Raw genomic sequence first — 288,358 nt, 5'->3', positions numbered from 1 at the left:
GTAAGGAGAACATATATTTGGACACACTTATTTGCCCCATTTTTGCTGTACTGTTTGGAACTACTATTAGAACAGAACATAGACTAACCATGTTTTTACAACAAAAACACTGGATAATGGATGAATAATGACATGTGTAAAGCAGTTTCTCAATTCACAGTGGGTTTTTATCACTGAGTTTTGAGGTGACTCATAGGAGACAAATGCATGTGCCCAATATAAGCCCTGAAGCAAGCCCCTTGGGTCCAGTGATGATGTGCACTGGAAAGAGCCCAGAATAGGATGAAAGTAGAAGACCTGAGGGCCACTCTCAGCTGGACCACTTACTCTCCCTGAGCCTGGGCAGGTTAGTTAACCTCTCTGATTATTACACAGTCTGGTTATCAGAGAAGAGATAATGTAAATGAAAGTGCATTGGAAACAATATAAATATCATTTTAACCAAGAAACTTTGCCCTTTTAGAGTGACCCATAGTTTTTTCACAAATGTTTAATTTTAGCCTAGAGAATTAAGTAATTTCCCTTAAAGAATTAGAAAGATAATCTAGGGTCTAACCTAAGGTTTCGTTAGCATGATTGTTTACACAAAAGTGTTTACTTTGAAATTTTGTGAATTACATAGTTGTTTTTTAATGAAATTTGTCCAAAAAGAAAACACACAATTGAAAAATATCTTAACATGATAACAGACTTTGGGGACCAAAATTAAACTTAGATGATAAAGAAAAAATAATGAGAAATAAAAAGAAACAAAATAATTATTAAACATCTGCTATATGCAAGGCTCTGGAGTTAAAATGATTCAGGTTCAAATCCTTTCCTGCCATTCCTGTCCCTATAACTTCCACAAGTCATTTAAAACTTCTTAGCCTTAGTTTCCTTTTCTGTAAAAGATAAAGAACCTTTGTGTGAATTCAATCAGATGTTACCTATAAAATGCTTTGTGCATATACGCAGTAAATATTCAATAAATAAAATTGCTATTATTATCATCATTGTTACCGCCAGGCTGTGTGGTTCTAAACAGTAAGTGCTCAGTGAGTATTGATAGACCATGACGGACAATGTAATAGAACAGGATTTTTCATAAAAAAGGAAGTTGGATAAACGTACTAACAAAATGGCAAGCTGAACTATCAGAAAGTAAAGAATTAAAAGGTCAAATTATAGAATGTTAAATAAAAGCTGTAAAAGAAAACATTGGAAAAATTAAACTGAAGGTAGATTGGCTATCAATCAATTTAGACAAAGTTAGAACTTTTAGAAACATCTGTAGTTAAACCTTTCAAATTTCAAAACTTGAAAATTTGTGTTCTAATTATCTTTTATGGAAATAGGGGCTAAAATTTTCATTATCATTAAGATCAAATATCTTAAATTTAGAAATTTTATTTTATGAAATGTCTTGATGTATGATTCTTGAAAATAAATTATTAATTTATGTGCTTTAACATAATATTACTATTTATATATACATAAGTAATTAAAAAGTAATTTCATATGTCAAACATCCTATATAATAAAAGGCTAATATGTAAATCAACCAAACAGCAGAATGACCGGTTGCTATGATGCGCACTGACCACCAAGGATAGATGCTCAACACGGGAGCTGCCCCCTGGTGGTCAGTGTGCTCCCACAGGGGGAGCGCTGCTCAGCCAGAAGCAGCCTAAGCCGGCAGGTGGACATCCCCTGAGGGGTCCCAGACTGTGAGAGGGCGCAGGCTTGGCTGAGGGACCCCCACCCTACCCCCCAGAACATGAATGTCATGCACCGGGCCTCTAGTTTATTATAATATTCTGATTTTCTCCAAGTTATATTGTACTTTGATCAGTTTACACTGTGTCTTAGAAGTGCTCATGGAACAAGATTTTTGTTTGCTAAAATTTTGCCCCAAAATACAAAGATATTTAATGCTTCTCTTTTTGAATGACCTCCAAGTTTCCAACTTTAGTAATGATGTTTTTCCAAATTTATAGATTTCAGACGTGGTCATTTGGTTTCAAGATAATGGAAAGAACACAGTGTAGTCTCCCTCCCTCTACAAAACTCTAGAAATGATAGAAAAGATTTCTCAAGTGACTCCATAGTCACATCTTAAATAAAGGGTAAATCTTAGAGTACTGGAAAGATTGAGGAAACCACAGGCCAAGGCTCTACCATGGAAGGCAACATCAGGGGAAATTTGTCCTAAACATGGCAGAAGAGAGAGTGGAAAGAGGCTGAGGAGCAATTAACAGGGGATATTTGGAAAACTACAGTGGAATCGGCCAAGTCCATTGCCCCAAATGCACAACACCCCTCCAGACTGGGACTCTGCAACAGCAAGTTACAGAGCAGATGTCTGGTGGCTGGTGACCAGGAAGGAACAGTTGGCTATTTCACATAGAAAACCACCTGCCCAAGCTCCTCATTAAGCAGCATGTCTCTCATCATTCCATCTCTTGCACCAAAAAATAGCAAAGAACTGAAGCCTCAGCAGTTTTCTATTTCCTCTTCCCAAACAGGCTGGTGAAGGGGGGAGTGCGTGAGGGAGGAGCTATCTAGCTGGAAATTTCAGGGACAAGGTTGAGGTGTCAATAATAAACACATACTCTGGCCCTGGCCAAGTAGTTCAGTTGGCTAAAGCATCCTCCCCATATGCCAAGGTTGTGGGTTTGACCCCTGGTCAGGGCACACACAAGCATCAACCAACAAATGCATGAATAAGTGGAACAACAAATATATATTTCTCTCTCTCTCTCTCTCTACCTAACTCTCTCTTTCTCCCTTCTCTCTCTTTTTCTAAAATTAAAAAAATAATAATTAATTAATTAAAAAAAGAATAAACACATTTCACTCATTTTAGGGACAGAGCCAATTTTAATATATATGTAGTTTATTATTTTATGATGAATACTATAAAAGTAAAAAAACAAAGAAGAGAACTTATACCTCAGTTAATAGAGCATCCAAAATTGGACTTTAAATAGAGAGAATTAATATTTTTGGAGAGAAAAGAGGTTATTGCCTTTATCTGAGAAGGAAGAATCAACAGTTACAAAATTGAAACATAATAGACTGATTGAATAGCATCATGGGTGTATCTAAGTAACAAATTTGCCAGTTGGAACACCAAATTGATGAAGAAAAATAGTAAAGAAGCAATGATAATCAAACGAATTGTTTAAACTTAGCATTGGCTAAATAAGAATTGGTAGTACAAAAAGGGAAAGCCAATGGGGCTGGAAGACAGGAGTAGGAAATAAAAGAAAATACACACATTCTAAGAATGTTTAAACAGAGATGTATTGTCTCACATTTCTTGAGGCTGGAAGGCCATAATCACAGTGTCTGCAGGGCAGTGCTTCCCCTGAACTCTGCAGGGGAGCATCTTTTCTCGCCTGCTTCTAACCTCCGGTAGTTTGCTAATAATCCTTAGGCTTTCTGGCCTCTTGCAAAAAAGGTACCAGGCATCTTATAAACCACATATCTTTGTGTGGCAGGGGAGTGAAGACTCATAGTGGGCAGGGAGGCAGTGAGACGCAGGGACAGCTCTACACTCCTTTGAACGGATGAAGGATGGTCAGGCGGTCCACTGTTATGAGGTGAGCAGTAGCCCTCAGAAGAGCCGGAGCCACAGACAGTGGCTGCATGCAGGAGTCTATGAACCAGAAGGTCAAGGTTTGATTCTGGTCAGGGCACATGCCAGGGTTGCAGGCTCAGTCCCCAACAAGGGGTGTGCGGGAGGCAGCCAATCAATGATCCTCTCTCATCATTGATGTTTCTCTCCCCCCTCTTCTTCCTCTCTAAAATCAATAAAAACATATTTTAAAAAAAGAAATCTGCACTTAAAACATAGTTCCCTGCAATATAGCAATTCTCCTGCAGTGTAAAGTTGGAGGTTTTTATCCTCAAGGTGACCTTGAAAGTGAGCCCGTAGGCTGAGCCTTGGCCATCTTTTCCTCCTCTTCCTCTTAGTTCTTCCTCCTCCTCTTCCCCCTTCTGTCCTCCTTTCTCCTTTTCCTCATTATTATTAGGATTATTATTATTACCATCATTATCTTTCCCAGAAGAATGAGAAGGGTGGGGATTTTCTACAACAGGCTAATTTACTTATGAGTCAGAGATTTTAAAAGAACTATGAAAAGTGGTGTTGTTTAGGACCAACCTTTCCCTCTACACCAATTAGGGACCAAAAAATGAGAGTAATGCATGCCCCTAGAAAGAGCAGACCTTCGCTAGAGTGAGAGATGCCACCTCCCGTGAGCTGCCACCGCGGAGAAATCATTTATTTACAAAGTCACCAGGAAAGTCTCTGCCAATGAAGGAGGTAGAGTCAGTTATGTGAACCCAATAAATGGATCTGTCAGCAGGGAAGAGTAGTCATAATTCAGTTTGCATGTATTTTTATGTGCAGTCATTTTCAAAATTAAGCTCCGTGCCCTAAATATATTGTTATGATACATGAATATTTCGTAACCTGGAACATTTCCCAAATATTTTGGATGGGTAATACCACTTTTTTGACCTTATAAAACTCATCTTCACTTCTCCTCTGAGTGACTCAGGTTATAAATTTTAACAATACTCAGGGTGGTTTTACTACATTTTTTTATTTGATGTTTTATACATTTTTTTAATGGTTAAAATGAACCGCTGGTCTTGACAGGAAAAAAAATAATAAAAATATGAAACGATTGAACTCACAGAGGGAGAAAAAGTGTATCTCTTCTAAAAGTGCAGGAGTTTCCTACGCCAGGTTTGAGATTCTTTATTAGGATGCCATATTTATAAGAATGGATTTATCCATTGTGTTCAGTTGAGAGAGAGAGAGAGAGAGAGAGAGAGAGAGAGAGAGAGAGAGAGAGAGAAACATCAATGATGAGAGAGAATCATTAATCCGCTGTCTCCTGCATGTCCCACACTGGGGATCGAGGCCACAACCCGAGCATGTGCCCCGACTGGGAATTGAACCATGACCTCCTGCTTCATAGGTTGACGCTCAACCACTGAGCCACACCAGCTGGGCTCTTTTTCTTTTTTTGCTGGTTTGTGTCTGCTTGGGTTATTTTTTAGATTCTGAAGTTCAGGAGATCTAAAAGAAAAATGATTTTCATGTGGAGAATGCATTCTTACAATAGAAAAAAGAACATATCCCATTGAGATATGTATATAGGAAAAATGGAGGTTACAGGGACTCAGAACGAGTCCGCTGACAAGATGGTAAACAACTTCAAGTGGCATCAGCAAACCAGGTTGCTCCTGGCTGAGGCAGTTTAACGTATCTTTTTAGCTAGAAAAATACAGTAGTCCTAAACAATATGTCTCAAGAGATCTATGAATGTCACCAGTTTCCTAATTAAAAAGAAAAAAATGTGTTCTGGTGTTCATTTCTCATTTACTATCTGTGTTTATGTCTCATTAGGCCACACAGGAAATCCGCTACTTGTTTATATTGCGGAGTCCTGGAAAAGACAAAGAGACAACATTATTTCTAAAACCACTTCACATTTTTCAGTCCTTATTAGAACTCCCCATATTTATTTTTGTAAAGGTTTTTAAAAGGTCTGTTACTTCAAAAGAATTGTCGTTTACCCAATTTGAATTTCTTTTTAAAAAATCTAATTGAAGGAACCAAAACCATATTGGAGAGTTTCACTCAATTTTGTAATAATCTTGGAAAATATTTTCATTCTACCCATTATTTAGCAGAAACAACAGCAGAATTTCAGCATAACTCAAGTCAAACCACGTACAGATAACTTCCCTGACTAATTAGATAGTCATTAAAGCATCTTTCAACTAAGACGTTGCCCCTTTCTCCCTGTAAAGCAGGCTTCTCTTTTGATCTAATGCTCCTTGAAAAATACCACTTCCTGTTATCTCCCTAGTTTGCTTCTACTTGGCTCAGTCATTTCAGCTTATCCACCAAACCTAATAAACAGCCATATATTTAGCATGTTTATGCATGTTCTTGTGTATTTTTGTATTTACATATTTTTTCACTTTTTCTTCATTTTTTTTTTCAATTTGTCCCCTTTAGTGTATTTGATTGTCTGTGAAGACATAGACTTTGTCTTTTCTTGTCCTTAAAAACTTAAGCTTAAAAACCTGTCCATGGCCCTAGCCAGTTTGGCTCAGTGGATAGAGCATCAGCCTGTGGACTGAAAGGTCCCAGGTTCGATTCTGGTCAAGGGTACGTACCTCGGTTGCAGGTTCCACGGCCCGGGTTGGGGTGTGTGTAGGAGGCAACCAATGAATGTGTCCTTTCGCATCGATGTTTCTCTCTGTCTCTCCCTCTCCCTTCCACTCTCCCTGAAAAAGATCAATGGAAAAATATCCTCGGCTGAGGATTAACAAAAAATAAAAAAGGAAAGAAAGAAAAAGAAAACGTGTCTATGAATGCTATTCTCTTTATCTATTAGTGATCGACTAAAACATAAGAAAAAATGCCCCATATTCCTCAAGTAGCAGAAGTCAAACAAGGAAAAAGACACACACCTTATCACAAGAAATGTTATCGTCACCTTTAATCACGTGACTGCATTCTCATTTTCATCTTGCTAAGTAAATGTTAGGGTAGTCTTCCAAGCAAGAGGTAATAACTATTAAAGGCGCATGTCATCATTTAAAGCAAAAATAAAATTAACTGACAGAATTACATTAGAAATCCATAAGAATTGTAATTTCACACACACACACACACACACACACACACACACACACACACACGGGAGCTTATGTAATATAAGTCCTGCTAAAACTTAGCCAGTTCGTTCTCCTCAAGATAGATAATGTGTTAGCAATATAATAGAGGGATTTTGTGCCATGTAAACCAAGAGAATTCAGAATGCAAACCATGGGACCCACAGGATAGGTTTGTTTTATCTGAGCTTGGAAGAAAAGGACCTATGAAAACAAACCAATTTGCTTCCAATCCAAATTATCAACTGGAGAGATTCTTTAGCAGAATACCAGAAACAGATGTGAATGCCTTTTCTCCATGACTGCAAGCCAGTAAACGATTTCTTGCCATTTTATCCATTTATGATAAAACCTCAAGCTCCCATCCACACCAAGAGAGAGGAAAACCCCAAAAGAAATATAATACCACTTGGCTCAATTTTTTTTTTCATCCTCCCTGTAGATACTGGATGTGTTACCGGGTCTCTCAATTGTGGATTTTACACTGATAATATTTTTAGGCTATTGCCTCATTAGGACATAGTCTCTTCAGTCTGCAGAAGGAGCTTGCTTTCTGGGTTTTGGAGAGTTGACACATTACACATCTTTCCACTTTTAAAATAGGCTCGTGTAGTAATCACTTGGTGTACAAAAATAACTGAGCTCTCTTTTGAGAATGATTTATTGTTCTGGAGTCTGTATTTTCCAGGAGAAGCTAAATGTGCTTGCTTTTGAACCTTTGGAAGCATGAGTTCAAGTTTGGCCCATTGTAAGCAACAATGTTTGGCCTGTTCTTAAACTCTTCTCTGGGTTTCTCTGGGTTTCCACATGACCATACCCCACGCACAGCTCAACACCATTAACGCAACTGAAAACATCTGCTGGACAAAGATCCCAGATTTGGGAAGAGATGGTAGCCAAATTCTCTTAATGCCTCACTATTAGAAAACCAGAACTTACCACTAAAGTTCAAACACAAAGTCAGGAAACTATTTGAGATTCACATAGATTATGGGAGACTGGCCAAGGGGTTCTAGAATTCTTTACAGAAATCTGGATTGCCTTTTTTTTTTTTTTAAACTCTACTGTTTACTTACATTTACACTTGGGTGGGCCCCTCTCTGAATCTAAATTTGTGCGGCCATATCTCTTCAAAAAGCACATAGGTTGTAGGTTTCAAATTGCTGAAAAAATGTCCTAGATCCTTATGAACTTAAACACAACCACAGATGCTCTGGAATGTGGAAAAGGGTTGTGTTTTAAAACACCAGAGAATAGCATGGTCACAGTTTAAAACTACATGGAATCATTTCAGTAACCTTCTTGTTTTGTTCTTAACACCCATTTCCCCATGCATTCCCTATCCTTAAAGGAAAGAGAGAGAAATTAAAATCTTTGGATAACAAATGGAGGACATTTAAATGAAATAGTAAACATAAAATCATTACATAAGAGTAATGTATTAAGTCTGATATTTGCCTTAAGTTGGAGTTTATCATCTTATACCACCTTATATAAAGGCATCTTTTTTTAAGACTTTTTTATTGGTTTCAGATAGGAGGGAGAGAGAGATATAGAAACATCAACGATGAGTGAGAATCATTGATCGGCTGCCTCCTGCACGCCCCGCACTGGGAATCCAGCCTGCAACCCAGGCATGTGCCCTGACCAGGAATTGAACCGTGGACCTCCTGGTTCATAGGTTGATTCTCAACCACTGAGCCATGCCGGCCGTGCTATAAAGGCATCTTAACTCAGCTGAGCTGCTCCATAACTTTACCCATTTTTCAGAATGTTAAATCATTCTATACTGTTTTTAAATGCTATAATAGATATCTACTCAAGTTTATATGGTCGTGAATATTTAAAAGGAAAAAATGATCATCATTTTTAAGACATTGCTCTAAACAAGGTTGTGCATGAATACACAAGAGCAAGTATACGGGGGTGCGTGTTTAGGACCAAGGATGTAGTAGAAGATAGTTCAAACTGGCCGAACAGCTTCACTCCAAGGAGTAGATCCAAAAGCCATTTTCAATATGACATAAAAGTGATCAGCTGTTGGACGAAACTAAGATGGCGGCATAGATAAACACCGGGAAATTGCTGCTTCCCACAACAATCGATAAATGCATCAAAAACACAAGGTGGACACCATCCAGAACTACAGGAGGGCTGGCTGAGTGTAAATTCTACAACTAGAAGGAAAGAAAAGCACACTGAGAGCCAGAGGAGCTGCGGAAGTAAAGTGCAGAGGTACGGGGGCTCGCGCGTGCGGGAAGGGTCTGGCACCTGAGGACGCGGCTGTCTTTTTGAATCCGGAGGGAGACACAAGCTCCTGACGGCTCTGAAATCCGGTTCTGGGAAGTCTCTGGGGACCCAGGACTCATACGGGGAGAAACTGGACTGTCTGGAAGCTGGCGAGCTTGAGAGCGGCTTTCCCTCAGAGGTGTTTGCAGCCATTGCCGGGACACTGGGACTCTCGACTCCTTAGGGAAGGGCTGAGGCTCCGCCATAGCTGCTTTCTCCGCCCTTTGATTCCTTGAGACCCCGCCCCGCCCAGGCTGCCGCAGAGGCTTTTGCATATGAATGCCCCGACCTTTTGCAACCTATAATTACCTAACCGCAGCCGGGCCAGATAGACCCAGAGCTTCCAAGAGAAGGCCCAAGGCCCCACAGCGGCTTGCATTGCTACACAGCTGAGCATCATCAGGGCACTTCCAAACTCCAAAAAAAAGGAAGGGGAATCTGCAGTTCTCTTCGTAGTTCCTGCTGTGTAACCTCAGGCAGAGGCTAAATTAGCACCTCCTTAGATCCAAGAGCCACTGTACCCAGTGGTCAGAGGGGGACCATCCAGATCACAACTCCTCAGATCCATAAGGGACACACTCAGGGTGCAGTCTCAGTGAGCACCAAAGCCCCACTGAAGCAAGTCTTGCCCCAGAAGGGTGTCTCCAGCACAGAAGTTCTCCCACTGCAGACACAGCTGATTCTCACTGCCAATTGCCCTGGAAGTCAATTCCTCCCAGTGATCCTACAACAACCAAGGCATAGCTACAACAAGACTGTGCACAAAGCCCACGAGGGGGTGCACCAAGAGTGTCCACCTCAGGTAACTGGGGAGGCTGAGCCACTGGGCCCTACAGGACACCTAGCACACAAAGCCACTCTATCAACACAGGGAAGCAGCCAAAATGCGGAGACAAAGAAACAGGTCACAAATGGCAGAAATGGAGGAAAGCACACGACTGGATATAGAGTTCAAGGCCACCTTTATAAGGTTTTTCAAGAATTTTATGGAAACCGCCGATAAATTTAATGAGTCCCTCAATAAGTATAGTGAGACCATGGAGGACATGAAAAAGGACCAACTAGAAATTAAGCATACACTGACTGAAATAAAGAATAATCTACGGAGATCCAACAGCAGACAAGAGGATCCCAAGAATCAAGTCAAAGATTTGAAATACAAAGAAACAAAAAATACCCAACCGAAAAAGAAAAAAGAAAAGAGATTCCAAAAATATGAAGATAGTGTAAGGAGCCTCTGGGACAACTTCAAGCGTACCAACATCAGAATTATAGGGGTACCAGAAGAAGAGAGAGGGCAAGATATTGAAAACCTATTTGAAGAAATAATGACAGAAACCTTCCCCTACCTGGTGAAAGAAATAGACTTACAAGTCCAGGAAGTGCAGAGAACCCCAAACAAAAGGAACCCAAAGAGGACCACACCAAGACACATCATAATTAAAATGCCAAGAGCAAAAGACAAAGAGAGAATCTTAAAAGCAGCAAGAGAAAGACAGTCAGTTACCTACAAGGGAGTACCCATACGACTGTCAGCTGTTTTCTCAACAGAAACCATGCAGGCCAGAAGAGACTGGCAAGAAATATTCAAAGTGATGAATAGCATGAACCTGCAACCAAGATTACTTTATCCAGCAAAGCTATCATTCAGAATAGAAGGTCAGAGAAAGAGCTTCACAGATAAGAAAAAGCTAAAGGAGTTCATCACCACCAAACCAGCATTATATGAAATGCTGAAAGGTATTCTTTAAGAAGAGGAAGAAGAAAAAGGAACTCTTACTATTTGCCACAGCATGGATGGAACTGGAGAGCGGATAAATACCACATGATCTCACTCATTTGTGGAATATAATGAACAACATAAACGGATGAACAAGGACTGATCCAGAGACGGAGAAGCATTGATTGGACTGTCGGGCTTTGGAGGGAGGGTAGGGGAGGGTGGGGGTAAGGGGGAAAGATCAACCAAAGGACTTACATGCAGGCATATAGGCCTAACCAATGGACATGGACAACGGGGGGGGGGGGGGGGGTGAGGGCATGAGCAGGGGGCGGGGTAGAGGGTAATGTGGGGACAAGGACACATATGTAATATCTTAATCAATAAAAATATATTTAAAAAAAAAGTGATCAGCTGTTGCGTCTGAGGGAGAAGCTATGAGCAAAGGTGCAGAGAGGTCATAGGGGAAATGGTGGAAAGATGACCCCATACCACACTTGCGTGCCTGGTTGCTCCTGGTCCAGCTGACTGCAGAGTCAGACAGCCATACCCTTTCCCACCAGCCCAGTTTGGTTTGGAATCTGATTAGAGACACAGGGCAAAGTCACGGTGTATCAATATCTACTTCCTCATGTGGACAAGCAGGGAGAAACGGAGACCCAGAGTAACTGGCAATTTAGTCCATCAAAGGCTTCACGCCAAATTCCCACCACCCCCTGGCAAAACCACGAAGGAGACCGAGCCAGGCCCCAACTGCCTGAGGCCTGAGATGCAAAAGGAAGGGGCAAAGAAGATTGGTGATTCCAGACTAACGTCAGATAGTGGGCACACGGTTCCTGCTGTCCAGGCAAAACTCTAATCATGAACTCTGAGACATTGCAGAGCCAAGGGAATAGAAATTACCTTCATGTCTTCTAACCTTTTACAGACTGGAGAAGGGACAGCACCAGTCCCAGAATCCAGTGCAAAGCCATTTCTCCCACCCCATCGAGTGCCTGTGTGAGCTGGTGGACACTGAATGGGTCAAACCAACAGCAGCTTCCCCTTAGGAGGTGGATGAGAAGTGCATACAGCAAAAGGGCAAGAGTGCAGACCTAAGAATTAACTGTCCAGGAATACAAGGGGAGGAGAGAATTTCCAAAAGAGGGTAGACCATCGTGTAAATGACATGAAAGCTTTTAAAAAGGTCACTGGAAATCCCACAGCTTTTTCAAGGTATGAATTCTATGACCCATCCCCATACACAAACCAAACTCACAAACGCTTAATATTCAACTTCTTTGGTGTATTTTCATAATGAATGTATTTTTTTAAAATACCATTTATTTACTCAGATGAACAAATATACAAATATTGCTGGCACTTCTATTAATAAGAAGAGGACTTAGAAAATATACATAAAATGAAAGACTAAATGATCATTTCCTGAGATTTCATTTAATCTTATTTTCTTCTGATAATTAGCCGGTATACCAGCAGAAGCACAGAATTCATATGTTCCTGTCCTACTTTGGCCACTAGTACCTGAGAGGGAAAATCACTTAATCCTTCCATGAGCTTAAACAAGTCAATCTCTAAGGTTTATTTTTTAGTTATAGGATTAAACAAGTTAACCTCTAAGATTTTTTCCCCAGCTTTAACATTCTCCAGTTGTAGTTTCTTGATCCTGTGGCATTGGATGAGTTTTTCACTACTGGTTCTAGGTAGTCAGAGATAAAAGTACCTTGAGGGGAAGGGGGCGGGGAAATGAAGCCGTCTATAAAACTTTGGGAAACATGGTCTATTTTTTTTCACTTTTGTATGTAGCTATTTTGACAAGTTGGTTTCAACCTTATTCAGGAGATGAAACCCATGGAATTAAGCATTCCCAATAAAATAACGTACTAAATCTCATTTGAATCTATGTAGACAAGTGCTAAAGCAGTGATTCTCAACATTCCTAATGCCGTGACCCTTTAATACAGTTCCTCATGTTGTGGTGACCCCCAATTTCATTGTTACAAATTGAACATAATTAAAGCATAGAGATTGATCACAAAAACAATATGTAATTATATATGTGTTTTCCGATGGTCTTAAGCAACCCCTGTGAAAGGGTCGTTCGACCCCCAAAGGGGTTGCGACCCACAGGTTGAGAACCACTGTGCTAAAGAAAAGAATATTTAAAATAAAATAAAGTGCAACTTGTAACATCTAATCTCCATGAAACCTACAGAATCCTGTTTCCACAAATTCTGCTCAGAGAATATTTTTTCATTAAGGATATATACATATAAGCATGTATATACATACGGTATGTATGTATATGTATACATACACACAGATGTATAGAAACTGAACACACCCAATGTAGGTGTGAGAAAGTGCGGTATGCACAGATTATAGAAAATAAAGTCCAATAAAGTACTCTTTACCCTTGGCGATATGAAACCTACCAAACCACTGAGTAAAGAAAGAATTATGGTCACTAACAGGTCTCATTCAACTCAGAAAAATAGCCAGTTGTTTGCATATTGAAGGTATCATTTGGGGGTCAAATATCTAATTGATGGCTTATGTTTAAAGACAATTTAGTATTTCTCAAAGTTTGACTCTTAAGAATGTATCTCACACTTATTGGCCCTTGGGAAATTGTAACAGGGACCTGACTTAAAGTTCCAGGGATTTTAGTTGACAAAAGAACTGTATTAAAGGATGTACTTCTACTGTCATTGGTTGGTGCTTATGGTTGTTATTTAGAAAAATATAGGTGACACTAAAATGTTTAACCTAGAGCCATCGTTTGTAGGAACTAAAAGATAAATATCTGAACAAATTTATCACAGTACTTTCCTTACGTTGGCTACTGTTCTGGGCTGTGCACTTTGAATTGGTACAGGTGACTAGATTGGAGTCAGAGGGACTCACGCAGGCATCTGTGGGAAAAATAGAGAAACAGATTGGTTCTCCAGAGCGTCTCATTCTTCAGCCATGGCACCTTCTGGTGTCCCAGTCCGTGGGAATTCCGGGTTATTGATCACCTCAGCCCTCCTGACAGCAGGTCAGGCCTAGAGTCTCAGTAGGTTGCCTCCAGCCTCACACAACCCCATCCACCCATCTCAACGTGTTGTACACATGTTATCATCTCCTCTATGTTCCATTTGCAGACCATAGGGAAGCACTGGTTTAATCTATACTTGAGACATACAAAGGACAACTTAGAAGCCCATATTGAGAAGGTAAGCAAAAAATACTATTCAAATGAACGTTTGTTCTATCTTCTTCCTAACACCAGAACATTCAACTTTGGTTGATGTCAGGTAAGTGTGCATTTGGATTAGCCCCTATGTACCCACCGACACCCAATGTCACATAGCAAATAGTGGGGCCAGCTGTTTCGATCCTCCACGGTACAGAAACAATAAATCTATCTTCTAAAAGCTTTTTGCAAATCCACACAAAGACATCAAATTAAGCAAGGTCCTACAGAATCTATCATAAAGTATACTATGAAACAGAAGTTGCTGGGATGTGCATTAAAATCTGTATATGAGACCTGACTGGTGTGCTCAGTGGATAGAACGTCAGCCCATGGATCAAAGGATTATGGTTCAATTCAGGGTCAAGGGCCTCTACCTGGATTGCAAGCTCCATCCCCAGCCCCAGTTGGGGCATGTGCGGGAGGCAATCAATCAATCTGTCTCTCTCCCATAGATGTTTCTCTCTCTCTCTCTCAACCTCCCTCCCTTTCACTCTCTCTAAAATCAATGGGGGAAAAGTATCCTTGGGTGAGGATTTAAAAACAAAAAATTTGTACATGTGATCCGGGAAAGCTATGATCCAGATTCCATCTGTGCTTGCTCTTTGTGCAAGCTCCACACCCCATCAGCTAATAATCGGAACTCAGATAAGGACTTGTTAGAATAGTAGTTAGAAGGGTGACATTCCAAGTTGCTTTCTAGTGAGTATCCTGAGAATGTAGAACACTTATTAATAATGATTACATTACAAGAGCACATTTTCCATTTCTAAATCAGAAAGATTTATGTGGCTGTGCAGAGTTGCCTTGTTGCTGATGTTTGCAATGAAGACTAATCTAATTTCCCACTGCAAATCACACTGATGTGACCTAGAGACATTTCTGTTTTGTCACAACAGCCTTTAATGTTAACTGAAATTAGTCAGAATTACACCATGTTCCTGGCAAACAATATGATCCAAAAATATCACCATAGTAACATGTGTATTCTATCAACAAGTCCCCCTTCATATTTCTTAAGGTCTCCTTGTATCAATAATTCTGAAATGCATAAAAACAATTTTGATTTGGAACATCATCTTGTTGCTACAAGATATTTGTAACTCAAATTAAATGGTACATAGGTGTGTGTTTTTAATATATTTCCCTTTACTTAAGGAAACATTTACTTGCTCATTAGGCCAGATCAACTTTGCAGATGTAGTGAGAGCTTCCAGAAATGTTTTAAATGACCAAGAGCTGAAATTCATTTTCTTTTTACTGTTTCTTTCATCACCTTCTAAGAAACTATATGTTCATTCCAAGGAGTTAGGTCTCAACCGACCATGGGAAGGTAATTTTTAAGTTTGCTTCTTTAAGCTAAGAGAAGTCATAGAGGCAACCCTGAAAGTTCATATTCTCAAAGAGGCTTCAGTTCTCACTTCAGCAATTGGAAATCTCTTTTGATTATATATATACATAAAATGGTTATGATTGGCCCTTCACAGCTTTAGAGCATTCATTTTCCCCTTCGTCAGCTAGGTTTGTTAAAATGTTTATAGAAAAAACAATTTGTACTGGGATGAAATTGAAAATGACAATTAAATTTATTATGGGTCCCTGAGTTGATGTGTGGGTGGTTAAAAAGGAAAGAAGAGGAGAAGAGAAGAAAGAGAATATAGGGCAAGGGAAGAGAGTAGAGAATATTTTAATGCCTTTGGGTGTTACACAATAGATATTGTATAATTAGCAATTGAATTTTAAAGGAAAAAAATACTTAATGTTTTCCTGAAAAAAGGAGTAAGAGATGCATAATGCAGAACACAAGTGTTTATGGGTGAAAGACAAGTCATGATAGAGAATGTGAAATAATTTCAAAAAGCTGTAACTTAATAAAGATTTGAAATGTTCTGGTCTGAAGGAGTGGGCCTATTGTATGAAGATCATGTGTGAACACTTCCGTTTTTCTATGTATAATAAGCTTCAGCTTGATACTATTAAGAATGAAAAAGGATTGTTTTGTATAAAAAATACATTTGATTCATCATGCTCAGGGTACAGCATATGAACAGCAAACTTTTCAAAGATGTTAGCATTGAACAGACCACCCAACCTCAGAGGGAAGGTGAGGGTGTGTGGAGGGGGAGAGGTCAATCAAAGGACTTGTATGCATGCATATAAGCATAACCAATGGACACAGACAGTAGCGGGTGAGGGCATGTGCTGGGGGGTGGGAACCACCAGGGAGAGGTCAATGGGGGAAAAAGGAGACATATGTAAAACTTTAAACAATAAAGAATTTTTTTAAAAAGATGTTAGCCTTATCTCCATGTTTTGTCACTATTAGGAGATTAATCATCTAAAAAGCAAAACATTACATGTAATGTCATTTCTTTTTCAGTTTGACCCTGACTCTAACTATATTGCAAATCTACGTTGGCATGTTCACTTATAACAACATCCTTGATGAGTTCTATGGCCTCATTTGAAATAACTTTTTGTTTGTTTCTCTCTGTTTGTATTTGTTATCTTTCTGGTTGCTTGTATCTGGTTCCATGAAGTTTATAGCAATGAGGACAGTGACCCATACTTTATATCCTTTAGTAGAATTCTTCTTTATTCTTTAATAAACAGTCACTCATAACTTGTGGGAAATTTTGACATAGGCAGGACTATGTCTTGTTTGAACTATGACAACAGAAAAACTTTCTTTGGTATAGCATTCATTTACTCAACAACTGTTTAATTAATAACTATGCTATGCTAAGTATTGTGCATGTCCGTGGATAGACATGTGTGAGCAAAATAGACATGGTTCCTGACCACTGATATCAAGCAATCACATTGCAACATTTCCAATGATAAATATCTGCAAGTCCTAAACAAGGGATGAGGATAAGAGGATGGAACATAATTGAGGAGCTAGGAAAAGTCTCCCTAAAATTTAACCTGATAATTGAAGATTAGTCAAAGTTAGTCCAAGAAAGAGAGTGGATGTGGTGGTAGCTGGTGAAGAAGTGTGTAGGAAGGGGGAGATGGGAACCTGTAGCATAAAGAATCAGGGGAGAGCAGTGAGAGATGAGATCAAAGTAATGGGCAGGGCTCAGAACCAGAGGGCCTGCAGGCTCCAGTAAGAGTTTTAAATTTTATTCTAAGAGTAATGTGACAGGACTGGGGAATCACAAGAGTGATATAATGGTATATTTTCAAAAATCACTCTGGCCCTAGCAGGTTTGGCTCAGTAGAGCATCAGCTTGTGGACCAGAGAGTCCCAGGTTCAATTCTGGTCAAGGGCACATGACCAGGTTGTGGGCTCTATTCCCAGTAGGGGACAGGCAGGAGGCAGCCAATGATTCTTTCTCATCATTGATGTTTCTATCTCTTTCTCCCCCTCCCTTCCTCTCTGAGATCAATAAAAAATATTTTTAAAATTTTTTAAATTAAAAAAATATCACTCTGGCTACTCTGAAGAAGAGATTATAAGGGAGCATGAGTGGAGGAGGAAAAAAAGACCTGTAAGAAGACTGTAGTCCAAGCCAGATATTTTGGTGGACTTAATTGGTGGCATGGCAGTGGAGATAGAAGTAAACATATTTGAGATATATTTTGGAGGTAAATCAACATGACTTTTTGAGACAAAACTAATCTGGGAAGAAGAAAGATTCAAGATTACTGTTAAGTTTCTTGTGGTGATAGACAGCCTCTATAATGGCCCCCAATTTTCCCTACCTCCTTACCATACCCCTGTGTAACTTCCTTCCATATTGTAATAGGATGGTCTGTGTGACCAAGAGAATGAGGAAGTAGTAATGACATGTGACTTCCAAGGTGAGGTCATAAAAGACATTTTATGGGAGCTTCTGCCTGGCTCCCTCCCTCTTGGATCACTTGCTCTTGAGTAAGCAGCCCTATGAAGAGGCCCATGTGGCAGGAAACTGAGGCTTCCTGCCAATAGCCATTGAGGACCTACGGCTTCTTGCTAATATCCATGTGAGACTTCTAGTCCTAGTAAAGCATTCAAATGATTGTAGCACAGCCAACATCTTGACTGCAACTTTATGAGAGACCTCAAGTCAGAACCACCCAACTAGCTGCTCCTGAACTTCTTACCCACAGAAACTGGAAGACAATTAATTGTTCTTTAAAACCACTAGATAAGTAATGCATTTGCTTAGGCAACGGGGGTACTATGTCTAACCTGCTAAAGAATATGGAAGGAATAGATTTGTGGGGAAAGATCAAGAATTTAGTTTTATACATATAGAACTCTGTATTCCTTGAAATATTCTAGAGTTGATGCCATGTAGAAAACAGAATAAATAAATATGAAAATCAGAAATGTGATTTGAGCTAGTGGCATAAAACTGGGAATAAGTTTATAGCTGATTATTTCAACCGTAAGAATAGATGTGATCACCAAGAAAAAGTTTGATATATTAAGAAGGGGATCCAGGAACCCAATCTCTAGGTGTCTGTATATTTGCACCTCTTTTGCACCCTTTAGTCCATTTGACCCCCTCTTATTTCAGCCACTGTTATGGTGACTGGTGCCATGCACTCTTCTATGGTGCAAATTGACAAGGTCTCTTCTCAGCCCTGGAGCTTCTAATAAACACTGGAATTTCTGTGCTGTGCTTCCCGGGACACTCTCAGGAACCACTCTGCACTCATGCAAGTGTAATCTGAAAGTCAAGAACAGGCATTGCCCATGGGAATACTAATAGGAGGTCAAGAGATGATGGATTGATGCATCTGCTTTTCATCTCCACCAGACAGTTCTGAGAAGCATTTCATAAGGTTCCTCAAAAGATCCTGCAGGATTCAGGACTAATTTCCCAAAGTGACGTCAAGTCATTTTTGGGTTTTTTTCCTATTGTTCTCTCCTCTCTCAACCTGGTTTTTTAGGATCACTGCCCAAAAAAGTTTCTGTCTGCAAGCTCTTCTCCTTTCTGGGAAACTCAGGCTAAGACAGTCTGGTAGAAGACAACCAGGTGAGCTAGGTCAGTAGATGTGAAAGGAAAGCCAACCAAGTAGGGGGGAAACAGAAAATCAGTGTCACAAATGCCCAGAGGAAAAATGGAGGGTGTCAACTATGCTGAATTATAGAGGACCGGTCAAATGAAAAAAGTTGCAAACACTTCATGTTTTATCCAATTTTCACATCATCTGACCTTCACATCAGTCTTCTGAAGTAGGCAAGACACATGTTATTTTTCTCAAAGTCCAGGTAAGAACACATCCAGAAAAGTTAAGGGATGGCCCAAGCTTATGTGTTAAGGAGCCACATGCTCTAACTCTAGTTCATTTGCTTCACAAACCACTGCTTATCCCAAGGCTGTCAGAAATCAACTTCCCTGGGTATGATTAAACTCCATTGTTTATAAGAATTTAATTGCAGACACATGTTGGCAATCTATAAATAGTTTAAATTCTAGAAATTCTCTGGGAAATTTTACATTGTAGAAAATTGCAGATTTTTTTAAAGGGACCTAATTCTGATAAAATAATCATATAGTGATATAAACTACAACTATTTTACAGCTACTAAAAAGTCACCTAATAAAAATTGTAGGAATGCAAAAGAAAACACCTTCACATTCTTGCCAAGGACTGAGGCCACCTCAACCTGGGAACTATTTTCAACAGTTCCTTTTTTGAGAAAATCTCTAGACTGAGTAAACCAGTGGGATAACTGGAAAATTTGAATGATAGTTGTTCACATAATTGTGAGGATTTGAGGGTGCCCAGTGAATGACACTCCTTTTCCCTGTCTGGGTTCTCAATAATTGCCTACATTCTGAATATGTGAATGAGGAGTCAGTCAGTTAGTGATTAAAATGCCAGTTTGTGCAATAGCTAAATCAGAGGTAGTGGCTTAGATATGCAACCCATGGCTTATTTTTTTAACCATTCATGCCCCACATCCTGAATCCAGGCCTTGTGAAAAAATAGATCCACAATACCTAGTATTGCTGCACTGGGCTGTGCAAATAAGGAAGAAACAAGAGGAAATCCCCAATATGTACAGCTTTTTAATAGACTTGCCTTCCTGATTCAGAAATGTTGACATAGATGCCATACAGCAACCAAAGGGAGGAAGGGACAAGAAGCAGAGTGGCAGCACAGAGAAAAGATGGCGTGGAGAACACATAGCCTCTACAGCAGTGGTTCTCAACCTGTGGGTCGCGACCCCTTTGGGGATCGAACGACCCTTTCACAGGGGTCACCTAAGACCATCGGAAAACACATATATAATTACATATTGTTTTTGTGATTAATCACTATGCTTTAATTATGTTCAATTTGTAACAATGAAATTGGGGGTCACCACAACATGAGGAACTGTATTAAAGGGTCACGGCATTAGGAAGGTTGAGAACCACTGCTCTACAGGAAGTATAATTGAATGCACACAATTGCACGCATGAAAACTCACATATAATGATCTGGGAGCCTCCTGGAGAGTCCGTATTCCATCTGGTACCCGGTGCCTAACCAGCAGGCTGAGGGTCCTGAACTTTGCTTCCCTTATGTCAATAAATATTACCTGGACGTGCTTACATCCAATACAGCACCTTGCAAGTCCATAAAACACATCAGCTCAAAAGAACCATGTTTGTAAAACTCTTCTTTGGACAAACAGTTCTGATATTCCAAAGCATACACTGATTTAATCCCTGCTAAACTTTCGTTTATTCGAACAATCACTTTTTAAAATATATTTTTATTGATTTCAGAGAGGAGGGAAGAGGAACAGAGAGAGAGAGAAACATCAGTGATGAGAGAGAATCATTGACCAGCTGCCTCCTGCACGCCCCACACTGGGGAACGAGCCCACAACCCAGGCATGTGCCCTGACCGAGGATCTAACCGTGACCTCCTGGTTCATAGGTTAATGCTCAACCACTGAGCCACACCGTCAGGCAATAACTTAAAAAAAAAAAGTTGTCTTTTACCTATTTTTAGAAACTACCCAACCCTGGCCAGTGTTGCTCAGTGGAATGAGCATCGTTCCATGCACCAAGAGGTCACGGCTTCCATTCCTGGTCAGGGCACTTGCCTGGGTTGCAGGCTCAAGCCCCAGTAAGGGGTGTGCAAGAGGCAGCTGATGTTTCTCTCTCATGGATGTTTTTCTTTCTCCCTCTCCCTTTGTCTCTCTAAAATCAATAAAAATATATTTTAAAATAGAAAGAAACTGCCCAGTGTTCCTCGCAACAATTACCATTAAAAGAGACAGGGGCAGATGAAAATACCTGGGAAATACCAGAACAAATAACTGAAAGAAAGACAACCATTGAGGAAAGTCCACTCTTCCCCTTTCATAATTAATCGTAAAGCCCATGGTGCTTGGAGAGGCTTTATCCATGCAGTGAAACAAGCCAAGCAAAGTATTTTTTTAAAAAATATATTTTATTGATTTTTTACAGAGAGGAAGGGAGAGGGACAGAGAGTTAGAAACATTGATGAGAGAGATCAATCAGCTGCCTCCTGGGGATGTGCCGGCAACCAAGGTGCATGCCCTTGACCGGAATGGAACCTGGGACCCTTGAGTCCGCAGGCCGACGCTCTATCCACTGAGCCAAACTGATTCGGCAAAGTATTTTTTTCTATAGAATTTACAGTGTTGTCCCTTCAATTTCATGAGAAATTCCAACTCCAAAGAATACCTGCTAGTGATTATCATCTTTGAGACTAATTACATATTCAAGCTCCCCAAATTACTAGGGGCAACCCTTGCAATATGCCTGATAGTTTTACCTTTCCTTTCTCTGGCTACATTCCAAGGCAACCTACATAGACTGTGAAGATTATTTTAGTTAAAAGTCAAGAAGAAGACCCATGCTTAGATGCCTAAATACAATCGAGAAAAAATGTCAGAGTTAAATCTCCAAATGAGTAAAAATTGTGATTATTGTTGAGAACCTGCTCCTGGGACATTTTCCTTGTCTTTTGAATTCCAATACTCAGAAATATAATCCATGTATTTCTAGTTTGCCATAGTTCATTGATGAAAGGAAGGACTTCATAAATCTGTGTTTATTAATCACATTGTGTTTAAACAAAAAACTTTCCATACACATAAACACCCAAAGAGTTGTTTTATGCTGATGATGGTTGATGTGTGTTGGTTTTACTACCCTGAGAGCTGTTTTCCAGTGAATTCTGACAGAGGGAAACAATACCTGTTGGGGTTTTACAATGCTAGATCCTCAATCAGTGGTTCTCAGCCTTCCTAATGTAGATGAAGAGGAGGGGGGAGAGGAAGTCTATCTGAGGAGGGAAGATCTTGATATATTAGAACAGTGGTTCTCAACCTTCCTAATGCCGTGACCCTTTAACACAGTTTCTCATGTTGTGGTGACCCCCAACCATAAAATCATTTTCGTTGCTACTTCCTAACTGTAATTTTGCTACTGTTATGAATCGTAATGTAAATATCTGATATGCAGGATGTATTTTCAGGGGTCACAACCCACAGGTTGAGAACTCTTGGTTAGGAGTCAAAGGTGACGAGCAAGAGTGTTTTACTTAAACCAGTTTGAAGAAAATTTAGTGTATAAACTGAGCAATCCTTCCCGAGTGTAACAGCTCAATGTCAATGCAGGCTTCTGTGCAGAGCGGTTAGTAACTGCGGGCCAACGGAAGACCCGGTTCTGTCCTTTGTTGTGGTTGGTGTGTCCTGGGATCATGACATGATGTAGATAACAGGGCTCTATATTGATGGGGCTCACAATTCCTGCTTTCTGAAGACTGACTTACTCTGCATTTTCTCAGTATTCATGCACAAAGGTTCAATCTGAGCTCTAGTGATATGATATTATTTTCTATCTTGCTCTGGTTTCAAATCAATCAAAAATTCAATTCACTCCCACCAGGTACCCTACTTTGGCTCAGTTCTGAAGGAGATCTGAAAACCCTTTCAAACATAGTCCATGATTTAAAAAATATATAAAATCCAGTTGGGTGGGTGGGGAGGACTCCTATTCTACATAAATGGAGCAGAGATGTATATATTTGATTGATGTTAATATTCATTGCTTAAAATTACTGAGCAGTTTTTATGGATTCTGTGCTAAGTGCTTTACATACTGTATCTCATTTAATCTTCATAGCAACCCTTGGAGATAGGTTTAATTATTATTACGCCCTAGGGGCAATCTGCCTAAGGTCATTCTACTAATAAACATAAAGCAAAGACCTGAACCTAAGCTTCCCTGACTCCTCTGCCCACACCCTCAGCTACTGGGGGATAGATAGGGACTGGCAGGTGTAAGACAGAAGGTGCTAGGATCCCAGGGGAGCAAAACCAAAGGAGATTTCATGTCCAAGACTCAAAGTCAAAGCCCATCATTCAGCTGGGGAGGCAAGGTCAGGGCCAGGCCAATGTGAATCCAGGCACAGTTCTGAACTGTTTTGGTTAAAAAGACTTAACTTCTGCGGAGGCAATCCTAAGCCTGTCAGGGGAGTGAGTTGGCCCCTGAATGTATGAAGAGGAGGGAGAGAGAAGCCAGAAGCTGTCAGGGTCTGACACACTGAGCCTCTCTCCTCGGGATCCCAGGTTATGGAAGCCAGGGGCCTGTGCTATCCTGAGATTATCTCCACAAGAACTTAATAGGCTGAGTGTTCACTCAGTGAATGAAATAGAGGGTTGTCATAATCCTGGGTGCCAAGCATTTAAGATCATACTCTCAACTGTGAGGTCGTAAAAAATATCTATATATATATAGTAAAAGCCTAAGTGACCATAAAGATGGAACGACCGGAATGACCAGTCACTATGACGTGCACTGACCACCAGGGGGCAGACGCTCAACACAGGAGCTGCCCCCTGGTATTCAGTGCACTCCCACAGCCAACCTCCCCAAGCCGGCCAACCTCCTGCAGTCCCTCCCCCCAGTCCCAAACTGGGACAGGGTATCGGGGTGGGTGGTGGTGGATGCAGCCCCTTTCCCAGGGACGCTGAGGGCCAGCTCCCTCCTCAGGGCTGGTGGCCAACCGCCTGCTCCCCATCCCTCCCCCTGATTGGCCCACTGCCCGCCCACCAGGGCAGCAAGAGAAGGGGGGGGTGGGAGGCGGGGAACCATGCGGTGGCAGCGTCAGTGTCAGGCATCCATTCCTTTGGCGCCCAGCCCAACAATCATCGCCTCCTCTCCCGAACCCTCCTGGGCCTTTGGCCCAGATCAGCCCAGCCCTGATTGCCGGCCAGGCCTAGAGACCCCACCTGTGCATGAATTTTGTGCACCAGGCCTCTAGTATTCTACATTAAAAAAATAAAATGAAAGCTTTTCATATATGGTATGAGCATTTTACCATAACTGATGGTTTTTCAGGAGAGGAGATAGCTTTACAAGGCCCAGTAAAGTGAACCGTAAACTGCTCTGGAGGGAACTGCATGGGGAGGTCACAGGTCTGGGAGTCAGGTGCCTCTTTCTTTATCCTCACCGACCTGAGTACATCACAACCTTGCCTTCCTATCTCTTATACTGCATTAGGGGCATTGCAATGGCCAGAGGATTAAATGCTGTTTATGTCACAATCTCCTCTCTTCTCCTTTCCTTTAGAAAGCTATAGCTGGTTCTTCAAAGTAATGTTCCCATTGCTCTGAGGTTTGCAAGTATTATATAATGCAAAATTAGTAAGATCATTTAGGCTAATGTATCTAATCCACTAATCTAAGTGATGCTCCTCTGAGCATGAGAAGATCTTTGTTCACTGCAAAGGATTATTCTCACGCCCTGTGCTTGCTTATAGACTGTGCTTCAGAGACGCCGAGGCAGGTGGAGCTCGTGGGGTAAGCCTACCTGAGTGCCAGAAAGACCGGGAGCTCCGCAGTGAAAGGTGCTTCTCTGCGGGCGGCACTAGCAGTGGGAGCCCTTTCATTAGACACAGCCAGCTTTACCGCTGCATTCTAGAAAGCAGTGGAGGAGAAAGAGGGTCGCAGCCTGAGATGCAAGCGGCACACAGGCCATTCCTAGCCTACTGACTCAATGTTTGACTGGGGACCAGTGGCTTAACTGTGCTCAGATTCCTCAAGCCTAAAGTCAGATGAAAATAGCAATTAACATGTTGTAGTGCCTTAGGCATCCTGTCTAATAAATTAGTCTATTTCTGACCTAGAGAAGTGAAGTGACTTGTCCAAGGTCAAAGGTTCCTTGGTGCCCAGGCAGGGAGGGTTCTCAGGAGTCCTGTCTGACACCCGGGGTCTTGTTCGCTGTGCTGTCACCACGGCACTGCTACTAGCCCTGGTCCTTAGAAAAAATTTTAAAAGCGGTTGAAGTTTGCTTTTTCTGAGGATTTAGCTCAGCATTTCATGAAGATGCAGACCGATGTTTCTTTTTAAGGCAAATGTTAAAAATATATAAATATGCTGCTTCAGGCTTGCAAGTTAGCTTCATAAACTTGAACTTCATCCTTGTTTAGAAGCTGACTCAGCCTGGATTTTATTCAAACTCCTGTTCTAGCTCCAAAGAAAAATGGCTCCCCAACATTAGCCCCTTAATGCTGTGCTTCACGCTGGCAAAAAGGCCCTGGGATTTCAAAGAGCCATTCAGCCCCGAAGCAGAGAAAAGTGTCCTGAATATACAAAAGCTCACATCAGGTTCCCAAAGGCCACTCGTCCATTTGTTTCAAATCTCTTTCTAAGTCCCAGTTGCCTAAAATAGGTTAAAGCTTGTAGCCATTGTTGTATTTCTACCCAATAGGATGGTGAATCTTTCATATCTTTAAAAGATATAGGATCTAGTGCTGATATAGGATCTAGTGAGCACCGTTTTTCAAGAGTCTAGTATTGACTTTACTGGCGGTCTGTGGAAGCTCACTCTTTCTCCTGGTAATCTTCACAAGTTGGCGGAGGGATGGCCACTTTGCTGTCTACACCGGCTGCCTTGCCCCTTACCTTGATGTCGTGTCAAATCCAATTAGCAGCGTTCTCAACATGCTTAGTCTTTCAATCCTTGAACCCAATGGCTGGCCATTTCTTGAATTAATATTAGGCTCATAGGCACTTGCCATTGATATTGGCCCTTTGGTTACACGCTTCAAGTTTTCCATTTTTTCTCTGTCATGAATACTTCTTCCTCCACAGCAGAATCTAATAGTCCCCAGGTATTCACTGCTGTCCTGCAGCCAAGTGTCTTCCAGGAAGCCAACACCCGTCAAATATGGGACTGATGGCTATATTCAAATTCTCCAGTTGCTGTGACTGATTCGGAACAGGTGACTCCAGCCCACAGCCTGGGAGCCCCCCAGCCGAGGACCAGGCATCGTGGAGCAGAGCCAGCATACCTATGCCTGGCCTGAATTCTGGACCCACCAAATCCTACAAAAAATGAAAGCTTGTTTAAGATGCTAACTTTAAGCTACTTTATTATGTAGCAATAGTAACTGGAACAGAGAAGATGGCTTCCCTGTCTTTGAGTAATTCCTCGTGGAGCATAAACCTCACAGGTCCACCTTAGAATCGGGGAGCAAAGAAGACTTATGACCATAAGACACTGGGGGGTAGGGGAGGCCAGGGGATTGTCAAGGGAAAAAGGACACATATGTAATACCCTTTGTAATACTTTAAGCAATAAAAAAAAAAAAAGAAGAAGACTTATGTCTATTTAGGGTGGAGCCCAGGAAGATAAAAGTCCCCTGAAGAAACACTGTAGTGTGTCCATGTACAAAGGGTCAGGCATAGACTCATAGAACCACCCTGTTCTCCATGGCACATGTTCCCTAGAGTGACCCTTATATCCCCAAAGTACATGGCAGGACGAGAGAGAACTGCAGACCTTTTCAGAGCCTATGGATGTGCCCAGCAGAGGCGTGGAGACTTCCGTACTCGATCAGCCCTGCAAAGCCTATCTGTACCTCTGAAGTAAAAAGGTAGCCCTAAAATTACTGATCAATTTTTGTCACCCCTGTAGAATGGAGGTGTAAGACAGAAAATATGTCAAATTATATTAAAATTAGGTATAATATTAATAAAATAAGTATAATAAAATTATAAGTAAAATAAAGAAAACAGCCCGGCCAGGTGTGAGTCAGTGGTTGAGCATCGACCTATGAACCAGGAGGTCACAGTTCGATTCCTGGGCAGGGTGCATGCCCGGGTTGCGGGCTCAATTCCCAGTGTGCGGCCATGCAGGAGGCAGCTGATCAATGATTCTCTCTCATCATTGATGTTGCTTTCTCTCTTCCTCTTCCTTCCTCTCTGAAATCAATAAAAATATAAAGAAAAAAGAAAGCAAGATTCATTCTTCCTCCTGTGCCAGCGGGTATCCCCTTCACCTATTGTTCCACCAAAAGCCTAATTCAAGTTAGTCTTCCCGTGTCACCAATTGTGGTTTAATTACCAGTAGTATGAATTCCCTGATAAAGTACATTCAACATTCCAACATTTTCAATGTAAATTCCTAACTCCTTGTCATAAACTTTTAGCACCACCCCTAGCCCATCTCCTTATACTTTCTACAAAATCCCCAGTTGCTTTAAACTTTTCTCTGCTCCCACACAGGCCTTACTCTTCCTGACTTCCATGCTTTCTCCTGTGCTGTTATTTCCCCTTTCTGGACCATCCTTCCTCCTTTCCCACAACCACATCACCTGCTCCTGGTGCTCCTAACAAAATTCCACTCCTTTATAAAGAGAAATTTTTGCCATTATGCCCAGGGCAAGCAGAGTTAACTATTTCCCTTTTAGTGCCCCTATAGCATTGTTTCTAACACTTCTCACGGTGTTGTGATTATTTATATGCCTCTCTCTTAGAATGCTGAGCTCCTTAAGAGCAATTCATTCATCAAGTGTGGTGTGGGGATTGTTAAAATACTAGCTCCCAATGAGTCATGCCTCTCCCTACCCGTGACCTCGTGTAGTTCTCCCACACTGACTCTAAGCTGGGCTATACGATTTGTTTGAGGCAGTAGAATACTAGTAAATGCCTATGAAGCAGAGCCTTTCCTCTGGGAGTCCAGGTTAGCCTGCTAGAAATACAGCTCGGCAAAAGCCAGCACCAACTGCCAGACATGTGTGAGAGACCATTTGATACCAGCCAGCTTCCGCCTGACTTGTAAACTGACCATGACCCCATGAGTAAGCCTAGTCAGGGCCTTGAGAAGAGATGAGCCATTCCAGCTGAGCCATGTCCCAGTTGCCAACACAGGGTGGTTTTTGTCTTAAGCCACTAAGCTTGGGTGTTCTTTATTAGACAGCAAAACTGGTACCGTGACTAACTGCTTTAACAAACAGAGCATCTTGTCTGGCTGGCGTGCCTCAGTGGTTGAGCATCGACCTATGAACCAGGAGGTCATGGTTCGATTCCCAATCAGGGCACATGCCCAGGTCGCAGGCTCAATCCCCAGTGGGGGGCATGCAGGAGGCAGCCGATCAATGATTCTCTCTCATCATTGGTGTTTCAACCTCTCTCTCCCTCTCCCTTCCTCTCTGAAATCAATAAAAATATATTTTTTTTAAAAACAGAGCATCTTGGTAACTTTACACAATGACATTTATTTCTTGTTTGAGTCACAGTTCAGCATAGGTTGATGGTGCTGGAAGGACTCTCAGTTCTACACAGCCATTCAGGAACCCAGGCCCTGTCTTCTTGTGTTTCCTCTCTCTTCTAGGTTCTTTGAGTCCCCTTTATTTATGTTGCAGGTAGAAAGGAAAGGAGAGAGACATACATGAGAGGGTTTAATGGGGGCAGGTCTAAAAGAGGCACATAACACTTCCACTTTTATTCCACTGGCCAGAACATGGAAAAGAAGACTGGGAAATGCAGTCTAGCTGTGTGCCCCACGAAGAGAAGAAAACACAGAGATTGGAAAGGATACATGGGCACTGCCACAGGCAGAAGTGTGTGTTTCCAGTGTCTAGCACCACACCTGTTAATATAGATACTTCATAAGTACTTGTGGAACGAATGAGTGAATGAAATATTCCTTGACGCTGCAGTGCCTTGTTTAGGATAAGGCCTGAAAATTATGCATGAAGGAACATTTGTGTCATCCAGGTGCATCTTCTCCTGAATCTTGGAAGCACTAATTTCATGATAGAGACTCACCAATGTAGGAACCAAGGCAAGAAATGGATGTTGATGCTTTACTCTGGCTGGTTTCCTAATACTGAGGTGATGGCATGTAGCTTTTTTCTTATCCTGAAATTTGTAAGACTGTAAAATTTAAAAGAACAAATTGAAAGTGTACTTAAAGTGGTGCCTGAGTCTCCAAGTCTTTACACATGTGTGTGGGCATACACACATATGTATTGTATCAATTAGTATAAGTACTATTCAACCAAGTTAGCAGTTACCAAATTTAAGCACTTCTACATGAAATATGTTAAAAGTAAGTAATATAGTAGAAAATTCATACAACATAATTTTCACTGCTATGTATGATATGAAGTAAGCACGCTGAATTGAAATGCTAAAAAGACTTGTGTTCTAGCCCTAACCAGTTTGGCTCAGTGGATAGAGCGTCGGCCTGTGGACCAGAAGGTCCTGGGTTCAGTTCCAATCAAGGGCACATACTTTGGTTGCAGGCTCCTCCCCGGCCCAGGCCCCAGTCAGGGCTGTGCAGGAGGCAACCAATCAATGTGTTTCTCTCACATCGATGTTTCTCTCTGTCTTTCCCTCTGTCTTCCACTATCCCTAAAAATCAATGGAAAAATATCCTCGGGTGAGGATTAACGAAAACAAAACAATAAAACAAAGACTTGGATTCTAGTCTTCATTCTGATATTAATCATTTCAATTTCTCTGGATTTAATTCCTTTAATTCCCTACCAGCTATGAAATTTTAGAATTCTCTAATTCTCTATCATAACATATATGTTAGAGGTATCTTTTGTTTTTCTCTACCTATTAGTCAAATCAAATCAATATAGCTCAAGCTTCTTTAATTAAACTCCAAAAAATTGACCCTTATTTAACCTGAGAAAGGAATGTGAGTCACCATACTGTAAGGTATAATCTCCAAGGTACTATCTCAGCTTAATTTTAGACCATATCTATGAATTAACCTGCCGATTCAGTGAAGGGATCGCAACCCAGGCAGCACTTAGCAGATCATTAGAGCAGCTACTCAGCTATGGAGTTAGAAACGGAGTAATGGTGGCCTTTCTTTGCTACCTAATATCGTCGTCGTTGTTTGCCAGTTGCAATTCATTAATGAATTTCAAGACATGACCTCTCCAAGCATTCTATTTTGAAGTGAGTATGAGAGAGTTTGAATCCCTCGTTTTCACCTGGGCCTGACAGAATATTTTTAGATCATCAAGTCCACTCCCAGGAGCTTGAGACACGAATAGCCAAGTAGGAAGGTTTTAATGAAGAAGAGTGATAGGAATCTGCCTTGCAGGTCAGGTCCCTGAAGGGCCCTCAAAGCGCAGAGGAAGATCCTGGGCACCAAAACAATGGTGCCAGGACCCCCGTGCTCCTGGCTATGCCATCCTTCAAAGAAAGTTAAACAGTAAGGACCATTGCAGCAAGGGGGGAGGCCACACAGATCCCAGGGAAACCAGTGGGCAAGAGGAGGGCTGGCTGTGGAGACCCTGTTGGGAAGAAGGCCGGTGTGGAATAAACCAAAAAGAAACAAAGAGTGGTACAAAGTATGAGTGGGGTTGGTGAGACTCATCCATGGGTGCAACTTGTCATTTGTGCACAGCCTGGACATTTTGTCTTCAGTGTTGCCCTTAAATTGTTTTAGGGCGTACTATCTCAGCTTAATTTTAGACCATATCTATGAATTAACCTGCCGATTCAGTGACGGGAACGCAACCCAGTTAATTCAGAGGAAAGAATACTTTACAGCACGGATATGTGATCTGTGTAGTCTTGCCTTTGATTGGTTACTTTGATGTTGTGAGAGACAGTGAAAGTTCACTCCTAGAAGCATTGTGATTAGGAACTGTTTTGATGATACTGGTTCCCTCGCTACTCAGTTCCTTTTTAAAAGAACTCTACAGAACAGATTGACAGTACATTGTTCCCCTGTAATTCTCTGGTTCTTTAACAGAGTCGGGGTAAATTTGAAGAGAAGAAATGCAAACCAGCTTGAGGCAGCACTGCCCAATTTGATCAAAACGAAATGCAAGCATCGTGGGTTCGAGTTTGGTGGTCCAAAACACTGGAATGTTTCAAAGACATCTAAAATGCAACGCCAGTGTTGTTTTATTTGGTTTGGGGTTTGCTATCCCTTTATGTTAAGCAGGAGTTTGGAAAAATGGCACAAAAGACTCACTGTCTGTTTTCTTGGATGCCTACATGCTAAGTAGCCAGTATTACTGATAAAGAAAAACATCAAATATACATGAATGAAGTCTCCACTCGTCTGCCTCATGAACTTAGAGGAAGCGGAGGATGAATCACATCTGACCTTTATTTAGCATCCCACCTCACAGCGGCAATTCTTTCTGAGCAAGCAGATGCTGGGCTCCAGCACTGCACACAAAACAGATGTTTACCTGGATCCTCCTCGGCAACCCATGTGACGCCTGTGTTGGGTCCTTTGTGCATCTTTGAGGCTGGACCAAGGTTTGAATTGAATTGCATCCAGGCCTTTAGAAAGAACCAGGAACCAAGAGCTGCCTTTCAACCCTGGAGAAATGACACACAATCATCCAGGTTTGGAGAGAGGGGAGTTAAGTTCAGAATCCACAGCTGCAAATTATACCTTTGTGATTCGGCAAAACATACCCTAATACACGATTTTAAAATGTTTTGTTTGGTTTGTTTAGCCCAGATAGCAAAATACAGTCTTGTCAGTCAAGGCAGACTTCAAACTGCCTGGGCCCGTTAGAAACGTTTCATTAATAACATGTGTTTACCATTGAGAGAGCTAGACTTCGTGTGCTAAGATTTTGTTTGTCAGTCATTCATTGGAACCCCACTGTTAATAGCATACAATGGTTTGTGGTTATGCCACAATTTAACCCAGGTTTAAAAATACAAACTAGAGCCCTGGTGGTCTAGAAGGAACAGGGAGTGAGTGAAGGTATTGGCTCAACCTGCTTTGTGGGCTGGTGGCTTGGAATGCTTTACAAACTAATCAAATTTATTGACTATGATCCTGAGGGGGGAAACAATCCCATGCTGGGGTGTGCATCCTGGTTGGACTGCAGTTTGGTGAGGTTCTGAATGTATGAAGGGGGAAACAAGGCAACTATTTGGCATTCCTTTCCCCAAAGACAAATTAGAAACAGATATCACGGAATATGAGATTTCTTTTCAACAGTCCAATAACAGAAAGAGATTTGCCTCTATCGTTTTAATTCTACTGTATGGTAAGGATAAGTAAACGGAATTAATATTGCGCTGGGCTAAACAGGCAATGCAAATTCTATTAATTCAATAGTGTGGGCAGCAAAGGTTCTAAATGCAACACACAAAAAAGGATTGATTCTGAAGGTAAAAAATGATTCTTTTTACCTTCACAGGGCTGTCTGAAGGTTAGTTGGGATTAAAGACTGCAAGCTACATATGCACTTACAGCAAATACATAGCCTTATAAAATTTACTTTTTGCTCAGACCTGTGTAAAATGTTCACTTAAAATACAAAACATTGCTATCTACAGTAATGGATAGAAAATGCCTTTGTGTTCAATAAGCCACCTCAGTTATGCAGAAGGGTACTGAACCATAAATGGTTGCTATATGCCGTGTTTATGAAATCTCATAGTCATGGAAATAACACCAGGACCCTAAACATTTGTGAAATCTTATATCACATGTGCTTAAACCCAATTTTCCAGTTGCTTACAATGTATGCGTTTGAAAATATGTGTATTTCAAAATGAAACAAGGTCACATTTAGAGAAAATTTAACCCATAAGGAAATTATGGTGGGCTGCCCTTAAGTTATCTCTACACATTCCTAGAAGAGAGATCCGGTACTTTAAGAGTTTTTTAATGGTTCCAGTTAGTTTTCCTTTCTTTCTATTCCATCTTTAAAGAAAAAAGAGTTTTATCTAGAGAGAAAAGTCTACTACTAAAAGATCCACTTTCCAAGTTCTAAGTAGTTAGAAAATGAAGAATGAAACAACATTCGTTAAACTCACACTTTACATTTTCGAAGGTTCAAGGTGACCTTCCATTAGTCCACCAGCATAAATTGGGCATGTGCTACATATGCAGCAATCTGCTAGGCACAGAGCCAGCCATAGAGGTGAATAAAACTGCATCTACCTTTAAGGAGTTGATGATTTAGCAAAATGCACAAATATCTGCCCAGCTGGCGTGGCTCAGTGGTTGAGTGTCAACCTATGAACCAGGAGGTCACAGTTCGATTCCTGGTCAGGGGCACATACCTGGGTTGTGGGCTGGATCCCCAGTAGGGGACATGCAGAAGGTAGCCAATCAATGATTTTCTCTCATCATTGACGTTTCTATCTCTCTCTCCCTCTCCCTTCCTCTCTGAAATCTATTTTTTTTAAAAAATTTTAATGCACAAACACTTACTGGTTCATAAACAAATTGTATAATGTCTGAGGAATAATAATATTTCAATCTCTTATTTCTACTCATCTGTACTTCTTGGAGGTGTTTCCGGTGACAATTTTGTTGGTTATTCATTTTGACTAGGGCTTTGTGCTCAACAAAGATTTCTGTAATTAATTATGATGAAAACATAAAAGGCGCACAAAAGTATTTAGGATGACTGGGAATAGCACAGAGAATAGAACAGGCAGCACACATAAACAATGAGCCTGAGGCCTGCTCAAGGCAAAAAAACAGCTGAACAAGCCTGGACGTTCAGAATGAAGAATTTCTAGAAATTGTGTCCTCTGCTTAAACCCTGACCAGATCACGATGCAGTCAGCTTTAATCCTAACTCCTAGCTGGTCCACTAAATAGCATTTTGAGGTTGTAAAATGTTTAATAATATGACAAGAATTTATTTGGTTTTATGAGGGAAATATTCATTTCACCAAATCACTTTAAAGGTTTTTTTTTAAAAAAAATATGCCCTATTTATGAGATTTCACATAGTAAATGCCATTTTCCATGGACTATGTCCATTCATTAATGCTATTGCATAGAGAGCTGTAATCTGCTTTGTTTGTTGTTTAAACATGAATGTTGGCTATAAACCAATGCTAAGCATTAAAATAATACTATCTCATGTCCTGATTTTCTTTAACTTAAAATATCACTGATTATAGAACTTAACAACTGAGGGCCTGAAAAAAATCTTATAGATACAATTTTGGACTTAAAATAGTGCTATCAAAAACTAAAATTAATTTTCTGATTTATTATTTTCAGAAGACTAACAGTTTCCTGAAGGAGTCTGTGACTAGTATCAACTTGACAATAGAAAATGCAGTCTAGTGCCCTTACTGTTCTAACCATCTTTGCTAAGATATTCCCATTGCTTAAATCTTTAGATGGGAATACTCTGATGGGAATACAGTTTCAAAACTCTGCCCATTTTTCCCAGGACTCCAGGGAGGTAGGGGGTGGGGGTGCAACTGCTGCTTTTCCAACATTATGATTGGATACAGCAAGTTGCACAAAGATGACATGTGAGTTCTGGGAGTTTGATACACGGCCCAGTAATGCTCGGAATCCTAACCCCTCTTATATCAATGACATTATACCACCTCTTTTTAAAGCTTAACATAATACTATTGTTGCTTTATAATTTTTTCTCATTAAAATTCAGAACTTCTGTTCATCAAAACACATTAAGAGAAGAAAAGGGCAACCCACAGAGTAGAAATATACATATATATATATATATCTATATATATATATATATATCTCACAAAGAATTATTTTCTAGCTAGACTATAAAAAAATAACAAACTCCTACAACTCAGTAGGAAGAATGCAGAAAACTCAATAGAGAAATAGGTTAAAAGACTTGAATAGGCACTTCATAAAAGAGAATATCCAAATGGCCAATAGACAAATGGAAATATTCTCAAGTTTATTAGTCATCAAGAAAATGCAAATTAAACCACACTTTAATATCACTAAAAACCCACCAGACTGGCTAAAACAATAAAGACAAAAAATTCTAAGTATTGGCAAACATATGAAGCAACTCACATCTTTATACACTGCTGGTAGCACTGTGAACTGGATACAACGACTTTGTAAAACTGTTTAGTGGTATCCCAAATTCTTCTCTAAGTATATATATTTTTCTCAACAAATATACATACTAATTTTTTTTAAAGACTTAACTGGAATATTCCTACCAGTACTCTTTGTAATAGCCCCAAACCAAACTGGATACTATCTAGATGTCTATCAGCTGTAGAGTATATAAATAAATTATGGCATGTTTACTCAATGGAATTTTATACAGCATTGAGAAGGAATGGTGTACATGCAACAATTGGGTAAATCTTGCAAAAAAAATATTCAGTGAAAGAAGTGGGACACAAGAGTACCCACTGTAGGATTCCATTTGCATAAATTATTTAAAGAGATAACGCTGAACTATGTGCTAGAAGTCAGGATAGTGTTTTATCTCATGACTGGAAAAGAACATGGAGGGTTTCTGGGGTGCTGGTTATATTTGTTTATTTTATCTGGGTGCTAGTTTCATAGGTCTGTTCTGTTTGTGAAAAATTCATCAGATGTACACTTAAAATAAATACACAATTTGCCCGGCTGGCGTGGCTCAATGGTTGAGCGTCAACCTATGAACCAGGAGATCACAGTTCGATTCCTGGTCAGGGTGCATGCCCAGGTTGCGGGCTAAATTCCCAGTGTGCAGCCATGCAGGAGGCAGCTGATCAATGATTATCTCTCACCATTGATGTTTCTCTCACTCTCTCCCTTCCCTTCCTCTCTGAGATCAATAAAAAATATTTTAAATAAATAACTAAATAAATACCACAATTTAACATACATATTTTAGAGCAATAAGTTTTTTTTTTAAAGCGTTGTCTGTTCAGGTCTATTGCTTAGGAAAACAGTTGTGATATAGCTTTCATTTCATCAAAGTAATAATCATGAAAGGTGAATTTGATTATAGCTGACAAAATCAAACATTGATTTCTGGCTCATTTCTTCTTTAGCCGGCTTTTTTCTTTGCTTCCTGTTTTCCTTCCTTCCTGTTTTCCTTCCTTCCTTCCTGTTTTCCTTCCTTCCTTCCTTCCTTCCTTCTTTCCTTCCTTCCTTCTTTCCTTCCTATTTTATTTGTTTACTTAGGGAAAGAGCAATATTAAACAAATTTTGTCTAATCCTGGAAAACAACATTGTACCAACTCTCCTACCTAGATTAATTCAATTAGTTAATCATTCATATACTAGCTGCTGTTTCAAGCCAGGGAGGAAATGCAGGTTAATGCTTGTGATGAGGGGTATGACAAAGAAGCAGAGCTGCAATAGAAATTTTTCTGCGTCTCTACAACTAATAAGGAGAATACCTTTGTTCCATAAAGAGCCCCTGACATCTTAACACAAGGAATCTACCAAATTAATGCTTTCTTTCTCAATGGACCTAATTAATCCACACAAAGATGAATAATACTTCCTTTCCCCGAAAGGCAAGGCATGGGTATCAGAAAATTAATATATACTTCTTTTCAAGGTTAGCTACAGAAGTTGCAGCAAAGCAAATGTGCAGAGCACCTCCTACACTATCATTATAGCCTGACTACCAGGTTCTGGGGGCCCTGTAAAGGGGGGCTCCCAAACAGCTGAGTCCAGGGACGCCAATGTCACGGGAAAGCACACATGTGTCCTTAATTCCTGGAAGCACCAGGCATAATATCATGGAGACAAGAATCGGTTTGGCCAGATTAGAGATGGAGAGGGGGAGGGGAGAGTGACCAGTTGTTCTAAAAGGAGATATGCTTTGTTGATTCACACTAGTGGTCACCTCCATCCTGGACCCTTCCTTTACAATTCTTGCCATGTCTACACATTTAAGAATTTTGGTTTGGAGAAGCCAGAAGTTTATGGCTATGAACCACAGTTTGAAGGTAGGCCTCCTTCCCATATTGCTCTATCTGTGCTCATTATTCATTCATTATTTACTTTCATTTAATTTAATTTAATTAAGCTCTGGGCAGGCTGTTGTACTTAGGAGAATTGTTAGAGAAAGTGGAATCAGCGGGTTATTCTTTTTTTCTCAGACAAACCTTCATGGTTTGTTCTCCATTTGCCCTGTGACTTGACCATGGCCAAAGCATTTCTGCATTCGTTGGCACACTGAATTGGTTTGATTTAGTACAAACGCGCAGCGAAAGGCCCCACTAGGCTTCCATTGGGACAAATCTGTCTTAGCACACAAACTGGATCCTAAATAAAGTGCGCATTGCCTTACGTGCCATTTTGAGAGTACGGTCCCCCCTTCTTGTAGAATGTATTCATTATCACAGTGCATACACATAGTCCCAAATTTGTCTCTTTGACTTAGTAGTTTGAGAGTAATACCCACAAGTCATTTCTCCCTCTCTAGTAACTCCTCAGCTTCCTAGAGCAGAACTCAGTGCTTTCTACCTTCAAGGAAGTAACTAGTCACGCTCCAGAGTCCAGTCACCACAGATTAGTAAACACTTAACTATTGATTCACACTAGTAGTCACCTACATCCTGGTTGCCTGGTTGCAAATTCCTCTCTCACAGTGGCAATAGCTTTATCATATGAGTAGCACTTCAAGAAATGTTTAAAGTCCTTTTGACTAGATTTTATCATCACTCATTCACGTTACTTTCTTGGAGTTAAATCAGGTCTTTCTTTCTCCTTGGACCTACAATTCCTATCTCCAGGTCTCCTGTATCTCGGAAACATTTTAGTAATTTCACTTTTAAAACACTAATTAAAACAGATTGAATTGTAATCTTGGGCCCTCGGTGAAGAAAACAAAACATCCAAGATTGTTATCATAATGAGTCTATTTGGATACTGAAAATTCAAAAGAGCACCAGACATCTCTGCCATCACAGCAGGAACCTGTTCTCTTTATTAAAAAATAGGAGGGGGCGGGGGAGGAGGCTGTTTTCTAGAGAAGAGCTTATGTTAGCACAGCCTGGAAAGCCCTGCCCAGCTGCCTCCCTCTCTCCGGTCCCAACAGCACCCTTTGAGTTCTCCCCCTTTTCCCAGCATCTTGCTTCCAGTCAATCCACGCGAAGATGCTTTCAGGAACATCTGCACTCTCTCATGCGGGAAGACAAGCAGAGCGGATATCCTGCAGAGGAAATGCCAGTAAACATTAACACACCAGGAAAGCCCTTTGTTGAGGAATCTGCAGACACTCCTCAGGACTAAGGACGTCCACAAATAGTCCTCAGTGCATGCAGCGAGCTGCCGAAACTCCATAAAACTTCCCATTGCTTTTTAAATCTCCAAATGCCAACCTCTGGTGTGTTGGGGCAGGGCCTAGATTTCATGGTGCAAGTAAAAAATAAACATTTGCACCAAATTTTCATTCCAAAAACACCTTCTGATTCCTCATGATGCTTGGACGATAGTACAGTTGACTGAGAAAGCACTATACCTTGTTCTTAGTATGTATTTAATAAAAATCAGTGGATTTTAGAAGTGTCCTTAATGATTATCTAGCCTAGTCACATTGCACTTTTGATAAAGTAGGCAAACTAAAAAGCAAAAACATCTTAATGGGCATCAACGTAGGAGCCTACCTATTGCATTTGAATTTCTGTAAAATACTGGCTGTGGGAAGTATATTAGACTTATTCAATAAGAAATCAAAGTGTAATTTCTTGATCCATAGTTGAAAAGATGTGCCTTTTACATTGAGGCTGTTTCTATTTAGATTAGTGTAACTATTATATGGAGAGATTAATAGATTAGTGTAACTATTATATGAAGAGACATTCAAAGAACCTATTAAAAAAAGATTTTTTTTAAAAGATTCGCAATTTGTTTGGTTCTTTTTATCTAAGCAGTCGCTTTTCACTCTCAGTTAAAATTAGCACAGAACATTCTTCAGGACAACCCCTGCATTCCTAACATAATTCCCCAAAGGGCCTTGGTTGGAGGCCCCTGTCCTCATGCTAGGGCATTTTATTCATAATATTACTCATGATCATAGCTAATTATTTCTTGGATACAGTGCTCAAATCTTTACACACATTTTCTCATTTAATCCTCACACCACTGCTTCAAGGTATCTATTATTATTTCTATCTTCTAGATAAAGAAATTGAAGCTCATAGTGTGAGCAAGCTGGCCAAAGTCACAATGTCCAGGGCAACAACAGGCTGGTTTCACTCCGAAGCAAGTTCTCTGCATTTAGATGCTGTTTATTCGCTCATGGCTCAGTGCCATATCAGATTGACTTACGACCTTCATTCTTCCAAGGTATCTTTTAAGACTTTGGAAAAAACCACTGTACATTAGGACCTTGATTAATGCAGAAACATCCCCTTAGAGCAGTGGTTCTCAACCTTGGCTGCACATTAGAATCACCTGAAGAAAATTCTGTTTCTTTGTTACTAATGTTGTGGCCTCACCCCATAACAAAGAAACAGAATTTCCAGAGAATGAGGCCCAGAAATCAGGATTTTAAAAAGATTCCCAGGTGATTCTAATGTGCAGCCAAGGTTGAGAACCACTGCCTTAGAGTATTAACTTGGATTTAACAAATTCCAATTGCTTCCTGCTCACAGGAGAAACCTGTATATATTCTGTACTGTCCTATTTAGTGATATTTATCTAATTATAGATTCTAAAAAAAAAATGTCTTTCAAAATAAACTACATTTTAAAATGATCTTTCATTCCTTTAAGTAATTAGGATCGCATCCCATATTCAATCATCCACATGGTAGTATTAGCACACTCCAGTTTTTCTTCTTTCCTTTCTTTCTCTTGCCCTCCCCCACCCTGCCCTCTGCATTTTTTTACCTACCTTTAGAGCCTTTTGAAGAAGAAAGATGGTAGTTACTCCAAATACTAAAATTTGTTCTTTGTAGTTATCATATGATTTTTCTTGAAAGGAAATGGACACTCTTCGATTTGCCTTCAGATTCTCTGGTAGAATTTCCATGTCAGTTCTAAGCTATCTATTTTGTTGCCTCAAGTTTCCCAAAAGAACTAAGTTATGTACCAAATACAGGTTAAAAAGAATATTAATATTGACTGATATTTGATTAACACTTTGTAGTTTATAAAACTTTTACAAATACTGTCATTTAATCCCACAGCAATTTTCTGTGAAAGAAAACAAACTTGTGTGTCTTTTTAAAGAACAGTTTTTTTAAAACACTTTTTAAAAATTGATTTAAGAGAGAGGGAGAGAGAGAAAAATCAGTGATGAGAGAGTATCATCAATAGGCTGTCTCCAGCATGCACCCCACTGGGGATCAAGCCTGGAAACTCAGGCATGTACCCTGATTGGGAATTAAACCGTGACCTCCTGGTTCATAGGTCAATGCTCAGCCCCTGAGCCGCACGGGCCGGGCAACAAGCTTGTATTAAACATTTATTTTGAGCTACACATTATGTTACTGCTTTACATTTAGACTCTCCCTTAATCTTCACAACAGTCCTTCAAAGCACATGTTATTTCCATTTCACAGGTAACTGAGGAAATTAAGGTGTAAAGAGATTAAGCATCTCGTCCAGTCTGACACTGCTTTAGGATTCTAGTTGAGACTACTGAGACCCAAAATCCAGTGCTTGCTCCTGCATCTGACATCCCAGTCCACTGGGGTGGTTCCCAGCATCATCCCAAAGGACATGATCAAAGCCGTGGGAGCCTTAGCGTCTAACATAGATCTCACTCTATGGTAACAATTTTCATCTAGGAGAGGAAGAAGAGAAGCTAACACGTTTTTATCCACATCACCATTATGCCTCTACATTCTCTTCTTTAAAGTTTCATCCCTGAACTTCTCAACTATAGACAAGTAAATAAATTCCTTTCTGGCTTTCCCCTGGATGTCCATGGGAAGGTAAAGAGCTGGTGAGGGAATGAGGCCTCTTGTTTCCAGATATATGAAGAGCGTTTATTCCATCCCAGAATGTTTCTCAAGCCCCTGGGTAACTCAACAGTATCAAGTTCAATGTGCATCACTGTTCAGATTCTGCTAAGGACCTAGTATAACATAAATTTGATGTTTTCTTTAATAGAAGGACATTCCACTTTGCAGATTTAGACAAAGGAGGATGGGTGAGTGAAGTGTCACAGAAGAGATAAATGGTACCTGGGTGGGATGAATTTTAAAACCTCTCAAGAAAAGAGATTTTTCTCGCTTAATACTCTTAAGACAAATTTTGTAAACAATACATAACTGATTCTATTTTTGTGTCAAATTATAATTTCATACACATACACACTGCACATATGTGTGTGGTTGTGTATATGTACTTCATTATTAAATGAAATTAACTTTATGATAATAAGAAAAATAGTCCCATATATCTGAAGCATAATTAGAATGAAATAAAGTTAATAAGTGTTTGATATGTGGGTCTGAATCACTTTATAAATAAATACAAATGCAAATCCAAGTTTCTAGTAGACTTTGGAATACACAGTCTGTAAAATTCCATAAAAGAGCCAATTTTCAGATATTATATCTCCAATATTAGAATTCCTATATAAATATTTCCTTTAAGTTAACAACTACTTGGTGGCAATAGTTTTTAGGTCATCATTTACAACATTCTGTAGTTTAGCATTTAACTAAACTTTTCATACAACAGGTTCCCAACAACCTGTTTCCCAATGTCTCTTCTAAGATACAGAGGAATAGGTGACTTTTATTTACAACTTAATAAATAACTCACTGATGTGAAGTGTTTTAAGTACAGCAATGCGCTACCTTAAACAAAGCAGTGAAAACATATAACTGACTGTATCTAGTTGTTTTCATTTCCTTTGAGGTTTAGATTTCCTTTGCCTACCTATCTGATTTAACTTAAACACACACACACACACACACAACTCTATGGAAAGTGGGAACCTTGAATACTTCAAAGTTAACTAAGGTCAAAGTCAAATAAAGTCCACTGAATAAGGAGCAAGTCCAAATGCAAAACGTGTCACATTGATATTGGCTTGAAATCTCTTAGTTTATGGCTTGTACTAAAGTCTTGACCTTGGATTTGTCAGGTATCTAAGCACCGGGAATTGTTATGGAAAAGAATGATTTGCTTTGTTTCTTCGGAAGACAGATTCAAACACAGGCTGAGCTACATGGCCAGGTAACTCATTATCTATTGGTGTTTGAAACATTGAAAAGATGAGTCTACTCACCTATTGTATCTTTGCCCTTGGCTTATGTTGAATTCTTTGACCTAACAAATGACACCTTCCACACGCTGTATCTTGTTTAATTACAGCAACCTCATCTTATAACATAAATACACCTCCCTAAAGCATGAGCATTGAAATTATTATATACTAGAGGCCCGATGCACAAAATTCGTGCAAGGGGCTCGGCCCTTGCAGCCCCAGCTTCATCTGGAAGGTCGTCCGGAAGGACGTCCAGAAGGTCGTCAGGCTGTCAGGCCTAATTAGCATATTATGCTTTTATTATTATAGATTTCTTTCTCTGCTTGATGAACCCTTTGGAGTGAGATCGTTTCTTTGAATATTTGCAGGATTCCAATCTAGTTTTTTAATCTTCCCTGCCTCTCCCTAATTTTAGGGTCTGGGATCTTGGCTTATGTTGAATTCTAAAAATGCAGAATTATTATTCACATACGAAAAGGTAGTGTGGCCTGTTATTCAGAAGATGCAATGGGTGTTCTTGAATGTTCTGCTTCACTGAAGCCCTCATACACCACACATGTTACCAGGAAAGGCGCGGCGTTTTTTCCTTGAAATGGTCCATGCTGTTTCATTTGAAACGGTGTGTGCTGCTGCTGGGTGTTCTGTGGTTCTGTCTCAACAACTTCACTCAGAACTCACATTCACCGGGTATCGGCCAATAAGGCTCTTTGGTATCAGAGGAGGAAATAAATCACATTCTCCAGAAACACCCATCTGTTTTGAATAGTCCCATAGATAGATGGCTGCCTGTTCCAGGGAATATTTAATGTTAGAAAAAAACTAGTCCAAACAGTTTACTCCCCTTAAGACTAAGCAGCAAGCAGTCTTCCCGTAACTGCTTCAAAACTGCCTAAAGAGGGGCCAGAAACATCCCTCTGTGACTCAAAGTAAGACCATAGAAAAATTACTAATAATTTTTATGCCTTTGGTGACCTCTAGTGATCAAAACTGAGAACAAACTTACCACATTTTGTTTTGTTTTTCTAGAAGAGAGGAATCTTCCGAAGTCAGAAATTATAGACTTGTTTAGGTAATTTTCTACCCAGCTTCTAAATGACTGTAATTGAATTCTCTTATTAATAAACACCAATGTAGTATCATAGTAGAATATTCAATAAACAAAAGAAGGACAAAATATCATTATTTTAGAGTATACTCTTTCAGGTCTTGTTTTCATGCACTTACATGCAGGTGCCCAACATGACAAAAAGTATTTCTCCACAAAAAAAAAATCACCCAGGACACTTATTTTTGCTACTTGTACTTTTAATAGCATATTAAACTAATACACTATTTTGCAACTTGTACTTTTTAACAGTATATTGTGAGTATCTTTTCATGTCCTTCTACCATATTATTTTAACTGGCCATTTACTATTTCATTATAGTTTATTTTAAACATTTCCCTGTCATTGGCTATTGAGATTGTTTTTACTTTTTTCTATTATCCTTGAAGCTACGTCTTTAAGCCCTTCTGGTATGATGGCATTAAGATAAAGTCTTAGAAATAAAATTTCAGGTTCAAAAAATATGCACAACAATTTGGTTTTCAATACATAGTCTCAAATTTCCGAGTAATTCTGGAAGAGAGAGATGTTCACCTAGACACATTTATAGTGTCGTCCAAAGGGAGCATGTGGTGAGCTGGGAGCTCTGTGACAAGCTGTGTACACAGCCAAACCTCAGTGCTCTCGAAGGGCCAGTGGCTGAAGAGGGAACCAAGAATAATCCAAAATGTTGTGCGTGAGCAGCATGACAGCCGTTATCCATTAATTCCAGATTATGCCGCTTGAAAAAATATATAAATTTGTAGGGAGCTATCAGAGGCCAAGGAGCTCTGTTTTGTAAACACATGTAGATATATGGTTCCCCCATCAGCAGCTAGTGCTAATCTTACATAAAGTATCCATTCACTAGCTATCAGCTGAAGGTCGCATATGGAGAGTGTTTGTTGAAGACAATTTTATTTTTATGGCTTCTGCATTCAACAGAAAAATATGCAGTTCTCTTTTTCTTCTTTTTATAAGATAAATAATGCGCAGGTAAACTTTGCAATGTAAGGATAAGCAGGGCCATCTGTTTTCGCAGTTATCAGAGTAAGGGTAGCACATTCTGAAATGCTTTCCGACTGTGTACATTAATTTCCTGGCTATGCTGCTTTCTGGGTTCACACTGTCTAACAGATGTACTGTATTCAGCAACCATCCTGCACACTCAGCCCCCTCCCAGGAAGATGTATTAAATCAATGCTGGCTATCATGAGACTGTCATTTTTTAAAAACATGTCCACATACCCTTGTTTCTTAATACCAAATACAGAAAGTAAAAATCAGTCATCTTTTGGGTTTATTAAAACTAAGGAAACATGGAAGGGATGAGTGACATGAGCTAAATAGATTGAAAGAGCCCGGCCGACGTGGTTCAGTGGTTGAGCACTGACCTATGAACCAGGGGCTCACGGTTTGATTCCAGGTCAGAGCACATAACCCAGTTGCAGGCTCCCTCCCCAGTAGGGGGCGTGCAGAAGGCAGCTGATCAATGATTCTCATTGATGTTTCTATCTCTCTCTCCCTCCCTCTCCCTTCCTTTCTGAATCCAATAAAAATATATATCTTTTTAAAAAAAAGATTGAAAGACACTGCAATGCATGCATGCCGGGTCTTTGCAGTTGGGGCATCATTTGGTGATGTCGAAGAATGTGTTACAAGGTTCAGACCCTTGCCTTGCTCTCAAGTCACACTCTCAAGGCACTGCTGGCCTCTATAGCTCCAATAGAAACTGGGGCATTGCCCCAAAGTGAGGTGACTAAAGCAGAAGCACGGCCTCCAGAAAGAGAGGGGCTGCCCAGCCTGGCTCCTTCGCCTTCCCCCAGCACAAAGACCAGGATGCCACAGCTACCCAGGCTCAGGTTGCAGCGGTTCTCAACCTGTGGGTCGCGACCCCTTTGGCGGTCGAACGACCCTTTCACAGGGGTCGCCTAAGACCATCCTGCATATCAGATATTTACATTACGATTCATAACAGTAGCAACCTTATAGTTATGAAGTAGCAACGAAAATAATTTTATGGTTGGGTCACAACATGAGGAACTGTATTTAAAGGGCCAGAAGGTTGAGAACCACTGGTTAGAGCAGGTGTGGGCAAACTACGGCCCGTGGGCCGGATCCGGCCCGTTCGGCTGTTCTATCCGGCCCGCGGAGCCGAAAGAGCGGAGGGTTCTCTTGCTCTCCCCTCCGCTCCTTCACCAGCAGCAGTGTTAACATGGCAACGTCGGGAAACACGGCCGCAGCTCCTTCTTCTGAGTCCAGTTTAAGAACCCATTGTGGCCCTCGAGTCAAAAAGTTTGCCCACCCCTGGAGAGGATGCAGGCTGAAGCTGTGCATCCTGGTCCTCAGGTGTGGCATCGACTCAGATGGTGAACCCCGGGCTACTTCTCTCTGCTGTGTGCCTTCTATTGTATTAGGTAGGATTATGTGGTTGCAAGCAAAATGAATCAATGCTAGCTAACGGGAGCCAAAAAATAAAAATGAATAAATAAATAAATCTATAGTAATAAAAGTGTAATATGCTAGTTAGACTGGACGTCCTTCCAGATGACCTTCAGGACAAAGTCAGGGCTGCGAGAGAAGCCCGGGTCCCAGGTGCCAGAGGGAAGCCAGTGCCAGCAGCCAGGGGAAGGAAGGCCTACTCCTGCACGAATTTCGTGCATTGGGCCTCTAGTAAATAAATAAAGTAGCTTGAGGGATCCAGGAAAAGGGTTTTAAAGGACCGTTTCTCCAGGGGCTGGTTAAGAAGAACCAGCTCAAACCATGTACTGTGTTTGAGTCCCTCCACATAAAATCCCCTGTGGCAGATGCATGGGTATCTCTTCAGCCCTGCTCACCCAGGGCAAAGACTGTGTAGAGAATCAAAGTCATATTTCTTTACTAAATGAGACATTTATGTTGTACTTCCATGTTCTCCCCAGATAAATAATGACGTCCATTAGGTGTCTCTTTTTTTAATTTATTTTATTGATTTTTTACAGAGAGGGAGGGAGAGGGAATAGAGAGTTAGAAACATCGATGAGAGAGAAACATCCATCAGCTGCCTCCTACACATCTCCCTACTGGGGATGTGCCCGCCACCAAGGTACATGCCCTTGACCGGAATTGAACCTGGTACTCTTCAGTCCGCAGGCCAATGCTCTATCCACTGAGCCAAACCGGTTAGGGCTAGGTGTCTCTTTTTAAGAAATAACTTTTAGGTTATGTCTAGGTTCTCATTTTTTACTAGCTATGGCCTTTTACAGAATCATCATAATACAGCATGTCTCCCCCCAAAAATGCATATATACTTTAACAGTTGATAGCTCAATTTTGAAAATGAAATGTATTTTGATAAACACTGCCTTTATAATTATTCAAAGAGTGTGTATACTTTTTGGGGGACACTCTATATATAAAATTTAAACAAATAAATCCCTCAGTTCTCTGGAAGTATTACATTCCAGAACGCTTGTTTACCTTATTAGGGCATAGTATTTTCTTTCATATTCTTTTAAACTCTATCTTGCATCAGTCACAATTATGTATTGAAGGCAGTGCATTAGAAACATCACCATAAGACTCCTTTAGGGAATCACACCAGCTAATAGAATGTGAGTCTAGTAACAGAAATTAATTGGGTATTTGAAAATGCCTTCTTCCATCATTATTTATTCTGAGAGCTTCTGTCCTATAAAGACAGACATCAAAAAATTTCCAGTAATGTCTTATATTCCCCTCTACGCTCAGGATCTGCGTGGAATGCCCAATAAAAAGGATGCCAGCCTGGATGCCAGCCTTCTGTGCTGTCACATTCGATGGGGAGAAAAACAACCCTGGTGATTTGGCTGAACCACATAAATGAGAAACAGATTTGTGCAATATAAGTTAGTTCCAAGCCACAGAAGGCCAGCACCATCCTTTGGCATATTTTTTAAGGCTAAAGGGGTAATTGAATCCCTTATCCACTAGACAGATAGTAAAACACACACACACGCACACGCACATGCACACATAGCAAGGTTTGTCTGGAAAAGACAGTGCAGGCTCACATCTCACTTATGGAGTGCCATGGCAGGACCAAGGGGCATATTGGATTGTGCTAAACATCCCCACATGATTAGCCATGCACAAAAGGGCCCTTTAGTCATTTGATGCCAAATAATCTGCAATGACTTCAGGAAGCACAGTCACCACACTCTTCGCTCTTGTCATGGAGACTTGTAAAGCTGCCTGCCTTGGTTCCTGGCCAGTTCAGCTCAGCCTCAGTCTTTGCTTCATGCTGTTAATGATCCCCTAATTAGACACATCAAGGCAAGTCCTAATTAAGACTCTTTTGGTTACAATATCCCAAACCCACTTCAAAATAGCTTCATAGAACAAGAGATTTAATGAAAAGGCACGGGGTACCTCATGGATTCCAGGCATCAAAAAGGGTGGGAACCCAGGCAGTTCCACAGAGCTCAGGAATTTTTTGTTGAGATTCACCCAAGAACTCCATCATTTGTAGAGGTTAACTTCTAGTTCCCCATCATCTGTATTTCTCAATAAAACATTCCCCAGATGGGCTCAAATTGTATCAGGTATCCATGTAGGAGCTAATCAGGCATGGTCAAAATTAATGGTCACATAATATATGTCTACTGTGGGCCACCTCTGAAAAGGAGAGAGATACTCTAAGAAAAGGGGTGAATTCCAGGCAAAAGGTATCTACACTAATAAAAGACAAACATGCAAATTGACCATACCATTGCTACCCCTTAAGCCATGCCCACCAGCCAATCAGAGTGACTATATGTAAATTAACCCAACCAAGATGGCAGACAGCAGCCACTGAGCTGGAGCAAGCAGGAGGCTTGGTTGCCCCAATGATGGAGGGAGCCAAGCTTCCCAACTACTGCAGCAGCTCTGAGCTCCACTCAAAGCAACAAAGTTTCAATTATAGAAGATAAATAAACCCCAGATACCTGCTTTCAGCCAGCTGTGGCCACGGAGCTAGAGCGAACAGGAGGCTTCCCTCCCGCCTGCCATGGCCAGCTCTGAGCTCCTCTCAAGGCTACAAAATTTCAATTATAGAAGGTAAATAAATCCCAGAATAAAAAAAAGAAAAAAGGAAAAAAGGAGAGGCTGTGAGCTTCCGTCGCCGGGGGGCTTGGCCAGCCTGAAAATGGCCCTCAGCCCCTCACCCAGGCTAGCCAAACCTCCATGGGTGGGGATCCCCACTGGGGAGGGGGCTTGACCAGGCTGCAAACAGCCATCAGCCCCTCACCCAGACTGGCCAGGCACCCAGTGGGGACCCCCCACCCTGAAGGGGGTGTGACCAGCCTGCAAACACCCATCAGCCCCTCACCTAGGCTGGCCAGGCACCCCAGCAGGACCCCCACCTGATCCGGGACACCCTTCAGGGCAAACCAGCCAGCCCCCACCTGTGCACCAGGCCTCAATCCTATATAATAAAAGGGTAATATGCAATTGACCCTAATAGCAGAACAACTGGAATGACTGGTCACTATGACACACAATGACCACCAGGGGGCAGACGCTCAATGCAGGAGCTGCTCCCTGGTGGTCAGTGCACTCCCACAGGGGGAGCTCTGCTCAGCCACAAGCCAGGCTGACGGCTGCCAGTACAATGGTGGTGGTGAGAGCCTCTCCCACCTTCTCAGAAGCACTAAGGATGTCCGACTGCAGCTTAGACCTGCTCCCCGCTGGCAAGTGGACATCCCCCAAGGGCTGCCAGGCTGCCAGAGGGATGTCTGACTGCCAGCTTGGGCCCGATCCCCCAGGGAGTGGGCCTAAGCCAGCAGGTGGACATCCTTCGAGGGGTCCCAGACTGCAAGAGGGCATAGGCTGGGTTGAGGGACCCCTCCCCCCGAGTGCACAAATTTTTGTGCACCAGGCTACTAGTCTTTAATAAGGCTCCAGATGGATGCTTCAGGAACCTACAACTTACCAGTAGTTGAGACAATAGACTTGGGTCTCCTCTGAGTCTCCAGTTCCCAGGGTGAGGCTAGACATATTCTGGGGCTTGTCCATCAAGCTTGAAGACACTATTGACCTGCCCTTGTCTCCTGTCCATCACTATCTCCTATGTATAGGCTCACAACTGCCTCATCTCTATCTCCAGTCCAGATACCTCTTCTAAGTGCCAAGTTCAATCTTCCATCTTCCTACTTTACCTCTCCACTGGAATCTTCCAGAGAAATCTCAGATTCAACAAATCCTTCTGAAACTCGTGATCTTCAACAGCGTTAGAAGTTAGAGTAGCTGTTACCTCTATGCAGGATAGGTATTGACTGGGAAGGAGCAAGAAAGAAATTACTGGCAGTGTTAAAAATGTTCTGCATACTGATCTGAGTGGTGGTTACACACACACACACACACACACACACACACACACGTGTGTGTGTATATATGCATGTGGTGTGTGCAACTGACTCAACAAGTTGCACACTTAAAATGTGTGTACATTACATCTCAATAAAAACTAAATATAAGAAATTACTATAGATTAGTCCCTTATCTTTTACTGATATCTACCTAAATTGGATTTGCAAACCCAATGCAGAAAGGAGCCAGACAGAAAGTATAAATGAATGTGGCCAATTATATTCTTGTTCTCAATTATTCACTGCCCTTCCCATAAGTGCTTTCTATATTCTCACCTTGGCCATATGACTTGCAGGACTTCCCCTTGGAGGAAGTAGACTTCCTTGCCCCACTGATGTCAGCTTGGCCCATGATTTGCTTTGGCCAATAGAATGTGAACAGAAACAACATTTACCATGTGTGAGCAGAAGCACGAAGCCTTGGCTCCGTGTGACCATTTTTCTTTTCCCTCTGCAGCAAGGACAGCATATTCCAAACGGGGGCTGCTCCTTCATTCAGGACCCCGAAACCTATATCCACCACAGACAATGGCATTTAAGCACTGTAAGACACTGTAAGTTGCTGTAAGACACTGCGGTTTTTAGGTTTTAGGAGAGTTTAATGTAATCTCAGCTGACTGCTGCAGACATCGGGTGGAGGATTTAACTTATTCAAGAAAGCCGCAAGGGACAGCCGGTCTTCAGCTCCAGTGATTGTCATTACATGGAAATCCAAGCTCTCTTCACAGGTCTTCGTGTTATTTAAGAGGGACTAGATTTCAATGAAATCCCCCCTGGTTTTTAATTAATATACACTTTTTAAAAATATTGGCAACTAAATAAACATGTTTTTAAAAACCACTTGGCTCTCTCCGGCCCACCCTGTTGATCCTGTGCGACCCGCCCCGCCCAAGCCCTGCACACAGGCATTTGCCAGATAGCCTCAGGCAAAGGCTAGATTAGCACCTCCCTAGAGGACAGAAGTTCTCTCACTGCTGACACAGTTCATTCTCATAGCCACTTGGCCTGGAGGTCAAACCCTCCCTGGTATTAGCTACAACAATCAAGATTTAATTATAAGACTGCGAACAAAGACCACTAGGGGGTGCACCAAGGAAGCATAACAAAATGCGGAGACAAAAAAACAGGACAAAATTGTCAATGGAAGATATAGAGTTCAGAACCACACTTTTAAGGTCTCTCAAGAACTGTTTAGAAGCCGCCGATAAACTTAATGAGATCTACAAGAAAACTAATGAGACCCTCGATCTTATATTGGGGAACCAACTAGAAATTAAGCATACACGGACTGAAATAACGAATATTATACAGACTCCCGACAGCAGACCAGAGGAGCGCAAGAATCAAGTCAATGATTTGAAATGCGAGGAAGCAAAAAACACCCAACCGGAAAAGCAAAATGAAAAAAGAATCCAAAAATGCGAGGATAGTGTAAGGAGCCTCTGGGACAGCTTCAAGCGTACCAACATCAGAATTATAGGGGTGCCAGAAGATGAGAGAGAGCAAGATATTGAAAACCTATTTGAAGAAATAATGACAGAAAACTTCCCCCACCTGGTGAAAGAAATGGACTTACAGGTCCAAGAAGCGCGGAGAACCCCAAACAAAAGGAATCCAAAGAGGACCACACCAAGACACATCATAATTAAAATGCCAAGAGCAAAAGATAAAGAGAGAATCTTAAAAACAGCAAGAGAAAGAAACTCAGTTACCTACAAGGGAATACCCATACGACTGTCTGCTGATTTCTCAACAGAAACTTTGCAGGCCAGAAGGGAGTGGCAAGAAATATTCAAAGTGATGAATACCAAGAACCTACAACCAAGATTACTTTATCCAGCAAAGCTATCATTCAGAATTGAAGGTCAGATAAAGAGCTTCACAGATAAGGAAAAGCTAAAGGAGTTCATCACCACCAAACCAGGATTATATGAAATGCTGAAAGGTATCCTTTAAGAAGAGGAAGAGGAAGAAAAAGGTAAAGATACAAATTATGAACAACAAATATGCATCTATCAACAAGTGAATCTAAGAATCAAGTGAATAAATAATCTGATGAACAGAATGAACTGGTGATTATAATAGAATCAGGGACATAGAAAGGGAATGGACTGACTATTCCTGGGGGGGAAAGGGGTGTGGGAGATGCGGGAAGAGACTGGACAAAAATCGTGCACCTATGGATGAGGACAGTGGGTGGGGAGTGAGGGCGGAGGGTGGGGCGGGAACTGGGATGAGGGGAGTTATGGGGGGGAAAAAAAAGAGGAACAAATGTAATAATCTGAACAATAAAGATTTAAATAAAAACAAACAAACAAACAAACAAACAAACAAAAAAACCACTTGGGGAAAAATGATGGTGATCCTGAACATGTGTTTCAGTAAGAATCTAAAGAAGATGGAGGAAATGCCTGAAGCAGAAACCTGTCATCTGATGTGTTTTGTTTTGTTTTCTGTTGTATTTTCAGGCCTCACAGTTTTCTTTCCATTATGCAGATACGCCACTAGAGGTCACTGTAGAGCTCTGCATCCACACCCTGTGTGTAACCTGTCCGACCTCCAATTTCTACACCGAGAACCGAGAACCGACAGGTTTTGAATAAATTAAGCCTGAAACATCGCTGGAAGCAGAAATGTCAAAACTGAAGCTGTCTTACTTCGGGCACATCATGAGAAGACAGGGTTCTTTGGAAGAAACAATAACGCCCGGCAAAACAGAAGGCAGCAGGAAGAGGAAGACGAAATATGAGATGAATTGACTCCATAGAACAGTGATGGCGAACCTATGACACGCGTGTCAGAGGTGACACGCGAACTCATTTTTTGGTTGATTTTTCTTTGTTAAATGGCATTTAAATATATAAAGTAAATATCAAAAATATGTCTTTGTTTTACTATGGTTGCAAATATCAAAAAATTTCTATATGTGACACGGCACCAGAGTTAAGTTAGGGTTTTTCAAAATGCTGACACGCCGAGCTCAAAAGGTTCGCCATCACTGCCATAGAAGAAGGCGTAGGTGTGAGTCTGCAGGAGCTGAGCAGGGCTGTTGAGACAGGACGTGGTGAACATCACTCACAAAGTCGCCAGGAACTGGAGTCGACTCAACAGCGCGTAACACCAACTGTCAGGTCCAAATGTCTGCCTGAGGGAAACCCCAAACGCATATTCGACCCCAGGTCAGTCCCCACTTGCCTCGTTAGTAGATCTGACTAGCCCTTCTAGGTGACCAAGAGCAACGCGCCCATTCCTTTCCTGTGGCCTCGCGTTCATGAAGGTGGCTACCAAGTCATCTGGCTGCCAGCACAGATGACAAGTTGCTAACTGCCCCTCGGCCTCTGTAGGGCATTCCGCCTGATGCTGAAACAGACCAAGGAAGACAGGACCCGCACATACAAGGACCAGGACCATGCAGGACAGTCAGTGAACGAGTGCATGTGGCTGCCACAGGAATCCCAAGAAGGATTCAGGAAGTGATTCCGTAGGAAAGCAGGGGCCACGGGAAGAATGTGTGCTCACAGTCCAGTCACTCCAGACGGAAGCAGGCATTCAAGCTGGGTTTTAGGCTGATTTTCCTTCTCTCCCTCCTGCCTTAGCAAGAGACCTCCATTCCGTAACCTGACACTGAGCGGATCAGCCTCCGCTCCCCTCCCAAGACTGCCCAAGAGAAGTTGCTTTCCTCTATATTGAAATATTCATTTGTCATTTATTGACTTGACAAATATTTATTGTTAACTGTGCCCCAAGCACTCGCGGCTAAATAAGATAGTCACCAGCAGGGCGCGCTCACTTAGAACTTATAGTCCAGTGGGGACACAAAGATGAGTGCAATGCAGTGCGACAAGTGCTATGATGAGGGAAGAACAGGGTTCAATGTGAGTACAGAGCAGGGGTCCCTGGTGAAGTTATTAAAGTCAGGTGAAGTCAGGGAAGGCCTCCTGAGAAGTTATTAAATTGAGACCCTAAGCAGAATGGAAGTAGCCATATAAGAAGAGAATAAGAGTGTTTTAGGCAGAGATAGCACAGCCTGAAAGAAAAAATAATCAAATAGGTATTTATTTTTGTATAGACAGTTTTGTATTTTGCTGCTTTCCACTTACCTATTTTATCCTGAGTCACCATATCATTAACTATTATTGAAAACATGATTTTTTTAAAATATATTTTTATTGATTTCAGAGAGGAAGGGATAGAGAGAGAGAGAGAGAGAGAGAGAGAGAGAGAGAAAACATCAATGATGAAGGAGAATCATTGATCCTGCACGCCCCCTACTGGGGATCGAGCTGAGGCATGTGCCCTTGACCAGAATCAAACCCGGGACCCTTCACTTCACAGGACGATGCTCTATCCACTGAGCCAAACCAGCTAGGGCAAAAATATGATTTTAACGGCTGCCTGATGGTCCATTGGGAGGATAGTGACTAATTTATTTACCCATTTTCAAAGGGAAATAACATTTTTAAAGCTCATGCTAATTGCTCTCCCCTTATCAATATAAAATCATGTAAAATGATTATATTCATATCCACAAAATCTCCTTCATTTGGCTGTCTGTTGAGAACAATTTCTGAACCCAACTGATTGATATCCACCCACAACAACACTGAATTTAAGCAAAGTATTGGTTTACAAAATATTGGTTCAATTTAACTATTTGTAAATTTAGCTGCACTGTTTTGCATAAATTGTCAGGGTCTTAAGAGGGGCTCAAGGCTTCTGGGGATTTAAGATCCCCCCACTCTCCCTCAGAGTCCCTGTGTCCCTCAGTCTTTTTTTAAAAATATATATATATTTTATTGATTTTTTACAGAGAGGAAGGGAGAGGGATAGAGAGTTAGAAACATCGATGAGAGAGGAACTTCAATCAGCCGCCTCCTGCACAGTCCCCACTGGGGATGTGCCCGCAACCAAGGTACATGCCCCTGACCGGAATCGAACCCGGGACCCCCGAATCCGCAGGCCGACGCTCTATCCGCTGAGCCAAACCGGTCAGGTCCCTCAGTCTTCATCTCCCCCAATCTCAGCTCCCCATCTCCTCCTCAGCCTCAGGCACCTCCTCTTAGGATGTTAGTTGATATTTACCTCCATCCTTTCCCCTAAGTGATTTTTCAGTCTGTGACTCAATTTCCAAAGTTGCAAACATCATTTCATAATTTTTAAAAACCATATTTCAGGGTAAAAATGTAAATACAACATATTTGACAACTTTCACAAACACTCTTAAGGAAGTAGGACAATTTAGGTGAAGGGTCCACTCCCCTTCTTTTGTGCTGTTTCAGATCTAATTCCTGTTGCTTTTGTTCTGTCTGCCTTTAAAACTGATCTTCCTCAGCTGGCCCTGCCCCTCATTTTAACCCTCTTTGCAACAAGGGCTTTGGTTTGCCTGTTTGTTTCGGTGTTGAGCACTTGAATTTATTGTTTGGGCATTAACTTACCCTTGCCCGGTGGGGCACGTTTTAGAGAGAAAGTCTCACTGGTTGTGCACCTATTTGGGCAGCTGTTCAGTTCAAACTGTTTTGAATCAGAGATTTCCTGTGTCTCCTGTATTCTTCTGTAGCTGTGTAGCCTGTCGTGAGAGTTTGTTCAAACCTCAGAGCACTCAAATAATCACTGAAGTTCTCAAATTCATTTATTCTACAGGTAAAGAGTCTCTTTCCTCCTGGCACCCAAGAATCTCCACATTAAACATGTCCAGGTGGCTAACTCCCTAACAGTCACCACAGCCTGCTGGTGTCCTGGCCTCAGGCCTCCACGGTCCAGTTCTTGTTTGTCCAGTGGGGCGGCTCCTGCCTTCTGCTACTTGCCATGCCCACTTCATTTGTGTAAAGTAAAATGAACATGGAGCAGCCAGTTCCTCGAAGTGGAGATTTTACTTAACACTTTAATAATCCCAATTCAGCACATACCCACGCACCTTTATTGACAGGCGTTTGACAACTTTGCATAATTTAAAATGCCACCCCAGCCTATCAGCAATGCCGGCGGGAAGGTGGGCCTGGCAGATAACAGGGTGCAGGCTGGGGCTGCAGGCTGACACTCCACCGTCCCAGCTGCTCCTCGTGCCCTGACTTCTGTGAGCCAGCTCATGATCTCAGGATGTACGAAAAAATAATAATTGCATTACTCTTGTCAGGTAAGTGGAATTTTTTTTTTCTTAGCCTAAGGCTGTTATATTGGATATAAGGTTATAGATTAAAATATAAACTATCCCACTTTAGTTCTGTCTTATTCAAATGAATAAATAAATGAGTACCATCTCAGATCCCAGTTTGCTGGAGGGATTTTATTGGGACTCGGCTGTCAAAGTGGAGGAAATAGCACGAGGGAGCCAGTAACTGTGGCCGGATCACCGTTTTCCAGTGTGAGGCGCATGCTTTAATTCTCAGCCTCGCTAGGTTAAAAGAATTCTATCAACGAGTATGAGAACTATTTCTGTGCAAATACATTAGTTGCTTTGTTTACGTTTTAATGAGGTGAACTTCTAAATAAAAGAGTCATTAATGAGGACGAGGATAGATACCTGGTCCTCCGTTTTTAGCAAGTTTCCCAGAATATTATAACTTCCTCCTCCTCCTGTCAGAAAGGTACAAGCCACACGCATGGACTCAGTAACTACAGGCGTCACTCTGTGAGTCCGTTACTGAGGTGTGAGGTGGGAAAAGAAATAACAACTGTCTTGGCTTAGGTGTTACTCGGTTTGGGGACACAACTAAATCAATTTATTAAAATAAAGAAACAATGTAAGGGTAAATTCTCATTATTTTTGGCCTCTTCCTGAGAATGTTATGGTGATCATCTTCTCGAAAGGCAGTGTTTGTGTGTTAGAAATACTAGCGCCCAGCACGTAGAGAAGGAGAAGCAGTGATATTTAGCCCGACAGACATTTCTCTAACTGGAGTCAGAGCAAGTAGCAGGCGCCTCCTGGGCACCTTGTGGGAAGCAGGGAAGAGAGCCAGCATTTGCTAAGGGACTTCAGGGGAGGAAATTGTGTAACAGTCAAAGCGCTGACCTGAGGGTCAGGGGGAACTGGGTTCAAATCTGGTTCCACGTCTGAAAGGTTGGAGAACAATGAAATCAGATTGCTTACCTCTTTTTGTTTCAACACCCTCATCTATGAAACGTAGACAGTGTTAGTATCTGCTCCATAGTAATCACGTGAGGACTTTGAGAAAGTAACCAATGTACTGCCTCCAGTGTCTAGCACATAATAAAGTACTAAATAAGTATGTAAGAACGATAATAATTATAGACTAGGGAACAAACCTAGATATGTAGTGGTGATTTCTGAGAAGAGGAAAACCAAAGACTAATGAAGTTGCTCCAAAGTTTTTTAAGAAGCAAAGTGTGAAAACATTCCTCTTGAAAAAAACAAATGGAGGGTACAGGGTGTGATATTTAAATATATTCAAATATTTGTAGAGTTTTACAAGAAGAGAGGAGAGGTCTCCTTTGTGTTGTCCCAGAGGGCCAGGTAGGATCACTCAAAGTAGACACCACCCTTTCCTTTGGGTGGGGCCCAAGATCTGGAAAAACTGGATGCATCTTCAAGCTGCCCCCAATTCAGGAAGGATGCCTGGAAAAGAAGTAAATTCTGCATGTCTACACCTGCTCAAGCAGACAGTGGAGTCATGCCTTAAATGATACTTCACGGGAGCTCAGCGAGGCCACATGACTCGGAAGGCTCCCTAGGCCTTCAAGGCTAGCGCTCTTACAATCTTTGCATCTTCCGAAGCCCTTCACGGAAAGTCTCTTAATGTGACTACTTTACAGAATCACAGACAGGTATGGAAACAGCCCCCCTTGACTCTTTAGTTGAAGAGGAAACCTAAAAAATGTGAGGGAGGGTAAACATCATTGGCAAGGGAAAAAGAAATGATGGTTTTGCTTTCTCCAGTAATCTTAAGGCTAAAGCCAGTATTTCTAACCTCAAGTATCATCTGCCTCATGGAGAGTTAGTTTTTTGCAAATGGTTTTCTTTCCAATCATTCCCTCATTGGTTCATTCAGTAATTCTATGTCAGGTGCCCAACACTGAGGCCAGAGTCGTAAGACAAATGAGCTCCCGGGAAGGGTACATTCAGTGAGGGGGGCGGAGGAAACAGTGGCAAGGTCCACAGACAATTAACAGAACAAGCAACCTGTTAAAATAACTGACAACAAAAAAATAAGACAAAGAAAATGAAACCAGGTAAGGTGGTAAACATAAGCAGAGGCTGCTTTGGAAATGGGTGGCCGGAAGTTTTTCTCCAGGTGACATTTGTGCTGAGAGGTGAACAGTGAGAAAAAGCCAACCTTGCAAAAGCTGGGGAAAGGGCACTGGAAGGTAGAGGGCGGAAGTTCTGAGATAGGAGAGAACTTAGTGTGTTCAAGGAAAGGCCAAGCTTTTGTTTGAAAATCAGCTTCTGATGCTAAGAATTTGAGAATACAGTATTATATCACTTCAACTAAGAAATTATACCCTAAGCCAGCACCCTCTAAAGTTTCCTGATTTTACTTTAAACATCATGCAAAATTTGAATTCTAGGTCATAATATGCTGATTTAATTGGAAAATCCAAAGGGACAGGTATTATCACTCCTGAATTATTCGTTGGCGTAGCCCCAGAATCTAGCCCAGCTCATGACCTGTAGTAGAATATTGGTTGAACCAGCAAGGAAGGAAGTAGAGGGAGAGAAGAAAAGGCAAAAAGAGAATGTTGTTTTTATTTGTTTACGCAAAAGGAGGACTCGCGTAGGCAGAGAATGATCACCTGTGCATCTGGTTACACACACCGCAGGCACACCAGTGTGAATGACAAGCGCGTGCTACGGATGACCTAAAGAAACAAGGCAGCGCTTTTTCTTCAGTGACCCAAGAAACGCGCCTTTCTGCCCGTTTACTTCTTTAGGAAAGAGTTCTAAGTCGGATTTCAGGGACCACAAGACTTTATACATTTTTTAAAATTAAAACTTGGGTCTTCATTTCTGTATCCCACACATTGCTAGGCACACAGAAGGCACTCGGTAAATAATAGTGGCACAAATGACAAATAACCAGAATTTTGCTGTGGACTACTTTAATTGTGCAAAATCAAAGAACCTCCATGGGCCTCAGTTTCCTTATGTACATTAAATAAAGTACAGAATAGATGGCATCTAAAATCCTTTTCATCTCTAAACTTCAATGAGTCCTCAAAGGTCAGCCTGAGATGACGGGAGTCTGGTTCTCACACCTATACATCCCTTTAGCTTGGTGTGAAATTGGGTTTTTGGAAAGAAATAGGCATTCTACTATGAATTTCTTTGAAGGAGGAATCCTAAGAGAGGGAAAAGAATGGATGGTATCTTGAAGTTAACTTACACTAATTTTAAATTGCAAAATTAGCATACTTGTGATAAATTTCTTTCTACTTTGTTTTCTGGAGGATTATTGAAAACATCAATGAACCTACTTGGGAAGCACATTTTAAGTACTTTTCCCAACTTGTCGTTATAGGTTATATTTTGACATCAACTGCCACCTCTGCACCTCCGACGGACAGCGTTGATCAAACATCAGTGGGTAATAGATTTCCCGAGTTTTAATTTTAAACCTGCAAGTGGGTAATAGATTTCCAGCCTTTATCGTCATATCCATACATTTAATAAGTACCTATCTGTGTAGTTTTCTGTGATAAATGAACTAAACTAAAACTAAAGAAAAACTCAGAAAAGAAACATCCCAGGGCTATCTCTGGGTGTGGGGAATGTTTTTTTTTTTCTGCTTTTTAATACTTTCTAAATTTTCTGCCAGGAGAGTCATAATTTGTAATCAGGAAAAGTTTAAAATATTTTTACAAGTGAACTGAACAAATACAATCTCTGCTTTCTAAGAGGTCTCCTTCTTAGAAAGAATGCCAACAAACATTGGTGGAGGAAAACCAAGATACCAGCGTTCATTTCATCACGGTTTACTGCTACTCGAACACTTGGTTATGGTGTATGCTGAAACTGATTTCAGGGATTTGGTAGAGAAAAGAGCAACAACTGATGGTGAACATGGGATAACCCACCATTAATACGTATCCCATCTTCTGTTTTTTTATATGGCTTGTTCCTGTTATGATTCCCCAAGTCCCCAAAGACCATGCTTCAGTAGCTAAGAGTATCGGAAACGTGACCACATATAGGACCTTTAGTCACTTCAGTCACTGGGAGACTTCTATCACATCGTGGGAGTCAGGCAGTGTTCGCATCCCTCTCCCAGAAAAGTAAATCAGTTCAAAAGCACTGTAAGCCCCAAAGCATTAAATGTGGTAGTTCTCTCAGCCCCCTAGCACCCCCGGTGCACAGAGCAGGAGGAGGGGTCTGACCCTCGGGGCGTGGAGGACCTGCTCCCCTTGACATTTTAGGTCAGACTCCAACTCAGCAGTTTGCTTTGAAGGTCCGACGCAAAAGGGTCTGGGTTTCTCCCCACTGAGGTGTGCATAAATCCACAGAGATGTTCTTCAATTTCATCAGTGAATTAGGTAGAACAAGAAAAACAAATGCTCTTGCCTCAGGGAAGAGAAGTTTAGATCCCTGGTAGTAAATGCGAAGGGATCAAGTTAAAGGTGGTCGGCTGAGTTTCTTCCAGTCCAATCTGAAAGGAGACCTCTTGCCCAAGCTGGTTTGATTCAATGGATAGAACTTCGGCCTGTGGACTGAAGGGTCCTGGGGGTCAAATCCGGTCAAGGGCACTTGCCTGGGTTGCAGGCTCAATCCCCAGTTGGGGACAGCCCATCAATGATTCTCTCTCATCATTGATGTTTCTGTTTCGCTCTCCCTCTCCCTTCCTCTCTTAAATCAATAAAAAAATATTTTTAAAAAGTTTAATATGAAGCAGAAACAGCCTATGTAATCAAAAGCATGACAGGGGTTAAGTAAACCATGATTTATGCATCAAATGTAACATTATGAAGCCATTAAAATGTTTTACAAGTGTTTCCCCTAATATGGACAAAAATGCTCTTTGAATGAGGAAAAGGCAGGTTTCAGAATATTACACAGAGTAATTTTTAAGTATATATTTATAAACATATCTAGAAAAAATATCTGAAAGATTTGCACAAAAATGTCAACAGTGCAGATTTCTGGAGAGCAGAGTGGGGGATGAATTGTTATCCTCTCCTGGGGAAGGAAGTAAAAAATATTGGTTAAGGACGAGGGCCCTACAGTCAAACCTCCTGGGTTGGCATCTAGCTTCACTGCCCACTGACTATATTTTTAAATTGTGTGAATCTCTGTTTTTCTGTCTGTGCAATGGGGATAATACCTACTCCATATTGAAGTTATCAGGATAAAATGAAATAATCTATGTAAAGAGCTTGGCATGGTGCCTGGTACATAGAAAATATTCAGTAAGAACTATTAACATCGTCGTCAAATTCTCATTTTTCTTTAATGAAGATGTGAAAACAAAATAAATGCCATGACCCTCTCTTTACGTATGATTTTTTGGAAGTACAGAACTCCTTTTCTTTATCACTGGATAAATGTTTGTATCACTGGATTCACAGTGCCTAAGGACATAGGTGGTACAAAGGTAAAGTGGAAAATCTGTAATTGGAATGGAAACTGCCATAAGTTACGGTATCAGGAGGTTAAGAGTACAAAGGCTGAATGTGACCCATAAAGAGCTCTCCTTTCTTTTTCTTTTTCTTTTAATATATTTTTATTGATTTCAGAGAGGGAGAGAGAGATAAAAACATCAATGATGAGAGAGAATCGTTGATCGGCTACTCCTGCACACCCCCTACTGGGGATCGAGGCTACAACCCAGCCATGTGCCCTGACAGGGAAATGAACCATGACCTCCTGGTTCATAGGTCAATGCTCAACCACTGAGCCATGCTGGCTGGGCCAGGAACACTTCTTAAGCTTTTGTTTCCTTTCTTTAGGAATGTCTGTTAATCCTATTACTTTCTCTTCATATAAATGTATTTTTATTCTTTAATATGTTGAAATGATGATTCATATCAATGAACATTATGATATTGCATTACTTCCATCCTGGCATAAACCACTCCAGTGATGGCGAGCCTATGACACGTGTGTCAGAGGTGACACGCGAACTCATTTTTTTGGTTGATTTTTCTTTGTTAAATGGCATTTAAATATATAAAATAAATATCAAAAATGTAAATCTTTGTTTTACTATGGTTGCAAACATCAAAAACTTTCTATATGTGACACGGCACCAGAGTTAAGTTAGGGTTTTTCAAAATGCTGACACGCCAAGCTCAAAAGGTTCGCCATCACTGCACTAGGCTTTTGTAGAATATTCTTTTAATATCGTACTGCATTTAATATTTGTGTTAAGAATTTTATATCTATATTTGTGATACATAAAATTTTTCTGCAATTTATTTGTGTGTCTATATATGTGCATTGGCTACCAAAAAGCTAAATAAATTTTTGCCCACTTTATTTTTTAAAATGTATTAATCACTACTACATGGCAATTTTAAGCATGGAAGATATTTTGAAGAAGTAGCTACCTATTCCAATTATAGTAGAAGAGATGTTTAAAAAAACAAAAACAAAAACACAAGAATAAGTGAAAAAGCCCTAGGCAGTTTGGCTCAATGGATAGACTGTCTCAGGTGACTGAAGGTTTGATTCTGGTCAAGGGCATGCACCTTGGTTGCAGGTTCCCGGACCCTGGTCGGGATGCATGCAGGAGGCAACCAATCAATGCGTCTCTCTCACATTGATGTTTCTCTCTGTCTCTCTCTCTCCCTTCTACTCTCTCTAAAAAAATCAATGGAAAAATATCCTCAGGTGAGGATTAACCAAATAATAATAATAATAGAAAGGTAAAACATATTTTCTTTGTGTGTACATGAATATAATACACTATATTACTATATTTCTTTTCCCAAATTTTTATTTGGAAATATTTTAAACCCATGGGGAAAAGTCAACAAAGACTAGGTTCAAATGTTATCATACCAAACACTTAACCCATTAGAAAGTTCCATTGTTCTAAATTTTAAGTGGCTACTTTAGCTTATTAAAACCCTTCCAAGAATGCACAGTGAATGACAACAGATGGACATACGATTCTATTATCACACCTTGACCTGGGCTGAGTTTTTCAGCCTTTGGTTCAACAACAAAACTGAATGTTTCCCTTAAAATATTACTTCACAGCCCTGGCTGGATTGCTCAGTGGTTAAAGCCACAGGCTGGATTGCCTGTGGACTGAAGAGTCCCAGGTTCAATTCCAGTCGAGGGCACATGTCTGGGTTGCAGGCTCGATCCCCAGTAGGGGGCGTGCAGGAGGCAGCCAATCGATGATCCTCTCTCATCATTGATGTTTCTATCTCTCTTTCTCCCTCTCCTTTCCTCTCTGAAACCAATAAAAATATATTTTTAAAAAAATATTACTTCACAGCACTAGCCTTCTCCAAACACTCTCTGGAACAGGAAAGACCCCCATTCACACATGCATTCTGTGTAACACAGTACAGTTCAGCAGAAAAAAGCACTGACTGAGAATCAGCAGATGTGAGTTCTTGCCCCAGGTTTTACCACAAATTAACCGTGCAGAACTTCCACAAATAAATTCATCTATCAGGTTTCACGGTCATCACAATGCCCAAACCTATAACACTCAGAATATTTAGGTTTCTGACTTGGAAACTATTGAAGTCAAATATTTCATAGGCAGGGTGTATCCTTGGAAGAGTTTGTTTTTGCAAGATAACACTTCTATCAACTGCAAGTCAGGAGGGAACCAAAACCAAGCCAGCTGCTGCATGAACTGACTTATCACTTTGTGACAGGAGCCCAGGTGCTGGAAGTTTTGGCACAGAGCAAAACTGCAGGGCCCTCGCCCAACATTGCATTTTACTGCTGTTCTTTCTAATAACATCCCGCGTTAGAAGTGCCCACTGCTGGGGCGAGCGGGGGTTTCATGGGTAGCCTCCTATTCCCAATTATATCCCTTGTGTTCTGGGCCCACAAGTCGCCCAACCTCCTTGGTGCAAGAGGAGCAGTGGCAGGGCCTTCCCCCAACACACAGACCTCGCAGGCTGGTGGAGTGTTCCAGAGCAACTGCGAGGTCAGGGCCGTGAGGATGAGAGGAAAGAGGTGAATGTGTTGAAACAATTTAAATGTTAATGCAAATGTAAACTGTAAACCATGCACATTTGGAATATTTCCTATTCTGGGTGGTATAGTCATTCATTCATCCGTTCGTTCATTCATTCATTCCACCCTTCCCAAACTTAAAATGTTGGTATTCAGTTCAGGTCACAAATACGTACTTTGTACAAAGCACCATAGCAAATGGCATTTTGGTGTCTAGGGAATGAAAACAGATTTTTAAACTAGGGGTCTGAGGCCTTGCCCAACCTTCCCTTCTATTTTATTTTACACTAATTTTCCACGTGAACATTAAACTCTTGTCCACCTGAGAGGTTTGCCTCCCTTTTCTTGCACACTGCCCCCTGGCCTCCGCTTGAATGCACACGTCCTCTCCCTTCTCCCTGTTAGCCCAGCCCATGCCCTTTCTTTACTTCAATTCCCCCTCCTCCCCATTTCCACTTAAAACTCTACCCTCCCTTCAAGGTCCAGCCAGTTGCAAATAGGATAGAGTAAGTTGTCCAGAGCCCAGAGCAGCTTAGGAAATGTGAAGTGCTGCCCCACAACCCACCTGTTGCTGGGTAGCCAGATGCTGGACACATCTGCCATCATACCTCAAGGTCAACATACCTCTCTTGGAGAGAGAGGTGGCATTTTTCAGGTATAGAATGGATGTGTTAGAAGAGGTGAAGGGAGTAAGAAAATGACCCACATGTCAATAGTGCTAGGGCAGAAAACAGTTTCTCTTAGTAGCAAGAGGACACTGAGGGCTAAGAGATGTGATGTAAATAGCACAATAAATTGGTGTGAAAAAATCGTCAAAATGAAAACTACCTAATCGTTAAAATTCTAGAACCTCTCAAGAAATTTACTTGTCTTGTTTTGTGTACAACACACCCCAGTGTTCACCAATCGGTAAGCTAAAACATCAAAGGCATCTTGCTGACAAGATCTCAATCAGGCAGCGATCTGGGAGGTGGGAAGAATAGTGGGAGTCAGCAGAACTAGGTCACTGTTTCTGTCCTTACCAGCTTGTTAACCTGAGCTAATCATTTAATTTTGATGGCATCAAATTTCTTATTTGTATGGTAAGGAAGTTGGATTTAAAGTTCCAAGTGTCCTTTTAATATAAAACATAAAATGCATTGTGAATGAAATAGGACAATACTTAAATTAACCTGTAATCTAAAAACAATGCAAACAGACAGTGAAAGCTGATCTAGATACAGAAAGCTATGGGCTCAGAGCACAGGAGAGAGAGAGAGAGAGAGAGAGAGAGAGAGAGAGAGAGAGAGAGAGAGAGAGAGAGAGAGAGAGAGAGAGAGAGAGAGAGAGAGAGAGAGAGAGAGAAAGGGTTGACCCTTCGCATAATCTAGTCCTTAAGAGGTTTAGGCAAACCACACCTGTTGTTTAATGATCACAAGTTCATTTGGATCTTTTCTACCAAGTAGACCCAACTAAGGAGTCTATTGTAAAAAGCCCTGTTTAAAATCCACTTATTCAAGAGAAATTTCACAGCTTTGCATAACTATATCCACAGATGTCTGTTAGCTGATAAGGGCCTGAGAAACCTGGGAGGCCCAGATAGCTCTGAGCGCTCTGGCTATGAACAGTAGTGTTAGAACTCTCTTGGTGGCTGTTGGGGGTACATATTGTGGAATTTTCATTTCCTTACCTTGAAATTTGAAAGTAGCTCAAGTCCCTGAGGAGTATAAAGAAAGAAAAGAAGTGTGGGTAAGGAACCTTAGAACTGATTTACCTCCTATGAGGCCAGAAGAAAATTGAATTTAAAGTGTCTTTGTTTTAATTTTTACTGAGGAAATAGGACTGTATCTGGGAAATGGAGCAAGGGAGGCACGGAACAGACAATTTCCCTGAGTTTTGTAAAATGCTATGCATGTGGGAGAGACATGGGATAAATCTGTCTTTTGTGATGTGCTCTGTGCTCTACGCCATCACCTCACTCTTAATGCCTTTCTCAACTTCTATTTCACACAGCTGGGACTCCCTTACCAGTTGAACATACTCCTGCTAGTCAAAGACCAACGGAACTTCCAGTTACAACACATAAAACCACCCCACAAGGTTTGTCCATATTTTTAAATAGTTGCCCTGGAGTTATTGTTATGACACAACACTATTTCATGGGACCTGTTGGTGCGAGAAAACAGTGGCTAAGTCTAAGAAACGGAAGCTAATAACTAGACAGTCCCTAAACTTCCAAAAGGTCTCACTTCTGGACTGTCTCACAGAAACAATACTTTGGGTTAAAGGCATGAAGCCACCCAGCAAAAGAACCTGAAGGATGCCTGTGTCTGTGAAATGGGGCCACGTGGAGGGAGCCAAAGATGTGGTGGAGAGGAGGGGTTGTGGGGGAGAGGAGGGATTGTGGTGTAGAGGAGGGATTGTGGGGGAGAGGAGGGATTGTGGGGGAGAGGAGGGATTGTGGGGGAGAGGAGGGGCTGTGGGGGAGAGGAGGGATTGTGGGGGAGAGGAGGGGCTGTGGTGGAGAGGAGGGATTGTGGGGGAGAGGAGAGGCTGTGGGGGAGAGGAGGGGCTGTGGGGAAGAGGAGGGGCTGTGGTGGAGAGGAGGGATTGTGGGGGAGAGGAGAGGCTGTGGGGGAGAGGAGGGATTGTGGGGGAGAGGAGGGGCTGTGGGGGAGAGGAGGGATTGTGGGGGAGAGGAGAGGCTGTGGGGGAGAGGAGAGGCTGTGGGGGAGAGGAGGGGCTGTGGGGGAGAGGAGGGATTGTGGTGGAGAGGAGGGGCTTGTGGGGGAGAGGAGGGATTGTGGGGGAGAGGAGAGGCTGTGGGGGAGAGGAGGGATTGTGGGGGAGAGGGGGGATTGTGGTGGAGAGGAGGGATTGTGGTGGAGAGGGGGGATTGTGGGGGAGAGGGGGGATTGTGGGGGAGAGGGGGGATTGTGGTGGAGAGGGGGGATTGTGGGGGAGAGGGGGGATTGTGGGGGAGAGGGGGATTGTGGGGAGAGGGGGATTGTGGGGGAGAGGGGGGATTGTGGTGGAGAGGGGGGGATTGTGGGGGAGAGGGGGGATTGTGGTGGAGAGGGGGGGATTGTGGGAGAGGGGGGGATTGTTGGTGGAGAGGGGGGGATTGTGGGAGGAGAGGGGGGATTGTGGTGGAGAGAGCGTGGGATTGTGGGGGAGGCGAGGGGGGGATTGTGGGGAGAGGGGGGATTGTTGGGGGAAGAGGGGGGGATTGTGGTGGAGAGGGGGGATTGTGGGGGAGGGAGGGGGGATATGTGGGGGGAGAGGAGGGGTTGTGGTGGAGAGGAGGGATTGTGGTGGAGAGGAGGGGTTGTGGTGGAGAGGAGGGATTGTGGGGGAGAGGAGGGATTGTGGTGGAGAGGAGGGGTTGTGGGGGAGAGGAGGGGTTGTGGGGGAGAGGGGGGGATGTGGGGGAGAGGAGGGATTGTGGGGGAGAGGAGGGATTGTGGGGGAGAGGAGGGATTGTGGGGGAGAGGAGGGGTTGTGGGGGAGAGGAGGGGTTGTGGGGGAGAGGAGGGATTGTGGGGGAGGAGGGGCTGTGGGGGAGGGGCTGTGGGGGAGAGGAGCGGCTGTGGGGGAGAGGAGGAGTTGTGGGGGAGAGGGGGGATTGTGGGGGAGAGGAGAGGTTGTGGGGGAGAGGAGGGATTGTGGTGAAAATGTGTGTAAAATTGCTTAGCGCGGAGTCTGACACATAGAAGTGCCTAATCACTATCACTATGAGCCAAGCTGGTTGCTGAGATAAGGGTGGTTTGGCGGCGTCCACTCTCCGGCGATTTCTCTGGGGAGAAGATGACTTTGCAAGAGCAGGTTGAATGAAAGGGGGTCCTTGTAGATAGGGTCGAAGCAGGACACTCCAGGTTTAAAATCAAGCCCCAGAGAAGACTTACAGTGACTACGGAATCATTGGCTAATAGAATCATCGAGAAAATAGAGCAAGATAAATGGAAGCAACACATTTTAACAGTGACCAAGAGAGGAAAATTATGCTAAGGGCTTGGAACTAATTATTGGGCTTCTGAGTCCAATTAAACAACCCAGTTTTCAAACGTGAAGTCGATGTGGTGGTGTCAAACCAGAACACATTTAAAGGCCATCTGCGGACAGTTGTGAATCCGATAAATAACAGCCAGTGGGGTGGGTGTTGCGCTGAGAGTGTTCATGCACTCCCTGATTTGATCCCTATAGGAACCCAAAGAGATAGGTGTTACAGTCTTCATTTGCTCAAGAGAAAACTAAAGCACAAAGAGATGACATAACAGGTCCAAGGCCGTCCAGCCAGTGGGAGGCTGAAACCCCATCTGTTCTTCGCCAGAGCTCGTCCACCACCACAGCTGCACCTGCCACAGAGAAGACAAGCCCCGTTAACCTTTGTAAATGACTGCTCCAGAGTGAGCGGACATACCGAGACCTGGGCGATGTGACATGATACAGTGCAATATGTTATTGGTAACAATTAAATGCAGGAAAATCGTGTGGTTGTAGTAGGAAGAGGGCTTCATGACATAAAGTGGTATTTGGAGACAGCAGAAAAAGAAATGTAAACTGTGGACTGAAAAGGGGGAGTAACTGGCGAAGCATTAGGGCAACTGTGCTGGGAACTTCTGCAGACAAAGCATTTAGGGGGACTGTGGACAGAAGCTCAGAGGAGACACAACAGGAATTTGGATTCAAAGAGTGGCATAAATCTGGAAAATAGATAGCAATGTACCTCTTTTGGGTTCGACTGAAGTCCATGTGGGGTGATGACTCAATGTATCTCCTTTCTGCTCACCGTTTTTACATTTAAAATAAAAATTTTTTATTGTTTTATTTTTACATTATTTTTATCCTCACCCGAGGATGTGTTTTTATTGATTTGAGAGAGAAAAGATCAATCAGTTGCCTCTCGTTCAAGTCCCACATGGGAATTGCACCCGTCACCTTTTGGCTTACGGGACGACACTCCAACCAACTGAGCCACCTGGCCAGGACTATTTTTACTTTTTTTTTATGCCCTGTTTCTTGTGGAAATCAATAGATAGTTCTTTCAGTATTTTATAATACTCTGCACTTCAATCAATAAGACTGCTTGCTAATTTCTGACCCTTGAAAGCTTGTTGGGTAGTTGAAAGTAGATATGAAATTATTAATAGTAAGACAGTATCTCATAAGTTTTAGCAGCTGTTGAAATTTGAACAATAGCTCCCTAAACACAATTTTAAAAAAAAAAGAAACCCACTAAATAATCTAATTCCAAAATGGTATATTTTAGACATGGTAACATATGCATTCTGACTTATTTTGAAATTTTGTCTTTTTAGGACGAAGCAAACACCTTAAGCACATGTTCTCAGCACCAGGTATGTTATCGTTTACATGGACTAACAATCTGTCCAGTTTAGCTATGTGTTGCTAGTTCCAAATGCCTAAGAAAATAAGAAGCATCACATTTAAAAACAAAAGCACATGTTATTAATTTTAATCACACAATATTGTAAAGGCAAACAAAATATGCTCTTTTTAAAATTAAAATAGGCATGTCTTATTTTCTTAAACATTTTGGAAATAGCAATACATAACTTGATAATATTTTTTTCTATTTTTATATATACTTTCATTGATTTCAGAGAGAAAGGGAGAGGGAGAGAATCATTGATCAGCTGCCTCCTGCACGCCCCCTACTGGGGATCGAGCCCACCACCCAGGCATATTCCCTTGACCGGAATCGAATCTGGGACCTTTCAGTCCGCAGGCCGATGCTCTATCCACTGTGAGAACTGGCTAGGGCAACAGTAATTTTCCTTTTCAGTTAGACCTTTTTAGCTTTCTAACCACCGTAGTTACTAGAGAAAAGTCTCTTTAAGAGCTTATAAAACAACTGAACTTCTCTTATCCCTACCATGAAGAAAGCAAAGAGTAACAAGTCATGTCACTAATTGACCCCTTATCAAGAATAAATACAGACCATTCATGTCTCAATCTCTATTCATGTCTGGCCCTATGCTACCACTGTGGGGCTGTCTTCCAAACCCTCTCCACCTGGGGACTGACACTTTCTCCCTCAGCAGCTGCTGTAGATCTGACATTAGTCATTTATGTGCTTACTTACTAGTCTGCATTTCTGAGCTGCCCTTCACGCGTGACGTGTGTCCAAACCTCACACACACACACACACACACACACACACAATGAATTGTGGAACTGAATCACTATTGCATTACAGCTAGGTGGACAGAAAGGCTGGGCTATTACTTTGTTTTCTTTTAATCAATAATAAGACTTTTAAGTGTAAATTAGCCAAATAAATAAGCCATTTACCTATACGTTTTGCCTTCTACTTACTTAACTTGGAATCTCTACAAATATGCTATGAATGTGCGGGAGTACCACTAGCGTAAACTTTATTTTCTTCCCAGCATGTAAGATTTGAAAAAATCTTCTCAGTGAGTATGTTATAGAGCATGCATAAGGGTAATGTAGAAGGAACAGAAGCTTAGAATCTAGGTGACCCGAACTGTCCAATACCCCTTTCTATGTCAAGACATTATTTTCTCTCATCACTTTGAGCCTGTGAAACACTTCATGGTTTTTCCCATGGCCTGTGAAGAGCCCTGGCTTTGGAGGTGGGACCCTGGGGTCTTGGTTCTGTCAGATGTGTGACCTTGGACAAAAGACTTTACTATTCACAGGTTCAGTTCATCACGTGGTTTTTCGGAAAATCTTGTTTTTTAAACGATAAAATATATTAATGTTTCTTTAATTGATATGCGGTCTTTTATGTCACAGTTTTATAATTTTCTGCTCTCTTTTTCTCCCATAGTGGCAATAGTCATTATTTTGGGGGTGTTGGCTGGTGTCATTGGAACTATACTCCTTTTTGCTTATGTTATTGGCAAACTAACTCAGGTGAGAATTTAGTTTGGCTATTGATGCTATTGGGTTTTTTAGTTTATTGGTTTTAGAGAGAAGGAAAGGGAGGGGGAGAGGGAGAGGGAGACGGAGAGAAAGGAGAGAGAAATACCGACGTGAGAAACAAACATCAATTGGCCTCCTCCCAAAGGCCCGACTGGGGATGGAACACACAAGTTGATTTGGAGCATTGTCCAGTACACCAAAAGGGGGATTCCCAGTCAGGGCACGTATCCAGGTTTCAGGTTCAATCCCTAGTTGGAACACCTGCGGGAGGTGGCTGATCGATGTTGTCTCTCTCTCTCTCTCTCTCTCTCTCTCTCTCTCTCTCTCTCTCTCTCTCCTCTCTCACTCTTCCTCTCTCTAGAATCAATTTTTTAAATAAATAAATAATGTTTAAAAGGCTTGTTTGGTGGGGTAACAACACTGCGCTGGGGAAGCTATAGCAAGATTGATGGTAACTCTACACTAAATTCCTTTGCCCTTTCCTTTTTTTAACTACCTCTTTTATGTGACTTAATCACCTAACGTTATGCTTGATTGTCATTACTCCATGTAAATGGATCTTCTCTAAAGAACACTTTCTTAACAAAAGTGCCAGGGTCCAGCCCCGGGAGTCCAGGGGTTCCCAAAGGTGTGGACGGAGTTGGCTAAGAATGCTTTACACGGAGACAGTGTTCAGAACTCTCTAGCTCTCTTCAGTCTCCGTGGATCTTCCTGTGCCTGGCTGAGGTCACAGAGAAAGATCCCGAGGCAAGCTGAGCCTTTATTTTATAGTCAGAGGTAAACATAGTTACACTCTTCTTTTGAGTTTCACCTGCTTTTGTTCTTGCTCTTGCTGCACTTCCCTCAGCCCATGAGCTTCCCAGGTAAGATCTAGGGAGCGTCATAAGGTCAAGCCTAATTATGCTTAAGAGGACTGTGCCCTCTAAGCTGGGACTTGTTTGTGACTTTGCCAACAGGTCAGTCCGAGGTTTAACCCTATAGCGGCTCCCCACACAAAAGTAAAGTAATGGAGTGTTTGAACTAATATGAGAGATTCTGTGAAGACTTGAATACGGGCAGTCTTCTCTTGTCTGCAGAATAAATATTAAAGAGATTTTCTTCTTGTGTTTGAGCATATATGACAAACTACGTTTTTGTCTTCTCTTAGTTGATCTAAAATCTGAAAGAATCAATGAAATGCTTAGTTGACAAAATTCAGAGAAAATCTTCTACATGCGTATAGTAAAATTGGGTCATGGTCAGTATGACTAAGAGATTTTTATCTCTCTATAATATTTCCATTTTAGCTTTTCATTATAGCAGGGAAGTAAGGCAGTCAATGTTTGAAGTAATAATTCAGCTATGGAAATGACAAATAGTATTTTACTATTTAGAAGTACAAATACAAGTTTATAAAAGTTTGTAAGTATCTATGAAATAATAACCTTTCTAAAAAGAAGGGGGGAAAAAGACTCTACAAAGTGAATTACAAAGAGAACAACTTTAGCCAAAAAATTTTTTCATCTGAGATCTTTTTCTTTATAGTGTCTTAAGTTTAGGAAATGTTGACATTAATATTTTTCTGCCTTTTACTTATAGAAACGTTCACTTCATGTGCAATCTACATTCTCACATGACCCAGACGCTCCTTTAAGTTCTGTAGAAACAGGAAATCCAGGTTGGTGTGACTATTCTTATTGCCTATTGCCTTTTGCCTTTGGGGAAGGGAAATAAATTAATGAGTTACGTCTTTCTGATTTGGGAAGGGTGTGTTCAATTGGGATTCATTTACCAGTGTATTCTACTAGAGGCCCAGTGCACGAAATTCATGCACAGGGCGGGGGGGGGGGGGGGGGCAGGGAGGTTGTCCCTCAGCCTGGCCTGTGCCCTCTTGCAATCTGGAACCCCTCAGATAGGGTCCCTAGGCCTGGCTGGTGATCAGGGCCTATCAGGGCTTTCCTTCCCCCAGTGCCAGCAGCTGGCCCAACCCCTGCCACTGCCACTGCTTGCCATCTATGTGGTGCTGCCGCCCCCACCCCCTCCACCACTGGTCACCTCTCTCTGCTCACGACAAGCATGGGGTGCGATCGCTTGGCTGGCCTGGGCCTCACTCTGAGGGAAATCGCTGGCCAGCCCTGCCCACCCAACACAGCACCGCTGGCCAGGTAACCTGGGCCTCCCTCTTTGGGGTGATCGATCACCCCAAAGAGGGAGGCCCAGCCCACCTGGCTAGAGCTCCACAATGGATCTCCACACAGAGGTGGCCTGGGCCTCCCTCTTTGGAGCGATCTCAGAGCCAGCCTCATCTCCCACCCACCCCCAACACCCCCCGGTTGATTGCCCTGCAGGCCGGTGGCCTGGGCCTCCCTCTGCAGGGCAATCGGTTGGAGGGAGAGAGAGAGAGAGAGAGAGAGAGAGAGAGAGAGAGAGAGAGAGAGAGAACATCGATGTGAGAGAGAGACATCAATTGGTTGCCTCCTGAACAGGCCCCTACCAGGCTGTGGAACCTGCAACCGAGGTACATGCCCTTGACCGGAAATCAAAGCCTTGAGTGTTCAGTCCAATGCTCTAATCACTGATAAAACTTGCCAGAGCATAAAGGATCTTTTTTTTAAAAAAAGCAACACAAATACTGTAAGTCAAGCATGTCAAACTTGCGGCCGGTGGGCCACGACATGCTTGCTGTAAGTTACGCAAAAACAAAATTCTTTAGTCCACTTATTTTCCGAACTATAAAGTTATATCAAGGAGACCTTGCAATAGGTATGGTTTAACAGCCCCTGATCTGGAGCCAGACCTGGATTTGAGTCCATATTTTAACAGTTACAACCTTAAGCAAGCTACTCATAGGGAGATAATGATAGTTAACACAAAGATAATTTAATAGGGACATAATGATAGTGTCAATCATGTAAAACTGCATGAGAAATACATGAGCTACAGCATCTAGGACAGTTATGGCCATAGTCGTTTTCATTTTCACTCACAGTTGCAAAGTAAATACACAACATGTGGAGAACTCTGGGTACAGGTTGTTCGTTGTCTGGAATACTATTTCCCCACGCAGTGTTGTCTTTTAAAAGAGTGTTTATTGCCAGCCTGAAAAAATGGGAGATTCTTACATTAAAGAACACCCTTACAGAAAACAATGTGAAGCCGCCATACCAGCATGAGAGCAATTCATAAGAGCTGAGTCGTGGCTGCTGTCTCGAATATTTATTAAAATACCAAGTCAGTTTCATGTATTTCATTCATAGTGGCCTCTTAGTTGACCTCACGAATTAAATATCTAGTGCCTGTTAAACTTTGCCCGAAGCATAAACCCAAGTGGCATCTATTCTGGGAGATGTCCACCAAGAACAAGTCTCTGTGGAATGGGCTTCAGCGCTCAAAGGAAAGGATCTGATTCTGCATTGATAGAAGGTTTTCCTATGATTATCATACATCCTGACAGAGCCAACGTCCTGTAAATGTTCAGCTTCTAGTTTTAACTGGGACCAAGCCCCTACCTTCAAAAGGCTACCTAGGTTTTCTAGACTTTGGGAATCATAAAAAAAAAAAGTTTTTTATTGACTTCAGAGAGGAAGGGAGAGGGAGAGAGATAGAAACAGCAATGATGAGAAGAGAATTATTGATCGGCTGCCTCCTGTACACCTCCCATTGGAGATCAAGCCCGAAACCTGAGCATGTGCCCTGACCAGGAATCAAACCGCAACCTCCTGGTTCATAGGTTGATGCTCAACCACTGAGCCACACCAGCCAGGCTCACCTTAACTTTTTGAAGTTACACATATGTAATTCAACTCACTTATCACTTACTGCCTTCCCACTATATTCTGCCCCTGCACAAGTTCTATGTTAGTTTCTCATCTCTGTGAAAGTAGAAGCAGAGCAATTATGTTTGTTTCTTACCTAACGCATTTAGAATAGATTTTCTAAGAAATTCTGTATCTTTGCACATAACTCTAGTAAAGCTAGTCTTAAAGGAAATTTCTTTCATTTCCAAACAGTTTTATGTAAGAACAACACTGTAAGAATGTAGAATTCTGAAATTTATTTTATGCATTAATTTTCTGTTGTATTTAAATATAAACTATGTCTCATACTATTGGGTTTTTTTCCCTTCTATAATTCTTCTACAGAAATATAATCAATGAGAATCTGCTCAACAAGCCAAATTTTGGAAGAACTAAAGGACATGAGACTTCAGTCAAGTGACAAGTTAACATGTAAACTGGACACGCTAATAAATTGTATACATTCCTAAATTGTACAATTTCAGGATGAAAGTTTCATCATAATGAGCCCTGTGACTCAATGATGTAAAATGCCTCTACTTGTCAATATTTCAAAATGAAGAACAAATAGTTTATTTCAAATAGTTGCTTTTGTGTGTTAACATAATTTTTATAGTTAATTGACTTGGAATTCTATTCTATTGTATTTTAATAATTGTGCTGTCAAGTGAAAAGCTTGTAATATAGGTAAAATCTAAGTTCTTTTTGCATTCTAAACTTCTGAATCTATTTTCATTTTAAATAAAATCCTACCATTTCCTTCATTACTGAATAAGCAAAATATGCTAATACACTAATGGCAATGATATCTTTAGTCCCAATAATAAAGTGTGTACTTGGAAATAAATGCCTTGCATACATACATACATATATACATGCAGACACATGTGCATAGGCTTAGGCATAGACATAGATATATAAAATGACACTTACATTCATCCTTTAATGCATAAATCAATACAAAAAGTTTTTCCCATTAAAAAAAAGTAAAATGTTACATATATATAAATGGCTCATTTATATGTGTCTGATGTTACAGCAGTAACTTCTCCAGGCCACTCTCTGATGCATTCATTGTGTTCCACTGAAAGAGTTACTTATGTAAATGGTCAGAGAATCTTGAGAAAGAAAAGAATTAATGATTTTTCTTTGCAAAAGAAACAACTCTGTAAATGCAACAAGATGTGCGAACTTGACATGCAGGTGAATATTTTAATAGGTTTCTGTTGCATTCTTTTTTAGTGTTCTCAGATAAATTCTTTAATCCATCCAGTCCTAGATTTTGAAAATTGGCTTAAATAATCTAAAAGAAATTTCTAGATATGAAACTCAGGCTTTGTGCCTATACTGCTGTCACTCATTTATAGTGAAACATAAATAGCAGTATAAAAACAAAGAAGTACCTTCCTGTGATATTCTACTTCCACATTAGTAAAAATCCATGTGGCTTTCCATTGCTGTGCGATAATAAGGAATATTATGTACATATCTGACCTGCCAACTTAAATTTATTTTTTAATAAATTAAAAAATTTAAATCTTAACCTGCTTGTATGTTCAGAGAATGTTCTTATACTAAGTTGTCTTTTTAAAATAAAGAATAAAAACAGCACAATTCTGTTGGTATATATTTTTAAAGTAGTTTTAACAGTATTATTGTGTATATCTAATCACATGGATGACCCAAGCACTAAAACAATGTACTTTTTAAAATGTGCGTTTTTCAATAAAAATAAAATGTTGAACCAAAAGAGAACATGAGACTAACTTTGTCTCTGAAGTAACTTACAAGTCAAAAACAGTAGGATTCAAGTGACTGTGCCGTCTAAACCAGAGCAAGAGAATTCAGAGAAGCAAGAATTGTTTTCAACTTCCTTGAACTTTTTCAGTTAATTTCTGTGTACTTCTGTCCATGGACTTCTCACATTTGAATTTAAAGTTTGTGGGAAGAGCCCAGCCTGTGTAGCTCAGTGTAGCCTCGACCCATGAACTAAAAGGTCACGGGTTCAGTTCCCCCTTAAGGCACATGCCTGAGTTGCAGGCTTGATCCCCAGTGTTGGGCATGTTGGAGGTATAATGGATGTTTCTATCTCTCTATTCCTCTCTTTTCTCTCTCTCTAACATCAATAGAAACATATTTTTTAAAAAGAAGATTAAAAATAAAATAAAGTTTGTGGGAAGAAATGACCTTTATTCTCTTAATAATTTATAATTAAATTAGCATTAGATTATAGTAAAGAAATCCGACCTATAAAGCTAACAGGATCCCATGACAGGTTCATACTGAATTTCTTAAAATGTGGGACTGGAGTGGGGGATGGGAGTGAAGCTGATTAGAAAATTTTATCCTTCAGGCCTGGGTGTCTGCTTCTGTGTAAGCAAAAGGCCTAACCTAGGGAGAAAATGAAGGGGGGAGTGAGAGGCACTGAAGGGAGGCTATGGGAAGCCAAGGGAGGACCTGGGAAAGGGGTATTTTAGTGATATTAACATACAGTAACTGAATAAGAGCCTTCTGGTTTATTCTAGGCCTTTATCTTATCAAATGTAGCAAATTTCTCCCAAGAAACTTAAGAGCCAAATCATTTACGTAAAAATCAATATAAAATTCCACCTCATATCATGCACATGCCTGTACCATTGGTGTTACCTAACAGTGACACTTGGGGATATTAATGGGGTCTACCCAGCTTTTGACCGGGAAGCAAGAGAAGAACCCGTGCGATAGAATATATTTTAAAGGACACAGGAGACATAACTGAAGTTATTTTTCATTGTATCCTATGAGTCTTGTTCATTCGATATAAAACCACTAGAGGCCTGGTGCATGAAATTCATGCACTGGGGCGGGGGGGGGGGGAGCCCTCAGCCCAGCCTACGCCCTCTCACCATCCAGGAGCCCGCGGGGGACGTCCTTAGCACAGTCAGGACATCCTTAGTGCTGCCACAGAGCCTCTCCCGCCACTGCCGCTGCACTCACCAGCCCTGAGCCCAACTCAGGGCTTCTGGCTGAGTGGTGCTCCCCCTGTGGGAGTGCACTGACCACCAGGGGCAGCTCCTGTATTGAACATCTGCCCCCTGGTGGTCAGTGCACATCATAGTGGCCGGTTGTTCCACTGTTCAGTCAATTTGCATATTAGCCTTTAATTATATAAGATTAGACAGATAGAAATAAGTATTAATATAGTAAAAACATCTCTTAATGAAAACAGAAAAGAGGTCCCCAAAGTGCAGGACAGGGTCGAGGGAGACATGAAAGAACAAGCTAAGAATGCTTCAGCCTCCACACCTACTATCTCCTCCAGCTCTGGCTGAGCTGAGTGTTTGTCACAATCATCAGTCCTCACAGATCCCACAGCCTCTAGGAGACAAAAACAAAACAGAAAAAAACATGTCAAAGAGTCACATGCCACGACTTTGATGCAAGGAAGTATGATGAGATAAAATCAGTTGGAATTTTATTCATTTTTCTACTTTTGGAAGAACCTTTCGAAGTGCAAAGCCTAGTGCATGGGGGACAACCAACACTTTTACATTCTGGGCAGAAGTTTTCACAGTTCTCATCTAACAGATTCTCTCATTTCTATGAACCAATGACTGATGTATGTTTCTGCTGAACTCCCCAAATCTGTAAGTTTCCCAAGCCTGTACTCCAAGTGGTTACTACTAATTCTCAGAACTGTCATGAAAGACGAAATCCAATATTATTTCTGATTTAAAATACAAGCAGCCATTGGTCATGTGACCTTCTTTTTCATTTATTTTTTTTTTAATGAAACCTTGAGAGAGCAATGCTGTCATCTATTCCAATGACTTGTATAGTATTTCATAATTTTATTAGGAAATTCTAGGAAAACCCTATTTTTCAGCATCCAAAATATTGGCTGCTTTTGACTAATCTTAATAATGTTTCCTTTAGGTCTTTATGAGTTTTTTCATTCTTCTGAAACATTTGCAAACACTAATTTTGTATCTGAAAATAAGAAAGCATAGATGCCAAACTCATGAGCACACTTTATCTGATCTGACTTTTCCCTTACATCAACATGACATCAGACTTACATATTTTCTTTCAGGTTCAATGACCTATGATTGTGTAATAGTGGTTCCAGTTCGACATTTAGGTGAATCTTCCACTTGCAATATTGAGACGGTGTTTCTGTGGTGGGCAGTTAGGCAGACTGAGCAGAGCAAAAACCACGGGCCAGTTTACAGAAGGTTCCCTGGACAGAAAGTCCTGGACACAACGGGCAGAAATGGTAGAACAAGTTTTGAAGAGAAGATTTGTTTTTTGGTGTATGTGTGTGTGTGTTTAAATATATATTTTATTCATTTCAGAGAGGAAGGGAAAGGGAGAGAGAGAGAGAGAGAAACATCAATGAGAATTATTGATTGGCTGTCTCCTACACGCTCCCTACTGGGGATGGAACTCTAAACCTGGACATTGTGCCTGTGACTGGAATCTAATCCGGGACCCTTCAGTGCACAGGCCAACTCTCTAGCCACTGAGCCAAACCAGCTAGGGCTTTTGGTGAGTTTTTAATTTATTCATCTTTGTTGTTGTTGTTGTTGTTATTAATCCTCACCCGAGGATAATTTTCTATTGATTTTTAGAGAGTAGAAGGGAGGAGGAGAGACAGAGAGAGAGAGAAACATTGATTTGTTGCCTCCCACATGCACCTGACCAGAGCTAGGGATCTAGCCTGCAACCGAGGCATGTGCCCTTGATCAAAATTGAACCCAGGACCCTTCAGTCCACAGGCTGACTCTCTATCCACTGAGCCAAACCGGCTAGGGTGAGATAAGTATTGTTAATCAGGACCTCCCGCCAAGGCACCCTTTCCTCCCCTAGATTGTCTCAGGTTTTGTCGGCCAGATTCTCCCCCTGACCTTTTCTCCCTTGGCATATTATCCTTCCTCTTAGACCCTCCTTCTCCATGCCCCCGACCCTTAGAGAAAATGGAGAAAAGCTCCATCTGAATTTCATGCAAGAACAGATGACAGGACAGGCCAAAGCAGTTAAGCCCCCTCCAAGGGGATAAAAGGACCCCTAGCCTACACCCCAGGGCAGCCCAAAGATCTGCCTGCCCACTGGAGACTTCCTTTTAGGGTTGAGTGTCGTCCCATGCACCAAGAGGTCACTGGTTCAATTCCTAGTCAGAGCACATGCCCGGGTTGGGAGCTCAATTCCTAGTAGGGGCATGCAGGAGGCAGCCGATCAATGATTCTCATCAGTGTTTCCATCTCTCTCTTCCTTCCCCTTCCTCTCACTCTAAAATCAATAAAAACATATATTTTTTTAAAGTTATGCTTTAGCTAGGGAGAAACTAATTACTTTTTAATAATACTAAGGTTTAAAAGCTAATACCAAATATCTCATGTCATCTTCTAGGATAGAGCACAGCCAAAGGCTCGAGTTAGAAAACTTAACAATGTGGATATTGATGCTCAATTAGCCACAAACCACAAGGAGGCACTGCCTCTAGCGAGCCAGCCAGGACCTGATGGTTTCAGCCAGGCTTCTGCTGCCCTCTTCCAAGTTTATATCCCACAACTTACATTTAAATTTTGTGTATATAATTGTATTGATTTCAGAGATGAAGGAAGAGGGAAAGGGAGAGAGAGAGAGAGAGAAACATCTAGGGATGGAGCCCACAACTGGGCATGTGCCCTGACCAGGAATCGAACCATAACCTCCTGGTTCATAGATGATGCTCAACCACTGAGCCACACTGGCTGGGCAGATTTATAAATTTGAGAGTAGGAAAACAACAAGTCATGATCAGAAGTTCTGTAACAGTCCATTTAAAGGAAAATGATAACCAACAGGTATATTGAGGTGTGCTAACAATGTGCACCTCAAACTTCCGTGTGACTGAAGAATTAATTACCTGAAAGCTTTGGATGTGAATTGCGGGGTCCCACCCACAGAGACCCTGATACAGTAGATTGGAGCATGATCTGAGAATTCGTGTTTTTACAGGCTTTCGATGCTGTGTCGGCTGCTGGTCCTCGGGCACACCCTGGAGTAACACTGCTCTAATATGACCGAGATGTACTTGAGAGAGCATAGGACTTGGGCCCGGGAATGGAAAATACTGGTGGCCAAGAAGCCAAGTTAAGACCAGGTTGTCAGAAGGAACCACGGAGAGGCTGACCACAAGAATGTCACCCACCCTGCCCTCCTTACTGAAAAACGCAGAGGTAGCTGATTTTATCTCCCTTTCTAACTGTCTGCTTCCTTGCAGATGTTGAACCCGCTGGCCCACATGTGAAGATGATCAAGGCTTGACCGCTACATGACCTTCAGAGGGTGGTGGTAATGAGTCGTTGGCCATCTTCCCTCCACAGTGCAGGCACAAACAGTTACCAGGCAAGACAGCTGGAAAAGGAAGTCACTGGGCCCTGAGATGGAAATTCCACAATTTCTTTTTCAGAAAGCCCACCTCTGTGCGCAAGCCCGTTTTGTCCCCCGTTTATAAAAGCAGCCAAGCAGAGCCAGCCTTCACGCCAGCACAGTGGACCTTCCTTTCCTCTGTGCTCCTTCCTTTGTGGGGGAGCATAAGCTTAATAAAATCTGTTTGGAAATTTCTCTGGGGCTTCTCCTCCATTTTTATCTTGGGGATGTTGTATTGTAAATCAGCGAGCTAAACAGAGGACGCCTTAATTAATCGGTAAGCCAAATTTGGAGTCTTTTATTACACTAGGGGTCTCAGAGGAATTGTCTCTCAAAGTCTGAGCAAAAAGCACGGAGGAAATTTTCCCTTTATACTTTCCCAGTGTCTCTGTCCCCCAAATATGGGTTTTCTGGACCTTTTGCTGGCTTTACAAAGAGCCCTATGTGCTGGGGTGGGGGCAGTGAGACTATATCTCAAGGCCTGGCCAGTGCCAGTATTGATAACTCTGTCTGGGGGTTGTATGGTTTATGGCCTTTCCCAAATGGGAGCAGTGCGGAAGTAAACAGGTCCTGCAGGACCAGAAAAGTGAGATCATTCTCCCTAGTATTCAAGCAAGCAAGCATGCTTACAGAAGCCAATAGCAGGGTTAATTCACAGACCAAAGAACTATCTATGCTTAGTGGAAAATTCAAACAGCAGTTTTTACAAAACAGAGGTTACTATGCTTCAGGGAACCCAAGAACCCCAGTGCCAGGTAGCATAGTGACTTCAGTACTACCAACGGCAGGTTCCCAAATAACGTTTGCTATAACACTGTGCATGAAAAGGGGCCACATGCTAACCGGATATGCTCAGGGAAGGCCTGCATGGTGGGATTGCAAACTCAGGGACCTAAAGTAACCACAAAGGATGGTCTGAAATTAAAACTTTTTAACTAAAAGCAGTTTATGGCAGGTCGTCATGTCCTAGGCTAGAATCTTCCATGACAAAGGTCAGTCTTTACCTTGACTGAGCTTGTCTATTGTCTTTTGCACCTAAGATAACTTACGTTGGAATGGCAGGGAAACTCCTTTTTCCAAACCCCTCAGGGCACCACCAATGCACTAGGGCAGACCCTATAAGTCCTCCCAGTTATTGTTATCATGTTAACTGTTGACTGTTAACTATCCTGTACCCATCTATGTAAAAGATGTATGTGTCTATCATTTTACTTTTCTTAAATATGTTTTTTTAATTGATTCTTAGAGAGAGAGGGAGAGAGAGAGACATTGATAAGTTGCCTCCCATATGCTCCCCAACCGGGGATTGAGCCCGCAACCCAAGATCTTTCAGTGCACAGGACAACGCTCATCTAACTGAGTCACACCAGCCAGGACCATTTTACTTTTCATCCAATTCCAGAGCTTTTCCAATTCCCGCCTTCCTAATCTATCACCAATGGATTTCATGTAAATCACTCGAGTCTTCTCTTTTGATTGTAATGGTGAAAATTGAGAGTGGGAAAGGACATGTAATGAGAACAGAGCCACAGTTGTCTAATAATTATTCACCTTACTAACTATAGGTAAGTTTTCTTACAGGCCCTGGGAAACTGGGGGATGAAACAGCCTATAAAAGATAAGACACCTCAGAGCCCAGATGGGTCCGTTACTCAGAAAAGAAATACATTTTGAGAGGAGACCAAGGACAGGACACACGTTGATTTGGTCGCTGCACCTGGACCCTGACCCCCTCCAGGAGTTTTTCTCAGGAACGCTGACCATTCTCCAGTCCAGGAACGGGCTGAGCTGTTTGTAACATCATAGAAGGTTAGCCACCTTGTTATCGGACTTAGAGCTCCTGAAGGCCGGACTGCAGACTCTACCCTTGCCTTTCCATGTTACACTTGTAGCTCACAGCTGCACGTAGCTATCTTCTCCCTCATGTGTCTATAACCAGCCAACTGGCAAGGGGGGTCAGAGCAGATTTTTGTGGGTGACCAACTGCTCTCCCATACTGCTGGCAGTATTGGAATGAACACTCATATATGATTCAACCCTGTCTCTGCTGAATTGGCTCAAGTGGTGACAGGCAGCCCGGACCCATTGGTTATCCAGTTTCAACCAGAGAAACCCCTGGTAAGCTATCTGCATATCCAATATTCAAGATAAAAACATTTTCTCTGAAATACTATTGAATAATCTTCCTAACTCTACACTTTAAAATAAAATCCATGTGACTGGGAGGTCACCTTAATCTGAAGGTATGTTAAATAGCTGTTTAAGTTTAATTTTACTTTCTTTGGCAACATGTTTTAAAACAGTGCTTTTCACATGGATCACCTTTGAGGATCTTGTTAAAATGCAGATTCTAATTTAGCAGTTCTGGGAGGAGGCCTTAGATTCTGCTTTTCTAACTAGCTCCCCGGTGAAGGTTTTGAGCTTATAGCTGAAGGCCTGGAGTTTACTGTGATCTCAATTTTCAAACTACATCAGACTTAGAGTAACAGGTTTTTCAAGTAAAACATGCAGTGCTCAGTGATGCGAGACAGCAGAAAGAAAGTAGTTTCAGGCAAGAGTAAGAGACCTGCGTGTCCATGGTGAGGACATTAGAATGTTTCTGTTGGGAACACCACCAGGTGTTAGACTGGTGGGGTCAGACCAGACCTGGGTTCAGCAACCTTGTTACTACTTGAGTTCTGGCTAGGAAAGAATTCAAAGCCAAGACTCAAACTATAAGACAACATTTATTTAGAAAATCACAGAGGTGGAAGAAGTAGGTGATGGGGGAAAAAATGGGTTTAGGAAATAAGTTACAGAAGCAAAAGGAGGGCCCTTATAGTTTAGAAGTGAGAGAGGTAAAGGTGATGAGCCTGGTTGGGGGGGGTCGGGGGGGGGGGGGGAGGAAGGAAAAGATGTGGGCTCCCAGGAGGGAGAGTGAGCCATGTCCCCTTTCCTAAGGGTTTTAAGGGTGGAGTTTTTAAGGGAGGACACTGGGGAAATCTCAATAAAATGTTCAACAGTTTTCCAGGTGTGTCCTTTCAGGGTGGTGGTCTCCACTGGCTGATTGGCCAGCACCAGGGCAGGGGGTCATTATTCAATGCAGTTGGCCATTGCGTTGTCTGGTTTTGAAGCTTTTCTGGGCCTAGAGCTGAAATACAACTGAGGCCTACCTAGATGTTATCTCTAGGGAGGAAAGGTCAGGGGTCATGATCAGTGATGTGAAAGGTAGGATAGTCCAAATGGCAAGACCAGCAATGTGCTAGGGGAGGAAAGGTCACCCTGGGGATGACGTCCCATCCTACACCTGTCCATTGCTAGGCACGTAGGGCTTTTCACTCTGGTGATCTTTTGTACCTGGCCCATCGTCTTTGCTCTGCTCATGTCTGTCTAACTGCCTACCACATTTATGCTGTTGAGGTTCACTGGTGATGGGTGACTGCCTAACCTTGAGCAGATTCTCAACCTTGGCTGCATAAATCTGAATGTGGGGCCTATGCACTGTTTTGGATAGATACATTGAAATAGGTTACATCATTATTATATTTAAAAGAGCTGCCTGCCCCTTTCTTTAAAATGGCAATAGGGCCCTAGCTGGTTTGGCTCAGTGGATAGAGCGTCGGCCTGCGGACCGGGGGTCCCAGATTCGATTCCGGTCAAGGGCACATGCCCAGGGTTGCAGGCTCGATCCCCAGTGGGGGGTGTGCAGGAGGCAGCAAGTCAATGATTCTCTCTCATCATTGATGTTTCTATTTCTTTCCCTCTCCCTTCCTCTCTAAAATCAATAAAAATTAAAAATGGCAATAGGAACGTGTTCAATGCCTGGAGCAAGTGCAATATTTTCAACTTGATTCAACTTCCTCATCCTTTTTCAACTTGAGATTGTTACTGGAAGGGGACCTGGTCCTGAACGGGTCTGCCTCAGGCCAGTGGGTAGAGTGTGAGTTCTGGACTTCGTGCAGGAAGGATGACACACGTCCAGGAGAATTTTAGAGGACGTTTATTAAAGCTGGAGGCAGTAAAACAAGAAAGGGCTGGGGAAATGAGCCTAGGCTGGGCTGCTTTGGCTCACTAAGAAGTCATAAAAAAGGGGGCCTTGGGGACAGGTTCAAGTGGTTTGCCTGGGATGAACTGCCACTGCCCGTTGCTGTCCTGGTTGCAAGCCTCCTGGGGTCCCTTAGAATTGAGGAGATGTGTGCCTGTGGGAGGAAAAAGGCAGGGGGGAGGGTGCGGGTGCGGGGGAGGAGAGAAGGCTCCAGTGTGCTCCTGGCAGGGAGAGAGCAAGGTGGGACCTTTGTTTTGAGGGGTTTTAAAGTTTTAAAGGCTGGGTGTTTAGGGGAGGATCTCAATAGAATATTCACCAGCTTTATGCTTATGTACCAAAATGAGGTTTATTCTCTTAACTTCATCTGTCCTTGGGTAGGGTTGGCAAATGGCACTAATTAGATTCCTGCTGTCTCCCCGAGTAGGGTAATTTAAACTATTTACCCTCACTTACTCTTACATGTCCCTGGTTTAGGGAAGATAGGATTTAATAGATGGCTGCAAACTGCTTGCATCTAGATTTTCTATATGGCTGCAAACTGCTGTTTAACCGTCTCAGTTTCCCTATTCTGCTTGTCTTGGCTTACTAGCCTGGCTCAAGATTGCTCACTGAATTAACTTTTTTTTTTTTTTTTTTTTTTAAAGATAATGTTTTTATTGATTTTAGAGAGAGGGAGAGAAACATCAATGATGAGAGAGAATCATTGATTGGCTGCCTCCTGCATGCCTCCTACTGGGGATTGAGCCTGCAACCCAGGCATGTATCCTGACCAGGAATTGAACCATGATCTCCTGGTTCATGGATCGATGCTCAACCACTGAGCAACACTGGCTGGGCTGAATTAACATTTTTAAGATTACATAAACAATATTATAAAGCATAATTCTATTTGAGAAAAATATTTGAAACCTATCAACAGGCTAATTAGCAAAGTGTTAAATACTAAATATTGACCAGTTTACTTTTTTGCTATGATATATCTACATGTAACAAGGTATTGTGTCTCCTTTAAGGAAGACCAACATTTAGAGGTGCATATCAATGCAACTACCCTAAATTAGGACTGTTTCATTCAGATTTCCAAGGTAAATATAACTTTTAATACGTTGTAATAAGTATAAGCACTGCTATAAAATTAGGCACACTTCATCTACTATATGTTAAGTACCCTAAATAAATAAGTTTGCTATTGGAAATGTTGGCAGCAGCGAGAACAGCGCCAGATATTAGACCAGGGGAATCAGATGGGACCTTGGTTCAGAACCTCAATACTTGAGTTCTGCCTAGGAAAGAATTCAGAGCCAAGACTCAAACTATAAGAGCACATTTATTTAGAAAATCACAGGCAGAGGGGGGTGGGCAGAGGTGGAAGAGGATATAGGGGGGGGAAAGAAAAGCTGACTGAAATTTAAAAACAAGAAAAAAAGTCACAGAAGTAGAAGGGAGAAGTAGAAGCAGGCTCAGGAAACAAGTTACAGAGGCAAAGGGGAGCACAGGAGAAAGATAAAGTTATCCCTTCTGGAAGTAGGGGGAACAATGAAGAAGGGAAATATGCGGGAACATCCTAAGGGCTTTTAAGGGCAGGGGACTTTAGGGGAGGATATAGGGGAGAATCCTATATAATAAAAGGCTAATATTCAAATCGACTGAGCAGCAGACTGACCGGTCACTAGGGGGCAGACGGTCAATGCAGGAGCTGCCCCCTGGGGGTCAGTGCACTCCCACAGGGGGAGCACCTCTCAGCCAGAAGCCGGGCTCATGGCTGGCGAGCGCAGTGGTAGTGGCAGGAGCCTCTTCTGCCTCTGCGGCAGCACTAAGGATGTCCAACTGCCGACTTAGGCCTGCTCTGGGACTGCGAGAGGGTGCAGGCTGGGCTGAGGGAACCCCCCACCCCCGAGTGCATGAATTTTGTGCATCAGGCCTCTAGTCTTAATATTCATCCGCTTTCCAGGTTATGTCCTTGGGGGTGGGGGTCATTATTCAATGCAGCTAGTCCTGAGGTAGCCTATTGTTGCTTGTCTGGTTTTGCTGCTTTTCTGGGCCTGGAGCTGACAACACAACTGAGGCCTAGATGTATTTGCTGTGTCAGAACCTCAATGTCCTGGAGGCTTAATGCTTAGACTATTCTGCAGCCCCTTTGTTCGTTCCCCTCTAAGTGGGGGTGGGGGTGGGGGGTGTCCTAACGCATATGACTAGAAACATGCCATAGTTGGAAAAAGCAGGGAAGAATTCAAATCACATGACCAGCGCTATGGAATGTCAAGGGTTCAAAACTGCCATGACCAAAGATATACTAGGGAAGGTATGGTAATGTTACCCTGGGGGTGAGGTCCTTGATTTCCCAGTTTTGCCTGTTGCTAGACACCTGCAGCTTTCCATGATAACCTTCTGTACCCTGCCTTTCCTCTTTGCTCTGATCTTGTCTGCCTCCACAGAAAAATCTCCATTATCATTTCTTCAAGGTTTTAATGTTAATATTTAAAATATTAACGTTGAAAATGATTACATTTTATCAGGATCTCAATAAAATATAATCTTCCTAATGATATAGAGAGATAGCCTTACTCAGGTATTAAACGTAACATTCTGAATAACAAACGAATGTAACCTTGTTCACCTATGCAAGCACCAGCTTCTAGGTTGGCCTCAGGCACCATTCTACGTTTAAAGCTTCTTCTTCCTCAACGGAAATTGGAAAAAAAAATGGAAATATACTTTCAACTTTTAGTCTATCTTCTCCAACATAGTTCCTGTTTAAATTACGGTCTGACCATGCTTCCTTCCTTTAACAGTATATATAAAAAACATGGCTTTACTTTATTCTAGGTAAACATACAGTAGCAACAGCCAAATTAACTTGTGAAACACCAGTCTCACAAATTGGCTAAACTGATACACTAAATTTGAGTATTGCTTCTTCCATACTTTTTCCAAGCGTTTCCCTTTCTTTTGTATTTGAGTCCACATGTTCTTAGGGGCTGGCACTATATATTTGATTCATTTTGCATTTCTACTGTCTATTCCCCCACCCCCACCCCAGCTTTAGACCACTTCTCTTCCTTTAGAAAACATCCCTTCTTTGTGTGTCCCCTCTAACATTTCCTCAGGCTTTTATTTTTCCTATTTCTTCCAAAACGAGGTCACCACTCTTAGTAGCTCCTTCCATGAAAAAGAGTAAGCTTTCCTCAAATTTTCCATACATTAGATCAGGGGTCCTCAAACTTTTTAAACAGGGGGCCAGTTCACTGTCCCTCAGACCATTGGAGGGCCGGACTATAGTTTTTAAAAAAAAAACTATGAACAAATTCCTATGCACACTGCACATATCTTATTTTGAAGTAAAAAAACAAAACGGGAACAAATACAATATTTGTATTTGCATGTGGCCCGCGGGCCGTAGTTTGAGGACCCCTGCATTAGATCTATGACTATTATTTTAAGAATCCAAGGTAGTATAGAAATCACTTTGGGGGGAGCACAAAATAAATTCAAATTACTCTACATTTGCCATAAACATTGTTTTGTTCAACACACAGAAATTTTAAAGGAAGAAGTCTAAGTAAAGGGAAAAGATAATGTCCTAAGGAAATAAGTGAATAAAAATCAACTCAGAAAAGAAAGATAAAGAAATGGAAAGAAAAGACCACTTAAGGATTATAAAAGTTATATTTATTCACGATGCTACATTTATTGCATTCCCTTAGAAAAATGGAGAACTGTTTATGTACCCAATTTGTACATATAAAACTTTATACAAATTATGTGTAGCACATAAAGGCTTCTGGTACAGCTAAAATCCTGACACTACAATTTGGGTAATCCTGCTGCAGGGTCTCCAGTTTGTCAAGTCCGTCCATAGAAAATTAAAAACTGGAATTACAGTCAGTCTTGCTGTTCACATGTAGAAATTATTTTAAAATATAATAAAATAAAATTTTCAATTCTCTAAAACTCAAAAAAGGTAAACTGGAAGGGGATACATTTTGTTACCAATTTCAGTTTAACAGCATGACAAATTCACAACCTTATTTTGGCTGGGAAAATAATCACCTTAGTTTTTTGACATTATTTTTCTAAGTTGTGGCTGCTTTAGAAGGTAATTAGTCAAAATTTCACCAAACAATTAAAAAAAATAATATTCCTCTTATAAAATGGTAACACCTAAGGAACCAGAAGATACTAAATGTCTTTGGCTATACAACTAAAAGGCCATTTCCCAAAAGAATGGGGCATATTCACCTCACAACCAACTACAGAAACAGAAAGCATAACAGAAATATGCATAGAATATAATGATAATTTTTCTTGCCTTTTTCTCCCATTCTACCCATATAATAAGCAAGGAGAATTTATACAATCTTTCCAGATGAGACTAAATAGCACTACAAAGATGATACCCAAATTTCTGCAAAGGCAAAGTGAATTAAAACAATTACAGAACTAAGTGAAAACTGAAGGGACAAATGTCATTTGCAATTTTTTTTTTTTGTTTGCTTTTTTTAAGCCCTGTGAGTGTAGAAACTATAGCTGACAAACAAATAGGCACAATCTTCACATATGGAACTATAATAGAAAAATAAATCAAATGAAACATTTATTAATAAATGAAGCCTATTTTATTATTTCAAGTGTTAATGATAAAAAAATTTCAGCACAGCTGTTGCATTTAAAAAAGTGAAACTACATACTATGTTTCTAGCTCAATAAACAGATGAACCTGATGTCTTTGAATGACATAACAATTGAGCATTGTACAGTACATCTTATGAAGACCCGTAAATTAAAGAACTACTGGTTTAAAGTTAGTGATTATGAAACAAATGTGTATTCATAGTTTCAGCTTCTTTTTTCTTCCTCGACCATCAGGTGCTCCATCCATTTTACGTTTCTGTGTCTATAAACAAACAGAAGGATTATTTTTCATCACAAGACTAATGTTAATGTTAAGTGTATTAACAGACACACTATAGCATTTTACTAATAACTGCTACATAGTAATAGGTATTAGATGCTCTTACCCAGAATCTTATCTACTCATATTACTAACAAATAAAAAAATTTTTAATGCTAATAATGAAATAACTAACTCACAAGCAGCAGGTAAATCGATACACCAAATATCTAAGATGCCCTCTTACCAAAAGAAAGCAGTAATAAAAAGTATTTTGTGAGATTACGTATATATCAGATATTATCCAGAAACATTTATTTATTCATGATTTTATAAACTAACAAAATGGCTTCTTTACCTTAAAAGTTTTACTTTCACATTGCTAAGATATCAATCACTAGGACAATAAATCAAGTTCATAGTGAAGTTGTAAAGCCATTGCTTTCTTACTATTTCTTTTTTTTTTTTTTAAGTTAATGGAAACAAGTCTTTATTAAGTAACTTTTAATATCAGAAAAATAAAACGCTTATAATTCTCTTTACAGCAAATATATAATATCAGTGCTTTGGCCATTTTAAGTTAATCCTAATATTTCTTTAAACACTCTAAATTATAACTTGTATTCCCCAAGGTCACGTGTACACTCCTGGCATTCATACTTTGCAGATTTCCACAAATCCCCCATATTTATGAACTATCATATCATAATGTGATTTCACACACAATGCAATCAAGTTTAATTTATACTTTAAGTGACCCAAGGCTATATTATTTACTGAAACCAAAACAAAAGGAACCTAATATCAATGATAGCCAAGTAGTGCACATATTCTTAAAAAGAAAAAAATTAAGTGCTCAAATCTATATATATAAAAGGTTAATATGCAAAGTGCCCTTGCGGGAGTTCAGCCTGGAGTGCTATCCTTCACTATGACCTGCGCTGACCACCAGGGGGCGGCATGGAATGAAGGGAGGCCCAGCTGGCCATCAGCAGCCAGGGAAGGGAGGCCCCAGTTGGCAGCCAGCAGCCAGAAGGCCCCAATTGGCCCTGATCATCAGCCAGGCCTAGGGACCCTACCGTGCATAAATTTCGTGCACTGGGCCTCTAGTATTTACATATTTGTGACTACTTACTGAAGGCTTTGGTCCTCTTTTCTTTTTCTCTGCCTTCTCCTTTTCTTCTAGTTCCATGTTTTCTCTTTCAATCAAGGTTATTAAGGTGTTACACCTCCTTTGGAGCTCCTGAGTGCAAACACAAATTTACACAGTATTTGTATTTTTCATTATACGTTTCATGATTATAGTTAAAGAATGTTTAAATAGAGTAATATAAAGTCACTTACACCCCTGCAATAAATATAAGGATAAAAACGTATTTGTAAATATTTTTATTATTTAAAGCCAAACTATTGTGATTCTTTATAAACCCTTCATTCACTTCAGAATTAACAGTGAAAATGATTATCTCATAATATATGCAACACTGCTACTAAGAGTCTATGCCTGAGAACTGTCATTTATATCCAAACTTAGGTAATAGTGTGCATATTTGAGGGTCAAAAAATCAACTAGAGCCCTAGCCAGTTTTGCTCAGTGGATAGTGTCAGCCTGTGGACTGAAGGGTCCTGGGTTTGATTTCAGTCAAGGGCACATGCCCGGGTTGCGGGCTCAGTCCCCAGTGGGGGATGTGCAGGAGGCAGGCAATCAATGAGTCTCTCATTACTGATGTTCCTATCTATCTCCTTCTCCCTTCCTCTCTGAAATAAAAATGTATTTTTAAAAATCAACTATAACTTTAGTAACAGGTGCATATAATCTTTGCCTTAAAAGCGTTATCAGTACCACATGCCATCCTTCCCAATTTTGAAATTATAGGCAATGAAGTTTACGATGAGCTCTACCTCATCTCTCTCTAGTAACCTATATAGCCTCCAGAGAAGATTTTAGAGTATAGTGTAGAAGTAGATAACCCTCCCCCGCAAAAAACCAGGAGTCTACTTGTTGCTGGCTAGCAGCTCCCTTCCTTCCTGAGCAAAAATTATTTTCTTATAGTGATACTATTACACAATCACAGCAAAATCATTTTAAAATACTGTTTTATAGAATATACCATACAAGGTTTAGAAATATTTGCAATAGCATAGAGCTAGGAGGCAGAACACTGTATTTCCCTTAACAGGGGCACTGTGAGGCACATATGCCAGGATGTGTTACAGATGTGCTGCAGTATGAATTCTCTTGGCTCTTAGGAAAGGATTACACCTCAACTGTTTATCATAAGGGGCCATACATATTATTAATTTTTATGTGTGACTCAACATAAAACGTGATAGAAAGTTAATACACAGTTTTACACCATGGCCTTGTACTGGTAAATCGATGTGACCCTATGTGTCTTGTTTTACTCAGCACAAAACCGTGCTTCCTTATGAACTATATAAGTAGTTCCTACTTGAAAGGGCATATGGTAGAGGAGTTAGCAACTGAATCTATAACCTCTAACTACATTTATAATGCATTTGTACCTCAGCATTTCCCAAATTAGGGTTTCACAAAACAGCAACCCCTCTGGATGTTTACTGGGGGGGAAAATTCTTCAGTCGTCAAACATGAAAAGATTGCCCACTATCCCACATCTTGAAGAGTGACAGCACATTTTAAATATACCGAAGGAAATTGTATTATAAATATAAAGATGTTTAAACTTTGTTTATCCCAATATTTCCCAAACTTAAAACTTTTGGGCATGTTAGTATCTATAATAGGAAAGGATAGGACCAATAAACTCAAGTTATAGATGGTACTGGGATTTTAATGATTTAACCTATGACACCAACAATATTTTAACAAAATTTACCTCAAAGAAGCAGTGGAAGCACAATTTTCTCTAAGAAAAGAAGCTACCTTAGTTAGAGAATAGTAACCGCTTGCGCATTACACAAGACCCAAGCACTCACCATTGCAGTTCTGGATTTAAGAAACCAGTCAAATCTGAACTGAGGAGAGTTGCGAATACACTGTCGCAGTTCATCATAAACATTTTCTTTGTCGAATCCAAGCTTATGAAGCATGCAGATCAGAAAACGATCCTCTTCTTCAGTATAGTTTTTTCCTTTGTTAGTACCATATGATATTCTCAGCTGATGAAAAGGTGCTTTGTACCGTCCAATCTAGCAAAGTCAGATTTTACATTATATAAAATCTAAATCCTATATAATCTGTATTTCAAACTCAGCTTTAGTAAAATTAGCTATACTATATTTCAAATCAGAATTTTCTACCCATAACACCTCAATTGCATTATATCCTCTTTGTCCTAAAACAATTTTAGTCTTTACTGTTCTAAAGGAAAGAGCTGATTGCCTCAGACCCAGATACAGTAAGTGAAATCTGAGGTAAATTCAGTTGAGAGAATACCTGTAACATTTGAATGTTTTTCTCTGAAGAAAACTCTAATTTTAAATCATCATTCTTTTCTTTGTTAAAGGTTATTTTAATTTTTATACAGATAGGAGTTACTAACTACCACATTTATTAATGTGCCAAGTACCTTTGTATCAAGTGCTTTTTTGATACTAATTCTTCTTTGAATTCTTGCCTCTCCCCTTTCAATCTGAGCCATAATTTTTTCTATGTCCTGGAGCTCATTGCACCTTTCCCAAAACACAGCTGTAAAATAAAAGTTGGACAGATGAGATGGGTGGGAGGGAGAGAAATATAACTTGTTAGTATTAATGCTCTTATTTTATTTGCTAAGAAATGTTTCTAGTTCTCCCAAATATAATACTGGAAAGTAAATAGGTATTTATAATTTCTCAGTTTCCTTAACTGTAAAAACAAAGAGATAAATTGGATGATTTAAATATCTCCCAATTCTTCAATTTCTGCTACTCTGAAATTCTAAGCAGACTCATCACAGCCCAACTACACATATACACTTGACAATCCAACTGACTTTAAGAAACAGGTGTTTAACACTTGAGAAGTTATGGAGAGAGATAAAGTATTAATGCCAGCATATTTTTCAGCAACCTATTCTTACTTTCTTGGCTATAGCTATTTAGCTAGGGTAAAAAAATAAACAATTGTGTCATTTTAAAGAAGGGAACATTTTCTAACTCAGTTTTAAGAAGTTCAGGCAAAATTTAGCTTATCAAAACACAGTAATTCAGAGTAAGAAAATCTGAACTTTCCAGCAGCTCTCCAAAAGCCTGAGAACATTCTTATACCGATTAAAGTAAGAGTTACCTGAATATTCAATAACTTCTTCTGGAGTTTTTCCTTCTACTTCTCTTGCTATATTTTCAATATCATCACGACCCCACTTCTCATTAGCTTTGATAAACTGGTTAAAATCTCTCTTATTCCAATTGGTAAATCCCTTCAAAGCAACAGAAACAATATTTAATCACAGCACAATGAACTTAGAAAAGATGCTATTACATTTTATCAATGCTTGTAAGTATTACAGAAAATACTAATTTTTGCTTGTTCCTCATCTTTTTGTTGTTGTTGTTAATCCTCACCCTAGGATATTTTTCCCATTGCTTTTTAGAGAGGGTGGAAGGGAGGGAGGAGGAGAGAGTTAGGAACATCAATGTGGGAGAGACACATCGATTGGTTGCCTCCTGCATGCATACACTGACCAGGCTTGGGATCTAACCTGCAACCCAGGTATGTGCCCTTGACCAGGAATCTAACCTGTGACCCCTTGGTGCCGAGAGTGGGTGCTCTAGACATTCAGCCCCCCCCCCCTCCCCCACCACCACACCCCCTGGCCAGGGTTCTAGTTTATCTTTTTTTAAATTAAATATTTTTCAGTGGTAACTTTTCATGTACACATATATTGCACAAATAATCTAACTGGAAGAGAGTAAGAAATGCTGCATGTAAGGGTGACATTTTCACTGAGCTCTGACAGATAAGGAGTTCGCCAGGAAGAATGAACATAGCTTAAAGAGCAGAGACATAAGAAAAGTGAAAACGAAGCTTTAATGTTAGATTAAGGCCAGATTCTGAAAGACTTTTATTGAACTCTAAAGGATGATAAGCAAAAAGCACCAAGCAAAGATGTATAACTGACAACTATAACTTAGTAGCAATGTGGAAGATTCACAAGGAAAGATGAGAACACTAGAAGAAAGGTAATCAAAAGGACACCCACTTAACCAAGGCTGGTGCAAATCTATCACCTTCTCAACTACCTTAACTAGTGACAATCAAAATATAGCCTTAACCCATATGCCCATGTTTTATCATCTTCAATTGCTCCACTTTGAAACAAAAACTTGTACTCTTTTGTTCAGGAAGTTTTTCTGTATTTTAGTTGCAATTACAGTTTGGTCCTAGGAGCATGTCCATGCAGCGTCCACTTACTCCGCCACCATTTTTAATCCCCACAACTTGTACTCCTTTGTATACCCCAACACAGTACCTTACAAAACAACAGTTACTAAATTTTGTATTGATAGAAGACTATACCTGTGTTAGAAGCTTCTCTTTTTCTTCTAACTCTTCATCATTAAGGGGTTCAGCTTCATCAATTTTAAGCTGTTCTTCTTTTTGTGCCTGTGCTGCATTTGGTAGGTCAGGATTTCGAGGTACCTAAAAAAGTGTATTTTCCTATGTCACCAATCAGTAAAATTTACAAAAAATGTGATGGACTAATTAACCCTTAAACTAAATGACAATTCACAAATTTTAATCCAACCATGCAAGAAAACGTACCAAGAGCTTCTATTTATTTTATTAAGTTAAAAACAAACCAGATTAGTTATGAACAAAGTGTGATTTGTTATTACCTTGTACCCAATAGTTTTTCTGTAATACAGAATCTCTTTTTCCAATAATTCAAATAAACGTGGAGGAAAGAACTGGAAATCCTGAACATTGGGTTGTTTTGGAGGTCGAGGAGCCTAGAGAAAAAGAAAATTATATTGTCCGTAAAGAATACACTATTTTGCTTTAAATCTATCTCTAATCATCTTTAGTCCATAAATCATGGCAACCAATTTTTTAAGCAAGAAAATTCATATTTCAATACAACTGAAATAACAATCATTTAAATGCAGATCCAAAATCAATTTTAAGAAAACTTTTAGCAATTAAAAACTGACTGAGGCACACTATAAGAAATCACACAAAATGTAAATTCCCTGGGAAATTTGGTAAGAATAAAAGAGCCCAGCCAGTGTGGCTCAGTGGTTGAGCCTTGACCTATGAACCAAGAGGTCAGGGTTCAATTCCCAGTCAGGGCACATGCCTGGGTTGCAGGCTCAGTTCCCAGTAGGGAGCATGCAGGAGGCAGCTGATCCATGACTCTCTCCCATCATTGATGCTTCTATCTCTCCCTCTCCCTTTCTCTCTGAAAGCAATAAAAACATATTTAAAAAAAGAAGAGGAGGAAAAATGATTCACATTTCCAGTATCAAAGTTTTTTTGCTCTGTCAACTCACCTTGGGTGCTTTAGGTTCACTCACACGAAGAGCTTCCCTGAAATAGGCATCAACGGCATAGTTGGCTTTTCTTTCTCGTTTAGGTGGTTCAATCCACTCTGTGAATGCAATCTAGCAGATGAGAAACAATTCAAATCACAGACTTTTATTATATCTAGTTGCATATCTCACAGAAATGCTAGTTACACTGTGTACATCATTTAGGCCAGCGGTCGCCAACCTTTCAGACCTCGTGGACCACCAGTGGTCCGTGGACCACCGTTTGGCGACCGCTGATTTAGATTACTGCTTGCAAATGGAAAGACATTCATAAAATCCTGGACTACAAGCTCTACAAGAACAGGGACTGCGATACTTTGTTCAACACTGTTATCAACACGTAGTATAATGTCTAGTGAAGAGCACAGGCTATTCAGTAAGTATTTTTTGACCAAATTAATAATTCTACTCAGTGGGGGGGGGGGGGGGGGGGCTACAAAATGTATACTACAACTCAAATTAGGAGAAAAATGTAGATACATGTTTAGCCTAGACAATATTCAGAGGATATCATGTCTAAATGTTAATAAATTTACAACTAACATTGAAAATTCCAAGTTTCAAGTAAAAAAAGCCTTTGAGTCAGCAAAGCCTCTGTGTAAGTACCTTTTGTTTTTCTCTATAGTCCTCCCCTTCGAAGTTATAAACACTTGACTCCGTGTCCATTGTGAAGTTCCTAAGGGAGCTCTCACCCATCTTGGAGAGTTTCTCATTCATCTCTGCAGTCTAAGAACAAAAGAAACACCTTTTAGTTTAAGAATTTAAAAAGCAGAACTATGGTCAAGTGGGTTAGGCTTCACAGTACACAAAAGCTTTTATGGAAATAACACTATAATTCACATAACAATTCTTTCCTCAGTTTGGGTTTAAAATATTTCACATATTGCAAAGATTATCATTTAATCTATATCTTACCTTTTTTGCACCTCTTTCCAAAATACCATCAATATCCTCATCAGTAATCTCACTTTCCTTTGAAGCAAATACATGTGTTGCCCCATGTCTAATCATTTGAAGCATTTCATCTTTCCCAATTTTGTTCAGATTCTGATCCACAAGTCTTCCTGAAAAAAGATTATGTTGTATAATGTTAACTGAACTTTATTTTACTGGAAACCTGAAATTTTAAATGTCAGATCTAATAGTGTGTCGTTTTGCTTCAAATATCAGTCATTTTATATGTCACATATACTTTTCATTTTAATATAAAATTTAAAGCCAAATTTTCACTTGGTAAGCTTTGAAATGTTTCTAAACCTATTTATGTATTATGTGATGAAACCTGTTTTATATTCAATAAAATATATTCTTGTATTGGGTGAATAATAGTAATTTGAGATATGTAAAATTGAAATTATTAGCAATGTTAATAAAAAAAATATCAAGAGATGAAAACATTATAAACACAAGAAGTTTCTGAAAGCAGAAAGATGTTAATACTAAACCTCCCAAATCAACTTTTCCTATTCAGAATGGTGGAGTACAAAAAAACCTTCAAATCTCCAAATTTTATACAACAAAATATACAACATCAATTTCTGAAAACTCCCTAATCTTAAGAACTGAAACTGTTGAAAGTTTATCTTGATGACAGAGAAAAATAAACATCAGAAAAGTAATTATTAAGATTTCCAACTGGCAAGAATTTTGCCAACTATATAATTTGTGTTTTCAAAAATATAGCATATCAAAGCGAAACAAAATACTACATAGAATTGTTTTCAACCTCAAGGGCAACTCACATATACTTATACAAATTAATATACAAGTAGCTAAAGATCCAAGTCCCCCAGTGGATGCCTGAAATCACAGATAGTACCGAACCCTCCATATACTGTATTTTTTCTTATACATACAAACCTATGATAAAGTTTAATTTATAAATAAGGCACAGTAAGAAATTAACAATAGCTATTTTTTTAAAAAAATATATTTTATTCATTTTTTACAGAGAGGAAGGGAGAGGGAGAGTTAGAAACATCGATGAGAGAGAAACATCGATCAGCTGCCTCCTGCACACCCCCTACTGGGGATGTGCCGGCAATCAAGTACATGCCCTTGACCGGAATCGAACCTGGGACCCTTGAGTCCGCAGGCCGACGCTCTATCCACTGAGCCAAACCGGCCAGGGCAACAATAGCTATTAATAAAGAACAATTAGAATATATTTATAATAGAAGTTGTGTGAATGTGGTCTCTCTCTGATAACCGAGACAGCTACCAAGTGACTAATGGGCAGGTAGCCTATACAGCAAGCATGTCAAACTCAAAGGCTAACATGGGCCAAATAAACGAGGTATGTGGCCCACAGGAGAGTTTGATATGCTTGCTATACAGCATAGATACACTGGACAAAGGAATCATTCATGTCCCAAGTGGGACGGAAGCAGGAGATTTCATTATGCTACATTATGAACCAGCACACAATTTAAAAGTTATGAACTGTGTTTTTTGTTTTCTTTTTTTTTTTCCTAAAAATAGCCCTTAAGCATTTTTAGACTGTGGTTGACTATGGATAACAAAACCACACAAAGCAAAACTGTGGATAAGAGGAAACTATTGTGTCCACAGAGCATTTTTCTTTGGGTTAAAACCCATCACACTACTGTCAAAACTGTCCTTAGGCTTATGTAAACTACTTCCTTGTGAGGGAGCTTTTCAGACATGCAGGGCTTCCGGGGGTTCTCATCTTATGTCCCTAAGTCCACAAGACAGTAACAGAGGCATGCACCCGAGTAACAAAGCTACTGGCACAAAATCTGCCCCAGTAAATAACTTTAAAAAATAAGCTGAAAAACTCAAACAGATTTTCTAAGTAAAGGAATTAATATTATTTTAATATAAAACAAACAAACATGTTTCATAGGTGAGAGTAACTGAGAACAAGAGCCACATGGCAGGTGTTTTCTAAACACATGGATAACTGTGAGGGGAAAAAACAACTAATCATTACATCACCCATGAGAAACTTCACTCTTTCGCAAGTCCCTTTAAGTTCCCAGAGATTTTCCTAATTATACACTTCACTCTAATAGTTAATATAGTTCCTGAACCCATGTCTGAGTCACTTTCTAGCTGTACTGGTATAAAACAGTGGACAAGTGACTTGCTCCTACCTGATGCTAACCTCAATCTGGCATGAAGACTAAAGGACATAATGGATGTAAAGACTGTTTGGCACAAAGCAAGATTCAATGTTAAACTATTATTAACAAAAACAACTAGAAATAATCAATCATTTACTGTCTTCAGGTATTCAGACGTGTGACCAACACTATGGCTGGCATTATGAGACAGATAGCAAAGAAATGTGACATTTATATGGAAATTAGAGACTGGTTGACAAAACCAAGATACATACATTATCAGTGAACATGGTAACAGTGTACCTCTCAGTTTTTCAGACAGAAAAAATATGCTCATGATGCATTATGAGAAGGAAAATAACTAATGTCAGTTTAAAGTTATGGAGAATTTTTTTTTTTCCATTTTGGTTGGTAGGTCAACACTCAACCACTGAGTCATGCTGGCCAGGCTTTTCTCCATGTCTCATCATCAACAATAGCTTCATGAAAACATAAATCTCTTCCTTAAAAGCTGATCTACAGTAAGAACTTGAAATTTCCTTCAATTAATTCAAAATAAAATTCCACTTTCCTCTAGTCCTATTTCCATAAATGTTTATTCCATTTCTCCCTCTCACTAAATTATAAGCTCCTTGAAAGTAAGAATATTGGTCAGTTTCATTCACCAGTGTATTGTCAGCACTAAGAACAGTGCCTGGCATCTGCTGGGAGTCAACAAATACTTGCAGACTAGACAGAGTATTAATAATCAGTTTGAGTTTCATTTTTATTTCTTCAGTATCCCTCAGAGTCATCAATGGAGTGCTTAGTATATGTAAATCATAATCACCATAGCTCTGTTCAATATGCACCACACTGAATGCTAAGTATTTTATGTACATTATCCCCTTTAATCCTTAAAAATCCTAAATAGTAGTTACCTTTATCCTGATTTACTAGATGAAAAAACAGGCTCAGATGGTATAAAAGAATTGCTAACTGGCAGTCAATATTCAAATGTAAACCTTTCTGAGCCCGAATATATCCCGTTAGCAAAACTAAAGCTTACTATCTCTGGCTGCTAGCTTGAGTCAATAGATGTTTAGTAACAGGAATCTCCTTCAACATCCATCAATACAACTTGGGTAAATTTTTTTAAGGTCTAAGGCTCACCTTGTTGAATGACTATTGAATCCAGTCTGAGTTTCATCTCAGCACGTTCCACTATTCTTTCTTCTACAGTGTTATCAGTTATAAAGCGGAACACTCTGACAGTCTTGGTTTGTCCAATTCTATGTGCTCGGTCCTAGGCAAATTACCATATATTTTGAATAAGGTAAAAATTCACATAAATAACATTTGAAAAATGTGTGTATACTAAGAAACGGAATTTAAATATTCAAGCAAAAACTTTAAAAAATTATTAACAAAAAACTATACTAAAGATAGATTCACAGTATGTTACTAGTACATTTCTTAAATTCTCAAAGTTTCTTAGTTTCATCAAATTAACTGGTTATCTCACAAGGAAAACTTTTAGGAGGTATGGAACACATCATAGCTGCTGAATCTGTGAGAACTATCAGCTTAGTTTTACTAAATTATACTGAGATAAAATACACATAATGTCTCAAGGCAATAAGTAACTATAGTTTTTAAGTTTGATAGTTTATTAAAAATCTTTTTCAAAATGTGTTTCTACCTAAGTCAAATATAAATTTTCACTGCTATGAACTCTACAAACAATATAAAAATCCCAGTCTGGTAAGTTCAACAAACCACATTCCTATCAAACACCCCCATCTTATTGCTTCATCTTCCTAGCCACCCTTATGAAGAATATAGGATGGGAGTGACTAACACCAGAGATGTAACAGTTGGGTCTATGTTCACCAATATCATGGGTCAAGTCTCTAGCAATATCAGTCTTAAGAATTTGTTAAGTTTTCTATTTAATCTACAGATCATAAACTTTCTCAAAAAAGAATCATCTTCCTGATCTGGCCAAGGTATTCCCACACATGGGCCTAAATTTTAAGCATCTAATGTGGCAGGAAGTTTGTAGTTCACAAAACCCTTTTCCTGTCCTTCTAGAACACAACTACATGATCATTTAGCGATTCCCTTGCAGTCAAGTATGCTATTTGACTAGTTCTGGCTAAGGAATATCTGACCCATAAAAAATTTTCCTCGGCGCTCTCTCTCTCTTCCCCCTTCTGCCACCAGAATGCAGAGCACAAAGCAGGACTCCAAGGTCCTAAGATATGGCAAAGCTGTAAGATGGAAATACAGATGGTCCCAGACTTACACTGGTTTGATGATTTTCCGACTTTACGATGGTGTCACACCAGTAGAAACCGGGTAGGCTAAACTATAACGTTTGGCAGGTTAAATGCCTTTTCAACTTACAGTATTTTAAACTTAATGATGAGATTATGTCCCAAGAACATAACTCCATTCATTGTAAGTCAAAGAGCATGTGTATATTGATATAGATGGAAGAGCAACTGTAAAGTATCACTAAACTATCAGGTCAGAGGAAAATAACATTCTAATCGGTTAAACCACTGGCATTTGTAGATTATTATATTGCTTTAACTAAAAAATCTGTAAGTACAAAATAATAAATTTATCTCTTACCATGGCCTGGAGATCTACTTGGGGATTCCAATCTGAATCATACAAAATTACTACATCAGCAGTAGCAAGATTGATGCCAAGACCACCAGCACGTGTGCTTAACATGAAAACAAACTTTGTGCTGTTTGGTTCATTATATGCATTGATGGAGTCCTATACACATAAAAGAAAAGAAATGTCAGACAATTGTTTTATCTGATATTTATTTTTTATCTCCCCTTTCTGGATTTTACTCACTTGTCTCTCATCATGGGGTGTCTGCCCATCCAATCTGCAGTACTCATAATTTCTCCACATGCAGTAATCTTCCAAAATGTCCAAAACCCTTGTCATCTGACTGAAGATTAGTACACGTGAACCTATTGAATATAATAGCACATTATCGTTAAAAAAAAAAAAAAAAAAACCTCTTTAAAAATTTAAAGCTAACCAATTACTCCTTAAATCTAAGTTACCTACTTAGTTAAAAGAAAAATTACATTATTTATTAACCGAGTCAGTCACTCCTCACATTTTCCCCACTTTGACATATATAGAAAAGGGAACATTTGTACAGCACACTAAGGTAAATAGGAAAGGGTACATGTGTCTACCCTGGAAGGTCTTGCGATCCCAAAGGCTGAATCATTCATTACCTTTTAGTCACACATATAGGGTGGGACAAAAGTTGTTAGTGAATTGGCTTTTAAATATCCTACACTTCAACTTTAGGAAATGCCAGAATAGTCTTTTCTGTAGTGCTCATTTTAGCATTCGAACTTTTAAAAAGTTTTCATCACTTTTTATTTTTTAAATTGATTTTGAGAGAGGAAGGGAGGAAACATTGATATGAGAGTGAAACATCGATTGACTGTTTTTGATAGTCATTATCATATAGTCATCTATTGGTATAACTGTGATTCTTATCAAAATACACAGAGAAAGCCCAGCCAGTGTGGCTCAGTTGTTTGAGCATCATGACACCCACCAAGAGGTGGCTGATTTGATTCCCAGTCAGGACACATGCCCAAGTTGTACATGCAGGAAGCAGCTGATGGATGATGTTTCTCTCATAGATGTTTCTATCCCCCCCACCCCACCCCCTTCCTCTCTCTCTCTAAAACCAATAAAAACATATATTTAAAAAAATAGAGAGAAGGACTTGTATGCATGCACATAAGCATAACCAATGGACGCAAGGCACTGGGAGGGGGGTAAGGGCATGTGCAGGGGGGTCAGTTGGGGGAAGGTCAATTGGGGGGAAAAAAAGGAGACATATGTACTACTATTTGTAATACTTTAAACAATAAAAAAAATAGAGAAACAAATGGAGAAATCTGAAATCTGACAGGAGACAAGCAGGTACAATATAGATAAAAACAAGTTTTGCCATGAGTTTATAATTGTTAAAGCTGGATCTATACTAAGTTAGCTCTAAATTAATGTAATTTAAATACACCTGTACACATACCACATACTCATTTTGATGTTGTAAGTAAAATTGGACCCATATACATAATATTTAAGTAAGTAATTGAAAAACAATACCACAAACACATCATCACTGTCTACCCAAGTATCTAGGAACTGTGTATAGGTAGGGAGAGCATTCTTAGCATTTTATAACAAAAAGTTGGTATTTCTGGGAAAACATATATAAAATGAGAACTCTTCCCCCCAAATCCGGAAATATGGTTGCCCTAACCCCTGATACTTTCTAAACGACTTAAAGCCTATAATTTGGGAGAAGATGGAGCTCAAATAATGAATAGAAGTTTTTAAATATTCTACACTTCAACTTTAGGAAATCCCATCTTTTCATGTAGTGCTCCTTATTAACATTCGAACTTTAAAAAAATTTTCATTACTTCTTTTAAAAAAAAACCTGATTTTTAGAGAAAGGAAGGGAGGGAAGAGAGAAACATCGATATGAGAGTGAAACATCAATATAAAGTGAAACATTGATTGGCTGCCTCCTGCATGCCACCTACCGGGGATCGAAGTGGCAACCCAACTATAAGCCATGACCTGGAATCGAACTGGCAACCTTTCAGTGCATGGGATGATGCCCAACCAACTGAGCCACACTGGCCAGGGCAGGACTCATTACTTCTTATTATGATACAGGTAACACAGATACCTTGTTCTTTTAGTTTAGGAAGCAGCTTGTCTAGCACTACCATCTTGCCACTGTTGGTGACCAAATGCATATCTGTTGTATAAGGTGGACCAGGCTCCGCTCCATCGAAGAGGTATGGGTGATTACAGCACTTCCTCAACTGCATCAGGATGTTCAATAACCTCATTTTGTCCATTTTCCCTGCAGAGTTCAGAATGTCTATATCCTTCATTAATATCCGAGTATACCTATTGGGAGAAAAATATATTGAGAGGGCTCATATACTCCCTGATCAGTTCCTGCCACTTTACACACTCAATCACCTTCCCTACTTCAATCAAAAAAAAAAAAAAAGCTGTAAAAAACAACCCATCAACTTCTAAAGTGTGGTTAGGAATTTACCATATATAATCTCTTCCTTTTTTCCTGTTTTTCTCTATTGCCCTCAGTGTTCTTATGTCCACACTGTGCCTTGGGCATTGAGGCCCAAAATAGTATAAATTCATCTCCTTGGGATAAATTAAAACAGTATAATACCACATTTAAAAAATAATTAATAAGCATAACTTAAAACCTAAGTTTAAAAATGGTTTTAATTTTCAATCTTTTCTAAGAGAAGAATGTCATATCCATTGTAGATAGTACAGCATTTGGGTACGAACACTAACTGAGGAGGGAGGAAGAATCATGAGAGTAAGGCATGACGATGAGCATAAGAGGAATACAACATGATTTAAATATAAATAAAAGTACATGGGAGAGGTCATACAAGCTACAGCCACAGGCCAGATTGTAAAAAGCCTTGAATACACACTAAGTACTTAGACATTATCCTGCAGGACAGAGCAATCTGTCTAAATACCAAAGTTTCAGGACCTTGAAACCTCAACAAAGTAAGTTGAATAACCTACGCAATCTATGCTTAACAACTCCAATTATGGGGCACAAAATATTATTAAAGGCAGTCCTTTCCATCACAGTTCTAAGATAGTTTATCAGTATGTTTAGCTAAAAAAGATCTTTCATCCCTTAGCACGGACTCATGTTTTAGTTCTGTACTTTAGTGTCACACAAGATAAGCCTAGTATCTTTGCTACCTTATAAAAGCCTTTCAAAAGTTTTGAGGATATTTAAGGTGGTCTACCATAGTTCTATGGTGGTTCTTTTCCATTAACACATCCATTTCTTTAAATTACAGCCTTTCATTATGTTTCCCAACTACTCCAGCCCCTTGTAAATACTGATCAATATTAAGTACAGAATTGAATATACCTGAGATGTGGTGTAACCAGTAAAGAACAAGGTGGCTAATTATTTCCTGCCCTTAAACACTACACTTATATTAATACTAGAGGCCTAGTGCACAGTTGGGATCCCTCAGGGTGGCCTGCAGGGACTGGGCCGAAACCCACAGCCCAATGCTGCCTGCAAGCTCCTACCTGCTGCTCTCACTCATCCCGGCCCCACTGCACCTGCCGCGGGCTCGCACTCAATCAGTCCCAATCAGGAGAGGCTTGTGCCGCTGCAGCAGCAGCGCTCGCCAGCCACGAGCTCTGCGTCTGGCACCCTCCTGAGGGGAGTAGCCTGTGGGATTGGGCCGAAACCAGCTCTTTGACATCCCCCGAAGGGTCCTGGATTGCGAGAGGGCACAGGCCAGGCTGAGGGCCCCACCAGTGAACAATTGGGGATGGGGAGGGACTGTGGGAGGGCTCCAGGGCATGTCCAGCCCATCTCGCTCAGTCCTCATCAGCCGACCCAAGCAGCAAGCTAACCTACCAGTCAGAGCGTCTGCACATCATAGCAACTGGTTGACCAGTAGACTGTCTGCCACCCTAGTGGTCAGTGCACGTCATAGCATATCACTAGCATATTACGCTTTGATTGGTTGAACAGTCAACTGGTCACCAGACAACCGGACACTTAGCATATTAAACTTTTATTATATAGGATGTGTTTAGGTTACAGTATTTTTTTGTGCAGCTAACTCACATTGTTGGTTCAAGTTGAGCTTTCTATCACACACACACAAATTAATACTAAGTTAAAGGTTTCTAGCCTTTTGGATTTCATACATCTATAAAACTTGGGGGGGGGCCCTGACCGGTTTGGCTCAGTGGTTAGAGCGTCGGCCTGTGGACTGAGGGGTCCAAGGTTCGATTCCGGTCAAGGGCATGTACCTTGGTTTCGGGCACATCCCCAGTAGGGGAGTGTGCAGGAGGCAGCTGAATCGTTTCTCTATCGATGCTTCTAACTCTCTATCCCTCTCCTTTTCCCTTCCTCTCTCTAAAAAAATCAATAAAACATATTTTAAAAAACCAAAACAAAACTTGGGGGGTGGGGGAGGAGAAGCAGCTTACAAGGTTTTCAAGATTTTTATTTTGACCTATGTAGGTGTTTTAAAAAATAGCCACCATGTATCATCACCATAATTTCACAAAGACATTTTATCCTGTCTAAAATAAGACATCAACAAAGAATGGAATCTTTTAAATTAAATAAATGTAGCTTTATGGAATAAAATAAAGAACTGCATTTTTCTCATATCTATACAAATAATCTGCAACTTCAGAGACTAGCACCAATCCCTGACCCAGAATCTACAATTTACTGTTAATTATGTGTCTCATGTTTGTGCAACCAAAGCATCCTCTTTAAAAAAACTCAAGTAGAGGACTTTATATTGTATCCGTTTAATAAATCCCAAGTTTGATTTTCAGATTCATAAACTTCCCATCCTGATTCCATCATCCAATAGTTCTAAGACTTTGTATCATACATTTGATTGGCAAGCCCTGTGTTATATGACCAGAAAGCTCTTCATGCTGAGTTCAATCCAGCCAACAGAAATTCCTGGAAGTTATAAATTAGGAAAACAAAATACAAATGAAAATTAGTGAAAAATTAATAGTGATATCACATACCATTCCCTTTGCATTTTGCTGAGACCCACATAGATTTTCACTTCCTTTTTGGGAGGCAAACTCTTTTCAACATCAGCCTTAATTCGACGAAGGAGGAATGGACGCAAAACCTTAAAAGAATAAAAAACAACAACAGATGACCTTATCTGTAACCAAAGTATTTAATTTCAGGATCTCAAAATTGCCTATTAAGTACATGGGAAAGAAACTTATCTGTTTAAATATCAAGTGAGTTTTAGGACTTCTCCCTTTCAAATATATTAAAATTTATTAGTGATATCCTGAAGGTTAATACAATATCATTATTTAATATATGTAATGAGTATATCTTGTTATAGTGTTATAAATTACTAAAAATAATAAGCTTTAAAGATAATGTTTTCAACATTCACTGCGTTTCAGGTTAGAACTAGCTACTTGCATAAAGATTGTCTAATATTACTTAAGAAATAGCAAGATCCACATTAAGATGTCTTTACAGTTACAGTTTTTAAAACCTTCCCAGTCACTATCCCCCCTTTCATCCCAAAGGGTAAGCAATATTTTTATACTTTTTAGCATAGTAGATTGGTTTTGTCTGTTATTTTTAACTTTATATACAGATTCATTTATATCTAGTTTTGTTTTACTCAACATCATGCTTACAGACATATCCTTGTTGTATGTAACTCATTTTCATAAACTGTCAAATATGAAACTAAAGAAACCCTGTTATTTGTATCTTCCCTTGTTCTATTTATACTGGCTTATCAAAACACTATGTTCCCCACTGGCCCTCTTCCAGAATTGTCCATGTAAATGCAGCAGGATGAATCCACGTAAAACCAGCAAAGAAACCACTCAACCAACCCATAAATTCTGGAGTTATTAAATATATGCTTATTAAGGTTTTCTGGGGGTGGGATGTTTTGCAGTACTAGAAAACTGACACATCAAGTAAGAATGATCTCATTCCTAAGTATACCCATGCAAATTCTGAATATCCTCTTTCAAAACCACAGGAATTTCAGAGCAAAAATTAAGAGAGTGGAAAGGTCATTACCAGACCTCCTCTTATGGATTTGATAAGCATCTTTGTACTACTTTTCTGAAAATAAACAGAGATGCAAAACTGGTTGATTCTGTTGTGGGGACTGTTTTACCTATAAGCACCTATCCTATATAATAAAACCTTAATATGCAAATTGACTGAACGGTGGAACAACCGGTGGCTATGATGCGTACTGACTACCAGAGGGCAGATGCTCAACGCAGGCGCTGCCCCGACGGTCAGTGTGCTCCCACAGGGGGAGTGCCACTCAGCCAGAAGCTGGGTTCATGGCTGTCGAGTGCAGCGGTGGTGGTGGGAGCCTTTCCCGCCTCTGCAGCAGATGGACATCCCTCAAGGGGTCCCAGACTGCGAGAGAGCTCAGGGGACCACCCCCCCCCCGACCCCCGCACGAATGTCATGCACTGGACCTCTAGTCTATTTAATAAAGCAAAGTATACATATATACTCCATAATCCTTCAAATAGGTAAATCTAAATTGAGGTCTTACATGTTTAAAACAAAGGTACATAGGAGATTATCACCTTTAAATATCTAACAAAATGAATTTAAGTGCACAAGAATTTTAAAGTACCATATCATTAATTTATATAGTAACTGAACATTCATACTTAATTTTCCTCACTGTTCAAATATCCACTATGAGCCAGACGGATACAAAGAATATAAGTTGTACACTTTAAACTAATATTACATTGTATGCTAACTATACTTTACTTTAAAAAAAAAAAAAAAAAAAGAAAGAAAGAAAGAAAGACAGCCGGCCAGCACCAGCTTAGTGATTGAACAACGACCTATGAACCAGGAGGTCACGGTTCAATTTACTATCAGGGCACATGGCCTGGTTGTGGGCTTGATCCCCAGTGTGGGGCATGCAGATGGCAGCCAATCAATGTTTCTTTCTCATCATTGATGTTTCTATCTCTCTCTCCCTCTCCCTTCCTCTCTGAAATCAATAAGATGATATGTATGTAAAAAAAACACAAATATTACATGTTTTCTGCCTTTTTGTTTACAATGCATCAGGGAAAACACTTGTAAATTAGTCATTTCAATACCCTGTGCAAAGTCCTAATATGTTAGAATGCCAAAATTATCAAAGATGGAATATACAGGCGTCTCTTGGCTGGCCTCAGCTTTGGTATTCTTAACAGAGGTGACTTAATCAATGAATCTTAAGCTAGGTTCTAATCAAGAAGGCAGGAAAGGGGATACCAGATGTAACTGGAAAATAAGCAGACAGAGAGACTGGAATTAGCATGTTTACAGAAAACTGACATGGGTTCAGAAATTCTAGCAAATTAAAGCTTGACATAAGAAGTGAAATAACTGAAACACCAATCAGAAAGGATATATGCACCCAATATGTTCATAGCAGCACAATTCACCATAGCTAAGATATGGAAACAGCCTAAGTGCCCATCAGTAGATGAATGGATTAGAAAACTGTGGTACATCTACACGATGGAATACTATGCTGCTGTAAAAAAGAAGGAACTCTTATCATTTGCAACGGCATGGATGGAACTGGAGAGCATTATGCTAAGTGAAATAAGCCAGTCAATGAAGGAAAAATACCACATGATCTCACTCATTCATGGATAATAGAGACCATATAAACTTTTGAACAGTAATAGATACAGAGGCAGAGCTGCCTCAAACAGATTGTCAAACTGCATGGGGAAGGCCAGGGAGGGTTGGGGGGCAGGAGGGAGGGGGGTAAGAGATCAACTGAAGGATATATGTATGCATGCATATAAGCATAACCAATGGACATAAGACACTGGGGGGTAGGGGAGGCCAGGGGATTGTCAAGGGCGCGGAAAAAAAAAAAAAAAAAAGGACACATATGTAATACCTTTTGTAATGCTTTAAGCAATAAAAAAAAATTTTTAAAAAAAGAAGTGAAATAACTAGACTTAGCAAGGGGGGGGGGGTGTGTGTGGAATATAACACCTTATAAGATACATAAATGCCTAACCACTACACTGTACACCTGAATGTCAACTGTAATTTAAAAAATTTTTTTAAAGATGTGAAATAAAAGTTGGAGAAATGTTAGATCATGTAAAGGGGGTTGAGGGGGATTATGTCCCTCTAAGCCAGCGGTTCTCAACCTGTGGGTCGCGGCCCCTTTAGGGGTCAAACGACCCTTTCACAGGGGTCGCCTAAGACCATCGGAAAACACATATATAATTTACATATTGTTTTTGTGATTAATCACTATGCTTTAATTATGTTCAATTTGTAACAATAAAATTGGGGGTCACCACAACATGAGGAACTGTGTTAAAGGGTCAAGGCATTAGGAAGGTTGAGAACCATTGATCTAGAAGGTATTATACTAAGTCAGATAGAGAAAGACTAAGAACATACGATTTCATATATATGTGGCATCTAAATAACAAAATATAAACAAACAAAACAGAAACAGACTAATAGTTACAGAGAACAAACCAAGAGTTGCCAGAGAGGAGGGTGGGGCTGAGTGAAAAAGGTGAAGGGATTACAAACTACAAATTGGTTGTTACAAAATAATCATGGGGATGTAAAGTACAGCATGGAGAATATAGACAATCCTATATAATAAAAGCATAGTATGCAAAATGTCCGCTTGACCAGAGTTCTTCTGGGAGTTCGACCAGGGGGCAGGCTGGCCAGGGGAAAGGAGGGAGCATTTGGCCAGCAGCCGGCAGCCACTAGGGGCCTACCACTAGGGCCTCTAAGTAATATAATAACTATGTATGGTGTCAGATGGATACTGGATTTATTGGGGTAATCACTTCGTAAATTGTGTAAGTGTCTAACCCAGCGGTTCTCAACCTGTGGGTCGCGACCCCTTTGGGGGTTGAATGACCCTTTCACAGGGGTCGCCTAAGACCATCGGAAAACATCTATATAATTACATATTGTTTTTGTGATTAATCACTATGCTTTAATTATGTTCAATTTGTAACTATGAAAATACATCCTGCATATCAGATATTTACATTACGATTCGTAACAGTAGCAAAATTACAGTTATGAAGTAGCAACGAAAAAGATTTTATGGTTGGGGGTTACCACAAAATGAGGAATTGTATTAAAGGGTCGCAGCATTCGAAAGGTTGAGAACCACTGCTCTTAGCCTTAGAGGGACACATGTAACGGAACATATGTAAGGGAACATATGTAGCGCATACAGACATCTTTGCTTGTCACAAACGGGAGCTTGCTTACTGGTATCTCTGGTAGAAGTGTCAGGATGCCATTACACAGGAAAATCAGCTTCCTCCTCCCCCAAAGAATTATCCTGACTTGGAATGTCAATAAAAGTTGATTATATACCTTGCTTACAAGGTCTGGCTTTATCCTGTTGGCCAGGATTTCTTTATCTGGGGGTCTATTAGATAAATTTTTCTATCTACCAGCTTTTACTTGTGAATCTTCATAGCAAGGAAAACTCTGCTCACAATGCACCATCAGCAATTGCTTATACACAGTCATTGGATTTAAGAACTGAACGGATGGAGCTTTAAGCCTTTCAGAATGAAACCTGATACAGATTCTTCTACAGAATGTAAATGGAATTAACCTTTGAAAACTTGTCTATGTTAATCTTTATGCAACTCTTCTTTTCCCCCACTGTACTTCTTTTTAACCCTAAGGGATTACTTTTTCCAATCACTAATTCAGGATTGCATACAAGGTCCTAACACTAAAAATGCCATACATGACTCCTTCCCCCATTATAAGATCAAATCATTAAGTAGCAGGATTCAAACAGACCGGATTCTAAAGCCACTATATTTTGTTAACAGAGAAGTAATCCACTAATTTAAATCTCTATCATTATTCCCATTTAGAAATGTGTCTTAATCATACTGTAAATACTTACCATGTGAAGCCTCTCAACTAGCTTTTGATCCCCAAGGCAATTGTTTGTATCAAACCAGGAATCAAAGTCCTAGATTAACAAACAAAACATATGCTAAAATCAGAGGTAATAATACAAATATCCTATTATGCTAGCTATAGCACTGATTTCTAGAACTGTTTAATATTTGAGTTGTGAACCACAAAAATCATTTCGTTTTAATCCCCTATTTTTCATAGGTGCACTATTGTTAGCAAATAATTTTATAACTAGTTTGAAAATCATATTATTTCCAAACATTTAAAAAAAAAAAATCAAGACGACAATTTTCAGTGAAAATAGTTGGAAAGCAACTATAAAAATAACTAGAAAATTAATATTCTTGAAATATATCCTGTTTCAGAAAAGCTTAAAAATTAAAATCACACTCTAGCCGGTCTGGCTCAGTGGATAGAGCGTCGGCCTGTGGACTGAAGGGTCCCAGGTTCAATTCCGGCCAAGGGCGTATGCCCGGGTTGCAGGCTCCAACCCCAGTGGGGGCCGTTGCAGGAGGCAGCCAATCAATGATTCTCTCTCATTGATGTTTCTAGCTCTCTCTCCCTCTCCCTTCCTCTCTGAAATCAATAAAGAAATATATTTTTCATATAAGCATAACCAATGGACATAAGACACTGGGGGATAGGGGAGGCTAGGGGACTGTCTAGGGCGGGGGGATAAAATGGACACATATGTAATACCCTTTGTAATACTTTAAGCAATAAAAAATAAAAATTTAAAAAAAAAAAAAACTAAAAAAAAAGAAATATATTTTTTAAAAAAAATTAAAATCACTTTAGAGTTTGTTCTCTAAGACCACACGGACTGTGGTAGGCAGTTAGAGGAGCAGAGCAAGGACGATGGGCCAGGTACAAAAGGTGACCAGGGTGAAAACCCCTGGGTGCCTAGCAAAGGGCAATTATAGGGTGGGACCTCACCCCCAGGGTGATCTTTCTTCCCCTAGCACATTCCTGGTCATGGGATTGGCACTCTGACCTTTTTCCCTAGAGATAACATCTAGGCCTTAGTTGTATTTCAGCTCCAGGCACAGAAAAGCAGCAAAACCAGACAAGCAACACTGTGGCCAAGGATGACCTCAGGAACAGCTGCACAGAATAATGACTCCCTGCCCTGGTGCCTACCCTGAAAGGATAGACTTGGAAAGCTGCTGAATATTCATTCTATTGAGCTCTTCCCCTGTCACCTCCCCTAAAACCTTTAGGAGTGCTGAAAAGCAGGCCAATTATATTACAAGAAAATGAATAACATTTAAATAAAACCATTATTAGTCCAACCAGAGAACAATTAGAAATACTTACATCAGCTGAATTAAAGACATCTGGCAACAAAAAATTAAGAAGTGACCAGAGCTCATGCAAGTTGTTTTGAAGAGGTGTTCCAGTTAGTAATAGTCGATTTGTAGTCTTGAATTCCCTCACTATTTCAGACAACTAAAAGAACCAAGATCATCATTAGTATGTTCTGCATGTTGATCACATAATGGCACAAATAATATTCACACCTAAATATCAAATTACCTTAGATTTTTCATTTTTGATCCTGTGAGCTTCATCTATAACTAAGTACCTCCAATTAAATTTTTTGAAAACAGACTTCTCTTTGATAAGCATTTCATAAGATGTTACACATACATCCCATTCTCCTGGTAATAAAACGTCTCTGACAAAAGCAGCCTGTGTAGCAAGACCAAAAAAAAAAAAAAATACATCATGCAGAAATAAACTATATATCAAATTTGTTGGTGACTAGTAATCTAATACACAAAAGTGGTGGGAATATTAAAAAGGGCTAGTTATCTATATTATGCATGGTTTCTTATCACTAAAGTTAATTTCATTAGTCATTTAAGTGTTGAAGCCATTTAGTAAAAAATAACTGACAATATTAATCAGGGCAAAATTCAACAGACTAACTCTTAAAATGTTTTCTTTCTCAGATTCCACTAGGTCCTGAAATTCTTAGAAGACAGGTTTAGGAAAAAGGGGGATGGGTCTGACATACTGAAAGACAGTGGACTAAAGGATAGTTTGCAGTAAGCATTTTCATGCCTTTCATGTTTATGGACTGTAGTAAGACATTGTATTACTATTCTCATCTTACAAGTAAGGAAAGTGAAGCAAATAGTGGTTAAACAATTGGGCTCCAAAACATAAAAACCAATTTGGTAACTTAAAATACTCAAAGTATCCCTAAAGGGAGGAAAAAATATCAAGAATCATCACTGATAACCAAAAAAAGGGAAAACAAAATTAAGCATATAATCTTTCAGTACAGGTTGAGTAAATTTTTAAATCTAAGGTTTATGTTTTTAACAATATTATTTCCATTTCTTCTAAAAGGATGTCAAATTGATAAACATTTTAACTTTATTTCGATAGCTATCATACCAACTCACCAAATTACTATAATTAACTTAGTCCATTTTAAAAAATTACTATTTTATGACTATTAACATTATATGCTCCAATCCAAAAAACTGACTCCTTACATTTCCAACCACCTCACACACTTATCTTCTTTTAAAAACAAGAAAATGTTTCTAGAATGAGAACACAGCCTTTGATTTTATACAACCACCCCCAAAAGAAGGAAAAAAAACTATATTCTCATAGCTCTCTCTAGTCTATAAATCCTTTTCCCCAATATGATTCTTAACCCCTAAGGCAATACTACATTTGTAAATTACTAATATTTGTAAAGACCAAGTTTATTATGGACCTCTGCTCTTTTATCCCTCCTCTAGCTATTCCCTCTGCACCAAACCTAAATTCTTTTAATATCAAAAATACTAGAAACTTACTCTTTGTTCTTTATCTCCTATTAAACAAACAGATCTAAGTGTTGGTACCCATCTCTTGAATTCACTCATCCAGTTGTGTAATGTAGACTTAGGAACCAAAACCATGTGAGGGCCAGGAATGTTTCTATAGTGTTTCATGTATCCAAGAAGAGAAATTGTTTGAAGAGTCTTTCCCAAGCCCTGAAAGATTTCAGAATAACCACAAAGTAATTAAAAACAACAACAACAACAAAAACAGACTTCCATATTTATGCTTTCTGACATATTCATTTAAAAGAAAAGCTATGTGTTTTTAATAGCTAACAAATGACAAAGATTTGATATGTGTCACGTTTATGATTGTTGTGTCATTTAAATCTTTACAAGTCTGTGAAGGAGGTCACCAAACAGAGCTACGGAAACCCATTTCTTTTGACTCCATACTTTCTCCAAACAATTGAATGTTTTATCACTATAGGTATATGGAAATGTTTTTAAACATTCACTACATAACTAGTAAGTAAACAAGAGATAAAATGTTTTATGAGACAGAACTGCACAAACTGCCCCCTGAAAAAAATATTTATTGATGATAAATTAAACATTCAATGACCTCAGTTGTTTCCTATAGAAGTGGGGGAAAATGGCAAAATCATTACATTACAAAAGTCAACCAAAAGCATGTTTCTCAAAATGTATTTTTTAAATGTATTACTTTCATAGATAATGAGTAATTCCTCACAATTGAAATATAGATTCCACTTTATGAACAAAAGCAAGCTGCTTATATCAGTTTGTCAGAGAATTAGTTTGCTAACAGTTCTAGATTGTAATAAAAAAAAAACTATGTTATACTGTCTTCACTTTTACAAACATAATGGTATAAATTTTAAATTGCAAAATAACACCTTCTAAAAAACTACCAAATACATACCATTTCATCTGCAAGGATACCATTGATTCCATTCTCATACAAAGAAATGAGCCAATTTAATCCCCGGACTTGATAATCTCTCAGTTTACCCCACTTTACATCTAAAAACAAAAGAAAAAACAAATACATATTTTAAAGACAAGAAATATAGGTAGGCAGTACCCTTCATCTATCTGATACTCAGAGGTTTAACTTGGGCCTACATGTCTTTACTCTTTCTTTACTAGATTTTAGAACGGGAAATTTGAAAAGTTCCAATTTTGCAAGTCCCTGGAGGCAGTGACTGTGGTCTTGAGTGAAGTAGGAATAGATGGATAGGAAAGATAACCAGATGTAGGAGACATGACTGTAGACACAATACCCACCAAACACTCGGGTTCCTGTGCTACCCATTTTTTGGTCCTGGAGGCTCTTATTTCCTTTTTTAATGTCATCACAAATGTTTCTAACCAAGTGTTTTTACCTTTCATGATGATCCAAATAGAGGTTCTCAGAGGATTTTATTTCCCTAACTAAGGGAAAATAGAAAACAAAAAGACTGCTTTTCCTTTATCCTTTTAAGTTACTTTTCCAATAGTTCCTACAAAGGGATACTATCGCCCTGGCTGGGTGGCTCATTTGTTTGGAGTGTCATCTCACACACCAAAAGGTTGCAGGTTCAATCCCGTCAGGGCACATATGGGAGGCAACCGATTAATGTTTCTCTCACATCAATGAAATGTCTTTCTTTCTCTCTCTCTCTCTCTTTCTCCCCCCACCCCCCAACCTTCCTCTCGCTCTAAAATCAATAAACATATCCTCAGGTGAGGATAAAAAAAAAAAAGAGAGAGACGATCTCTCTTTCAGGGTTTACTACATATCCCTCCCCCCTCCCCTATTACCAAGTACTCTATATACATCCCAATCACCTGATTTTTTTAAAGTTAGTGCATTCAGTATCCCCATCCTCTTTCAAAAAACACTACTTCAGGATGAAAAGCTAACCAATGTTGGGAAAAATAGTTACATGTAGGAATGTGAGAAAGAAATAACCCAAATAATTCAATTTCCTTCCCCCTTGTACCATACAACTGTCTCTGGCCTCTAGCATCATGAAAAGAAATGAAACTGGGTACTCTATAAACCCCCCTTAAAAAGTGAAAGTACACACTACACAAATTGCTGAATTTCTAACCAGATTTTGTCTTGCCTCAAGTTCAATTTCCAAAGAATTCAAGTTAACAGCAATAAAAAAAAAATCCAAACAGCATGTCATATATGTATGTGTGTGTGTATATGTGTATATATATATATATATTTATATTTAAATATAAAAACTATTTCTAGTGTTACATATTCATTAAGGCAACAATTAACACAATGGCATTTTATGCCCCTTTGAAATTAGCACCTCTATCACAATATACTATCATTTCCATTAAAAAAATCTGAAGTTTATTTCACAACCAGTGAAATAAATTTCAAAAGACTACTAAACATTCCCTTTATAAATTACAGCCAAGATAAATCCAAAACATTAACCAAAGGATGTCTCAAAAGGAGATTTTTCACCCTAGCCAGTTTGGCTCTGTGGAGAGCATTGGCCTGAGAACTAAAGGGTCCCAGGTTTGATTCAGGTCAAGGGTATGTACCTTGGCCCTGGTCGGGGCACGTGCAGTAAGCAACCAATTGATGTGTCTCTCACATCAATGTTTCTCTCTCTCTTCCCCTCCTTTCCACTCTCTCTAAAAATCAATGGAAAAATATTCTCAGGTGAGAATTAACAACAAAAAAAGGGGGGTGAGGGAGTTTTCTAAAAATCAAGTAATTAAGTTCATAATACATACATGAAGGAGAGTCTTCAAATCGAGTACAAACATTAGTTGCTTTGGAGCTTTCTGTTAATAGTTCTTCATCCTCCTCTTGCTCAGTTCTACGGTGTCGATAACTATTAAGTTTAAAATAAAACCAAGTGTTATCAGTTTTGGCTGTAATTTTAACTAGCTGCAACTATTTCAACGTTAACAGTTTAGTTGACTGACCAAAATCCCATAATAGTAATTAAAAAATAGTATTTAAGTGAACAATCGAAATAGTTAGTAAATTTAAACTGGAAATGTTTTACAAGGTTTTCTAAAATATAGAATTGTTTAAACAAAGTAGTACCCTAAGTTAACCAGAACCAATAAACTTAAATGTGATCATTTATTTTCAAGGAAATATGCAGTCAGTTAAACCTCATAATTTGTATTTCAAAGTTACCTTTTTATGTATTTTTATCAGGAAAAAAGTTCCAGAAATCACATTTTTAAAACTACTATTTTCACCAAAAGCTGCAGAATATGCAGAATAGACACATAGGAACTTAAGCAATGACTCTTAACCATAGATTCATCAGAATTACGCAAAGGTTTTTGATTACACAACCCCAGATTCAATATCCCAAGAGTCAGATACTAGTACATCCCTTTACAAACTAATTTTCTTAAGTCATAATAATGCCAGATGTCTTAATCCCGAAAGGGCTTAAGAAATAAAGTAAATTTTAGGTTAGCAAAACTAGTTACTCTCCAATTCTGAAGCATACAATTTTACACCTTTATACTTCTAAATGTTCTCACTTAAACTAGAAAATAGCAGATTATGCCACTATTATGACCTCTAAATCTAATTTATAGCTTAATTTCTACCAAGGGAAGAAAAGGAATCTATTGACTGAGGTGCTCTTTCACTAATAACCCTAACAAGTAGACCAAGCTAAACAATTTTGTATTTACTATAGAATATCTAGATCTCATCTTAATAGAAGTGTTTTTCATGACACCATATTGACTACCCTATTACATATCCACTATAGTTCATATTTCTAGAGGATGAGACCAATGCCATTTAAACAGCTGCAAACTTAAGTCTGAAGCAATTTAAACACATCTGAAGTATAATGTTCTCTCTTATGAAGTTTCATAAGTATTAAAACAATAGCATTCTAGTTGTATACAATGGATAAGGAACAAAATATATTGGATGAGTGGAAAATCCAAATAAAATGCGGTCTTATGCTTATGTTTTCGATGATAATCCCTTTAAGAGAGATTATACTTCCCATGCTTCTGTAAATTATGTAGTAAGTTTAAGATGGTTGATAACAGTTTGTAATTTCCTCTTTTAGATAACCTTGAGTATTTTCATTCCTTACTTACCACATTTCATTTTTCACACAACCATTTAGGGCAGTAGTTCTCAACCTTCCTAATGCCTCGACCCTTTAATACAGTTCCTCATGTTGTGGTGACCCCCAATTTCATTGTTACAAATTGAACATAATTAAAGCATAGTGATTAATCACAAAAACAATATGTAATTATGTATGTGTTTTCTGATGGTCGTAGGTAACCCCTGTGAAAGGGTCGTTTGACCGCCCCAAAGGGGTCGCGACCCACAGGTTGAGAACCGCTGATCTAGGGAGTTGAGACTGCCTTATATCTATTAATTATTACTAATTAAACATCTTAGTTATCCAACTAGCACAAAAATTCTAAAGCAGAATTAATATATTCAACATAAAATAGTTATTTCACACTTTGAATATCTTGACATGTCAATTGTGTAAAGACAACTAAGTATGTAACAAAAATTTTAAACAAATTGCTGTGGCAAAAATCATCATAATAGTCCACAGATCAGCAGAGACTTAACCTCTGCATTTGTTTCCTCTCCAAGGAACAGCATAAATAGCATAAAGTTTGAATTCCCTACTCAATATAGTTGTTGCAATCCACAAACTGTATAATGCTATAAAAAAATAAGGCATTATAAAGATATATTTATTTATTTATACATGTATGAATACATCCTGCCCAAACCAATGGGGGCCAAATAAATAACAGAATTAAAACAATTTTTTAAATGAAATGATTTTAAGCTTCTAATAAAGATTATAAAAATAAATCTGAGTCCAACTATGAAGTATAAACCATTACTCACTCGCCAACTGATAGCAAATTCTGTTTCTCATCCTTTTTGATTCGTGGGCGCCCTGGTTTCATCTTTAACGGTGAGGTTGGAGTCTTCTGAGCAGCAGGCTGAATGAAATGTGCAAACAGCTCTGTCTGCTTTAATAAATACTCAAATCTATTTGCTCTGTCAGTTTGCTGCAAAAAATTTTGAGACACATTTTGTTAGATTAATATAAATTACTTCAGAAATCAGTTTTAACATGTCTCCATACAATGAACACAGCAATAAAAAGGAACAAGCTACCGATACATGCAACAACATAGATTAGTTTCAGAAGCTTTATGCTATATAAAAGAAACCAATCACATATGACTGACTATACATACTGTATGACTCTACTTTTATAAAATTCTAACTAATGATAGAACGCAGATCTGAAGTAGCAAGGGGAAGAGGGCAGGAGCAAACTTTTTTGAGATGATGGAACTGTTTACATCATAATTGTAGTGGTGGTTAAATGACTACGAATGTGTACCAAAACTTGAATTAAGAACTTAACATTGTTGTGTAAAAATTATACTCCAACAGAGCTGACCAAAAATAGCAAATGCAAATTTAGAAGACATAATGTAATATAAGTTAATTTATCCAAAAGTGGAGAAAAATGCATTGGTCATTAATCAGTTAGGCTGTGCCAATTTTAAATAGGTATCAAGCATGGAAAGCACCGATTCAGTTCATTAATTATCCATTAACCCAATGCAGGTTTAATACTATTTCTTCCTTTCATATCTAACATCTGTCATTTTCAACAGTCCCTAGTATCACACCAAGAATGAAATAATTTGAACAGAAAAATTTAAGATCCTTGAAATCAAGTTTTTACAAAAATAAACAATGAAATCTAAAGTCATTAGGCAACAGACCCTTTGCAGACACACTAGTATTTTGGTTTTAAAAAGGGGAAACAAGAGCCCTAGCAGGTTTGGCTCAGTGGATGCATCTGCCTGTGGACTGAAGGGTCCCGGGTTCAATTCCTATCAAGGGCACATGGCCAGGTTGCAGGCTCAATCCCCAGTGGGGGTCATGCAGGAGGCAGCTGATCAATGATTCTCTCTTATCACTGACCTTTCTATTTCCCTCCCTCTCCCTTCCTTCTCTGAAATCAATAAAAATACATTTTAAAAAAATAATAACAATAAAAAGGGGAAACAAGAGCAACAAATAGAGAAACCAGTTATTTTTTAAATATCAGTTTTACAATGAATTTTACAAAGACCTTTTACCTAGCAAGCAAACACCAGAGGCATCCATATACCACTGCATTGTAAAAGCTATGTAATTTTTTTTAAAAATCACACCAATATAAAAACTGAAGGCCAGCCCTAACCGGTTTGGCTCAGTGGATAGAGCATCGGTCTGTGGACTGAAGGGTCCCAGGTTCGATTCTGGTCAAGGGCATGTACCTGGGTTGCGGGCACATCCACAGTAGGGAGTGTGCAGGAGGCAACTGATCGATTATTTCTCTCTCTCATCAATGTTTCTAACTCTCTATTCCTCTCCCTTTCTCTCTGTAAAAAATCAATAAAATATATTAAAAAAAAACAAAAAAAAACCGAAGGCCAATTTGCTACCAGCAAGGCACATGGTGAGAATGTTTCGTTAAGTCAAAAAATGACAGTCTTCTTAATTCATATATAATCGAAGAAAAGCCAAGAACATGCAACTAGAAGATACTGGGTCTAAAAAAAGACTATCCAATTGTTGCAATTATTTGAAATCAAGAGAAATACGCTCTGGAAATAAATTTAGATAGGTTAAAACGTAGCCATTTTAAGGTAAAAACTATTCTACATTCTTCAAATCACTGAGTAAGTATTCTTCACTTCTTTCACATTATCATCTTACGTAGCTGTTCAACAAATACTTCTATCAGAAAAGATACTTTGTCTCTTTATGAAGTTTTCATTATAAGTCTAATATCAAAAACAAACATAATAGGTAAATTATGTTAAATTGTCAGAAAGTAATAAATGCTCAGGGGTAAAATGGTTGGAGGCATTTGGGCTACAAATAAATATGGCAGATGAAAACCAATGATAAGGATAAAAAATATCTAGGAAGAAATGTTCAGAAAGTAATGAACAAAAGAAAAGTCAAGTAAATAGGATATCATCAAAGAAAAAAGGGTCTCTCTGGCAAGTAAAAAATCTGAGGCATGGTCAATAATGTGAAAGTTAAGTGAGATCAGGGAGAATGAAGCTAAAATTAAGCCACAGAATTGGCAATTAGAATCACTAACACAGTGTTAATAGCAAAATCTAAATTGTGACAGTTAAAGGAATGAATGGAAAAAGTAGAGCTGGCAACTATCTCTTTTTCTGTAAATAAGTTTGACAACAAATAAAGGAGATGGAACAGTTACAGGTACACACACATTTAAATTTAAAGCTTTTTGTAAATGCTGGTTAAATGACACACAACAAAAGTTTCCTAGAGGATATGAAATGTGAGCTGGGTCTTTCAAGGATTCAATTATAACATCATGTCCTCTTTTGTAAAGATCCCATGCATACTGAATGCTATGAGCAAGGAGCTTATATTATTCACTTTAATAACAATTTCTCTGGCCGAAACCGGTTTGGCTCAGTGGATAGAGCGTCGGCCTGCGGACTGAAGGGTCCCAGGTTCGATTCCGGTCGGGGGCATGTACCTGGGTTGCGGGCATATCCCCAGTAGGAGATGTGCAGGAGGCAGCTGATCAATGTTTCTCACTCATCGATGTTTCTAACTTTCTATCTCTCTCCTTTCCTCTCTGTAAAAAATCAATAAAATATATTTAAAAAAAACAAACAACAAAAAAAAAACAATTTCTCTGGTCTTTAACTCATCTCACTGATGCTAAATTTTAAAATAAAGGGGGTTTTAACACAATCCATATAATTACATAGTATTATGTGAATTCATGTAAGACTTCTATATTTGCTCTATATAGGCAAATAAGATACAGGTTAAAGAATCCCATGTTATACATTTCAATTGGCTATCTATGCCTAAATTAAATAGAACAGAAGTTTGGTATAGTCAATCACCTAATAAAAAGTTATTATTATAGACTCTATTCATATAACCTAGAACATACCATTTTTTCTTCATAGGTTGGATCCGGTTCTTGGATTTCTTTTTGCTTTCCAGGAGATGCATCATCAAATACTTCCTGGTAGGAGGGAAAAATCATGGATTGTTTTTCAATTGTCAACACACCATTTTTAGACTGATTTCTGCCCAAAACACATTATAAGTAACATATTCTTGTCCCAGATAATTAAATGGCTATCACTAACCTTATAGAAAACCTTGATGAAATGTAACACCAAAATGATACAACCTATATATTAACCCACGTATGTAAACAGCCTGGCTACTGACAATAAAACAGATTATTATCTACAACATCCTAGAACAAAATTATCTTCAGCAAATCTATTTCTTTTTCTAATAAAAATTATGAGATCAAATTAAACAGTATAAAAAGTGAAGAAAATGTTTCTTTTTACAGTCAAACCTCAATTCTCGAACATCTCCCATCCTGAACAATTCCTTCTCAACTTGACAACCCTTTCATGCTTATACCTGTATGATGTCACACATCTCTCAGGCAAAAAAAAAAAAAAAAAAGAAGAGAATTCTCAAGTATGCGTCAATTTATTGCTGTGAATATTTCTGTGGGTTTTTTTTTTTGCTTTTGTTGCTGATTATTAAGTTTTCATTTTTTACTGTACATTTCCTTTTTGTTAAATTTTCAATTACATTTCATGTCCTTTTTGTTTTAAAGTATTATTTATAGATCAAACAGTACAGTAGACATGTAGTGTATATAAGAAAGGTTACAAAAGGGAATCATTTGGGGGTCCAGAACGGATTAATTCCATTTACATTATTTCTAATGGGAAAAAAATGCTTCAGTTTTCAAACAGCCTTCTGTAACGAATTAAATTCGGGAAACAAGGTTCCACTGTAATCACAAAATTGCAGTATCAACTATGCTACAATACAAATGTACACCTGGGAAGTAGTAGTATTTAGTCAACCTGATTTCTATCTTTCGGAATATTGCAAAAAATTTTTCATGTTGCTTAAGTTGAATACAGTCTGATTCCTAAATTGGTAATAAATGTGTTACTCTTGCAAATTTATTCTTCCTGGTATTAAAAATGCCACAAACCACATAAAAAAAACAATACAGTACTAACTTCTACACTGCAAAGTTCTAAACATCTATTTAAAAAACAACATAAGGTCCAGCCCATGTAGCTCAGTGGTTGAGCATCCACCTATGAACCACAGTTGAATTCCCGGGCAGAGCACAAGCCTGGGTTGCGGGCTCAATCCCCAGCAGGCAGCATGCAATAGGCAGTAGATGGATGTGATGTTTCTTATAGATGTTTCTCCTTCCCCCCCTCTCTCTAAAACGCAATAAAAGCCTATTTAAAAACAAAAATAAAAAATATTTCTGTGACAGTCAGCTTTGTCAAAAAAAAAACACACCCACAACAAACCTGCTCTATATTCTATGTTCAAACACGAAAAGGGCATTAAAGTTTTTTTCAACTGTGAAACATTATTGTCAGGAATTATAACACATTTATGCTCAAACCTGGTTTTTACCAGTAAACCTCAATGATTTCTAAATTCAGTTTAAAAAAAAACACTGAAGGTACATTTATTTTAAAAGACACACAAAAAAATCACACTATAATATGAAAAAAACAATTAGTGAAAGACTAATAAAAGATAAAATTAGTAATATTCCTATACCGAGAAGTTTGAAATAACTAAGTCATTCTTCAGTAAATAAAACTGTCAACTATCTTTTTTAAAAGAATATGACAGGACACATGTTGGAAAAGGGTCAGTTTCAGAGCCAGACCTAGGTTCTATGACAGGTTCTACTTTCCCATTGGGCAAAGAAAAGTATCGCTGACTTCATATGGTTATCAGATCAATATTCATACTAACTTTAACTCAATTTTAAAAACAGCAACTGAACAAAATATTTATTTTAGGCTTTAAATTACTATTTTCTGATGTTTAAATAATATCTCTAGTGAGAAATTGGTTGTTATTCCAAAATTTGAATGACAGATCCTCTTGAGAAGCTAACGGAGACTATGAACATCACTTTGTAAACTGTTCATTTAGATACACTATTTCAGTGTCACAGATTTTCAACCCCCATTACGCCATGGAGCAGATTAAACAGCCCTGGTGATCCAAAAGAACCATTTAAAACCTTAAGGGGGAAAAAATAGGCATCAGTAGATAGGAATTTGAGGCAAATTTCAAATCACTTAAAAGTACAGAATATCAGGTGTCCTATTCCCCTAACACCTACCAAACCACTCAAAGTTCTCTTTAAAATAACACAGCCCTAGCCAGTCTGGCTTAGTGGACAGAGCGGGGGCCCGCGGACCAAAGGGTGCCGGTTTGATTCTGGTCAAGGGCACGCAACTGGGTGGCAGGCTCTGCCCTGGCCTGGGCCCCCGTCAGGGCGCGTGCAGGACACAACCAGTCAATGTGTTTCTCTTCCACTCTCTCTAAAAACCAATGAAAAAATATCCTCGGGTGAGGATGAACAAAACAAACAAAAACTAGTAACACAATGTTACTTCACCCCAAACTAGACCTTTGGTGACCAAATAAACTATTGCGCCAAATGCTACAATGGTAAACGGCGCTACGGGTTCCTTACTGTGTCAACTCTGCATCAAGGTTCATTTTGAGAGCAGCATTACCTTCATGCTGCCTACCCAAGGATGGAAGGATCCCAGAAACCTTTGGGCCTAACTAACGCCTACACAGACTGAAGGCCAAGAATAAAATCTGGAAGAAGCACTTTGTTCCCAGACATCGCAAACCTTGGAGCACACCCAAGAGACCCGCCTGGCGCTCCCTCATCTGCCCACCCCCTCCCCCCACCCGCAGGACTCTCACCATCCCCCGGCCAACACCAGCCCAGAAGGCAGGCTCAGCAGCGAGCTGTACCAACCCCTCGCCCCCCAACCCGCCCCCAAAAAAGGCCAAGGCCCCAAAGGAGGAACAGAGCTGGATTGAAAGCCAACCCACCGACCCCGACCTACTAATTCATTCACCCACCCATCCACTCCCCCCTCACATTAGGGGGGGACGAGGGGGTCCAAGACACAGCTGCCACCGCCGGGCCGTTCCCCTCCCCAGGGGCACAGTGCCTGGGAGGGGCCACCATTCCCTCCGCCAGGGCAGCTGCGCCTCGCTCATCCCCACTGCGCACTCGGCCATCCAGCTCTCGCCATTGTTTTCTCCCCGGAACAGATACCGCCCCCGCAAGAACCGGGATTAAGAGAAGGAGGCCCGAGTCCGACGATGCGCAGCTTTTAAATGCACCCCCTCCTCCCCCCGCCCCCCGCCCCCCGCGTCTATCCCTCACTTGGAAGGGGACGCTCTCTCGCCCTTCCCCCAAGTTCAGTGAAACTAAAACCTTGGTTCCGAGATGGGGAGGAGATTATGGGAGTCTGGGGCAAACAAACGGGAAGGTCCCGCTCCGCCTCAGTAACCAAGAACATCTGTTTCCTAAGAGTCGTGGAAGATGTGGCAAGGTTCGCTTAAAAAAAAAAGTGCGGCGCCAAAAAGCCACAGTCCGCCTGGAAAGGTTAAGCACAGAAGGTGGAAGCATCATCTCGGGTCCAAAGGCCCGAGGCCGAGTTTGGGTGCCGAGGGGTCCGACCGCTAAAATGCGCGCAGGGCACCAGCTCCTCCTCTCCCACTGCGCGCCCTCCCCGGGCCGCACTCTCACCTCCATCTCCGAGTCCGCGGGGCCGGCGCCGGCCGCCGAGGGAGCCGCCTGGGCCGCGATGCCCTCGGGGCCGCCTTTGTTGCTGTTGCCGCTCCCGCTGCTGGCGGCCGAGGCTGCGGGCTTGGAAGGCGCGCTCTCGGGAGGCGGGGGTGGCGGAGGCTCGGCCGCGGACGACATGATGTTCCGTCTGCGTCACCCGCAGCCGCTGGGAGCCAGGCGCCGCAGGGATGAGGAGGCCTAGGCCGGGGCCGCTACGTCGCAAAGGACTGACGGGAGGGACGAGCGGGCTACCCCGATGCCCCGAGCGCCGGGATCCGCGGTGAGCCTGAGCCGAGCACCACTCTCCTCGTCCGCCGCTTCCGCCGGGCTGAGGTTCGGCCGATGCTGACCTCACGGCGGGAATCACGTCGACGGGAGTGGGCGGGGCCACCGGGTCACGGAGGTCAGGAAAGGCGGGCTGGTTTCCTGGAGGGTGGAGAGTTGAGGGAAAGGGAAAAGAAAGCCAAAGAAAGGCCGAGGCGAGGAAACAGACTCGCCGCTTCGTCTTCTTGGGTCGCTATCATCGATCTCGCCAGGATCCAGGACACTTATCTACGCCACTGACTTTCAACCCTCGCGAGATTGATAGTTGGCGAAGTGGCTGGGTTTCGGATGCGCATGCGCATTCTCCACGCCTTCCTCGTGGTCACGCCCCCTCCGGAGTGGGCGGCGCCTCGGTGCGGAGCGTGGTGGCTTAGGTTTAGGTTTGTGTGTGGGATCCGTGGACTGGACGCGAGCGCAGGCTTACACGTGTTCTTAACCGCCCAGTGTCTTCCGCCGCGGTGTCTTCTTGTCCCTGCGTCGCTCGCTGAGAACGTGCCCAGCTCCTGTGCCGCCTAATGAAACTTGGGTGACTGCGCTGGCCTTAACCCCAATCCTGCCTCCCCCTACCGGCGTGACGTCACGGCGTGACGACATTATGGTTATCCCAAGTGACGGTTCAGTTTTTTGTTGGGGAGGAGAAAGTACCCATTAGTGTGATTTTGTATTTTTAGTTTTCACGTTATTTATGTCAGTCATATCTAAATACATTCTATTTCCCCTCCATACACACTTAGATGATATTTCCTCTTAATTTATACGCTAAAAGTAAGCAAATTAAGTGCAGGCTACCTTAAGTGTATGAGTAACCAATAGATAAGGAAGAGAGACCATGGGTCATATCTTTTCCTCAACCATCAAATATTAAATAAAAATTTACGTTCTCAAGAAATGTTAACAGATAATCAACATTAATTATTTGCACAGCCTAATGATCTTGTGCACCTTAGATTCCAGTGCAGACTTCAGAACTTATTATCTGTGTGAATGCAGATGTTTTATAACTTATTTGAAATCAGTTTTCTCATCTTTTTATTATTACAGGCATACCTCAAATATATTGTGGGTTCAGTCCAGAGAGGCACCAAAGAGTGATTATTGCAATAAAGTGAATCACACAAATTTTTGGGTTTCCCAGTGCATATAAAAGTTATGCTTACAGTGTACTGTAGTCTATTAAACACATTGCGTACCACATAGAAATCTCTAAGACATACGCCAGGGACTGCACATTTTTGGGCAAACTGCACGTTATTTAAATCATCATAATGCACTTTAGGTGTTGTTTTTCAATAATTATAACATTTTTATTTACAAAAACAATTAAAGTGCCTATTACTTTTTAAACATATGGTACTGCCTAAAACATTTTCCTCTATGAAGAGGGACCAAACAAAATTTACATAAGTATCTAGATTCGCTCCTTTTTCCATGGGCTTGAAAAACGAGAACACTCGTGAGCGGTCCTTAACGGATGGCGCGCGAAACACGAGAAAACTGAGCGGTACAAAATGTGTTAAGTCTGAAATAGTACTATGTCTAAAAAAAAATTGCATGCCTTAATTGTGAATTACTTTTTTTAAAAAAATGCTAACCATCATCTGAGCTTTAACCGAGTCAATCTTTTTACCAGTAGAGGGTCTTGCCTCAATATTGATGGCTGTTAACTGATCAGAGGGGTGACACTGAAGGTTGGGGTGGCTCTGGCAATTTCTTAAAATAAGCCATCAATGAAGTTTGCCCATCAACTGACTCTTCCTTTCAGGAATGATTGCATGTGATGCTTTTTGGTAACATTTTTCCCACAGTAGAACTTTTTTCAAAGAACTTTCAATCTCAACCCCTGCTGCTGTTTTATCAACTAAGTTTATGTAATATTCATGTAATATTCATTATTATAAATGTAATAATAGTGAAAAAGTGAAATATTGTGAGAATTACCAAACTGTGACACAGAGGCCTGAAGTGAGTAAATGATGTTGGAAAAATGGCACTGAAAAACTTGCTCCACACAGGCTTGCCACAAACCCTCAATTAAAAATTCAAAATAAAAACGCAGTGTCTGTAAAGCACAATAAAGTGAAGTGCAATAAACATATGCCTGTATATTATCTCAACTTTATGTTGGATAATATTCTTTTTTTCTTTTCTTTTTTTTATTGCTTAAAGTATTACAAAAGGTATTACATATGTGTCCTTTTTTTTTCCCCCCGCCCTTGACAATCCCCTGGCCTCCCCTACCCCCCCCCCCCAGTGTCTTATGTCCATTGGTTATGCTTATATGCATGCATACAAGTCCTTCGGTTGATCTCCTACCTCCCTCCCTCCTTCCCCGCAACCCTCCCCGGCCTTCCCGCTGCAGTTTGACAATCTGTTTGAGACAGCTTTGCCTCTGTATCTATTATTGTTCATAAGTTTATAATGGTCTTTATTATCCATGAATGAATGAGATCATGTGGTATTTTTCCTTCATTGACTGGCTTATTTCACTTAGCATAATGCTCTCCAGTTCCATCCATGCCATTGCAAATGGTAAGAGTTCCTTCTTTTTTACAGCGGCATAGTATTCCATCATGTAGATGTACCACAGTTTTCTAATCCATTCATCTACTGATGGGCACTTAGGCTGTTTCCAGATCTTAGCTATGGTGAATTGTGCTGCTATGAACATATGGGTGCATATGTGTTGGATAATATTCTTATAATAATGTCATAAGAATTAAATAAGATAGTGCATGTAGGGTGTTTACTGTGGCACCCAACATATAGTGAGCTCTGGATTCAGGTGTTAAATATTCTTGTCATGAAGAATCATAAGCATAAAGGTTAGAGAGTAGTGGGAGGAAGGGGAATCCGATGGTTTTTGAATAAGGAGGAAGGGTAAAGGGGAATAGTGTCAAGAAAACACTGCCAGGGATTAGTGTTTTAAGCATGATCTCAGAAACAGAATGTTACAATGTTCTATCTCAAATATGCAAATACTTACGTTTATATCTAGAATTCCTTTCCTTAGACTTAGTGTGCTAGAACAAACAGCATGTGCTGTACTGAATAAGTACAAATAGGGCGGGAAAGAGAGATTGCCAGGGGACAAAAGATGCCAAAGAACCAGGACTGTCTTAGCATTTTGTCCTTGAATAGTAACAGGACGGAGTGAAGTTAATCAAGGACAGAGTAGGAGTGCTGGGCCTCTTCATTGCATGCTTATTTTATTTTGTGAAAGCCTAGGAAAATAAAGGCTGGCTATTACATTGCAACAATAAAGCAGTATTGATTTGTATCTAAGAATGGGACTGTCCAACACTGGATATCGATGATCACATCTATATATCTTTTTCAGAATTCTCCTAGGTAGGTTATTTGCCATGTAAGGGGATTTCAATTAAAGAAAAACATTATTCTCATAATAAATAAGTAAGGCTTAAATACATTCCCTTCATAATTGGCCACCAACTGACATCATTGGACGAGTTAGTATCAGTTGAAAATATATATATATATATATATATATATATATATATATATATAGTCACTTAGAGTTGCCTTTCCTTACTCTTTATAACTTAAAAGTTCAAGTTCTCTGTGCATTTCCTTCCGGCTTTTTAAAAACATTTTCTTCTTTGGTTCTTAGGCTAAATACTCCTAGGAACCCAAATATTATGATCTGAAGTTAAATTTTAACTATCACCAACTCTGAAATAGTTTCAAAAGAATTAACCATAGCCAAAGCTATGATTAAGAAATTTGGGTTTGCCTTTGTTCAACTGATTGAAATTAAGAAGATGCAAAAGGTATACCTCAAACCTTATTCAAAAGAAAGCAGGAGTGGCTACATCATTATCAGATAAAGTAGACTTCAAAGAAAATTAAAGAGGAACATTCTATAATGATGAAAGTGTCAATCCACCAAGAAAACATAAAATTTCAAAATGTGCATGCACCAAACAACAGAGCTGCAAAATATGTGAAGCAAAAACTGGCAGCCCAGCCTGCTCAGTGATTGAGCCTCGACCTAGGAAATCTCTAGGCCCAGGTGGTTTCACAGGAGAATTCTACCGAGTATTTCTACACAATTCTACATCAATTATATACAATCTCCTCTAGAAAATAGAAGAGGTTACTGTTTCCAATTCATTTTATGAAGCTACTATAAACCTGATATCAAACCAAACAAAGATACTATAAAAATTGGCAGATCAATATTCTTGAAAAATATAGATGCAAGATTCTTAAAGTATTAGCAAATACAATTACACAATATGTAAAAAGAATTATGTACCCTGATCAAATAGGATTTATTCCAGAGATGCAAGACTGATTCAATATTTGAAAATCAACTTTATTTGCCATACTAACAGGTTAGAGAAGAAAACACATGCTTTTATTAATCAATGTAGAAGAAGCATTTAATAAAAATTGTTTAAAATATATTTTTATTGATTTCAGAGAGGGAGAGAGAGCTAGAAACATCAATGATGAGATGAGAGAGAATGAATTATTGATCGGCTGCCTCCTGCACGTCCCCTAATGGGGATCGAGCCTGCAACCTGGACATGTGCCCTGACTGGTAATTGAACTGTGACCTCCTGGTTCATAGGTGGATACACAACCACAGCCACACCAGCCAGGTGCCCTACATTATTCCTAATGAGACTACTTTTTCCCTAAGGTCAGACACAGGCAAGGATTCTGCTCACACCACTGATATTCAACACAGTGCAAGAAAGAAAAAACTCATTTGCAGATGGCATGCTTATTTACATAGAAAATTCCAAGAAATTTCCTTGGTCTTGTAACTGAGTTCTGTAAGGTTTCAGGATACAAGATAAACATTGAAAAATCAACTGTATTTCTTAAAACTAGCAATAAACATGTGGATTCAATGAAAAATAGGCTTTTCAACAAGTGGTCCTGGAAAAACATATGTTTAAACAAACACACGAAGAATCTTGCTAAGTCTCATGCTTTGTACAAAAAGCAACTCAAAATTAATAATAGATTTAATGTAAAACAGAAAACTATAAAAATTTTAGAAAAAAGGGAGACAATGCTAAGGTTCTAGGGCTAGATAATAGAGTTGCCCTTTGACACACACACAAAAAAACATGATTACAGAAAAAATTGATAAACAGTATCACAAAATTCAAATTTTTTCTCTGTGAGAGACTGTCAAGAAGGCAAAGAGACAAACTATAGAGTGGGATAAAATGCTTACAAAATATCAGAGAAAGGATGAGTATCTAGAATATAAAAAATTCAACAGGAAAAACAGCCTATTTAGAATGTGGGGAAAAGAAATAGACATTTCATATTTCATATATATATATATATATATATATATATATATATAAAAGAATATATATACAGATATCAAATAGCACATGAAAAAATGTGTAACTTCATTAGTCATAAAAGAAATGCAAATTAAAACCACAATGAGATATATCACTTTACACCTAACAGAATAACTAAAATAGAAAATAATGACAACACCAAGTGCTGGTGAAGATACGGAGAAACTAACTCACTCATACCTTGCTGATGGAGATGTGGCGCAAAGGAATTTGTAGACCAAAAAACCCCGAGAGTCCTAGCTAGTTTGGCTCAGTGGATGGAGCGTCAGCCTGGGGACTGAACGGTCCCAGGTTTGGTTCTGGTCAAGGGCACATGCCTGGGTTGCGGGCTCGATCTCCAGTGTGGGGAGGCAGCCAATTAATGATTCTTTCTCAACATTGATGTCTCTCTCTCTCTCTCTCTCTCTCTCTCTCTCTCTCTCTCTCTCCCTCCCTCCCTCCCTCCCTCCCTCCCTCCCTTCCTCTCTGAAATCAATAAAAATATATTAAAAACAAACAAACCCTGAGAATGGCTGCTTTAGGGAAAAAACTAGTATTCTCCCTGAAAAGCAAAAGCACACACACAGTTGTATTTTTCTGAAACTATTGCTCCTAAGTATAGTCTCCAAATATCATTTGTATTAATAGTAACTTTTAACCAAAGGAACTTGATTTCACAGAACACTAGGGGGTGGATAATTGTGAACTGTCATGCACTGGCATTTTTGCAGATTAGCAAAGCTCATGAATACACATAATTTCTACAGCTGTACACATCCTTAATAAGGTGTCTGAAAGTGGCAAAATAAGCACATTCATGAACAGATCCAAAGAAATAGCCTCTTTGTAGCATTTAAAATACAAACCAAAAGCATATAAACTGAAAATTCTATTTAGTAATCAATGTTTCAGTGTCATTTCTTACTTAGAAATGACTTAGGCATCCACTGACTATCTGGGAATTAATTTAATGTAAGTCCAAAATTACCTAAAGAAATGAGCAAGTTAGCACATGTCATAAAATGTAACTACTATTGAAAATCAGAATAATGATTCAGTTTATCTAAACATTAATTTATGCCCTAGCTGGTTTGGTTCAGTGGATAGAGCGTTGGCCTGCAGACCAAGTGGTCCTGGGTTCGATTCCGGTCAAGGGCATGTACCTTGGTTGCAGGCTCCTCCTCAGCCCGGGCTCATGCAGGAGGCAACCAGTCGATGTGTTTATGTTTCTCTCTGTCTTTCCCTCTCTCTTCCACTCTCCCTAAAAGTCAATGGAAAAATATCTTTAGGTGAGGATTAACAAAAATAAATAAAAAAACACTAATTTATATTTTTTATAATTTTAAACATTAACTGGCAGCAATATTAGCTTATTTGATCAATAAACCAATCTACACTAATAAAAGAGAAACATGAAAATTGGTGTCACTCCACTACCCTTCCCATTGGCTAATCAGAGCAATATGCAAATTAACTGCCAGCCAAGATGGCGGCCGGCAGCTAGGCAGCTTGAAGTGAATATGAGGCTTGCTTGCTTCAGTGACGGAGGACTCCAACGTTCCCCCCCTGCGCTGCCGGCCTCTGAGCTTGCAGTTTGAAACATTGTTACAAATATAGAAGCTAAACAAAACCCCAGAAACCTGCTTTCAGCCAGCCAGGATCTCAGAGCTGAAGTTGAAACAGTGTTTCGATTATAGAACCCAAACAAACCAGATACCTGCTTTCAGCAGCCGAGGCCTAAGAGCTGGAGCCAAGCCTCAGAGCTAAAGCTGGCCCAGAATAAAAAGAAAAAGAGAAAAAGGAGTGGTTGGGAGCTTCAGTCACCCGCCAGTCTGAAAACAGCTCTCAGCCCCTCACCCAGACTGTCCAGGCACCCCAGTGGGGACCCCCACCCTGAAGGGTGTGTGACCAGCTGCAAACAGCCATCATCCCCTCACCCAGGCTGGCCAGGCACACCAGTGGGGACCCCCACCCTGATCCAGGACACCCTTCAGGGAAAACCAGCCAGCCCTCACCCGTGCACCAGGCCTCTATCCTATATAGTAAAAGGGTAATATGCCTCCCAGCACTGGGATCAGCGTGACAGGGGGCAGCGCCCAAACCCCCTGATCGCCCTGCGGCTCTGTGTGTGACGGGGTGGGGTCACAACCTCCCTATCCGCCCTGCTCTTTTCATGACAGGGGAAGGCGCTCCAACTCCCTGATCAGCCCTGCTCTGTGCCTGATAGGGGGGAGCTCCCCCACCCCCTGATTGCCCTGCGGCTCTGTGTGTGACAGGCTGTGGTGCCCCAACCCCCTGATCGGCCCTGCTCTGTGTGTGACAGGGTGCAGCACCCCAACCGCTCTCACACCCCCCCCCCCCCCCGCCACGGGCCCTGCTCTGTGTATGACGGGGTAGAGCCATAACCTCCCCATCGGCCTTGCCCTGAGTGTGACAGGGTGCGGCGCCCCAACCCCCTGATCCGCCCTGCTCTGTGTGTGACAGGGGGTGGTGGCCCCAACTCCCCTATTGACTCTACTCTGTGAGTGACAGGGGGGAGCTCCCAACCCCCTGATGGGCCCTGCTCTGTGCGTGACAGGGGGGAGCTCCCCAACCCCCTGATCAACCCTGTTCTGTGCATGACAGGGGGTGGTGCCGCAACCTGCCCATCGACCCTGCCTTGAGTGTGACAGGGGGCGGTGCCCAAACCCCCAATTAGCCCTACCCTGAGCGTGACTGAGGGTGGCATCACAACCACCCGACCCGCCCTGCTCTGTGCATGACAGAGGCGGCGCCCCAACTCCCCAATCAGCCCTGCTCTGAGCCCGACCAGGGGCTGCACCTAGGGATTGGGCCTGCCCTCTGCCAACTGGGAGCAGGCCTAAGCCAGCAGGTCGTTATCTCCTGAGGGGTCCCAGACTGCGAGAGGTCACAGGCTGGACTGAGGGACCCCCCCCTTCACTCTGAGTGCACAAATTTTTGTGCACCAGGCCTCTAGTTATTTATAATAGCAAGAGTGGAAATGTCTACCAAATGTCTACCAATGTGCATCCCTACAGTGGAATATTATCCTCCTATATAATAAAACCCTAATATGCAAATTGACCAAACAGCAGAATGACCATTCGCTATAATGCGCACTGACAACCAGGGGCAGACGCTCAATGCAGGAGCTGCCCCCTGGTGGTCAGTGTGCTCCCACAGGAAGCTGGGCTCATGGCTGGTAAACGCAGCAGGGATGGCAGGAGCCTCTCCCACCTCCGTGGCAGTTGGACATCCCCCGTGGGGTCCCGAACTGTGAAAGGGTGCAGGCTGGGCTGAGGGATCCCCACCCCCAGTGCACGAATGTCATGCACCAGACCTCTAGTTCAGTTATAAAAAGGAATGAAATACTGAAACATGCTACAACACAAATGAATCTTGCACACATTAAGCTAAGTGAAAAGAAGAAATTCACAAACAATAAAACCTCATATTATTCCACTTATATTAAATTTCTAGAAAAGGGAAATCTATAGAGACAAAAGTAGACTGTAATTCCATGAAAGAATACTCATATGAATTTATCCCACTTTTTTTTGCCAGGATTTACAAACTTGCAGATTCAGTTTTATACACAAGAGGGCGATGTCCACCAAATAACAAATTTGTTCATAGCTGCTGGAAATATGCAAACATAACCTCAGGGGGAAAAGTATAAAAAACAATTGACATTGCCCTAGCCTAGCAGGTTTGGCTCAGTGGATAGAGAGTCAGCCTCAGGACGAAAGTTTTCCAGGTTTGATTCTGGTCATGTACCTCTGCTGCAGGCTCCTCCCCTGCCTGGGCCCTGGTCAGGATGCGTGCAGGAGGCAACCATCCGATGTACATCGATATTTCTCTCTGTCTTTCCCTCTCCTTTCCACTGTCTCTAAAAATCAATGGAAAAATGTCCTCAGGTGAGGATTAAAACACACACACACACACACACACACACACACACACACACACGGAATTGACATTTACAAGTCTATATATATGATTTGGCTTATGAATGCACAAGATCTGGAAGGACAAACGACATGGGCATGGATGAGAGGGATACTTTTTGTAATGTAGTATTTTATGCTTTTTATGTTTTGAGAAATGTTATGTAGAAAAAACGTTATAATGAAATTTATTTTGTGCTTATTTAGACTAATATAAATTTGATAAGAGGGATGTGGAGAACATATACAAAATATAAAGAGATTATTAAAAAATGTTTTTAGCTGAAACCGGTTTGGCTCAGTGGATAGAGCGTCGGCCTGCGGACTGAAAGGTCCCGGGTTCGATTCGAGTCAAGGGCATGTACCTGGGTTGCGGGCACATCCCCAGTAGGAGATGTGCAGGAGGCGGCTGATCGATGTTTCTCTTTCATCGATGTTTCTAACTCTCTATCTCTCTCCCTTCCTCTCTGTAAAAAATCAATAAAATATATTTAAAAAAATGTTTTTAAAAATGGTTGCTAATGCATACTACTAGTTTTTAAAAAACATATTCTAATGAGCTCAAGGATTTCCCCATGTATTAGTATTATTATTGATTTCAGAGAGAAAGGGAGAGAGAGAGAGAGAGAAACATCAGTGATGAGAATCATCAATCGGCTGCCTTCTGCGTGCCCCCTACTGGAAATCAAGTCTGCAACCCGGGCATGTGCCCTGACTGGGAATTGAAGTGTGAACTCCTGGTTCATGGGTTGATGTTCAACCACTGAGACACGCCAGCTGGGCTTTGCATGTTTGGTTTTTATAAACAATACTACCATGGACATTCTTGTGTATGTCTCTTTGTACACACAAGCATGCATATCAGCTGGGACAATACACAGGAATATAATTATTGGGCCATAGGGTATGTATATGTGCAACTTTCATAAGAAACGAGTCAAACTAGTTGTATCAGTTTGAACTCTCACTAGCATTGTATGAAAATACCTGTTGTCATTGCTTGTATTGGCAGTCTTTTTAATTTTAATCATTTTGGTGGATATACAGTATTATGACATTGTGGTTTTAATTTGCATTTCCCTATTATGAGGAATATGGAACCATTTCATATATGAGCCTTTTTAATGTATTTTTGGTGAAAATTCTGTTCATTTCTGTCTCCTCTTTTCCTTTTTGGATTACTGCATTTTTAAAATTGATCTATAGGAGTTCTAGATATATTTAGATTACAATAGGCCTTTGTCAGTTAAATGGGTTGCAAATATAACCCAGAATGTTTTGATTTGACTCTCTTAATGGTGTCTATTGATGAATAGATATTCTTAATTTTTATTTAATCCAATCCAATCAATAATTTTTTTGACTCATTCTTTTTTTGGTACTCTTTAAGAAATCTCCTCTTACTCCAAATCATGATAAAATTATCCTATATTAGTTGTGTTCTTTGCCTTCCACAATGTCTACAAGTTACAGGGAATTGATATTTGTTTATGATGTGAGCTGGAAGTCAGTCCTTTTATTTATTTATATGGATATCCAGTTGGTCCACAATTTATTGAAAATAAGATTATTTTCCCACAGGTTGCAGAGCTACCTTGCCATAAATCAAGTGTCCATATGTGTGCTGTGCTGTGCATTTCCTTCCTGCTTGTGGAAAATATTTTCTTCTTCATTGAATTGGTTCTAGGGACCCAGATATTATGATCCCAAGTTAAAATGTACTGCCACCACCCCTGAAACATTTTCAAAAGAATTAGCTGTAGCAATGCACGTGCTCGATTAAAGGTTGAGAAATCTGGATGTGCCTTTGCTCAAAAGACTGGAATTAAGAAGATAAAATGCAATTGCTGGATTAAAGGTTAAGTACAGTTTCAAGACTAATATTGTGTTGATCAAGTACAGTTTCAAAAGTTGTACCAACTGATGGTCCCCCTGGTAATATATGATAGTGTTCTACTCGCCACACCTGTATTGGATATGATCACTGAGTATTTTTAAATATTTGAAGGAATATTATGCAGTCTTTAAAAAGATGACAATTCAGATCCTTAACACCTGGGGAAATATTTATGACAGTAGTCAATGCAAATAGCAGGATCCAATTACAGTCAAAGATAGGGAAGTAACAGTTTGTGGGCATTTTTTCCTCTTTCAAAATTTTCTTTAATTACCGTTTTACAACATGGGAATAAGAAAAATATTCCAGAATGCAAGAGGGCTGGGCCTTGTGTCAGTTCTCAAACAGACTTAAGCCCCTCTAAACAAAGAGGAATATAGAGAATTAAGGAATTTGCAATCCCCGATGGGTGTGAAGGGTCTTTAGGAGTGGTTCTCGGAACAATGCCACAGTACAGCCAAAGATGGAGACACTCAGGAATCCAGTTCAGGAAGCCACCACCCCAATGGCTGAACCCAGGATCACATTTTCATAGCAATGGGAAGATGCAGAATATACCACCTCACTTCATAATGCTCAGCTCTGCCTGTGTGATAGCTGGCTTCAAAGATGCTACCAGTGATCTTTCCTGGTTATTCATGTTCTTGTAAGTTTGCTTCCACAAGGACTTACAAGGACCCACTAGAGTACAGCGGAAATGACAGTGTGTGGCTTGTAGGACCCACTAGAATACAGCAGAGATGACAGTGTGTGGCCTCTAAGCCTGAGTCATAAAAGGCATTACAGCTCTGCTGAGCCTCTGGGATCACTAGCTTTGGGGGAAGCCAGACGCCATGCCGTGAGGATACTCAAGCATCTCTGTGAAGAACCCACATGAAGGGGAACACAGGCTTTCTGCCATGTGAGCGGACCGCTGTGAAAACAGAGCCTTCAGCCCCAAGATGACTATGGTCTCAGCTGATTTGACTGTCATTTCAATAGAGTCTCACCAAGATACTCCTTAATTACTGACCATGGAAACTGTGAGAATAGATCACCATTTTTTTTTTTTTTAAGCCATTACATTTTGGCTTGTTACACAGCATTAGATACATACAATATTTATAACCTTCCATCCAATAGTCTCCATATTCTGCTTTTCTTCTCTTTTTTACACTCCTCATAAAACAACTAAATTAATAGCAAACTAATAAATAAATTGTTCATATTATTCTCTTTTCAGATGCCTTCCTTTTTCCTTCTTGTCTATTCTCCAAAGTCCTGCTCAATCTCTATGAAATATTTAATTTATTTATTATTTTTCAATTACAGTTTACTTTTAAAAAAATTGATTTCAAAGGAACGAAGGGAGAAGGGGAGATAGAAACATCAATGAGAGAGAATCATTGATTGGCTGCCTCCTGCATGCCCTCTACTGGGTATTGAGTCCGCAACCTAGGCATGTGCCCTGACAGGGAATCGAACTGTGACATCCTGGTTCATAGGTGGATGCTTAACCACTGAACCATGCCAACCGGGCTTGACTATGATTCTTTGACAGTCTTTTCTTCAGTAGTTATTTTATTTTATTATTTATATATTTATTTTCCTTCAGTAGTTTATTGCTGTTACATCAGAATACCCCATATCATTTGTTTTTATTTACACATATTATTTGTAAAGATAAAAGATGATGTTTCTTCTGTGTTTTCCATAGCACCTTGCATGATGCCACATATGTGGCAGTTATTCTAGTCAAATGACTTAATTTTTAATAAGCCACCATCTACTAGCATAAAAATCTGAAACAGTACTTTCTCAGTCAATGCTTAAATACAATGCTCTATATTCACACACACACACACTCCTAGTACCTTTATGCAATTCTCTAAAATGCTCACAGTAGCTTATATGGTACTGATAGAAAAAAAAGGAAGATGTATAAACCAGAATGTAGATCAAAACCATCTTTTATAGCTTACTAAGCAATACCCTCTGTGGGTTACATAGCCTACATTATTCAAGTTTGAATTTTGATTTTTGAAAACAGAGCTGTGTTTTGGTATTCAAATCTGTGTGAAATTTTAGTTTTCAAAGTAAGAAATAAAAGGTAGATAACATCAAACGTAAGAGATAAAAGACTTCTGACTTATAACTGTCACATGATTAAACCAGTGGTATTCAACCGAGGCCTGGCCCAAACACAGCTTCCTGGAGGTGATCAGGGTTATTTAAAGGGTTTGACTCAAATTTTGTTTTTATAAGTATGCTAGAGGCCCAGTGCATGAAATTTGTGCACGGGTAGGGTCTCTAGGCCTGGCCAGTGATCAGGGACGATAGGGGCCTTCTGGCTGCTGTCTGGGGCCTTTGCCAGCTGCTGGCTGCCAGCTGGGGCCTTCCTTTGTTCCATGCCACCTCCTGGTGGTCAGCACACGTCATAGCGAGCGATCGAACTCCTGGTCGAACTCCCAAGGGGACACTTTGTATATTAGCCTTTTATATATCTAGATATTTAAAAAATGTAATAAAAATGTACATCCTAATTTGTTACATACCCCAAGTTTTCCATACTGGAGACTGCTTATGTATTAACTTCTCCTACCAGGATAATTTATTTTGGTATCAACCTTGGAATACACCTTTAAGAACATTCTGATAAGTATGCTTAGAACCTGTTATTATTTGCACTTACATACGTTTGTGTGAATCAAAGTTTTGACAGCATGCAAATAAAACAAGGGATAGAAACTGCTGAAGCTTTTCACCAGCTATTGATAACCCCAATTTCATATCTGTGTTATTCAGAAATGGACCAAAATAAATGAACATAAATGTGAACTTCAAACGCATTTATACTAATGAAATAAACTTTTCAGGCTTTCGGTATTGGGGGTACACAAAATTTTATTTAAAAAAGATTCTAGGCTAAAAATGTTTGGAAAAGAGTGCTCCACAAGAAACTGCCTTTTAATGTAATTTGTTAATACAATGTTCAATGTCTGAGACAAACTTAAGACATTTCAATTCTTAAATTCTTCTGCACAATGGGAACATTTCTACAAATCAGAGTGCTACAGATCTTCAAAAATGGTAACTTGTAATAAAAAATTACACTAAAAAATTCATAACTGCTTAGACTCTTTCGATAGGCAGCTTTAAATAAGATTTCTATTTTTTAATTAATGTGTATGGTGTTTTAATCTAAAAATATGGCCCTCCTCCACATGACACAATTTCCTATCATCACACACCAAACTGCATTGTGTTCAGGCACATTTCAGTGATTTTAGATTTTATGTTGTGGTTTCAGTATGAAATAGCTTGCGCACGCCAAACTCAAACAATCTCTTTATTTAAAAATCCACCTCAAAATTCACTTCTGGGTTTTAGCCTTTGTTTGAAAAAGAAGCAAACATTTGAAAGCATCAACTGTTACTAATCTAAAATTCATCATCTTGTTATGCACATTTTTAGTTTGTGGATCAGGGAAACAAACCCATTATATTGATTAGGCACAGAACTATGGCCAGAGGCCAGATATCAGGGCACATCTGTGTACTCAGGCAACAGAGGTCTGAATGGAGGGGGTCTTGCCTCAGCCATGGGCACTACAATCTCTATGCCCCCTCTAACAACTGTTAGTAGATCTTAAATCAATACATAAGAGATTGTATGTCATTTAGTTAACAAACAAACAAACAAACAACTCTGCTTTCTAAATTACATAGCAAAGCCAAGACAGATACAGATAATTGTAGCTTCACTATAATTTGTGGTCTTGATATCATGTATAGGTGAGACAGAATTATATAATTCCTCTGGTGGTTTCAGAAATCTGGTTGAAAGAGGTCCATGACTATAAGATTTCACATTGTAGCAAGTCTCCAATATTTCTTGAACTGGGACAGTGAATATAAATCACAGTACAAAATCCTTATTTTTTTTTTTTTAAACTGGAAAAGCAATAGGTGCTACATATGAGAATCACTTACATAACATCTTTGTTTAATGCAGGTATAAAATATTAATTGCATAGGAATTTAAATATAAGGCTAAGAAGAATATTAAGTAAAGTTAAAAAATCATAGAAAGGGCACTATGGTGTCAAAAGATAGAATTTCATTCTTAGAGTAATAACTCTGAATTACTGTCTAATTAAAAAAAATCACAGTATGTTGCTATAACTAACAGTGAATGTCAACTATGTCATTAATTCCAAATTGAAAATCAGGACTAACAAGAGCAAACTAAAGCTCACTGTCTAAACCTGACTGGTGTATTAGCACCTCAGTGCCTGGTGCGTACCTGATTAGTCACATAAACTACAATTTGCAAATAATATAAAGTTCAATGCATGTTAACAAGTGTGAGAGCACATCATCACCTCATGCCATCAGTGATCTGTAGGCTTACTTGGTAGTGTAATTATTCAGTCTTTCCGAGGTACAAGATCCCACCCGGCAGAATCTTCACTCAGTGAACTAAGAACACTGTAATTAACAAAATATAATAAAGTTCTACACTGAGAACTAACTGTACATGAACCAGAGAACCAGTCCTAATAGTAGTATACATATTATCCTTAGCATTTGAGAAAGCAATGAATGATGAGTCCAACTGTACTCTGTAGTTTAATGACTACCACCTGCAGTTTCAGGTAGAAAGGTAAATTGTGAATCTACTTTCTCATCTTAGCATTACACTGAAGTTTAAAGAGACATTTACAAACCTACAAGTAGCTTAGTTAACTTAGTATTGCCATCTAGAGTAGTGTGAGGAAAAACAAACACTTCCCAAGGAATTATGTTAAGGTACATTTGCGAATACCCCAATCAATGTCTTAAATGAAAAAGTGCATAAATACAGTAATACTACAGCTGTGTTAACTATGGAACCAATTTTTTTCTGGGAGCTAAACAATACTATTTCCCTACATTTTTTTTTTTTTTTTTACAGGTTATGAACTGTTCAGATACCATGAAGCACCAGTGACAGTGTAAATTGCTTGATTACGTCTGAAAGGTCCTTTGACTTCAACTAGAGTAAACTCCAGGATCTACCTGGAGTTTAAGGGTCAAGTTGTCTTCAAACAGGATTTATCTGTACAATTCCGTTCTCTTTTGTTCAGACACAGCCGATCAATATATTCATTTCACACTCTTGGTTGGTGTGTCGGATTCTGTGGACTGTCTCCCGTCTGTCCAGGCTTCTCGGGTGCTCTTCAGAGCTAGGGTCTTCTGTTGGTCAACTACAACATAATCCACTCTCTCATCTGCTACATTGCTTCCTGAGCCGCTGATCTTTTGCTAGAAAAATGCAAATTAAAAAAAAAAACTCATAAATATTCACATAGAAAGGAGTGCTTCTGAGTGAAATTTGGTCTTAAGCCCTGGCTGGTGTGTCTCAGTGGTTAGAGTGTCAGCTTGCGCACTGAAAGGTTGTGGTTTCAATTCCTAATCAAGGGCATATACCTGTGTTGCAGGCTCAATCCCCGGCCTCAGTCTGGGTGTGTGTTGGATGGAGGCAGTCAATCGATGTGTCTCTGTCACATCGAAATCTCTCTCTCTGTCTCTCTCTCTCTCTCTCCCCCCCTCTCTAAAAAAATCAATGGAAAAATATCCTCAGGTGAGGATTAACAATAATAACAAAAAATTCAGTCTTAAAACACAGATAAACATGCAGAATAAATAACTCTTGAAATTCTATTTGATCACACACACAAAAATATCACCTCAATTTAACAATGTTGTCTGTCTCTTAACTGTACATTGTTCTTCCTTCCATTTAAAATTATCATCTATAATAATAAAAGCATAACATGCTAATTAGACTGGACGTTCTTCTGGACAAGCCCGGGTTCTGAGTGCCTGCCAGTAGCCGGAGGGAAGCCCGGGTCCCAGGTGCCGGAGGGAAGCCGGTCCTGGCAGCCGGGGGAAGAAAGGCCTACTCTTGCACAAATTTCGTGCATTGGGCCTCTAGTATATAATAAGAATTCAAACTAATGCTCCCCATCACAGATGAAATTCTTATAAAGTAGGGATAGCAGACACCTGGTTCATCTTAAGACACACAATTTGCTTCTAGAACCCTTTAGCCTTTAGCTTAAGCTTAACTTTTTCAAGTTCTGAGAACATGTGTCAGTGCTTACTTTCAGAAGTGAAGAAAAGTTTTTTTGAAAAGCAGTATTTTCAAGAATGACAAACTACACAGGCAGATGGGCTGGCCCTCTTACTCCTAAAATACAACTAAACACTAGCTAACTTAAAACAAAAATAATAATATTATTTTTTAAAAATATATATTTTTATTGATTTCAGAGAGGAAGGGAGAGTGAGAGAAAGAAATAGAAACATCAATGATGAGAGAGAATCATTGATGGGCTGCCTCCTGCACGCCCCCCACTGGGGACTGAGCCTGCAATCTAGGCATTTGCCCTTGACCAGAATCGAACCCGGGACCCTTCAGTCCGTAGGCTGATGCTCTATCCACTGAGCCAAACCAGTTAGGGCCAAAAACAATTATTAATGCATTGTTGGGCTTGCTAGACAATAAGGAAAATACCCAGGGTGTGAGGGAAGCAGAGGCAGCAGAGGTCTGCTAAATGGTAAAGGCAGTGCTGTCTTTAGGATGGATGTCAATCTCTGCAAGGTTAGGAGGCGCTGGGTGGGAGGGCATGCTGAACCAGGTCTATTCTGTTAAGTTCGGGAGCCTTGAAGGAAACTGACTTGGTCCTAGCATGGGAGCACCACGGCTTCCTAGCAGAGGCCAATGCAAGATTCCCACAGATAGCCTCAGCAAAATAAATTCACAATAACAATGTATAAAACACACAAGGGGCCCTAGCCGGTTTTGCTCAGTGGATAGAGCATTGGCTTGCGGACTGCAGGGTCCCAGGTTCGATTCCGGTCAAGGGCACCTATCTCAGTTGCAGGTTCCTCCCAGGCCTGGGCCCTGGTCAGGGCTTGTGCAGGAGGCAACCAATCGATGTGTTTCTCTCACATCGATGTTTCTCTCAGTCTTTCCCTCTCTCTTCCATTCTCTAAAAAGCAATGAAAAAACATCCTCGGGTGAGGATTAACAAAAATAAAAATAAAACACACAAGGAAACAAGCCATCAGGAGTGCGAGTTAGCAAAAACAATAAGCACACAGATTCAGACCCCCAAGAACTTCAGATATTGAAATTATTGCATAAACATTATAAAATATATATGTGTGAAATGCTCAAAGGAATTTAAAAATAAAAAAGGAGAAAATATGAAAGAGGGATAAGAGGTACAAAAGATAGAATGAGAAGTTCTAACTAATTTCTAATCAGAAACCTCAAAGAAGAGAATTGGTACAGTTTTTCATATGGAAAATAATACAGTAACTAATAAATAATGATACAAGAATAAGCTCTATGTTTCACGTATTCACAACCGTAAACCGACTTCCCCCCACCCTGTATTTACAGAATGAGCTTTCACTTACTTTACGAGGTGGTGTGGATTTCCCAGAATCTAAATCTAGATCGAGGTATTCCACTTGTTTGTCTCCTTTGGGCTTGATCATAGGGCTGCTTCCTCCATCAAGACTGCTACTGCCAAAAAGATTCTGAAAGGACAATACAACAAAATCAACTGCCAAACTTTCAGGAGACATATTGGTTTTCTCACTTGCCATCTACTAAAGCCTAAATATTTATTCCAAGAGGACATAGCTGGAAAAATGTCTGGTTAGAAAACTAAATAACTTTTTAGGATCGGGGAAAAATAAGTAATGTCTCAAAAAACTGATCAAAACTTACTTTAGAATAAGCTAAAAGTAGTGTCAAAAGTCAAACTTGGTTCAAACCAAGACTGGGATGTCAAGCTACTATAAGTTTTGACAGCTCAACCTGAATATTATTAAAATGATATATGTATTCAATTACATATTTATTTATTTTAAAATATATTTTTATTGATTTCAGGGAGGGAGGAAGAGGGAGAGAAACATCAACGATGAACGAGAATCATCGATCGGCTGCCTCCTGCATGCCCCCTACTGGGGACTGAGCCTGCAACCCAGGCATGTGCCCTTGACTGGAATTGAACCCAGGACGCTTCAGTCTTCAAGTCGACGCTCTATTCACTGAGCCAAATCAGCTAGGGCTCAATTATATTTTTAAACTACAGGATCCGTATGCACCTTGCCTTCAAATTAAATTTTTTAAAAAAGTTCTATATTTTATTTAAAGGCTTTCACACTGAAATTAGTTTAGAATAAGTATGTTAATGAAAGCTTCTAGAACAGTGGTTCTCAACCTTCCTAATGCTGCGACCCTTTAATACAGTTCCTCATGTTGTGGTGACCCCCAATTTCATTGCTACAAATTGAACATAATTAAAGTATGGTGATTAATCACAAAAACAATATGTAATTATATATGTGTTTTCTGATGGTCTTAGGCGACCCCTAAGGGGTCGTGATCCACAGGTTGAGAACCGCTGTTCTAGAATAATGACCCTATTGGCAAACTGTATTTTATTTCTACCATCTAGAATTTTTACCACTTAATTTCCTGTCTTCTCTTGGTCTTATCCCTTCCATCCTAATAGGATTTGTACAAGAGTAGGACTAGTCTCTAAAAAAAAAAAAGATAAAGAAGGGAGATAGTGGACAGCAATTTTTGCTAAGGTTAAACAGAGTAAGCTGTGATTTAGGGCAAAGACAATTGCTAGGAAAACAGTTTACCCCTCATTTGTAAGCAGGGCTGCTGACAGGCCGTGTGCAATGCTTTTGTGAATTAGAAAAAGATGCTCTCCTTCCTGTGGGGTGTCCAGGCTCTGTGCCAGGCCCTGCCGCGGGTGGACGGGACATGGTCTGGGTTGCTCCATAGCTCGTGCGTGCAGCCTTTTGTACACACTACACACTGTAGGCAGGGTGATTATGCAGTAACCAATCTGCACCACTGAATGTGATGGCTCATTAGCAGGAACAGATTTTTAAACCAAATTTATCAACTATTCCTAATACAACATGCAGGGGACAAAAAAATAAGCAAGTTTTGGTACTCAGTACAAACAGCCATTTTCCTCCTGCCTTTTCCCCCTAATTCATAAAGAAACTGATTTTTTCCTTTAAGTGAGGTGATATTTCATTCTAACATAAAAAAATCAAGCAGGTGTGTATATGTGTGAAAATTTTTTTGTATTCAAATGTGACCAGTGGAAGAACCTGTACCTGGAATTTCTCTAATTGGAAACACCTTGAATTCACAGTATCACAAGGCTATGAAAGGACCCAAGAGTTTATTTGATGTACACGTTTAATGTCAGTGAGTTGTTCCCAAAAAGAATTTCTCAGAATTGCTAGGTAAACTGTTTTCTAATTATTACTAGGACTGAAAATTTTTTCATCTTGAAGTATTGTTAAAATTTATGCCCCTATTTGCTCCTGATCTAATCTCAATTGGGAACAGCCTGTCACTGTGTTCCAGCCTTTAGCCCAGTGTTTTCTCAAAACAGTTTAGAAAAACCCTAAGATTCTAGGAGTTATTATGAGTGTTCTGCGAATTAGAAGAATAAAATAAAAACAACTTTGTTTTCCTAAAATTATTTTAAAAGTGTACAAAATTATTGAGCATATTTTTGTTGTTATTGTTACATAACAATATTTGTCTTTAGTAATGAGGTATTTGTCATTCGAATTTCAGGAGTCACATTAAGGGCTCAATTCACGAATGCTTGACTTTGGATCTGTGTATAAATGAATAGGCAGCATCCAGTATAAAGTATTTTCTTGGATAGTTTCAAAAATCAAGTACATCCTATAAAAATTACAACTGGAAGCCTTTTAAAATTAATTTTATTTCTACGTTTTAGATATTGATATTACACTTAGACCCTCTACTGGTTTTAGACTTTAGCATACTATTTTTAAAAAGCAATAACAAACTGTCTTTTATCCTTTTTCCTTAGGTATAAAGCAAGATGTAAGGATAAGATTGATAGACTGGGAGAAATAAGAGAGAAGTTAAGATGAGACTTTACATACCGAGTCTTCACCAGATAGGTTTGGATTCATGGGTACATAATTCTCTTCACTATCGTGTGAGTCGCTGCTTGAGGTTGTGCTATGCACTGAACCCGGTCGGGGAGACATGGGAAACCTAGAGGAACTAATTACAAAAATTATCATTACAAACACAAACCCTGACAAAGTTTCTAATATCACTTCCAAAATAAAATGAGTGACAGTTTCCATTCTTTCAGAAATTCCCATTTAAGTTTATAATAATCTATTTACACATTTATTATAATAAAAGGCTAATATGCAAATTGAATGAACGGTGGAACGACCGGTCGCTATGATGTGCACTGACCACCAGGGGACAGGCACTCAATGCAGGAGCTGCCTCCTGGTAGTCAGTGTGCTCTCACAGGGGGAGTGCCACTCAGCCAGAAGCTCTGAGCCAGGCTCCAGCTGGTGAGTGCAGCAGTGGTGGTGGGAGCCTCTCCTGCCTCCGTGTCAGTCAGACATCCCCCGAGGGTTCCCAGACTGTGAGAGAGAGCACAGGCTGGTCTGAGGGACACCACCCTCCCCCCCACCCTGCCACCAAGTGCACAAATTTCGTGCACTGGGCCTCTAGTTTATTATAATCCAATTTTAGCACACATTCAAACGCACAACCAGTATTTATAGCTACATTGCAAATGTATATTTTGGGCACCAAATGATCTGTGCAAAACAAAGAAAAAGGTATTGTTAGGGATTTGGAGGATAACTAGAAAGTCAAAAGATATAAAAAGAAAAGATTTATGAATTCCCATTGAAAATAACTATGTATACCAAGAAACATGAACACATATTCAACACAGGTTGGTAACTTTATATATTCATTTCTTTATATACATTTAAATGAATCTTAATTAAATAAGTTCCTACCATAGAAACTACCATACTTTCCATATCACTTAGTTCTTAGAAATTTCTAGCCTCATGAACCCTTTACACTCTTAAAAACTATTGTGAACTCCAAGGAACTTTTGTTTATATGGGTTCTAACTATTGATATTTACCATATTACAAGAAATATAAAAATTTTTAAACATAAGAGTAGACAAATACACATTCTATTTGCTGTCACACAATCTCATCTAATATTATGCAGCCTCTGGAAAACTCCAGTGTACACTCATGAGAGAAGAAGAGTGGAAAAAGCAATTGACATCTCGGTATCTTAATGAAAACAGTTTTGATTTCACAGAACCCCCAAAAGGAAGCTTCCCAGACCGTCCTTTGAAAACCACTGTTCCAGGTACTGTATTTTCCATTATAATGAACAATCAAGCTATATATTTAAATAAGACTTACTCTCGAGCAAAACTTCTAGTGATGGGAGACCTAACTGGGGCTTGTAATTCTTCCCATTCTGGCAAAGGTTTTATTTCTAAAGGTGCTGGCTTGGCTGGAATAAAAGAGAGAAAAAGAGATTTTTAGTATACAGAAATCTGGAAAACAAGACCAGATCCTCTCCCTATATATTTATACGTTATAGACAGAGTACATCTAAGACCAACTAGTTTCACAGATGAAACAATGTTTGTGGATGTTTATATGATTTGCCCAAGATTACACAGCTAAACAATTAGTGACAAAGTTAATCAGGTAATGTTTCATGATTGTTGACTGAAAGCCTAAAGCTCTATTGCAAACATGTTGCTTCTTAATTTAAATATTTTATGAAGATAAACTAAATGATAACAAAAGAGAGTAATGTGATGCAATTCCTTCACAGTTACTTGATTTATACTTTTCATGATTTCCTTATTTTATTTTTACCTAATTTTATCCTTAAATATGGAAATTTAATCATCTATGTAAAAATGTTCCAATTCTTCAATATTAAAGTATCAGTTATATAACTACACAATAAAATAATGTATGAAAAGCATTAAATACAAAATTTTGTTAAAATAAAAAACAAACAAAAAAATGAATGACTAAATTTTCTAAATTACTTCATGCTCAGTCTCTGGAAACAAAGAAAACAAAGCAATAATTATATCTTTAGACTCAAATTCAGCTCTGAGAAAAGGCCATAATCAAGCAATTACCTCTACCAAATTAAGTAAAATTAATACATGCTAATATTCTTATTTGTTTTATTTATAAATGGTCTTTGCTTATTTACCTCATTATTGTAGTGACAATAGCTATGCTAGTATAAACCACAGAGCTCTCGGCCCTTCACATCAAGACTGAAACACTTCAGAAATTAATTAAATGAGCAGAAGAACTAAAATAATATTATTTGTTAATGTTAATTATATTTTAGGAAACTATTTAAATATACTAGATAAGTATTTGTCACCTTTCATCCTGCCATTCTAAATTAAAAATTTTTATTTTTCCAGGTTTCCTTCTAGTCTTTGTCCATATATGTGTACTTTTAGCCAACTATGTTATAATTACCATCAAACAATAAAATAAGTGGTCATTTTAAAGGGCTAGGTAGATTCACTGGTGCTCAAAACGAAGTTTTAACTCAAATACAAAAAACTCAATGTGATTTTCTAAAGACTAGATTGATTTAAGTTCAAGTTAAAATAATTTTGCTCATCTATACACTTACAATGGATATGTACAGAATACTGTGTTGACTGAAAGTATTTCTTTAACTCTTATATTTCCCTTTTTTTGAAACCCAAAGGTTAATAGCAGTTTAGTTGTCAAATTCTAAGTCATGGGATAAAACAATTAATCCATGGGAATGAGTTTGCATTCTAGCTCAGAACAGAAAACATACATTATATATAAATATAGGAGTTGACTGGAATTCACAAGCAGCTCACAAGCTTAAAGAAAACAATGTATGGAAGCCTAAAGGGTTAAAAGAATGCAAAAGGACAAGACTGATTATCACATATTATCAAATGTTTAACATGCTGCTGTTAATGGCATAACAAGGAGACTCATTTTATATTACGGGAAGCATTCATTAGAAATAACATGCTGGGAAGCTTTATTTACAAAAGCAGTGGGATTTAAGGCTCTATCTTTACTTTTCACAAAATAATTAAATTCCCAACGCCCCATCCAGCATGCGGTGCTAAAGTACATACCCTTTCTTCTCGTAGCAAAGTCACGTATGCTTTGTGAATCAGTTCGCTCTAAACCATGGGGTTTGGGTCTTAAAATTTTAGGACTTTGACCTAATTGGTAAAAAGAAGACTCTCTTAATATGTTATTTTTTAATGGGAAAAAATGGACTCTGTAAAAAAGCAACAGAGCCCTGAGCAGAAATGTTACATCTCAAAAGCATAAACAAAAGTTCCTTGGTGGAGATATTTCAATCTTGCTACGCATCACTCACGCTCAATCCACTGGAAAAGAGAAAGCTGCATGCAACAATATAATATGCGAAGTGTTACAACAGGTGGCGGGGTTTAGTGGGATAAGTGGCCCAGTTAGTTATCTTTATTTGTGGGAAGGAGGAAAAAGACGTTCCATGTTAGCTCTTCTAACATGCCTTAGAAAACTGGGTCAAATAAAAAACATTTTAAATCCCTCAGTCAGATCTCAAGTATGTCTTTTCTTTAAAGTTTGGTGTCCTAATAAAGTACTGAGGCCTACCTCCTTCCTCAATATTAATTTGGTGGAGGTATTTTCAAAAGTCTCATCTGACCATTCCTTTACCTCCTGACCAAACAAACCCCTTCTAGAGAGGCATGTGGACGCTGCAGTGCTTGCTAACCCAAGACCAACATTTGTTTCCCCTGGACACTCAGTGGTGTCTGGTGACATCATTTTGCACGGATCAGATGTCTACATTCTGGAGCTGCCGAGGGTCTAGCTTCAATGTAAGGATTTAAAAACACAAATTCGTTCGCCATTTTCTTTCCATGTAATCTCTGGCACAGACAAGTAATGATGAAAAACCTGGAAAAGGCAGGGTCAATACCCAGCAGTTGGCTTCATCCTTTTTCCCACATGAAGCCTGGATGTCAGAGTAGCAGTATCATTTGGATAAGTTACTTAAACTACTCTATTCTCAATGGTACCAAATTTTCTTTTTTTCATGGCTTTTACAAAGCTGAGTTGACATCTATTAGATGGCAAAATAAGAATCGATGATATCTGCACCTTATCTACCCAAACCTAAAAGTTTCTTAAAATGTGATTGCCTAGAGCCCAGCTGGTGTGGCTCAGTGCTTGTCAACCTATGAACCAGGGCACATGCCTGGGTTGCGGGCTTGATCCCCAGAGTAGGGGATGTGCAGGAGGCAACCAATCAATGAATCTCTCATCACTGATGTTTCTATTTCTCTCTCCCTTTCCTTTCCTCTCTGAAATGAATAATATACTTTTTAAAATGTGATTATCTAGATTATAAAACATGAACATTCTCTAATTAACCAATTTTCTGAGTTATGCAATTAATACACTGAGTTAATTCAGAAATGAAGCAGGCCTACTTTAAGATGTGAGTGCTAACATTTTGGGCCATGATCCTACCCCTAATACTGACCTATCCAGGGCCCATGCTGGCCGGGCACTTTTCTAAAACAAAAGGGCATGTCAGCTTTTTATACTTCTCCAAAATAGTGTATTTCCATAAGAAAATACATTTATTTTAGAGCTGAAAGGCCTTTACAGCCCAAACCCAGCTTCTTCATTTTAGGGATGAGATATCCTTGAAGATGAAAAGAGGTTAAGTGACTTGCTCAGGTCACACCATGCTCCTGTACGATCCCATTTTGTTGTACCTCTCTATCCTTTTGGGAAATAGAGAATCTTAGAAAATCAGTGTTTAGAGTTTCATTTTGAACTCCTCAGTTGCTTGAGATCTTACATCGACTTGAATGCCACAGATGGTGGATATGTGAGTGGGGTGATGTTTAAAAATTACAAATTGCTTTTAGAGCTACTTTTGGTTTGTTGGTGCTTACTCAGTGTGTTTCTCTGCCCGCCTCCTTTTCTAAGAGACCCGCTTTCATTAGCTCTCAGCTTCTGCCTGATTTTTCACTGTGGTTTATCTAACAGTGGGTCATTCCTTACATCTCTCAACTTTCACCCTTGGCATCTTACCTATATTTGTGGTTAAATAATCAAGGTCACATGACTTCTAACTCTACCTAGTTCTGATCTACATACTTCCACACTTCAGCTGTCTGACAGGTCACCTCCAATTATCCTTCCAACATTTGACACTGAGGTCATCATCTCTCCTCCAAACCAATGCCATCTCTCAAGTACTCCCAAGGGTACTCCTTGGTTTTTTTAATAGAAAAATATGGTATTGAGTGAGATTTTTAAAGTGCCTTTAAAACATTTACATGTATTTTCTCAGCATCCAGAGCTCAAGGTTGATTTTAGGAGAAAAGTTGCAATGTGGATAGGTTGTACTGAACTGTGCTGAGTCGCTGAGACATTTTGTTAGCTTTATTTCTCTCTATCCTTCCGAACTCAATAAAAGTCACGCCCCATGGTGTAAATACGCTTGTCGTGTGATGTCTTCTTCTCCTTCTAGGCAAATACTTGAATGCTTTTCTGACTGTTGAAGAAAGGTGTGAAAATAAAGAGTGAGAAATAAGAAAGGCAAAAATGAACCAATCTGAAGATAGACTGATTCTCAAATTCGGAGTGTAAACAGAGGAACTCATTTGAGCCTCAACTTTTAAATCCAAGGCAGTTATGACTTGGCTTTAGCTGGACGAGGTTGGAACAAAAAAAGTGACTTTTTTTTTTTTCATTTGGCAAAAAGTGCCAACTACTGCTGAAATTCCTATTGTGCTTATCTCCCCCAGACTGTCAATCTCTGGATCATGTGTTTCTTCCTTATTTGGAGCACAGTTTGGTAAACCTTAATCTCTGGTTCAGATCTCTGCTCCAGATCCTAATCCACATATCTACAAAACCACCCGCATGGATGGTCTGCAGGCGTTGGCACTACATGTTCAGAAAGGAATTTATCCTTTGACTCACCCACCACCAACCTGCTTCGCTTCCTATACTCCTGGTTCCCACAGCAGATCTCTCAGATTCCACTTTCTCACCTCCCTATATCAGGTTTACTTTATACTTATACTGACAATGTAATAGTTTGTTTTCATTCACCCAAGAATTTAAAAAAAGATCTGAAAGTCTGAAGTCCTTCCTCCCTTTACTAATGTCACATCAGTTACCTGCTTTTTGGGGAGCGGAACTCACACTGTGCGGCTAAATGACCTCCCCTTTACTGCACGTGCCCTCAAACTTTAAAAATCACTGTAAGTCCCCACGTTGAGGGAGCACTGAGAGCCAGGAAAGGCCTTTCTTATTTGATCATCTCTAAATCAAGGCTTCAAGAACCCTGGACTTGGAAAACGAAGGCAAAGCACTCTCTGAGAAAGATGCTGAAAAAGGTATAATTTTAAAATACAATAACAATATTTTCTATCAGATCATTCAATCTTAGAATGAGCTTTCTAGAGGCCAGCCTGATTATATTACTCGCCTGTATAAAACCCTTTCATGAGGTGCTCAGAATAAAGCCCAAACTCATTAGCGTGGATCATAATACTCTCAGGATCAGGCACCTGCAAGGCATTTGGCATCCATTCCTCCATTCTTACTTTCCTCCCTCCCTCCCACCCACGACTGTGCCAGACCCATCTCCCCTCTTTTTAAAGGATCTGGGCATGCTGTTTATTCTGACTAGAAGATCCTCTGCCACCCTCCCCTCCTCTACCATCATTTAATTGCCACTCACCCACTCAGACTATCCTCAGGGGAGCGTAGCTAATAGTGCCAAGAGCTTACCTCAACCACAGCCCCTTCCATGCTAATTATGATAATGTGTTTACTTTCCTCCCTCCTCCACTGAAGGTGAGCTTCTTCAGGGAAGCCATCTTTCCTTCCCCGACAAGACCTAGCAGAGGGCATGGGTAAGCTGGTAGGCACTGAAACCTACCATATTTAAAAAGCTGTGGTGTGTAATCTGATCAATGTCATAATTTTTTGTTTGTCCTCTAAGAGGTAAAAAAGAGTGAATGAATGTTTTAAAAGTTGGTCATCCCCAAATACGGTCACGGCAGTCACATGAGGTCATTTCAAATAAGCAGATGCCATCTTTTTGCAAAATCCATGAACTTTCAAATATTATTTTAATAGGTACTGCCTCTATATTCATTCAACTCAACGTGGAATTATTTATGCTCCTCCGAACTTTTACAGATTATGTTATTTCCAGTAGGCATCTCAAAATTCAGGAAAGAAAACTAATTTACGTTATTATTCTCTGCTAATTCCAAACAGTAATCAAGGTAGCATATGAAAAACTTTCCCACTTGTTTTAATGGTCTCACTCTATAAAGAATAATAATAATTATACTAGAAGGTCCAGAATGTTTAGGGGGAAAAAACCCCACATGTAAAGGCGATGCCGTAAAAATACACTTCATTTTCACTCCCTTTACATTGTCACACCAAACAGAAACCTAACTGAAAGTCAAACTTTAACACTTGTTTATTAAAACCTAGTTATTTTTGCCAGTGTCATTCATCCATCATCCATTTATTATAGCATAAAAGCCATTTTGAGAAAGCAAGCTAATTTTTAATTACATTCAAAAACTTCTTTAGAAAATGTCTTGAAAAAATGTTTAGAGCAAATGTATCACTGTGCCCAGAAAAGACCCACCCAAGGAAGCTCCTCACGATGCTTCCTGCACCAAAGCGACGAGCCAGACCTGATGGCACTTTAACCAAACTCATGTACCAAAACACCAGAAGTAACTAACCTTGCACCGCTTTTTCCAAACCAATACCATAGCGAACGGTCAGAACCACTGCAGAGAGCCATGAATGGACAAAGCCAAACAAAACAAAATAAAAAAGACAGCATCTGAGGCTCAAACAGCTGCTCCATCATGTTAGAAGGAGACTGAATCGGGGAGGGGGTCTAGACAAGTGCCGTGATTAAATATGGTAGATTTATGCAAAGACTGACTTTAAGAGAAGCTACGATAGACATCTTACAGAAATTTCTCAAACTTTGCAATAGCTTTTCTATGAAAATATAAACATTTCAGTGAAAACAATCAAAACATAATTTGTGCTGCATTTCCAAGGACTCATCTGCTTTCCTAATATTTAATAGAACACATGGAATGATGTATTTTCCTCTAGTGATATACATAAAACTTGGTTCAAAACAAATACTATCATGACAGAAATGGTACGGGTAAAAATATAGCTACCACAGGCTAGGGGATTGGCGAAGGATCCATGAAAATACATTAAACATATGAGTTTAGAATATCTCTGTATTTCTGCAGCTTCAGTTACTCAGAAGTATTTGAAAAACTCATCTGCACTACAAACTACAGCAGCTGACATCTATAATTGGGGGTATAAATAAGACTAGAATGTCACTCATTTATTATAGACCCTTCCAAAGATACCCCAGAAACTGGCAATACTGGATGTTGAACCAGGCTCTGAAACTAATCAAGCCATATTTGATAGAATTAGGTTTGTTTATTGTTATATTTAGTTAATAAGAGATACTAGAATAATAGATTGAGTCATGTATCTGATGTCACAGAATGAAAAATTTACAACAGACTCATCTGATGCTATGATAATGAAAAGAATTTCATGACCAAATAAGACATTTGTTTTACAATTGAAGTTCTGAAGAATAAACTTTGCTTCAAGATCTAAATTTAGGTTTAAAATGTGTTTTTCTTGAATAGTTAAAACTTTCTAGAGTAGGTTGACAATGTTTGTCCTGCAATATTAAATACCTTCTTACGCATCCTCTCTTGTATCATATTTACTGAAAAAGTAGGACAATACTAAAGAAAAGCAAAAATATTTTGCTGGAATTGAACCTGGGACCCTTCAGTCCACAGGCCGATTCTCTATCCACTGAGTCAAACAGGATAGGTCAACATTTTCTTTATTACTATGATTTTAGTAACTATTATTTTGCAAAACCCATTCTCCTTGATTTTGCCAAAAACTATGTGGGTATTTATTCTGGGTGCCTTCTCAGTTCATTTTGCATCTAAGAAAAGATACCAAATAAATATTCTGGCCCATGCACTCAGAACTGTCTCTCAACAGTCCAGCTAATTTTATAAAAGACTGAACACAATCTCCAGAAGTCACCAAAAACCTGCTTTGTTCTGTTCTAATGTGAAGTCACTTTATGGAGGTCAATTACTCTGCTATGTGCTAGAATATACTGTCACTACACACATAGGGAGGTGAAAATATACAAATATGTTATATATATATATAACATATCAGATATAGTATACTAGTACATGCCATATTATTATGATATACTGTCTATTATAATATGGGGCACACAAGCTCTGTTAGATCTAGATGATACTAAAAGCATTATTTTACAACTTTTCTAACATATAAGTAAGGATCTTTTCTGATTCTGCATTAAGCTTACCACATAGAATTATTAACTGTGAAATCGACCAGGAATTGTCAAACTGCATTCCCCACAGCCCGAGGGGAAGAAGGAACAGGCAGGGGGTAAAACAGGTGGGAGTCGGAGCCTGAACCTTATCACCTGTACCACCTCCACATTTACGGGAGACCTCAAGACATACAACTGTGGCGTTTGTCGTTAAAAAGTGCAGCTCTGCTGCTACCACGCACTAACTACAGAAAAATAAGAAAAGAACCAGTGTAGCGTTAAAATGAATATTTCATAATTGCAAAGAGTTCGAGACACTTGTAATTTTAATCCTTCAGCGACCTTGAGCTCAATGATAAATGTACGCATGTCCAAAAATGCTTTCACACATTGCAGGCAAAGAAGAAAACGACCAATAGTGTCTACATACGTTTAAAGACAAATGAGGACAAAGAGTAAGAGAAGGAAAAATTATTAAATAAAAAGCCAGTGGTGCGCACACCCTTTGTAAGGTAACCGTCCGGATCATGGCCCTGCTTCTGGGGCTGTCTGGGTGGCACGGATGCTAAACGTGGCCATCTTCCCAGCGGTTGGACCAAAGGTGGACCCGGGACCCAACAGCAGCCAAACTGTGGCCTGGCCTACAATCTACCACATGGCTTGGTGTGAACGGCAAGGGAGAGCAATCTCTCCGAGTGACCTGAAGTGCGTAAATAATGAAGGAGGCAATTGGCAGATGTGGAAGCTGCAGGGCATGTAAAAAGGGGCCGCGAGGCAGAATCCAGGCCAGCGAGGGGGCACTGTAGGCCCGAGCTCTGGGAGAGCAGAAAACCAAGTCAGGTAGAGGATACAGAGCAGAGGAACACAAAGAAGGGAAGAATGTGAGAGAGAACAAAGCAGACGCAAAGACTTCCCACAGGACAGACATGCAGAGAGCAGGACAAAGTGCCAGTGGCCTAGGGGTGCCTCAGCTCCCAATCACGTTCTCACTTCAGCACAGGAGTTTCCTCACTTACAAAAAAAGGAAACAAAACTCACGTTCAAGTTACTCTGAGTGAGAGTCTGTCTCCCTTCCCCACAACTGGTACTTAATTAGAATTAATATTAATGATCTAAGCCCAGGCTAGTGAGAAATTTACACAGACATGACATGCTCTTAAAAAGCTACGTATAGCTTAGCCGGTTTGGCTCAGTGGATAGAGCGCTGGCCTGTAGACTGAGGGTCCCGGGTTCGATTCCAGTCAGGGGCACATGCCCGGGTTGTGGGCTCGATCCCCAGTGCGGGGCATGCTGGAGGCAGCCAATCAATGATTCTCTCTCATTACTGATGTTTCTATCTCGTTCTCCCTCTTCCTTCCTCTCTGAAATCAATAAAAATATATTAAAAAAAGAAAAAGATAAAAGCTATGTATAGCACATGAGACTTTTCAAATGTGCTGAATACTCCAGAAGTTGTGCCACTGGTCACAGCAGATTTAATAACTTACTCAGTGGTCCAGATTAAGTCACATTAACAGCAATGCTGCAACACAGCTAGCTGTGAGGGTCTTAACCACTCAAACCCAAATTGTAAACCTTTAGTACATATCACCCATTTGGCTGAAAAGTTTATTTTCCATGGAGTTCTTGACAAACCATGCTACTTGAGAATTAATGTTACTTATGAAGGCCAGTACGAAAGAAAAGACTAGAAGCATTTATTTATACCCCAGCAAGGAAGAATAATTTTTAAGAAGTTGTTATACAACAGAATGGAAAGATTATACAAGCAATCTCACTGTCAGGCACATTAATTATCTCAAGTTTGATTTGATACTATATACTCTGGTTTGATCTGCAATGTTTTGTTCGTTTAAAATAATTAAATTAGTTCTTAGAACTTAAAAGTCAAAAGATAATACACATTAAATGTGAAATTTCTGGTTTCTCCTGATACATCAGAAGATTTGCATGTACGGGTCTATATTATTTTCACAAGTCAACAAAGGATTGTGGTCCAGGAGCAGTTAGTTACTCCAATTAGGGCACTCGAGTTTTTCCTAATTCTCTCCTCCTCTTCCCTGCCAATCCTTGTGAGTGCTTTAGTTTGTAACCTGTGCTGTCGAGACAGGAGATTTAAAAATCGCATGTAGGCATCAACATAATATAATAATTATTCATCTATAACAGCAATATCGCTTAAAAAAGTTAATAACTAAGGTAATAGGAAATACTTCAGAATTTCTAGTCCCAATCCTGTTCTGGATTTAATGACAGTTCAAGGCAGAGCTAGACCCTTCTGCTATGCCCTGCTCTGCTTACCTTTTCGGTCCGGCTTGAGGTTCCTATCCACGGGGGGTGGTTCACAGTCTGCAACGGGGACGGGCCTTCTGGGAGGGGTCTTTGGGCTGGACCTGAAGCCCATATGAGCAGGAGGAGGAACTTGCATTCCAAATGAAGAGAAATCAAACGTCCCTGGGGTCATGGGCACATAATTTGCTTCCTGAATGGGCTCTGTAAAACTGCTGGAATGCTGTCTCGGCGGAGAGTTGGGATTCATCGGCACGTAATTCTCATCCAGCTCTTCACTTGATACACTTCCCACTGTCAATACATTTTTGATTTTCTAAAACACACATACATTTCTTTTAATAAACAAAAACTGCTGTCAAACAGGAAAACATAATTGTACGTCACACCTATTCCTACGGATCTGAAGGGGCTTTTATTTCATGATCTCATTTAATCTCAGGGAACTAAGCATCAAGATTTTTGACAATGAAATATACACTCGATCATGCCAAGGACAGTTATACTTACAAAGTGGTTATGGAAGCCTTCAAGGGAACTAGATCTATCACTTGGAAATGTTCGTGGAATATCATAGCAGTCTTGAGAACTAGCATCTAAAATAAAGAACAAACTATAAACATTTCTTCCCACATTTGCCAGCTCTCAGGGTAGTCAGGAATGACCTATTCTTTCTCTCTCTCTTTAAACACACACACATGCAGGTACATATGCACACAGGCCTTAAAAAGGATGCTCACAGAATAGTATCTTGAATTGGTACGTTAGAAAATGCAGGCACTCGGTCACATGCTAACCAGTACCAGTATTTGATTATGTCAGTGAGTGACTGTCTAAGACTGGGGTCGTGGTGGGTTATCCAAAAATGGAGAAAGATATACTTCTATTTTCTTACCTTTTGCACCACCTTGGGCTTCAATTATATCTCACTAACTTACACCCAGATTGCCCAAACACTTCAAGGGAATTAGATGCATTAAATCTTTATCTTCTGTAAGACAGCTGGATAACTCCACCATAGTTTTTAGGGTGTGGGAATTTTACACTTTGACTTTCTATTTTTAGGATATTAAGAATCTTAGGGTATAACCCAGACTCAATTTTTCTCCTCTCAAGGTCTGTAACTTCTGGAAGGCTCAAGGAGACAGAGCAGGAATAAGTGAAGTGACGAGGAATAAGGAGAGAGAAGATTCAGAGCTTTAAAAATAAAAAACAGCAAACAAAAATCAGAGTTGCTTGATTGGGACTGATGATTACCTGCTAGACACAACGTAAACACTGCTTATCTAGCAAGGAAGGAAATGGAGCCCAATCGATGTGACACATAGAAGTGGCCCTAAGGGCACAAATACAGGAAAGGGTATGAGTCTCAGAAGCTGTGTGGCTGGCCCATTTCCTGCTCCTCTGCCCCATCAGGGTCTATCCTTCCATGATATATAGCAAGAGGGAGAGAGGGGTGCAGACTTCCTGAGGCGGGAAAGAACTGCTAAGGCTATACTTCTTCAGGGATGAAAAACTCCAACTCTTTGTCCCTTCTGGCAGAACACACACACAGGCACACATCTCTCTCTCTCTCTCTCTCTCTCTCTCTCTCTCTCTCTCTCTCTCTCTCTCCCTCTCCTTCTCTCTCTCTCTCTCTCTCTCTCTCTCTCTCTCTCTCTCTCTCTCTCTCTCTCTCTCTCTCTCTCTCCCGGGAATCTACTGAGACCCTGGTATCTTTGCTACATGAGTGGGTATCTGCAGGATTGAAGAAACAAAGGACTATCATTTGGTATCCTATTATGCTTAACAGAACAAACATTCAGCCTGGCAGGCGTGACTCAGTGGTTGAGCATTGACTTATGAACCAGGAGGTCACAGGTTCAATTCCCATTCAGGGCACATGACCAGGTTGTGGGCTCGATCCCCAGTGTGGGGCATGCAGGAGGCAGCCCATGCATGATTCTCTCTCATCACTGATGTTTCTCTCTCCCTCTCTGAAATCAGTAAGAATGTATTTTTATTTTTATTTTTTAAAAAAGAACCAATATTCAGAACAACATGTTTTCCATCATGAACCTCTAATAGAGTAGAAGCCAAGGAGCACTGACCTTTCCGCAGTTTGTTCAAATCCACGGTGGAGATGGTGTTACTGCGCGAGGGCGGCATCCCTGCGGTGGGAACACAGTAGCTACTGTCGGTGTCCGAGGCCGTGCGTGTGATGCTGCCCGTTTCCACAGGAGATCGGTCGTGAGCCAGGTGTGGTTTTGGTGGCCGGGGGGGAGGGATATCTGGAATAGTGTCTAGCTTTGACGTCTGGCCCAAGGTTCCTTCTGGAAATGTTCGTGGAATCTGATAAGTATTACCAGGTGCTGGAGGAATGTCATAGCTAATAGACACGTGCCTCATTTGAGTCTCTATACTCGAAGTCCCAGAGGGGGTATTAAACACGTAGAGTTCTCCATCGGCCTCGGTACTCGATGGAGACGCCTTTGGTAGAACGTCGTGGGAGTAACTCCTGGGCAGGTTGTAGAGGCTGGAGTCCACAGAAACAGACACGGCGCGAGGCGGCGGGGAGTCATACATGATTGGCTGCTGGAAGAAGCCGTTCACCCCGTGTTTGCTCTGGGAGGAAGCAGGGTTTTTATGAGCAGGGACATTATCATTGCAGTCTGTTTCAGAAGAGGTGGATTTTGCCGAATCAGCATGTGTTCTAAATAAAAATTGTTAATGACAGAAAATAAAACAGGGTGAGGACATAAGACTGCTTTTTAATAAATATATTAACAGTTTAGCAATCAAAATTCATGGCTTTTTTCATGAGATTTTTTTTTTTTTTGGTGTGATCCATGAGATTGAAAGCACAAATGCTGCTCATTTTTATGATTATACACCAGACAACAAAACCGCCACCACAAAACCACCAAAGGCATTCTTCCTAATTTCTGTCCTGGACCTGCCCACACCCCTAACTCCACCTATTAAATCCACACATAAAACCACAATCCCTGAAGTACTGGAATTAGAAAGGTAAATGATTAAGGCACAGACACAAGGAAAAAAAGCATTTCCTCTGAAGAGCATGCAAAAACGTGGTGCCAACACAACTTATCAAGGTGATCCCATTGCTCTTTAGCCCACCTGTGGCTTATCTATTGTTCTGTACCACTGGAAGTCTAATGATTACCTGGCATTGAATAAATTCAGTGTGATCTACGGGGGGTGGGGGGGGGTGGGGGGGTGGGCGGGGGGGGGGGGCAGGGTAGGGGGGGCAACTTGAAAGGCTTGGTATATCTTCCTTTCTACTAATTTTCTTTAACAAGCATTTAGCCAATACTGTAAAGTCACAGAGTGAGCCAATTCCAAACTAATTAACCTTGAGGAATCTCATTAGAGTATATTTTATGCTTTGGGTACATTTTCAGTCTCTGCATTTTGCCATATCACAAAATGTGGGTAGAAGGCAAAATGAAGCTACGATCTGGATACCAGCCCACTCCGTAATGTTAGGATCCCTAAGCTACCTATGCATGCTGTCTGAAGTCCTGTAGGAACTTAAACTTACTAATTTTAAAAATGAACTTGTCAGAGATTTTTAAGGGCTTTTCTTCCTTGACATTTTAGTAACACCTGGCTCTACGTACTCTGTATGTTTTGGCATTCTCCTCTGCTGCTATAAAGAACCCATGTTGTGATATCCTAATTTTCCTTGTCCCTCACTGATCATCCCCTTGTTCATTGACAGGTTCCTTCTTCCTGTCTCTCTGGCTAGGAATGGCCAACAGAATTCAATCCTCTCATTCGTGAGCACACACACCATTAAAAAGTCCTCCTGTCTCCTACCGTCACCTTCCAGCGAATGCTGACATCTTCCATCTATGAGTCCCGTATTTTCCAACTGTTCATATTTCTACTTGGTTATTCCAATAGCTTATATGTATCAAACAAAACACAACTTTGACAGCCCTTTCCGATTTACCCTTAAAAGAAATGTCCTCATTCAGGTTCTCTAGGCTCAAAACCCAATCAGCTTTGATTCATTCTCTTTGATCACCACCATCACTCAGTCACGAAGTCTTTCTTCCTAACCAAGTGTTAATCCCTTGCCCTATTTTCACTGTCACCAACCCAAGTTCAGGTCTCTGCTAAGTTCTATACTTCTGAACCCTCCTAAGTAAACTTCTGTACCCTAGATTCTTTTTCTTCCAATCTATGCATGGGATCATACTGCTATGCTGTGGTAAGATCAATATTTTCAGCCCTAGACAGTTTGGAAAGAGCATTGGCCTGTAAACTGAAGGGTTCCGGGTTTGATTCTGGTCAAGGGCATGTACCTCGACTGCAGGCTCCTCCCCGGCGTGGGCCCTGGTCGGAGCGCGTGCAGGAGGCAACCAATTGATGTGTTTCTCTCACATTGCAATATTACTCTTTCCTCTTTCTTCCACTCTCTCTAAAAGTCAATGGAAAAATAACCTCAGGTGAGGATTAAAAATATATTTTTTTAAAACATGGTTTTCATATCACTATACACTTAGAGAAAATCCTGTTTAAGATCTCTATGGGTGTGGGAACTACAAAAAGCCCACAAACTACTCCCCTTAGCATTGAGGCTTACTAATAACCTGGCTCCACCTTTTATGTCCTATTTTATGTCCTACTATTCCGCAAACCAAAGCCTTTACTCCAGCAGGCTCTCCTCCTCATCTTCAACCCAGCACTCTCATTTTCACCTCTCCTATCCCTCAAGCATTTTTATGCAAATTACTAATGATAGCCTCCCTTTCTCTTACCAACCAGGTGTGGCTCAAATTCTACTCCTCCCTGGGAAGGAATTTCCAACATACTTACACATTTTCTAAAAATGTGCACTGTCAGTGAATTCAAACATGTGAGTTATAAGATGCCAGAAGCACAATGAGCAATAAACTTCCTACCTTTGACTAGCTTATAGTTTAGGGGAGAGTGAATAAAAATATCAATCTATTTCCAATTCTATGATAAAACAGAGATATGAAGGTACAACCAGGATGCTATAAAGACCCACAGTGGCATTTAATCCAGCCGTGGAATTTGGGGAAATGTTTCCTACATATGTCTGACTGAGACTTGCAGTCTGAACAAGGGTTTGCAATTCTCCTATCTTGCCTCCATCTATAAATGCTTAAAATATTTACATGTTTTGACTTTTTCACAGGTTTACTTGTAAACTGTGAAGGTGACTGTATCTGAGGGGGCGGTAACGTATGTAATTAGTTTGTACCTTCAGAGCATTTAACAAAATAGTGGGCACATAAATATTTGTTAACTGTCATTTTTGCAAAAAAAGTAGATGCAAAATATATTTGAGCATAATTTTGATCACAACAGGAAAGCTGTGATAACAGTGAGATCAATGAAAGATTTTATATAAAAAGAAAATGTACTGAAAACTGTCACTTAACTGTTGGCTTTTTAAAAAGTTGATACTGAAAAATAATTGTGACTCTCCGTAAAATAAAATCTTAGTTAGTAGCATTGGTAACAAAGTTGCAAGTGTGTAATTTTACATACTCACGGCAAACAAGCAAAAATCAAGTTAGAATTTGGTATTATTAACTAGTGTTGATTTACAAATTATTTTATTTTCTCTTACAGGTAAAATCCCATTACAACAAATATATAGAAATGCATCTTGTGAGTGTTTGATTCCATTATCTCAGGGAATAGGTCACAGAAATGAATTTGTGGATCTTAAAAATTCTATATAAAATTTTTTAAACAAGTGCTTTGTGTATTTCTAGCCTAGTCACTGTCTACATGAAAAAAAAATCTTTTTGTTATAAACAATAATGCTTAGTATCCAATAACCCTGTTTAAAAATCTTTCACATCTACTATGCAATTTATGTCCACATTTATACTACAAATTCAGATAATAAATATACCCAATATCATTAGTTGTCACAGCTGTTAATGGCATTGACAGGCCTCCTGATCATTATTTTTCAGCTCCAACACTTACCATGACCTCAAGCCTTCCAATTACTCAATACCAAATTAAAATATCTTACAGCTCAGAAGAGAGGGGTCTTGGAGCAGGGATGGAGATGACGGGAAAAGCAGGATTTGGGAAGGTCTTTATGATACCTCTGGTCAAGCACCGAAATCCACATACTTCTTTCTACTTAAAATTTGTAAAGGGAAGGCTTGGGTAAGCTCCACTTCACTGCTAGGTAGGAAAATCCACCTTTCATAGCTTTTAGCAATATATTTGATTTCATCCAATTTGTGTTTTCCGTAGGTTTTGCTATATTGGGATTTTACCTGTATGATTTCTCACACAGATCCAAAGCAACCACAACACACTCACTGCAATGGAATCGTTTTGCTTTCAAAATCTTCTAGTAGTAGGTATTCCTCTCCTTCTTCAGAAACAAAAGATGACCCTTGGCTGGTTTATAATCACATAAGAAATGGAGCAAGATCACCATTTTAAATCAGTGAAATCTGTTAAGCAAGTAATACTGTGAGTCTGTAACAAAGACTATGAAACGGAAGACAGGTTTCCCAAAGAGCTTCCGGTATAAGTGTTCCTTGCCAAAGATGCTAGAGAACATGTTTCTTCAACAAAACCTCATGAATAACAGAGATCATTCGTGGAGGAATATAAACTTGAAATATATGCATAAAATAGAAACCTATATGGATGGTTTCTTTTAAACCTTAAAAAAGTTTACAGGTAAGATTCCTAAATGAGTGTGCACGCTCATACATACACATACACACACACACACACACACACACACACACACACACACACACACACACAGAGGCAGGCATATGTGGTTTACCTGGTGGGTTCAGGCGTCTTGCTTTGACAGTTGATTAGCAAGAGGTAGTCTTGAGGATCCTCCTGGATGCCAAGAGTCTCCATATGTGGTGGCAGGTTAATGAGCTGATATGGAGGAGGCTGGGCACCAGAGGACAAGTTCACCTGGGCGGACGGTGGTGTTGTAATGACAGCCGACGGTAAATCCACTTGCAAGGAGCTGCCAGGGGGCTTCACAGGATCTGCGACACCAAAGTAGGGCTGTCATTCTCTATCCCATGTTAAGAATTTTTTTCTAAAGCAAAGCCACTTGAAAGTTTGGAGGTAAGTTGTTTAAATACATGGAAATAGGCTAAACCAGTGATCAGCAAACTCATTAGTCAACAGAGCCAAATATCAACAGTACAACGATTGAAATTTCTTTTGACAGCCAAATTTTTTAAACTTAAACTATATAGGTAGGTACATTGTTATTAACTTAATTAGGGTATTCCTAAGGCTTAGGAAGAGCCACACTCAAGGGGCCAAGAGCCGCATGAGGCTCGCGAGCCGCAGTTTGCCGACCATGGGCACGATCCTGTCAGTTAAAACAAATACGACCACCTAAATGACAACATTTATACAGAAGATAACTGTTTCATATTAAAGAGATCTGAAGAGCAGGGATCTGTCTTCCAGAGGCTGTAAAAGAGCCATGGTTAACCTTGCCTTGAACAGTCTTTATCTTTGAGGCTCCTGGAAAAAAAGATGATCTACCATATTCTACCATCTTTAGCACAAAAGGCAGATTTTTTCCATGATGATAAAGTGCTTCCTACGCCAAGCCAACCTTCCCAGGTGGCCATGTCATTACGTGGCGCCTACAGGTCCATGGTGCTGCGGGTACCAGGGTCAGCTCTTGACCTCATCTTTATTCTGCTGCTCATCTTTCTACTTCTCAGCCGACTAGGGAGAACTAGTTCTAACCGGGGGATTCACGTTCAGGGAAAGAGCTTTTCTTTAAGGCATCCCCCCTTCCCTCAACTCATCATCTCATTTGCCATTTATTGGATTTCTGTAGGATTTTCATGCAAAAGGTGTCAGCAAGTAAAGAAGTAATTTATTAAGCACTTAACTAAGGGCCAGGAACTAGAAAGAAACTTCCATTATGTTCATTAGCAAGCTCATGAAAGAAAAGACCTTCCAACAGCCACAAAAAGCAAGCCCAACCCTCCCACACGACATGATGAGCAACGTTCTTTAAAAGGAAAGGGACACTGCCCTACCACTTTGGCTCAGAAAATGCACTATTTTCCAAGTTTCGTCTTCAGGATTGTTTTACTCATGTTAATCTGACCATTTACTCAGCTCTTCATATTTTAATGTAAGCACTGCATTGTCTTATATTCTATAAATAAAATTTCTGGCCAAAGTTAATCAACTGACCTAAAAAAGAAACTTCTGTCTTATAAAAACATGTCATTTGCCCCCATTCGACTCTACAAGTCGTTGAATGGACCATGTTTGTTGCTTTTTGCCTCACCTAGGTTTCTAACTTACTGCTCTTCCCAAGTAATGTTGGGATCAAGTTTCTGAGAACCAAATATCAGTTTCGGGTTTGCTTATGTGTGTAAAATTATTTTCTGAGTTATTTCTTAATTTAGAAGGCATGAAGAGTATAATCAGCACTCATTAAAGGGCTAATAAGCTGTTGGAGCAAACTCCTAATAGAATTTCACTTGGAAAATGAATGAACACCGCTAAGGAAAGTCTCCACCAGCTTTCAGTGGAGAGAATTAGATTGGTATGTGAGGAGAACCGCAAATAATAAATTGGTCTGCAACTGTCCCTAGCTTAACGCACAGTTTTATCCTATTTGAAACCCTACTGACGTCACAGAAGTTGGGCTGCCCTGATAATGCCTCTAAATATTCAAAAGAATATACATGTTTTTCTAATCAAATGGCTCAAGAGCTGAAACCCAGGGAAGCAATTCTACTCTTTCTTACTGGTAATGAGAATATTTCAAAGTTGATGCCATAGGTCCGTGGATTTTGTGACACTAACATGCTGTATCTGAGCATGTGGTAATAAAACTGTGGTGTTGCTCATGTCCCTGTTGGACCAGAGGAGATCCTTTTCTCTGAAGATGGGTGACATTTGCTAATTGAATATGCTCTGGGTTTCTATTGCAAAAGTGTTATCTTGATGCTCATAATTAAAGGTAAATAGGTCAAGGTTACTCGGTTTCTATTGATTACGGACTTATCTGGTCTGTTGAAATTTTTTTTTCCTGTAAAGAGAAGCACTTTGAATAGATCTATGTCTACATAACTTAGCAAATAAGAGCCCACAAAGAGTATGCATTATTATTAATGCTAAAATAATCTTCTCACTTCTGAACAGACCATTTTTTTATGAAAGAACATTTTATAAATGTAAATTTCACAAATGGATACAAACAAGAAACAGCAGTAGATGCAATTTACAGTGAAGCAACCTGCAGTTTCTTCAGTTTATTTAGTCAAATATTGAAGACCTCTAATCAAAGCCCAATCTATTTAACGTGTTTGAAGTAGAAATTTTTTTTATCTTATTTGTCATGACCATCTCCTTCACAGACTGTGAAAACTTCCTTGGAGACATTGAAACTAAACCTTTAGGAAGTGGTGATAAATGCCTAATTCTTATCCCAGAGGTGTCATGACATCAGAATCACTTGTGGGGTATTTTAGAAATCTAGGTGCCTGGGCTCCATCTCAGGAGACTCAATGAATCAAGATCTCAGGGGCAGTAGTTTCAAAATGTATAATAAAACAAAATAAATTCTCTGGTTGACTTGATCCCCAGGAAAATGCAAATTAAAACTACTGTGAGATACCACTACACATTCCCTAGAATGGCTAAAATTAATGACTGACAATACCAAGTGTTGTTAGAATGCAGACTAACTGAAAGTCTCCTACACTGCTGGTAGAAAAGCAATTAATACAATAATTTTGGAAAACTAAAGCTACTAAATCTTCTAACACTAAATGTGTATATATATATATATCATATGATGTAGCAATTCCACTCATGGGTACGTACCCCAAAAACTAAGTGTCATGTCCATCAAAAGACATGTGTAAGAATGTTCACAACAACTTTACTTATATTAACTAAAAGCTATAAACAACCCAAATGTCTATCAACATTCAAATTGGTCAAAAGTTTGTTATACAGCCACACAGTGCAATGCTACATAGGATGAAGAACTGCTACATGTCACAGGGATGAATCCCACAGACTTAAGATTGGGAAAAACAAGCCAGACTCAAAGGTTTTATTTATATGAAGTTCAAGTATAGGCAAAACTAATCTATGGTTATAAATGCAAAACAATGGTTATCCTTGGGCTTCTTTTTTTTGGGGGGGGGTAGTTATTGGGAAGAAGCATGAGAAAACCTTTGGGGACTAGAAATTTCCATTTCTTGATCTGAGTTTGCCAATTACACAGATTTCTATGTATAGATATAGATGCATATATAAAACTACATTGAACTGTACACTTAAGTTCTGTGCTTTTCATAGTAGTAAGTGATACCCAAATACAAAGTGAATAAAAAGAAATTTAAAAGTTTCCTAATTAAGAATCGGGAGAGGAAGCATATGTGTAGTCTTATGTGTTAGTTTAACCTACTTTCATTATTATTATTTTTTTTACATATTTTCTGTTATTACTTTCAGGTGTACAACACAGTAGTCAGACAATCACTAACCTACTTTCCCAAAAAGAAGAAAATCAAACCGAGAATCACACTATTTTTTTTTTTTTAAGCCACTATTATCTGGGCATTTTGGGCAAAGTATCTCAACTGATAAGAGGCAACTTTCTTATGGTGCATCCTAAAATTAGAGCAGGAGCCTTTGCGCCAAGTTAGTTAGCTGCATACAACCCTTAGGCTGTGTTTCCCGGCACTTGTTCAGCACATTTACCAGCTTCCAAGTCGGTGTAGAAACAAAAATAAATCTGCCCATTTCCAAGAAAAATAAAAGAAATTAGTTTCTATCCTCAAATCTACTAAATAAAAGCCACTCATAGGAACCACACACAGTTCAACCAGCTTAGAATTCAAAAACAGATTCAGCATGCCAGCATTCTGAGTATTCAATAATAGCAGTGGTCACCTGGGGCAGCGGAAATAACATGGTAACGATATTTTGAGAGGTTCCTGGAATCAAAACACAGGTCAGAGTTTTCCCCTTTCCTTTTGTTTTCAGGAGAAAATTAGTTATTCTCCTAGGGACTGGGGATAGTTATTTTCTCAGACTACAATATCTAAGCAGAGTCTATTTCTTCACATGTCTAGCCTGAAACTAGTATAATTAAATATCATTTTGTGTTATCAGTTTTAAGGCATGAATGGGGGCATCTTCAACTCTCAAGGAGACAGATGTAGGTAAAAACAAAAACACCTACTTAAAACTAATGTGGTATCCAAATCCAGTAATTGGACCCCCCCCCCCCCTCATTTGGAAGCAAGAGAATATAAAGCAAGTAGTAATGGCATTGATATTTACCTGGTCATATTAAACTGTATGAATGTGATCATAAAGGATAATAGCAGTTCTTGGAGGTTTATTTTGATACAAATCTTTAAGTGTGTAGATGTTTTTAAAACAGAACCTAGCAAAGTCAGCTACTCCAAAGGAATAAGGAAATTCAGTGGTTGATTTTAAAACCTTATAGCGTGAAATATTTTTGTGGCTCCCTGATACTACACAATGAAGAACTGTTCCTCTTTTACTGATTTCTTCCAAGAAACTCATGTCTTCAACATCATATAGTCAGACATTTCTTTTGTTGTTGTTGCTAATGCTCACCCGAGGATATTTTTCCATTGATTTTTAGAGAGAGTGGAAGGGAGGAGATAGAGAAACAACGTGAGAGAGTCACATCGATTGGTTGCCTCCCAGGGCCGTGCCCTGACCGGGAATTGAACCAGCAACCTTTAGGTGCACAGGATGATACTCAACCAACTGAGCCACACCAGCCAAGATGAGCATTAGAAATTCTTATTTGGGGGGGTTCTCAACACTACTTACCCCTAAATGAGCTTCCAAAAGTTAGACACTCATAGTCCTTAACTGAAAAATGTAGCTCCTCTAAGAGGGGCATCTCATTTCTTTTGTTAAATATATTTAGGAGAATTACAAAGAAAACAAAGAGAGATGGAAGAACACCTACTCAGTCTTTCAGATCAGTCGAATCTATTAAAAAAATAAGGCAACCAATGGGGATAGAAGTCTGCCTTTATGTCCCCCCAATAAATTCTAAATTGGAAGGCAGCAGGCAAAAAGAACATCGGCAAGAAGGTTATACAATGACTTAAATTATTTTAACTAAAAGTCCATCACATGACAAAACTAATGTGGTATCCAAATCCAGTAATTGTCATTACAGAGTGGTTGTTAAGTAACCATTAAATAAAAAGCTATCTCATTTGTGCCTTTAACTTTAAAATCCTCCACTGCACTCAAATATAGACTGTATATGCAAACAAGACAGGAAAGGAGTTTAACTCGAGTTAGAACTAATACCCCTGGCCTACTTAAAATGTGAACATATTTAGTAACTTCACAAAAACAACTGAAGCCTTAACTCCCCACATGAAGCCCTGTCTTGAGGCTTTTAATCAGAGCTCTGGTGAAGAGCTCTCGTTCATTAGCTGCCTCCTGTCTAAACGGGATGCCTCCCTCCTTCCCTCTCTCTGCACTGCTCCCTTGGGCATTCTGCAATCCTTACCAAGGGGTTTCCCCAACCCCGCTGGGCCAATCCCAGCCCTGGAAGGCCCTTCTCTTGGCCTGCTCACTGGCCAGAGAGGAAACAGCATGCTGACCTAAGCTAATTAGAGATGATTACTGTTTCATTTCAACCCCAAACTTGATGTTGATTGTTAATACAATTTTTCCACCCCTCAATGAATCTCCAGCACTCCTAAATATAGATATTTGGAAATGCACACTTGTGAACTTGAGTATAAATGTGAAGACAATAGGGTCAAAGACATTATTCCTGATTCTTGGCTCTGCAAACCTTACATAGGTTCTTAGTGTTTGTTTAACAAGGAAGAGAAGTGGACAGGGGATACGTGGTCAGGACAGCCATATACACGCACCTGGAGAGGAATTCCACTTGTAAAACTCTTCCTGAGGCCTCTTCCGAGGACAAGCACCCCAAACCTCAGCTCCTCTAGCAACTCTCCCCTGGCCTTTTGGAGTCAAGGAGAATTCCATTCCTCCTCTTTCTAACCCCTAAGACTGGAGGGTTCTGCACCCCTCCCTTCACTTACGTAGAAATACTACTTCCTCCAAAAGTCCTGTGTTTTCCTCTGAGCTTTCTTCACTACCTCTTTTCTGAACCTTAGGCCCCCTCTTACCTCTGTGGTAAGTAAACTCATTGTACTTTTTCATCATGTTTTGTGATTAATTCTCATTTGCTTTTCATAGTTATTGACACCTGCCGTGGCAACATAGTTTTAAAAATAACTAAAGAATTACATTGAGCCACATGAAAATGCTGCTTTTAATTGGCCAAAAATATCAGCAATGTTATAAGTTCAAAGTAATATTCATATAGGAATGTTATAAGTTCAAAGTAATATTCATACAGGAACTCAAGAAAGGCTCTGAAATAGTATATCTTCTTGTCACCTTCTTCTTCAGGACAATTATTTAGACACTGCCCCACAATGGTTAAATTTCTCTTTCTAAAACCTATAAAAAGGTGCAGCCCAGTCTGATGAAAGGGTTCAGTTGCTTTTTCCAAATGTTATTACTATTATAAAAAAATCCCAAATATTATATCGTGTAACTGAAATAACAAAGAATTTCATAACCGTTCTAAAAATGCAATAATAAAGGAAAGAGGTTGAATAGGAGAATCTTGAACTTACCTTCTTCTGTAGGATTAAACCCACAGATGTCGCAAATACAGCGAACCCACTTATTCATCTCTTCCTCGCTGTCTGCTACCAAGTAGAAAATCCGGTCAATGGTGTTGATATCAAAAATGTAGCTGTTTTCAAACTCTTTTTTGTTAAATGTCAACCCAGCATCAACTTGCTGACATAAATTTAAATCAATAATGCGGATAGGCTTCTTGGCATGATCATTTTTGTAATATTCCAAGACGTCTGGATCTCCAGTCAAACGGCCACTGCGTAACACAAACCATCTCCTCTTCCACGCCTAGAAACAAAACAAAATATCCACCTCGTGTTAACTTGAGAAAGTTTTCAAGAAGATGCGCATTTATCAAATCAATTTTACAAAGGCATTGTCTAGAGAAAGTCACATACAATGTTTTCTCTGTTTCCATAGACTTATCTACCACTCCAGTGGAGTTTACTGATGCCCAAATTAACTTAATAATGTGTATCTATACATGTTTATTACTTTCTACTAGGCTCCTAATACAATATGAGAAGATATTGATTGATATTAAAGGATATCACACCAATATGTGATATCAAGTCAACAAAACAAGGAAGATTTAGGTATTACTAACTAAAAAAGCAGTGGCTTCAACAAATGATGCTAGAAAAACAGATATCCACATGCAAAATATTGGACTTAGAGTCTTGTCTTACATCATATAAAAATTAACTCAAAATGGATCAAAGACTTAAATGTAAAAGCTAAAACTATAAAACATGACAAAAGCTTCATGACATTAGATTTGGCAATAACTTCTTGGATATGACACTGTGAGCACAGGAAACAGAAGAAAAAATAAGAGGAAACTGATCTACTTCAAAATTTATAAGTTTTATATGTTGAAGGATATGATCAACAGAGTAAAAAGGCAACTCAAAGAACCAGAGAACATATTTGCAAATCATATATCTGATAAGAGATTAATGTCCGGAATACATAAAGAACACCTATAACTCATTAACAATAAAAATAAACCACCCAATTAAAAAACGGGCAAAGTGTTTCAATAGACTCTCAAAGAAGACACACAATTGGCCAATACATGAAAAGATGTTCAATATCACTATCATTAGAGAAATGCAAATCAAAACCATAAAGAGATACCACTTCATACATATTAGAATAACTACTATCGAAAAAGCGGAAATGTTTTGTATTCCTGGTAGAAATATAAAACAGCCTAACTGCTGTAAAAAACAGTATGGCAGGTCCTCAAAAAATTCCAGTTATAGGTCTATAACCAAATGAATTGCAATCAAAGTCTCAAACAGGTATTTGTACACCTATATTCATAGCAGCATTATTCACAACAGTCAAACACTGGAAGCAACCCAAGTGTCTACTGATGAAATAAATACAATTATATATATATATCCTATCTAATAAAAGAGAAACATGGTAATTAGCGTATGACCGCTACCCTTCCCATTGGCTAATCAGGGCAATATGCAAATTAACTGCCAGCCAAGATGGTGGCCGGCAGCCAGGCAGCTTAAAGTGAACATGAGGCTTGCTTGCTTCAGTGACAGAGAACTCCAACTTCCCCTCCTGCCACTGCAGGACTCTGAGCTGCAACTCTAAGCAACTATGTTACAAATATAGAAACTAAACAAAACCCCAGAAACCTGCTTTAGTCCCTCGGGCTTCAGCCAGCAGGATCGCAACATTGTTTCAAATACAGAAGGTAAACAAAGGCCAGAAACCTGCTTTCAGCAGCGGAGGCCTAAGAGCTGGAGCCAAGCCTCAAAGCTAAAGCTGGCCCAGAATAAAAAAAAAGAAAAAAAGGAGCGGTTGGGAGCTTCAGTCACTCGCCAGCCTGAAAACAGCCCTCAGCTCCTCACCCAGACTGTCCAGGCACCCCAGTGGGGACCCCCACCCTGAAGGGTGTGTGACCAGCTGCAAACAGCCATCATCCCCTCACCCAGGCTGGCCAGGTACCCCAGTGGGGACCCCCACCCTGATCCAGGACACCCTTCAGGGCAAACCAGCCGGCCCCAACCCGTGCACCAGGCCTCTATCCTATATAGTAAAAGGGTAATATGCCTCCCAGCACTGGGATCAGCAGAGCCAAGAGGCCTCCCGGCACCGGGATCAGTGTGACAGGGGGCAGCGCCCAAATCCCCTGATCGTCCTGCGGCTCTGTGTGTGACAGGGGAAGGCACCCCAACCCCCTGATCAGCCCTGCTCTGTGCCTGATAGGGGGAGCTACCCATGCCCATGATCGCCCTGCGGCTCTGTGTGTGACAGGGTGCGGCGCCCCAACCCCCTGATTGGCCCTGCTCTGTGTGTAACAGGGTGCGGCGCCCCAACCCCCCCCCCCCCCCACGGGCCCTGCTCTGTGTGTGACGGGGTAGAGCCATAACCTCCCCATCATCCCTGCCCTGAGTGTGAGAGTGGCGGTGCCCCAACCCCCTGATCCACCCTGCTCTGTGTGTGACAGGGGCTGGTGCCCCAACTCCCCTATCGGCCCTACTTTGTGAGTGACAGGGGGGAGCTCCTCAACCCCCTGATCGGCCCTGCTCTGTGCGTGACAGGGGGGAGCTCCCCAACCCCCTGATGGGCCCTGCTCTGTGCATGATAGGGTACAGAGCCCCAACCCCCCTGATGGGCCCTGCTCTGCGTGTGACGGGGGCGGCACCCCAACCCCCTGATTGGCCCTGCTCTATGTGTGACAGGGGGTGGCAACCTGCCCATTTACCCTGCCTTGAGTGTGACAGGGGGCGGTGCCCCAACCCCCCAATCGGCCCTACCCTGAGCGTGACTGAGGGTGGCATCACAACCTCCCGATCCGCCCTACTCTGTGCATGACAGGGGGCGGCGCCCCAACTCCCCAATCGGCCCTGCTCTGAGCCCAACCAGGGGCAGCACCTAGGGATTGGGCCTGCCCTCTGCCACCAGGGAGCAGGCCTAAGCCAGCAGGTCGTTATCTCCCGAGGGGTCCCAGACTGTGAGAGGGCACAGGCTGGGCTGAGGGCCCCCCTCCCCCCCGAGTGCACAAATTTTTGTGCACCGGGCCTCTAGTATATATATATGAATATTTTTCAGCCTTAAAAGGGAAGAAAATTGTGGCACAAGCTATATAACATGGATAAACCTTGAGATGTTATGGTAAGTGAAATAAATCAGTCACAAAAGGACAAAAATTGTACGGTTCCACTTATATGAGGTACCTATAGTAACCAAATTCATAAAGACAGAAAGCCAGGGGTTGTGGGGAGAGGAGGAGGAAGAGTTAGTGCTTAATGGGTAGAGTTTCAGTTTGGGATGATGAAGACGTTCTGAAGATGGATGGTAGCAATGGCTGCACATCAATGTGAATGTACTTAATGCACTTAAAAATGGGTTAAAATTGTAAATTTTGCTATGTATATCTTACAATTTTTTTAAAGCAGCAATTTTTTATGTGTTAACATCATGCCATAAAGAGTACAGACAAAGGTGCTTCTTCAAAACACTTCATATTTTAGGCGATAGGTCTCTCTCTGTCTCTGTCTGTGTGTGTGTGTGGTGGTGGTGGTGGGGGGGGGGCTCAGGTAAGAAGTAGGGAGGATAAAAATGGGTGTAGAAATGTTTCTGGTTTTTTACCTGGAAAGTAAGCAAATAAAGTAAACAAGTAAGTGGACTGTGTCTTCCTTTTGGCTAGGCTGCTGTTCAGACTACATGGATAAGAGCTGTATTTTTTTTTTTTCATATCTTCACCTGAGGATATATTTTAGAATTGATTTTAGAAAGAGAGGAAAGAGAGAGAGAGAGAGAGAGAGAGAGAGAGAGAGAGAGAGAGAGAGAGAGAGAGAGAGAGATGAGAGTGAAACATCGATCAGTTGCCTCCTGCACGCACCCTGACTGGGGATGGAACCCACAATGCAGGCATGTGCCCCAACCAGGAATCCAACCTGGGAATCCAACCTGCAACCCTGGAAAAAGACAAAAAGAGAAAAGAAGGGAATGTGTCCTTTTGCTATGGCTTATGTGTCACTCTTTTGTCTTCTGGTTAACTGTGGCTTCCCATTCATTTCATTGCCTATCTGTTGAAAAGATATCGTTAAAATATACAAGGCCCCTGGAAACGAAAACAAACTGCCAAGAAATGAGTAGCAATGAATCGAGGTGCACCAGACAGATTGGGCTAGTGATTACAGACGCCTGAGTAGACATTATATAAGAGAGGAACTCTTTACAGCAGGAAATTACAGCATTAAAACACAGAATTTAGCCAAGCAGCACCTGCCACTTATTTATTTATTTTTAACATGGTCCAAATGGGAATGTTTGTCTCGGTCACAAAATGAGTCACTCTCATTGAATCTGGCACAGATTAAACTGGGAAACAAAAGCAATTACATAAACCACACACTTTAATAAGGCAGATACAAAGGTTCTCTGGATTATGGTACAAAGCACAATTTAGCCACAGAATAAAGCTGGATGCTGGATGAGAGAACTGACATCAGCACCCTTGCTAATCACAGCACAAAAGCTTCTCTATGTTTTGTCAGAGCACAAAATGGGTCCACATAAATCGGTCTTTGTTATCCGAAAATATCTGGGATTCTTACAGTTTGCCCTATTTTTATCCTTGCTGCCTTGGTAGCCCCAGAGGAAACTGTACATTGCCTCACCAGGGCTGCAGAGCAGTAACCGACAAAAGGGGACACGTTTTCTAGAAACTTTCAAAATCAAGCCCTCAGTGCAATTTTCCACAAAATACATGTGGAAAAAAAAACCTTTTTAACTACTGGACTCCCATTACAGGCAGGTTTGCTTGAGAGGAACTGTGCAAAAATGTTTGTGGTCATTTTCTATATGTAATAGTCACTGCAATTTTAAGTAAGCCCTCATCAGCTAGAGTGCATTTTAAAAGCACCATATTCTGACACCAGTGCCTCATCTCAGGATTTCAGGATTGACGTTGGCTACGGCATTAACATCAAAAGAGAACAGCACGCATAGTCCACGAATCCCAATGAAAATATACCTAGATCAGGCTGCCACACTAAATAAATATCTATAATGTTTGGAGTATATGCACTGCAACTTACACATTCCCTAAGCTCAGCGGGTACTAGTGTCTGCAGGGTAAAACCTAACTCTTGGGCAGGTCACAGGGGCCCCAAGTCTTCCCTACCTCTTCCAACCTCACTTCTTGCCTCTCTGTCTTCCACCCACATGGGAAAGGCCTGCAGTTCCCCTAACACTCAGCTTCTTTTTTGCCTCTGGCCCGGACACCTGCTCCCCCTCAGCACATAATCCAGCCCCTGGATTCAGCTCAACCTCCTCGGGGCAACGTTCCTGGGCGGGCCCCTCCAAGCTCTTCCTTTATTTCTGCCTTGTTCCTAGTTTACCGAGTTTGACACCCCTAAAAAGAGGACTGGATCCGTGTCTCTTCACCTTTCATCTTTCTTTTCCCCCTTGCCTAGTCCTCAGTAGGTACTCAGTCTGCTGAGCATGCCAACCAAAGAGGCGAAAATAGAGCTCTCACACTATCCAGGCTTTATGGGGTATTGACACGACTGCCACCAGCCCAGCCGGTTTGCAACTGAGCTGACAAGAATTGTCAGGCAAGGCAGAGGGGTACAAACCATAAATTAATAATAATAATAATAATAATAATAATAATAATAAACCTCTACAGATATGAAGGGAATTTTTAAACTTCATTAAAAAACATTTCTTTTAAATACTTTCTGCATTGCCCTAACCGGTTTGGCTCAGTGGATAGAGCGTCAGCCTGTGGACTCAAAGGTCCCAGGTTTGATTCCGGTCGAGGGCATGTACCTTGGTTGCGGGCACATCCCGAGTGGGGAGTGTGCAGGAGGCAGCTGATCGATGTTTCTCTCATCGATGTTTCTGGCTCTCTATCCCTCTCCCTTCCTCTCTGTGAAAAACCAATAAAATATATTAAAATAAAGAAATACATACATACATACATACATACATACTTTCTGCATTTAAGCAAATTGTATATATTAAATTTGAAAATAGACCTGTCACACTGAATCAAGGTCTTAAGATAGGTTTATCACACACCCTATAGAGAATAGATATGTACATACATATCGACAAGGAAGTACAGATGGAGTCCTATCCTCCCTACCCAGAGGTTCCCTAGTGGTAAAAATAAACAAACAAACAAACAAACAAATTCAATCTGCATTAGTCTCAAGCCATTATCTGCAATAATATTAACATATTCACAAAATGTGCCTAGCTTGCCTAAATGGCAAATGGGCTCAGTCATAAAGAAAACTTGTAACAGCTACATACTTGTTTTCTGAGTTCTCTGTGGCATAACTGATGGAGAACATGCCTGGTGTATCGCTAGCCAAAGCCCCTTAATATCTTCCCTGTACCTTTACTGTTAGAGCTAATTACTGAGAAAATAGCGAGTATATGGGTGGGCAAAAGAGAAGAGATCAGGGTGGTCCAGTGATTCCCAACCCTAACTGAACATAACAAATATCTAGAGAACTTGAAAAAAAAAAAAATTGATGCCCGGGGCCTTACCTGGGGGCTTAAGCCCTGACCCCAGGCATAGGTAGTTTTAAATGCTGAACAGGTAATTCTAATGTGCCACCAAGACTGAGAACCACCATCCAATCAATAGACAGAATTAGATTGCTCCTTAAAATAGAATTTTAAAAAATAGATCAGAGGTCCTTTTCAGCACATATCTAATTCCTTATCTTCTCTTGCCTTCAGCTCTTCCCAATGTGGTTATATCCCCCTCCCTGTTTTTGTTCACAATATTTATCCCATTAGCGAATGTTTAAACTCCTTTCTACTATGGGAAACCTCATCCAGTCTTCAATATTCTGTCCAAACCTTCTCTTTTCCTTGCCACACCTTCCCTCTGGGCTCCTGGCAACCCACCAGCTACTGCCCTGAAATGCCTCCTGCATTGCTACGGAACAGTTTGGAGCCATCTGTTATTTTTACTAAATACATTTACCAAAGTTCCAAACGCTTGTGAATTATTTTCCCAACTAGACTTCAAGTTCCTTGAAAGTTGAGACCGTTCCTTACATTTTTTTTTGTATCTGTGACAGCGCTTCACACAGTGTGAAGCCCTCAAAGCCTGGGTGGAATGCTTTTAAAGTTTTCTGTTCATCCGAATGGTCATGGAAAGCCAGTGATCTTACATGAAAGGATCTCCGGGGAAAGAAAGTGAAGTCTAGAGTTGTTATTAGGGTAAAGTTCAAACTCCTTTCACAGGATGGCATACAAGGTTCTCAGAACCATACTTACCTGCCTCATGTCTCCCATCTCTCACCTCCACTGCAGCAAACACCCACATGCTTTCTTCCTTTCTCCATGGCTTTATATTTTGTTGTTTTATTTTGAATCTAACCCATCCTCTCTCTCATCCAATGAGCTCCTACTCACTCTTTAAGACCTTGCCCAAGGACTCGTCTTTGAAGCATCCCCCCCTTAATTGCCCCCCTCCAAGTTAAGGCACCTACCTGCTGCTACTCCTCTGAGCTCTCAGCACACAGGTTCCCAGTAGCTTGTTAGCAATCTATTCCCTTTCGCACTTCAGAAAGAACTCTGATGACTACTACACGTAGGTCTTCAGTTGCCAAACCCTATATAGTAGAGTTTGAGCTGATAATCTGAAGGAGAACAGCATTTTCTACATTCTTGAGCCAACAGCCCTTCCATTATGAAACATCAGCACTGTAATCTTAATAACCCTACATTATCCCAGAGAACTGGGGGGAAAAGGACAGTGGGACTTTCTTATTTTGAAATCTCTTAAACGGTATTTCACAACTGATATTTCAGGAAAGAAGATCATTACTGTGAATTCTTTGGTAGAATTCAAAATGTATGTGTCATCTCAGAAATTTGAAGAATGTTAGGGTTGAAGATATTATGTTTCTTTATACTTGTTTTCTGAGTTCTCTCTGGTGTTACTGATGGAGCTCATGCCTGGTGTAACACTTGCCAAGGCCCCTTAATCTCTCCCCTATATCTTTACTGGAATTGCTAATCACTAAAGAAATAGCCAATATTTGTGTGGGCAAAGAGAGGTCAGGGTGGTCCAGTGATTTTCAACCCTAACTGTATATCTGGAGAACTTTTTAAGAAAAGATGCCAAGGGACTCACCTGAGATCCACTATAAGCCTAATCCGGGGGTTTAGCCTTGGCCCAGGCATAGGTAGTTTTAAATGCTCCATAGGTAATTCTAAGGTGTCACCAAGACTGAGAACAACTATCCAATCAATAGACAAAATTAGATTGCTAGATGAAAATGCTATTTTTTTTAAAAATATATTTTATTGATTTTTCACAGAGAGGAAGGGAGAGAGATAGAGAGCTAGAAACATCAATGAGAGAGAAACATCCATCAGCTGCCTCCTGCACACCTCCCACTGGGGATGTGCCCGCAACCAAGGTACATGCCCTTGACCGGAATCGAACCTGGGACCCTTCAGTCCGCAGGCCAACACTCTATCCACTGAGCCAAACCAGTCAGGGCGAAAAATGCTATTTTTTAGTAAGATAGATTTTAATGTAAATTCCATCAGCAGGGTAAGCTTAAATTTAAATAAATTATGAGACATCTATATAATAATAACAAATTGATACAAAACCTTTAAAAACCAAGACTATATATATGACAAATGCCCACAAGCTAATTATTGAATAAGAAAAAAAGCATGTTGCGGAATTGTGTGTGTATAATTTCCTCTGAGTGATTGTGTTTTTGTATACACACAACAAACACAAACTATGCTTAGAGGACATGTTTGGAAGGAGACATACCAGGAATGCTAACTGTGGTAATTCCAGGAACAGGAATGGTAGGTCAGACGTTTCATATTTTTATTATATATACATACATACACACATATATATATATATATACATATATATACACATATATATATTTTATAGTCTGAGTTTTCAAGAACTTCCATTTATTACTCTTGTTTTTTTTTTAAATCACATGTTTAAAAGCTTACTAATATACCTAGCCTTGGTGGATGTGGCTCAGGGGTTAGAGCATTGGCCCTGCACCAAGGGGAAAGGATTTGGTTCCATTCCCAGTGAAGCTCAGGTACATAGGTTGCAGGTTTAATCCCAGCCCAGGTCAGATTTTGGAGTGCATGTGGGAGGCAACCAATCGCTGTGCCGCTCACACTGATCCCCCCCCTCCCTCCCTTTCCTTCCCTCCCTTCCACTCTCTAAAAATCAATGGGAAAAAATCCTCCAGTGAGGATTCACAAAAACAAAAGCGCATGCCTAGAAATGCTCTAAAAAAGAAAGTGTTTTTTTTTAAATCTAGAAATGGTGTACACAAAACAAAAACGTTCATATACATATGGAAATGCACCCTCTCTTCTTACTCTGCAACTAATGAATGAATTTAACCTTTCTTTTAAATATAGAATTCCAGGATACATCTGGAAGGAGTCTCAGTCAGGAAATAGCTTAGACAAATAAAGTAGAACGACTTTGTTTTTAAAGACTTGAAATTTTGAGGGTTTAAAAAAAAAAGGAAAGTTGGGAACACTTAAAATAGAGGAACAAATTTCTCCTCTTCTTCCCATAAAGTCTGGTGGTTATACTATACATACTATTTTAATTTTCTTTACAAAGCATGTCAGTAAATGGTAACATACTTAGCTATTTAAATATCTAAAATAAACACTTTGGGAATTACCTATTAAAAATATTAAATTTCCATAATAATACTACCAGGGTAAATACTATAAAGAAAAACAAATTAACCATGCAGCAGGGACAAAAGAAAACCATTTGCTTTAAAACACTTGAGTTGTTTTCCAGGAAGCACCATCTTTTCTCATAGAGCAAAATAAGGAAAAAACAGGCTCGGTGGAAGTTTCCACTCCACCGGCTCTATCATTATGATCATCTGTTCCAAACACACACACAAGCCTAAAATTTCCTGTTTTCAAACGATTGTCACCATTTTCTAGCCTAGTGTTATCTGTGCTAACTTTAGCTTAGTAATATAAACAAAAGAATACACCAAAAATAATGCAGAACAATGCCTAGATGGAAGCTAACAACTGATTCACAGACCTTTTCAATAGGAGTTTACATACATGGCCCGGACAAAAACAAATTAGCTGCACCTGAAACGATTTCATTAACAGCAAACCTAACCAAAACATCCAATTCAACAGAAATGTCATCGAAGCTGGGGGAAAACATGTGGGAATTTTAAATGATGATTTAATAGTGCATATAATTTACTTGTTGAAATCATTGCTAAACTGATGCCCACCCCAAAGCTCCGTCCGCCTAAGTCCTGCAGAAACCAAACAAAAAAGTAATGGCAAACACTCCGTAGCATGTAGTATATACAGAGTACATAGTTCTTACACCTTTTCTGGGTCATAGAACTGCTTTGAAAACCTGATAAAAGCAATGAAACTTTTTCTTGGAAAAAAGGCACGGTTTTGAAATTGTACGCAGTTTCAGGGGATCACAGGACTCCTACGGCACACGGTAAGAACAGTTGAAACAGACTATACTTAATACTTCTTTCTGCAAAGAACAGTGTGGTTTGAGACCTTGGACCCCCAACCAGGGAAATGTAGTTACTAAAAGTCCATAGAAAAGTAGGTCGCTCTCAATAGAGCATTATGGGGCACGTATACGTTTACTTGTAAATACTAGTTCATATCTCATCAGAATTACCGACTGTCAGGGCTATGGAGACACTCTCTTAATTCCAGGGTTTTAAGTGCGTTCACCCTGCCCAGGATGAGGCTGCAGGGAGGCAGGAGCCCAGCTTGCACTGTCCTGTGTGACTGGGAACGGAGGCCTATGGTGATGCACAGCTGATGCTATACTGGGAAGAAAGACCACCTGCCTTGTGTTTCATCTGATATCACCCTATCCTTCCTACCACGTGCAGTTAAGAGTCAGTGAGCTCACATCAGGGTGTGGCCAGAGGAAAATGGAGTCAGGGGGTCCACTCTATCTTTTGGAATCGGAGTCAGCTTGCCTCTGGCCTAGAGAAAAGGAGAGTTAGAGTCACATGCAATCTGGCCAGTTAAGAGATTGGGAGCCACTGCTAGTGATAGACAAGTATGTACCTGGCCCTATCTTCTGTATATCTCCCTAAGAACCTGTGGAAGCAGAGGTAGCATAAATGTCCAGGCAGACTCCCACCCATCTAGAGGTAAACAGTACAGGTACAATAAAGGGCTGTGAGCATTACTAAGAGCATTCTTATGCAGGCCCAGGGTCATTGAGCCATTAATTCCTCTTCTAGGAATCCCACCTAAGGAAATAATGTAAAATGCAGCTAAACATGTAGGCTTCAACATACTCAACTCAGTGTTTATACTATAGTAAATATGTGACACAATCTAAACATTCGACAGTAGGTAGGCAGTGCAACCATCCCAGTTTTCCCAGTTGTCCTGATTTTAGCACTGAGAGTTCCCCATCATGAGAAACCCCTTAGTCCTGGGCAAACCAGGATTGAATAAATAAATTATGATACATCTCCACAAGGGAGTCTTACTTACAGTCATTAAAACTACACTTTTTAAAAAAAAATCCTCACCCAAGGATATTTTTCCATTGATTTTTAGAGAGAGTGGAAGAGAGAGGGAAAGACAGAAATATCACTGTGACAGAAACACATTGATTGGTTGCCTCCTGCAAGACGGGGAGGAGCCTGCAACTGAGGTATGTTCCCTTGATCAGAATCAAACCTGGGACCCTTCAGTCTGCAGGCCGACACTATCCACTGAGCCAAACCGGCTAGGGCAAAAAAACCACATTTGAATGGTATTTAAAAAATATCCCTCTTTCCCGTAGGTCTCCATGGTTTGCAAAATTTCCAAAATACTGAGATCTTGGTAATGAACTAATCTTCCATTTGGAGTTAAATGGAATCTTGTGTGGAGGAATACTGTCTATATACCTTCTTTTCTATCTTTTCTGGCTCTCCTGTCCGCTGTGCCAGATAGCGCTGACTGCTCAGGTATCCACAGCACCTTGTGCACACCTCCATCAAGGTATTCCCCTCCTGTATGTCAATCGATCCTTCATATAGTTGCTTTCCTCCCCGAGATACCTTGTCTTATTCCATTTTTGGTGCTGAGTATAGTGTAGAGCCTGCAAAAGGACTTGGCTGCTTAAAAGGCATGTGTGTTATTTGAATAAATGAACAAATTAATGACTCCTGGTGACCCTGATGATGTGGTCTCTGTTCTTCACTAACTTAGTATTTAATACTATAAATGGACGAGACACCAAACCAACAGTGGAGCTTCTTATTGCTGTAAGAATTCAGCCATAAACCCTGCCAAATCTCCAACTCCACAAGGCTCAGTCAACAAAAAGTGAAACTTAAGGATCAAGTCAATATGATACCATGCCGATCTATATATATATAAAAGCCTAAGCGACCATCCAGCCAGTAGCTATGATGTGCAATGACCACCTGGGGGCAGACGCTCAACACACAGGCATGGAAAGATGAATCTCAGAGGGAAGAGGGGAGGGCGGGAAGAGATTAACCAAATATCTTATATGCATGCTAGAGGCCTGGTGCATGAATTCGTGCACTGGTGGGGTCCCTCGGCCTGGCCTGCAGGGATCGGGCCTCTAGTATGCTAATATTAGGAACCTACAACCTCAGACAGTACCTATAGTACTATGAGAATGTCTACATATTTTAGTTATATAACATTATGTTAGCATATTTATTTATATATACATAGTGATATATTCTCTGTATGTCTATGTAGATTCTGAGACAGAAAGATATTCCACATTGTTTTGTGTGTGTGTATGTGTAAGGCCACTCCAGTCTCTGAGGGTAGAACGTAATACCATTGGAGAGAATAAGGGCAAATGCCATGTGTTATGAACTATGGTATCAGCGTAAATGTTTAACTAAAGAACAAGGTGTGAGAAGTTTACTTAAACATTGTTGTTTTAAGTGATAGGAAACCGATATCATATCTCAAATTAAAGTCACACAATTTTCTAGCACAGATGCAAATTCCAATTCTAACTGCAGTTTGAAAGCAGTACTGTCCAACAGAACATTCTTGATGATGAAAGTGGCTGTGCTGATCATCACAGTAACCACTAGCCACATGTGGCTATAGAAAACTTGAAAAGTGGCTGGAATCAATTGTTCAATTTAATTTAATTTTGTCATGTGTGGCTAGAGCTATCATCTGAACAGTACAGTTTTAAAGGCCACTTATTTGAATTGAGGGAAAAGCAATACTAATCCCTGAAGAACTGTAGTTCTAAATGACAATAAAACAAAATAAAATTAATGTTTAAATTCTGTAGTGCTACTATAAGCTGATGTGTCTGAGATGCTAACAATTACATGAACCTATTTCCTGATTTACTATGTTCCACAAACTTACTTTGCCCCAAAAAAACATGTCACATGGGTTGTTGTTGTTATTATTATTTTTTTGGAAAAAAAAATGCTTGCTTAAATAGAGATTTAAAAAACACACACATAACACTAATAACAATCTGGATTTTTTAAAATTAAAATTTATCGCCCTGACTGGTTGGGCTCAGTGGATAGAGCATCGGCCTGCGGACTGAAAGGTCCCAGGTTCGATTCCAGTCAAGGGCATGTACCTTGGTGGTGGGCACATCCCCAGTGGGGGCTGTGCAGGAGGGAGCTGATTGATGTTTCTAACTTTCTATCCCATTCCCTTCCTCTCTGTAAAAAAAATCAATAAAATATATTTTTTAAAAAATTTATCTTTCATAAAACCTACAAATTTCTAAACTCTATTTGTTGTTCAGTTATCTAATCCAAAAGAATTCTACGGTAGCAATAGTGTTTTAAGTTTCTGGCAAAACATATAAAGACATTCTCATCTTATCCTCTAAGTTTCTTATTGAACATTCACAATTTACAATAAATTAAAACAACGATACATGGAAATCTGGGTCACATTTCAAAAACAACACTTACACATTAGGAACTAAAGGAAAAGCACTGAAGTGCTACAAAAAGAAATTTCAAATTTCCATAAGTACATTTCCATAATTACATAATTATAGGCAATAAGCCAAAATAATGCCTAAGTACAGTAATTTTCTTCTCAACATAAAACTCAGTGTAAAGCTTCTAGAACAAAAGATATGTGGCAATAAAAGGTTTCCTTAAAAACAAAACAAAACATACTTCCAATGAGATAAATTATGCATTCTAAAGTCACTGACTACAGAACACATTAAGTTCAAGATGCAAGGAAGAAGAGCCTCATCCAAAGAGAAGAACTGAGTACAAAGCTGAACCTGACACAAAAATTACTCCGCTGATATGACATCAAGAAGATCTCTGATGCGAAAAGGGAAGCCTTAGCTCAAGTACTGCTGCTAATGACCTCCTGACCCCTCCATGCAAAACATGATTCTTTGGGGGGGGAGGGGGGGATGCTTTTTCATCCATGTAATATACAGATAATAATCTCATCCTCCAAGAAAAGCTGTTGTCCATTTACCTCTTTTTGTTCTCAGCACATGGAGTGCTATCTTGCCCATTCTATGGTGTGTCTGCCCTAACCTGAGGCCAACTTTCCACCTCCCTCTGTGGCACCCAAGCCTCATAACCTTTGACCCACAGGAAGCAGATACAGTGGACTCAAGATAACAGCGACTGTAAGGACTTGTGTATGCATAATTTAATGCTTGGGGACTAGGAGATTAGGGTTGTGGGGATGGGGAGAGAAAATGACTATTTCTGCCAGAGGAATAACAGTGCCATTTGGCAGAAACCAACTCATCTTGAACTCCAAACAACGCTGTTATCCAAGTCATACCATCCACAAAGGCTAAAAGGACTATGTACAGGATGTGGGATAACAGATATGTAGATACACCACATGCCGTTGACACTGATCACTTACACACTTATCTGCGTTACTCAGGCTAGAAACCCTGTGAGACAATCAGTCATTCAGGGTGCTGGCCTCTGAGGTAACAGACAACTGACTGTGTCTGACTTGCCAACTTGGACATTCACTAAAGTCTGTGAAAGCTAAAAATAACCACACAAACATGTTTACGGCACTTTAAAAATACAGGATCCACACTGTCTTCTAAATATAAACCGTGAGTTCGGAGGACAGGGATTGGCTTTGGGTTTTTCGGAAGCGTCATCAGGACATCCCACACTTTACCTCAGAAATCCACATTTCAGTGTTTTACTTTAAATACACAGTTGGTGGTATTTAACTACAGTGAGGAAGGGGTGGATTTGGAATGGGGAAGGCGAGCAGGAAAGGAACAGATGGTACCCTTCCCCCATTTAATAAGAGGGCTTCCAGAATACCGCAAACCCCTAATTCTTTGTGGTGGGACCAGACCTTCCTCAAAGTCTGAAAGGGGATATCCTGTCTGTGTTTTCCACTCCACACATCCACTTCCCAGTGTAGCTGTCCCTTTCCCTTTCCTCACTCTCAAACCTGTAGACACTGCTACAACAGATAACTGTAGACAGGAAGTTAAGTGGGACATGTACATAGATGTAACTTCCCCACATCCCAACTGCTACATGAGTGTATGCATTTTGAAAACAATAATTTGTTATCCTGTTCCTGCAGAGTGAGATAAATCTAAATCAAACAAGGGAAAACTTTCCAACTAAAACTATAACGCTCATATCCATTGGAACTCTTGGGGCACTTGTACTAAGACCATTAAGAGTCCAAGTGAGTATTTTATCAGCATTAAAAAAAATGTCTATGTTGTCTCTTGTAAGTATGTACAATTATTATTATGTTTTTAAGTTGTCTTGATTTTCAGAGAGAGGAAAGGAGAGAGAGAGAAAAACATCAGTTGCCTCCCCCATGCACCCTGCAACTTGGGTGTGTGCCCTGACTGGGAATCAAACCCACAACCTTATGGTGCATGGGATGATGCTCTAACCAACTGAGCCACATCAGTCAGGGGAAATTGACTTTTGGATAGGATTGGTTTAAATGTTACCCTCTGCCTTTAATTCTAAATCTTGAACATTCAGCAGCTGGTAAAAACATAACAGAAAGGCCCTGGCCAGTTTGGCTCAGGGGATGGAGTGGCAGCCTGTGGACTGAAGGGTTCTGGGTCAAGGGAACATGCCGGAGTTGCGGGCTCGATCCCCACTGGGGGGTGTGCAGGAGGCAGCCGATTGGTGAGTCTCTCTCATCATTGATGTTTCTGTCTCTCCCTTCCTTTCTGAAAGCAATAAAAATCTATAATAATAAAAGCATAATACGCAAATCGACTGAACAGCCGAACAACGGAATGACTGCCAGGACGTCTTTCTGGACGACCTTCCGGACAAAGCCGGGGCTGCGAGGGCCGAGGCAACCAGGGCTGCAAAGGCCTATTCTTGCACGAATTTCATGCATAGGGTCTCTAGTAACTAACTAACTAAACAAAAAAACAAACAAACATAACAGAAAGAAACCTGCAGCAACAGATTTACACCTATAGTTGTATGTCATAAACATCAAAAGTCTGTGCCTCTTAATTTATAGTATTGTGATAAAATCTGTATTTCTGGAGGTTATTCAATATATCCAAGTGAAGTATTCTCCAGAATAAAATCATGTAAGTCTTATGGGCATTTTCTTAACAAAGTCATTTTTTAATAAACTACTAAGAGCAAATTCAACTGAAAAATCATGGGAAAATGGTATATAATCCCACTACCATAAAGAATAGTTTTTAATATCTTCATCTAATTTTTATTCATACACATACATACTTTTAAATGTATCTTTGGTTTCACGAGCCACACTTCTAACTTTCTGAGATTTAAAATTCTCAGATTTAAAATTTTAATTCATTAATATTTCACAGTGTGACTTTTTCTAAGTATTGTTTATCATGCTAAAATTACACAAATAAAGATGAAGACCTCACTTTTATGTTTTCTGAAACCCAATTAAGAAGGTACATTTGGCCCTGGCTGGTTTGGCTCAGTGGATGGATGGAGTGTTGGCCTGCGGACTGAAGGGTCCCAGGCTCGAGTCCAGCCAGGGGCATGTACCTTGGTTGTGGGCACATCCCCAGTGGGAGGTGTGCAGGAGGCAGCTGATCGATGTTTCTCTCTCATCAATGTTTCTTAACTCTCTATCCCTCTCCCTTCCTCTCTGTAAAAAACCAATATATTTTTTTAAAAAAGAAGGTACATTTGATGATTGTAAAAACACAAGACATTTATTCACCATGGAATTTCTTACATAGCACAGTATCCCAGATATATTCTAGCAATTAAAATATTTAATTAACTCAAAGACTGTCCTGTGTATGCGGCTGATGCTCTAAGCAAAAAATGACTGAAGCAAGTACAGCAGTCTCCACCTTGTCCGTGGTCTTATTTGCCATGGTTTCAGTTACCCATAGTCAATCATGGTCTGAAAAATATTACATGGAAAATTCCAGAAATAAACAATTCATACATTTTAAATTGCATGCTTTTCTGAGTAGTGTGATGAAATCTTGAACCATCCTACTCTGTCCTGCCTAGGATGTGAGTCATCCATTTGTCCAGAGTCTCCATGCTGTATCTGTCTCCTCCCGTTAGTCACTTAGTAACTGTCTTGGTCATCAGATGGTATCACAATGCCTATACTCAAATAACCCTATCTTACTTAATAATGTCCCCTAAACACAAAAGAGATGCTGGCAATTCTGATATGCCAGAGATAAGCCATGAAGTACTTCCTTTAAGTGAAAAGATACGTATGTATATAAAAAAGGATGGAACATATCCCCTGAAGATAAGGGGAACTACTGTGTATATAATCCTCTCAACAGAAATACTTGTTTAGCAATAACTGCAATCTAACACTATATAAAATAATTTATTAAATCTATAAAGAATTTATTCCAGAAAAAAAAATCATTTGATATTCCAACTTACGTTAGGCATTGTAACCTGAAGACATTCTTAGAATAAATATCTCTATTTTTTGGCCACTTAAGTATTTATGCCTTCAAAATTAAAATATTAGGCAATCTATTGATAGATTATCTACAATGAACACACGATGGTTTGTTCCAAAAATAAAGAGAAAGTTGAAGAGAAACAAAATAACTCAATTTAAATTTGACTACGCTTTTAAAAAGAAATAAAAACAAAAGCACCACTTCATTGAATAACTGACCATGAAAAGGCAAAGCAATGAGATATTCATTTAAAGAATAAGATTATATAACCCAAGGCTGACTGAGATAAATGACTTTTTGGTTAACTAGATCCAATTCTTGGTGGAGCACAAAGACAATAAAAATCACATCTTTAGAGACTTCTGGACAAGATGGAAGAGTAAGGAAACACTGTACTCGCCTCCTTTGAGAACCACCTGAAGACTAGCTGAACAGAACTCTAATAACTAAGGATATAAAGAAGAAGCCACATAGAGACTAGTAGGCGAGGTGGAGACTGGAAATAGGCTGGTTCCACACACATGTGTGGTGGTAAAGAAGCAGAAGGGATGTCTCGGCTGCAGAGAAGTAAGAGATCCCAGCTGAGAAGCCAGCGATCCCAGCTCCACACTGGGCTCCCCAGGCATCCCTCTTAAAGGGCCCATGTATTGCTGACAGATTCACTTGCTCTGAGCTCCAGCACTGAGCAACTGCTCCTAAGGACCAGGGACATACGGGGAAGAACTGAACTGTCTGGCTTCAGGTGGTGGGCACCACATCTGAGTCTCCATCAAACTTGCCCCACCTTGGTGATTCCCTGAGAACTAGTCCCACCCAACTTGTGCACAGGCCCTAACCTCTTTCAGCAGCTATTACTCACAAGTGGCTGACCATGGCGTACCCTGTGGTCTTCCCTAAGATCTCTGAACAAACAGCAGCTGGCCTCAGGGTGCCCTGAAGTTCTTGCAAAGCAGCTCCAAGCCCAGCATTAGTAGCAGCCAACCTTGGTTTGTAGTATAGCCACTCCCAGGCACATTGAAGCCCAGCATAGGCAGCTACCCACCACAGATTCATTGTAGCTCCTACTAGGTGGCCTGGGTAGGGCACAGACAGTGGCTGCCCTGGGCCTGCAAAAGAGTCCCTCCAAGAAGAGGCGCCAGAATCAACACACCTGGTGACCGGTTTCAGACCATATCAGAGCACCACCCAATGAGTTTCACCAAAGGGCGGAGTAAGCAGACAAGAGACCTGCTACAGTGAATCCCAATCTGTGGGGTCAGCCCACACACAACTCATCCGTTGTAGTCATGACCAATCCTCAAAGCCAGCCAGCCTGAGAGTTAATTCCACTCACAGACATGCCAACAGCAATCAAGGCTCAACTATGACTGAAGGGCACAAACAACCCACGACCGTGGAGTGCTGGCTCAGGTGGCCAGGAGACTGCACTATTAGGTCCCACAGGACAGCTACAATATATGGTAAGGCCACCCTGCCAAGTCTGGGAGATGTAGCAGATCTATCTAATAGATAGAAACAAATACAGAGAGGCTGCCAAAATTAGGAGACAAAGAAACATGTCCCAAATGAAAACAAAACAAAACAAATTTAAAAAACAGAACAAAACTCCAGAAAAAGAACTAAACAAAATGGAAATAATCATTTTAACAGATACAGAGTTCAAAACATTGATTCTAAGGATGCTCAATGAACTTGGGGGAAGAATAGATGAACTCAGTGAAAACTTTAACAAAGACATAGAAAACATAAAAATAGAGATAGAAAACATAAAAAAGAACCAGTTAGAAAAGAAGAATACAGTAACCAAAATGAAGACTACATTAAAGGGAATGAACAGAATAATAGATAAAGCAGAGGATTAAATCAGTGATTAGGAAGATAAGGTAGTAGAAATCACTGAATCAGGACATAAATAAAATAAAATAAATAGGATAGTTTAAGGGACCTCTAGGACAACATCAAACATACCAACATAGGCACCATAAGGGTACCAAAGGGAGAAGAAAGAGGGAGTAGGGATTGAAAACATATTTGAAAAATAATGATGAAAAACTTCCCTTACCTGATGAAAGAAATAGATATACAAGTCCAGGAAGCCAGAGTCCCAAACAAGATGAACCCAAGGAGGACCATACCAAGACATGTCATAATTAAAATACCAAAGGTTAAAGACAAACCAGTATTACAAGACATGTTAAACTTTAACAGTTAAAGGAATGAAGGAGAAAAAGGAGGAAGAGGAAGAGGAGGAAAAAAACAGTAACAACAGAACTATAATAGCAATAACTAGATAACTATCAATAATTACTTTAAATGTAAATGAACTAAATGCTTTATATAAGACACAGAGTGGCTAAATGAATAAGAAAACAAAACCTCAGTGTACATCAATGGATGACTGAATAAAGAAAATGTGGTAAATACATACAATGAAATACAACTCAGCCTTAAAAAAAGGATGATTATCTTACCATTTGCAACATAGATGAACCTAGAGGATATTATGCCAAGAGAAATAAGTCAGGCAGAGACAAATACCATACGATTTCATTTTTGGAACCTAAAGAACAAACAAACAAACAAAAGAGAAACAAACTCATAGATACAAAGAATAAACTGATGGTTGCCAGGTGGGAGGGTGGTTGGGGGACTAGATGAAAAAGGTAAAGGGATTAAGAAGAACAAATTGACAGTTATAAAATAGTCACAAGAATATAAAGTATTTGCCTTAACTGGTTTGGCTCAGTGGACAGAGCATCAGCCTGCGGACTGAAGGTCCCAGGTTCGATTCCAGTCAAGGGCATGTACCTTGGTTGTGGGCACATCCCCAATAGAAGGTGTGCAGGAGGCAGCTGATCGATGTTTCTCTCTCATCGATGTTTCTAACTCTCTATCCTTCTCCCTTCCTCTCTGTAAAAAAAATCAATAAAATATATTTTTAAAAAAGAATATAAAGTTCAGCATAGAGACTATATTTGATGATATTGTAATAACTATGTATGGTATCAGGGGGTACTAGACTTATTGGGGGGATCACTTCGTAAGTTACATAAATGTCTAACCACTATGCTGTACACATGAAAGTGATGTAATACAAAGTGTCAACTATAATTGAAAAATGAAGAAAAAAATTAAAACAAAACAAAAAAACACATCTTTAGCTAGCCTCCCAGATTAAGGGAGAGGCTAGTTCACTCACTTCCAATTGAAGTCCCTAAGCCAACCCTATATGACATTTTAATCTTCATTGAGCAGTCTAAAAAGAATAATCAGAAATAAAAACTATCCAGCATTGTAGCATTAAGAATCCCTTCTGGTTCCTTTTAGCCTAGTCTTTCACCAAATGGCTTAGAGGGCAACTATAACTAATCATTTGTTTATACTCAATTGTTTAGGGTCTTTCTCTTCAAGGCTCTGTTCTCAAAACTTAACACACACAATGCTTGGCAAAAAGTAGAGACTCAGCAAGTGGTGACTGAGAGAGTGGAGGAATGACTCAGTCTTGATGCACAGTGTAAGGTGAACCCTATGGGGATCAGCATTACAGTCATCCACAAAACAATTACAAAGTGTTTATTATTAAGTGGTTTGATGGTGGAAACATGCCAGAAAAGCAGAAGAAATATTGTGACAATTAACTGAAAAATTACCATTAAATCAGTATAAGTGTTTACGCTTTAGATGTAGAAATAAGCATACTAAAAACTACGTTAGGTGCTATTATACGAACTACAACTAAATAGAAAAACTTTTCCACAAGGTATGCAAAAGGAGCAGCAAACATAAGGCATAAAGTTAAATAAATGCATTGATGTGGTTTTCCTTTCATCTCCATTCTTTTGTCTGCCCCCTAGTGGAGTCCTTATGAATATAGAAAACATAAGCTAGGCAGGCACTATAAAAATCAGGAAAAACAAATAAAAAGAACAGAACAGAACAGAACAGAACACAAAGCACAGAGAGCTAACTTTGGACTTCTATAAAGCAGTCACTCAAGAACAGAAAAGTTAACTTATGAATTCCTATTTAACACTTTTGTCCCAAAGACAAAACTTTGTATCAACTTAGGTTCACCAATTCCTTGTGCACCTTTGGACTTTTAATCATTGCCTTTTAAGGAAAAGTATGCACCTCTAGATTGCATCTAGGTAGTATATGCCTTTCTTAATATTTAAGCAGACAAATAATTTACTGACTGCTAGTAAGCTGACATGCTCTGGCCACTTTATTTTTGGTTTTCAGGTGTATGTATAGCAAAAACAAAATCATTTCCATGAAGAAGATTCTGGAAATCTATGGATTAATTTCCACAATACTCCAAGTCAAGGAACAGGTAAAGTGAAACGGAGACAGTGGTTCAGTGATGGCAGGCGTGGCTGAGTGACTCCTCTCAGAAGGCATGCTTATCTCCATGGGAATCTTTCTGTCTAGAAAGGGGTGTGGGTTTTGTCTATGATCTCATCATCAGCAACAGCCGACTCTCTAAACCGGCTTCCCATTTTAAACTACAGTTTTGCACCAACATGCACAGTTCTTTAAATATGAAGATGACAGACATGGCTACTGTGACTTATGTAAACAACCAATCACGTGACACCCCTCCCCTTGTGACTGGTGACACACATTTACAAGACAGTCAGCCAGGGTTATACAAACTATACTACCTGAATAAGACATTAGAAAATTATCCCTGAAGGAGAAATATAAGCATTAGGCATAGTTTCTGGATCTTCAGTGACCCAGTGGTTTCATTTCTTAACTTCTAGGGCAATCAGAATGCATAGTAAGTCATGATTATTGCAAACAAAATGATTTCTAGAGGGGCAATTCTAGATTTTCTCCCATGTTTAAGGACTTAAACGTATAAAACTCCTCCTGTATTGGCAGGAATTCTGTTTCCCGGAACTGTATAAAAATCAAATGACAGAATCCATACCAAAAAAAAAAAAAAAAAAAAAGTTGAGATGAAAAGCGGGACTAAGATAAATAGAATTTACTTAATTACTATTTTTAACACCATTTGTGGAAGTGCATTAGTATGATAATTCTGGCAGGTTCTAAAAGCAGTGAGCTTCCAGTGATTTATGACTACACTTTACATGTATGCAGTATCAGCTTAAAACACCTTCAGCAACTTTTTCATGGAGGAAACAGAATAAACTAAATCAAGGGAGATAAAGCGTTCACCGGTTTATTTTAACAAGAAAATGCTCAGGATATAGGAACACAGGATTTAAAGTTTTCTGTTCTCAGACTATTGTGAGTGCTGTGAACGGTGGGAGGGATAGGAGACAGTTGACAACCAGCTTCCTCTGTTCATTTATCTATTCCCTTTGGACAAAACGGTCAGCCAACGGAAGTATCAAGGAAGACAGAATAAAATTCTTGTGCTTTTAATGTTTCCCCCCAATGTCTGTCGTTGCTCAGATCTCTACTAGAAAAGCAAGGAAGGGCAAATTTCAATCAAGGGCCTCAAAAGATTTATTGCAATCATCAAGGTTCATATGTCAGGAAGAAGGAAGGTGGGGGGAATTTCCCTGACACTATACTTAGATATGGATTATTGGGTTAATTTTTATCTCTTGTCTGTTGTACTGCCAGATTATTTATAGAGGGTAAAAGTGGCTCAAATAATTAACTTTCTTATTTACTATATTTAAACAATGATATCACTGAGTTTTAAATACACTAACATCATGATATAATTCTTAAAGCATGCGTATACATCTAATTTAATGTTTTGGAATCTGTTCAAATTATTCATTAAATTGAGTAACAAAGGAACAAAACAATGAAGAGGCAGCTGTTTCATCAGTATATCTGATTTAGAGCACGCAGTGTATTTATAGTTAAATAGAGCGAAACAGGCTACTCAAGAAAGAATTGTTTCTACTCCCAAAAAATGATATTTTAAAAATTAGTGTTACATCATTACTAAAGACTTAAGATTATGCAGGCAACACTGACTTTTCTTGTGTGCTATGACATTAAACTTAAGCATTAATCACCATTTGTAATCACACCTATTATGTGTGTTTAGCATCCTATCTCTCCAAGGAGACCAAAAGCATTTTCAGGACAGAGATTCTCTCTGTTTGAGTCACTCTGGCCCACCAAGCTCCCAGCCCATTAGATGAAGTAACAGGTGCTGAATAAAAGTATTTATATTAAAATACTATTAAATTCATACCCGCAGGAGGTTAAAACATCAAATTGTACCGAAGAGCGTATAGGCAACACAATAAACCTACCCTGGGTATCCCTGCTCCTGGTTCCACTCCAAAGAGAAGCAAGTCCTGGTTTGGGCTCCTCTTGGTGGTTTACCCTCTCCCCCACCCCCACCCCTGCACCCCAGCCCCACCCATTCTCTCTGTTTGGGGAGAGATGAATGTATTCCCTCTCTCCTGGCTTTAACTCCCAGTTTCCAGCAGTGGCTGCCAATTTCCTGACCACAGCACCCTTGGTCGTCACTCCTCCACTGTTCCAGGGATCACTGGTCTAGTGTACACAGTTTTTAAAATTACCTTTTAAAATTTCCTCCAGTCACTCCAGCCCTAAAGGTGTAAGGACCCTAATCTAAACCCAGCCCAAAGCACCGTACGTAGTCTCTTCATTAAAATCAGCATTTCCTACCAGGACACTAAAAAGGACACCTCACATTTCCAAATTCTATGCTTATATATGACATCATTTTTAGACATTAATTATTGACGTTCAGCCTTAACGCTCAGCTGACTTTCCCCAATGCCTCTCCCTCCTTCCTCCCAAGGCAGTGACACCACCAGTCCCTCAACCAGAGGGACTTCAAGCCACATAGTTAAGCCGCTGTTTTAGTTGGCCAGCCACAGAGTGGCTGCAGGCAACACTGACTTTTCTTGTGTGCTTTTCTTGTGTGTTATTTTCCATTCTCTCCCTTCATCTTCCCTCACACCCTTCCACTGGCCACGTTTCATCTGTTGTGCATATACTTTTACACTGTCAAGGTTAGTAACATTTACATTCTGTTCTCTAACCACCTCAATTTTCTATGTTTTTCTTTTACCCTAAAGGTTGAGTCTAAGAGCCTAAAACCAATCAAGGGAATGAATATACAGTAGGTCCTCGGGTTACGTCTGTGGCGCGACGTAACCCACCTACATAAGCACCTATGCCACTCACATGGAGCACACGCACAGCAGTAATGAAGTGAAACAGTAAAAAAAATTCAAAAGAAAGATAACGATTCCTGACCTTTACTTGTGGTAAATAAATAATAAAAAACATAAAGCACATACGTACATACGTTGAAATGACGGAACTTTTTTTTTTTATAAATAAATAGGAGATGGCGACGTAACCACGAAATGACATACGTCGAGTCCGAGGTAACCAGAGGACTGTCTGTACACTATCACGACCATGGATGTGCTGTTCCCTACAGTCCCAAGTAGAGGCTAGGATTGCATTTACATCTGTATTTGTCCAGTGTCAGGACCCCCTACCTCCCAGGTCACATGGGGATGAATGGATTCCATTTTCTATCTCATCAATTACCTTGATTAGACTGTCAACTTTTCCCAAGCCTCCTATTTTATCCTTCCTTCCCCATTTTCTAGGTGCCCTCTTCTGGGTCCCACCCTGCCCCGCCCTTCCCCTTTCCTAGGAATGGGTGCTGACAGGCCTGGTTCAGGCTTTCACCCATTCATCTCCTACACTGCTTTCCCAGGGTGGGCCCCCCAACCCCACGTGCCATGCCTTCCTCTATCTCAGTTTACTCCTCATTTTGTTACACCCACATCCTAAGAAAGAGAACATGGAAGGCGTGCTTTAGAGTAGGCAGGGGAGAGGTTAATTATGTTTTAGAATTCATTTCTATTCAAAAGAACATTGTTTTTAAAAATTAGTATTTATTATGCTATTCTCTAAGAATAAAGGGAACAATACGTTTTAAAGCCCTCTCAAAAACGTCGAGTTCCCCAAAAGGCCTTAACTGTCTGAGTCATGTGCACCTAATAATATTACTGTTTACCATTTAATTTAGTATGAATCCATGAGTGGATTTCATGTTCAATTTCCCTTTTATGCACTCAATTGCATGTTTATTAAACAGAATTCATTCTTAAAATATTCTTCTTAGCATAAAGGCATCTAAAATTATATCAACTGGCAAGCTACATGCACCTGGGGAAGATATTTCAGTGGAAATAATGAGTAGCTATATTTCATTAATTCTTTCACTCATTCATTCATTCGCTCCTCCAAAAACGTTTATCGAGCACCTACATGTGCCACTGTTCTAGCTGCTGGAGGAATAGTAGTTCAAGAAACAAAAATTCAGCAACCTCAGCACACTTAAATTCTAGTGGAGGAAAACTAAACCAGTAAAAGCGCCATGTGCGGCCATTATTTCGGTCCCTGGACAACATCAAATGCCAGTCCTGGAACATTCATCTCTAGTCTAATGTACATAAACAGAATAAACAACTCAAGTGAAAAAAAGAGAACAAATTATACTTCATTACACTTTCTGGTTTTTAAAACACTTTCTACATTTTGTAAACAACTACGTCTATTCTTCCCCTACTTAAAAGAGCACATGGAGCAAACAAAGAGGTGTTAAAGAAGATAAAGGTATTTAGGGATCAACACATGGTTTGTGATGGTTAAGGCAAGTGGCTAAAGGTAAGAAAATTATTTGACCTAAAAAAAATATACAAAAGAAGATGGTTTTGTAGATATACTACGTGACAGGTTTTCTTAGGAAACATATCTTACACACAACATGTGTCCAACAAACACTTGATGCCGAAAAATTATTTCTGCAATGGAAAATAATCACACAAAAGGAGCCATGCTTTCTTTCAAATGGAAGCAATTTTATTGGACACAATAACTGAGGCGGGCTCCAGGGGAAGGAGAGATGCTAACACTGGACATTATGGAGTAACCTCCAGCCTCCCTTTCGATCTACATCTTTCTCCTGCTCTGCTGACTTTCTTATTCTTGTTTCCTCTTCCTTCTCTCTCTAACCATTATCCCTCTTCTATGTCTCTCATTTCCACTTTATTTCTTCTTGCACATTACCATAAGTACACCACAGAATTTGCTTTTTTTAGTGTCACATTTAATGTCTTTTTCTTAATTTATCTGTATCATTTCCTTTTATACTTTCAAACATGTTTTTTTTTTTTTACATTTGAGTATAGGTCTGTCTTGACTTTTTCCAGTAAAGCAGGCACTATTGAAAAGAAAACGGGCCTTCATTCTTGACGAAAGAAACAGAAAATAGTCTTTGATAAGTTGGAAGTCCACCTGTTTGCTGAAAGTGAGGACTAGTTCAAATGGTCTTTCAAAACTTTCAACCACCATAATCATTATAATCATTAACATTTATTGAGTACTCACTAAGTACCACGCATTGTTCTAAGCACTTTATATATTATCAAAGTTCTCACCACAGCCCTATGAGGTAGGTCCTGTAATTATGCCCATTTATAGATGAGAAAATGGGTCACAGAGAGATTAAGTAATTTGCCCAAGGTCATACTAGAATGTGGTAAAGACAAGATTTGAACCAATGCAGTCTGGCCCTAAGACCAGTGCCCTTAACCACTTAACATTATATTATCTGTCTATGACAGGGGGTGGCAAACTTTTTTGTAAAGGGCCAGATAAGAAATATTTTAGGTCTTTCAGGCTACAGTGGTCTCCATCTCATATTCTTCTTGTCATTGTTGTTACAATATTTTTAAAATGTAAATAACTGTCTTAGACATAACCAGGTCTACAGGCTATAGTTTGCTGACTGCTAGCTATGATTTTATTACTTAATATGAGTCAGTCCCACTATGTTTCATTTAGACAAACTGAGATAGAAGCAAAAGTGAAAGATGATAGGTGAATTTACAGTCCATAGTCCAGCCGTGGGCAAACTACGGCCCGCGGGCCGGATCCGGCCCGTTTGAAATGAATAAAACTATTGAAAAAAAAGACCGTACGCTTTTATGTAATGATGTTTACTTTGAATTTATATTAGTTCACACAAACACTCCATCCATGCTTTTGTTCCGGCCCTCCGGTCCAGTTTAAGAACCCATTGTGGCCCTCGAGTCAAAAAGTTTGCCCACCCCTGCCATAGTCTATGAGCGCCCAAGAGCTCTTTGTTGTGTGGAAACAGTGAAGAAAACGCAAACATCAAACCAAAGAATTGTAGGTGCTTTGTGGACATGCACAGGCATAAAGTTTATAGATAGGACCCAGGTGTAATTATCACAAATGTAAATTAATAAAAAAAAAAAACCACCAAAAATCTAAGTGAACTTCAGCAACCTAGTATTTCACACATATAGAAAACTCTAGATTTTCATGTTCCTTACATTATCAGTGGACAGAATTACTATCGTAACCTGCTCACTGATATCTAAAAACAGCATCTGCATATTAAAGAAATGCTTTATTTTCAATGTCCTTCATTAATATGAATTCATTGTTGCATTACCAAAATATTCATTATCTTCAATGTCAGAAACCAAAGGAGAGAAGCTAATGAATTACTGGCTTAAGACCTCTGTGGAACTTGGAAATCATGGAAATGTGAACTTTCGATCTGTATTCTTCCTGGTCCTCTGGCCAGGTCCTACTCACATCAAATCTGAACAAGTCATCACCACTTACCACCTGAACTTCTTGAAGTTTTCATAGGCTCAGTGTATTTCACAGCTTCATTTTCTTCTAAGAATCAAAAGCTCTGTTTCAACAATGCCTTGATCATTTTGATAAACCCAATCAGAAAATAAGAAGTGAAGCACTTTATTTTGGCTTTTGACTCCACAAGTCAAACAGCTCAATCTACAATCCCATCTCTTAGGCAATTTACTCCTTACAGGTAAACATTTAGACGACATTTGGTTCAGAGTATATATTGTTAACTATGATTTTTGATGTGGGGAAAAAATCAAAATTGAGAAACAGACTCACTTCTACTTTCTTTCCTATCAACTCTGGACCACCTGTTTAAAATAAATGCAGCTATTTTCAGCAGTTAGGCAATGGGTTACTTACAAAAACCAAAACAAATGCCTGCTCTTTAAGATCACCCCGTTATCAAACATATGAGCATGACTTGCATACAAACAAGTCCAGTATATATTCCTCGCCAAGCCTGAAATTGTAAATTTTTTCAAATACTATGGAGCAACTCAGGACATCATTTCATTCCCTCTTATTGTTTCTTAGCAATTGCTAAATACAGAAGAATACAGTGACTGTGAGGAGTAATTTTATAAGCGGCTAAAAATATTTCCTGTAACCCTAGATCTATACCCCCAACTTGGATGTCCTTAAGAATTTGTGCACTTCTGTTGAGAAAAGTTGCTTACTTAATAGTTAATTTTTACCTGGGGTACATCTACATGCAGGGGCTCGTGTATTTAGCCTTTGTTTTTTCTTTGGCCATGGTGTCAAGTCAGAGATAGTCTCAATAAGTATTTATATAATTTTTTCCTTTCTATAGCACAAAGCATGTCTTTCAAAGAGAAAATTCAAGGTGGATATTGCCCTGTACAATTCCCCTCTTCTCTGCCTTCTTTTCTGTGCTTGGAAACAAACACCTTGCTTCTAGAAAAGTTTCTTTAGAAGCTAGTGTACTTTGTCCTCACCAGGTCAGATAAGGGGTTAAGTTTAATTTACAGAGCAGGTGGCCTGAGAAGCAGGAAGAGCATAGCTAATCAGGGTCATTCCCACCCCTTCTACTGCTTCTTGCCACGCTTTCTATTTTCCCTCAGGGCTTACTTAGATTTGTGATTCAATACTTAAGGGGCCCCTTCCCCCCCCCAAATAATTAACAACTTACTGGAGACACAACTTCTGAGTTGCAGCTGCTCTTTAATTCCTCTACCCCTAGAACAAGGACATTTAAACCCTCACTTGAACTACTGTTTTCTAATAAGTGAATAATGATTGCATTAACTAAGCATGGTGCTGCAGACCCTTAGATGCTCACTGAAATCTATTCTTCCCATCTTCCACAGTGAAGGCTTTGTAACTGGGTACATGGCGTCCAGCTAGAAACCCCACTTCCCAGCCTCTCTCATAGACAGATGTGGCCAAGTGACTTAATTCTCCCCAAAGGAAAGTGAGTGGCAGGAATGGACACCTTTCCTGGGCCTAGGCCTAAAGACATGGGCATGATGCCTCTGGACTTTTTTCCTCCCCTCAAGCTGGGACACAGAAGTGCCCATGACCTTGCTTTGACTAATATGGACTCTTCAATGTTGAAAGGGTGGAATAACAAAGTAGACGGAACCTGGGTCCCTGAATTTCTGCAAGGAGCATGACTGCCTTGCAAGCTTAGAATGCTTGCCTTGTTAGAGTAAATGAAGCTGTATCTCCCTTAATTTACTGCATTTTGGGGTCACTGTTCCAGCAGTATAGACTCTTTATCGTAATCGGTCCAAGCACTACACGTAGCAATGTTCTGGATGCCTTACATTGAATTATCTCATTAATGTGCCTCTATTCCCATTTTCCAGAATCAGAAACACAGATCTGGAGGACAGAGTTTTTTCCCAGGGACAAAGAGTGGCAAAACAATTCTTCAATTCAGATTTGGGTGATGCAAAGTTCAAAGGCCGATCACAGGCGGTGTTTCTTAGAAGGAAGCCTAATCACTTTGCAATTGTACAATCTCACCCTAATTGAGATTTTTCTTCTGTGTTATTGCTTATCTACCTAGGGTAGAAATTATGAGCTCAAATTAAGGGATATAAATTATATTTGGCTTGTTCATAAATAGCCTTAATCTGCTTATTGAAGATCTAAATTTGTATAAATACTCCCAAACTTCAAAGGAATAAAAGTTGAAACAGCCTTCTGGATGAAACTTTTTACTCCCTTTCCAAAATTCTATTATGTTACACAAAGCCTAGGTCTGTACCTCAATCAAGCACTGTAAGAAACAGGATTAATTCAAAAGGAACTCATTTTGGCTGTGTTTCATATTATGTTTATTATGAATGGGCCAAGAAACATTTACACAACCTTGGGGTTTTCCTTTCAGTAATATGAGGCCACACACCTTTACTCCTCCCAAACGTTTAAAACTCACACGCAGAGAGCTGCCAGGGTACAGTACTGGGGTGCTTGACAGGGTGAAGGGGGATGGAAACATGAGCTTCTTTTGTCTTCACATTTCACCCCTTAAAGAAATCATTTTGCTTAAGAATCCATTTACTCTTCCAGAAACCTCTTATAATGAAGTGCCAGAGTCCATTTACTTATTCATTCAACAAACACGAACTGAGCATTTACTGTTGGTTGAGTACTATGCCAGACACTGGACACAGAACAGTATGCACAAGCAGAGGTAAGGAACAGGGGCAAAGCAGTGACTTTCACATAATGGTATTGGTTTTTATCCTACCTTACGCTTGAATAAAAACTCCCGAACTGCCTTGCTCTTTAATAACTGCAAAACACATAGACTGCAAGGAAAGAAAACCTTTCCTTTCTGTGCTTACCTGTCAGACAGCCCTCTGTCAGGGGAGTGGGGAGGAGGGAGCTATAAGCACTCTATGTTCCCAACATCAGCTAGTGAACTCAAAGGTGAAACTTTACAACTCCTGTCTAGGTAGCATCTCTCCTTCCAGTCCTTTCAGAAGCTGTGAATATTCAGTTAAAACTCATGCGCATCCATCTGCTTCCCAACATCGTCGCCAACTTCGCTAGGTATTAATTAACAGGAGATGAGTGAACATCGGGAATCCTTTGCCAGCATAAGCAAGTATTTCATTATTTAGATTGGTCTCCTCATTGTATGCTTGGTAAAAAAGAACTTGGCACTCCATCGGGTAACTTTTCTATAAAAATAAAAGCTCTTCTTACATTTGATTACCGACTGTGGACAGACGAAGCTGTGAAAATACCACCTTTGTGAGTATAATGTGAGTAATTTTAGATGGATCTTCTAGGTCAGCGATTTTCAACCTTTTTCATCTCTTGGCGCACATAAACTAATTACTAAAATATTGTATTTGTTGCCGCTCTGAAAAAAAATAGAATTTTTTTGATTCATTCACACCGGACAGCTATTGTGTTGGCAGTTGTCATTCTTTTATTTGACAATCTAAGGAAAAAGAGGTCAGTGCCCCTAAGTAGTCAGGTATTGCATGTTTTAAACATTCTTGCAGCACACCAGTGTGCCTCGTTTGCCACACCGGTTGAAAATCACTGTTCTGGGTAGTTAGTGATGTCTCTGGCAATCAGTAGCTTTTAGAAAATACTCCAATCCTGGCTTTTCTGCAGGTGGCCCATCTCTGCACTCCAGGAGTTCCGCTCATATGCCCCTACTTATGCCCCACAAAAGTGCTGATTTCTGACTCAGTCTTGGTTTTTCAGGGAACTGTTTATTTATTAAATTTTTTGTGGTGACATTGGTCAACGTGAGCATATAGGTTACAGGTGTGGGTTTCTATGTTACAAGATCTATATATTGCACTGTGTGCCCACCACCCAAAATCAAATCTCCTGTACAAGGAACTGTTTAAAATTTCCAAATTGAACTGTATTCAAAAACTGCTCCAGATCTTAAGAAAGTATTTTTAAATGTAGTGTGCTTTCACTAAAAACTAGCTACAAAATGCTCTGGGCGAAGCCTTTACATGACACACTCATTTTCAGCACAATTACCAGCACTCTATTTTCACTTGCCCTTAAATTCCTCCAGGTCGTAAATTACATTTTTAGTTGAGAGGCATTCATTTGTGGATGGCGATGGTTGTAGCCAGCATCATGGTAACACTGGCCAACACTTACTAGATGAAAGTGTAGGCTGAGCAGCTCAGTCAGATCTGGACCCGGCCTCCAAGACCTCACAGTCTCCACAAGACTGGAAACAGGCACAGAACAGCTCTAACACCACAGAAAGCCACCGGGGCCACACGGAATACAAACAACACCCTGTAAGCATTCAAGAGGGGAGAGCTAATCCTTAGGTTGGGAGAAGGGGACGAGGTGGAAGAGGAAATACAAATGTGGGCAGTACCAAAAGGAAGTCAGCAATCCCCAGGTGCCCTGCTCTGGATGTGTCTATCCTGTGCCTGTGCAGTCCTGGGTCCCCAAAGCCTTGACAGAGGGAGGCTCAGGAGACACTGGAGCAAATGCACGGAGACAGCAAAGTGCTGAGAGGACAGGTGTTTCTGTGAGGCAGGAGCCCAGCGTGTGTGTCAGACCGTGCAGGGAAACAGAAGTGAGGAGGGAGAAGCCCGGGAGGGGCAGCCCGAGGAGCTGGGCCTTTACTGAGTAGGTCACAGGAATGCACTGAGTCCTCTGAGGGCAGTTACAGGAGGTTACCCTGGAGGGTCTGGAGGAGGCTGAGGCTCTGGGCAGGGAGACCAGTGAGAAGGCCATCAGCTAAGGGCCTTTGATCACAGTGGGACTGCAGCAAGTGTCAAAGCAAGACAGCGTGGGCTGCAGGACGGTGAAGCACTTCCACTGTGGTGCTCCACTTTAAGATGGAAGCTCACTTCAGTAAGCTGCTTTCTAACTCCCCCTCCTCCAGCTCCACCAGGCCACTGCATGCCTGGATCCTCAAATCTTCCCTTCAACACGATTCTTCAACAATTGCTCGCACACCAACTCACTCTCCCATGGGGCACTAGTCTTTAAAGGGACAACCTCCTAAGGCTGCATTTCCAAGGCAGCAAGTGACTAACCTGCTCACCAGGTCCCTGATGGTGGCAGGGACTACCTGTTGCTCCCCTGATATTCATTTCCCCATTTTCTCTAGGCAAACTTCTGGAAAGGGAAAGAGAGCAACTACCTTAGGCTTTGCAGATAATATGGTCTCTGTCACAACCACTCAACTCCGCCCACTGTGAGAGCAGCCACAGACAATTCCTAAGTGAGTGGCCGTGTCCCAGTACAATTTTACTCACAATGACAGGCTGACTGTCGCTCAGACTCCTGTTCTATAGTAACAGAAACTTCCACAGGGTGTCTGGCTTCCTAAAGATGACAATTTCCAGCCTTCCTGACAGCTAGCTGTGGTTAGTGACTGTTCTGATGAAGAGAAGGTGAGTGAAAATGGCCGTAGGACTTCCAGACAACCCCCCTCCTCTCAGATGAAAAGAGATCATGGTGAGTCACCTTAGACCAGCGGTTCTCAACCTGTGGGTTGCGACCCCTTTGGGGATTGAACAACCCTTTCACGGGGGTCGTCTAAAACCATTGGAAAACACATATGTAATTACATATTGTTTTTGTGATTAATCACTAGGCTTTCATTATGCTCAATTTGTAACAATGAAATTGGGGGTCACCACAACATGAGGAACTGTATTAAAGGGTCACGGCATTAGGAAGGTTGAGAACCACTGACTTAGACTGTGAAGGTGGGACAACACCCTCAGGATGGCTATAGAAACAAGATGGAAGGGACCTGTCCATTGGGGCCCTGTCCTAGTTGGGGGCCAGATGGACTGTTGTGAGACAGGGAGAGAGAGAGAGAGAGAAAAGAAAGCCCCCAACACTTCTGCTTAGGTCAATATATTTTGGGCGACCTTTTTATAAAGCTTTGCATTTTCCAGTTTATCTCAGTGCATGCAGCTGTATTCATAACGGGAAAGCACTTTGTTGCAGGGCTATCCAATGATTGAAGATCAATCACAAACCCACACTGTGGTCAGATGACTAGACACGAATCTATCTTCATCGCGGGAACTAACATCTGAAAGCTTATTCTGTGCCATGCACTTATAAGTACAGCTCTCACTTATCTTGAAAGCAGTTATTATGATGATCATTTTTTACAGATGAGGCCCAGAGAGATCAATGTGCCCCAAGTCACCCTGCTCCTAAGTAGCTGCCCAGGTGTATTAACTCGGGGATATATGACTCTCAAACATGTTCTTCCCCCCAAATCAGCTCCCTCGTGTCAAGGACAAGCCACAGTAGTCAATTCTAGGGTGAAACTTCGAGATGGCTCTGTGACTCCAGATGGCTCTGCGCTTTTCAAACTGAAAGCGCCACAGAGATCCACTGATTGACGGCTCCATTTGGTTTAATTACTACTCCCTTCTAAAAGCCAAGTAAACCAAAGTGACACAAGGTTAAATGACTTACCCAGATTCCTTTGAAAGGCTCTGAGAATGCCAGAAAGTGCATTTCATGAGACAGCCACAGGGGCTGCCAACTCGGCCCCAGTCTGGCCTCCACCTCCTCCTCCTCCTCCACTGCCCATTAGAAGTTCACTGCCTGGACACCTGCTACTCCAGGCTGAACAGAGCCTGCAAAGCAGTTTCAAACTATGCCAGCAGAGGCGAAGAGCTTAGCTTCTTTTCTCTCCAGGAAAGGGCGAGCCGTGCCACCAACATTTGCTGTTTACTCTGGGCTGTCAGGTGTAGCATCCGTCTCTGCTGGGAGCTTGGCACCCATCAGGGGACCATCTGGCTCCGTCTCCCTGACCGCATGGCCTCTCCTGTCCTGCCTGGAGCCTCCAGCCTGGAGGCTCAAGGAAAGTCGAGTTCACCCCGACATTACGGCACCTGATCATGACAGGTACACCCCAAATTCAGTTGTGAAAAGTTTAATCTACTTCAAAATTAATTTGATTTCTTTAAATAGTATGCTGATTTTTGAAAACTTCATTTGTTGAATCTGCTATAAATGGCTAATTAAAAATTAATTATAATTAGTGGCTGCTATACCAAAGACTGTAGTATATTTAAAGAAAGTATTTTGTTACAGAAACATAGCGAAGAACAGATAAGTCTACCTGGAGTAAAGCACAAAATTAACATGTTCTCTGTTGATATTAAAATTAGGAAGGAAGACCTCACTCCCAAAATGGTCTTTTTTATTTGGAACATCTCTAAGTATTTCCAGAGCCAAACCATAATGGATGCCAAACTATGCAGCCATTTAAAATCATATTGTCAAAGAATAAACTATGATATGGAAAATGTTCTCACATACACTGTTTTGTTAAAAAAAAAAAAAGCAGGTTTCAAAAAGCATCGTAGACATTCTTATAAAGGAATGACTATGTATCTATATAAATATGCATAGAAAATTAGTCTGGAAATAAATATGTTAGCATTTCAACAGCGGTATTCCTCTGAGTGGTAAAATTACAAGTGACTTTTCTTCCCAGCATTTTCAAAATGTTCTATAACATATCATAAAAGTATGTTTTTAAAAGCACTAGACTCTATAAAGACCATCATGACACCAAAGGCAGTTTTCTCCTTTCACTGTGTTCTGTAAGAGGATGTAGAATGTGGTTTGGGAAATGGTGCAAGCTACTTTATGTCCAAATCATATAAAAATCTCAGACACTCATATTAAACGGCTCAAGTCTCAGTGTCTGACGGGGCACATTTCAGAAAGATCAGAGAGGTACCATAACATATGGAGAAGCAGAGCCACTGGGGAGAGGGTCCGGACTCACTACAACACACAGCTATTATCCACGTTTTCTCTTCACTAAATTGACATTAAATGGAGTGGGGAGTATGCAGAGCACTCAAACATCTGTGACATATCATTATGGACAAATATTTCCAGGAATTCTAATTCACAATTACTGCTTTCAAACTGATAAAAGAGCAAGAAAGAAAAACAACAACTGTTAAATTAAAAAGAAATATATGCATGTCACAATTTAGCAATGGCTAAAATCAACTAGAAATCAGTTATTTCACAACAAGATTTCTAAATCCATAAAAAAACCCCACAATTAGAGAGAGTGAGAATAAAGTCCAAAACCGGACTAAGTATAACCTACCACCAGTCACAAGGCACAACAGGGTCCGAGGCCATGTATTTATTTGCAGATACCGGGGGGAAAAATCATAATGGCTCAAGCTAACATATCACTGGCCCAAGTTTCACACTAATGGTCATATGATCCCTCAAGTACTGTTTCTCAGACAAACAGTCTCTTCTTTTATAAAGCAAACAGCTTGTAAAAAGGCCCAAGTTAATCAAGCTCCTTTACTTTTTAAATGATGGAACCTCTTAACAGAGGAAAACAGACCTTTGAAAGAAATATTTCAGGAAAAGGTGAAGCTAGGGAGTTTCAGGAAAATGTGTGATAAAATTCCATTGCTTTTCCAAAACAACAAAAACTAGTTTCCCAAGCCTCTAATACAAAAGCAGAGCAGAAAATCAAAGTGTGTTCTCAAATTACACCATTCCTAAGGGAAACACACTTCACTTGCTAGTTCAATGAATAACTCCATAGGGTTATTTTATTTACAGAGGAAAAAAGACAATATAGACTAAATAATCCCCAAGTGTGTGTGTGTGTGTGTGTGTGTGTGTGTGTGTGTGTGTGTGTGTGTGTAGGGGGGGGGGGGTACCCTACAGAAATATACAGTTTCATGGAGAAAACTTACCTGCCTTAAATAAATATTTAGTTAACTGAAGAAAAGCTTTTCAACGATGAAACAACAATGGAGAAAGACATAACAAAACAGCATTCATCTGTTTACCAGAGAGCAAGCAAAATGACAGTCCAAAGAGATAAAGGTTGTAGGGTAAGAGAAGAAAAACAGTGCTAAGATACAAAGTAAGATTCTGATCTATTAGCATCAATGTGACGAAGACAACGAACACACCTTTCACGCAGGCTGCCTACAAGGACAGCGTCCCCGTACCTCTGCCTTCCATCATCCTGTTCATGACCAGAGTCTAGGAAAGTAATAGATATGCCCACAGAAACGCTGGCCTGGCCTGCACCCAAGTCAGTGACTTCAACTGCTCCACATTAATAACAAAAGCTGTACAGAGTGGACAGGCAGGGAGAGAGGAAGAGATGAAAGACTGGTGCAGACTTCTAAGAGCAAATCTATCTCCTGTGAAAGAAACTGGCCAAGCACTGTTCAGAAACAACAGCCTCTTCGATGGAAAAAAAAAATCAGTTCTCTTTACAAAGCCTACAGTTTTTCCAGGCCAATTAAAAACAATTATTGATTGATTTTTAGAGAGAGAGGAAAAGAGAGAAAAACATCGATTAGTTGCCTCCGGTACATGCCCTCACTGGGGACTGAATCCGCAACCTAGGTATGTGCCCTGACCGGAATTGAACCCCCAGTCTTTGGTGTACGGGATAATACTCCAACCAACTGAGCCAGCTGGCCAGGGCCACGCCATGTTTTAAAGTTTGCATTAAATTCTAACAAAAAGGTTTTTCACTGTAATGGACTGTAGTTAACACAGAGTGTATGTGCCAGGAACCGTCCTGAGCACTTTATACAAATTGAAACAGAGGTTCTCCAACAACCTGAAGAGATAAGTGCTATTCGCCTCAGTTTACAGTTAAGGAAACTGAGGTACTGAACATGTAAGTTAGTTTTCCAAGGTCACAGGGCTAGTACAGTTAAACCCAGACTACCCCACGTTGAATCCTGCTAGTGCACACAGCCCCATCCGACTAAACCTTAGGGAGGCCTCAGTCACTGCTACTCCCAGGGCTACACTTCGGGGCTACTCCCTGGATTGGAGGGGAAGGGCAGAGAGCTACCTTGCATTGAGTCCTTGTTTTATATCAGCCCCTTCATAAAAGATAAATGCTCTCATTTATCATGTGGTATCAGCATTATGATGATTATTCCCATTTTACAGATGAAAAATGGAGACTATGTAAAGGGTTAGTACCCTGCTGAATGCTAGTGAGAGGTATCTGAACCTACATCTGTTTTTAAGAGTCCATGTTCCTGCCCTTGAAGAAAGCATCCTACCACCCCAGTCACAGGCTCATCCCCTACATGGGCAACCCATCCAACAGCCAGAGATGACTTCCCATATTTGAGCTGCCTGACCAACTGGAAAGAACATGGGCAGTGAGGGAAGAAAGGTCCGTGAAATTCCAACACAACAGCAAAAAACGAAGCAAACAAAAAAAGAAACCCCCACTCTCAAACCATCGAAATTTCCCAATTAGGTAACAGAAAGCATACTTGGTGTATACAAGCTCAGTACAGCTGCGGAAAATTATGAGCTGTAAATACAACCGTGTATTTCTGATGTACATCAACTAAGCTTCTGTTAATCATACTATGTTTTAAATGCACTGGAGGAACTCACTATTAAAAAGAATTCTGTGGTCCAATCCCTTTGTAAAGTCAAAAGTTCTTTTACAATAATCACCCTCTATTGTACTTTCTAAGATTCTGAATATCCAAAAGCAGGTATATTCTAATTTGCAAACCTAATGAGGTATATAATAATCCAAATGATCTTACACAGGCTTGGGATCTAGTTCTGCCTCAAAATTGAAGAAATGGACCATTACACATTTTCAGACTCTTTTTTCTAGCCTGTGGGTCAAATTGCTAAGTTGCCTATAATATCAACAAATAAATTAGTGTCTACTACATCTTGGCCAATAATTTATTGAAATAAAAAGAGTAAAAGGGATCAAAAGCCTGGTGATGAAAAAAGAAAAAAAGGATCATGAAACCAGGACTCACAAAATGAACAGACATAAGGCTTTAGGATTCAATCTCTTCATTTGATGGATAAGAAAATTAAGCCCCAAGAAGTACACAATCTTTTCAAGTCTTAACAAGGACCAGTGGAAGAAACAAAACTAGAACCCATGCACTAATATGCAATTCGGTGTGTGCTCCATGGTCCAGAATTGGCTCCCTCTAATGACTAAGATAACACAGTACTGTAAGCTCTAAAAGAGCTGGAACTGTGTCATATTTCCTGTTTCTAAGATCCTACAAACTGCCTTGCTTAATAAATATTACTACTTCTCCCTGTGTTGGGAGGAAGAAGTCAGAGGTGGTGTAGTATGCTACCCCCTACTTCATTTCGGGTCTTTTTAGCAGATTTTAGGATCTCAGCACATAGCTAAGATCAGTGCCAAATTTACACAAGGAAAGAGGGGGCACAAGACACAAGACCCAGATGTAGTGTCTTAAGGACCTGCTATGAAAGGACTCAAGATTGGAAGGCACAGACACCTGCAAAACACTCACCTGTCTAGGTTAAGACTCCTCTGCTCTAAAAGGAATACGTTGTACTTCCTGACCGCTAAGGAGGCCTCTTCCAATATTAAATGTCATTATTCCGTTTAGTCCTTAAATGTATAACTTTTACACACACACACACAAATATTTTAGTAAGCCCCTTTCAATCTGCCTGTTTGGTGGGTTACTGTGAATCCTAGGGTAGACAAGTAGTCCCCAACCCCCCTGCCCCAATGAATGAGGCAGGGAATGGGAAAGCTTTTCTCCTCGGTGGCCACTGAACCCTCATTTCCTTTCCTAACACGTTTACCAGAAAAGATCCTCAGGTCTGGGGGATTAGGCCCACTGTACTTCGAGTTTTACTCTTGGATCAGGGCCCAAGGCTGGAGCTATCACATCAAAAATACTGTTGCCAGGCTGCGCTCTCCCCAGACAGGCTGCGTTCCCCCAGGACAGGCTGCCTCTGTTTGGTATCTGGTGAGACCTTGAGCAGAAGAGGGCCCCTCGTCAGGGTCGGCCAGGACTGTGGAGCTGGTCTGAGGCCAGAGGCACAGGTCAGAGAGAGGCCAGGGCCACTGGGAGGCCAGCCTGGAGTGTGAGCCCTGGTGTGTAATCTAAAACTCGAGGAGGTGGTTGAGAAAGAAATACTCAGACAAGGAAAGAACAGAAGGGATTTGGAGACTAGAAAAATGAGACCATGAGTGAGAGGAGAGTGAGAGATTACCTTGGAAATTCCAACCGTCTCAAAAAAGCAAATGTTACTGTCTTCCAAGTGAGTCAAAATAGCATGCATATATTGTGTCTGTGAGCTAAGTGGGACTTTATTAATTGCTGTTAAGCATAAAGAGTTTTGCTACTAATACCTATGTGTCAAGAAAAAGAAAGGCCATGACAGAATTCTCATATATTAAAGAAGGAACCGGAACATACACTATATATGTGTACAGAACTCCACAGATTACAAATCACCTTCATGTGCATCTTCTGCTCTGATTCTCAAAACAACTTCATGACATTTGAAGAAACTGAGGCTTGGGAGGTTGATGCAATTGTCCAAGATGCTCAAACTGCTAATAGCACCTGTTTAGGTCTGCCTGGGGCCCTTCAACCCCACCCCCACGTCTTAAAACTACTTTCCCTACAACTCCGCCCACCTTTAAAAGAAATCAAATTTATTCCTTATTCATTTTTTAATTTCAATTTTATTTAATCTCTAGCATTGAAACAAGTTGCAAGTTGAATATCATTAAACAGTGTTTGGATAGGCTGCTCACCACTGTCCCTTGTACTGCAAAGCAAGTTAGCATTTGATGGGTTAAATACATTTTGAGGGCTAGTCTGGAAACTTTACTACCACATATGCTACACTATTGTTTCCATAGGCAGCTCTGTTCCAAGTTCCAATCAATTGACTTAAAAGAGATCTTTTGAAACACATGAACATTGGCCTAAAAATAATTACCACTGCAAACTTAAGGAATTTCTTGGATTTCACTTTTCTTTTTCATTTCATTTAAATATATACAGACACACACAGAGCCTGTTTTCACTGAGCTGCACGGACAGTATGAAAAGCTAAGCATTTCAGTATAACAGAAGAAATTTCATAAAACTCCCACATGTTATGATTGTGGGTAACATAAAGAAGTGGGAAAGTCCCCTTCAGGCCCCACACTCTGCCAAGACATCTGACATGCTCATGTCTGCCAGGACTCCGCAGTTAGTCAAGTTCAGAACCCACTTTTAGATAAATCAGCATAATATTGTAATGATTTAGAAAGCGTGTCTTACCAGAATAATTAACTTTTTGAGGCCCTTCAGATCTGTTTTCAGAAAAATGTCTCCTGGCCAAGGGATTTCAAACACTAAAAGCAGAATGGCATGTTTTCAGTTATGAATTTTCAACGAACCATCCACATACATGGTTGAAAGTTGTGTCACTGAGAATGGAGGTGCCAGGTTTAAGAAGATAAAAATTCCAGCTCATATTTGCAGAGATAAATAAGAGAAGAGTTGTGATCAGTGTGGCTATTAAAGGACATTGGTGACCAGAACGTAGTCCTGACAACAATCTGCCAGTTGGGTTTCCCCCTACCTCAAAGAGCAGGTATTGTGTGCACCCGGTGGCTCAGTAGCCTGCCATTTTCGCTTGTGCCCTCACTCAGGACAGTCTTTCCAGGATATTCTTGAAAAAGACAGACTAAGAATGATAGGGATCAAAACAAAAGGCAGCCACCACGCATGAGGAACTCTGAATGGCCTAATTTCAATCCCAAAGCGTCTCAGTCTGCCGATCCTCTATAATTTTTGATGAAGGACAACATAAACCTGTTTAAAGCTGTTTGAAATCAAAAGGTACAAAGTGTGAGAACCAAATTCCCTCAGTTATTGAGATGAGTCTTAAAATAACCATAAGCAGCTAATATTTAATTTGGTGTTCTTACCTCTCAGTGAGAATTCTCAGTAAGATATAAAATGCCTTTATAAAACATAACCTACAGTAGAAGTATCAGGTAGGCCATTATCTCGATTATCTAGATATCAAAAGCTAGTCATTTTTTTTTTAAAAAAAAAGGCAAATTATTTTTCTTTAAATACTCTTTTCTGTTTCTTTTTTAGACACAAGCACTTAAAATAGTCTAATGTGAGGCCGCTACAGCTCTGCAGGGCTGGGCCAGAAATCCAGCCATGTTCTACTGAGTTTGCTCTAATCTTTTAAGTCTGAAAAACAGGTAACACATTTATTAAATTCTTTTTTTAGTGGTGCTAGCCTTTACCTTTTCTGTGATACAATCCTCAGCCCCCCTTATCTGTTTCCATAAGCCTGTTTTCTTATTTTGAGTTGCTTGAAAGTAGACTTACTTGCCCAATCTGTGAACAAACTTAAAATAGAGAAGCCTACAGTCCAAAATCAACACTACCTCAAATACCTGTATTTTTTCTTTTTTGTATTCACTAATCCACCCGGGTCATAGTTTCTTCAGGTACAAAATGGTGGTGTGTGTTGGAGTGGAAGTGGGCAAGAAGCACCAGGAGAAGCAACATGCTCCAAGATCTCTAACTTCCCTTCCAACCCCCAAATTCTATCATTTGCTGGTTTCTCTGGTCTGCCTCTATCCCAGACATGAACTCCTGTAGAGCAAGAGTTCTTAAGGAGGGGGGAGGGCGGCTATTTTGCCCCCTAGACATTTGCCAATGTTGGAGACACTTGTGGTTATCACAGCTGGGGGTGAGCTGTGCTACTGGCATCTACTGGTAGGAACTGAGGATGCTGTTAACTAAACATACTACAATTCACAGGCAGCCCCATTACAAAGGATCATCCTGGTCAGCACTGCCGATAGTGCTGAGGTTGCGAAGTCCTGCTGTAGGGCAGTGGTCGGCAAACCGCGGCTCACGAGCCACATGCGGCTCTTTGGCTCCTTGAGTGTGGCTCTTCCACAAAATACCACGTGCGGGCGCTCACGTACAGTGCGATTGAAACTTTGTGGCCCATGCACAGAAGTCGATTTTCAGAGAGAGACGAAACAAGTATACAAGACAAGTGTGGGTGGGAGAGTTGGAAGGGGTCGACCTCAGCGAATGTACCTCAATCAGATTGAGGACGTTTTTAGCAAAGGCCAGCTTAGGAGTACCCTAATTAAGTTAATAACAATGTACCTACCTATATAGTTTAAGTTTAAAAAATTTGGCCCTCAAAAGAAATTTCAATCATTGTACTGTTGATATTTGGCTCTGTTGACTAATGAGTTTGCTGACCACTGCTGTAGGGTAACAAGCCTGGGAAACTAAATCATATGTCATATTCAGAAAACTGTGGAGGCCATTTCCTAAAATATTTACTCCCTTTCCTTTTCCTAGACAGGCAGTTCAAACACTTCAGTTCCTAAAAGGGAAGCAGAAAGCAACAGGACTTATTCATGGTTCCCTTTCTTGCACTACCTCTGTTTTTCTCTTACCCATACTGCTGAATGATCAATGGTGGAATGCAAGATGAATGAGCCATGGTCCCTGCCTTCCAGGTGCTATCATCTAGTGAAGGAGACAGAAAAATCAAAGTGATCAAAACTTGGATAGAGAAAGATGCAATGCAGTTTGCAAAAAGTCCACGGGTTCTTTAAAAGACCCATTAGATACCAAAACTTCATTTATTCGGCAGATATCACCAAGAAGCCTTCACTAGCAAGGTTTGACATAGATCAATCCCACTAGAAATTGTTCCTGAGCCATGCATATCATCTCTGTCCTTCTAAGGCAGTGGTTCTCAACCTTCTGGCCCTTTAAATACAGTTCCTCATGTTGTGACCCAACCATAAAATTATTTTCGTTGCTACTTCATAACTGTAATGTTGCTACTGTTATGAATCGCAATGTAAATATCTGATATGCAGGATGGTCTTCGGCGACCCCTGTGAAAGAGTTGTTCGACCGCCAAAGGGGTCGCAACCCACAGGTAGAGAACCGCTGTTCTAAGGTATTATGTAATCAGATGTCCCTCCAAGAAGACAACAGTATCCAAAGGATTATTGGGTTTTCTGGTCCTGCAAGTCACTGGATTCTTTTTTTTAGGGAGAGGTTAGTAAAGAAGGCCCAGATGGCAGAGCAATGACTGCACAGTGGGAACCACCTGCTTTCTAGGATATTCTGGGATGTAGCCAAGGGAACCGTACAAGTTTTCTTTTGAACCAAGACACTTTTGAGAATGAGTTATACTGGGACAACAGTACAAAATCAAGACAAGTGCTCACCAAAGCCATCACAGCTATGGCAGCACTTCTGAAGTAACAGCAGGTGGACAATGAGGCCCACATGAACCTGGGAATAGCTGTAGGTACCAAACATAAATATGACTTCAACTTTTTCAGTTAACTAAAAATCTGTTATAATCCAAAGGAAAGAAACTTGATACTCAGTATAAAATCAACACGGAACACACCCAAGCAAGTGCCAAATCTGAAAAGCCTGAACATACTCTGTTTATGAACCTCAAGTATGAGATTCCCACAGCAGTGGGCTGGTGGGAGTCAGAACAACTGTTAAACAGCTTCTGGTCTTTTAAGTTTAGCTGATATGCTGACCCTCCTAAGACACCGATCCTCCAATCAGCACATACACATTTCTGGAACCTGCAGTCAATGCAAACCCTCAGTTAAAAGTCATTTGACTTTACAGGGTTGTCATGTTTGACCACATCCTGGTCCATGGACACTTGTCTGTACCAAGTCAAGAGACGGCCTCCGTAATGCTTCCCTTTCAAGTTACACTATCGGCAAGATGTATGGGGTCATGGGCATTTGAGCGGAGCCAAGATGTTAGACATTTAATCTAGAGAATCCTAGAAAACAGGATACCAACCTCTTGAAAACAAAAATATTTCCAGGAAGAATGAAGTCAATACTGTCCTTTTTCCAACTCATAAATAAGGAGGTCTCTAAAGAAAACACTACAATCAGACAGGGAGCTTGCAGATGAAAAAGCAAACCAAAATCATGTGCTAATGCTTTGGGCAACTACCGAAGGCTGGATGCAGGAGCTCAGTGCCTGCATGTGCGTTAGGAGGCTGGAGGGGCCTGGGAAGACCTCAGGTACAGCCAGCAGCAGTGGCAACACAGCCATTCTCTCACCTTCTTTTGAGCTTATGAGAAGCAAGAGGAAAATCCTGAGGAAGATGACACAGCTTTCACAAAAGTCAGAAGGCCAGTTTGTGCAACTTCTATTTTAGCTCAGTGTTCTAGATTTGATCAAGAAAGAGATTTAAAACTGGAAATGGTAGCCCATCCTAAAAAGAGGGAACAAAGGTCACTTTTAAATTTTAGCCACATCTCATCCTCAGGAACCAAGGGGATAATAACTGACACGCTCTCTACACATGAAGGTGGAGGTTCCATAGAAGAAAGGGATACATACAAAAAGGGTAAACCAAACGGGTCAGCTAGGAGCAATTCAAACAAAATCCTACCTTGCAGTTTTCAAGTCCATGGTCTATTAAGGCTTGGGGGAAGGAGGGAGCAGCAATGGCTTTTTGTATTTTCCAATTTCATGTCAATTACCCTAACATGTTTTTTGTTAAGCCTGGTATCAGAGAAATGACATAAATAGAACATATTGCCATCCCAACACTGTCTGGATGAAATGAAGAAATGTGAGATGGATGACATAGTTTAAGTGTGCCCAGTTTTTTTGAAAGGCCATCCTCTAAGAATATTAATTAGTAAGTGGCTGTAATCTGAAGGAAAGGTCTGGTGTCATTATTTTTTTTAGTTGATGATTATAATAATCACATAGATGAAGTTTGAGAATATGCTTATTAATTTTGTAAATGACACAAAGTTAGATGAAAGACAATGTTCAAAAGAATCTTACTGTAGAATGTAGAATTCTGCACGGACAGCAGTGAGATGGCATTCTAATAGAGACAGATTTTTGAGTCCCATATTTAAATATAAGCACCAACTGTACAAAGAGAAATGCTGGAGACCTGGTTTAACAGTACTCTAGAGTGAGAATTAACACAGCTATTAAAAAGTGCAATCTTCAGCTGCATTACTAAAATTAAATAACCAGATCAAGGGAAGAAACAGTCCACTAGGCATTACCCAGGTTGAAACCACACCTAGAGAAACGAGTTAAGTTCTGAGAGCAGCATTTTAAGAGAAAATTAATTATTTCAGAAAGATCAGGTCGATTAAGAGCATAGAAATCACTCCACAAGAGAAACTGTTGAAGGTTTGGCCTACAGAACACTCTGTGGGGGTTGGGATGGCTTTTTTCAACTATTTACAAGGCCATAATGGGAACATCCCCCGATGAAACATCCCCTGTCAATGTCCCTCTAGAATGTAAATGCAATACTCCAGTGCTAGCTGGACAATAGGAAGCAGAGAAACATGACCTCCCTAGTGGTGGGCATTCTACTTGAACAGCCTAAAATGGAATTAGGCCTTTTGGCAACTGCATTACACAGATGACTCATAATGAACTTAGACCAAGCTAAAACCATCGTTTTCTCTTATGAAGATAGTCAAAGCTGTTGGTCTCAGCAATTATCACCCTGGACATCATACTATATATTTGTTTGCTCAATGTCTGTCTCTCCCCACTAGACTGGAAGCTCCATGAATGCAACAGTTTTATCTTGTTCACAGCTGACTATCCAGCACCAAGAAGTCCTGATCCATAGCAGACATTCAGTAAGTACATATTGAATAAACACATGACCATTAAACAACAACAAAAAGGCTATACCGGAGATAACAGCTAAAGGGAAAAAGAGTAGCCTTTTTTTATATGGCTCCAAAAGAGAGAACTGGTAGCCACTACAAGTTAGAGGAAGCCCAATATCATTGCAAGAGAAACCTTCCCAATATTAGAGCTGTACAAAACAGAACAAGCTGCTTCTTGAAGACTGTTCTCCTTAACTAAAATACTAAATTAGATATTGGATGAACTAGGTAACCAAGTATTTTTGAGACTCAATGATTCTTCATAGAAACGAGTTCTGTAGTAGCAATGGGGATGACAGGGATGTCCCATTCAACACAGGAATCTCTTTCACAGCATCCATACTGGACAGTTTCCACAACCCACTCCAGATCTACGCTCCACCTAGTTCCATTCTGCTCTGAGCTTGGGGAGGCTGAACTGTTAAGGACTGCACCAAACTCTCACTCTTTGGTTTTTGATTGGGTTTGGCTGTAGGGAATATAGGGCAAGGAGCCTAGGATCAAGTGACTGATCCCCTGGCTGCACCCCTATGTGTTCTCAATAGGTGGTCATTCCCCTTGAATGAAGACCTCAGCTTCTGCAAGGCAGCCATTTCTACACAGCCCTCTCTCTCTTGGCATTTGGTAACGAAATGGGAAAGGCAACTCCTTTCTCCTCTTCAGCTGTAGGTACTGGCCCTTGCCCACCCCTCTTACTTGCCCCTATATGCTCAGTAGACTCTATATATTGGTACGTAGTCTTTTTACTAAATGTTCCTCAAAATACCCAACTTGAGTGTTGCCACCTGCTTCCCACCAGGCCCCTGACCAATGCCCCATCTAAGCGGGTACTCACCCAGTTTCTGCTCGAACACTTCCAGGTCAGGGAGGGAGCACCCTAGGTTTTAGAGAGCTCTGTTGCGCAGCTGTAATGGTTACATGTGTCTCCTTCATATCCAGCCAACTCTATCATTCTTATTTGTAAGTTTTAGTGCGACTATGACAATAACACTAGGCCTTTCACTTATTTGAAGCCAGTTTTCAAAACCAGCCACGCGAGTGACAGACATGCAGCCCGTGCAGTTTACAGTTAGTCTTGTGTCTCAGCACAACGGCTCAAGCAGCTGGACTTCCTGTGCTTCCGTAAGAGCAGTTCCCGGTTTAGCAAGCAATTTGGCTTCACATCCAATCATTTCTTCAGAAACAGGAAGCAATGTCAGGTTATCTCGCAACAATATCAGATTTTGGACACCAACGGCAGTTATCAGGAAATCATGTCTGTGTTATGTGCTTTCTCCAGATGCGAGTTTGTGGAAGAACAAACAGCACCAAACTTCTCTTTTCCATCTTTTATTATGGAGGCTGACCTTTTGTGGAAAGTACTAGAGCAATAGGGTATTTTCACTGTGCATTGATTTTTATCTCATAAAACATTAAAAGAATGTATCATGTTGGAAAATACTGTTTTCTCATTGCCATCACAGTGGTATAGAATGAATAAAAATGCTTGGTAAGGGTCAGTATTTCTTTCTTTTTTTTTTTTAATATATATATATTTTATTGATTTTACAGAGAGGAAGGGACAGGGATAGAGAGCTAGAAACATCGACGAGAGAGAAACATCTATCAGCTGCCTCCCGCACACTCCCCACTGGGTATGTGCCCGCAACCAAGGTACATGCCCTTGACAGGAATCGAACCCTGGACCCTTGAGTCCGCAGGCCGACGCTCTATCCACCGAGCCAAACCGGTCAGGGCGGGTCAGTATTTCTTTATATGGCCTAGGGACATAGCAAGCAGTAAGCAAACAAAGATCGGGTGTGAAAAGTAGACATAAAGCCAGATGAATTTAGACAAAGGAAAGCAAAGATTTTATAAATTATTACATAAAGAGAAACAAAACCTTGAGAACTGCACAAAATATGAAGAAAAATTTCCATAGGAATCTACTGCCAAGAAAAACTATTTATGGACTATAATTAAAATATTTTAATTGCATATATTTATAGAAATCTGTCATATCTTTGGTAACTTAGGTGAGAATGGAGACGATAAAAGTGGAAGTCATAAGATTTTTATAATTCCTACTGCAACAAATTTTCAAACTGTTTAAATATCTAAGTTTTAGACAATCACAAGATGACGGAGTAGCATCATCTACTCCAAAACAGCACAGTCCTGTTTGGGGGACAACTGTTAGAGAAAAAACAGAAACTAAGAGAACCCCAAGTATTTGGTGCTTACCTCTTCCAACACTGGGCAGCTGTCCTGACCTTTCTCTCATATTTGACCATATAAATTAGCACTAGAATATAAGAAATTCTTTGTCATGCTAGCAGAACCCCTGTTCACTTTTTTTTTCTTCAAAAAATAGGGCTTACCAGTACCTCTTTCTTCCTTCTCAAAGCCCTGTGGATGTGACTGAAAACACTAGCCCAGAATCAAAGTCCATGCCGCAGCCAAGAGGAGCACTCTGTGAAGGGCCCATCACCAGAACTTAAAGACCCTCATCCGAATTTGCAACTCTACCTCGGGCTTAAGGCTGGTCCAAATAGCTCCAAAAAAGATGAGAGCTGTACCCTCAAGCCCTTGCTCTTAGAGGGGAACTTATTATAGTCTGTTTTATTAAGGCTTCAGTGTAACTGAAATTTATTCTTCTGGAAGAGAAAAGGAAAAAAGCAAACATTTGCTGACATATCCAAATATGACACATCCAGTATAAAAGTGAAAAGCAATGGCCCTGGGCTCTCCTACAAAGAGGCACTCTCCAAACACTCTCTCACTCTCTCTCTCTTAAACCTGGGACTTCTTGGTATATTTATAAAGAAATACTACAGAAGTTTCTTTCTAGAAACATTGAAAATTTCCCCCGTCCTGCTATCGAATACTTGGTCCAGTTCAGCAAACATTTATTAAGTTCAAACTATGTGCCAAACACTAGGTCACTGCACTAATAACAAGAAGATAGTTGTTGGTTTTTTTTTTTGTTTTTTGTTGTTTTTTTTTTCAAAAAAATGGAGTTATTTTTCCTTAATTCCTAAGACAGTGTTTTGGCATCCAACTAGATATAAATTACAGCCTTAGCCTTATGACAGCTAGGTGATCTCCAATGATTTCATTCATTACTTTAAAAACTCTTTATTGATTTTTTGGCTATTTGCAAAGCTACTTCTGATAGCAACAGAAATGTCCCTGTCTCATGTATTCAAAAATGAAATGAGAGATAACCAAAAGCAGAAGTTGAAAGTGTGGAAAGACAAAGAACTGTGAGAATCTGAAGGAAGACACTGCTTATTACTCAAGGGACCAAGGGAAAAATTCAGAAAGTTGCATTGAAAGGTGTGGTACATGCACAAAGAGAGGTAAGAGAAAGAAGCCTGGGAAAATTATGAAGGGCCTTGAAGACTGTAAAGTTTTTAAATCAAAAATAAATTTAATCCATTTTGGGTAAACAAATTGTAATATAGCCATAAAATGGAATGGCAATAACAAGGAATTAGGTTCTATATGCCACAACATGGAAGAACTTTAAAAACATAACAAGTGAGCGAAGCCAGACACAAAAGGCTACATATTCCATTATATGAAATATCCAGAATAGGCAAATCCATATAGACAGAAAGTACACTTAGGGATTGCCTAAGGCTGGTAGGGGACTGTTTAGGCGATATGAGGAGTGACGGCTAATGCATTTGGGGCTTCTTTTGGGAGTGATAAAAATGCTCTGGAATTAGATAGTGGTGATGGATGCACAGTTCTGTGAATATACTGAAAACCACTGAACTTTACACTACAAAAGGGTGAACTTTATAGTGTGTGATTTATAGCTCAATAAAACTATTATAAAAAATAAAATTAATTATTTTTAATGTTTATAAAGAATTTGAATAGCTATCCTAGTGTCCTACACATATTTTTCACTTAGACATATGTATTAACTATGTATAGAGAATACCACATATGTACAGAACATAGGGCCAAAAAGCAGACTGACATCTTTTTTAAGAGTTTAAGATTCATTGCCTTAGAACTGCCCTAAGAGCAATGAATCTGTAAAAAAAAAAAAAAAAAAAAAAAAATCTGCTCTCTTCTTAACCCCCCAAACAGGTTCACTTCAAGTATTAAAAATAAATGACAAATAAGCAGAAGTCATGTAAATCTTAATATTTGAACACAAAATAAAGTCATTAGTATAAGTGATTAGTGTTCTTTATATGGTATCAAGTTTAATTTTCAAATGGCTTTAAAAAAAAAAACACAAAAAAACCCTGAGGCTATATGCCATTGTATATGTTTTCTAAGATGATGTAAAAATCAATAATCACAAATTTTCAGATACTGGGTTTTGTTTTGTGTTGGTGGTTCATTCACCTGTTCTTAATTACACAAAGTAGGCCTGATATTAGTATTTAATTTATTGTATCTTCTACTAAGAAAGGGTCGAAGACTTAAGAAAACTAACAGTATTTTCTTCTGGGTTATATTTACCATAAATTTCTGATTTTGCTATACACATGAACTTAGAAAAATTCAAGTATAAGCAAAACTTGGTTCATCACAAGCAAAAATATAGCTTAAGTAAATGTTCACTTTAAGAGTAAAAACAAATGAAACTGAAAAATGTAATACAACTAACTGCTCATAAAACCTTAAGAAGCTCACCAATTCTGCACCATGTGCCCATATGTGAGGCAAAATAGAAGGAAAATGCCTCCCAATGTGCAGATCTGTGGATTGTGAGGTGTCCTTAGCTTTCTAAATCCAAATATTGATGTCTCTGTCATCAATGAAATTATTAGCATTTATCGTGTACCTATTATGTGCCAGTTATCAAGCCTTCCCCTCATTTTAAATTTGATTATTACTTTACAATAATGTGATTTTCTCCTAAAAATGGAATCTTTAGTTAAAAACAATGGGAGGGGCAGGTGCGGGTAAAGGGGTCAATGGGAAAAAAACAAAGAGGACGTCTGTAATACTTTCAACAGTAAAGATAAATAAAATTAAAAAACAAAGCAAAACAATCTTCCAATAAACTTGCCAAAGTATCTCTACTTCTAATTTCTATAATAGTGAAACAATAACAACTATGGACTAAACCAAGTTAATATGATAGTCCAGTTTGTTTGAATAACTCAAGATTCTTGCCAACTCTAGCTCATAAGCTCTTTTTGTCAGTGGAAGCACTGTGATGGATACCTGCATGAGTTATCATTCTGTATTAAACAGAACAGTAAGAATACTTACAGGATCACCAAAGCAAATTACTGAATAATTTATGAACTATTCTTTCACTGCAGCTGAACTACTTCTCAGATGTGGGTTTTCAATTTCCCATAATTATGGGGAGCTAATTCCAGATAAATATCGATTTTTATATTGAAAGAAACTGCTAAAATGATGAGTAAGAAACCAACAAGGCAATAAAATATGCAGTGTATTGGGAGTTATTGTAAAGAAAAATAACACTCTAAAGTATATTTACAAATTCTTATTTAAGTACAAATTCAGGGGTTATCCTGTTATCCTGATCACTAAATGTAATTTTAGAAGCTAGACATAGTACCTGTTTCTCTCCAGGTCCTGGGAGGAAACAGCCATTAATCTGCTTGACAGAAACAGTCATTAATCTGCTTGACAGAAACAGTTAATGTATAACTTGAATTACAGCCTTTATTAAAAATGAAAGCGATCCAACTACCAGGTAACTTTTCCAAGTTTCAGGGCAGAACAAGACTATTTCCACACAACCTAAGTCAAAACTCAGAAAGTGCAGGAAAGGCTTTTTATTCCAGGGAGTTCTAAGTATATTTCATAAATGTCTGTAGAATTTTTTATATAAACATCCAGATTGCCCATATTCCAACTCCCAGAAAGTAGGTTTTGTTCATCAAGTACTTATTAAGACACATGGGTAAATAATTTGGGGGAGAAAAAGGGCGCCTCACTGAAATGTTTTCACTGATCTGAAGAAATATTGTGCACGTGCTTGTGTGTGTGATGATGGCAGTGACACATACTTGCTGTAAAAAAGTTGGAAAATTACAGAAAAGCATGCAGAAAACAAACAAACAAAATTATTTGTTAATCCAACACCCATGTTATATTACCTTTGTGGAATATTTTCCTTTCAAAGTAATAGCCCCTATCACTCCATATTTATGTCTAGTTCATGATGTGTCTGACTTCATTCTTTTTATGATAAAAAGCCACAATAAAAGTAAATGGTTGTACATACAATACAATATACAGATGATGTATTATAAAATTGTACACTTAAAACCTATATAATTCTATTAACCAGTCACCCCAATAAATTCAATTTTTAAATTTTTAAGTAAATGGTTGTTCCTGGATTATGCATTCTTAATTAAAAAAACACAAAAACAAACAAACAAAAAAACAGAGCAAATTTAGAATTACTTTAAAGTGGTAAAAAAAAAAAAGGTGAGGTTGTCGCTATTATTACTCATGAATGTGAATATGCCTCTTGTAATCTCTAAAAATACATTTTATAGCAGAATCATATATAACAAGGAAAATGAGCAAATGAATAGAGCAATTCAGAACCAGAGAACTGCTGAATTTCAGAGCTAGAAGTGACCTTGTGTACTATATGAGTCCAATTCCTACTTAACTAGGAACCTGACTGTGACCTCGCCAAGATAGAGACCCTATTTTATTCACGTGTGAATCCTTCCATGAACCCCAGCATATGCCAGGCATTCTATAAATACATTTGAAATAAGATACCATGTTTGTTGGATGAATGAAATTCATTTTAATGTAATAGTTTACAATTTCAGAAGGAAAGATTCCTGGCTCTGCTCCTTCTACAAAGAAACGGCTTATTGTTCATTTATATATTGGTAATGAATAAAAGCCTGAACGGAAGATCATGCAATGGCAATCCCCAACTAATGGAAAGGTCGTAATCCAAAAGTTTGTATGCAAGTAGACTTATTTGAACTCAGAATGCATTTTCCCATAGAAACAATGTTGTACATAATGGTTCACTTCTCTGGCCAGCCCACAAAAGCTTCCTTAAGTATATAGTTCCAACAGACTAACCACCATGCAGAAACTGCACCCTGGGACCATGTGTCTAGCACCCCATTATGGCAAACATCTTCTTGCTGTTGTCCAAGAAGCAGGCTCCCAGGAAGCAGGTTAGAGAATGGGGGGATGAGTAAGAGATCAGACCATGTAAAGTTGTCAAGAATGATACAGGGAAAAATAACAGCTTACTCCCTCTACTGGCCTCCATTCCTCACTCATTCACCAAGCAAGCATATTTTGAGGTCTATAGATTAGGCCCTGTACTAAGCACTGCGGGACACAGCAGAGACAAAAATCACCATCATTTTTCTCCTTCTGGAGCTTATTGTCCAACAGGGAAGACAGACATTGAAGGGTTAGAAAGAAGAATACGGCGAGGGTGAGTGGGAGTGGGGGAGAGAGGTTTCATGAGCAGAAAAGGAAAAGAATATTAGAAATGTCAGGCAACATTTCCCCCTCCACTTGCATTCATTTCATCATTGAGGTGAAAGGCGATGAGTGACAGAAACCAATAACTAAAAAGCAGATGCATGGAGAGCTTACATGTTCATCTTCCCTACTTCCATTCCAGTGCCAACTAATGCCGGGCAGAGATGACTGGCATTGATGCGGAGTGGGGGCGTGCACTAGCAAACCCTGTGACTACAGCAATGAGGAGAAAGGACTGAGAGGGATCCCATCATCCCCAGAAGAGAGGAGAAATCATGCTGTGAGCAGGAGTAGGCAGCACATGGCTGCAACTAAATCACAGAAAGCCATCCTGCTCCAGCCCAGCCAAGAAAGGCTGCTCTGGACATACAACCTCATAGGTTTTAAAATCTGTTCTGACACCTCTCCAGTTTCCCACATAATCTATCTATCCATCTGTCTATATCTACATATATATATATATACTAGTAAAAGGCTAGGTGACCAACCGTCCGTCCGTCTGACAGACCGGCTGGTACATATGACATACAATGACAACTTAAAAATAAACGTTGACTCGCGCATGCACAATACAGTGGGGCCTTGACTTACGAGTGTCCTGACTGAGTTTTTCGAGATATGAGCCGTCTCTCGGCCGATTTTTTGCTTTGAGTTGCGAGCTAAAATTCGGGTTACGAGCCAGCTTCAGATACCCCACCGCTAGTTGGCGCAGCGAACGTCACAGTGAACGCCACAACATCAGCCCAGCATCACGTGTCTCACTCATTCACTTTTTGATTTGACATACGAGTAATTTGAGTTATGAGCTCCATCACGGAACGAATTAAACTCGTAAGTCAAGGTCCCACTGTACCTATAAAGCTCTTGCTGGTGCCAATCGCACACGTTTTAATTTTATACTACTTGAGGGCCAGTGCATGAAATTCATGCATGGGGAGGGGGTCCCCTCAGCCCAGCCTGCACCCTCTCCAATCCGGGACCCCTCGGGGGAATCCCGGGGATAGGCCCAAACCAGCAGTCGGACATCCCTCTCACAATCCTGGACCACTGGCTCCTAATTGCTCTCCTGCCTGCCTGCCCGGTTGCCCCTAACTGCCACCCCCTGCCAACGTGATTGCCCCTCACTGCCTCTGCATGGCGGCCTGATCGCCCTAACTGCCTGCCCGGCCGGCCTGGTCACCCCTAACTGCCCCCTGCTGCCAGCCTGGTCACCCCTTACTGGCCCTCCCTGTTGGCCTAGTTGCCCCCAACTGCCCCCCTCTGCCAGCTTGGTCACTCCTAACTGCACCCTCCCCCCTGCCGGCCTAGTTGCTCCTCACTTCCCCCCCCCTGCCAGCCTAATTGCCCCCAACTGTCCCCCTCTGCCTGCCTGGTCACCCCTAACTGCCCCCCCCCCCCCCGCTGGTCTGGTCATCCCCAACTGCCCCCTCTGCTGGCATGGTCATCCCTCATAGCCCACCTGCCAGCCTGGTCACCCCACGCAGCCTGCTGTTCAGTCATTTGGTCGTCCCTCACTAACCCCCCTTCTGGCCTGGTCGAGGCAGCCATCTTGTGAGGGTGTGAGGGTTAATTTTCATATTACCTCTTTATTATATAGGATATTATATATACTATTTTGACATGTAATTTTTTGCAGTAAGGTAATAACCGCATGAATCTTTCTTCTAATTAATTTCCTTTCAATGTGCACGAATCCATGGACCGGGCCACTAGTTTCCTATAATCTATCCAGGAATACTTTTACTCCCATGCCTATGTACTTGGAAGAGGATAGAAGGAGAAATTAAACTGTAAATAGCCACATCTTAATCACTCATACTTTCTGAAGTTTAATTACAAGGATACTTTAAGATGACATTAGGCTCTTTGATTTGCATAAAGACAAATAGATTAGAAGATTTCACAAGGAAAGTGGCAGATTAGCTTCCATGTGGGAAGACATAAGATAACCGACCGAGTGGGGATCAATCTAAGTCTTTTTTGAGGGACAATGGCATCAAAACCAGCAAATGTGCCTCCAGAATGGGAAGAAACACTCTAATCCATCTTGACTGTTCACTGTATGGGGTGGCCCTCCAAACCAAAGCATCATTAAAAAAGGAATTAAGCCCAGATGGCATGGCTCAGTGGTTTAGCGACAACCTATGAACCAAGAGGTCATGGTTCAATTCCCCCTCAGGGCACATGCCTGGGTTGTGGGCTTGATTCCCAGGGAAAGACAGCTGATCAATGATTCTCTCTCATCAATGATGTTTCTATCTTTTTCTCCCTCTCATCTCCGCTCTAAATTCAACAAATACGTATATTTTGAAAAAGAATTAAAATGTTAAAAACAAATAGACAAATTGTATGTATCCATTTATTATGTAAACCTAAAATACTGGTGGTGCTCTATCACTGCACTTCGTGGTAGATTTATAGAAGGGAAAGATTCAGAGAATATTCTTTTAAATTGCAAAAGGCCACCATAACTCCCTGCTTGGCCAGTCCACTCCAATGGCCATTTTTCCATCCCATCTTATTTTGATTCCCACAGCACCTCACTCCCAACCACACCTTCTTTCTTACACTATGATCTTTGGCTCCCCTAAGAGGGCCCTACTGTAGATCTCCTCCTACCAAGTAAGAATCACTCTGTGTCTTTTGCTGTTTCCTCTTCTTTCAAAAAAATCTTAGGAAAGTTTTTTTTAATAAGAGAACATTTATTTATAAAACCACAGAGGTAGAAGAAGTAATTCGTAGAAGAAATGGGCTGAGGATGTAAGTTATAGAGGTAAAGGAAGGACCCTTGGAGCTTGGGAGTGAGGAAGCTCATGGTAACGCAATGGCAGTCCCCAAGTAATAGAAAGGTCATAATCCACAAGTTTGTATGCAAGTAGACTGTGAGCTAACTAACTGGTCCTTAATAAATTCCTTTTCTGATGAAATTAGCCAAAGGTTTCTGTTGCTTACAGCTGAGAATCCTGACTCATCTACCAAGTCAGGTAACATTTTATTACTTTTGGTCAAAGGCCACGGTAAGATTTACAGTGCAAACAAATACAGCGAGATCCTCCCAGTAAGTCAGAGAGTCAGAGAGAGCTGCCAAGGTGTTATTGAGCATTTCTGAAATCATTTCTTAACAAGAACAATAGGATGGCTACATCACTGTGCTGTTTTAATAGTAGTATTCTAGCATGATTTCTTTCTTTCCCATCAGACTGAGAAATGCAGAACACTATCCCCTAAAAAGCATTCAGTTACTTTCTTGCTTAAGAGGTCTAATTGTTCCCTTCAGAAAATTTGAGTTTTTATCTCCCTTCTTAATTATTCCCAAAGGAACTGTAATGTCTTTCCATTAAGCTGGTTCAGTCAGTAGCATCACCTTGTGTTAGCCTGATAGAGAAATCTTAAATATACATATCCTTGGGGAAAAGACCAGATAGGAATTGAAAAATGTAACTTTTAAAAGTGGAAATAAGTACTCATACTTTATCTTTAGTTAGAATTGATATTTCCTTTATAATAATCTAACTTCATTCACCTTGGGTAATGCATTTAATTTCCCCTAGTCACTATAACTAAACTGTATAGAAGTATATATCAAATTTTCCTTTTGCCCTATTATCATTAACTTTTACCTCTGCACTTTAAAAAATATTTTCAGTAAGACCAAATGGCTGCAGAAATCCCTTGAAAAACAAAACTTTGGCACACGAGAGAATTCTTACTAACCGTAAGCAGAAAGATTCTGAGAAAAAATCAACTCACAAGAAAACTTTTTTTAGTATGATGGCAAGGGTTTGGGAAAAGGGAACTTACAGGAAAGAGTCTGTGTTGCCAGTTATTCATTCACTTAAAATTTTTTGTTTGCTATTTTTGCAATATCCAAGTAGAATTCCTTGTTCTAAACCTAATTTCATTTTCCATTTTGTCCTCTAAAGGTCTCACAATCTTCTGATTATAAACTCCAATAGTTCAGGGGTTAGCCCAGGACGAACTGCCACTGCCCATTGCTCCCTGGTTGTGAGTCTCCTTGGGGTCCCTTAGAGTTTAGGAGATGCGTGCCTGTGGGTGAAGAAGAAGGGGAAGGGAAAAGGCGTGGGTGTGCTCCTGGGAGGGAGAGCTTGAAGGCCATAACATTTTATGCAACATTCATAAAAGAGCCATTTCCTCGTCTACCCTCTAAAGTCATTATTAACCCAAGATACTAAAATAAATAAATAAATAAATAAATAAATAAATAAATAAAGCAGGCTACAACCTGCCTGACCTACAGAAATGACAATCTCTTTTAAGATATTTCAAACTAAGAGTGACTCGTGGGGAAAAAGTAGGTTGCTGCTAAATTGAGATCTTCTAAGTGAAGGTTCCCCAGGTTTTTTTGCTCAAAGAGAAGCCCTGAGACTGAACAAGTGAGAGATGGTAGAGCATCACATGGCAGTAGGAGATCATGGCCATCACTCTAGGTTGACCAAGCAACCCTGGACACTGGGAACCCCTGCAAATCTCAGAGGCCGATATGGTGGGGGGAGGCTTTCCAGGAAAGGCTTCCACACCCACCATTAGATTCAATTCCCAGCTGGGGGCCTGACGAAAAGTGAATCTTGAAGGACATACTCAATACTGAAGGGGACACACAGCCCTACAGAGGGTTCCGCACACCCTCCATGAAGTTAGACCAGAATGAGGATGCTTTGGAAAAGCCAATAACCCAGGAACTGGGGATGAGTTAAGGCACCGCCTATCAGCTTAACCTGGTACCGTGCAGCTAACAGAAATGCTCATCGCAAAGCAGGTGGAAACATTCTCTCGTTGTACACCGGGGTAGGAGGGGAACTGGATTCATCTAGTTACCTTTGTCCTTCACTGTTCTCATGTTGGGCACAGAGAGATGAAAATGGTTCAGTTTGCTGATTTCTGAGTATGTACAGAACTCATTAACAGAGAGTTAACATCTACTTTTAGTATCAAACATTCTCAGTATCAGACGTAGCATGCTGATATCATCTGGACAAAGGAGTGGTCCTCCTGCCAGGCATTACTACAGTTTCACGTTTATTTCCTGTTACTCAGAGAAAAGGGAAATGACCCCAAAACGGGCCCTGGGACACCTGACAGCTGGGGCCCTGTTACATCATTCCTCAAGTACTGTTTAAGTTCTAATGCCACTTAAATGTTATCACACATTGACTCCACTCTGCAGTTTATAACAAACCTAGCAAACAGGACAAGCCAGTCTGGATTGAATAATATGGAAATAAGCCAGGTAGCTAGGGAGCCAGCTGACAGGCAGACAAGCCGGAACAATGGTACAATGAGTTAAACCTCACTACACCTACAGGCAGCCTCTTCATTCACTCTACTCTCCTAGCACTTTATGAATAAACTAGGGAGAATACAAAAACCAATAAAGAAGTTCTTATTATGCATATTTCCACAAGTACCAACTTACTAAGTCACTAAAGTTCATTAAAAGGGACACAAAAGTCAATATTTACATTTCACTTAGTTTTTCTTTAATCTGGTATACCTATTGAATAACTCATATTTGGACCTAAAAATATTAATGCATTATAAAGAGCTTATCAGTAATTAGTATCATCTTCCCACACAAACATGCTATCAGCTTAAATATGGGCCGAGTGCCAGAATTCAAGTTTTACTAGTGTGGTTGTATGACTTGAATAAGTTGTTTCAGTTTCCTGCATGTACTTGTTTGAGAAACAGATTTCATATCTACCACCCTCAGAAATGTTAAAGATGTACTAAATAGTGAAACTGGTCAACATTTTGTAAATATTCCTATAATACAATAAACTGATACAACAGAGAAGCTCCACAAATACAGTATTTAACATTTTATAATAAAAATGGAAAATACTAAAATGGTATCAAAGCTATTCATTAACCCTACAATGCTTCATGAATTACGTGATTATAATCACCTATAAATTTTTTCTTATATATAGGCTGCTATGAATTAACTGGGGGAAAAGTTATGAAGAATCCATTGTAGTTAGTTAAGAGTAGATAATGATTGTGTAAATATAATAATCACACATAAAATTACAAGTTAATCAGTGAAGTTGAACAAAAGCTAGCTGAAATGTAATAACTTCAGTCTAGAAAGTTAAAAGCATATATACTTATATACACATGTGATTAGCATATAAAATATAAGTATATGCTCATTACAATGCCTGTTAAAAAATTTAGGGCTTGGTTTAATATACCAGAGTTCTTTCTTAGGTTCGCATTTAAAAATAAGTTTTTAACAGCTATGATCAAATTTGTTCTTTCCTGGTTTTGATACTCCCATTTTTCTGATTTAAAAAAAAAAAAGTCAGTCTTAAGAACTACCTTTAAAGACACAAAGAAAAAAACAAAGCTCCAATGGGGAGGGCGGGGGAGAGGAGACCCTCTTTTGGCATCTTATTAAATGCACTAGAGGCCCAGTGCACAAAAATTTGTGCAATCGGGGGAAGGGGGGGTCCCTCAGCTCGGCCTGTGCCCTCTCGCAGTCTGAGACCCCTCGGGAGATAACGACCTGCTGGCTTAGGCCTGCTCCCGGGTGGCAGAGGGCAGGCCCAATCCCTAGGTGCAGCCCCTGGTCGGGCTCAGAGCAGGGCCAATCAGGGGGTTGGGGCACTGCCCCCGTCACACACAGAGCAGGACCCATCAGGGGGTTGGGGCACCGCCACTCTCACACTCAGGGCAGGGCCGATGGGGAGGTTATGGCTCTACCCCATCACACACAGAGCAGGGTCCGTGGGGGGCGGGGGGCGTTGGGGAGCTCCCCCCTATCAGGCACAGAGCAGGGCTGCTCAGGGGGTTGGGGCCCCACCCCCTGTCACACACAGAGTCGCAGGGCGATCAGGGGGTTTGGGCGCTGACCCCTGTCACGCTGATCCCGGTGCCGGGAGGCATATTACCCTTTACTATATAGGGTAGAGGCCTGGTGCATGGGTGGGGCTGGCTGGTTTGCCCTGAAGGGTGTCCTGGATCAGGGTGGGGGTCCCCACTGGGGTGCCTGGCCAGTCTGGGTGAGGGGCTGAGGGCTGTTTTCAGGCTGGGAGTGACTGAAGTTCCCAACCACTCCTTTTTTTCTTTTTTTTTTTTAATTCTGGGCCAGCTTTACCTTGAGGCTTGGCTCCAGTTCTTAGGCCTCCGCGGCTGAAAGTAGGTTTCTGGCCTTTGCTTACAATGTTGCGAATCTGCTGGCTGAAGTCTGGCGGTATTTGTTACAATGTTTCTTAAACTGCCCACTCAGAGGCCTGCAGCTGCAGGCGGGGAACGTTGGTTTCCTCCGTCACTGAGGCAAGCAAGCCTCATGTTAGTTTCAAGCTGCCTGGCTGCCGGCCGCCATCTTGGCTGGCAGTTAATTTGCATATCTCGCTGATTAGCCAATGAAAAGGGTAGCGGTCATACGCCAATTACCATGTTTCTCTTTTATTAGTGTAGATATTTAACATCATTTCAAAATCTTCGATAGGAGGAGTGAGAATTGGTATCATCAAGCTGTATCTTTCCATTCCAAAAACTAAGCATGAGAAGGGGTTGCAAACCAGACTAAACTATGGAAACTACTTCAGGGTGGCAAGCTCCCAAGGCTTCCACAGATTCTAGATTCAAATGCTACCTCATTACACTTCTGCCACCCCTACCCACCCCTCACTGCAATAGGTAAGTGGGGGCAGGGGGATCAAGGTGCATGGTTTTTTAGAAAGTTCCCTGGTGATTCTGATATTCCCCTGACTTGCCTTCGAAGGAGAACTAGAGAACCAAGCATACGCACTGCCTCTTCTTCTCACTCTTAAAACCCGAGTAACACCAGAATATTTGAGAACCCCTGGTTTCTAATGGCTACTCCTTTCACTAGCTTTAGGATCTAAAGTTGTGGGTTTCATCCAGGCAGGTGTCAATGCAAAGTTAAAAGAATATTTCTGACAGATGCAGAGATAGGCCACAAAACTAGAACCTTGTAAAGAGCATTTCTACAGAGTTGAGCCAGGCTGGCATCTTTATGATCTGAGCATCTACTAGGTAGGAGTTGACTCTACAGGCACCCTAGTTTAGCCTGTCTGTCCTGTTCCAACCATTTGTGTTCACAAGATAGGCTTGCAGAAGAGGTTCCCTAGCTAGGCTCACAGAAAGAGCTTCAAGACTAATTCTGCAAAGACAAAAAACCGGCTGCGTAGGAACTCACACTCACCCAGGAGAGATTACCAAAAGCTGTTTTGGAGACAAGTCTTCTGGTACATATTCTAAAAAACACCAAAAGGTGGTGAAAAGGGAAGGTCCAAGATTTCTGCAGAATTTTTTAAAATGTTGTTGGGAGAGTAAGGAAAATATCCTAACTAGGATCTTTTAAAATGCTTTCCCTCCAAGAAGAAAAAGTAAGTATTTTATAGGCTCAAATCTCTACACTCCTCTCAGAAATTCCCACTGCTCACTGGCAGGCCTCCTCACAGCCTAGCTTACTTGGCAAATATTCACATACCATTATTCAAAATATGTTAATAAAGTGAACAGGGTGCTACCATCACATAACCCCACCCTCCCTTTCTTTGTGTGAACTGAACCTGTGCAGGTTAAAACAGGTGCAGGTTAAAGCACTTGCTAAGTGAGATTACTGACTGTTGGCTCAAACACTGTCAATTTTAAATAAGCATTTACGGGAGAATGGCTTTGCTCAAATGTATGCTGTCTTCAAAAATGAATGTTGTGATGATCAAGTCACTCCCACTCCCATATTACTCTATTGGTGTAAAAACATCAGCATTGGTGATTTACATTTTTTAAGTACTATATTCAAAGTACCTTAAAAATTCCAAGCCCCTTTACAAGTCTTCTTTTAAAAATAATTCCCCAGTGAAATATTTTTCAGTCTACAAATGAGCAGTAGAAGCAGTGGTTATACATTGTGTAGACGATGATAACTGGAATCAAAAGCAGAACTCAGATTTCCAATCACTTCACACAACTATTCAACAATTATCTCTTTAGCACAATGTCAAGTATTTCTTTGGTGAACCACAAAGAAATCACAAAGCAACTAGTTACTCATTTTTGGTACATAGTCTAAAAATTTCCCACAAAATCAGACTATTTTAAAATTTTCCTTCCTCTCTCTGCCTGCCTCCCCCCAAAAGCATTTACTTATTTCTTCATCCACAAAGACATTCCACACATAGTCTGAATTTTAAAACTCAGGCTCTGCAGCTTCACTTTCAGTGGAACAGAAAGTGCTGGTCCCCCCCAAAAAAACCTCAACGTCTCCCAGTTCCTAAATATCTTCCAGTTCCTAAATTAGCCCCCCGATTACCAGACCTTATGAAGGAAATCAGGATCCAGTATTTTAAGTTTAAAAGTTAAAGGGAGGTTGGAAGGAAGGTATAAATGGGACTGCATGCTTACCCAGGGTGACTCATTCTCATATGCTCAAGATTAAACTGAGCACTGAACCTAAGATCAGGAAAGAATTTTTCCTCGGGGCCAGAAAGGGGTGTGGGATTTCCAAATGTGCACTAAAGTAAGATCTTCTGTGTGGATCAGGTGAGCCAATCCCACATAATTAACTTCCTACTACAGGGCCGAAGCAAAAACAGGTGCGGTGCATACCTTCCCAATAGGTGTTGGTAAATTTCATGTTATGTGCTTTTATCCACAATTAAAAATAAAAAAGAGAGGGACTGGTGTGAACTTACCATATTGCCATTGCTCTGAGGAGCAGTTAAAATGTTTTATAATGTCAGGTGTCTGAATTTTAGAAATTACACCAACCCACTGAAGAAGGAGGTGGGTATGGCAGATTGGGAATGGCATAGGGCTAGGCGGCAGGCAGCTTGCGTTCACATCCACATCTGCCTGCTGAAAACAGCTGGTCCTGGACTCAGGGTATTTCCAAGGCCTCAATTCCCTAGGGCCTCATTTTGCTATTAAAAATAGGAGCAGTAAAAAAACTAAATAAAAAAAGAATAGGAACAGTAAAGAAGTTTTTCTCTTTTCATTCATTTAAGAAAAACTGGCCTTTATCTTCCTTAAGTCCGTGGTTGGCAAACTGCGGCTCGCGAGCCACATGCGGCTCTTTGGCCCCTTGAGTGTGGCTCTTCCTAAGCCTTAGGAGTACCCTAATTAAGTTAATAACAATGTACCTACCTATATAGTTTAAGTTTAAAAAATGTGGCTCTCAAAAGAAATTTCAATTGTTGTACTGTTGATATTTGGCTCTGTTGACTAATGAGTGTGCCAACCACTGCCTTAAGTCATTTTCTTCTCAACTATTTCCATAAAAATCTCGAAAGTTATGAAAATTTATTCTGCTTTGGAAATATATGGTTTAGAAACACAACAGATTCTGTTTGAAAACAGACATGGATGCTTTCAAGGTTAGAACCTTTTTTGAAAGATGAAAGTATTTTAATATCCATGATACAATTTCCCTTAGTAAAAAACATGGGTTTCTCAACATACAACTATTTCTCCAACTTGGAGATAAAAACCACATTTGCTAAAAACTTTAGTATGCAGACAGCCTATCATAAAAGACTATCTTTTAGTTGTTTAAATATCACTGAAATAAGTAGTAGGGAGATATTAAACATTTATATGTTCTGAACATTAAAAATTATATCTTGAAACAGAGGAATAATCAAAGTACCAAAATCTATGCATTTTAAGTGAACCTGTGTCTATTTGCTATTCAAATATAAGTAAAAATACAATTATTATAAAGCTAAATATGCGTATTAACTTTAATGATAAACCTTACATAATTATTAAGTAAACATTTCCCTTTATTAACTTATGCAAAGAGCAATAAATCTGCTCATCTATTTTATAATTTTTTTCTGTATGTTAAACCCAAACCAGAATATGTTAAGTTAAAATATTCCCACCGAAAATTTATAAGCTACATTTCTTATGCTGCACTTGGATGACTACTTAACGCACGGTCCTCCGTCAAAGCATCTATACTTGTTAGCCAATATAAATATTCATTGGAAACATCTACCACCATGTTAAACAACATATGGGTTAGAATAAATTGTAGAAAAATAACTAGAAATATTAAGAATAAAAGAGGTTTACCAAATGTATGATTTAAAAAACATATGCAAGCAAGAAAATAAGGTTACCGGAAATGAAGGGAGTTCATCGTGAGCCTAGCCTTCATTCTTTGTTCAGGATAGAAGTCACAGGAATCTAGCCATTCCTGGTTGCCAGAGTAATGGTTGCAGCTGGTTCTGGGTCTCCGCCACCATCAGCAACAGCCCTTCTATTATTCACTTCAGGAGCGAAGTGATCTACTAACCAAATGCACTTGGACTGTCAGTGTAATAAGAGGGTGTGGTAGAGACTTCATATAATAACAATAATGAAGGACTTCGGGTCAAGATGGCAGAGTAGGGAAAAAACAGATAAAGAGCTTCCCAGACAAGAAAAAGCTAAAGGAGTTCATCACTATCAAACCAGTATTACAAGAAATGTTGTCCAGCTGGCGTGGCTCAGTGGTTGAGCACTGACCCCTGAACCAGGAGGTCACAGTTTGATTCCTGGGCAGGGCACATGCTTGGGCTGCGGCTTGATCCCCACCCACTGTGGAGTGTGCAGGGGGCAGCTGATCAATGCTTCTCTCTCCCTCTCCCTTCCTCTCTGAAATCAATAAAAATACATTTAAATAAATAAAAATAAATAAAAAATGAAAAAAGAAATGTTAAAGGAACTTGTTTAAGGGAGAAAATATTTTAAAATATGAATAATAAAATGACAACTACATACCATTGATAATTACTTTAAATATAAATGAATAAAATACTGCAGTCAAAATATTTAGGGTAGCTAAATCGATAAGAAAACAAGACCCTTATATATGCTGTCTACAAGAGACCCACTTCGATCAAAAGATATACAGCCTGAAAGTAAAGGGATGGAAAAAGATATTTCACGTAAATGAAAAGCAAACAAAACAAAAGGCTGGGGTAGCAATACTTATATCAGACAAAATCAATTTTAAAACAAAAGCTGTAACAAGAGACAAAAAAGGAACTAGCAATTTCACTTGTGGGTATGTATTCCAAGAAACCCAATTAGAAAGACATGTACATTCTTACATTCAATGTAGCAAGAAGTGGTGGCAACCTAAGGGTCCATTGATAGAGGAATGGATAAAGAAGAGGTGGTACATATATAAAACGGAACATTACTGAACTATAAAAGAGAATAAAATCTTGCCACTTGCATCAACATGGATTGACCTAGAAAAAGTAATCTAAGTGAAATAAGTGAGACAGAGAAAGACAAATACCATATGATTTCACTTATATGTGGAAACCAAGAAACAAAATAAAGGAACAAACAAAACAGAAACAAACTCACAGAATCAGAGAATACTTTGATGGCTCCCAGATGGGAGGAGGAGCTGGGGGGATGGGGAAAATAGGGAAGGGATTAAGATGTGCAAATTGTCAGTTATAAAAACAGTCACAGGGCTGTAAAGTACAGCATATGGGGTACAGTCAATAATATTTTAATAACTATGTGTGGTGTCAGATGGGTACTAGATTTACTGGGGTGATCACTTCGTAAGTTATATAAATACTAATCACTATGTTGTACACCTGAAACTAATATAAAAATGTACATCAACTGTAATTAAGAAATAAAGTTATAAAAAATAATATCAATAATGATACTCACCACTTACAAAGGAGATAGGAAGATCCTGTAAGAGCTTGTGGGCAGATGGGCGTAGCATAGTATCTAAGAGGCTGAAGTAAAAGAAATGGAGAAGGGAGAGAGCATGGAGAATTGCAAATAGAAAGGGAGGAAGGAAAGATTAGCAAACTAGTGATGAAATGGTCTGCAGTATAATCTAGGTTCCTCGAATGGAAAAGGAACACTTTGACACAGAGATGGCGAGGGTAACGTAAATGTAAAAACGAACACTTCGACGAAGAGACACAGCAGGTTAGTGAATGATTTAATGAAAGTTAATGATAGTCATTTTTATAAGAAACTCCCCAAATTCCTCTTACTTTAGGCAAGGAGTGTGTCAAGAACTTTCTGCAAGGTAACCGAAAGAAACCGTAAAGTACCACTAAGGAAATAGTATGCCGAAAAATATGATAGCTTTCTAAAAACAACGTTCAGTGGATAGTTGGATATAAAACCCTTTACTTTAGTCCCCTGCTGGAATTAAATAACCATTCCTTCTTGGTTCCATGTCTTGACCAATTTTCTAAACTAGAGCCTGTTTTGCCTGTCTCTTTTGCTTTCTTTCTCTAAAGTGGATTTTAAAATCAAAGTTTAGGCTAAAAGAGATAGATAAAGAAGAGGTGGTATATATATATAAAACTAGAGACCGGGTGCATGCATTCGCAATCCGGGACCCCTCGGGGGATGTCGGACTGCCGGTTTCAGCCCAATCCCTGCAGGCCAGGCTGAGGAACAAATCTGTGCATCGGGCCTCTAGTATGCTTATAAGATCTTTGGTTAATCTCTTCCTGCCCTCCCTCCTCTCCGCTTCCCTCGGAGATTCATCAGTCTGTTCCATGTTTCCATGCCTGTGTGTTGAGCATCTGCCCCCTGGTGGTCAGTGCACATCATAGCTACTGGTCGAATGGTCAAACAGACGGTCGCTTAGGCTTTTATATATCTAGATGGGATATTACTGAGCCATAAAAGAGAACAAAATCTTGCCATCTGCAACAACATGGATTGACCTAGAGGAAGTTATGCTAAGTAAAATAAGTGAGACAGAGATAGGGGGGAAGTAGGAAAGGGGGTGCAGAGAACTTCTTTAGTCAAATACAACTACTTTGGTGCTCTTACAAATCAAAAACATCTCAACTAACCAAAAATTTGGGCCAACCAGACGTGTAATATAAAGACAATGGGGAAAGAATGTTTAAAATCATAACAAGTCCAGGAAATCGGGACTATATTTCAATAATATGCTTTCAGATCCAATAGCCAGAAATCTGGTAAAGAGCTAATCAACCCCCTTTCATTTCTCCTCTCCATTTTTAAGTCAATCATAAGCTCAATCCAAGAACACACACTCTTTTTAAAATCAATACCTACATAATACCTTCCTTGATTTAATAAAGCCGTTTGACTTTCTTGCCAATAGTTAGGTACTTTCTCATAGTCTAAACTTTCTAAAAATTCCCTTTCACTTTTGTCATCCTCTAAATATGCCATTAGGAGACAGTTTGATCTAAATCACTGCTAGAAAACATGAAGCACATATCTTGTTAATCACTATAGCATATTTCCCGTATCTCACAGAAGAGAGGCTAAATTACTTTCTGAATTTTGGTTCTAATCTCCCTCTTCCACTCTTTGTATGAATCTGCTTCTATTGGATTTTCTTCCTTCTCTCTTTTTCCCTCCACACTCAACTCAGGATTTCTCCAAGTATAATTTAAGGACCACCTACATTAGAAATCAGCAGGGGTGTGGATTAGAAAATGTAATTTCTGGGCTTCTACCAAGACTTACTAAAAATATCAGAAGGTGGGTAAGGCTCATGAACCTTCTTTTTACGTACAGATTAGGGACTATAGTCAATAGTATTGTAATAACTTTGTACAGTGACAGCTGGTTACTAGATTTATTGCAGTGATCACTTCAAAGGGTTATCAATGTTGAATAACTATGTGCACACCAGAAACTCATTTACTATTGCATGCCAAGTATACTTTAATTTTTAAAAAGATAAGTGAATGAGAAGAACTGGAGGGGGGGGTGAGGGGGCAGGATCTTCATTTTAGAAGTTACCCAGGTGATTGTTATACACACTGAAATTTGAGGACTACTGACCCAAAACCTTGACTCTCCTCCCCAAACCAAAGGACACAGGGACTCTGCCAAGCTGTAAATAAGTACCATCAGAACATCTGAACGGTGGTTCTCCGCTTTCCTTTTAAAACAAAGATAGAAGAAGCAAGAAAGCATAGAGAGTACATCAGGAACTGAATGTGAAACATCAGCATAAATGCAGACCCGTCAGCCCTGCTCTGTGGCTGCTGCCAATTACAGTAGCCAGCCCTGCAGGAGGAGGGAGTACATGTAATTTATAAAAAGTACACAAGCTGGGCGGCTTGTGAACAATGAGTGGTGGTATTCAAGCCAAGAGGTAATAAAAGCATGAAGAAATGACTCAGCACCCCCTCCCCACCCAGACAACAATTGGTTGTACTCCAGCTAGAACGAGCAAGGTCAAAATGAGTACTTGGGTAACGATTTAAATGACAACAGACGGGTTGAGAGAGATTTTGTCGATCATCTAAGCCCCTGTGAAAGGGTCACACAGCACTAAGCTCTGGTGTTCAAAAAACTCAGTCACCTTGATGACTGCTTTCCACAACTTTATTGAAGTCAGAAAAGTAAATGTTCGGTTCCAGTGTTACAACACAGTCCTGTACCTGGATTATGGCTTTCAAAGGCAACACAGGGAAATAAACTACATACACAGTACAGATACAGGAACCAAGCGTTAGGAAGGATCCTCCTACAGAAATGTTCTGCAACTTCAGCACCGTCGACACTCTGCCCCGGGAATTGTTTGTTGTGCGGGCAGTCCTGTGCACTGTGGCAGGTTTAGTAGCCTCCCTGACCTCTACCCACTAACAACCAGTAGTACCCCTATTTGTGACAACTAAAAATGCCTCCAGACATTGCCAAATGTCCCCAGTAGGGGCAAAATCACCTCCCCACTCCCATTAAAAAACACAGAGCATGGACACAGACAATGGGGTGGTGAGGGTCTGGGTCTGGTTTGTGTGGGGTGGGGAGTGGGAAGGGGGGTGGAGAGGACAGGAAAGGTCTGGAAGAGGTTAATTGGGGGGGGGGGGAGAAGGAGGACCTATGTAATACTTTCAACAATAAAGATTAAAAAAACAACGCAGAAACATCATCAACAGCTCATAGAACATATTTTTCACATCATGATTTCACATATATGCTCTTACATATATATATGTGTATATATATAAAACACCTTTTATCACCCTATTTTCCATTACCAGGGACTAAAATGCAAAATCTTACTATTGTTTTAGTAAGCTACCCAAGCCATTACAGAAATGCCACATTACAAAATAACTGAGTGGGCTCCTCACCCTTCCTGGTCACAATCAACCAGTTGACTCTCCAAAGCATTCATGTCCATTTAACAGGAGGCACAGTGCTAGTGCCCATGAGGCTTATAGGAGCCCACAAAAAAATGTATTAATATTAATTTCTTTTAAAATCAGTATTAATAATGAATACCAGAGTCGCCAAAATTTATGATGGCTTAACTCTGAATGTCTCAACTTTATGATGGTGCAAAAGCTACCCACCTTCAGTAAAAACAATACTTCAAACTTTTTTTCCCATTTTTACTTTTGGCACTTTATTGAAAAACATCTTTTATCAGTAAATGTGTTTGCTATGCCAGCAAGCAAAACTAAGAAGAAATATTTTTCTTTTCTTTTCTTTATTCTGAAGTTTTACATATGTTTCCTTTTTAGTATTTCAAATTTTTTTTTAAAATATATTTTATTGATTTTTTACAGAGAGGAAGGGAGAGAGATAGAGAGTTAGAAACATCGATGAGAGAGAAACATCGATCAGCTGCCTCCTGCACATCTCCTATTGGGGATGTACCCGCAACCCAGGTACATGCCCTTGACCGGAATCGAACCTGGGACCCTTCAGTCCGCAGGCCAATGCTCTATCCACTGAGCCAAACCGGTTTGGGCAGTATTTCAAATTTTGAGCTTTTCCCAGACTAGCGATAATCAGTAAAATACACTCTCATGATGCTGGACAGTGACAGCGAGCACAGCAACCCGGCAACCAGGTGGTCCGCAGGGTGAACACCCCACACTCTGCAGGGGACTGCGCTGCCAGTGATTCTGGATATTGTGTTCTGAGCACGTTTCAGGTAGGCTAGGCCAAGCTATGGTGGTCAGTAGGTTAGATGAATTAAATACATTTTCAACATACAATTATTTTCAACCTGATTTATTATGCACCTGTATAATAATAATAAAGATAAAATAATAAAGCCAGCTTGGAATATATTCCTCTTCATACTGGTGCAGTTGCAAAATATAATGTTTATTCTATCGTTTTAGAGGGGTTGGGGGGCCGTGAAGGCAAAAGTACCAGAGGTTGGAAAACCTCATAATGTGGCTCTGCCATCTCATGGGGAAAAAAGCAATTAAAAGCAGCAAGTATAATCAGGTGTGACAGGGGCTGTGCTGAGAATCAGAGGAGGACAATACAGATGCTCCAGCCCACTGTGTGTATGTGTGAGATTGAAGGTGGTGGCGGGAGTTCAGGGGAGGCTCGGTGGGCCTTCTTGGGGGCAAAGGAATGCTGCAGAACAGCTTCAAACTGAGGAATGGTATTATCAGACTTGTGTTCAGAAAGGCCAATCTGGATGCCTTGATAAGGGCAGGCTGGGGGCTGAGAGGTGGCAAGAATGAAAGTAGGAAGATCAACTGGCTATTGCAACAATCCAGAAAAAAAGGCAAAAATAGCGTTGGCAACAGAAGGGTCAGTAAGCATAGAGATATTTGGGAGGTAAACTGACAGAATCTGGTCACTGAATGTGGAGAATGAGGAAGGGACAACAAAGAAAACCTTCTGGCTGAAGCCACAAGACAAGAGATGGTGGTGCGACTGAGAGAGGGAGGACTGAGAGGACCAGGTTTAGGGGACAGGCTGGGAAGACCCGCTGTGGACATGCTGAGTTGCTGTAGGCTCTCTAAGCAGTTGCACGGATCTCAGCAGATCCATAGACATGGAGTGAGAAAAGGGATGAGACAGAATCTTCAAATCATCAGCCTATACAGTATAAATTCAGAGGCATTTCAGATCCAGAGATGGGCTTTAAATGTTAGAAAATGTGCAAGGTTATAATAACATCTGCATCCAAGTTTGTAAGGATTCTGCAGAAACTGTGTGCCCAGAGCTTTTATCAAGTTTTCAGAGTTCGTGAACTCACAACAGATGAAGAACCACTAACAGTGTGAGATGGGAGGAGAGGCCATCCAGGGAGACCACCAGAGCCCGTAGGAACGCCAACCTTAAGGAAACCAGAGCCCGGCATCAGGAAGGCACAGGAAAGAACACATTTTGAGAAGAGGGGTTGGTCATTTCCATCGGGAGTTTCATAAAAAAAATAACCAAAAAGCCCAAGTCTAGCTCTGTTCGATTCGGCAACAAGAGTGGTGGAGAAGGATTCAGGTTATATTCTATTATGAAATGAGTGGCAGGGGAGGAAGAAGGGACAGCCAAGTGCACAAAACTCACTCAAGAGTCTGGCTGGGAAAAAGGAGAAATAGAGTCTCCCTCCAGCCGCATCTTTGAAAACTGAATCCATCTTTTAAGGTCCTGGTGAAATCTCTCTTACCACCTTCGTTAAGCCTTCAGAGAGTCCCTGAATTCACCTCCCGCTGCTGAATTCTTCTGGAGCTTTGTCTCACACACTCCTGATCATAATATAATTTGCAGCACTGAATGCATCCGAAGTCCCTAGTAGCATATAAACTCCTGAAGAGTGGAGACAGTGCCCTCTTGGTCTTCTTCTTCTGAATTCTTCTCCATAGACATCCCCTCAGTGAATGAAGGATCCGACCTGAGCGGTGAGACATGTGGCCCTGCACTGTATGACCTCGGGCAAATCAATTAGTCTCCCAGAGGCCAAGTTTCATTCCCTGTGAAATGAGGAGGCTGGACTCAACCAGGGAAGGAGGAGATATGTAAAACTGGAAAAGATATTCAATATAGCTATTGTTTTGGTGATACAAATCATAGAAAGTAAAACTGGATTAAAAGTCAAAAGACACTCAGCCCTAATTGGTTTGGCTCAGTGGATCGCGTGTGGGCCTGCGGACCGAAGGGTCCCAGGTTCGACTCTGTTCAAGGGTATGTACCTTGGTTGCAGGCTCCTCCCTGGCCGGGCCCTGGTTGGGGCATGTGTAGGAGGCAACCAATCAATGTGTTTCTCTCACATAGATATTTCTGTCTACTCCCTCACTTCCACTCTCTCTAAATATCAATGAAAAAGCATCTTCAGGTGAGGATTAAAAAATAATAAAATATAAAAAATTTTAAAAAAAGGACATTCAAACAGTACCTTAGAGAGAAATGGGTTACAAAAGATTGAGAATCATTGGACAACATGATTTATGCTTTTAGGTTTAAAGTTCTACAATTATCTGGTCATATGGTTCAAGAGACTGTGCAAGGTATCCTGTGGTACATTTTAGACACAGAGGACAAATGCCATCTTTGTCCTCTGGAAATTAATGTCCTATTACAAACACCAAAGGATGATAAATGAAGCCCCAATTTTCTTTGTAAACAAAGCATGTGTATACACTTTCTACTTTGTAATCTGTGGGTCATTATAAAAGTCATCTACAAAAATATTTTTAAAAATATTGCTTTTCCCGTTTTGACTATTTGTTTAAATGAAGATATAGAAAAAAAAATACTATTCAACAGGACCAATTTAATTTTGTGCCACTTTCTTTGGAAATAAATGACCTATATATCCAGTGAAGGTTACTCAGAAAGCTTTGGCTGTATGTAACAGCATCACTAAGAACAAATTAGCTTCCCAAATATTTTGCATTCTTACTAGTTCAATATTTCCTTTTACCTTTTCTCAGCACTTCAAGCATTTAAACCTGAAATTGTCCGGGAGAACGTGTAAAATCCAATACTCTTCCACAACTTCATGGTCAATTATAACTTTAACACAGAGAAGGGGGTTCAGATAATACCTCCCTAAGTGAAATGAGGGGATCATTCCTCATCAAGCTCAACTAACAGCACTGGAATTCAAAACACAGAAGGTATCCTTTTACCAAGTGTTTCTCTTCCCAAACTCTCTACCCAGAGTCAACTTAAGATTAAAGCACTTCTCTCCTGCCAATCAAATGGGTCATCCCTCCAACCAGAAGCGCTTTCATCTTGGCTACTGGGAGACTCTGGCCAAGGCACTGATGGGAATGTGTGATGTGCTGGAGCTGAGAGAAAACAAACCAGGTACTTAATTCTTTAATCAGGTAGTCATCTCAGGGAGGAGTTCTGCTCGTCAGAAAGTGCCCTAACCACATTTCCCAATACAGTAGTAACTTAAAACTGAATTTCAGGAGAGAAAAACAATCTACATGCCTGTGGAACATGATTATTCCTAGTCTCGATTACCACATTACCGGGCTAGAGATGCCTCCCCCTTTTAGAGAAAAGGTAAAAGAATGTGTGTGTCAAGATTCTGACACACGTACTTTGTGATGCTGGTGGCCAGGCTTATGTTACCGAGAAGACGTGGAAACAGAGGAAAAGAGCCAGAGGGTAGGGATCCAGGGGACAAAGAATGCTTTTACCTTTAACCCACTTTAAAAAGTTAGCAATTAGAATTTTATAGCAATTGGCTAACTGGTGCATTAAATAATAAAGATGACAACAAAAACAGATTGAATTCTCAGCCTTCTCCTGATGCTATTGTCCTACATTTTCACTTCACGAAAGTGAACGTCTTAACTAACATTGCACTCACCTGCCTATTTCGTGTGTACTAGCTGAACAATAATGACAACTATGCAATGCAACCAAGCAACGTGAGCGTTAAAAAGCCTTGATGTTAACAGACATGTCCTGCCCTCAGTAGACTACATGTCTTCCTGTGGCTTTTCTCTTCAAATATAAAATGGAATTCTGATGTTTTCCTTTTTATGTGTCATGTTCGTAAAGAAGAACATATAAATACTGTTTTCAAAAACATTTAAACTACATGAGTCAAAACAAAGCAAAATAAATAAAAAAGGGAAAAGAAAAACAATGAACAGGATAGTTAAAGCAAGGTTTAGTATTTTTCTTCCTATAAAAATAATGACCTAAAATTTTTTACATTTAAAAGAAATGTTTGGACTCTCAGCATATTGTTTTTAATTCATGGAACAATGTAGCCATGTTTGTTTTTTTTCCTTTGGGACATTGTTTTGTTTTGTTTTTAACACACAGGGAATTACCTAGGCCAAGTATGAATTCAAAGTAAAAAGCCGGGAGAAAAAAAAAACAAAAACAAAAACAAAAAAACAAAAAAACGCCACCGTAAGAAAAATTCATGGTAAATTCGGCATTCTTTCCAATACGTAAAAATAAAACTCAGCTCAGAAATATGATAAAAATGTCTGAAACGTGCACTCAGGAAAGAACAATTAAATGGTAGAAAAAAATTAAGATAACTCACATTTCCTCTTCTAGAAGCTCTTTTCTTTGCAACTTACAGCTTCATGTGCAGTTTGCATATAGTAGCTCTGCTAAAAAAACCACATGGAAAATTTCTGCTCCAGATAACACTGCAGGACGGGGCCTGGCAGCTACAAGTCGTAATCAGAATGCTTCGAGAGCTAATGTAACAGAGATAACGACCTCACATGCATTTCAGTGCACAGGCTCAACTGTTTTTTTATATAGCCGGCTGTGTTCAACTTCATACGCATTCAGCGATGAGAATTTTTCTCTTCGGGTAGGGGGAATTTTGCTCCTATGAGTAAAACAATTGCTTAAAATATAAAAGAGTCTCCCCCTCCCCCCAGGTAAGGCATTCTCGTGTTACATACATACAAGCCTGGAATGGTCACAAACTTCCAGTTCATGGAGTGACTTTTCCCAGTAATTCCACAGGCTTCCATTCCAACGACAATTCATATTATGGTTCCTCAGCCACTAGGTTGGCAACTGAAGAGGCTACTTATTTAATGGATGTAGAAATGAGTACAAAGAGCCACTTTCCCCCAGGAGTAATCGAAAGAAGAAAAGAACGCTAACATTAATTGTGCTTGTAGCAGAAGGGGGTGCGGGGGGGGAGGGAACCTGGGACTAGATTAGTTTCCTTTTTTTCTAGTGGACAGAGATAAAAGGAGTCACGAAAATGTGGTGACTGCAATTCAAGTTCAAATGGCAAATTCAAATGGAGCTCTAACTTCGTGGAAATTAGCCACCCTGTTAATGCAAGGAATGTGAAATGAGAGAAACCCCTCCATCCACAGTCAGCTGGGGGTTTAATGTGATCCAATGGGGTTATTCTCTTTCCTCCAGCACTAGCTGGCACTCCCACAGCTGGGCTAAGATGGCTTCCAAAGTCCAAAATAAGAGGCTAGCCCAAGGCGGGCGCTGGCCCTCCTGCTGGAACTCAGAAGCAAATGAATCAAAGGCTCTTTTATTCTCCCTCCCACCAGAACATGCTCCCTCTCTGTTGCAAACGAAACGCTTGCCAGAATGAATTATTTAGCTCAAAACAGACATAAAGAAATCTTAACTAACACATGTCCCTTGGAATGTTAATGAGTTCAGGTGACCAAACACGGTGCTTTGTTTGTTTCTAGTCGAGACATAAAATTCACTTGCGGTCCGGATCCCATCAGGAGCATTAGGTCACCACTGCAGAAACAGAAACTTCTGGAACCACAAGTACAGCCCTGTCCAAACTCCATGTACGAACCTGAGGGGTCCTGAAGCTGTTCTCCTCATGAGCGTATCTGATCTCAACACAAATTCTTCATTCCTCCTTGAAAATCAGACTTTGCTTATGATTTTGCCATTTCTACCAGCAGTATCTCAATTCTTCCTAGAACTGAGCCTGAAATTCATTTCTGAAGTTTCCCTGGCAGCCTCCCACCCCCTGCCCCCTCAGTCTGAACTGTTAAGCAATTATTATCTGTATCGTTTCATTTGGCGGTTAATCATATATGGCTTTATAACATGTCTTATAAAACGATTTATATGTACGTGCATTAATTACAGTTTGTCTTCAAAACAGATTAGAAACTCCTTAAGGGCAGGGAGTGGGCCTTTCCCTCCATTGTATTCCACACACGGCACAGTGCAAAAGCTCCAGAAATACTTGTTCATTTATTTATTCAGTCAACAGAGATTTGTTGAGCTTACCTGGTGCTCAGCACCCAGCACAGAAAACTGCTTGCCTGGTGCTCAGTGAGCCTGCATTTCTATTAAGCAAAACACCCAGAGTCCCCAAAGAACCTCTGCTTGAGCAGTTCCTAATAGAGTTACCAAACTATTTAAAAGGAACAATAAATAATATTTATTTCCCCAAAAGGCCTATTGAGAAGCTCCTCATCTGCCTCTATCTCCCAAGGAAATGTCTGACAAGACGAATGTAAAACCTGCAAGAGTTTAACTGGCGTGCTCAAACTACGGCCCGCGGGCCACATGCGGCCCCCCGAAAACATTTATCCGGCCCGCCGGGTGTTTTTGCCGCCGCTGCCTGTCCTGCTTAGCAGCCGACTCGTCCCGGGCCCGCAGTGCGCATGTGTGGAATGTCTGAGGGACAGTGAACTGGCCCCCTGTTTAAAAAGTTTGAGGACCTCTGGTTTACAATGTAGATCAATTACCGACCCCTCCCCATTTTATAGAACAGGAAACTGAGGATTAGATGGGGCAAAAGATCACCTGGGCAGTGGCAAAGTCAAGTTAAATTCTGGGTCCTGACACTCAGTCCGGGGTTTCTTACACGGTAGCACAATTTACCCAAAACCGTTGAAAATAAAGTCTACCCGTTGCCTCCTTTCTCCTGTATTAATACCTGTAAGAAAATTAGAGTGCCGGCACTCAATGTTTTGAATCTATCACCTCTTAAAATTCCTCAATCTGCAAACTGTCAAGACCTCATCTATATTCTTCATGTTGACTCCAAAAGGTGGAATTTTATTTAGCCTGAAAAGTGCTTTATTATTATATTTCCTTCAGATTTTTAAAGCAGACTTATAATAACAAAACACTGAAAGAACCAATTCAGCTGTCAGCCAGACTATCCTAGTCTCTTGCCATATTATGTTTTGTTCAAAGATGATCTTTTTTAAAAATTTAAAAACAAATTTTTAGAACAGCAGAACTCTAAAGCTACCTTCCAAATGGATACACCTTCCTCACAGTAATTTTGAATCCCAAAGGACAAGCAGACTTAGGAACTCAGCCAGTTTCACAAGGAGTTTTGCACAATGAAAGCATGAGCTATCATTAACTATCATAAAGGCTTAATGCAATTGGTAGTTGTTGATCTTTGTTAATAGAAACAATGTTCCGGCCACAATGGAAAAGGTAAAAACAACACATGTGGAATTTTAATGGAATGTTTACTAACATGGGGATTGCAAGAAAAAAAATTTTCTTCAACAGAATAATTTTGTCCCTCACTCACTGTAAGCAAAAGTTTCAGAATCCATTGACTGCTTCTGTTCATCGCCAAAAGGAGCAGGAGGAGCTTCCAGACATCTTGGTTGTAGTGACACTACCGAACAGAGACTTAATGCTTAGCACAGGTCCCAGGTTGTCCTTCAACAAAGAGATGTTGCTACTTCGGCTGCCCATGCACCCTCTCCGTGTAAGATGTCAGGTGCCCAAACAGAGGAAGAGGCTATTTCTGTTTCTAGGCCCATTTCCAGTACTGGGGCGAGAGGAGATATGTTTTGGAAGACCAGACAAGAACCATCCTCTTAAATGACAGTGAAGAGCAGCAGAAGCCAAGCTCAGTGCAGATTATACACCCGAGAACTGGCTGGGTTCTTGCTCCCAGGCTGGCTGGCAGCTAACAGGCCACCTTGTCCAGGCCTCAGAAGCAGGTTCTCCTGCTGAGATTGCACACCTGCCCAACGCTGACAGCTGGGCCATGGAGGAGCCCACACGTGGTGTCCAGGCTTAAGGCAGGCCAGAGGGCAGCTCCTCCTGCAGAGAGATGGTGATAGCCAGCTGGCGTGAATCAGTCCTTTGTTTCCAGACTTACATTTTATCTCAGCTAAAATTTCAAGTTCTGACGAAAAGTCCATCATTATTTCAAGTGGCTGGTTTGTCTTTAGTTATTTTATTTATGACTTTTTTTTTTTAAGTACGTTTTTATTGATTTCAGAGGGAAAGGAAGAGGGAGAGATAGAAATATCAATGATGAGAGAGAACCATGGATCAGCTGCCTCCTGCACGCCCCCTACTGGGGGTCGAGCCCACCATCCAGGCATATGCCCTGACTGGGAATCAAACTATGACCTCCTGGTTCATGGGTCCATGCTTAATCACTGAGCTATACCAGCCAGGCAAATGGCAGATTTGCCTTTAAATAACTCTTTAAAAACCTGAGCATGTCTGTTGAATGCATACTACCAAGAGTTTGTTTTCTGCATCCCTTAGTGGTGGTGATCTGTATATGATTCCACTCAGGTCCTTAAAAGTAAAAAAGCAGCTGTTTAATATATAATGCAGGACAAAAACAACACAGTAGCAGCAAAACTGAAAGAAAAAAAAAAAAAAAGCATGTAAAATTTCACCTCCATTTTAATAAACTTTGAAAAATTCAGAGAGAATAAAACACATATAAGAGATTCTTGCCCTTTTTCAAATAAAGACAGAAAAGGTTACAAAGAGACAAAAAGGCTAAGGAATCCATAAGGACTCCAGGCTTTCTCTCACTTCCTTTTATGCCACTTTCACTTAGTTTAGGAAATTCAAGAAAAGCTTCCTTATCAGTTGAACACACCAGTATGCAAAAACAATGCTGCTTGAGTGTCAACAGTGAACATAAAATGCAGTTGTAAATGGAATGCATTGGGGCCATAACTTGAGATGACTTTAGAGATAAACCTGTCACTTAACAGCCCTTTCTCGGATCATCTTAATGTTGGGACTACCCTATAAACAACAAGACAACTGTCAAAGTCCCATGGGCCAAACGTTTCCCAAAAGGATCAATACTCTAACTCCCTGAAGTCTCATTTAACAATTACAGTACCATGCATCCTAGTATCTTTTCACAGCAAATCCATTCATTAAAAACCATTATCAAACCCCAGCTGGATAGCTCAGTTGGTTGGAGCTTTGTTCAGGACACCAAAAGGTTGCAGGTTTGATTCCAGGTCAGCGCACATACCTAGGTTGTGGGTTCAATCCCAGCAATCAATCGTGTTTCTCTCTCACATATCTCTTCCCACCCACCCCCCTCACCCCCCTCAAAATCAATAAACATATCATTGGCTGAGGAGTAAAAAAAAAAACCCAAAACATATTAAGCAACTGTTTACTTGTTCGGTAGCCAACAAGGTTTCCTTCTAACCAGAAAACAAAGATTTCACACGAAAAGAAAACAAGCATAGGAAATGCATAAATGCGCGCCTATATCTGTGAGGATCAAAGCTGCTTTAGCAAAAGCAATCTAAACTGGATACCAAAGCCAAAGATCCATAATCTGAGATTTTCAAAATATTCTGGGCAACAAACTTGACAGCTAAAATACACACATAAGCTTCATTTTAACTTGTAACACCTAGTCACCCTCTTGGACCCCTCGATTCTGACAACCAGCCTACCCACTGTCTTCCTGGGCCATCTCCAGGTACTTCGCTAGTGTGAAAAGAAAACACTACTAGCCCCAGCCGGTTTGGCTCAGTGGATAGAGCATCAGCCTGTGGACTGAAAGGCCCCAGGTTTGATTCTGGTCAAGGGCACATGCCCCCCGGGGTTCAGGGTGCGGACTCGATCCCCAGTAGGGGGCGTGCAGGAGGCAGCCGATCAATGATTCTCTGTCATCATTGATGTTTCTCTCTCCCTCTCCCTTCCTCTATGAAATCAATAAAATATGTTTAAAAAAAAGAAAAGAAAAGAAAACACTAATATTCTACCAGGCAAGAAAAACTCAGCCCCCCTCCAGCTGTTAGGCAGATTGCTCCCCCTGTTGAAAACACAATTTAGGGAGCCCACTGTCTCTAAAGTATTCCCAGGGTTTCAGACTACACTGAGCTTTTTCCTCCAAACATCTATTAAAAAAACAACAATGGCACTCAGCTTGGGCACACAGTCAAGAATCACTCTGCGTGGTCTGCTCACTATACTGGTCTCATCTTCCCGTAGACTCGGAAAGCCACTTGAAGGGTCTTGCTCCTCTAGCAAATGCTCGCCTGCGCCACACTCCACCTCTTCGTTGCATTCTGAGCTCATATTCACATGGACTCCTAGAAAATTATCATCTGAAAGGACCTTTAGAGATGGTCTAATCTGAATTAAACAATCAATCAGGCAGATCCAGGTTCAAATTCTGCCTCTGGCACATTCTAGTCATGTAGACTGTTTTCTTATCTGTAAAACAGAAATAGAGCTCCCTCAGAACTGTTGGAATGATCAAATGAAATAATAACTTTTAAAAATTTTGGACTTTACTTTTTTGGGGGGGTTCCTGTGAAGACAATCTTTCTGGACGATTTTCTTCCTGGTTTATATTACATTCAACTGCAAGCCCAAAAGGCAGGCTTTACTTTTACTGTGTTTCCTAGTCTGATGGTGCCTAGTCCAGTGCACAGCATCTTTTGAGAGAGCCATAGACCAACCATGTGAAAGAATGCATCAAACTTCTATTATCACTACCAATTTCAGCAAATGTATAGTTCGTTAGTTCCCCCAAGAACCCACTCACTTCGTCGTAGGTGTTTCCTAAATGTGCCTTCTCAAAACAAATACATCTCTTTATCTCTCTACTCCCTCTTCTTGCACGGGATGGGGGTGGGGGATACCCACTGCCTCTCTTACATTTTTGGAATAAAGTTAGACTCTCTACCAGGACATTAAGGCAAACTGTGACAGGTGACAGGTGAAGAGACAGAATTTAGAAGGACTCAAAATATCTGGAGAACTTTCTTAGGATGTGTGGCATCAAGTCCTTAAATGAGAATTACGTGTCTATAACAAATCCTGGCAGAGCGTAAGAAACTCACTGGCCAGTTGTCAGTGAAGCTAAGTATTGCACTTCACCCCGTTTTGTGCAAGCAAGCAGTTACTAAAAGGATTAACTTCATTCTGATACTCGGTATAGATATCCTTCAACAAGGAGCACGTTCCTTTAGAAGTGTTGGCCCCTTGGTAGTAAATTTATAATTAAGGGGGCATAAATTCTGATTTTGAAATGTATTTTACTAGGAAAATTTTGCTCCATATGCCAGGGCAAAAGTGCCATTTCTTTCCTTTGCAAGGGGGTGTGGAGGGTGGAGAGCAGCGACCAAAGAAACAAGGAGGGAGGAGATCCCAGACCCCTGAAGAAGACACAGATTTCCACCAAAGTAGGCTGGTTCTTTCAAGGAATATTTTTCCTAACAGTTAAAACGGTTTAACACATAATCGGCATCTTGTACCAATTACACAAACACCATTTAAGCAACTCCGGTGGCCTGGGAAAAGACCACAGAAATCCTTACGAGCCTCAGCTGTCCCCTCCTGCGGGGCTCGACAGCGTGCCCCAGGCGCCCAAACACCAGCCACCAGGCTCCCCCCAGCGCCTTCCTCCCGCAGCAAACTGCCAAGGCGCTTGGGCCAAACTCCAAAGTCGCTGGATTCAAACCGCGAAAATGTGAACCCTGCTAAGCAAACGGTAGGGCGCGGAATCACTTCTCATTCTTTCTCCTTTTGCAGATTTGAGATACTTGTGTCTAATGCTAACTTCCCAGGTCCACAGCCCTCTTCCCGGAACCCACATCAGGAGAAAGCAAGAGGGTGTGCGGACCAGAGAGCTGGTGACTTATGACACCCTCTGCGGTTTTCCTGCTGCGGGGAATGTAGTACACAACAGCCCCCCGGCGATTCCATTGCAAATGTAAAGGAAGGAGAATGCTCTTCTCCCGGCCCTGCTAAAAGAAGTCATAAAAGTCAGCGGGCGTCTAGCTGGAAATCCCGGGCCCTCTTCTGGGCCGCTGGGGCCCGCAAAGCAAGGCGCCTGGAACCTGGACGAAGAGAGTTACCCAGCAAAGTGGAGGTCTGGGCGTGAGTGTACAGATCGGTCCCAAGGGGGCCGGGGGAAGGAGACGGGGACTAACCAGCCCCGCGCGCGGCCAGCGGCAGCCACCGGCGAGCGGCCGGGCAGAGGGGCCGGCGCTCAGGCTCGCGCAGCCCCTGGAGCTCTACTTACATAACGCTTCAACTTTTTCTCCGGGGGGGACTTGCGGAGCCATCCCGAGCAGACCACTTCGCCGCCGCTCATGGTGCGCGCTCCTCGGGCTCTGGCCCGGGCAGCCGAGGGGCAGGCTGGCGCGCTCCAGACACAGCCGACGCCGGCGGGCAGAGCGGCGCTGGGGACCTCGCGCTCCGGCTTTGCACCCCAGTCCGACGGGGTGGGCGGGGTGGGCTGGCTTCGCGGCGCGGCTCCGGGTCCGAGCCTCTTCTCCGCAGGTCGGCGGACGGGAACAGAAGCGGGCTGTGCCCCCGAGGCCGACACCTCGGGGCCGGGGCCGCCGCCCGTCCAGGGCACTTCGGCCTCCCTTCAGTGCGTCCGCCTCGCCGCCAGGCGCCCGGTCCCGCCGGCCCTCAGCCGCGATCGGGCTCCGCGGGACTCTGCCCCGGCGCCGAGCCGGGGCCTCGGTCCCCCTGCGCTCCGCCCCCTAAGGAGCACCTCCCCAGAGCGTTTTCCGAAGCGGACACTACGCTGCACGCGCGCACACCGACACACGCACGCTCTCACACACACACTCTCACACGCACACAATGCCCAGCGCGGCGCCCGCTCCGGCTCTCCCGCTCCCGGTTTCGGGTGCGCCCCGGGCGATCCTATTCCTCCCCCTCCCCGGGGGAGGGTGGGTCACTTCCCCGCACACCCGGGAAGCCGGGAGGAAAGGGGAAGCCGCGAGGGTCCCGTGGACAGCGGGCACAGGGCAGGTCCCGGGTCCGCGGCGAAGCGCGGGGCGTCGCCGGGCGGCGGGCGCTGGGCAGGGAGCGGGTCCCGCCGAAGGGTGGGTTCGCGCTCGCGGCCGCGGAGGAGGGCGGGGAGCGGCGGAGGAACGAGGCGCTCGGCTGCTCGGCTCCGGGGATGGGTCCCACTGTCCCGCGCCCTCGCGCTCCTCCCGCGCCGCCTCCCCCACCCGGGGCGCGCGGCAGGTTCTGAGCCGCCCGGCCCCCGGCCCGATCCCTCCCTCTCCCGGCCTCTGGGTTCCCTCTTCCTCCCTTTCCTCCTCCCCTTCCCACGTTCGGGCCGGCTCCGGTGTCAGCCCAGACTTTCTCTGAAACTCCGCCCGAGCGCTCCCAGCCAAAACAACAAGGGCTGGGGAGGAGGCGCCTGGCGGAGGAGGGAGCGAGCGAGGGAGGGAGCCGGCGCCCTCGCGGCACCCTGGGATTTGTAGTTCGGGAAGCTGGAGCGGGGTCCTCGGCCGCGGGGCGGCGGCGGCGGCTGAGCCCCCCGCCGGATCCTCGGGGGAAGGCGGCCGAGGCCGAGGCGAGCGCATCGCGGCCCAGGCTTGGGCGCTGGGTGGAGTGAGGAACGTTAGCGTGTTCTGTCGGGTTTGCAGTCTTGGAGCGTAGGGTTTGTTCGGAGTCTGTACTGTGCACGAGATCTGAAGTTTGCGGAGTTTTTTCTACTTGACAGCCTGCAAGGCAAGCCGGCCTTGAGGGAGGCTGCCCCGGAAACCGGAGGGCAGGGACCGGGAGGGCAGGGCGCGGGGATGAGCGCCATTGATACCGGCCTGGAGGGGCGAACCCCCCGGGCTCGAGTTGGATGGTCCCCGGAGCAGCCCTGCCAGTGTGCTGGGAACGCACGGGATATGGTGGGGCCAAAGGATTTGATCCGAGTCTGTCTTTGGGACAGTTGAAAGCCTCACGCTGTCTCTTTGTTCCCAGTTTCTTCTGCTGGACTGTATTTGTTTAAAAATCGACTCCTGAGATGTTGGACTAGAAAAGGGAAACTTACTGGATGTTCTATGTGCCTACTTGTGTGTGTTTTACAATGATGGTACCTGATCCTGGGTTTAACACGATCCTGTAACAGAAATAGCTTTTCAAACGTATTTATGAAAGACAAAGCCCTAAAAGAAAATGTAGAAGGTAATATAATAGATAAAACTGCTATAAGTATTAGGAAATAAGTGAATATTTCTGGAAACAATTATCTTAGGCATTTTCTTATTAACACGTTCATATCCAGGAGTTCCTCTGAGTTTGAAAATGTACAATTATAGCAGGAAATTAGATGCTGGGGGTGGTGTCATACAAAGGTCCCTGAGCTAACTGAGATAACATTCCGATGGTGACATAGGATAGTAAGCAAATATAAGGTCTACAATGTAGTACAGATTGTGAAAAATATGCCCTGGGGAAATAAACACAGTAAATTGAAAGGATGAAGAAGTAGGACTAGGTCAGATAGAAAAGAGGGAAGTATTCCTCGAAGAGGCATTTAGCCAGATATTTGAAAGATGTAAGGGAAGAGAAGCAGACTTGTGTTGAGGAAGAATAAAAGGCATAACCACAAGGATGACTGCAAAAGAAAGAAGAAGCAAGGGGGTTTGTTGTAAAGGCTTTTTAGAAAACAAGTGAGGGTAATTTTTATGGGAGCTGATAAACCAAAGCAATTCTTTTCAAGTAGGTGAATACAAATTTGCCACAAGTTGTCCAAATGAAAATATGTCATCAAATTTGTTTGGGTTTTTTTGCTTATTATCCCATAAGTAATGTGTCAGCACACTGAATCAAAAGTATTTATAATTAGCATTAGTAAGATTAGTCCATTGTTGGGTAGTTCACTGTTGGCTTTCAAAAATTTACCACTCTCTCACTCCTGCTATAAAATTCATTTCAATGAAAAATTGTAATATATCTTATATGTTTAGCTTTTGGAAGTTCCAATATATATTTTTAATATTTCAAATAAGCGATTCAATCATCTCATTTCTATATAAGAAATCTTTAAGTATTTTTCCTATTGACTGTTGTTTTAGATTAGTATTTCTAGAGCTCTAATAAAAGTTGAGGAGAGGTTGAAAATAGATATGTTTCTATGTATGTATTTTAGAAAGGAAATTTGCATTATTTTTACATTACATGCCATTTTAGATTTTATACCTTTATACTGTAAAAAGATGCTAGTGCCCGGCTGGTGTGGCTCAGTGGTTGCCCATCAACCTATGAACTTGGAGGTCACGGTTCAATTGCAGTCAGGGCATATGTCCAGACTGCGGGCTCAATTCCCAGTGTGGGGCGTGCAGGAGGCAGCTGATCAATGATTCTCTCTCATCATTGATGTTTCTATCTCTCTCTCTCACTTCCTCTCTGAAATCAATACAAAATATGTATATATTTTTAAAAGGTATGCTGGAAAAACCTATTAAATATAAGTACCTTAAATTTCATTTATACAACAAATATTTATGGAATGTCCTAGGATGATCAAGTCCCTGAAGACCCCAGATACTGTAGGGAGGAAAAACCCGACCTGTTCTGGGACTACTCTGTCCTGCAGAAAAACACCATACAGGTGATTAACCCCTTAACTTTCACAATACAGTGAATAAGTAATGTGAAAGAAAACAGAGTCTAATTTGGCTGTATACCAGGAAGGAGAATGGACAGGTTGGGAAAGACTTCCTTTGGGAAAGATTTTATATTGTGGTCCTCAGGATGAGTAGAAGTTGGCCTGGCCAAATAGTGGAGAAGAGTATTTCAGATAGAAGAGAAACTATGCAAGTCCTCAGGCTGGAAGTGAAACCCAAAATGGGGGATGTTGAGTCCGAATGAAGTCACGGACTAAAACAGCCGGATCGAGGTTTATTGGGAGAAGCCAGTCCTGGAAAAGGTGTAGCTGGGTTTCCGGAGCAGCCCAGCGTCCAGAACTTCCTTTTCCTGTTACAGTCAATAGTAGTTCAGCATCCAAGCTAATTGAAGTCCACTATGTGTGGAGGTCCATATGGCCATAAGCCATATGAGCAACGTTCCCATACCACAGGAAGAAACATCAGGAACCCAGTGCAGGTAGGGGAGAAGAGAGAGGGCGAAAGGAAGCGCTAGCCTTTTAATTCAGGGAGTGGAGACAGCTCCTGACTGGTTATCTGCATGCTGTCTGTCTTAGCAATATCCAAACATTTTAAAGTTCATGTCTCTTCCCTAACCAGTTTGGCTCAGTGGATAGAGCGTCATCCTGAAGGATCCAAGGTTCGATTCCGGTCAAGGGCAGCTGATTGATGTTCCTCTCTCATTGATGTTTCAAACTCTCTATCCCTCTCCCTTCCTCTCTGTAAAAAAATCAATAAAATATATTTTAAAATAAAATAAAGTTCATGTCTCTTATGTGCACCCTTTCTTCCCTGCCTAGTTGGGGTGTCTTAGTAACTCCACCTAGTTGGGTTCTTGGGTTTTACTTTCCCTTCCCGTGATCCCTCCCCTATCTGCCTAGCTTTCTTCTGTCTCTTCAGAAGGAGCAACCAAGTACTGAATGAAGGCAGCAGTGAGGCGAGGGAGAGGGTCACTGGGTGACAGGCAGAGGTTCTAGAGGCAGAATGTGCCAGGGAAAGAATGTGCAGATCCATGGAGATCATCTCAGAGTTCAGACATTTCCTTAGCGCAAATGGCCATGTTATCTCCAGTGACTTTCAAATACTCACCCATATGGCCTTAACATTTACCTCTAGCATCCCACTTTATATATTTTCTAACTTGATTTTTTAAGTTCTTCCTAAGTGATCTTTCTTCTCAACAGCTTTTGTAGCCTGTTGATGCCTCCATTTTCTCATGATCCATCAGACCTCTTCTTTCTTTATTCTCCCTCTTATCCAGTTTAAATTTTATGGTCCACACTTTTACTACATGCTCCCAATTCACAAAACCCCAACTCTGAATGAACCCCACTCCATGTTCTTCTGCATCCCTGCAGCCAAGTGATGTTGGAACAAGTTATACAAAAGGATGCGTGATCCACTAAATATTCATGTTTAATGACCTCAAATAGATCCTCAGCTATCTGCAGGGGCAGATCTTGGTTTTCTGGAGCTTATATGGTTTGGGGAGTCCTTTTAAAGAAAAAGAATATTCAATCACAAATATAAAATTAGGGTGAATATGTATTTAGAATGAGAAAATAACAAGTTACTGGAGCCTTGGAGATATCTGGACAGTCTACTCTCTGCAATAACTTTCTTTTTTTAAATAACAGCTTTATTGAGATTTAATTCACATATCATAAAATTCACATTTTTCAAGTGCACAATTTCGTGGTTTTTAGTATATTTACAAAATTCTTCATCTTCAACACCAGTTAATATCAGAATATTTCATTGTCCCAAATAGAAACCCCATTTGCATTTGTAGTCACTCCCCAACTCCCCATCCCCCTCTGCCCCCAACAACCACTAATCTTTCTGTTTCTATGGGATTTGCCTCTTTTGATCACTTCATATAAATGGAATCATACAGTTTGTGACCTTTTGTGATTGTTTTTTTTCACTTTTTGTCAAGGTTTATTCATGTTGTGGCATGTATCAGTACTTCATTCCTAGTGTTAAAGAATATTCCATTGTGTGGATATATCACATTTTGTTTATTCATCTATCAGTTGATGAACATTTGGATTGTTTTGACTTTCTGGCTATTATGAATAACTAGTGGTCTGGTGCACGAAATTCATACATATTAAAAGGGAATTAATTAGAGGAAATATTTTAATATTGCTATTTTCCCTTTATAATAGAAGTGTCAGAGATGAAAGAAAATTAGTAAAGTGTATATGAAAATCTTCCTCCTGTTAGAGTCTGGGGTGCACCACGAGACCCAGAGTCAAGTCCCCACCCACACGTGTGCACCTCGAAATCGCGCGAGACCCAGACCCAGCCGGCCCCACCCCCACTGGGTGAGATCCAGACCCAGCCGGCCCCCCCATCAAGCCCCACCAGGCAGGATACAGCCTCAGGTCCCCCGTCAAGCCCCGCTGGGTGGGGGGCGCAGCCTCAGGTCCCCTGGCCCGGCGCTGGGGTGGGGAGCACGCCTGAGGTCCCCCGCCCCGGCCCAGCACCACGCAGCCTCAGGTTCCTGCTGATCGCTCATTATGGCTTGTTACGGGAACCCCGCCTCTGCTGTGGGCACAGCCATCTTGTGATGACATGATGGAGTGAAGGTCAATTTGCATATTACATCTTTATTATATAGGATGCTTACAATAACCCTCAAACCTTCTTCAGATTTCTCAAATTTTCAAACTCCCCACCTTCCCCATCAACTGGTCATCTTTCTTATAGCTTTACCAGAAAACCAACATGCTCAAATGGAAACTCCTTTGACCTTTAGCCTTCAAACATCAAACCTGCAAACCTACATACTATCTTCACTCCTTCTCTCCCTCCTTCCTACAGCAAATAGAGGACATTGCTTTCCTCCTATGAAAGGCCAATCACTCCACCTATGCTTTAGATTTCATCCCATTGCACCTTCTCAAGAACCTTACCCTTGCCCTGGCCAGTTTAGCTCAGTGGATAGAGCAACAGCCTGTGGACTGAAGGGTCCAAGGTTTGATTCTGGTCAAGGGCATATGCCCGGGTTGCAGACTCAATCCCCAGTGGGGGGTCTGCAAAAGGCAGCCGATCAATGATTCTCTCTCATCATTGATGTTTCTCTCTCTCCCTCTCCCTTCCTCTTTGAAATCAATAAAATATATATATATATATATATATATATATATATATATATATATATATATATCTTACCCTACAAATGATCTCTTATTTCTATGCCTACTCTACTCTCAATGTAATTATTTCCGTCACCTTTATGTGTGTGTGTTCCAATAAAACTTTATTTATAAAAAGTGATGAGCCAGATTTGGCTAAGGGCTATAGTTTGCCAAATTTTGGTTTACACCACCATAATCTGATTGTGTGTAATTCACAAATGCACCACATTTTAAAAAAATGGAAGCGAACCATTGTGATGCCTTTTAAAGTAGCTGTTGTGAGGAGGAATCTCATATGAAGTTGCTGATAACATGCAGTTGCAGATTATTTAATTCTTCCCTAATGGTAGCATTATTCTTCTAAATAAACTACCAAATAATGAAAATGAAAGTTGGCTGCATTGTATATGACAAAAGGATTATAGGCAACAGATTACAGTTCTTTTCAGTTTTAATTTAAAATAAATTAAATGATCCATAACATTTTAAACATATACCTCTATTGTTAAAAGTATCATTTTCAACGTATGCTCATCTCTTCTGCTAAAACAAACCATGTGAAAACTCCTGACATTTATATTCCTTTTCAGCTTTTTACTGTTCTTTCACATCCAGACCATAGTTTCTATTCCTAGTTCATCTTCCATCCCTTCTCCATCTGTCTCATTCTGGATACCATCCCAATTTCTCTCTATACTTGCCAAGGTCAGAACTCTCTGTACTTTGCCCAGGCGGTATGGCTCAGTGTTTGAGCGTGGACCCAGGAAGCAAGAGGTCACTAGGTGGGTTTTGGGCTCGATCCACAGTAGGGATCCTGCAGGAAGCAGCTGATTGATGTTTCTCTCATATCAATGTTTCTTTTTCTTTTTTTAAAAAAAACATTTTTTAATTGATTTCAGAGTGAAAAGGAGAGGGAGAGAGAGAGAGAAACATCAAGGATGAGAGAGAATCATTGATCTGCTGCCTCCTGCACGCCCCACACTGGGGATCAAGCCCCTCAACCTGGGCATGTGCCCTGACTGGGAATTGAACCGTGATCTCCTGGTTCATAGGTCGGTGCTCAACCACTGAGCAACACCAGCCGGGCTCTCCCATCGATGTTTCTATCTCTCTATCCCTCTCCCTTTCTCTCTCTGAAAAAATCAATAAAAACTTTTTTTAAAAAAACGGTCTTACTCTTGGTCTCTTAGACATTGTGGAATGCTGAATCTGAGCCTGCAGGTTCCTCGGCAGGCTCTTCTTTTACTGGCCTTAGCATTCTGAGGTCTAGCCCACCTCTCTTCTCATTCTGTACTTTCTCACATATAGTGAGATCTTGACTCTGTCTATATATAGACACTTCACTAACTTCTATCCCCAGCCTAGTTCTCTCTCCTGAGCAACTAACTTATAAATCCAATTGCCCTCTTTTTATGCCACTTGGTTCTATAGAATCAACAAAATTAGAATCATGCTCTCCTCCCCAGCTCTCAGATCAGAGCTCTGGAGATCCCCACTCAAGTGGTCCCTTCAAGTCTTCAGCGGAATATTGCTCAGCAGAAGCAGGTGAAGAAACTACTTAAAAATGGGGAAAGAGCCACCGGGAAGGATTACAAGGACAAATCACTGGAGAATCACACAGGGTAGAAATAGTTCCTGTTCTCCCAGCCAGAATGAAAAACATCATCATTCACAAAGCACTATAAAGTACTTTTGTCTCAATAGTGTGACAAAATTAGCCCTAGACTAAATGCTGTTGTGGTCTTTCCTAAGAAAACTTAACAGCAACACCCAAAAAGATCAAGCTGTTTCCAAGTAACTTAACCATTTCCTAAACAGGAGCTCAGTATATTTATAGGGAAACAAAAATACCCAATGCCCAGCAAAATAAAATGTGCAATGTTTGACACCCAATCAGAAATTTAAAGGGAACAGGTAAGTATGACCCAAAATGAGGAGAAAAATCAATTGAAGCCAGCCCAGAAATGACACAGATGAGAAAATTAGTTAACAAAATTAGAACAGTTGTTTTAACTATATATCCCATGTTCAAAAAACTAGAGGAATGACTAGAGGAAGCAGAGATATGAAAAATATTACAAAGACCTAAATGAAACTTCTAGAGATGAAAAAAACAAGGAATGACATGAAAAAATACTATATGCAATTAACAACAAATTAGGCAGTGCAGAAGAAAAGATTACTGAATTTGAACATATAACAATATGAAACAGAGAACAAAAGATTGAAAATAATGAACAGAGCATCAATAAAAATGTGCTCACTTTTAGTGGCCCAATATTCATGTAACTGTACCCAATAAATGGCTTACAATGCAACTTAAAAAAAATATTCATGTAACTGGAGTCTCCAAAGGAGGGGTGGGGCATAGAAAAATATTTGAAGAGATAATAGCCAAAAGTTATCCAAATTTGTTGCAACTATAAATCTATACATTCAAGACACAACATTACTGGGATAAGATATACTGAGCTCGTAAATCACAAGACAATATCATTAAGTTGTCAGTTTTCCCTCAGTTTGATCTATAAATTCAACACAATTCCAATCAATTCTTAAGCAAGCTTTTTTTTTTTAAATTGGTAAAATAATTCTAAAAGTTATATGGAAATGCATGCAAAGGACTTAAGCTAACTAAAAACAACAAAGTTAAATAACTTATATGATCTGACTTCAAGAGGCATATAAAGCCACTATAATAAAGACAGTGTAGTATTGATATCAAGGTAGACAAATGGATTGATGGAACAGAATAGAGAGTCCAGAAATAGACTCACACTTATATGGTCAATTGATTTTTGACAGAGGTGCACAGGCAATTCGAAGAAGAAAGAGTGGTCGTTTCAATAATTGATGCCAAAGCAATTGGATAGCAAAACTCTAAAACAAGACAAAACAAAACAAAAACAAAAAAACAACTTCTATGCACACTGCAGCACCAGCACGAATGCACTCACAATGGATCATAGACCTACATGTAAAATCCAATAGAAATAAAACTTCTGGAAGAAAACAGGAGAAAATCTATGTGACTCTGACTTAGGTAAAGATCTTTTAAATATGACACCCAAAGTATAACCCATGAAAGAAAAAAAAAAAGATAAATTGGACTTTATCAAAATTAAGACTCTCTACTGTTTGAAAGGCACTGTTGGGGGTGAAAAGAGAAGCCACAAACTGGGAGGCCATATTTCCAAATAAAATTTTTGATATAGGACTTGTATCCAGGTAATATAAAGAACTATCAGAACACAATAATAGGAAAATAACCTAATTAAAATGGGCAGAAGAATTGTACAAGTGAACATTTATGATTTGTTCATATTTCTGCATTTATGTTATACTTCAATTTTTAAAAAGCTTATTTATTATAAAAAAACAATTATATATACATTTGTCATGGTGCAGAATTTTGTGACATCTTGGCTCTGTTTCAGAATAAAGTCTCGGCCACTTTTATTTTGGGAGATGAATCCTTTTCCAGGTGGTAAAAAAATTTTCTCAGAAGTTTCTCAGAAAGCTGTTTATTATTTTTATAAGTGAAGGATGTGCCTATTTTAGCTTCAAAGACATCAGCAACCTCTTCCAGACAGGAAATTGCTAGGGAAATGAAACTAGATTGTTCAGAACGTTAAAGCAGTTAGATTCTAACGGTGTGGTGCCTTGGTGTGCTAGCCAATTCGCCTGATCCGCTCCACTGCTTCTTCCCTTCTCAAGCGCACCAGTGTGGATCCTTTGGTCAGAGTTGCATTCTTTAATGCTATTGTCTCTGGTGATACCACTTGACATATGGGAAAACAATTGATTAGCTGTTCCAAGCCAATTGGATTCACTCTTAAAGAATTTGAGACAGAGACTCTAATTGGTTAGTGATGGGCCGTGGAGCTGGGAGGTCTTAAAGTTCTCCTATAAGGAGAAATGAGATGTCTGCTGAAGGAAAGAGAGTTGAATGTTCAGAAAATACCAGAAAGGCAGAGACAATACTGGTTTCAACCTCTGGAATTCTTGCCCTTGGGATCCATGAGATCCCATGCATTAAATAAAAACTTCTCTTTTTATTTTATTGTTTAAAAAATATTTTTATTGATTTTTAGAGAGAAAGGAAGAGGGAGAGAGAGATAGAACATCAATGATGAGAGAGAATCTTTGATCGGCTGCCTCCTGCACGCCCCACACTGTGGATCAAGCCTGTAACGCAGGCATGTGCCCTGACCAGGAATCAAACCGTAACCTCCGGGTTCATAGATTGATGTTCAACAACTGAGCCACACTGGCCGGGTGAAACCTCCCTTTTAATTTAATGTAACCTGGGTGGTTTCTACTCTTTGCACCCAAATAATTCCTGTCTTAAAAAAAAAAAAAAAAGGCAAGTAAAAAAATCGAAGTAAAAATCTGGGTTACAGTGGAAGAAGGGAAGAATCCTATCATGTAGAATCTTAGGTTTGCAATAAAACTTTGAAGTTTTCAAACCAAACTTTTCCCCCATTTCAAAAATTTATTTTGTGAGTTAGCCACTTTATCTTTGCTTGACCATTTCAAATCTTTTTTCCCTCCTCCCTGCTTTTCTTCTTTTCTTCCCTCAGCAAATTATTAGCCAGGCACTGTTCTGGATGCTTAGGATTAAGCAAACCAGACAGAAAAATCAAAGACAAAATCCTCTGCCTTCATGGAGCTTATATTCAAGTACGGAGAAACAGATAATAGAAAAGAGCATAAGTAGCTTATATAGTATGTTAAAAGGTGATAAGTCCTCTGAGCAAAAAAGAAAGTGAGTAGGGTAAGGAGCGTGGAGAGTAACAGTGGTGATGGGGTAGGGGAAATGCAAGTTAAAACAGGGTGGGCCTCACTGGGAGCATGCCATTTGCAGAGACTTAAGGAGGTGATGGAATTTAAGGAACTGAGGAATCAGACTGAGTTGGAGGGAAAGTTGTAGGAGATGATGAGGGGAAGTATAACAGGGCCAGTTCATGTGGCGCCTCGTAGGCCAATGCAAGGACTGTAGCCATTACGCTCAGTGAGCTGGGGAGCCATCCCGAGGTTCTGAGCAGAGAGACATACTGTGATTTATGTTTTACCACAACTGGCTCCTAGCGTGAGAACAGATTACAGAAGGGAAAGGAAGGATAGATTCAGAGACCTTGCGATTATCCCACGCCATTGAGTCAAAATCTGTGTTCTTGTCAATTTCATACATTATTCTAAACTCAGTCTAAAGTATTTGAAAACTTAATTACTTTTGCTTTTGAAAAATGCTTTATTGGACTATAAAACTAGCCGTATATGTTCCTGGTAGGATAGTTGAAAAATACAGGAAAAAGTAAGAACCATCCATTATACCATCTCTAAAGAAACACATTTTCAGTTTTATATAGCATTCTAATGTTTTTATTATACATCCATTTACATATTTTAATACCCTTCTCCAACAATTCTTTAGCTATTTGAAAGCAGATATTTGTATTTTCTCCTCTGAGTATTTTATTTTCTAGGCCAGGGTTTCTTATTTAGGGATTCATGGGTATATTCCAAGATTTTAGGAACCTCTTGAAAACATAAACAGAATTGTGTGGTTTTGTGTAAAGAAAAACATAAATTTCACTCAGCCAAAATCACTCAGTGGTTGAGCGTTGACCTATGAACCAGGTCAGGGCACATGCCCAGGTTGCAGGCTCAATCCCCAGTAGGAGGCATACAGGAGGCAGCTGATCAATGATTATCTCTCATCATTGATGTTTCTATCTCTCTCCATCTCCCTTCCTCTCTAAAATCAATAAAAATATATTAAAAAATAAAATAAAAGGCTTCTAGCAAAAAAAAATTATAAAAAAAGAAAAACATAAGTTTCCCCAACTTTTCAAAGGGGCCTGTGACATCAAAGAAAGTTAAGAAACTGCTACAAAACTTTTTGGGTACTTATTTGCACAGAATGATTCATTAATCATTTCCATCTTAATTCATAGGGGTGGATTTCTAGCAGCCATATTTGCCTAAACTTCTCCATTCACTCGGTCACTGTTGATAGGGATAGTAGGCACTCGACCCATTCTACACTAAGCAGATTTCTTTCTACCGGGGACCTGGATCTGGGATCATGAGAAAGCCAGTTTCTGTCAAGTGGACTAGGGGTTAGAGAAAGCTGACGCACACAGAGAGAATAATGAAGAAGAAGGAAGAAGCAGAGACCCAGTGACAGTCCATGTCCTCGCTCTAACCCTTGGATCCTGAGGCACTCCTGTTTCCAGGGGTGATATTCAAGATTTTTAAAGCCAGTACTCTATATGAGTTCACTCATATGTGCAATCAAATGAACAAGATAAACTAACAAAGAAAATAGAAACAGACTCATAGGTAGAGAACAAATTGACAGCTGTCAGAGGGGCTGGGGGTTGCGGGGCTGGGTGTAAAAGGTGAAAGGATTAAGGAAAACAAACAAACCCAAAACTCATAGACACAGGCAATCACATAGTGATTACCAGAAGGAATGGCGGGGGGGGGGGGGGGGGGAGGTAGAAGAGGATCAAGCGGGGATAAGTGGTGGTAGAAGGAGACTTGACTTGGGGTGCAATATATAGATGATGTATCATAGAATTGTACACCTGAAACCTATATAATTTTATTAACCAATGTCACCTCAAAAAATTTAAAAAATAAATAAATATTTTAAGATTATATTATTAAAAAACAAATCAATAAAGCCAGCACTCTATGAGAACCAATGAATCAGAGCAGATGCCAGAGATAAACAACTAGTTCAGCCAAACCTACGCATCTCATCTGAATGGCTTCCCTGTCTATATCATTAGGATTCATAACCCCCTCCTTGCCTAAACTAGCTGAGTTTTCTGTTGAACCAAAGGAGTTTCAATTGCTCTGGCTAAACAGTTGTCCCAACAATGTTAACGATGCCCCAACACTCCCTGTGCAGTGGTGAGCCCCGATCTCTTCATCTTCGTCTGCTTTCCCCTGAATTGCCTGTGGTTGTGAATGGCCCTCTTCTAGAATGGGGAGGTCACAACTGAGTAGTCAGCTGTTGCCTGACCCATTGAAGGTGAGTCTACTGAGATTATTGCCTTGCGTGATTTGGATAGGATCCTATTAATGCAGCCCACAAGAGGATTAGCTTTTAAGGCAGCTAAGTCACATCACACTGAACTTATGCTCAACAAAACCACCCCAGTCTTTTCACATAAAATAGTCAAACCATTTCTTTCCATCACCTGTATCTTTGAGGTGGTATTTGGAACCCAAACGTAGGGCTATTTAATCTCATTCTGTTGATTTTGAATCAGTGTTCCAACCTCTTAAGAGCTTTGAGATCATAATAGCCATCTCTCCTAGCTTTGTGTCACCCACAGATGCGAAAACTTCGCTCAATTGCACCCTAGCATGATTAGGCTTGTCTGAAACCCAGTCTGGGGGCATACTCAGTCAGTGACTGGTGTCTCAGCTGGGTATTAGATGTTGCCTAATATCTAGAAGGCTGGACTGTGGTCAGACAGCTGAGCTGGCAACAGGTATTTTTGTGAGAGGCACTGAGATGGGTTTTAGGAGGTGTCAGAAATCTGCAGCCAGGGACAAGCTGAATTGGAAACCAAATGGAATAACACATATTGGAAACAATTGTAAGTATGAGTTGCAATAATCCAGCAGGGAAGGATGGGGAGCCCAGTTATGCTGATAGAGGTCTCAGCCCAGAACTGCTGTTGTCTGTGAGTGAATGACCTTCGTTGCCTCATTGGCCACACTGACTTGGCCCTTTCCCTCACCTCGGCATTCCTCCAAGTTGTTTGATAAAAACACTGCCCAGGACAGCATCAAAGACAAAACCACTGAGACCTGGATATTGCTAGACCTAGACATCTACAAAGAGCTGTGGGTGAGCAACATGAGAGAAAAGGAGATGCTGAATCTAAATAGGAGGGAGAATCCAAGGTTCAAGTCTGAGAAGTGGGCACAGGAGACCCTGAGAGTCTTTTGCCGTAATGGAGACGCTGAGTGCCAGCTCTTTCACCCCAGACTTTCAACACCCTCACCCCCCAGCTCCCGGTTTAAAATGGATGGTTTCCTGAACTCAGTGTCTGTGTTCATCGTTATTTTGCACAAATTGTAGCTGATGATTTAGTCACATGTTTCACTGCAGGTTCTCTTTTCTCTCTTTTTATGAAATGTTAAATCCAGAGATTTCCTCATTGAAAAACACTGATGTATTTTTCTGGAAATACTTACATCTTTGAATTCCTGGATAAGTGATTAATTATTTTCAGATTGTGAGTTGCCTAACAAAAAGTTAAAGCTGGCAATGAGCAAAGAATAAAACAAAAACCATAGTTATTATCTCATTACAATTGTGAGCCATTTGGGTTCAATAAAAAGGACGTTAATATGTTTAAAATGTGTACACTACTGTGATTTCCAAAAAATGGTATTGCTTTCTAGTATAGTTTTGATTATTTCAAAAGGTTTTTAATGCAATTATTAAACAAAGACATTATATTTTGTAGTGGATTAGAAAACTATTATAACCTGTTCATATGCTCTCAGAATTTCTTTTTAAATATTTTTCTGAGCCCTAACCAGTTTGGTTCAGTGGATAGAGCATCAGCCTGTGGACTCAAGGGTCCCGGGTTCGATTCTTGTCAGGGGCATGTACCTTGGTTGTGGGCACATCCCCAGTAGGGAGTGTGCAGGAGGCAGCTGATCAATGTTTCTCTCTCATTGATGTTTCTAACTCTCTATCCCTCTCCCTTTCTCTCTGTAAAAAAAAAAATCAATAAAATATATTTTAAAAAATAAATATTTTTCTGAGGTCATTTAAACTTAAGCACTAATATATTCCAAAAATGACCCTTAAAAAAAAATCTTGGCATTTAGATGCCTGAATACCAATAGGATAGAAAGATAGAGAACAGTCAACAAAGACACCTCCTCTGGTGCCTCTAAGAGAAGTAGGGTCTCTGAGGCCTACTGGAGATGGCTGTCACCGCAAAGAGCAATGGCCTCCATCCACTGTAAAAATTTATAACAGAGACCTTAACCAGGACAGAAATTGGCAGGCCTGTGGGAGGAGCTTGGACCTGTGGGAGTTCCCATGTTCTATCATCACCAGGGTCCTACAGGAAAAACTTTCTGCTTTCAGCTTGGCTCTAAGGTTGTAACAGCCCCTTCCCTTGACTGTCTCTTCCCCTCTATAAAGTGCTTCCTCCATCTTTGTTCAGTTTGTTCGCAAGGCTTGCCATGGCTGCACGTACCAGACTGCAATCCTTTCTTGTTCCCAAATAAAAATCTTTTTTGGTGACAGAATACCTATTTGTCTTTTGTTTTATGGTTGATACCATAATGAAGGCACAAACAGGAGAAGGTGCGATGTGACCCTCAGAAACCCATTCACCAGCCCCTGTTCGTACAGCAAGCAGTGGGCCTTCTCGGTCCTAGCTATCCTTTTTTTTCTCCACAGTGGGATGAAGTGTGTTGTGTTTTTTCCTCCCAGGTCCCATATGCTATGTGCAGTAACATAGAGTTTAGGACATTACCAGTTGGCTTGCAAGGGTGGGGAACCTTTTTCTGCCCAGGGCCATTTGGATATTTATAGCATCATTCGAAGGCCATACAAAATTATCAGCTTAAAAATTAGCCTGCTAGATCTGGTCAGGCATTTCATTAACTCACTCCTAATGCCTCGGCAGGGCCAGACCAAATGATTTCATGGGCCTTACACGGCCCACAGGCTGGACGTTCCCCACCCGTGACCTAGAGGCAGCTATTTCTTTTGTAGACTCCAGTTTGAGAACTGGAATTTCCTTCTAGGAAACAGGACTTACTGTTACTCGTTTGCATTTCTTGTAATAGACACCCCTGTGTGAGGCAATACTAAAAGGAAATTCTGTGAAAGCTCTGCCATCAAGAAGCTTATAGTCTAGTAGGGTTAATCTCCAGTTTGTCTAAGTTGTTGGGAAAGGATCCATCTGTTCCTGGAATCATCTGGTCATGTGGCATCCCCTGTTTTAGTTGTTTTTTTTACATAGAGTGCCACTAAGAGGTCCTTCATTCCTAAAAGATCTGCATAGGCCCTTTAGGTCCTTCAATGTGTGTGGGGGTGGGGGAGGAGTGAGCAGTGTATCTGCCAGTTTCTTATATGGGTAATTGGATGGAAGAGAAAATAATGCCACTAACTGAAATAGGGAATATTTTAAACCGTGCAGGATTAAACTAAATTAAACTAAGTTATTTACTACAAAATTTTATGCACTGAGAGGGTCAAGGAAGTGGATATAATGTGCAATGTTTTCTAAAGGCAGAATAACCCCTCCTTTTTGTTTTCTCAAGAGAATAAACAACGGTGCAAGGCAGCATCATTGTCTCTTATCATCATCATCAACAACAACGTCAACATCAACTAAAATGGTGGCCGAGACAACAGACCTACCAGAAAATAGAAGAGAGGATGCTGAGCAAAACTGGTAGAGAAAGAATCCCAGGTGTTTACCAAGTTAGTTGATGCTTCTGGTCCTTTGTATTCATTCACCCTCCGATGAGTCAGGCTCATTTTTGCCTCATCCAGGGACCAGCTGAAGAGGATGGAGCAGGTAAGAGTTGAGGCTACAGAGTGAGGTAGACCTTGACTTCAGTCCTGGCTGAGTGACCCTGGGTAAGTTATCTAATCTCTCTGATCCTCAGTTTATTCATCCATACCGCAGTTCAGAATATCTACCTCACAACTGTTAGAATAGTATATGAATCTTCTTTAAAATAGGCATTTTGTAAATGTAACTGCCTTTTCCTGCCTCCCTTCAGGAGGAGAGTGACATAGTCAAAGCCCCACCCTGAAGGCACCAGTTCTCAGACCCAGGTTTCCTTGTCCAGGGTTTATTTTACAATATTTGCCTTACAGGCATTAAAAAATCACCAACTCCTAATGGGCAGTAACACTGAAACGTGTTCAAGTTTTATTCTCTAAAATGTTGAACACCTCTGTCAAATCAGGGTCTTCCTTTCGTCCCGGTCCTCTTCCCTTTCTGTCTCTAGAAATAACCTGTTTAGGCCAAAGAGATCCTGGCTGGTCTCCTAGATTCAGCTCTTTTTGGCCCTTCAGTTTGACCCCTTTTTTTCTCTCTGGACCTCAGAACCTCAAGTCCTTTACAGCTCTAAGCCCACATGAAGATTAAATTAGAAAACAAAGGTTCTTGTTCCAGAGAACAAAGTGCCTGTCAAAATCCATTTTCCTCTTCTTCCTCAGTAAGAGAACTCCATGGTAGTTCCCTCTCCCCCGTTACCTGAATTTTGCGTTCTGGGGTTCAGATACCTACAGTCAAACAGGGCCCAAAAATATTACGTGGGAAATCCAGAAATAAACAATTCATAAGTTTTAAATTTCACGCCGTTTTGAGTAAGACACTGACACTTCCTACCATTAGTCATTTACTAACCTTCCTCGACTATCCTGGTATCACAGTGCCTGTGTTCAATTCACCCTTATTTTACTTAATGGCCCCCACGTGCTATAGTAGTGATGCTGGCAATCAGGATCTCCCGAAGAGAAACCATAAAGTGCTTCCTTAAGTGAAAAGGTGAGTACAGTATCATTAGCTATTTTGACAGAGAGACCACAATTCACATAACTTTTATTATAGCACCTATATATATAAAAAGCCAGCAACCTTAACAGCCATAATGACTGTAATGACCAGTTGCTATGACACCCACTGTGGCCAGCGAACCACCAATCAGGGGGTGGGGCTGGCCGCCCAACCTTACGGCCCCCCCTCCCTGCTGGCCTGCCCCTGATGAGACTCTTCCACCCCCATTAAGAGTGGGCCGGCTGGCCAAACATCCCCTCCCTTCCCCCTGGCCAGCCCCGACCCTGATCAGCCTGCCCCACCCCAATAGGGGACGGGGCCAGCCAGCCAATCTCCTGCAGCCTCTCCCCCTGCCCAGCCCCACTCCAGATCAGCCCCCCACCCCGATCAGGGGCAGGGCTGGCTGGCCAACCATCCATGGCCCCTCCCCCAGGCCACTGGCCCCCGATTAGCACTCCCCACCCCATTCGGGCTCAGGGCTGGCCGGCCCACCACCCATAGCCCCTCCCCATGGCCAGCCCTGCCCCCAACCGGTCCCCCAACCTTAATCGGGGGTGGGGCCTGCCAGCCAATCACCCATGGCCCCTTGGGAAAACAGCATATACAGTATATGATTTAGTACTATCCATGATTTCAGGCATCCACTGGGGATCTTGGATTGTATTCCACTGAGATAACGGGGTGCTACTGTAATTTTATCAGAAAAGCAAAGTGCCCAGATAAAAGCTACTTTCCCAACCCACCTTGCAGTTAGGTGTGGCCATATGATTATATTCTGGTTAGTGAAATGTAAACAGGAGGTTTTAGTTGAGATTCTTCTGGGAAGATTTCTAAACGAGATGGGTAGCTGTCTGATTCAGATGTAATGGCTGGAGCTCCATCTTATATTATGAACTGAACTTGAGGAAAGAAGCAACATGATAAAGAGGCCTGAGCAAAGAGGAATAAGGATCCTGAGTCCCTTAGACCGTGAGTCATAATACCTTTCCTGGCTACCCATTGCTTTTCAGAGAAAGAAATAGCGGAGAAGGGAGAGAGAGAATGAGAAAGAGAGAGGGAGAAAAAATATTCTATTTTGTTTAAACTGTGGTATTTCAAATCCCTATTATTAGCAACCAAATGTAGTTCCTGGCAATAGCTTGCAGATGCCACTCTCCCTCCTTCCAATCAGAAAGCTGATCTTTTTTACAACTAACCAGAGGTCTGGTGCATGAAATTCATGCATTGGGGGGGGGGGGGGGGCGGAGGGATTCCTTCAACCTGGCCTGCGCCCTCTCGCAGTCCCGGAGCCCTCGGGGATGTCTGACTGACAGCGGGGAGCGGGCCTAAGCCATCAGTCAGACATCTACCTCACAGAGTGAGGTAGACCTTGACTTCAGTCTGTGAGGTAGGTATTCTGAACTGCGGTATAGACGAATAAACTGAGGATCAGAGAGATTAGATAACTTGTGGAGGAGGCAGGAGAGGCTCCTGCCACCGCCTCTGCACTTGCCAGCTGTGAGCCTGACCTCTAGCTGATCTATGCTCCCCTGTGGGAGCACACTGACCACCAGGGGGCAGCTCCTGCATTGAGTGTCTGCCCCTTGGTGGTCAGTGCGCATCATAGCAACCAGTAGTTCCGCCGTTGGGCTGAAACCGGCTCTCTGACACCCACAAGGGGTCCAGGATTGCCAGAGGACACAGGCCAGGCCAAGGGACCCCACTGGTGCACGATTGGGGCCGGGGAGGGACGCAGGAGGTTGGCCAGCCAGGGAGGGACCGAAGGAGGGTTCCAGGGTGTGTCCAGCCCATCTTGCTCAGCCCCAATTGGCTGGACCCCAGCAGCAAGCTAACCTACTGGTCAGAGCGTCTGCCCCCTGGTGGTCAGTGCATGTCATAGCAACTGGTTGACCAGTTCACTGTCTGCGCCCTGGTGGTCAGTGGATGTCATGGTGACTGGTCAACAGGTCGACTGCCCTTTGGTGGTCAGTGCATGTCATAGCGAGTGGTTGAGCGGGCTTAGCATATCATTAACATATTACACTTTGATTTGTTGAACGGATGACCGAATGACCGGACACTTAGCATATTAGGCTTTTATTATATAGGATAGGTAACTTATGGCCTTAGTGGGTTTGCCTCAGTGGCTAGAGCATTGGCCTGCAGACAAATGGTCCTGGGTTCCATTCCAGTCAAGGGCACGTACCTTGGTTGCAGGCTCCACTGCAGCCCAATCGAAGTGTTTCTCTCACATTGATGCTTCTCTTTGTCTTTCCCTCTCTCTTCTACTCTCCCTAAAAATCAATGGAAAAATATCCTTGGGTGAGGATTAACCAAAATTTTTTTTAAAAAATACGTAATTTATGGAAGTATTAGGTAGACCTCTGTTAAGCACTGTACATCAACTCATGTAATTCTTAGAGTAATCTTATGAGTTAACCATTATTATTTTCATTTTACAGATGAAGAAACTGAGGCTATGTAACTTGCCCAAGGTTATATAGCCAATAAGTGGCAGAGCTGTGATCCAAATCCAATTCTGTCTGCCTCTAGAACTCATACTTTATTTTTTTTTAGCCCGGCCGGGGAGGAGCCTGCAACCAAGGTATGTGCCCTTGACCAGAATCGAACCCGGGGACCTTTGGTCCACAGGCCAACGCTCTGTCACTGAGCCAAACCAGCTAGGGCTAGAGATGATACTTTTTTATCTCCATACCAGGGTATGCTAGCTGCTGTTATCCTGATTTGATATTTATCAGTAGTCCAAATCATAATATTGTTTGCTCTGTCTCAATGCACTTTTACTTAGAAAAGAAAAATAAAACACCTTTTTTTTTTTAGGGAGGACGTGAGTATTTCAGTAGGTCTGGCAATTATTTTTCATATTGAGAATTAAGTAGACCGCTTGGATTAGCACTTTAGTGTCAAGATTATACCCACCTGATCGTGCTGAATGTTTACTGTGTGGAAAGCTGAGGACCACCCCCTGGATCTGCCATGCTCAAGCCAATGTGGTCTGTCTCTGAGGTCCTGAGTTAAAGAAAAGGCCCAGCCTTTCCCCTTTTCCCACCTTGTGACGGTAACAGCTGGATCTTCTTGCTTGCTGCTCTTTGGTGGAGAAAGTGGAGAAAGGCCTGAAGGTGCAAATCTCATCAGCAACCTGAACCCCAGGAATAAACATTAGGCTAGAAAACTGAATTGGAGAAATTTTGCTTTCTAGAACTGCAGTAGTTTTGGGGATGGCAGGTGTGCCTGGTCAGGGGCCCAGCTGTACTTCCCAGGAGGCTTCATGGAGTGTGAATTGTCCCTGAAGGCGGAGTGTGAGGGGGAGGCTGAAGCAGGCCGAGGTGGCAGTGTGGAGGTTGTGCAGTCACTGCTGTGGGGAACCCTAAATGCTAATCTCAGGAGAGGCCTGACATGAGCAGATTTGTTGGTGTTCCCTGGATACGGTCCAGACTTTTGAGCCCATGCCTGTAGGGCACATATATTTGTTTCCTAGGGCTGTGACAAAATACCACAAATTAGATGGCTTAGTACAGTGATGGCGAACCTTTTGAGCTCGGCGTGTCAGCATTTTGAAAAACCCTAACTTAACTCTGGTGCCGTGTCACATATAGAAATTTTTTGATATTTGCAACCATAGTAAAACAAAGACTTATATTTTTGATATTTATTTTATATATTTAAATGCCATTTAACAAAGAAAAATCAACCAAAAAAATGAATTCATAGGTTCGCCATCACTGGCTTAGTAGAACAAAGGAAATGTATAGTCTCACAGGTACAGAGCCCAGGAACCCAAATTTAGGGTGTCAGCAGGTTTATTCTTCCTCTGAAGGCACTAGCGAAGGGTCTCTCCTAGCTCCTGGTAACCTTAAGGGTTCCTTTTATGTAGATGGCTATCTTCCCCGTCTGTCTCTTCACTTCATCTTCCCTCTGTGCATGTCTCTCTCTGTGTCCAAATTTCCCCTTTTTAGAAATAATTCAGTCATACTGGATGATGGCCCATCTTTATGACTTCCTCTTAACTTGACTACATCTACAAAGACCCGAGATCCAAATAAGATCACATTCTGAGGGTTCTAGGGGTGAGAACTTCAACATGTCATTCCTGGGAGCCGTCATTCAACCCACAACAGGATGGAAACCAGATTACAGAAACAGATGTAAGAGCAAAGATAGAAGGGATTAGGAGGTTACAAGGCCAAGAATTCTTGGGAATATGTTAGGAGGCCCTGGGCTCATACAAGCTGTAATTCTGGGAATTCAAACCAAGTGTACCTAAATCTCCAAGGGTTAGGGAGGCTTGTTCATAGAGCTGGGCTGTAGAAGAACAGGAAACGACAAGGGCACTGCCTCCCGGAAGGGAACGCCCTCTTTAACGGAGCTGCAAGAATCCTCAGTCTGTGGGGTGGATTCACTGTCTACAGGAAGCCCATCTCACAATTCAATGTTCACGTATGTTGAATATTGATGTTAAGGTTCCTTTCCAGCTGCCACCAGGAAATATTAACCAAAAATATAATCTGGCATCATGTTACAGTAACATCACTAGAGTATAGAGTGGGGAAAGGGGAGATAGCTGATGTACTTGTACTTAAACAAATGAAAAGGAATCTTGAAAAAAGAGAGTTGGAAAATAATGTGGGGTGTTTTTATTTTGGGGGGGGAGGATGTTATTTAAGGTAGGGGGTGGTGATTCTAGATCAACAGTCTCCAGTAATTACTCCCAATGAAAATAGTTATTTTTCAGCCACCCAGTGTCCCTGCCTCTACTGCCCTCAGGGACTCAGATAAGCTACTGATCTCTCCCCCCCATGTGGCTCAGTTCCAGTTGCTTCCCAGAACAATTCTGACTTAAGGCAGAAATCATTTCAATAGCCCAGGGTTCCCTCAAACCAGTGCAAGTTTATCGCATATACTATACCCAAACTCTGGTTCTGTGCTACAAATCTGTGCTGTGCTGACCACCAAGTTTCATGATTTGTCATGTGTGGGGCTCTCACCCCAATTATGGGGTTTTACCTTCAAATTTTTGAATTTACACACACACACACACACACACACACACACACACACACACATCCTTCCCCACTCCCTGATTCATACGCCCATTTGCAAGAACCGTACATCTACTTTGGGTTTCATTTTGAATTTCCCATCCAACACATTCCTGTAGTCCTGCAGTGAGTTCTGGGATCTGGCCTTGTGTGGCTATTTCCTTCTTCCTAGTGGCCATGGCCATGCAAGTTCCCACATGCCTCTCGCCTTGTGCCTAGATTTTAGGGCATTTAATCAAGATTCCCTGTTGCTATGCTAGTCTATCTTTTGGGATTCCTGTTAATTCCTCTGGGATCCTCCCTTGATCTGAGAACAGAGAGTGTCCTCTTATATTTGTTCACTTATCACCTTGCTTTGTCCAGTTGGTCCAGCTCAGGGATCAGCAAACTTTCCTTAAAGGGCTACATAACAAATGTTTATAATTTGCAGATCCTATGGTCTATGTTGCAATTATTCAGCTCTACTATTTGTACACACAGGCAACTGGAGACAAAGTGTAACCAATGGGCATTACTGTGCACCAGTATATCTTTATGGGCCACAGCTTGATAACCCCTGGTCTAGTCTATAACTCGTGTCTTTATTGCTTAATCTTCCACTCTCTTGCTCCCATCTCCTCTCTCATCCCTTTCCCTTATATTGCTGAGAGTAAAGCAACATGCCTTGATATCAAATCCTAAGATAGGACACTAATTACCACCGGTTATAATAATAGAACTTAGTCTTTGTACTTGAGTAACAAGTCTAAGTTTCAGTGTCCACGGGGCTTCTTCGAGGAGGCAGATAGATTAAGATCCCAGGTGGGACTTTTATCAGACGTCATTTAGGCCATTTCTGCTGCTTCTTCCCTATGAACTAGGACACTGCCTTGACTCTGATACAATCTAGGTAGTGGTGGTATTTGCCACCTAGTTAACTAACAATATTCCTTTCTTACTCCTTGAATAAGAGCTCTTGCTTTTTTGTTCAGCTATGGCAGCAGTGTGTTCCGGGAGGGTATACCCCTCCCACTGCAGGGAATGACTTTTCACCTGGAATTCATATTAGATTATGTCTGGGTAATGGTACCTGGGGAAAGGCTCCTTGGGGCTTCTAAGAAAGAACCATTCTCTGTGATGACAAAGAGAGAAAGCCATGTCCCTCTCTCTCTGTTCTTGTCATTGCATGAGAACAATACTCATGTAGTTATTATATGCTCTTGGGACGATGACCATGTTGGGAGACATGATCAACACTTTAATGTTGGAGGAAAATAAAAATGGAGTCTGTTTGATTAAGGTGTGCTGCCCCATCCTCTCTGAGTAGTACAGTATATGCTCCATATTAACCTTTTAAAAATCTGAAAGAGGCCTAGCCAGTTTGACTCAGTGGATAGAGTGTCAGCTAATGGACTGAAGAGTCCCAGGTTCAATTCCAGTCGAGGGTATGTACTCCGGTTTCAGGTTCAATCCCTGGCTCTGGTTGGGGTGCGTGTGGGAGGCAACCAATCCAATGTGTCTCTCTCACAAGGGATGTTTCTCTCCCGTGTCTCTCCCTTCCTTCTACTCTCTGTAAAAAGCAATGGAAAAATAGCCTTGGGTGAGGATTAACAAAGCAAAACAAAAATAATAAATTTTTAAAAACCAGAACGATTCCAAATTCTGAAATACATCTGGCCTGATGGGTTTCGAATAATGGATCTTGGATGTGTACTATAATTTGCATCCTGCCTGGGGTAATGAAATCCCATTCCTAAGGTGAAAGTGCCTTAACTGACAATATTCAGGAGAGCATGTGTTCCAAATGCTAACAAGGAAGCAGCCTTTCTCTACCCAGCACCTCCCTAGGGTCGGTTCCTCACTAAATTCAAGCCCACAAAAGAGGAGAAATTGCTGGCTACAACCTGTGAGAATTCAGTGGTAGCTTCTTCCTGGGCCCCATTTGTTTTTATGAGAAAACCCCGGACGAGGACACAACTAGCTGGGAGTCACCTTCCTGCTTCGAGAAGCTGTGGTGGAATGCAGCATGGCGGCGTGGACTCGGGGGTCGGCTGTCTCTCTCCTGGCTTGTGTGCAGATCAGCCTGGACTGTGCGGTGATAATATGTGACTTGTCCTTCTCACTGAAGCTCCTCATTTCAACAAATGTCCCCATTTTATCATACAGGAAAAAAAAATCACTGTATGTGCTTGCCTGCTAAAATCTGTTTTAATAAGGCCAATGTCCTTTGGGGGAGCCTACAGCAAACCTCTAAGGGCAGTAAATTGCATCTTGGAAAGGCAGGCTTTTTGGAAATGTGTCTGCCTCAGGACTCTTGGGGACTTAAATGCAGAGGGATTTGCAAGGTTTGCATTTTTCATTCATTAAGGCTGTGTTGCTGCCAAACTTCTCTTCCTGTTAGTCATACAGGGAAGAGGGCTCAACGCAGCGGGCTAGTTATAAATTATTGTGTGGCTCAAGGCAGCCCAAATGTAATAGCAAGGGGCCCATAGATCTTGGCACGGGTTTTGTGAACGGTTTCTGAGAAATCCAAATGTATTGAAAAATCACATGTTTACAGAGGAATGGAACACTCAAGGCTATCTTTAAATTCAGCAGGCCAAGAATTAAGCTTGTCCTTTATCTAAACCAGTGTGAGAAACCCAGAATTAGATGACTGTGAATAGTCTATTTTTGTAGCATTCCATAGAAAAATTACAATTAAATGATTCTTTAGTCTTGATTCTTGCCCCTCACCCCAACCCAGCACCCCCTATTCCCTATTATACACACTTTTTGTTGGATCCCTTTGAGGATTTGAGCAAAGCTCTGGACCTTCTGACCAGAAATTGCCCACAAACATACACATAATTGCATACAATTTCAGGAGGTTCCTGGGTCGTCCAAGGCTCATTCAGGATCAAGAATCCCTGCTCTTTATACTAGAAGCTCCTCAATGGTAACAATTAAGTCTTATTGTTATGTCTAATTACATCTAATCTGCATAGCATCCCTCTTGTTCCTGCCTAATGCCCCGTTACTTAGAAATTCTAGTGTTTCCTGACAGGAACTACAGAAAAAAAAAACAAAAACTAAAAAAGTGTTGACCTCCTCTCTGGCTGCAGAATTGTCCTGAACCAGCTTTGTACTTAGGAAACACTGAAAATGTAATGGCTGCTGCTGAGAACCTCCCACTAGCTGACTAACTTCTGCTTCATGTGGATTTGAGAGGCCCTCCTTTGTACTTACATTTTCCGAGAAATATAGGATAATATGTCCCTCTGGGCATCACGCTAAGCAGTTCCAGGGTGTGCCATTCATACATGTCCCCAAGTGGCCCTGAATGCTCAAGCAATACTGGCAGTCCTGCCTTTGTTGCATCCTCACTGTGCTAAGGAAGTGTATTATCTTCACAGCAACTGGCAAGTTCAATGTGGTCTCCGGTATTCACCTGAGGGAACAAAGGCCCAGAAAGCCAGAGTAATCTGCTCAAAGCCATAAAACCCAAATTGCAGATTCACAATTGGAACCCAGTCAATTCTGGCTTCAAGACCCTGCACTTCACTACTACACTTATCCTCTCCCATGGATTTGAGAATTTGCCAAAGAAAACAGGATTAGAAAATGGATGGGGAAGTGATCCACAATCCTTCCCCCTCTCCTAGGAAAAAATTCCCAGGAGATGTGTCTGAGGGTCTTTAAGACATTGGAACTCGGTACGTGCTAGCCAGTGTGCCCACTGACCTGTGATGGGATGTGTTTGGGATAGCACCTCTGGGAACAGCTTTTTTTTATTGGATAAGAGTGGAAGATGGATTGTTGAGGATTATGTAGGGTGGCTCCAGGAAAAACTAGAAAGCAGATAGACATTGTGAGTTCTCTTTCATTCTCTATTATCACGTGGGTAGCTCCACTCTTTTCATAGATGAAAGCGCATTGACATGGGGGGCTTGGGTGTCTTCTCACTGATCTGTAGATAAGTGGCAGCAGTTTGCTGTACAGGCTTTTGTGGCTAGGTAACAAAGGTGGGGGCATACAGGAAGAGGGTCTCATAGAGAAGGCTGGGAGGTTCAGAGCCTGATACAGGTGTGTGTTGAGGATGGGAGGGTGGGGTTGTAGGTATGCAGGAGAGGCAGGTGTGCAAGCTACCTAAAAAGAAACCTATTTCTCTTTTCTCAGGTCTGATTCATCTAGGAGGTGCCCCCAGGGACACCCAGTTGGAGAAGGATTCATCTTCTGGTCCAACAGCACTAATCATATCATCTGAGTCTCAGCTCTGCTCCCTGAGCCTCTAATTGGTCTCTTCCCTGGGAAAATCAGGAGGTTGTGGGCAAGCCCTAGCCGGTTTGGCTCAGTGGATAGAGTGTCGGCCTGCGGACTGAAGGGTCCCAGGTTTGATTCAAGGGCACATGTCTGGGTTGTGGGCTTGATTTCCAGTGGGGGTCATGCAGGAGGCAGCCAATCAATGATTCTCTCTCATCATTGATATTTCTATCTCTCTCCCTCTCCCTTCCTCTCTGAAATCAATAAAAAAATTTTTTTAAAAGAAAAGGTTGTGGGCCAAACCAAAGTCTGACTAGTTAGTGAGGAAGCTAAAGAAGAAACAGGTACTATTCAGTTTTATACTGCCAAGCTGGACCTTGGATAATGGGACTAGATTGCCATGGAGTTTATGCTTTTAACAAAGGTGAACTAGAAGAGAGTTACCTGGCTGGAGCCAAGGTTGGCAGAGTGAGCAGGATAGATGGGAAGAAAGAGGGGGGAAGCGGTGTGGGAACATACTTCACAGAAATCTTCAGGACAGAAGCATGGGAGCCCAGGGCAAGCCTCTCCTTAACCTCACACCATCCCTGGAGAGTGGCCAGAGTCTCCTGGAAACTGTGCTCACTGCCCCCGATGGATTTCTCCTCCTTGTCAGCAGGTCAGGCCGTTGGGGAGCACTGTCCCTCTGAACAGAAGGCTGGGCCCCTGACCCCTGATGGGCAGTGGTGGTGTGGGAAAAAAGCCTCTCCAGCATGGTGGGGATGCTACCCTTGCTGTAACATGAACTACTAAGTTAGTAGAATGAAAATGCCTAAGGGCGATCAGGCAACAATAAAGAATTTAACGTACAGAATCTTTCCTAATTGCTATCTAAACCAACATTTTGATTGGGGTTTAAAAATCAGTCTGGCCTACACTGTTGCTAGGAGAGCACTCCAAAGCCACAGGCTACTAGTCTGTTGTTGGAGGCCCCAGATGTGAAAAAAATAACAAACTTTTAAAACATTTTTTTTACTAATATAAAGCTTTATTATAGACATTGGCAAGCAAGTTCAGTATGGAAGATGAGCAAACAATTCTGCTTATCTGAAATCGGGTCTCCTATTACTTCCTGTTCTGATTGGTGAGCACTAGCCTATGCCCACTCATCCCTCAACAAATACTCTCATCTCTGGGCTGGATCACAGCTGCCTGAAGGAAACGTGCAAGAACAATAACCTGAATTTCATATTCAAAGCAAAGCAGCACAAGACTCCAAGAGGATGGACAGAGTTTACGAAGTGCCCTTCTTTGCTTTTCCAAGAAAGAAAGACGGGACTATTCTAGGATCATTTATCTTCTTTACGCTTCTACAGTTTTCTTTTCACTTCCATTAAAAAGCATGTATTGAATATCTCCTGTGCTCAAGACATTGTGCCCAGCATTGCTAAAAATACAAGGATGAACAACCCTTTCTGATGAGAGTTCTAGTAGGAGAAATATGACAAGCATGCAGCACAAACAACTGTAATACAAAGCCCTTTTGGTAAATACAAAGGTAGTGCTTGAGAGGCTCAAACGGGGAGAAATGTGCCCCTGTTGGGAAGGACTGGGAAAGACACTGAGAAGAAAATAACATTTGAAATGGGCCTTGAGAAATGAATAACATTTAATTAGTGGGAGGAAGAATGAGGGTTGGGCGAGTGTGTGCTGGAGGAAGAAACAGCTTCAGCAAAGGTCCAAGGACAGAGGGCCTCATCAGGATTTTGGAAGACTTCAGGAGCTGGAGGAGATCTCTGACAGAGAGGATAATGCAGGTCCTGCGTGGTGGGAAACGGGTGTTGGGAGATGGGGAAGTTGTAAAACCAACATTACCTACTTTGAAATGTTGCCCAGGGCCTGGTGGTGGGACTCACTCCTTGACATTGATAAACACCTGCAAATTACTTGTTCCCCACTCTGTCTGGATGGCTTAAAATAAATATTGTAGAGCTGTTCTGAAATTTCCCCCTTCCTATAGTTAATTAGAAGGACCTGGTAGACATGGTTACTTTGGATGAAACAGGCTCTGGTCCTTATCTTAGTTCTGTCATTAATGTGCTGTGTGATGCTGGGCATATTACTTAATATCTCTGAGCACCTCCTCTTTCCCCATGTATAAGAGAAGAGGCAATCATTCCTGTCTTTCAGGGTGAATGTGAGAACTAAATAAAATAATGCATGCTTTAAAAGCTCAGCTGGATAATTATAGTACATACTACTTTTCTTTCCCATAATGCTTCATTCCTTTTTGGAATTCTGGAAGGGCAGTCTCCCAGGGAAGAACAGGCAGGTCATTGGGGCTGTTCTTGATAGGATCTTGCAGGTCTCCTCTGCTGCAGCACACACCTTCAGGGCCCTGAAGCTGACTCATTCGGCCAGGAGACCTGGGAGCAGAAGAAGAAACGGACTTTGGTTCACTGCCAACTAGAGCAGAGCCTTTCTAGAACTGTCCCAAGCCTAGGGCGTTTCCCTGGAGCTGGACCAGCCCCGAATGGAAGAGGCCTGGTTCCGCTGTGCTTGGCTTGCATTAGAGTTTCCAGTGAACCCTGCCAGGGTCCTGCCAGACGTGAGATGCTGCTCCCTTTTTCCTCAAAGCTGTTTATGTTCATTAATCCAGGCATTTTGGAGCAGGAATTCTTCATGCAGAGAATATTTCCCACACACATTCCAGCCTGTAACACATCTTCCAAGCTAAATATGTTTTACAGGTCCTAACCCCTAAGATGTAATAAATTACCATTCAAGCTTGAAGAAGTGATAATTTATTGTACATGTTCCTTAATTGAGTCATTTGAGGTGAAAAAAAATCAATAGTGATCCCAGCCTAATACATTATAGAATTAATTCCAGCCCCTCTAATTTGCTGGGTTAAAGCACTTCCAGAAACCATAGGTCTAAAGAGAGAAAAAATAATTGAGGAGTTACCATGTGTTGGTGTGTTGATTCATTTTAGTGCAGGCTCCTCTGGAATGGTCAAAAACCATTTCTGGAGGGATATTTTTAGTAGATGTGTCAATTCCTTTATTTTAGGGTAATTGTCTGCAAGATGTAGTTCCTCTGATACAGCCTGTGACTGTAGACCTTGTTAGGGCTCCCCCACCAAAAGGAAGACCAACAGCTGGGTCATTGAGATAAGGAGTGGAGTTTCTTGGGCAGGAGCAAGGTTAGCATTTTTTCCTGTTCCTTTGAGAGGGGAGGGGAACTTATTTTGCTCTTCAGATTGTTTTCTTGAATTTTGTTTTTCTTTTTCTTCCCCTGTGGTTGGTTCGAAGAAAAGTGGGACTGAAGTAGTCCTAGAAAAGACTGAGTGGCGCTCTGGGAAAGGGGCCACCAGCCAGCTGTTCTGTCCTGGTGCTCTTTCCTTGCATTTGTCTTGTCTCCTTCGGCTTTTGGAGATGTAGGACCCTGGGAACCAAGTCTGAGTGTGCATCTCTGATAGCGATTCTCCAAATGCGGTTGGTTCCCAGACCAGCTGCCTCAGCATCACCAGAGAATTTGGCATGCAAATCCCCAGGCCCCGCCCCAGAGATTCAAGATTCTCAGCCCCACCCCAGATCTACTGAATAAGAACTTCTGAGGGTGGAGCCTAGGAATCAACCCAGGTTTTAATAAGCACTCAAGGTTTGGCTAGTTCAGGGTTTTTGCTAGTTCCCTGGCCTCAGAAAGTTCAGCCGACTTCTAGGCTAAGCCTTAATTAAGCTGGAGGCCGCTGTGCCTACCCAGGTCAACCAAAGAAGAGAGATTTGGGGTCGGAACCTCAGTGGGTGACAAAGTACCTGGGCATACGATGACTCTATATGTCCTTTTGGTACAGCAACAGTTTGTGGCTGAGGAATCAGGATTTTGACTCAATTTACTTCTTGAAGACACAATATAGATACTAGCCCTCTCTCTTTTTTTTAAAATATATTTTATTGATTTTTCACAGAGAGGAAGAGAGAGGGATAGAGAGTTAGAAACATCAATGAGAGCGAAACAGCGATCAGTTGCCTCTTGCACACCCCCCACTGGGGATGTGCCCGCAACCAAGGTACATGCCCTTAACTGGAATCGAACCTGGGACCTTTCAGTCCGCCGGCCGACACTCCATCCACTGAGCCAAACCGGTCAGGGCAACCCTCTCTTGCAAATATATGTTCTGTACTAGCAGCTGGGGTCTCTGAGCCATATGATCAGTGAAGCACTGCTTTGTTGAAAGATCTTTTATAAGCCATTCTCCATGCATCAGATGGGGAGTGCTTGTAGGTCCAACCGTTGGGTTGACCTTTGCCATGAGGCTATTTTTTTCCTGGTCT

General features: G+C 40.7%; 4 protein-coding genes and 2 long non-coding RNA genes across 16 annotated transcripts; 2 read left to right on the top strand and 4 right to left on the bottom strand.

Moving 5' to 3' along the window:
- Positions 1-46,326: 46,326 nt before the first annotated feature.
- On the bottom strand, positions 46,327-50,284 carry LOC118659036. Of its 2 annotated transcripts, none has more exons than XR_004968436.1 (4): positions 49,794-50,284; positions 49,082-49,424; positions 47,539-47,784; positions 46,327-47,424 (listed from the first exon to the last, which is right to left on the bottom strand). It is a non-coding gene; the product is annotated as an uncharacterized LOC118659036 (long non-coding RNA). The 2 variants fall into 2 exon arrangements; XR_004968437.1 differs by having other exon boundaries at positions 49,913-50,284.
- Positions 50,285-55,519: 5,235 nt separating this feature from the next.
- GYPA (glycophorin A (MNS blood group)) lies at positions 55,520-75,545 on the top strand. Its single transcript, XM_036314730.1, has 7 exons — positions 55,520-55,650; positions 58,991-59,056; positions 65,602-65,688; positions 68,907-68,945; positions 70,406-70,491; positions 72,079-72,157; positions 74,622-75,545. The coding sequence occupies exons 1-7, from the start codon at positions 55,614-55,616 to the stop codon at positions 74,627-74,629; spliced, it is 402 nt and encodes a 133-aa protein (XP_036170623.1). The 5' UTR covers positions 55,520-55,613; the 3' UTR covers positions 74,630-75,545.
- Positions 75,546-88,340: 12,795 nt separating this feature from the next.
- Positions 88,341-126,809, bottom strand: SMARCA5 (SWI/SNF related, matrix associated, actin dependent regulator of chromatin, subfamily a, member 5). Of its 3 annotated transcripts, XM_036312386.1 has the most exons (24): positions 126,246-126,805; positions 122,556-122,630; positions 119,441-119,607; positions 117,304-117,404; positions 115,478-115,578; positions 114,565-114,744; positions 113,282-113,437; positions 113,063-113,194; positions 111,729-111,797; positions 106,804-106,913; positions 103,904-104,130; positions 102,022-102,143; positions 101,785-101,937; positions 100,318-100,450; positions 96,995-97,143; positions 96,686-96,805; positions 96,041-96,151; positions 95,387-95,500; positions 95,067-95,189; positions 93,834-93,966; positions 93,136-93,254; positions 92,543-92,755; positions 90,720-90,827; positions 88,346-89,587 (listed from the first exon to the last, which is right to left on the bottom strand). In XM_036312386.1, the coding sequence occupies exons 1-24, from the start codon at positions 126,420-126,422 to the stop codon at positions 89,522-89,524; spliced, it is 3,159 nt and encodes a 1,052-aa protein (XP_036168279.1). In that variant the 5' UTR covers positions 126,423-126,805; the 3' UTR covers positions 88,346-89,521. The 3 variants fall into 3 exon arrangements, with proteins under 3 accessions (XP_036168281.1, XP_036168279.1, XP_036168280.1); XM_036312387.1 differs by lacking the exon at positions 111,729-111,797 and having other exon boundaries at positions 126,246-126,806; XM_036312388.1 differs by lacking the exons at positions 93,136-93,254; positions 93,834-93,966 and having other exon boundaries at positions 88,341-89,587; positions 126,246-126,809.
- Positions 126,810-140,647: 13,838 nt separating this feature from the next.
- On the bottom strand, positions 140,648-256,927 carry GAB1 (GRB2 associated binding protein 1). 8 transcript variants are annotated; one of them, XM_036315400.1, is made up of 13 exons: positions 256,700-256,850; positions 217,021-217,093; positions 173,146-173,440; positions 166,251-166,470; positions 165,770-165,850; positions 161,533-162,134; positions 159,953-160,038; positions 159,455-159,758; positions 150,852-150,941; positions 149,101-149,194; positions 147,781-147,904; positions 145,234-145,356; positions 140,648-143,067 (listed from the first exon to the last, which is right to left on the bottom strand). In XM_036315400.1, exons 3-13 carry the CDS (start codon positions 173,201-173,203, stop codon positions 142,909-142,911), a joined length of 1,941 nt encoding a protein of 646 aa, XP_036171293.1. In that variant the 5' UTR covers positions 173,204-173,440; positions 217,021-217,093; positions 256,700-256,850; the 3' UTR covers positions 140,648-142,908. The 8 variants fall into 8 exon arrangements, with proteins under 8 accessions (XP_036171293.1, XP_036171290.1, XP_036171286.1 ...); XM_036315397.1 differs by lacking the exon at positions 256,700-256,850 and adding an exon at positions 218,686-218,841; XM_036315393.1 differs by lacking the exon at positions 217,021-217,093.
- Positions 247,856-252,736, bottom strand: LOC118659209. The gene is made up of 2 exons (XR_004968474.1): positions 251,218-252,736; positions 247,856-249,065 (listed from the first exon to the last, which is right to left on the bottom strand). It is a non-coding gene; the product is annotated as an uncharacterized LOC118659209 (long non-coding RNA).
- LOC118657962 (translation initiation factor IF-2-like) lies at positions 256,770-260,657 on the top strand. Its single transcript, XM_036312731.1, has 2 exons — positions 256,770-258,600; positions 259,937-260,657. The coding sequence occupies exon 1, from the start codon at positions 256,770-256,772 to the stop codon at positions 257,901-257,903; it is 1,134 nt and encodes a 377-aa protein (XP_036168624.1). The 3' UTR covers positions 257,904-258,600; positions 259,937-260,657.
- The last annotated feature ends 27,701 nt before the right edge of the window (positions 260,658-288,358 follow it).

This window comes from Myotis myotis, unplaced genomic scaffold, assembly GCF_014108235.1.
Source record: "Myotis myotis isolate mMyoMyo1 unplaced genomic scaffold, mMyoMyo1.p scaffold_m19_p_6, whole genome shotgun sequence".
Taxonomy (NCBI): Eukaryota; Metazoa; Chordata; class Mammalia; order Chiroptera; family Vespertilionidae; genus Myotis; species Myotis myotis.
The sequence above is the reverse complement of the archived record's forward strand: the minus strand, read 5'-3'. Positions and strand labels throughout refer to the sequence as shown.

Coding starts and splice junctions, on each gene's coding strand:
- GYPA (XM_036314730.1), top strand. CDS start 55,614: ATGTACGAAAAAATAATAATTGCATTACTCTTGTCAG. Junction 59,057..65,601: donor CGTTGATCAAACATCAGTGG/GTAATAGATTTC, acceptor TATTTCACACAG/CTGGGACTCCCTTACCAGTT. Junction 65,689..68,906: donor ACATAAAACCACCCCACAAG/GTTTGTCCATAT, acceptor TTGTCTTTTTAG/GACGAAGCAAACACCTTAAG.
- SMARCA5 (XM_036312386.1), bottom strand. CDS start 126,422: ATGTCGTCCGCGGCCGAGCCTCCGCCACCCCCGCCTCCCGAGAGCGCG. Junction 96,152..96,685: donor ACTATAGAGAAAAACAAAAG/GTACTTACACAG, acceptor CTCATCTGCTAG/ATTGCATTCACAGAGTGGAT. Junction 95,190..95,386: donor GAAAAACTATTGGGTACAAG/GTAATAACAAAT, acceptor ACACTTTTTTAG/GTACCTCGAAATCCTGACCT.
- LOC118657962 (XM_036312731.1), top strand. CDS start 256,770: ATGGTGCGCGCTCCTCGGGCTCTGGCCCGGGCAGCCGAGGGGCAGGCT.
- GAB1 (XM_036315393.1), bottom strand. CDS start 256,771: ATGAGCGGCGGCGAAGTGGTCTGCTCGGGATGGCTCCGCAAGTCCCCC. Junction 160,039..161,532: donor TTTGAACAAACTGCGGAAAG/GTCAGTGCTCCT, acceptor TCTTTATTTTAG/ATGCTAGTTCTCAAGACTGC. Junction 159,759..159,952: donor AAGGCTTCCATAACCACTTT/GTAAGTATAACT, acceptor TGTGTGTTTTAG/AAAATCAAAAATGTATTGAC.